Here is a 288,358-nt window from a genome sequence, read left to right on the forward strand (position 1 = left end):
CACCTGGGAACAAAGACTCACCCTCCTGGTGGCAGAGTGTGTAACTGCAGCCACCGCCTCTGTCAGGCTTTTGAATCCTTTTAGTCTCAGAGGCCCAAGAGGGTCAGCATTTGGTCTACCTCACTCCACCTGCTGCCTCTCAGGGAAGGCCCAGGCTTTGCAAGACACACCTACCTCACCTGGGACAGTCCAGAGGTGGTGCTCCCACACCAGTGTCCTGTGGGCAGGAGAATCCTGCCCACAGCAGGGAGTCACATCTGGTTCAAATCAGTTCTCTCTAATCCAAGACTCTGCACCCCAGTACAATCTGTAACCCCAGGCCTCAATTCTTCAACTTTAAGATGAATGGGTAGACCCCATCTCAGTGGCTTTGTGACGCAGGTTCCCGAGGCACAGACAAAGGCTCTTGTTTGCTAGAAAGTTTTCTCAACCTATTCCAGACATAAGTTTTATAAAGAAAAGGAACACACACACACACACACAGACACACACACACACACACACACACATACCCCTGAGCTGTAGGTGACTGCTTGATATTCTGAACTTTAATACAAAAGAGTTGTCAAAACTGTTTACTCAAATGTGTGCATCTTATTATATATAAACTACACTTCAGTGAATTTAGTTTTTTAAAAAATACTTAAGAGAAGAAAATAGTGCACATTGGAAAAGCTTTGGAGCATGGTGTGGTGGATTCAGGGAAGCTCGCAGCATCTGCCCAAGACCTCACCATCCCACCTGGAATATTCCCCAGAGAGCTGCTTACACATGCACACTGAAAGTCACAGCAGCACCACACACAGTGCCCCACCCTGGAAACACACCAGGGTCCATGGTGTATATAGGTAGCAAGGAAGAAGAGCTTCTGATAGATGCAGCCTACACAGCAGGGATGAAAACCGCACCCACTGCCTTCCCACCCAATATTCATGGCTCCCTTTACCTCCAGCCCAAAGCTGGAAGCGTGAATCTGCAAAGACAGAAGTCAGAATGGTGGCCATGGCTGGACAGGGCTTGGCAAGAGAGGCAAGAGGAGCCAGGCCCCTGGTTGCAGATCTGCAGGCTGCAAGCATGCCTGGGTATGGAAAGCCCCTAAAGAAGACTTGCGGCTTAGTAAAGTGCATCCTGATAGCAAAAATTATAAGAAAAAACACTGTGGGGGGGGGGTGAGCCCCTGAGACCCTCAAGGCTGGATGCCAGCCACACATAGGTGCTTCCTCTACCCTTGGGCTTTGTACTGGGCCACACACCCCCACCCCATTCCCATTTCAGGGTCCACATCAGGCCCTTGCAAACAGGGTCCCAAGGCCAAGTTCACAGTTCTGCCTGGCCCTATTTCCTCATTAGGAAATTGAGAGTGAGGTTCTCCTAAGAATGAGAACACACTCACACAGAGAGTCTAACCCAAGACCTGCTGTTCTCCAAATGGGGAGCAGACATGTCTTGCTGTCTTGCTCATCAAGCTTCTCCACCAAGTTCTGTGCTGGCTCCTTTTCTGTCCTCAGTACCCTCAAAGCCATTGTGGCCTTCAGCCCCAAGCGAATCCATCCTGCAAGTCCTTCCTTGGCCCCCACTTCAGGTGTCCAGGTTGTGCCATCCCACCCATGGGTGTCTTTCACCAAAACTGCTGTCTCTCAAGCTCCTGCCCACGTAGCGCAACCCAGCCATGGCCCCCTGCTCTCCAGTACCCTTGGTTGAATTCTGTCTCTGTCCCCAACGTCCAGGAGGCTAGAAAACATAACCACAGTTACCCAGGGTGAGAGCCTGCACTGTCTTCTTCTGGGAGCTGAGTTTGCGCTTACAGAGCCGCAAGTGTGAGCACCACAGCCAGCCCCCGTTAACGTGCTCTTTCTGGTGAGACCACCCAGCTCCATCAACTGAGTTTCTCTTTTAACTAACTAAATCTCTCCATTGTGTCCTGTCAGAGGATGAAGGGCATGAATAGAAGTTCTGGGCAACCACAGAAAAGGTTGAACATGGAGGGAAAGACAGAGGAAAGGGTCTGGACAGACCTTGAGCAAGCCTGGCCTGGTCTGTTTCCCAGCAGTCTCCTCCTCCTCCTTCTCTAGCGCACAGCTCTCTCAGCCTCCACAGTACGATCCTGACATCTCTGGCCAGTACTGGTCCCTCCCAGACACAACCACAGAGGGGCCTCCTGATCTTAGTGTAGCTTTGTCATGGCTGAAGGTACTGGCTGGGCGTCCAGAGCCCAACTCCACCCAGCCCTTCGATGTGAAGAGCTCTTAGTCACCTGACCCTCCTGTGCCAGTTGTAATCCTCTCCTGCCTGGGGTCATAAAATCTGTCTTAGTTCCAGCCTTTTTCCCAGACACAAACCTTTGCATCTGGGGATGGCCAGGAACCTTCTCAGCTTCCAAAAATGGTAGAAATGCACTCAGGTCTTTATTATGCTACATGACATCCAAAATAACCACTCCACACCCACCAGTGTTATAATAGTATTTGATTTACAGCTCATAAACTCTCTCATAACCACTATCATAACCTCTGATAAATGGCCCTGCCAGGTCACCTACCCTGCACACACTGTCATTCAGTCAACCCTGGTTTTAATTTGGAGAAGATCAACAAGGAAAAAACCAATACCATGAAAATCATGCAGTCCCTGCCATCCGGGGGCCAGTGTAGACCTGCTAACAAGACAGTCATATACTCACAAATCTTTTCATAAATAAAATTAGGTCTATTATGATAATTAAGTTTCTATGACCCACTTTTTCCACCTAATACATAGTGTACTTTTGCTCATGTTCTTAAAATGATCTAGAAGGATCATCATCCATGGTTCTATAATCCACTATCTACCCATGCCATCCTACATCAAGGTCCTGCACATTTAAGCTTTCCCAATTTGGCCCATCATAAACAATGCTGCCCGGAATCTTGTAGCCAACCACGGGCACATCTGTAATCATGATTTCCTTAAAACAGTTTACCAGTAATAAACGTGCTGGTATTAGGTATCAAGACTTTTGAAAAGTAAGCACACATGGATTACACACCCATGTGACTCAGAATCTGTGCGCAGTTGTCCAGGGGGAAGGGCTGAAGAAGAACCAAAGCGAGAGAAATTAGTGATCTCAGAAAGAATCAGCATATATATCATGTGAACATGAAATGACCCTGGGACGGAAGCCCCAGATGGCAGAGCTGGACAGGGCAGTACAGGCTATGGGCCTTTCCTCTATGTGAGGGATGGAGAAACCAGGCCCAAAGAGATTCAGTTTGCAGTAACTCCTGCTCAGGGAGAAGATCCAGAGGTACCAGGCAAGCACAGCTGGCCAGGGAAGTATGAATGGTTCTTCCTCCTCCGCCCAGGCACAGCAGGGAGGATGGGCACTGGGGAGGCCCTTGGCTGGCCTCACACCTGCATGGGAAAGTAGCAGTAGTTACCCATGAGCACTCTGCTGTGTGTCACATCTGGTCTGGGGGTTTGGGTCTGTTTTCACTTTGCACAGAGCGAAGTGAGGACCGGTGGGTACTGTGGCTCTATATGAGCTGCCTGTTCTCACTTGCATGAAAAGCAGTTTACGCAAGTCTCAATCCAAATACAAACTCTATGAAAATGAAAAAGGAATGGCCTCAGTGGCCATAGGTATGGCAGTGGCTCTTCCCACTTGGTGAAGTTAGTGGACGTGTTCAAGATGAAGGTTCCAGGGCTCTGTCCTGGGAAGCTGGGGCTGTTGGTTTTCCATGGATCTTCTGAGCGTGCAACCCTGTCTCCCTGTAACTCTTAGGCCTCTGGTCTACAGGTCACGTTAGAAATGCTCATGAGAATGTAGTTAATTTTCACAATGGGAGCCTGTAGGGAAGTTAGCGCAGCAGAGTTAAGCGTACATCGAGAAATGCACACCCACTAAGGGCTGTGATTTCAGGATCCTATTACCTACCTGCTTTCTTTCATAAAGCTGCGGATTTGCAATGCTCTCTTCTCAGAAGTCAAGACTTCACAACCGACCTTTCTGCAATCACCCAGTAGATGGCGCTATCTCATTTTAAATCCCATCAATACAGAGAGCCCAAGATACAGACCGGGCAGAGCCAGTTAAAAGAATCAAAAGCAGAAACGGCCAAGGCCAACTAGCTTCCTTGAAATGACCCGGAGGAAGCCTAGCCCCAGTGGTATGTAATTTGTAATCCTCTGTATAGATCTGTCATATTTACTTTCAAAAATCACTAGCTGCTCCCCAAATCTGGAGTCCGGCTGCTCCACTTGGAAGCCAAGATCTAGGACACTGTAATAATGTATAATGACCAGAAGATGGCACCGCTGCACTCAGAAGGGCAAGCTGCCCAAGAAAGCCTATGTCTTAATCGAAAGATTTGAGTATAGCCTGAAAAAACGACCTGGAAAATGGAAGAGAGATGCAATCAGGCTCGTTGATTAGACTTGCAACTTGTCTTTCAGAGGAGTTTCTGAGTGCCAGGCACGGTGACAAGCATTTATGGGGAAGTTCTACGATGTCTCCACTTCTGAGAGGAGCCATTGTATGGGAGCCAGAGACTGGACCTCTTGTACTTTCTCGAAAGAGATAGGGGCAGTGATCCAATTCGAGCCACATTACAACAGTGAAAGGCAGCATAGCTTCTATTCACAAAGGGCTGCAAGTTCCTTCCTTCATTTAGTAAATATTTCACCACTCGCTTTGTGCAGACGACTGATCAAGGTGCTAAAGAGAACTCATCAGAGGCCATCCTGGCTTCTAGTATTGAGACCACAGTAACCACTCGGTCAGCGAATAAGCACTGTGGGGCAAAAGGAAGAACAAAAGGGCCTAGAAGTGCCTGCAGGTGCATTTGAAATGGTGATCATTGTAAATCAGGGCTATTCCCATGGCTCCTAAAGCCAATCATTAAAATTTTTCAGGAACATCAGAAGCCACTTCTTAAACACATCTATTATTAATGTTACATTGTATGAATTTAGAAGTCATAAGTTATATCCAAATAGTCAGAAGTACTCAAAATCAATTTCCCAATTATTTCACATTTTACCATTGTCTATGACAGAGGCATACACAAATATTTTCTGTGAAGAACCAGGCAGAAAGTACTTTAGGTATGCAGATCTGTCACAACTATTGCCCTCTGCCCCCGAAGTGCAAAAGCAGCCACAGGCAGTGTGCATGAGTGGGTGCAGCTGGGTTCCACTGATACAGAGATGGTACCTATAGTCGTGCCTGTACAGTGGAAATGCTAAATCCTCATGTGTTAATCCTGCTGTGCTCTCTTCCCAAAGATGTCACTTGGTAGTTGCAATTCACTGTGTGTCTGTTTATACCACACAGTTGGCAAAGGCTACAAACCACAGCCTCCTCCCTGTCCCCAGGTCTGGTTGCCACACACTTGGCAGCACACTCCTGCCACTGTGCTGGAGGTCTGTCTGAGGGGACCCTCCAGCAGTCACTGAAGCTGTGCTCAGTCCATCCCATGGTCATGCGCAGTCTGCAGGATACAGTTTAGAAATATGGTCTAACATTTACAGAGATGGGCCAAATCAGTAAAACACTGTTTCATAAAAAATATATACATTCCCATTTCATCATCCCAGTCTGCAGCAGCTCCTTGCACAGCACACCTCTCTGTAACCAATTAGAACCTATAGTCAAGCAGCCATGGTTCATGTCCCAGACCTGATTGCATTCAGTACATGAGCTGGTAAGACCTGCCCCAATCCAATGAATGCATAGATTGGACCCTGCAGATGGCTCTGAGCCTCAGAAGGTTGGGAAGGGGATTGCAGGGGTGAACTATACAGGGAGGGAGCATCCCTGTGTACCTCATTGCCAGCTCTTCAAATGTTCAGCTACATACTTTGGAAAGGGTAGCATTTAACTCAGATTTAGGTGCTACTGGTAGGGCTGTTTTGAGAGCTATCATAAACTAAATGGGAAGGTCCAAAGACTTGCCAATTTTCACTGCTTTGCTGACAAGGGGACCCCTGCTGTGTGAATTACTAAATTTTCATGATATACAGTTATGTCTTGGTTTATTAGACTGCTCTAACTGGACCCAAGAAATAATTTCTCACCAATAGAATTTATTATTGCAAAACAGTCACCAACAAGTGTGACTGACTGTTCCAAGGGCTGGCCTAAAACAACCCTTTCCAAAGGACTCTTCTACCTGCTTTCCTTAGCAACCTGCTGGGCTTTTTAAAGTGCTATCTAAAGTTTATGACATCTGAAATCTACACACACTCTGAACTATTTCCCGAATAACAATAACACATCATTGTGATACTCCATCAAGGTTGGCCTTAAAGGTGAGAAACTCCCTTCCTGCATCCAAACCCTTTCTCTTGCCTCCACCACACTGACTCTGAAGCCAAGAGCTCATGAGAGTTTGCCTGCCTCTGACCTGATGCTTATCCACGCCCAAAACCCTTCAATGAGCATGAAGCTCACCAGGGAATGATAAGTAGGTGCTGTCTCCCCCAGGAAACTCCATCCCTCTGGTGACAGCCCCCATTCTGCTGCATGCTGGACCAGTGCAGACAGCTTGGGTAAAAACCAGCTGAAGCACATTTACTGAGATAAATACCACTGCTGGCCCCATCTTCAGAGAGTCCCATCAGCCTGGGGTGGGCACAGTGCCAGTGTCTTCCGAGCCTCCCTGTGTGGACCCCACCTGCAGCCAGGATGGAGAACCATGCTCCAGGCAGTGTACCCACATTGCTCAGGTTGTGACGAGACATGATGTGCGTGAGAAGACTTGTAAAGAGAACTGGGACAGGGCAGGGGTGCCTCTGAGCAGACAGCCCTCCGTGGCAGGACTAATTCTCACTAGACTGTTAAGACCCACAGGTGGGCACAAGTACACAGACGATCACTGCCACACTAACAGCCCAGAAGCAGGAAGTATGGGAATCTCTGAGGATGCAGCCCAGCCATTGACACTGGCAAAGACGACCAGTGATTTCGGCGGCCTTGTTTTATCAACAGAGTGTACATACGGCTGTAGGTTTCGGACTTTTCAACAGAAACCTTGGAGTTTGGTTGCTGTTTGTTTTACAGCACAGTAGGTCCCCAACTTGGGAACATCTGAGCTGTGAACTTTCACAGGGATACTGAATAGTTAAGACTCACTTTGTCGGATCCAACCTAGAACACTGTCCCCGAAAGGAACTTGTTTCTAAGTTTGGGACCTACTGAACTAGAGCAGGATTAAACACAGGACCTTCACACTGAACTCAACCTCAACCTCTCCATCCTACTCTTCTGTTTTTAGACAGGATCTCATTAAGTTGCCCAGACTGGATTCAACTTTGGAATCCTCCTGCTTCAGCCTCCTACAGCACTATAATTATAGGCATACATCACCATACCTAGCTACAGAAACTTACTTGAATGCACTGTGAATATCAATATTATAACTCAGACCATTCTAGCTTTCCTACTTTGGAATGATAATTGACAGTCTCTAAGAAACTCCTGTTCTATTACCTAGAAGAAAACTGGAGTCCATTTTAGTCTCTATAATGCCATGTGATCACCCCTCTGGGTATGACAGAGACGTAAAGCACTTTCTTGCCTCCTCAGCAACTGTACGGCCATAACACCTGTTCTGCAGTAAATAGCATGGTGCCATGTTGGGGGGTGAGCACAACGCCTCCAGGGAGGGCATGAGAGACTGAGGGTAGGACTTTCATTAGGATCAGAGCTGGGAAATGCAGGCTGGGCAGAAACCGCATGGCCCCAGGAAGCCCTGGTGCATATCCCAGGTCGGGTAGTGTGGGAGGTTGGCTTAAACAACTGTACTGACAGTGGAAGGTTCATGAGGTTTAACATGGACAGATGCGCCAGGTATGGCACTTTCCAAAGGGGTCTTCCATGCTGGCCCCGTGGCAAACGCGACCAAAGTTGGAGAAGACTGAGTTCCAGCTTTCCCATCGCCCAAGACCCATCCCCAAAGAATTGAGAAAAAGGAACCATAAAAATTTCATTTTAATGATACAGAAATAGTATATAGTACATTTCTTTCCACAGCAGCACTTCGTTCATCTCTAAAAAGTTTAACAAAATTAAGGCTAAATCAGAGCAATCTGATAATAAAGGGGTATTTTATGTGGTGGTGTTCTTAAAGAATGTTTTCATAAGATGTTCTTCAGGCAAAAAAATTTAAAAGTGCTCAACAGGATACGAGAAATGGAAATGCAGTACAAAATGTGCTCCTTCGCCCTCCAAGAACCACAACACCCCTGGAAAGCATCAACAGGATTTGTTTTCATCAGTGTTTACAGCAAGACACTAAGACTTTGCAGAGTTAAAATTTCATAGCACAAAGCCATTTAATAATATAAAACCAAATGCAGTTCAGTCTCCAATATAATCCCTCAAGAATAAAAAAAAAAAAAAAAGTGAAAGTGAACAGGATTTAAAAGCACTGCAGAATTATATCTGAAGCCATGGTACTTAGGAAGATAATCCCTCTATCATGGGCCCTCCTCCCTGAACTGTTAGGAAAACACAGGAAGACCAAAGTATGGTGGGACAAGCATGGCCACTGCCCAAAGGAGCAGCTCTTCAGCCCTGGTCACGAGGGCCGCCCTTCATGCTCAGCCTTTGCTTCTTCACTATTCCAGGCCACCTCTGTCACTCCACTTCCTACTACTGCTTCCTGACTCAAGAGAAAGCCTTTACCTGCTCCAGGATTTATCTAAAATGAAGAGCTTCGCCCAGCCGCCCATCTCCTTCTCTCAGTAAAGACATCAGAAAGGAGAGGGGAGCAAGGCCAGCTCTCTGTGGGAGCTTCTGGCTCTGAAGTTCTCATCTGGGATGAGAGGGACAATCCCAGAAGTGTGGAAGCCTGCTTCCGCATAGCCCCCTGCTGTAAGAGCCCACCTTCGGGCTTGCTAGGGCCCAGTTTAACCCCCATGCCCCTCGCTTTAGGGAATTTAAGGACTCCGACCACTGATGGAGATTTGGGGTGGTGTTTACACAGCTGGCCCCTACGAGGTGGCTTTGTCTTTATTATAGACCTTGTGGCACATCTACTTTTCCAAGGATATCTTTCTTTATGATAAAGTGACTTGCTATTCCAGAGAAATATCTTACCACAAAATTTTACATTTTTCAACATAATGTAGCAGATAGGAGGAAACTGTTTTTTTTTTTTTTTTTTTTTCCTACATGAGAATTGTTTTTCTGTTTCTTTGGCTTCCAGAGCCTCAATTTCCCCTAAAGAAATAAGATAGAAGGAAAATTCTCGTATCAAATATCCCCTTAAGACTCATTTATGTTTCAAAAACTACTAAAGCTTTTAGGAAATTGTGGGTTGAGGCACACGTACTGAAATGCATTTCTTATTCAGTTAATATACAACAGATAACACTATGGTAAACACTCAATTACTCAAATTTATGTGGAACAGTTAACACAACCATGTAGATGATCACAAAAAGAGAAGGAGCCTTTGAAGTGTTCTGGTTCAGCAATTTCCACCCTGGCTGGTCAGAAGGATTGGAGGGTGAGAGTGTGACCAGCAAATTCCCAGCTCTGCATGAGGGTCAGGTCTAGCAGCCATGGCCTAGGATCTTAGAATTTGTACTGTTCTCCTATAAAATCCAATCCCCTCATTATAAAGAAAATGACATCCAAGTAATCAAGCTATCTAATAACACAGAACAGGTAACACAGAAAGGGTCTAGGTCTATTGCCCCCAATCCTTTCCCTTCCTGCAACACCACACTGCCTCCTGAAGCAGCCCAGAGCTGCTGCCTCTCACTGAAGCTAAGCAGGCTTAATGCATGCTCTGTACTAAGTTGTTTGGGAGCAGGGACCAGGTCTCATATGCTGTGACACAATCCTACATACCTAATCAATGTCCAATAAATACCTGATGGCAGCTTCTCAGTAAAGGTTTAATACCATATTCTCCATGCACATCTCGGCCTACAATCATTCAAACAGACGCAAAATTATCCAGCTGCACAGTGAGATTCAGCGGAGGAGGGGAACAACTCCAGAATCTATGAAGATGCCACATTCGAACAAACAAATTTGGAGGACAGCAAAAGTTCCATAAGACTAATTCCTATCTCCTCCCTCTGTTCACAAGTGATTGTATGTGAGAGAACAAATGAATCAGAGGACAGCAAGAACCTAACCATTTACTAAGCATTTGGCAAATAAAAAATTACAAAAATTCTAAAATGTTCTAAACAGAAAAACCTTAGCAACTGCAACAATTACACTAATTTTTAAATCATTTCTCTTGGTTTCCATTATGTTTCCCCAGTCTCAGAAAACATTCTTTTGAGGCTGGAGTCAGACTCGCTTAGAAAGCTGTTAGTAAGGGACAGGCCACATTTAGCATCTATAACACAGTTCTTTCTCTCTAGTCTCTGTCTCTCCCCCTACAACCTGTTCTCTCACATATAAACACACAAGAAACACACATGTATGTGTTTGGAGGTGGAGGAACATGACTTGCTGTATTGTAGCTATGAATCATGAATTTTGAATATATATGATGAAGAAAAATGATAATTAAAACGTTTTAACAGCCAATAGAATAATAGAGAAAACAAAACTGAAAGCTAAATAACTCAGCAGACACATGGAGCATCCATGTCAAGCAGCCCAGGCCTGACCGCGTCCCCTGGATACCACAGGCCCCGCTGGAAGGATCACGGAGTGACTGTCCAGAGGGACAGAGGGACAGGCAAGGGAAGAGGCTTCCCTGGACATCCTGGTGGTTCTCAGGAGCAGATAAGGACATAGTCTCCCTTCCCACATCTCTTCCCCAGTAATGAACTCCACCTGGACAGAATTTTGGATGAGACCCCTCCCACTAACAAGGGCCCCATCCTGTGGAATTAGAATCAAGCTAGTTTCTACATGAGAGCTGGCCAGAGATCTTCCCCACCTTGCATTTTGTTTTCTTTTCTACAGGAAAAAAAAAAAAAAAAAAAACAACACCTGTCTTCTCATTCTCTTCAACTATGAAGTCCAGGCTTACCTAAGTACAGGTGCCCAATCGCCCCTCCAGCTCACCTGCTGGAGCCACACTGGTCCTCACTCACCCGTTCTTCAGTCAACTGGACTTCAGATGGTCAGAGCTGGGACAGAACTGAGATACTGCATCCCATGCCCCATTTGTCCCTAGAGGCAGAGCCTGCCCCACAGTCAGGAGTCCTCAGCCTATGGGCCTCATCTAGTTATCACTTCATAGCCCAACATGAACAGGACAAAGCCTGGTTTTAAAAAAATCTACTTATTCACTTAAAAAAATTAGAAGGTTATAAGATGGAAAAGTTTTGTACCTTATTAGGATTTATAAAGCTAATAAATACTAGCCAAATGGAATGATAAAAACAAAGTATTTTTACAAAAATAACTGCAGGGTTAATAAAGACTCCAAGTTTTTTTTTAACATTCAATATTGTAGAGTCATATGCTATAATACATATGACATCTTTTCTGTCTTTCTGCAAGGTTACAGAGTCATTCCAAAAACACAACAACATCACAGAACAATACTCAAGGAATACACATTCCACAGTACTGACATTTATAACCTATGATTCTAGTCTACAACATCCACTGTGGCCTACACACACACTATGGAAATACCTAAGAAAACATCCATTTTCTACTTATTTAATCAGAGGGAGGATGAAGCTGCAGTTATCATCTCAATAAAATGGTTCAGATTATTATCTCAAGCAAAACCAAACTGAATTTACTAAGTGTACTGGCTGGCTGATCAGTTAAAATAACTGCCTTACTCAAAATAACAGATTTATTTAAAATAAGCTTCTTATTTATTTAAATAAAGGTTTAAATATCTAATATCTCTTCAGGGAAACATTAATGAGCAATTCTAGATGCCAAATTTTCCTGTGGACTGTATATCTGTGCAAGAATTTGTTATTTACTTATTACTCCATTTCATAAAACTTACTGTGCCTTGTTGCATAAAATAATCCCTAAAAACATCCTGTTAGTTGACAGTTACAATGACTGAAGAGCTTCAATTGCTAAATACCTTAATCCTCCAGGAAAAGTACATCAAAAATGGACATTTTATGACAGAATCACTCATTTATCTCAAAACTGGAACAAATAGAAAACAACACCATTAAGGGAATCTCAGTATTTTTCTGACTACTACTGCAGAAACACAGAAACTCAGCAGATTGCAGACATGCAGGAATCAGCAGCATAGAGGAAAGAATTAACAAGGCAAACTCAGTACACCTTTAACAGCTGGATTGAAAGTAAAACTCTTAATAAAACCAAATTATTTCTTCCTCACGGCAATCGTTAGCTACAAAGGAAAAATTATTTCATATGCTTGGTCCAGAAAAAAGAAACATTTATTTACATTCTCAGTGGACTGAAAGAGGTTTTAAACTGTCACAATTAAAATTTTATGCTTTCAAAAAATATCATATAATCAATGCAGTTAACTTAAAGCTTCAGGTATTATTTCATTTAGACTTCTTATAAAACCAACACAAACATACTTTCTAGAGTGCAAAATGCTTCTTATTAAATACTTCCGTAACACAAAAGCAACTGGTTTTGAAGCACAGGAATCCTTTTCTGAATTGCCACCACACAAAGACACCCACTGCCGGCAATGGGTGTGGAACACAACCACCAGCTCCAGGAAAACGCAACACCGAGGTTTCGTGCTCAGTCTCTCCGCCTCTGGCGATGAGCCAGCTATTTGTACAAGCTCATGGTTGGACTCTGGTACATGCACATATATGCATCACAAAGAAGTCTGCGAGCACAGCCTTGGATTCTCCTGGAGTCCAAGGAGTGCAGGTCCTCGGGAGACATCTTCAGGTACTCGCCCACTTCCGGGCAGGGCGTCACCTGGGGAATGTTGAAGCCATTCTGACCACCTATGAGAAGGAGGCAGAGAGCTTTTAGAGCAGTGACATTCTAAACACTCTCACTTTCAGCCCTGCACCCCCAAACTACTGTATGATCCTCTGATTTAGTAAAGGCTGACTTTTGAGATCTGAATGACCTGATTTTACTTTTGATTTCTACAAGTTAAAGGCTCCTTTACCACATAAAAGTTTTCTCATCTCTTGGCTTCTGAAAAGATTCTGGGACTAAGAATGAACGAAATTGGTAAAAGTAAACATATCCTGAGAAAAGCCTCAAACCTGCTCTCCAGGCTTCTCTCTTGTGTTCAATTTGGGAACAATGGAAAATACAGCATTCAGTACCTCACATTTCTACATCCCTTCCCAGACCCATCACCCCTGCACACTTCACCATGATACTGCCCAATGTGAAGCAGGCCTAGCGCTGTTAACGTCAAGTTTTAAGAGCAGGTGCATGCTTTCAGCATGGTTTGTTTTATGTGTCATCAGACTGTGCATCAAGATGCTCTGGTTTCAAGAAAAGCCCTTGAGGTTAGCCCTCCCCATGGCTTCCCCAAATGCCTTGCCTAGAATTTTAAGTCACAATGTCAACTGAGCAGGCACATTTACAGAGCTGGGGTGTGCTCCTTGAACATCTTAAAGCTGAGAAAAGACTGACAACTGTCTGGAGCTTGGCCTCTCGCCAAAAAATGGGCTACCACTAGGGAAAGGCCTTAGGTTTTTAGAGGACCACACCAAAGACCTCAAGGCTCTGGGCTTGAGAAATTCAAGAAGAGAGAGACACAGATGTCATAATTCCCAACTGTGCCAAAGACCAGCCCTAACCTGAGTGCCACAGAGGTCAAGGGAGCTGCCGTGACAGACCTGTGACTCCCAAAATTGTCTCACACTGCTGGTCCTCAGATGTATTAAATATGCGTAATGTCCTAGAGAGTACAGTTCATCCCCCTTTTCAGAGAGAGATAAGGATATTTACTTCTGGGCTTGGCTTTTGTCATTTCAAAGACAACAGAGTAGTATAAAAAAACAAAAACAAAAACCAAAAAACCTTATGAGATCAGAAAGTTAAATATCAGCTATGTGACTTTGGCTTTCATAACAGAAAAATGGGACATATTTCCATCTTTCAAAAATTTAGGTAAAATGACTAGTTGTTCTGCCAAAGAGGTTTCATATAACTGTGCTCAATAAAGCCTATTGAGTTTACATAAAAGAATGAGAGGAAGAGGAAACTTAAAATCTTTCTCAAATAAGAATGTCAGGACTCTATTCTTAATAAACAGCATATACATGTCAAAATAGCACAATATTATTCCCTATAATGTTGCTATGTTAAGGAATAATAACATCAGGATATTAGGCATTTCATGACTAAAAGCTGTGTCACCAAGATGTTCCTGAAAGGATTTTCTTGGAAAACAAAATATCTTATTACTCAGAACAGACAGTTCCACTAGGTACTATCCCACCAAAAACCCACAGGTTGCCACATGTGGAAGAAAGAGATTGGACACACCATCCCGGTCAGCCATGCTGTCGAAGAAGAGCCAGGCAGAGTCATCTTTCCCATACTTCACAAAGGCTACATAATGGCTCGTTTCTATGCAGAGCACAGCAAACAACTCCATCTTCTGGCAGGGGATGCAGCCGTGTCTCCAATCCCAGTCAGGCAGATCTTTGGGGAGTGACACTGGGTTATATTTATGATTCAACCTCTTGGGATGAAGGTGGACCTAAAAGGGATCATCAAGAGAACATCAGAAATGAGCCCAATGAAACGCTTCAAGCAGAGGGATTCTACTTTTAACAACATCCAGAGAAAACAAAATCCACAACAAACTGTTTCACTGATGTCTATCAGTCCCAGCGCAGAGGGAACACATAATATCATTGTATTATGCATTTCTAAAGCTAAGTACAAGTTAACGGGTTTTTAAAACCTGAACACAATCTTCATTACACACAACTTACTGTTCAACAACAGATAATCCAGTAAGTAAAGGCAGCTTACTTGAGTGTTACAGGTTTTACAAAACTGCTTGATCTTTCCAATAGAGATGTCTGGATCATCGTAACATTCTCTACATTCATACATCGCAAGTCCTCCGCAGATCCGGCACTGCCTGGGAGCTGGAGAGGGGGCAGGAAGCAAAGTTAAGGGGCCTTTCAAAAATGCACTCTTAGCCGGGCAAGGTGTGCACTCCTCTAATCCCTGAACTCTAGGAGGCTAAGGCAGAAGGATCAAAGATTTGAGCCCTCTCAGCGCAACTTAGCGGGACCATATCTCAAAATAAAAAAAGAGTTCCAGATATGCTTCAATTCCTAGCACCACAAAAAACAAACAAACACTCTTTTATTAAAAAGATAATGTTCATGGCTTCAAAAGAGTCTGTTCTCTTAAACTTCATTCTCTTAAACTTTAAGTTGGATTTTCCTAGATTTAAGGTATCATTGAAAACATTCTTTTTGACCAAATAGCTGCTTTTTAAACAATACATTTTAAAGTGTTTTCTCCTCTGATCATAAAATGTTCACTGATGAAAATTCAAAATACAAAAAAAGACTAAAGAATAAAACTGAAAGTATCTACAGTCTTAGCAAGAAAGAACTACTGTCAATATTACTATTAATTTTCTCCAATTTTGTGCCTGAATAGTTATATAACTGTATGTGTATGGGTATTTTAGAGCCAGATATTAAGTACCTATCAATGTCTGTACTTTTCACATAATGCTATACCATGATCATTTTCAAATACAATGGTCTTCAAAAACATGGATTTTAAGAGAAGGGTCATAGTATAGATACATAATTAATTTAACTACTGGCCTCTTATTAATACTTAGGTTGTTTCTAATTTCTTACGACAATAAGCATATGTACAAACAAAATATTTATTTTAATCCCTAATTTTTTCAGAATAATTTCCCAGAACTAAATTATTGGCTTGATATTTCTCAGCTCTTCAGGTACTATATTGCTTTTTCGAGATATTACATCTATGATCAGTGAGAGTGGCCTGACAGACCAGTTCTAAAAAACAAACAAAATAATATAAAAAATGGTATACTTACTGTCTTCAAGTAAATCTGTTATATTTAATTCCAAAGAAGGAAAAATTTTTTTAAATAATTTAAAGTCTTTCCCAAATCGAGGCATCTGAATAATCAGACATGATGGCGCCTGCAAAGAAAGAGACAGAAAGACATATTTTTAGAAGAAATCAAAGTGCTGAGAAAAAAATGTTCCCCCTATGGAGCTGAAATAGTCACCTCTGTCAAAGCAAGCACTTTCCACCCAAATGCTGATGGCCCAGAAAACAAGAATGACTGAGAGAATGTGGAGTGCGTAGCCAAGGCAGCCAGGACCACCCCTCTTCTAGCACGTGCTTACTGAAATTGTAAGACACTCTGAAGACAGCAAAAAGGAAACACGTTCGCATCATTTATTCATTAACAAGCCAATCGAGTGAACTGACTGACATTTTGCCTCTTCAAGAGCAGGAGAAAAGTAAATACTCTCTTTTGATATATTGGGATAATACATTTGGATAAAATGACAATTTTTTAAATGCAGCTTTTTATGTTAAACTACTTTAGGGGTCTCAAGTTACAATTTAGCTTTGTGGGTTTTGGCACCAAAATTCTAAAAAGGTCAAACTTAAGTCTAATGCACTTTCTACATGGACAAAGTTTAAATACTTCACATTTTTTTAGAATTGTGTGTTTTAACAGCTAGTCTCAGTTGGTTCAACTCAACAGGCACTGACTGTTAGTTCTCTTAAGAGTTCTCCAGACTTTCACATAAACACAGTGACACTAACCTCTGCAAATTTCAGGTTACTGTTGATAAATGACCATTCTAATAACTGCTGAATTGTAGGAACTCCAACTTTCTCGTTTTTTTCCATAAAAATCTGATAGAAGTAACAATCTTGTACTTTTTGACCTGCTGATCTAAGAACATGCAGAGAACACATGTGACTTAGTTATTAAATTATTAAAACAGAATGTGAACTTGTTCTAGCAGGATTTGAGAACAGCAAACCCATAAAACTAATGGAGCAACTTCATCAGGTGGTCTGGACAATGGCAGAGAACAAAATTCAGGCGAAATAATTAAATATATTTATGCACAAGACCATATATGATTTCTTGTTTTAGTTTTTATTTTGAGAAGTTCTCTTGGTGGCCGGAAGAAAAATTATGGAATAATACAAGAAGCACTGTGTGAACAGTAATAACCAGAAGCTAAACTCAGCTCAACCTCATCGTCAAAATCTGGAAAGTAGTAAACTGCATTACATGGTTGGAGAAAGTAAACAAATGCCTCACATGACTACAGAACATCAGAAAATCTTCTAGATCCAACTTTTTTTTAAATGAAGATCTCTAGAAGAGGGAACCAAAGAAGTGTAGACTCCTCAGCAAATCAAGAGCAGAGCAAGGTATGATATCAAAATACCATTATTTTTCTACAGAAGCCTAAAGTGTAGAAAAATAGGTAGCAGAGGAAATTAAAAGAGCAAGAAATAACAGACATAAATAGTGACAATAGCAATAACGATGGTGGCTGGAAGAGAAGGGATAGTGGCTGACGGGAACACTAAGCTGCATACTCAGAGAAAGGACCAGAAAGATGGACTAGGAGGACATGCACAGCTTCAGGACACAGGCCACCAGAGTGCAACAGGGGAAAACAGCCTCTAACACCTCACTCCTAAGTCACAGAAGGCAAAACCCTACAGAATCACAATGAAGCTGGCGCATCACGTTGAGATGTTCTCCACTAAGGAAAACCCAAGAGTAGAGAATGGATTCACTTCACAAGAAATGGATATTGCTGAGAAGACAAAAAGTGCTCATGATCTGTAGCTTTGTACTATCTACCTCTGTGACATAGACTGTAATGTACAGACACTAAATTCTGCATGGGTTCTGGGCTACCCAGCACCACTGAACATAGCACAGTCACGACATATCCAAGTAAGAATGCCCACACTGTGCTCTGGAACACAACCCAGAAAGTCCTCTGCTTTGCTTCTTGACTGCCGAGGTTATTCCACTTTTTTTCTTTTGCCTGCCTCCCATTACTATCCTTTCTTGTTAGTAACTGTTCTTGAGGTTCACTTTATCCAGTACATACACAATTATTCACTATGATTACATCATTATCATTGTTTTTTAAATGTTAAGGTCTAATTTATCCAAATTTACCAATTTCTTGATTTTTCCCTGTTTTTTGTTTTGTTTTGTTTTTTGGTCTTTTTTCATTTTTATCGGTACTGGGGATCGAACTCATGACTGCCTGCTTGCAAGGCAGGCGCTTATGCTGCTGAGCTAAATCCCCAGCCCCTTTTTCCTTGTTTCTTACATCCCACTCCTTCATTCTAAATTCAGTTTGTCTTACTAAAGTACATCTTAGAATATATCTCTGAGTGGTAATTTAGTCCTGGTTCCTAAGGAATTCTGTGTATTTTTATTCTTAGAATTTAAGTCTGTGGACAATTCTGAAAATCTCCTGAGATGCTACTGCTTCCTTATTCTCTCTAGAACCTCCTTAGGATCCACAGCTCACATTTGCTCTCCGGAAGCCTCATCCTCTTGCCCTGCATCAGGGTACACACTCTGTCCCTGCGAATGCTACTTGTGCCTGTTTTTTAGTTGATGCCATTGGTCGGATTTGCTTTTATCTCCCAACAGTATTTGCTTCTTCTTTTGTCTCTTCAGGCATTTAAAAATATAACCTCCTCTAAACTAATTTATGATTTCCCATTTTTAAGGCACTGGTCCTCCACAGGTTCCATCAGCTGACTCCCTGAGTCAGGAAGACAGGGCAAGGCAAGTAAGATACCTGGGGAGAAGAAAGACTAACTTAAAATACCTTCTTAACCTCTTCAAACAGTAATTCAACATAAGAAAAGGCTGCTTGGTGATGGGGTGGCGTGGGGACAGGCGACCCCTCAAGGAGTGTACCAGCTCTGCAAGGCCCTTTCCAAAGGCCCCAGGGACCTCAGACTGAGCAGTGCCTGCCCCTTCTCCGAGCACCTCAGAAAAGCACAGCGCTATTCAACCTATGCTAATATTGAGAGGGATTGCATCCCTTAGGCATGGTGCCTTAGAAAAGTAAAACAGATGAAAACAACCGTTTCAAGTATCTGGAATTTATTACTTTAAAAGATGAAAAAAAAACCTGACCTTTTTCTCAACTTCCTGCTAGTTGTCCTATATCACGTATTAAATATATCTTTCCTTCCCAATTTGTGTTTGAAGGCTGACTTCTAAGTTACTGAAATACTACTGAGCTTTCTATTCCATTCTATTGATCGATTCTTCTAATTTTATACCTGAATCAAACACTATTGCTTTGCCTTTTAAGCTTGAAATAGAATTCTTTTTTTAAAAAAAGTATTCTTCATCTACCTCATTTTATAGAGAACTCTAACATCACTTCCCTTTCCTGAGTTTAAAAAAGGTAAAGGTTAAGATCTGCTTATCTGCCAATTATTTTATAAAATATTAGCATCATTAAAGTATCTAATCTTCCTACCTAAAATACAATGTGTCACATTAATTGAATTACCTTTTTTGCCCTGTGTCTTCAAAACTCTATCTTCATAAAATTGATCGCATAGTATTTTACTTCATTAAATACAACATTATTCTTTTTTCCCATTTTAAAGTAATTCTAATCGTTTCTAGGCAATTCTCAAGGGTTTTCCAGGTCCACCCAAGACTATTACCAATTTTGACCAGATGATAAATAAGTGTACCTGGTGTTTATGTATCATGTCTTATTTCCTCCTTTAGAACATTCTGTACAATATACAACTACAACTGTGGCACTCTCCCCTCTTCCTTCCCTCTTCTTGCCCATCTGCTCAACACTGGAATGGAACAACGTCACCTAAGACACAGAGGAGAGCAGCACTTGTCTACAGTTAAGTTTTTAAGGAAACAGGATAGTATATTAGCAAGGTTTCCCACAGAGAAATACAGGTTTAAATGGAGACAGGTCCACCATTAAGGCAGTTATACTAAACTACCTGAAAAACTCAGCATCTAGAATATATCACTAAGAAGTTGTCTGCATTAAACTCAAGACTTTCCTCCACTTGGCAAGAAAAAGACTAAGTTACAAAACTTAGAAAAAGAGAGCTAAAGCCAGATGTGGTGGACTGTGCCTGTAATCTCACGATTTGGGAAGCTGACACAAGAAGATCGCTGTTCAAAAGTCAGGTTGAGCTACAAAGTGAGTGCAACAACAGCCTGAATTATATAATGAAACCCTGTCTCAAGAAGATAAAACAAAAGAGCTAGTTTAAGACTAACTTAATCCCTTAAGTGATAGGTAATCAAAAACAATGTTCTCATAGTGTTTAACTACATTAGAACAAGATTCCTTTTAAATGATCATTAATTAAAATTATAAAAATACTTACATGCTTTCATAAGAAAATGAACTGCAATAATATTTGTTACTGGGGTTAAAATTAAAAGCACAAATTTACATTGACTTTGTTCTTCATTAAGTATGGCACTATAGAAAGATCAACAATGACAATTAATTTGCATTTATAATTACCTAGCATAATTAACAGCCCTAAAGAAATACAATAGTAAGGAAATCATTCCCACTAAATAGCAGCAGTAAAATAAAGATGGTATACTTTACCAATGTTTCTATTTATTGATTGATTGATTTTATTTTTGGGACAGGAAATCGAACTCAGGGCCTTGAGCTTGACAGAAAAGTGCTGTGCCGCTGAGTTCCATCCCCAGCTCCAATGCTTCTATAACAATTTAAAACTTACCTAATTTTTAATAATGGTTCTACCCTTAAAATGTGGTGAAATAGGATATTTAAAAATTCTTCAGGATCTAGAAGAAAATTAAAAATTAAATAAGTCACAGGCAAAACTTTAAAATTATTCTAGTCTTTAAAACTCATTTTATACTGAATTCAACTTCATTCACTCAGTATTACCTCAATTAAAAGCATAGTTTTCAAGATTTCCTGATAAAGGAAAGCAACAAAGGATATTTGCATGGCCTGAGAAAGTTCTGTGTTCCAATTCTGTTATAACTTTATTGCATTTGAAAGGTATAATGATTCACATAGAATGAAACAATTTCACTTTGGGCAGTTAAGATAAGCGGGACAAAACTTGAAGTATGCCCTGAATTTTCTTACTGTTAAGTAATTATCAAGCCTCTTAGCTTTACAATTGGTTAAGTACACTGCTAACAACTTCAAAGTCTCAGGCTGAATCTTTGCATAAATCCATTAGCTATGAATACATTAAAACCCTAACCATAAACTTAATCATAGTTGGCTGTTTAATAATGCTCTCTACAAGAAAAGCTAAGTGGGAAACAGACTACTCAATGCATCCCTTCACCACAGAAAGAGAAACAACTCAATATCACTACTGCAAGGAAAGGAAAGAACTTTTGACTTATTCATTTTAATACACTAGAATGAGAGCAACCTCTTAAAGAGGTTCATTCTTGTACATCACTGGATTTTTAGAAAAGAAAAAGAATTTACAGAACAGACAGAAAGATGTGTATCACATAGGAAAAAGTTCTTTCTTTTGTGGTTTGTTTGTTTGGGAGTCCTGGGAATCTGAACCCAGCACACCAATAGAGTATTCTACCACTGAGCTGTATCCCTGGGCCCCCATTCTAACTTAAAATTTAACCACAAAATTATACATTTTAACTAGTAATTTAGCATTTTACAAGGTTTCAAGTTTTTTCAATGCATATGCTATAAAGGAAGATAGTCACCTTTTTCTTCAGAGGTAAATCCTGATGCAGCCTCAACTTTTTCAAGTATTTTCCTAAGTTTCATAATTTTTGTGGCACATACATATCCATATCTATGTTAGTAAAAAAAAAAAAGCTGAGTTAACTGGTACTGGCATATATAATAAATTATGTAATACATCTTAACAATGACACATGTAACTCCAACATGTCATATGTTAATAGACTAGGCAATTATTTTGAAGAATACAATTATAGACTTCTTATTGAGATTTCAACAATTAAAGATGTAGTACTAGAATTATCCCAGACACTATTATATACTTCAAATTAACTGTCATATAATAATACAAAAAATATTTTTAAAGTTTATGATGCTTAATTTCTTAACTATTTACTTTGTAAAATAGAATATACCATTTTAAGAGAGAAAGTTCTTTTCATACCAATGGATGAAACAGTTACCAAGGTAAATGAGAAAATGAACTGGTGAGAGACTGAAAATCTACAATCTGCAACCAAATCAAACAGCACCATTATGCCATTTTCTCTTATCTTTGAGTACAGGACACATCCAGTAAGCTCAATGTCAACCCCTTACAAAACTCTACTACGAGTGGCTCCAGAAGAGCCACTGGCCTAATAAGGACAAATGAGAACCACCACTGGCCTAATAAGGACAAATGAGAACCATTTCATCTTATATGTTTTTATACTGACCATTAATTATTAACTCTCTTCAACAACATATAGCATCCATTACTTACTACGCTAAACTCTTATCCACTGGGATTACAAAAGGTGTAAGGTGAGAAAGACATAAGTTTGTGGTGGAGACAGCAAGATTTCAGTGTGACCACAAAGCAAAAACAGAAATGTGGGTGCTGCAAACATATATTTTACTATAACGGAATATGGGCGTAACTCACAGTAGCTGAGCCTGGGGAAAGCAAAAACCCATCAGTGTCATTCACCCATTTGGCAGATGCACAGCAAGGTATGTACAGGAACTCCACAGCACAACAGGTGAGTTTTATCCATGAAATGCTCACTGCTAAATTTCTGCACATTTAGGTTTTGTTTAAGAAAAACAAAATTTTATTTTTATTTTTCTGGTAGCCCAATTCAGTAGAATAGCACATGAAAAACCAGATCTGCAAGTTTTGGAGGAGGTCAAAAGTGAGTCATTAGAATACTCATACACAGAAGACGAAGATGACAATGACTTTGACTTTGGCCATATGAGCCAAAAATGATGCAAGAACTGACCAAAGGCAGAATAGATGTTGTTGATGAGTTACACAACAACCATGACTGCTCTCAAAACACAAAACATTGGCCAATGGTTTTATGAGACCCTAAAAACATGTGGCATATACAGTTTAATAGTTTATAAGGAAAATCTAAATGCAAAATACCACAAAGAAATTTTCTTAGAAGACTGGGACTGGAAGTCATAAGAGATCATTTACAGTGGAAGAAAAACAAAAGGTTTCTGCACAGGGACCTATGCAAAAAAATTGTGGAGCACAGTGGTGAGCTGACAAGTGAAGAGGCAGGTCCAGCATCAACAGACCTACTGTGCCAACAGGAAAACCAAAAAGATGTCAACTATGCCCTACAAAGAAGGAAAATAAAACATACGTGCTACCAGTGTAGGTGATACTCATGTACAGAACATGCCATTTTCACATGTGAAGACTGCTTTGGGTGTGACAGGTGATGCAAAGGTTATTTCTGTGGTAAACTTTTGTTTCTATTTACATTGTAGTTCACACAGGCATTTATTTCTGATGCTACCTTTTAGGTCTTAGAAGCAAGCAAACAACTGACATGAAAATTAAAAATCTATTCTAACTACTCATTATATACTTAATATTTGATTTTATTGATATCTTCTTTTCCTGCTAAGGGCATGTTGTTCAATAAAGAAACTCCTGACAAAAGAAGAACATAAGAAAAGAGACAAGAATGGCCGCACAGGAAAGGAAAGCTAAGCACATGTGCTATCCGTGTGAGTGAGATAAGTACATGGAACATATGGTTGTCATGTGTGAGGACTGCCTTGGATATGACAAGTAAAGCAAAGATTAATTTTGTTGTAGAGTTCTATTGGTATTTTCACTGTAGTTGATATATGAATTTATTTTTGATGTTACCTTTTAGGTTTTGTAAACAAGTACACAGCTGATGTGAAAATGTTGACGTTCATTCTAAACATGCAAAACATATTAAAAATTGAAACTTTTTATTGATATTTTACACACTGTACAATATAACAAGAACCTCCTAACAAAACAGCAAGAACTGCAAGATGCCAGGTATGTCCTGAAAAAAGGCAAGGAAAGCAAAACACATGTGCTTTCAGTGTAGGTGATATGCATGTATGGCTCATGCTGCTGTCAGGCGTGAAGATTGCTTAGGTGTGATAATAGAAGTAAAGATTATTTTCTTGTAGAGGTACGTTGTATTTGCATTGTAGTTGACATAGGAATTTGTTTCTGTTATTTTTTTGAACTTTGTACACCAAAAAACAGTTGTTGAAAAATTCTCCTTTTTTATAAACAATAAATATTTTAAAATTTTGATACTTTTTTCCAGTTACTCACTAGTTAATAAAGTAAAATTCATAAAATTAAAATAATTTATCAACTGATATAATCTAAAGTATAAATGTGGGAATTATACACTCATACAACATTCCTTTATGACAAAGTTGGTTATTATTAATGGGCTTACAGTGTTTTAGAAAGAAGAGAGAGGGTGGTAACATGCCTCAGAACAGTGGTGGCACACAGAGCCTTCTCTGATACACATAAGCCAAGTCACCCCATGTGTTTTTTGTAAACTAAAACTCAGTACTCAGGTTTAATTGCAGTGTTGGCACATTACAGTAAGTGAGTTTTGGATTGCAGTTTGGGCATTCAGTCACCAAAAAGTTCACCATTTCTGCCTCAGAGTTTCGAATTTGACTTGTCTTGTTCTAGCATCAATTATTTGGGAGGAAAATTAAAAGTTTTTTAAATATCTGCCTAAGATCAAATAATGTGAAAATCAACAATCATAATTTTCATAACACTTAAGATTATAGAATTTAAGAAAAATAAGCAGTACAAGTGGGAAAATTTATTCATTTGTAGTTCACTTTCCTAGTCATGGGATACAGTAGGCCATTCAAAATGCTCGTTAAATTTCAGAGTTTTTTTAGTCAGTATCTTGTATCTATCTTTAGCTTTAATTGTTAAATACAAAAAGTACGTCACAAAATTTAACTTAGTATGGTCTATAAATTAGAGTTTGCTCTCTGTTCCTGAATGAACAAAACTATTTTATGAATTATGACTATAATTCTTCACAGTTTAAAATTTATAATGTGACATCATCAACATCACCAGTACCACTTATCAAGTTTTACAGATGGTCTCTGTCACTTGTGCTTGTACTATTACAAATAGCTCCTATGACCCAAAAAGTAGACATGCTTATAATTCCTAAACTAGAAAACAGAAGAATCACCTGAGTAAAGAAGAAGGAACAAGGCTTCAATATGTTTCTTTAGACAAAAAAAATTCTACTAAAATATAAACAGAAATGTTAAACAGTAGTCATTCTATAAATGAATAGTTTCTCTTATTTCTTTTCTTTCAGATAAAATTCAGTTTGCGAAACCAAACTACAGAACTCCTATTAATAAGTATGATTACTGCGAGGGGTAATACTGAACAGATTACCTCAAAAGATAAGAAGCCTAAGTACTACAAATCAACTTCTCTAAATCTCCTGCAACTGCTAACTTGTAGTATACTTCACCAAAATGGTTTAAGTCATTTCATGGAATATACTATGTTCCATATATCAGCTAAGCTTAAGAATTAAATAACCAATGAAAGAACCTAAGTTAAAAGAAAAAAAAAAACAGTACTTTGCCATGAGCCCTTTCACCCACTTCTGTATTACATGAAAGCAGGGCATAAATCAATTCCTGTATCAGAAAAGAGCAAACAGAATATCTAAAGGCAAAACATGTATCGTCTACTTACATTCTCAGAGGATTAACAATTTCTGTCCTCAGTAGCTCTTGTGTTTCACTATAGTACTCTACATCATTCTTTTCTTTGGGCCTAAGTAACACAGTGTCCAGAACAGAACTAAAAGCAAATAAGCTGCAAGATAAGAACAGTATTTTTTCTCATGTTACAAACATGCCATTTGTTAGGAAACTGATTCTAAAAAGAAGCTAAGTCTTGCACATACATTAAGTGTGTACTTGCATGTTTTTCATGAACGTAGGGACTAAGAGCCTTGTAAGGATTCCCATATTTCAATTATCAGGGTCTAGAGAGCTTTTCACAGTGGGGAGAAAACAAACATCAAGAAGGCAAACTATAGATTGACAGTGTTAAAGGATAAAAATATGCCCAAGTGTATTAAGAAACCAAACTTCTGGGTAAAAGTTAAAAGAGGGCCACAAATCTGAGTCACACAACAACCATGGGAGGAAGTGTGGAAATTATTTCTCAGAACAAACACTATACCATAACTCCTTTCTCTCTTTCTATACCTTTGCAAAGTCCTAAAGTTCTTTAAAATCACTCATGAATGACTAACAGCTGAAACTTGGTAGTGTGAAAGAAAAGAGAACCTGATTTTTATCAGGAAATCTGAAGAATATTCCATTCATGCTACAAGGCCTGTTTATGTCAGCATACCGGGAGACTGAAAGTACTATGCCAACAAAATGGCTCACCACCATCATTTTTTCCCCTGCTTTGCAAATGTGAACATCCCATATTAACATCCCATATTAACAACAATACAGTGTACTTCCTAATTACAACAACACAGAGTGCAGGACTGGCCAGTTATCTCAGTTTAACTAGTACCGCACAATCCTCAGAGCCTCAAGACTCTACCTTCAATCTTCAGAGCCTAATGATGCTTGTTTGCCATGTTAAGTTGTTCCATTTTGGTTTTGGGGGGGTTTTTTGTTTTGTTTTGTTTTTGTACCAGGGATCAAACTCGTGACCCTGTGCTTGCAACGCAGACACTTATGCCACTGAACTAAATCCCTGGCAAGCCGTTCCATTTTTGGAAAAAAAACTACATATATGAGGGCAACGGTAATTCTATTAAAACATTTTTAAAATAAAGTCATTTTATGATCACCTCTACCTACTAAAATAGGGCACACATCAACCAGTAAGTCATTTTTTGCTATGTGCACAAAGATACCGTATTTACTCATTTCAGATGCCCCTGGTGTATCTGTCCCACATGTATTACCATCCTTTACCCCTTACTCATTATTCACTGCTTTACTTTTTATACTGGCTTCTTAGATGGAGAAATAGATATAGATATGCCAAGTTCCCAAAGAGTATATTATGGAAGGTGAATCTCCCTTTCCTGATCCCCATCCCCAGTTCCCCTTCTCAGAAGCAGCTGGCGATCTGTCTCACATACAGACATACAAGCACACACACACACACACACTCTCTCTCTCTCTCTCTCTCTCTCTCTCTCTCTCTCTCTCTCACACACACACACACAAACACACACACACACAGAGGTACCTGTCCCCATTATAAACTCACCAAAATAAGGTGGAATCTAAGTAACAAGAATTGTAATGACCCTGGATACCTTTCTTCTTTCCAATCATTATCTCCAAACCTTCTTTTTCCATTTTTGGTGGAGTGTTTTCTTCTACCACTTCACTTAAATAACCTCCAAATGCTGAAATGATAAAAATGAAAAGAATTCTTTTAAATTATTACAGCATACATGTCTTCATTTTAAAATATCTTTTGGTTTGTTGATGCAAAATTTGTTTTTCAACCTTTGGTTAACTGCTATTCAGCCTATATTATAAAAAATGCTATTGTTCATTTTCAATCTCACTTCATCCACAATTGCAAAAACACGTTAGAGTATTAGGTAATGTGTAAAGAGCATCTGTCAAAGTAAAACATATTGTTTCCATTACATTTTATTATTTATCCAAAATGCTTCATTTTCAAGTCTGAAAAAAAAATCCAAAGTGTTACCTCAAGATTACAAAAAATGTTCTTCATAAAGATGCATTTTCTATTTACACCTGCTTGACCTTTGAGATGCTGCACCACTACTGTCCAGAACTGGAAGGGACAGCATCATGAAACTGCCCCCCATTCCAAGTGATGGGGACAGTCGCTTGTATTCATCAAGCTAAAGGCTAATTTCTTGATGGGACATGCTGACAGAGGTACTTAACAAAATGAGGAGGGAATCAGTGCAAAAAGAGTCATATTTCAATTTCTACTTTACATGCTCCTGAAAATTAAATGCTTAGTCAACAGGACAGGCAAAAACATAACCTATTTCTCACTTTTCCTAACTAATTCTCTTAAAAGGTCTAGTTTGAAGAATATTTGCAAAATAAAAAATCATTTAAGCACTGTACCATTCCTACTGTAAAATGGTATGAAATGGAATCCCTTCTTATTAGTAAATAAATGGAAAGCATCCCCTACCTAAGGAGTTGCAGCGCTCGATCTGATTGGAGACAGGCTGCAGGGACGCAAACCTAGAGTCTGGCCTGCAGCTCTTCAGTTTCACGAACAGCGCCTTCTTCAGAGCACAGGTAAAATACCGAGTGCCCCTAAAGGTTCCATCTGTGCAGCCTGCACATTCATCCTCCTGCAAAACAAAAGCTTCCATATATATAAATATATATGACTTTAGAAAGACAGCACTCAAAGAACTTAGGTGTTGAAGATGTGTTCCTAGATTCCCCTTTCTCTGAAATCTCTCTTTATCTATGTACTGTGAATTATATCAAGAAGGGATTGGTGCCTTCGTCCACAGCCAATAATTTAACAGTGTAATTCCTTAATCCTGCAGGAGGTCCTTAATGCATTCCTTCCAGAATGTATGCCGGTCTCTTCCTTACTTAACTGAATTTCCTGTACCATTTTCACATGTAGCAAAATGAGGGATGAATTGGGAAATGCAGCTCAGTGTTACAGCACTTGCCCAGAATACACAAAGCCCTGGGTTCCATCCCCAGAAATATAAATAAATCAGTAAATGAAACTGAGTGGAATGAGGAAGATAATTATTTTAACACACATACTCTCTCTCCCTCCCTCCCTCCCTCCCTTTATACACTAGTATGGAAACAAACAAGCAAGCAAAAAACCATAACCCAAGAAATACAGGCTAAATGCATCCATATTTTCCTCTCCTGATTGTGAAATGTTGATGAACTCCAAAGGGAAAATCTTTCCCTCTACCAAGAGCTCAAAAGATCTGTACATATTTAGGTGGTTAACTTTAAAGTCATAATTGATACATCATTGTGGAGGAAGAAGCTGAGGAAGGAAAAAGCTGTTAACAGCTGTTACTGCATTCCATTTAATAAAAGGAATCTAAATACATTCACTTAAAAGCCAATTCTTATTCTCCCAATATAGACTAAATAACATTAAAATAATTTATCAAAAGCTTAAGGAGTGGCAAAGAAAAGCCAGGCTACACAGGAAAAATATTTTTCTCTAGTCACGGCTTTTCTGACAAATACAACAGTTTGCCAAAAACAACAACAACAAGAAGAAAACCCCAAGACCCAAAGACACACACACACACACACACACACACACACACACACACACGCGCGCGCGCGCGCGCACGCGCGCGCAGGAAAAATCTTCACAAAACTCAACATAGAAAAGAACCACATTTTATAGGTGAAATTAAATTACCAGTTCCAGTCCAGCTAGTACTTCATTGAGCCCTGGTGGCTGACCAATCCAGCGGATGACCCCATAAAAAGGAGGATTCTCCTTCACTTCAGCCAGTGAGCCCACTTCGAGCCCATGTGAGTTACCGGAGGACACAGGCAAAGGCGGACTCTCCTGCACAGGGGCACTGTTCAGCTCACCCATCACAGACTGCACCGACAGTGAGAGTGGACTGTGACTCATACTGCCATTGGTGTTGGGCATCTTTGTCAGACTGAAGGGCAAAGAGTGAAATCTGTTCTCACTGGACAAGGAGTTCATGGAAGGAGGCTGCAGCGGTGGTGAAGAATGTCCAAAGTCTGGAGATAACTCTGTAAGTGACTTTGCAGGATCTTCTGCAACTTTAAAAAATTATTCTTAATTAGGGAAATTTGTCCAAGAATAGTGGATATGCCTTACATCTCTAAAAATCAATACATAGATCTAGTTCAACTGTCCACCTGACCTCTCTGCTAGGATTCTTACATGTACTAATTTATTATCCCTACAATAGTGTTCTTGCTTCTCTTTCTCAACTCCAAACTTTCCTACCTCAATCAATGGAACCCTGTAGGGCGCCACGCTACCGCCCCGCTGCTGTCTCCCTGCCTCTCTCTTATATGGGCACATAGTGTGCCTACATCAACCATGATCCTCTCCTACTCACATCACATACACGGACGTGATGATGAGCCACCAGAGATCACCCCGTAGCCTCTTCCTGTCCCACCACCCCGCCCTTGCCCTATAAAAGCTGCGATCACTTCCTCAATAAACGAGACTTGATTGGACTTCCTCAATTTGTCTCTGTCTCTCTTTGTCTCTTGCCCTGTCTTTGTTAATCCCTGTTCCTCCTCCAGGTGGTTACCCCACAGATTGACCCGCGGGCTGGGTCGGAACCCAAATGTAAATTTTTGGAAATTCATTACTGATTGGCATTACCTAAGATATATTCTTTGTCTTTAGTTAATTAAGATAGAAATCAGTACAAAAAGATGTCAAAAACTAAGAATCAATTCTAAATAGCCTATGGGACACATAAGAGATGATAAGCTTTAAAAACAAAGAAAAAGAAAAGGGAAAAGGACACTTGTGAAACACATATAAAGTAACACTCATAGAGGAGTATTACTATACAACTAGAATGTAAGTTCCATGAGAAAATCAGTTTTGTTAAGTCTTTCCCCTGGTTGAAATTACAGTGCTTGTTATGCCACAAACACAAGAAAGTACTTGTAGCCTCCCTGCCAAGTGCAAAGTCAGGAGCTCAACTCTTGGTACCAAAAAAAATAAAAAATTAATACTTGTAAAATTAACTAAAAGAACAATATTCTTTTGCAAGTAATTCACTTCTATTTTCACATTTAAGGATGAAGTCATACTCCATACAAATTTCATTCTTTTATGTTCCATGTAGGACTTTTAGGACCAATACTATGAAATATTACATATTAGATTCTAGTAGAATCGAAGAGTTAGGAACCTGTAGTTTGTTTAAATATCCCCCCAAAGTCTCAATGCAGTCACGGAGACAGCTAAATCTAGCATTTGGATTGGTTTGTCATCCAGCACTGGGACTGGCGGTATGAGTGCTGCACCCACCCCAGGGTGGGTATCAGCATACAATAAATATAAGGGAAGGAGGCGTACCTCCCTCTTTTGCCCTTTCGTTCTTGTCGCTTACAGCTGCCATGAAGGCTTCCCCTCAGCCATGCCACCCTGCCTTGCAACCAGCTGAATATGGATTGAAACCTCCAAAAATTGTAAGTTAAATAAACCTTCCCTTGCTTCACTTTGGGCATCAGGTTCTTTCAACAATGAGAAAAAAGTAACCAAGACAAAGAATTTGATACCAGAGGAGTGGGCTTGTTTTGACTATATCTGACCATGTGGTTCAAGAGCCTTTGGGAATGGTTTGTGTAAAGAGTTTGAAAAGGTTCAGAGATGTCACCTGAAAGAGTAGCCCTGGAAAGCTTCAGGTTGTTCTGAATGGGAGATACTGATCAGAGCTCAGAAGACCAGAAGGCTGGTAACCTGCTGGTAAAGACCAGGCTCAAGAGTTTCTTGCTGGGAAAAAGGACTGCACTGATTATTGGACTCCAGATGGTGTGTGTTATGGCTTACCAAAAAGTTTGTCTACATTTTGCTCCTGTCCAGAGATTGTCTGAGACTAAGATTAAAAACAGCAGACTAATTAATTGGGCAGAAGAAATTTCAAGGCACTCGAATGTTGAGGCTGTGACATGGCTATTGTTGGGGGGCTTTTAGCGGATTTATGTTGTGAATCAAGAGCAAAGAGCCCAGAATGATGATTTAAAACATTTTGAGTTTGGCCAGAAAGCTATGGACTTTAAAGATAGAGCTGAGATCTGGAATACTGAGAAGAAACATAAAATTAAAAAGATGGCCTGCAGGCATCATAGAAAGAGGCAGCCGGTCCCCAAGCTTTGTAGTCTCAAAACTGCAAAAGTGAAAAGCTTTGCTTGGAGGAAAAAGCTGCAAATCACCATGCTCCAGAATGGCAGAAGAGAACACACATTGTCCCAAGATGGTGATAGCTGCACCAGGTTCCAGAATGGCAGCGATATAGAGAATTTGTTCCTCACAATCAAGTTCTGAATACTCACCGGTCCAAGCACTTAACCCCTTAAGCCAAAAGAAAGGAAAGCCTGGCTACTGCTCCAACTGGCAGCAAGACCTTGACAGTATCCATGTGATGCTAGTTTTAGGCACATAGAGAATATACAAGTTCTGAGGTTAAGGCAGCTTCCACCTGATTTCAGAAGGCCTGGGAGGCCAGGAAGTGTGTGAAGCTATGACTGTGAAGCCAAAGGTGCAATGGAGAACCCAGAGTTTTGGAAAAGCCAGAAGCGTAGATCATCTAAGAAAAGCTGCAAGGACTGAGTGGAGTGGACCTAAGAGAAAAGCCATGGGAGCTAAAATCACCAAAAGTGCGGTAGAGGTGGAGTCACTCAAGCCTTTTGGAGCTCACAATCAGATCGTTTCAAATGCTCAGTGTGAAAATACAGGACTTAATGATTGCCATGCTGGATTTAGACTTGCTTTGGTCCCATTCTGTTTTATCTCCATTTGCACTCTTTGGAATGGTAATGTTTAGCTTGTACCTCTAAACGTTGGAAGTGTTTAACTTTGTTTTCATTTGTACAGAGGGTTACAGCTAAGAGTTTGCCTTAGATCTTGGTGGAGTCATGGGACTTAAACTTTTCAGCAATGCTGAAACTGTTAGGACATTAGCAACACTTGGAGATGGACTAAATGTCTTTTGCATAAAGGATGTACATGAGTCTTTAGGGGGTCAAGGGTGGAATGGTGTGGTTTGTTTAAACATCCCCCTACAGCCTCATGCAATCGCAGAGGCAACTGAACCTAGCATTTGTGACTGTTGTCTAGCTCTGGGACTGGCAATGTGAGTGCTGCACCCACCCAGGATGGCAAGCCAGCATACAACATAAGGGAAGGAAGGAGCCATATCTCCCTCTTTTGTCCTTTCACTCTTGTTGCTTGCAGCCATCACGAATGGCTGTCCTTCAACCACGCCACCCTGCCTTGGAGCCAGCTGAGTATGAACTAAAACTTCCAAAAACTGTAAGCTAAATAAAACTTTCCTTGCTTCACTTTGGGCATCAGGTATTTTGTCTCAGCAATGAGAGAAAAGTAACCAAGACAGGAACATTCTCGTGCAATACTGAATCCATATTAAGAATAAAAAAGATAAAATTATAGCATAAACCTGAATAATTGGTACTGCCTAGATTATGATTGCTAGCTTCCTTTCCTTAGAAAAAACTGGGCCCATTAAACATTAACAAATCTACCAGTAACATCAGGGCAAGAGTGGACTACACCACAGCATAGCAGGATGGGTCCTGTACGCATCTATTATAGAGATCTCTAATACTATAAATTCGTATTTTCATTTACTTTGCACACAGTTGCTGAAACTACTGACTTTCAAGCCCTGTGCTGAGCATAGGAGCTCACAGTCTGGCTGAGGAGAAAGACAAAGCAAAACTGCTTTGAGGACATTTGATGTAACCAAGGAGAGGCAGAAGAACAAAGGAAAGGCTTTACAGACAAACTAAAGAGCTGACATTTCAGAGACAAATAGTAGTAAGTCAGACCATGAACCTGGAAGAATGATAATGACTTCCAGGCAGTAGAAGCAATACAGAGAGACAGAGACAGAGACTGGAGCCAGTCCAAAGTAGCTGCAGCAGGAAAAAAGAACAGAAGCGAGACTGAGACAGAGACACAGAAAGAACAGTGTATCCTAATAAAGGAATCGGTCCAATGTGGATGCAGCAGGAAAACAGAACAGAACTGAGATAGAGGCCACACCATAAAGAGTCCACCATGCCAAAGTCAGGATTTGGATGCTTATCTTCAAGAGTAGGGAAACATTGCCATATATTGTGCAAAGGCATGGACAGACACATCTTCAGAAACAGATCTTGGCTGAACACTGACTCAACTATTATTAGACATGCAACACTGTGAAAGCTATTTAACTACTGTAACTAACATGTATGTAAAGTATCTACTTCATAAATTTGCTATAAGGATAAAATAAAGCAAAGTATATAAACATCATAATGGCATATCATAAGTGGTCAAGAAATGTCAGCTCAATGATGATGAAGATGATGACTACGACGATGATGGTGTGGCTGTTATCCTGAACGAAGTTTAAAAAGAATCATTCTGATAAAAGGAAACTAGTTAAACGCCTCCATACTATTCCAGAAAAGAACAAACCAAAGATCTGAATTAATATCATGGTTGTTAGAAATGAAGAAGCAGGGAGAGAGTCCAGTGATATTAAGGATGAAGAAGTCAAGAGGGCTTGGTGATAAGTGGATATGACTGAGAGAGAGGGAGAAGTAGGGAGATGCACCCATACTCACGTTTCACACTTCTGCCTCCTGTCTCTATGTCTTTGCCCCATACCCTCAGCACACTCCAATCTGGCCTCTGATGAAATTTCTTCCCATGAGAGAACTATGAAGGCCATCAGTGACTTGTTGACTAAATCCAGTGGATATCTTGTGGTCTTTACCTTGCTTGCCCTCTCAGCATTCAATATGCTGTCCATTTGCTCCTTGGCTTCTTGATTTTCCCTCTACATTCTTCCTCTGTCTTCTTTGATGGTTTATCTTCCTTCACCCTAGCCATTAAGCTCCTCAGGGTTCAGTCACAACCTATGTCCTCCATGTTCTCTGTCCTTACCGAATACTAGTCAAAGGACTTTAACCACTTTGTGATGACAACCTATGCATTTCTTTCTCTAGCTCTTATCTCTCTTCTAAGCTCCAAACTCACACATCCAATTGCCCACTTGATGATTCCCTTCTAGGAAGCTGACAAGGTCCCTTCAATTCAAAGTGTTCAAAATCAAGTTCTTCCCCTTCTTGTACCACCATCTAAGTATGCAAGCCAGTAAATCAGAGGTCACCACTGACACGGTTTTTCTCCAAAATTTCTCCTTCCATCCCTACATAAGTCCTGTCCATTCGACTGAATCTCAGATCTATCCACTTCTCTCCATGTCTTCCCCCAAGTCTAGGCCCAGATACTGCAACCAGTTATGAGACCTTCAGAGGTGGTTTTACATTCACACTATCCCCATTTCAACCTACTGTCTGCCCGATATCCAGAATGACCTTTCCAAGAGGCAAACCTAGCCACTCCATCTGTTGCTGAAAATCCTCCAGTAGCTCGCCACTTCTTTTTCATGGGGCACTCCAGGATCCATCCATATGGCCTGGCTCTGCTGCCACTCTGTTTTCATCTCATTACAAGTCATGTCTGTCTCTGCTCTAGCTAGAGTAAGTCTTTTGGGCTTAGAAAACAGTAAACTTCATTCTTCCACAGGCCTTCTCATATGCTGTTCCCTCTGCCTAAAATGCCCTTCTGTCCTCTGTCACTGTGCCATCTACTACTCTGTGAACTTAGGCAGCTGTCATTCTCCCTGAAGACACTCATGCTCCTAGGAAAAATCACCCACAGAATTCCAGTCATTGCCCTGATTCCACTGCAACTCCACATGTGCTTTTGAATAATTTTTACCTAACAGATTGACTGTAAACCCAAAAAGGGCAAGGACAATGTCATTTTTTTTTCTCAGCACTATAACCTCAGAGAATGTCTGGCATATAATAAACCTCAATAAATATTTGCTGAACAGATGGACAAGAAAATGAACATGCCAGAAGAAAAAGATGTACCAGAACCAAGGGAATGTGGAATTTTTTAAAGGGAGTGCTTTAAAGAGATCAAGACAGACCCAGACAGAAAAGCTTTCAAATAATTCAATTGATTTTAGAGATCTTGTACTCTGAGTAGATCATTAAGAGAGCAAGCTACTAAACATTTTAAATGTTTTACTAATCTTAACAGCATTGCAGCTCAAATTGTGTACATTTTAATTTAACAATATTAACAAAAGTCTATATATTCTGTTTCAAAAAACTGCAAATACTGATTTTCTAAATCCTTTTTTTCTGATGAGTTAAATACATGAGTTCATTATAAAGAACACTAAAATTATAGATTACCTTCATCAATGTACCATGTATTTTTTGATTTGGATTGTGGCTGTGAGTCAACAGAAGACCCATTTAAGGTATAAAATAATTCAGATCTATTTCTATTTCCAGGGTCTGAGGTAGATCCTAGGAGACAAGAAAAGTTTTCTTTAAAAATACAGTCAGTATGTTGTAACAGTTTTTTAATAAGACAAATTAATATGCATATAATGTTAACACCTGTTTGTACAACCTGTAGATGAATACAAACACAACATATTTTATTATTGTCTTCAGCTTTTAAAATATTGGTGACCCTTTAGAGTCAAGGCAGGAAGGGAACAGGAAAAATTAAAGCCTGCTCAGTTTTTTCAATGCAAACTGCTCCAAGAAATCATTCCATACGGTATAGTTTATTTCTAAAGATTACCATTCCCCACTGCATGTGATCAATCTACTGGTTCACAAATTTAACTGTCTCAGCCATGCATCACATAACAATGTTTCAATAAAGGACAGACATACATATGACAGTGTTTAGGTATGTAGCAGACTATACCAGCTGGGTTTGTGTACACTCTGTGATGTTCACACAAAGACAAAATCACCTAATGACACGATTCTCAAAATGTATTCTTGTCAGAAGTGATACCTGAATGTATTTTAAACCAATTGCTGTCAGAAGAACATAATCTTAAAATGCTGTATTACAGATTAGTGCATAAATTAAGTTTGAAAAGATGTAAAAGTTTAGGCTGAGGATGTATCCCAGGGACAGAGCACCTGCTTACCACACACAAGGTGTTAGGCCCAATGCTGGGCATACAAACATATAAATTAAAAATTTTTAAAGAAAAATGATTCAATATTTAAATGTTTTAGAACTGTTGATCAACAAATTTATCACTTCATTTCATCATGTCTGAAAAGTGTAGCACAATTATTTCTTCTACATTATTAAATGTAAGAGTTAGTACAGTTGTGCCACAGACATTTCCAGACACGTGTTCCCTAAGCATGTCTCAGCAGAGAGCAATGAGTCTTCAGAACCCACACAGAAGCCAAGTCCATGCCCTCATTTCAAGTGGATAGCTCTACATTCTGTACCTGTAACTCAGACCTGCGTAACATAATTGATACTCCATCACGGGCATGCACCAGTAGTTCCAGCTATTCAGGAGGCTAAGGCAAGAGGCCAAGAGGTCAAAGCCATCCTTGGAAAAATAATAACCAATATGAAAAGAAGGAAGAGGAGGCGGGGGGGGGGAGAAGAAGGAAGAGGAAGGAAGGAAGGAAGGAAGGAAGGAGAAAGAAAGAAAGAAAGAAAGAAAGAAAGAAAGAAAGAAAGAAAGAAAGAAAGAAAGAAAGAAAGAAAGAAAGAAAGAAAGAAAGAAAGAAAGAAAGAAAGAAAGAAAGAAAGAAAGAAAGAAAACAGATGGACAGAGACAGGAGAGTAGGGGAAGACAGGAAAGGGGGAATAGGAGGAGGAAGAGGTGAATGAGGAAGAGGAAAAAGAAGGAAAGAAAAGGTTGAAGAGAAGAAGAGGAAAGAGAGTAAGCAAGAAGACAGGGAAGAAGGGAATCAAGGAAGGAAGGAATGAATATAAGCCCCTTCTTGTATTTTTTAAGATAGGATCTCACTAAATTGTTAAGTTTTAGGCTGAAATCAAACTTGTGATCCTCCTGTCTCAGCCTCTCAGAGTGCTGCTTTCTAAATGAGCTGTTGGATTTGTTTAACTACCACCCTATAAATCTACAGAATATGGCACAGCCAACAGAAAAAGAAGTACATTCAACATGCATCATGAGGAAGTTCTGGAAGACAGACAAAAATTTTTGCTTAGCAGTTTGGAATTTAATTTGTGTCACATCTAGTTAGCAAAATCCATATTATCTCCAGTGAACTTTAACCTACATAACTCTTTCCTATATGATTACACAGTTGCAACATTATGCTATGTATACATGTGTGCATGCACACGCGCGTGTGCAAACACACACACACTTCAAAAACAGAGGCTTCCAAAATCAACTGATCATGGACCAGCAAAACATTCAAGTACTACAGGAAACTTATTAGATAAAAGGTAGGGAATTGATGGTTTTAGCAACACTATCCACTTAAAAATGTTTAAAAGAAGTAAGTCTATGTATACGTCATAGTGTAGTTTAGAACCTTTTTTAATGCCTGGGAAAATCAAGTATTGTGTAAATTACCAAGAACTGCATCTTATTAATCCATACCTGTAACCTTTGGTTTATTGTGACTGGATAAACCTTTGTCCCCAACACCTCGTGACATAAAGGCAAGTTTGGGAGGCCTCCTTTCCTGTGTCATGCTATCTGAAACAGTAAACGTATTTTTTGAAGATAAAAGCAAATTTTTTATGGAATAGAAATAAGAAAACAACAATAGTGACAAAAACAAAAAAGCTTCTTTCCAACAAAAAGTATAATTTTACAATTTTACAAATTCTCTTTAAAGACCACCCCAAAAAAAGCAATACTGTACTTCAAAATACAATCTAAGAAAGCATACTTCCAAAATACAATTCAGCTAAATGCTTCAAAGTTTTGAAAATTCAATAATATGCAATGGATTTTGCTTATTGGTTGGTTTTTGTGTGTGTGTGTGTTTGTTTGCCTTTTGTAGTACTGGGGACTGAACTCAGCCACTTCACACTGAGCCACATCTCCACCTCTTTTTTATTTTGAGATTATCTCACTAAGTCATTAAGTTGCCCAAGCTAGGTTCAAACTTGGAATCCTGTGCCTCAGTCTCCCAGAATGCTGGAATTACACACATAGGACTCCACGCTCAGCTATTTCATGTTTTAAAACACTACAAAGAAATCTTTATTCACAGTTTTTGCTCTATTCCTCAAATCAGTATGCTCAGAACACCCCTCTGTATTATGAAGTGTTCCACACTCAAAGATTTCTGGAAGATATGGAGATGAAGCCAATTTCTTTACTGCATAAAACCAGAATCTTTACTATCCTAGTGCACCCTGTGAGTCTCTTAGGTTTAGGTAGAGTAAACTTATTTGATAATACTTTTTTATACCATTCTACTTAGTATCTGAGATTAATATATTTCATAGAACACAGTTTGAGAAAACCCTGCACAGGAATATGTTATCACAGTTAGAAATGAGTTCATTGGGAATATGTTAGTTTTAAAAACATATATATGTTAAGAACAACACAGATATGAATGCAAACACACAAATAAACAGGAAAAACATGGAGAATTATACATAGATTAATAGTGTGGAAAGTAGAAACACGCAAGAGTAATATTTTTAGAGAAAACACCTTAAACTTCTCTTTGAAGTACTGATGTAATAAATCTAGCAACCTTGTTTTTGATAAAGACCATTTTAAAGCTTCAAGTCCAGTTACATTTGTGAGATACTCAAATACCGGTCAAATAAATGTGGAAGAATTAGTATGAAAAGTTTTATTCTTAAGAAGTAAAACAACACATTTGTGAAGTCCAACATGACATTCAGGAGTCATACCTGATAAAGCTGTATATGAGCAAAAACAGTATCACCCACAGTGGGTTTTTGAGGACAGAAAGAAAATAAAGGAAAATTTTTACATTTTAAATACAAGAAAAAGGCCATTGTTTTAAAAAAGGAAATTCATATTGAATTAATTTTATGTAAATTATGGTTGGTAACATTTTCCAGGGTTGGAGGAATAGAAGAATACACATTAAACTACATATTTTAAATTTGGTCAGAAGGTGGGCAAGTAGGATACTGGAATATGATTTTAACTCAAAAAGTATACTAATTAACCATGACTTTAACAAGTGTTACAGTAAAAGAAATATTATTTACTAATACTTTTATGATGTTACCATTCAGATATCTATAAATGTCACCTATGACAGCTACTGTGGAAGGAAGATCTTTGCACTGGGAAAAGTTCCCAAATTATAGAAGATAAACTGACTACAGAATATTAATTTCCACCATTAATTGCAATTAACTGCATATACCTGTTTGGAAAGACATATTTCCATTAATGAACGACACACATACATCCACAGTTAACAGGCACTGTAAACAAATTCTTGGGACAGTCTTCCCTCCATCAAGCTGTCAAGGCAGCCTTGAGTACTCTTGGACCAAACAGATGAGGTGGAGAAGGTTCTATGAATTGGGAATGTGAACTACAGAACTGTGGAGTTGGAAACTATGGTTATCTTCTGCCAGAGACATTGAGAAGAAGTCAAATGTCAACTTTAAGGAACAGGACATTGCAATAAAATTCTAACCACATCTAGTTTGCCATCCAGTCATTATGTACCAAATATTTCTTATTACTTCTTCATAACTATGATCATGATCCAAAACCACATAGATCATAAAACAAAGACTTCTCATTCAAATAAATTTTGTTTTGTACTAGAGATCAAACTCACAGCCTCGTGCCTGCCAGGCAGGTACTTACACCACTGAGCTAAATCCCCACGCCTCAAATAAATTTTAAGAGATGGCTAACTTACAGAAAACAAAGGAAAACATTCAGCAGAGAATGCTATAAGATTAAAATAATCATGATTAAAGATATTAGAACAAATAGCAAGATATGACCACCAAGGAGAGTATACCAAAATACACACAGCAATCCTATTTATAATAACCAGAAGCTGTAAATAATCAATTCTACAAAAGAAAAAAAAAAAAAACCTGTGGCCTATTCATACAGTGGAATACTATAAAACAGTAAGAAGGTGTGTATTGTTATACACAACAACATGAACAGTGTGTTGGGCAAAAAAAATAAAGACCTAAAGTGTGCATAATATATACTCAGCTGAACTGCATTCAAAATGACAACACTAGCAGTTTACCTATTACTCCCATGTATTTAATCAGAGAAGGAAAAATCCCTTGGAGAATACTTATGCTAAAAATCATAACAGCAAACTAGTGAATAAGTTTTTACAAATCAAATGCAATGTCTGTGTAATTGAATGATTCATTAAATTGAGAGAAATTGCTTAATTGATACACTGCTTAACATCACCAGCCACAGCATAATTCAGACCCAAATGACAATTTACCATCACAGAAAAACCTTGTGAAGAAAATATAAATTCACTTGACTAGAATGAAGTATTACAAAATCTGCTATCAAGTGTACCATACACAGCAGTTATTCAAAAATCTCCCTATGTGAATTATGAATCAGAATGAACTCCTTATTTTGGACAACTGTATATAAAATTATATCCATTTATGACACCTTAGATAACATCAGAGTTGCATGCTGAGATCTGGTGATTCAAACTATCCTTTCCAGGGCTCTGTCTCACAGAACCAGAAATCCTGCCTCAGTAGATAACACTGAGGGAGATTCAGACTGACAATCAATCTCTGTAGAAGGCATTTATCACCACCTATCAAAATATAAACTACACACCCACTTTGGCCTAGCAGTCCTAGGAAGTTAGCTTTTAGCCCCCCTACTAGCACATATGCAATCTGATAAATATGCATATACAAAGTTATTCACAGAAGTACTATTTATAAAAGAAAAAGACTGAAGACAATTTAAATCATGGGAGGAGACTGGCTTTTAAAAGTTTATGATATATTCATAAAATACAAAGCAATAACTTGAAAGATTTCTTGTGCAATTTATGTACTAATATAAAATGACCTTGAAAACCAACTGTAAATTTAGGAGGTATAACTTCCCACTTTTAGGAAGATGGAGTAGATATAATTTTTCCTATTCATCCTGCTAAATTTTGGACACAATTTATAAAACAAATATTAGAAAATGTTGAAAGTAGACAGGAGTATAGAGAGCACCTCGGGACCTCAGATTCAAGCAACCACATAATGGGCTTTTCTCTAGGTTTCCTTCTCACTGCATACATATACCAGTCTTAGAGCTGCAGAAGTCAGCAACCTAGAAACATCCATGGGTAGTGACAAAAGGAAGCCTCAAAAAGTTAGCTCTGTAGCCAAAGGACATCAATTCTCCCCAAAATTAGACTCAGTGCAAAATATCAAGATTTTGCATAGATATACACAATTCAATTCTAAAATATACATGGAGAAGCAAAAGACCTAGAACAGTTAAAATATTTTTGTAAGTACTTTTATTTACAAGACTTACTATTTAGCCTAAGTATTGAGACTGTATGGTACTGGCAGTAGGCTAAAACATACAGATCAATGGAACAGAACTGAGAACCAAGAAACAGGCTCTCACAAATATGCTCAAATGATTCTGAGTAAAGTAACGAAAACAAGCCAGTGGAAGAGAGGTAGCTTTTTCAACAAATGGTGCTAGAACAATAAAATATCCATAAGATTAAAATCAAAGAAACTTCTAAGGCACATATCTTACAAAAATCAGTTAAAAATGGGTCATGGAGTTAAATGAAAGATCTAAAACTCTGACTACTAAAAAAAAGAAAATGAAAAGAAATAGGATACAAAAAAATTCCATGTATTGTTGGTGGGTGATAAAATAGTGTGGTCACTTTGAAAACAATCTGGCAGCTCCAGAAATAACTAAACATAAAAGTTACCATGACTGAGTAATTCCACTCCTAGTCATATACTCAAGAGAACTAAAAACACATGCTACAGAAAAACCATTATATAAATGTTCACAGCAACATTTTTATAACTGTCAAGAACTAGAAACAATCTAAATGTCCATCAACTGATGAACAGATAAACAAAATTCACTAGAACGTTATTCATCTATAAAAAGGACTTGAATTCCTGATACAGTAGGATAAGCCTTGAAAAAGATATGTTTTAAGTAAAAAGGTCAGTCACAAAAATCATTTATATGAAACATCCAGAACAGGTAATTCCATACAGACAGATTAGTAGTTGCCAGTTGAGCTGCAAAAAGAAGGCAGAAGAAAGTAGATACAGGATTTCCACTCAGAATGACAAAAAAAAAAAAAAATCAGATAGCAGTGACATACACAAAACACGTAAATATACTTAACATTATTGAAGTATGTTTTAATAGGTTGAAGGTCTGAAGTTCAAGGTTTTTTCTACTAATGATGTAAAAACTATACTTTAACTTTTTAAAATCAAGGAGAAAATCTTCCAAATCTAGGATTGGGCAAAAGTTGTTGGGCTTGACACCAAAAGCATGAATCTGAAAAAGGAAAATTTTATAAATTTGACTTGTAAAATCAAAACTTTTTGCCCTGTGAACTCTGTTAAGAGGCTAAAAAGATAAGCTTCAGATCAGGAGAAAATATTTGTAAATCATGTATCTAACCAAGCACTACCACTGTATCTATACTATATAAAGAATTATCAAAACTCAATAAGCTGGACATGGTGGTACACACCTATAACCCCAGCACTCGGGAGGGTGAGGCAGGAGGATCACCATGGTTCAAGACAGCCTGGGCTACATAAACGAGCTAAAGGCCAGCCTACACTATACAGGAAGACTTTGTCTCAAAAAAAACAAACAAACAAAAAACTCAACAATAACAAACAATCTAATTAGAATCTAGGCAAAAGAGAGAATTTTCTAAAAAGGCATATTACAGATGACATTAAGCATATGAAAATGCTGAACATCATGAGTTACCAGGGAAACCCACAATGACTTATCACCCCATATCTTTCAGAACAGCTAAAATTAATAAGGATAACAACAAATGCTGCTAAGGACGTGAAAATATGAGCTTATTTATACTATCGATGGTCATGTAAAATAGTACAGTCACTCTGGAAAAGTGTAACAGTTGCTTTAAAAACTAATCATGTGAATGCTATTTGAGCTGCATATCTGAACATTTATGCCACAAAAATGAAGATTTGTGTTCCCTCCAAAAAACCTGTATACAGGGCCAGGGATTTAGCTCAGCAGCAAAAGCACCTTGCCTGGCAAGCACAAAGTCCTAAGTTTGATCCATGGTACAGAAAAAAAAAAGAAAAGAAAGCTGTACACAAATATTTATAAAAATGTTTTTTTTATGAAGCCTAAAAACTAAAAAGAAGTAGGTGCATCAATGGATAAATCAAACAAATAGCGGAACATTTATAATATGGAGTACTATCTATAACAAAAGGAAAGAAACCACTGATGTACAAAACAAAACAGAACTTCCAGAGAAATACACTGAGCGGAATAAGCTGATCTCAAAAAACTCAATTCTATATAACACTCTTGAAATGACAAATTTAGAAAATGGAGAACAGATTAGTAGTTGTCAAAGTTAAGGAGGCAGCGGAAACATGAGAGGGGAAGCTGTGCTCTAGTGAAAGGGCAATGTGAAGGACCCGTGTGCTGACCGGGAAGTTGGGTATCTGGACCACACTGTGTCGGCACCCACTGTGATGCTGCACTGTAGTTTAACAAGATACTACCACTGGGACAGAGTAGCTAATGGACAAATAACCTTTCACTGCCAGACAATCTATAATAATTTTAAGTGTTTGTAAATCATAAAAAAAAGTTTGTAAATCATGAAAAAGTCCTTTTATTTAGAAATTATTAATAAATTCCAAAACTCAGCAATAAAAAAAAATGGTCAAAAGATTTGCACCAAGGATGATACACAGATGAAAAATAAGTCCATGCAAAGCTGCATGGAATTACCTATCACTAATGAAATGCAAATCCAAAAAATCACTAACAATAGCACCCATTTTACTTAGAAAGTGTAGTGGAAAGTAATGAAAAGCATTTGAGTGCATAAAGATCTGTATATGAATTTTCATAGCCACATGACTCATAATGGCCAAAAACTAGAAACCACCCGAATGTCCATCAGTAGGTGAATGACTGAACAAACTGGAGTACGTGTTAGTAATGAAGAGGTCAAGAATGATGAATCAGAAAACAAGTAGGCTGAGTGCAACAATCCAACCCCTCCCCGCTCCAAAAGAGAAGTACATTCAAGTTATTTCACCGATACAAAATCCTGGAAAATGTATGAGAGAAAGATGATCCCTTATTGCCTAAATTGGGGTGAAGATGGCAAAGACAGAGGGAGCAATCCCAAAGGACATACTTCGGGGACAAGGATATGGCCACTCTCTGGACGGTCTCATGAGCGCACAAGTACGTCAACACTTGGCAAACTCACACATTAAATCTGCACAGCTCATTGTATGCCAACTGTATCTCAAGAAAGCTGTTCAACTTTTTTAAGAAGGTGGCTTTTAAAGGTTAAAGGAAGGCAAATCTTGAATTTAAAAAACTGCACAAGGATACAAAAGAAAGTAAGGAAACGAGGACCAATATCACCAGGAAAAGTTCTCACTAGATACCTTTTAAAAGTTCTGTGCAACTGAATGTACAGTGTAGTGACACCCTAACCCCCAGAACTAGCAAAAGACACAGACTGAGCTGGGAAAGCAGAAGCATGCCATTTAGGGATGCCGCTAATTGATATGCTTCACCACAGCAACTTCAGGAGCCTGAACACAGTGTCCTGTCATACGCGTCAGCATTTCAAACAGCAATGAAGAGACGGAAACTTATAGCAAGACTAAGATTCCTCCATCTTTCAGTCTAAAGTATCTGGAAGCCAACAGTAACAAGCAATTGACTGGGAAGAATTCTTTCCTAATCTCACCAGCTGTTCAACTGCTCCAAAAAGAATCTTCCTTAAATGCTGGAAATATTAATTTTGTCCTACAAATGAAGGTAATTGGGCAAGAAAGAGAAACTAAGCAACTAAAGGAGACACTATGACTCTTTTTTTCCCTCAAGAAAAGAATGTTAATGATGACATGAAATAGAGATGAAGATTTATTCAATAAACTAATTTTTATTTAAACAACTTTAGTTTTTAAAGTCTGTTTGCAAGCTTTATTTTGTTGGCCAATAAGTATAATTTATGTATTATGTTATAAAAGCTGGTATCATTCTTAATTAGGTCCTATTCAGGGTTTATGAATGCCAAGCTTTAAAAGAAAGAAACAAAAAGCATTCTTCTCTCTGCTTGTCCCTGTTCTCAGCCAGCAGTGATGTCGACAACCACTGATGTAGAAGAACACAGTGCCTCACAAATGACTGCCCGGGGAGTCAGGTCACAAATTTTTATTCTTTTAATTTGTATCAATATTTAAATAAAATATACTTATAAATGCCTTTAAAATAAATACTGTTAAAGAAAAATTCTTTGTTAGATTATATTAATTTCTATCACAGGAAAAGCAGAAATGGTAGTTCTGTTCTGTTCTGTTCTGTTCTGTTCTGTTCTTTCTTCAAGTGCTACTGCAGGACCCAGGATAATTTACATTTCAAACCAAATTGAGAGGTAGAAAACATACTCAGAAAGAAATACAGCTGTAGAGTGAGGGGGAAAAGCACTTTAAATCTTTATTCTACAACAAACCAAGAAAAACAATCAATTATACATAAGCCAACTTTGTATTTCAGTTATTTCTTTCCCTCTTTAATGATGACAGTGGTATCTCCAGTTTCCTAAGTTGCTCAGTATAACAATGTAATAAACTATATGCAGCTTTAAAATGCAAAATTCAAATAAATGCAACTAAAAGTCGGTAAAACAGATAGTTAAACTCAACATAAAATGGGTAAGATTTTGAGCTTTCAAAAATATCCTTTGAACACTATCAAAAAAAAAAATAATACTTAAATAGGAAACCCAGAAAGTTATTTGATTTGGTGTGAGAAGTTACATTTAACTTTGTGATTCTGGCAAAATATTATTAGCCAAAATTGTTTATCCCTTCAAGAATATATTAGGCAAAATTTTTACAAGGAAATCCCTTTACCATTTAGCTAGTTACCATCATAAAACTAGTGCAGCTATCACAATGTGTTTGAAACTGTTCTCAACCTTGCTCCACTGACAGTTTGTACCAGATAATGTGTTCTTGTGTCCCGCTGTGGAGTGTCCCATCAGATGTTTCTAAGCATCTCTGGTCTCTACCCAATAGATATCAATAGTATCTCCCACCTCAGGGTGACAAACAAAACACTGCAAAATGTCCCCTGGGAGTAAAATCACTACAGGTTAAGAATTCTAGGCTCCAATCTGAAAGAATCTTCTTATGAAGGTTGTATACTAACTCCAATGGCAAGAAGAAAAGGAGGGAGAGAAAAGAGGCAAACAAAAAACCTTAACAACTCAAAGGTAGGGTTTAAGAGACCCGTTAGAGCACTTGCCTAGAATGCCTGAGGTCCTAGGTTCTATCCCAAGAACCATGAGAAAAAGAAAACTGTTACACTATAAAAGGAAAATATTTCAAATAATAAAACATGGTAAAATTAAAACCACAAATGTCACCATTCCTTCCCAGGGAAATCTTCTCTTGAATAAATACCTCTATATCCAAAAATGTATACAACTGAAAAACAGAACTGCTGTGGTAGAGTGAGTTCCTACTAGACCATTTCTCCTGTAGATGATGCATATAAACTTTGACAAAATAAAAAAAATTTTTAAAAAAACCCCTGTATGCAGGCTATATTGAATGAAAAAAGCAGAAGATTATGAGGATACTCAAAAGAATAGCAGCACAAGGATACAGTCCAGAATTGTCCCACATACAAAAAGCAAAAAAACAAAGAAATCATGGCCTAATTGCAAAAATTAAAAAAAAAAATCACCACAGCTATCAATCTCTAGATGATAAAGATTTTGGATTTAACAGACAAAGATATTTAAAACAGCAGCCAGAACTATAGTACATGCACAAAGAAACAAGGAAAATATGCTTAAAGAAGAAATCCTTGATCAAAGAAATAAAAACTAGACAAAACAAACAAAAGACTCAGAAAGAAAATGTTAAAAAAAATAGAGCTTTGAAAAACATCAAAATACAGTATCTGAAAAAAAAAATTCATTGGATGATGCCATGGGGTTTGAATATGGTCTCTGTGCATCCCTCAGAAGCTCATATGCTGCCAATTTGGTCCCCAGTAGGGCAGCACAGGGGCGGCCCTTTCAGGAGGTGGAGCCTAGTGGAAAGCACTGAGGTCGCTGGAGAATGGGGGGGGGGGTATGGATGCTGGTCTTCGGAGAGTGCCACAGCAGCCCTGCTCCCGCTTCCCTCTCACAGGCCTCGCCTCTGCCTCTGCCATGCTCTCCCAGCAGGAGGCCCTCGGCAGAACCAAACAAACAAGGACACTCAATCTTCGATTTAGAGTTGGTAAAAGTGTACGCTAAGTAAAACCTCTTTTCTTTATAAATTACCCAGCCCTTAGACAATGTCACAGCACTATGAGGATCAAAGGAAGGAAAGTCAGCAAAGTTGAAGATGGAACAAAAGAAATCATCTCAAGAACAGTGAGGAAAAAAACTGAAAAAAGTTAAAACCTCAAGGGCTTGAGAGATATTAAAAAAAAATTTTTTTTATCGGTACCAGGGATCAAACTCAGGACCACGCGCTTGCAAGGCAGGCGCCTATGCTGCTAAGCTAAATCCCCAGTCCCTATTAAAAATTCTAATGATATTAAAAATTCTAATGGATAGCTAATTGAAGTCATAAAACCAAATGGGGCACAAAAAGCATTTGGCTAAATAAGTGCTAAAATTTCAAATTCAAAAAGTTTAACAAAACTCCAAGCAAGATACATACAAAGAAAAAATATACTAGACATATCATAAACTTTCTAGAATATAAAGAGCAAACCTCTAGCTTACCTAGAGGGAAACAAGAAGTTACCATGATGGCTATTTAAGACAAGGCAAGAAGGCAGTAAAAGCAAAAATAGTTTCTTTAAAGGTGGTAAAAATATTCTAAAATTGAACATATGACTTCTCATATCTCCTAATATGCTAAAATACTTGGAAATGGATACTTTAAATAACCAAAAATGGATGTGAAATAATTCTCAATAAAGCCACCTTTTAGAAGAATCAATTGTATTTTTACATATCAGTAAAATTCTACTGAGAATTACACTTTATTTCATAACATATTAAAGGGTATACAGCACTTGGAAGGCTGAGGCAGGAGAGCTGCCATGAAAGGGAGGCCAGCCTGGGCTACATAAGCAAGTTCAAGGCCAGCCTGCTCTACACAGCAAGACTCGGCCTCAAAAAAACACACACACACACAAGCTCTTCGTGGAAAAAATTATAAAATTTAGTAAAATGAGATTAAATATATGAATATATATGCAATGTTCACAGGTAAGATGTTTTAATATAATCAAAGTATCAGTTCACTTCAATTTGTACTACAGATTAACTGCAATTCCAATCAAAATCTTCAAAGAATTCTCATGTTTGAAAAACTAATAGCTAAATTTACAGTGAACAGCCAAGGGCCAAGAACAGTGAAGATATTAATTAAAGGAAAAAGAAAATAACAGTAAGAAATATGTATTCTTAACAGTTGCCACAGCCTCTAAGGCTGATAAAAAAGGGCAAAAGTTCTTAATGTAGGAAAGGAGACAGATTCCTATCTATGAATAAGTAGGAAACTGACTTACAGCAAGCATGGCAGTCAAACTGTGCATCTGTACCCGTACTGTATATCGAACACAAAATCAAAGACGGATAACAGACTTACAGGGGAAAAGCAAATCTTTCAAAGTTTTAGAACACAATTTAAGAGGACTGAGATGTAGCACAGTGGTAGAGCACATTCCTCTTTGCAAGTCTATTTGCAAAGCCCTAGATATGATACCAAGCATGATTAAAAAAAAAAAAAAAAAGAACAGGAAAATTCAGAATGGCAATTAGTTGGGACTAGTGCTGCTAGTATTAAAACATAAAGATGCACTAAGCACAATGTGTTAGTTACTGAGGCCTGGGGAGACAGAATAGAAACTCCAAGATACACCAAAGTATACATGGAAAAACAGCACAACAAAAGTAACACCTGAAACCAGTGGGAAAAAAGATGGACTTTCTAACAGATGATGTTAGGATAGCTAAGTGCTTATTCAGGAGACAGGAAAAGAAATTCAATCCATATTTTATATTATATATTACCTAAAATAAAAATGGTTCACAGATGTATATGTAAAAAATAAAACCACAAGATCACTAGAGGAAAACACAAGGAAATTCCTTATAATCTTAGAGTGACTCAAAATCCAGAATCTAAAACACAATGGATAAATTTAATTGTGTAAAAATTAAAAATCCTGCATGGCAAACACCACCAAAAGCAAAGTCAAAAGACCTGTACTAGATCAAATATACCAGATATAGAGGATAAATACTGTATGACTCCACTTATATGAGATACCTACAATAGGTAAATTCATGAAGACAGAAAATAAATTCTAGAAGTTACCAGAGGCTAGAGGAAGGAATGGGAATTATTTCTTCATAGGTACAAAGTTCCTGTCTGAGAAGATTAAAAAGATCTGGCAATAGATAGCACTGATTGTTGCTCAACATAGTAAATGCACTTTAAACTACTGAATTGTACACTTAAAAAATGGTTAACATAGTAAACCTTATTACATAATAAAAAAATGAGGTTTCTAGATAAATAATTTTAAATGGCAAATAGGATGGAGAAATAGAACATTTACACCTCATGTCTCAAAAGTTCACCCCACTAATATATAAAGAAATCAAAATAAATAAATAATTTTTTTAAAAAAGAAGCAACTAATGATTAAAAAAACACCAGTACCCAATTTAAATATTGACAGCAGAGATGAATAGTTAACACCAAGAGAATTACAAACTGCCCTTAATTATATGAAAAGATGTTCAACTATGCAACTTAAAACTATACTGGAATATATTTTTCACCTGTCAGATTGGGAAAAAAATTAATAATATACTCTCATAGTAAACCTGTATGAAAAGTTATCCTTGTATTCTGCTGGTATAAATAATTGCTATAAACATGACTGAAAGCAATCAACAATATCTATAACACTAAAGATCCGTGCACCCTTTTATCATAAACAAGCCCATTTCTAGGAAGTTACATGCATACATATGTATAAGGTCATTGTAGCAACACTGTAGAATAGTATAAAGTATGAAACAACACAAATATTCATTGAAAGAAAGTTGATTCAATAAATCATAGTATTGTTTTCCATACAATGGAAAAGTGTACTCTGTAAAGAACAAGACGCTGGGCATGATGGCACATGCCTATAATCTCTGCACTTGGTAAACTGAGGCAGGAGGCTCACCATGAAATCAATCCAGCCTGAGCTATACAGTCAATCTGAAGCCAGCCTGAACTAACACAGGCTGAGTTCCTCCTGTATCAAATTGTGCTCCCCAAAAAAACAAGAACCATCTCTCTATTCAAATATACAAAGAGCTCTGAGACATTTATTATGAGAATAAAGCAAGAAGCAGAATGGTGTACCTGTGTCCTTTTTATATTAAAGTAACGACAGAAATAAGAATGTGTATTATAAAGAAAATGGAAAGTTACACATAAGAAACTAATAAAAACAGTCACAGAGGATGAATGAGGGAGCAGTTGGGATGGAAGAGATAAAAAAATGGAAATAAGACATACTTTTGAAAATTTCAGTCATTTGAATGTATTTCCCATTAAGACTGCTTTAACAACTCGATTGGGATTTCTAATCCTAGGATATACCCACTAGTCAAAACTCAAATAATACAATGCACATTAGATATACGATTTCTATCTCCCCAAAAAAAACCCTTAAGTACTTATTTCTAGTTAATTATATACATGTTGAACTATTTAGGAGGAAGTGTTCTGATGTCTGTAATTTGTTTTAAAATGTATAAAAAAGATTAATACATGGATAAAAATGAACAGATACACACTTAAGTGTCAACTGTGAGAGCATAAAATGCAAATTATAAAATTCCTTCAACTTTTCTATATTTGAAATTTTCTAATAAAACATCTTACAAAAGTTTTAAAAATAGAAAAATCACAAAACAATAAGCAGCACAAAAATAAGCAGAATATACAAATAGGTATGACACAAATGTTCCATAAACATATGAAAAGTAGTTCAACCCTACTTGTAACCAGGGAACAAGTTCAAACCATCTTGAGATACTATTTCTCAGTCATTAGACTGGCAAATTTTTAACCAGTACCAATACTGAAGAAGATATGAAAGTAACCCAAAACACAAACATGAGAAAGGGCCACTAAACTGTGAAATATTCACAAAATGAAGTCTACTATGAAGCAGTGATACTGAATGAACTATCAATCCTCGTATCCACAGAAAAGAATCGCAAAATACATTTTAAGTAAATGATACAAATATGTTTCTATTTATATTAAGTTCAAAAACAAGCTAAACTAAACAATATATTATTTAGGCACAGAGACATGGTAAAACTATGTATAAAGGAAATTCTTAATTAAAAAAATATCAAAATAGTACTTACCTCTGGAGGGTTACTGCAATCATGAAGGAAAGACACGTCTACAGTTCCTAACATACTTATAACATTCTATTTCTTTCTTTCTATGTTTATTACTGTGTTTGCTGCACATAATAGCTCTTTCTCGTGGAGAGCTGGTCCATGCATTCACACATTTTAATTCTTCTTACTTCCCTTCGCCCTTTTGCCTCTCTCAAACTATTTTCACACTCAGTTTCTCATGATTCCCACATTGTTGACAGAAAGGAAACTGAGGTCTAACACAATTCCCAGTCTCACCCACAGAGAACCCGCTTTGGTTCCTCTGGGAAAGGCCCTGGATTTTGCTTCCCCAACAAATTCCTGGGTCACTCTGATGCTGCAGATCCAAGAACCACTCGCCAAGCAGCAGCGCCCTTAGAGGTCCTCTAGGCTTTGTCTTAGTCACCACTTCATGCTGTAGTGGTGACTTTCTCACTTTCTCAAAAAATACATCACTTTCTCAAAAAATATTTCCTCTTTTCATCCTTATGACAATTAGAATGTTTCACAAATTCCAACCGGAAGTGGCTTAGATAAGAGAATTTTATCATTTTATGTAACGGGAAATCTGAGCAAACTCAGAGTTGGTTCTGTAATGTTCTATTTCTTAACCTTGATGATAAGATACATGAGTTTTCATTATTACTCTTCATACATGTTTGTTATACCCTCTTGTAAATATATTCTACATTTCAACATAAAAAGTTTCTATACCATTACACATCTCAAGGATTTAAAAAGCATGCTTATAATAGTAAACATTCAAATGAAATTGTATAATAGGCATCTCAGCCTTAAAACACTCAAAACCAAAATCCTGACTCTCCGCACCGCGCTCCCAACCCTCACGTACACCCTCGCTCTTCTGCTCCCTCCACATCAGTGAATAGCCCCTACAGCCCTCCAGCTGCTGAGCTGAACCTTGGAGTCATCCTGGATTTCTCAACTCCTACACCCAACTATGTACAAGTAATTGTTCAATTGGGGGTTTTGGTGCTTTTTGTTTTTGTTGTTTTCTGAGACAGAGTCTCACTATGTAGTTCAGCATGACCTTGAACTGACCACATAGTTCAGGTTGGGCTCAAACTCACAGCAATTTCCCTAGCTCTGCCTCCCAAGTGCTGGGATTATAGGCGTGCAACACCATTCCCTGCAGTTTTTTAAATTATACCTAAAACCCACTCACTCTCACTCACCTCATCTGATCACCTTAGTCCTCCGTTTTGCTTTGTACTACATCCCCAACATCTAAAAGAAGCTTCAGTGAGGGTTTAACAATATCTGAATGGACAACCTTTCAGACTGTTGCTTTTTTTTTTTTTTTGGAGGGTGGGATATTTTGAGACAAAGTGTTACTATTAGTCCAGGTTGGCATTGAACTCACTATGTAACCCTGTCTGGCCTCAAACTTGAAACAACTGTCCTATCTCAGTCTCCAGAGTGCTGGGATTACAGACATGTATCATCATGCACAGGTTATAGTACTGCTTTTTTAAATAATAATATTCATTTTAATACTGAGCACAACCTCAATTCGTAATACCGTAAGTTATGTTACCTACATAAATAGACATAAAAAGTAAACAAAGTAGCACTTTTAAATAAAATATGAAGCATACACGTTTTTCCCTGAATATAAGCCCCTTGTTTCCAAAGGGAAACAAAGAAATTGCCGAGTTCAATTTGTAAGATTAAAAACTGATTTTGAAATCAAGGAAAGCAGAGTACATCAGATTTTTCCAAAGCCAAACTAAAATAAAGCTATCATTTGAATTTCATACCTTCTACTAAATTAACGTACTCTTCCTGCAGAGCTAAAAGCCATGTCAAAAGCATATCCTCGCTCTGTAAAACAAACATTTATGACTTGCCTCACCAACAGAGAAACAGGAAGGGCATTTGGCGTGGCTGGTAACCTGAAAGTTCATCCAGTATTACTGCTTTCATTTTTACCAAACAACAGAGGGCCTGAAATGACCTGTAGAAAACTGGAAAGTGTTGTGTCAAAATGAACAATTGAAAAATGCTAGAAGGAAAAATAAACAATTTTAACTGGCCTGTTCTGTTTTGATCCTTCCTACAGTAAAACTCAGCTTTTACAGAGACAAAATACATCTCCATGGAAACAGGATGTGAGACCAAGAAATATGGTTTTCTTTGCAGGGTTTCACACAGCAAGAATATACATAGGTTGGGGGTAGGGGAAGTTGCTGAACAGCACAGCTTGACAGGTCTGGATTTGAGTTCCAACTCTACCATTTACTCTGACCTAAGCACTGTTATTCCTACTGGACCCCCTAGTTGTTGGCTGTTTGTTTTTTTAAATCAGCAAATTGGGGATTATTTGGACCTACTTTATAAGATTATCAAGAATGTAAAAAAGCACAGGTCATCTAATTCAATACCTGGTGTATTTTTGGTACAGTCTACCTGCATGTTTTGGACATTTTATTCCTAAGTGCAGAATGTGTAATAAGCATTAGCCTCTCTGCCTTTGTGAGTTTGCTGTATCAGCCTATCACTGGGACTTCCACCAACAGCAGGGGATGGCACTGCTGATACTTTTATCTCTGGAACCTGTCATGTCTTAATAGTAGCCATTAGATGCTTTGTATATGAGCAAAATAAAATATGTTTAGGATTTTTTAATGGAAAATTGAACAATCTGACTACAACTAGAAAGAATTTTCAAAAAGAATCCTCTCCACAGTCAACTAAACAAGATGACCATTTGCTATTTAAAGGCTTCTAGTTTAAACTCAAGCTTTTATTCCAATAGGTATCAATTTACTGTAGTTTCTGAAATTTCTAATTATCAGAATAGCTAAGAGATGAAAAAGTGAAAGATAATATATAAATGTCACCCCTCACAACATTTCTGGAAATAAAAATCTTTACTGTTTTCATTTGGGCTACGAAAGAATTAATTCCTTAACATAAAAGTCAAATTCAAGATACACATCTTGAAGCACATATTTATATTTTTGTGATAAAATACATTTAGACGCTCTGCCTCACAAATACATAAAACATAAAGAAACATACCTGGGATAATATCATTGATGTGCAAGAGAATTGTACTTTCAACACTTGCAAAACTACAAAGTTGAACTCCATCAAATTTTCCATCCCAGTTGCCAATAGGGTTATCCTAGAAATTATATAATAAGATAAACTTTGAAAATCTACTCAATAAAATGTAAATATGAAAATACATATTTTCCATAAAAGGTTCCTCTAAAATATTTTATGATGAATTTTAACTATTTTGCCTAAGAAAAAGAAGATATTAGACATAATTGCCATAGTAATTAGGCTTTTTTAATTTATTTTGGGGGAAAGAAGAACTAAGAACAACCAAGTTATAGTAAGCCCATAGATAAACAAGGAATCAGAAATGTCTTTCATACTTCATTGGACAATAAATATTAGTCTATGGAATAGACTCATCAGAGGCTTAAGAAGACATTATTTTCATAGGGGGATTTATTATTAATACACCATGTTACTCAGAAACCTGCTCAAAAAGATGATCATACCTTTATATTCACTGAACAATTAAACAATTCAAATTATTACATGCCTTTCTTTAAAGCCTATTTTTAATTATTGTTTTGTCATTTTATGAGTATGCAAAGATTTCTTCCAAAATAGATTTTTCTGTTTCAGTCACTGATATTCCAATGTAGTACTGGCTAGCACAGTGCTGTTCACGGAGCTAGATTAATAGGTGGTTCAGGAAGATAACTGCCTTGAGTACCAATGTGTGCAGAATCCTGAAAAGTCCCTGGAAATCAAAATGTATGAAGGAAATTGCATCTGTTTACAACCAGTGCTTGCTAAAGATGGATCAAGACAGAGGGAAGAGCCAGGAGACCACACAAAGGCAGGAGCAGCACAGCCTGGACAAACAAGATGGTCTCAAGGCTGCCGTCCACGGATGTCAGCCCTCATGGGCTTTAGCCAAACTTGGGGCCAACCCAAAAGACCTGAGGAAAGGGAAGAGTCGTCCAAATAACCAGTGGACCTCCTTCTCCAACATTCCTTCTACTCAGCCCATAATTTTTCCTCTAAAACACTTAAGTTTTAAAAGGAGTTCTTTATTTTGGCTTTAACTTCCCATAGTAAAAGCTCAGTAAATGTTGGTTTAGTACAACTAATGAGTATCAAATAAACTTCCAAGCACAAAATAACAAAAACAAATGTCAGAACACTCTCACCCTACCAGTCTATTCAATTATTCCTGAATAGGCAAAAATGATTACTAAAATCACTGCCATCATGAGTACAAAAGTCTATTACTCACATCCTTTTCTAATTCATCCTAGTATTTAATGATTCTGTATGAATCTCCTTCTTTATATCCAACAAATTTTTGCCATATTTTCAATCTACAATAAAAATGTTCTCAGCCTTTTTCATCTTGTTCTTTTGATGTCATGGGTATAATTCAACATGTCATGCTGGAATGTATTCATTATTAAGTACAATTATAAAGTAACATTAAAAATGATTGTCATAAACAAAAGGATAAATACTTCATGATTCCACTTCTATGAGCTACACAGCACAGGCAAATTCTAGGAGAGCGGTTAACAGCGTGTGGGGGCAGTAGGTAGAATTTATTTAATAAGTACAGAGTTTCAGTTTAGAAGGATGAAAACATTCTAGGTATGGATATTGGTGATGGTGTAATGAGTATATACTTAATTCCACTGAGCTGTACATTTAAGAAGTTAAAATGGTAAATGTTTTGTTATGCATATATTTTACCAAAATAAGAAAAAAAGTCATAATAAATGATATTTCATGAGCATACTCTTCAAAAGCAGTATACCTTTCCTCTATTGAAGTATGTTCTATAAATGATTTTTTTTTTTTAAGCCAGGGACTAAACTCACCACCTCATGCTTATCAGGCAGGCACTTAGGGCACTGAGCTAAATCCCCAGCCTATAAATGATTTTTTACATTATTCATTAAAATCAGTTCAGTCAATAGAATTTTGTGAAGTATTACAAAAAGAAAAATATATATTACAAAAAATATTTTCAAAATAAAGAAATATACGACATATACTTGGGTTTGGTAGGGATTTTTGGGTAAAAAGTTATTGTTTTGTTTTCTTTGTTTTAGCCATTAGTCAGTTATAATAAGAGCAAATGTAATTCTGCACCTAGATTCCTATCCCATTTCGGTGTTCCTTTACCAAAGATAAACTAGAATATGTTCTTTAAAATACTCCAAATTAGTCCATTTTACATATTCAGTGTGTTCAGTGTGTACCTAAATTGCCCATAAAACTAATACATATATTCACAATGCAAATATAATCTAAAATTTTCTTACCATGTCCACACCAACAAAATATCCTAAGCTCTCTTTTCCTGGCAAAACATCACAGAATATAACTGTTCCAGATTCTATAGTTTCTCCAACTTTCAAAGAAACTCTGGAGTTTATTTCCAAAGGGGGGAGTTCAACCTGCATTGAGTCCACTGGACCTGCATAATCACTTTCCAGTCCATTGTCGTCATCTTCTATGACTTCTAGCTTGTCCAGTGCAACAAATACTCCACAATCTTCATCACATTGAAAAAGCTGTTTCCCTTGATATACCCCATCAGTGAAACCTTGTCCACGACCTTCTTCCTAGTTTTTAAGAGATTTTTTTAAAAGATACAGAATAATTATCCACAGGATAAATGACCTATTCTAGAGATTTCAGTGAAATTACTTTGGAAAAATGCTAAACAACAAATATAAGAAATGTAATGACTAGTAGTTATTGCTGAATCTCTATGATCTTTAAAACACAGAAAAAGGTAAATCTGACACTGAAATAAAATTAGCTGCTAATTTCGAATTATAATTAGATAGAATTGTAATTATACAGTTTGGTTGGATTTTCCATCAGGATTCGAATATTACTTTTGTAATAAAAAGGAAGATGTACTTTAACAGCAATGTTAGTTCAGTTACTGAACTAACTACATCCCCGCCACTGTGCTAATCGTATATCAAAATCAAAATAACACTACAAATTGTATACTATCATCACCATTTTAGCAAGGGGACACAGATTTAGAGAAGACAAACAGGTTGGTTAAGTCCAGCTACTAAATAGCATAACTAGCAACCAAGTCTCCAATTTTTTTACTGCTTATAAAATTAAATCAAGGAAATAAGGCATGAAATTCTAGTCACAAAAATGTCAAAATATACTTTACATTTAAGTTCTTGAAAATTATAGTAAATGTGGAAACATTCACAGAGTTCTTGGGTTTCTTTTCAGTAGAACAACTTTCAAGTTGATTTCACATGTATTATCAGAGACAACTATAAGCAAGTTCAAATTGCTGCCACTTACTTTTTAAAAATCTTATTTCTAAATTGTCGTCACTTAATAGCACATATTAAAGAAGTGAGAAACCTACTCAGATAATGTCACAAGATCACAATTTCTGAAGTATTGCTCACTTTTTAATAAAAGCAATGTTAATATCTCTTAGATAAGAAAGTTTGGAATAACTACATGATCTATTTTTATGTTCTCACAATAATAGGCAGTTTTTAACAATTTCCAAGCATAACACTTACATCATCTCAACATTAAAAAGTAAATTCTGGGACTGGAGGTACAGCTCAGAAGTGGAATGCGTAGAATGCACAAGCCCCTGGGTTGGCACCCCAGCCCTATATACGCAAATAAATAGTAAATCCTAAAGACCATGAATATTAAAAATTACTGAAGACTTTGGGAAATTTTATTTAGTGTTTAAAGAGGAAAAATATGAAGGTACATACAAATACACAGACACAAATACACATACATGCACATGGTCCACTAAACAGTTCTCAAACTTACCAGCAACTCTACTCCAAAGAATATCCCCGACACCGTCCTCTCTGCTAATAAGGGTCCTCTGAAGCGCACAACTCCTGGAAATTTCTCTTCCCCCGATCGCAGCTGCACTTTCACAGGGCAGCCCACATCTACCTGGAGGCCTTTAGTTAGTCTGCTTCTGTTTTTAAACAAGCTGAGCCTCTCCTCACAGTTGGTTATTGCCAACAGTAATTCTGTGAATTTTTCATTTATTTCTACAACATCTTTTTCGTCAACAAACAGAACTGCATGAGATTGCTCTAGGATTTTTAATCCAATCTGATTTTTCTTGCCTTTGGCAGAAGGAATCCTCGAATGCCCCACAGAGCGGTCTTGAATATACTGTCCTATACTCCCTTTTGGTACTTTAAGGAGCTTTTGTGTCTGTTTGTCTGTAACACTGCATTCTTGAAGAAGCAAATAAAAAATCCGCTCTTCCCAATAGGGTGAAGTAACTTTTTCTTGGCTCCATAAGCCTGAACTCATCATGATAGTAACTTTAGAACATTAGCTCAGAAAAGGGACCACTAGTAAGTTTGTCGTAATATTGCAAAAGATAAATTCACTGACAGTCCCAAAGTATGTTTTTAGCAATTTGGTGTCCATGCTGTAAAGACAGCAAATCAAAATGCCTGGTAAACAAGCAAAAATAAACTTTAGACTTCATTCTACATAACCTAAAATAAAGTTTAAAGGCTTTTAAATTTTTCAGTTGACCAATACACACACATGAACTATTTCCAAAAATACCTAAAAGGGATAAAAAGACATATATAACTTGTATCTATTTCAATTGTAATATTTAATTAAGGAGATCCAATTGCAAAGTATCTTCAAAGACAATATAAGAATTATTGTTTCCAAGGTTTCAAAATTTATAAAACCAGGTTCTAGCAAAAATTAAAAGGTTGCCTCATATACATATTCTGAAATTTTATATTTAAAAAGTAGCATATTTCTTTGGAGACAGGGTCTCACTGTATAGTCTATGTTGGCCTTGAACTCGGCATGTAACCCAGCTAGCCTTGAAATCATGGTAATTCTCATGCCTCAGCCTCCTGAGTGCTGGGATTATAGGCATGCCCCACTACGTCCAGCAAAAGTAGCAATTTTAATGGATCCTGCCAAAGTTAAACAGGTAAGCTGCTGCATTTCAACAAAACACACGTAAATCTTATAAATAAAAAGATTATTTCTGAACATGGTTTAAATTAAAATTTACATTAAAAGTTGGACATCTTTTATCAATAAAAAGTTATGTCACAATTTTAAACTGTAACCACAACTAATTATCTATTTTTGTAATGGAATATTTTATTTCTAACTTAATTTCATTTCCTTGGTCTTATGCACTTTGTTTTTAGACAGGCAAATACTAATCGTATTCATCATAGTTATAATTTAATTTTTCTCAATCATAAATATCAGATACTAATAAAGATTTGTGCAGCATCAAAACTCAGACCATGTAACAAAGATACAATTTCAGTAAAGTTATACAGAATTGTAGGTGTTTATATCAAGTATAAAGTGCTTTTATAGCACTATTTTAATTATATCCAATGAAGGAATACATAAAAGATTTTTCAACTTCAGATTTTCATTTGAAATTTTTACAAAAATAGTAATTTTTCACGAGGTAGACTTTCTCAAGCCTGTTTTAATAGATGGTTGGACAATTTCATTAATTCAAATTGATGACTTCATTATTTTAACAAATTAGTTTGCTGAAAATAATAGCTCACACGTATTCTCTGTTACAAGAATGTGGCTATTAAGTTTCTAAATACAGTACTTACTTCATCTTTGAGATGGAGGTATCCATTTCCATTAACCTAGCTAAAAGCAACAACTGATATCGCTATCATATTTATTCAAGTCATTCTTAAAGAATAAACACCTCAAAAACTAAAGAGCCAAACTGTAAGTTTAGTCATATAACTTAGTGATCGAAAAATCTGGCAAATCTATACACAGGGTAACATTTCTTTTAGAAAGCATCACTTGGTAATGAAGTGTTCCACTATGGTAAAGGTTTCACAGGTCTGACCTGTGCAATCCATAATGAGGCACTGAGGTTACCTAAGGCAGGGTAAGAGTCTGGCGCCCTTCAGACCAACAATGCTGAAGTACTTGTGTCACAACTTATGAGGACACAAGCAAAGGCAGGTAAATGAAGTCAGTCTCTTTTGTCTTCTTTTTTATATTTATAATGTGCTTGCTTTAATTCCACTTGAGGGCACTGTCTACTTCAGCCAGCGTGGAATCGATTTATATCTGCCGCTTATATAAGACACCTGTGGCACCTTACTCTTGGCACCAATAACAAAACCCCTTAAAAAGTTGCTTAAGCAACCAGTGAAGCCCTTAATTTGGCTCTATGCCTACTAAGATGCTTTTAAAATGCCAACAATTTTCAACAAGGATATTATTTTTTCTTGGTCACTGAATCATCACTAGGAATATAAATTATTACATGTGACTCTAAATATGGAAGGCTCTTGGTTACTCTGTTAAAGGGCTTTAGGTAATGCTTTCTGTGCTGCTGCGCCTGCTTTCTATACATCTACAGTTCTCTTTTGTAAGCAGCCGTTTTCTGTGGTTTCCTGTGGCATGCATTCGACTCTGTTTAGAGCCTGGTTGCTTTCCTACTTATTGCTTTGGACGGGTCTGAGAAGCTGGATAAGATATGTTTCTTTACAAAAAAACAAGGCAATAATAGCCATAGAGGAATATATAAATTCTGGAAGAGTCTTTAGGGTTAAAGTACAAAGGACATGATGCAGAGGTATTATTTTGTTTGCTTCCAGAAGGTGTAAGTAGTCAAAAAGCAACATCCAAAACAATGACCAACAACAGTTTTGGTTCTTTTTAAAATGTACAATATTTTTTCGGTCAAAACTTTTTCTAAGGGATAAAGCAATTTTATTTTCAAAAGAAATTCTTTTTGTAAATTTCTAAACATGATTACCTTCAAATTAAAACCAGAAACTTCTCTGAATCTTAGTAATTATTTATATGCCAATAAATGCTACTCTGCTGGTTCTCTAGCATAACAATTCATATCACAATTTAAAAGTATAAACCATAAGTGCAATAAAATATCATCAAGATAAAACTAAATTGTTATATGTAATGCTTTGGGACACCATATTTTAAATGAATTTGATTGCAAAATTGCTTTTTGCAGCTTACTTAAAGGCAGCAAGCCACAGTGAAAACTGATATAATCAGCTGGCTTATAAAAAGGTGGATGGCAATAATTAGTAGTTTTCAAGTACTATTTTTCAACCATGAACTACACAAGGTCTACTTTTGGCTACCTTCCACTAGAACAAGCAAGAATGAGCTTAGAATCAATAGGATGGGTCACATTAGACAACTAGAACAGCCAAAGCAAAAGTTATAAAATATTTAAAAAGCATTGTCCAAAAATAAAAAGCATGTGGCCATTCCTTTTTTAGAGAGAACACATTAAGAACAGGTTTGAAACTATCATATTAAAAATTAATTATCTTTTTTTGCAACTCATGGAGAAAGTTGAATGGGGAACTTTATGGCCCTGGTCTAGAGGTACATATGAAGATAAATTTAATGATTAATATTCTCAAATATCAGTATTACAACAGAAATATGCTAACATATATTCTTCCCACTGAATATAATACAATGTCAACATTATTGAGTTTGTGTGTTAGAGGGGTGGTGATCTCACTTTGTAGTGCAGGCTGGCTATGAGCTAACTATGTAGCCCAGGCTGGCTTTGAACTCATGGCAACCCTCATGCCTCAGCCTCCCAAATGCTGGGATTACAAGCCTGTACCATCACACCTGGTAACAATATTCTTTCAGAGGACAACCCACAACAGTTAAAATAAAGAAGACCAAGCAGTGAAACTGGCTGAATATAAAGCAAAAAGATGTAAATCCCACTGTAAATAAGTTCTGATCTATCAGGAAGGCTGGCTTATAGATTTAGTATTTTGATGCAGTCAGTACAGTGTAGACACTGAAAAACACAGAAGCTTTAAGATCAGATTACTGCTTTCAACAAATCATCCCATTTCATCCAGCCTCTCCCTTTAAGCAAAGATCACAAGAACAGTTGGACAGCCCAAGAAACAAGAAGCACAGTCAAATTCAAAATCAGGATAGTGTGTTGGGGAGGGGATCAGTGCGACAGGAGAAAACCTCACTTGTATTCTCTTATTACTTTGTAGTCTCTTATTACTTTGCAGGTGGAGTCACTCTGAGGGTGAGTATATCACAAATGACTCATCTAAGTACTATCTTATTTCAGGCTGGATAAGTGAGTGATCATCAATATCTTCATAATTACTGTTAAGTACTGAATGAAGATCCCAGAGAGTTGAAATATTTAAGCTTAAAAAGCATGCTGAATAGAAGAGCTTTCTTTTGAGGACACTGAAGATGCAGGAACAATTAGTGTCACATAGATCCGAAATCATATCTGTTATCTGAGCTTATTGATGGTCTGGATTCAGATTAAAAGAGGATTTAACTGTATTACAATAAAACGATGAAAACAAGATTAGTTGAAGAGCACAAACTGATCAATTTCCTATGAATGAAATGGAAAGATGATCAAAAAATAAGCCTTACATAACAAACATTAAAGACTAGAATTACAAAGTTACACTTAGTACAAATGATCATTAGATACATAAAATGGACAATAGGTAACTTGTCTAGAAGATACAATATCATTTTGGTCTCAAGTTATCAGGGGATACCATTCATACAAACCTCACAGACAGATGTAATTCAAGAATTCTTGGCATCGCCTGTGATATCCTGCTTGTTCTAAAAACCACAGGAAGCTACCTAAATCCAAACAAAAATTACTACTAAAGTAATGCTCCACATTATAAATCGTAAAGAGGTAGAAAGGTTAACAGGAATACCCAAGAAAGAAGACAAGTAAGCCTTTTTCAAAATGCTTCTAGATAGCTACAATGCTTACCATTTTAAGAAAGAACATCTCTCAGTAAAAGAACAAGTTGTTATATTCTTATAAGATTCAACAGAAATATAAAGATTCCAGAACCAGAAAACAGACTGGCTCAGATTTAATATTCCTCACCACAAGTACACGTTCCCAAAAACAAGTGAGATTTATAAGGTTTTATTTTTAAAAAGTCCTCTTGAAGCTGCATGCTCATGTCAGAAAAATAAGGAACACTGCTCCCTCACTAGAGTTAAACCTAGCCAATTCACTCTCAAACTGTGAATTCCCCAATTCCCACTCCTTTGTACTTCCAAGGCCCAGACCAGCAACTTAGTTAACTCAACGTTAATGAAAATCAGAATGTCATTTCACCATTCTAACTGCCAAAAGCTTCCTCCAGATTAAAAAAGAAAGATTCAGTAGCTGAAGTATTTAATGATTTTTGCCTAAAATATCACTAGTCACTGGATAAATGGTCAATGTTCACACTACATCACTGTTAAAGAAAATTTCACAATTATGAAATCAAGTTGTTTTGAGATTCATTTGAAACTAGCTTCCTAGAACTCACCCCATGCATGACTCTAATAAATTCTGCATGAACAATGTAAAAACCCCTGACAAATTTAAGATTGCTGTGTGAAAATCAGGAACAAACTAAAATAACTTGATGAATAGAGTTATTACTCTTCTATTCTGTTCTTTATTAAAGACTTCCTTAAATCAAACAGAACCACAGCTTTGGCATGCTAGACCACAGAAATCATTGCTGCTCAATGTCGTTGTTTTATATAACAGGTGGCCTGGCCTTACAAGCACCTCAAAAAAGTTACCACCCAAAACAAGCTTTCTTCACAAGAATACATTAAAATTTTGCAGCAGAACAGCTGAGAATGTTCTGGGTATTATCAACATTCAGAGAACATGAACTTCAGTAAGAATTTCCAGCAAATCATTTTCTCTTAATACTGTTCTACTTCAAATCCACCCACTACCCAGTGGGAAATGGCAGGCTAAATTCTTAGGGCCATTCAACCTACTTGGGGCATGAGGGGGTGTACTGAAAACCAACATTTGAATCAACACCCTCTTGAGGCCTGGGTTTTTCTCTGTAAGCCTATGATGGCAAAATGAGCAATCTTATTCCAATTCCTAATTAGCACCAATTCAAAAGCAAGGTATGAACGCTCCTTAGCTTAGTGAAGGATACAACTTTCCAGGGAAAACTGGGGAGGGGAAGGGATGATGAGGATTTGGAGATTGCAAGGCCACAGGTTTGGTGACTGGATGAAGACAATCATCCTAAAACATGTAAATGCCAAGCAGTAGAATAGAAAAGCTGCCAAGTACACGAATAACCCTGTAGCTGGCCGGACTGAGCATCAAATTCAAGAACACCATCTCCCTCCAAGATTTCGACTTCCCCTCGAATCGCTAATTCATAATAAAAACGAAAAACAGAAAAGAAAGAAGAAACCTTGTCTGAGCAGGACACTGAAGAACTCTGAGTTGTGCACAAACCTGCCTCACCCTGGGAAGGGGGAAACTGAAAGAAAAAGCAGAACAGGCCATTAAGGCACCTAGAACCCTGACTTGCTCTTCCTGGATGAGTGTCACAAACATCCCCCCAAAACTCTAACCGATCCACAAGCCGCACAGAACAAACACGAAACACTACAACCTGGGGCTCTCGGTGCCAACGAGGGCCGTCAGGAGTCAGCCAGCAGTCCGTGCCTCAGTTTCCCCACCGGTAAATGGCTGGCGGCAAGGATGGACACTGAGTCCTGCGTTGCTCCCACCAAGCCCTCTCTCCTCCCGGGGTCCCGGGAGCTGCGACCACGCTCCCACAGACTCTGAAGCCCTCGCGGGAAAGCTCGGGGGTGGGGAAGCCGAGCTGACGTCACGGGCGCAGGACCCCGCGACCCCGGCTGGCTCGGGTGGTTCGGGGCAACTAACGGGCCGGCGCCCAGGCCCGCCGGTCACTCCGACGGCTCGAGGCGCCCTGGGGCCCTGAGAGGTGCCCAAAGGGTCTAGCCGCCCGCCGCTCAGCCCCGGCTCACTCACCCACCACAGACAGTGGGGCGTCGCTGCCCCCCACAGACACTGCCTTCCCTCCTGTGTCCCCGGCCAGCCCGGCACCCCATACCCACCGCCCTAGTATTTACCTCCGACGCGCGGGGCGCCGCGCAGCCTAACCTGCTACCTGGGCCCGCCCCCACCTGCCCCGCCTCCAAGCCGCTAAGGAGAGGGAGGAACGGAGTCGGAGGCGGCAACTGCCACGATAACCAATCGCAGCTCGAGCTGCGTTCCTGCGCGCACTCTGATTGGGTCTCTCTGTGACCTTCCTCCAATAGCTGCCGGCGCGGCGCCGGCAGAAGGGACTTTCCACTCCGTCAAGCTCGGTGGAGCCTAAGAGAAAAAGCAGAGGTCCGGGAAGAACCAAACGGGAGCAGGGAACCCTGGATGATTGGACCAAAGCCTAAGCAGAAGCGTCACCATTGGCTGACATGGGAGCTGGGGCGGGGCGCTGCACTCTCCTAGCTCCGCCTCCCATGCGCACCCCTGGCTCCTGCTTTAGCTGTCAAAATTGGGGTGGGAAGAAATCCAGAAGAGAGCTGGGAATAGTTTTCCAGAATTTCAAGAAAGAGTAAAGCTTAAGAATCACAACTAAAATAGAACCTTTGCTCTCTCAATTAGTTGCCGCTTGCGATGGAGAAATTATAGGGGACGCTGCGCCTCAATTTTCGCATCTGTAAAGTGGAGATCTTGTAATAGTACCACCTATCTTACAGGATGGTTGTGCAATGCTGCATTCAAGTTCCTACGACTCAGTAGAGATTTAAACTCTTCCCCTCAGAAGTGGCCTGGGAACTCTGCTGTTTTTGAACCTCTGTTACCACCTACCCCAGTCTGAAAAGGAGGTTTTCTAAGAATGGTGAAGAACGTGTTTCTGCACGCTACCTCACTCAGCCCTGCATCTCTGGCCACCAGCCAGGACATGAAGTGTAGTTCAGGAGCTTTCAATTAGAATAGGAGAATTCTGATTCCCTAAGGCTCTCAAAATATTTAAGAAATGCTTTTTATAATCAGCCCCAGAGCTTTGAAGCATGCCTTCCTGCACTGGATACTCTTGTTAATTAATTCGTTTTCCTTTGACATTTTAAGTACTAATTATGGGGGACGGTGATTAATACTGAGGAAGGAGGAGGGGTGTGTGTGTGTTTAATGACAGAAATTTCGCCAACAGAAAGTGTCATGCTTCTGGAGATCCAGGGAATTTAAACCAATGAGTACATAAAAGTAGTTACATGAGTGATTACTGAGAGTAGCCCTAAACAGGCCACCCTTGTCCCTTGCCATAATCACAAAATTAAATGGACATCTTTTGAAAACTTTAGCTTCAGTTGGCTCTTGTCTTTCCTTAAACCATCCTGAACCTGTTTCTCAGGCTTCCTGAACATCCTCCAGAAGGAAACAATATGATGAGAATCACCAGACCTGATTTGTAGTGTCCCTTAGGGAAAGCCATTCCCCTCTGGAAATAGATTCACTAATGAGCTAAGACTCTGAGATCACTCTGTCTGTCTGGGAGAAAACATCAGCCTAAAGACTGCTTTTGCTCAGCATATATATTAAGAATGAGGAAGAAGAAGTAGAGGAGAAGGAAAGGTTTTTGAATACTTTAAACAAAGTAAGCACCCTCATTTCTCCATTTGCCACGCACCTCACCATTTCCTATTTTATGCCCTTGAGCCACTTTTTCCTCTTGGTCCCTGAAGTTATTTGAGTTTCCTACCCTAACTACAGCACCTTTCTGGTCTTCTCTGATGATGGCCTCAGGTGCTTCTGTCTCTGCTGTGTTTGCAGACACCCTGCTCATCCCCTCTACCCCATCACATGTTCAATGAATCAGTGCCTTTCTCCAAAAGATAGGTATCGAAGCCAAGTCAGACAAACAGGCCTGTCTCAATTACCATCTTGTATGAATTATTAATGGCCGCCTAGAACCATGTTGGTGACAGTTTTGAAGCTGTATATCAAGATTCACAAGCCAAGAGAGGCCAGCCAGGTGTGAGGCAGGAGGGTAGTGTCAAAGTACTATTTATTATTCCCAGTGCTTCGTCACCCAGCCTCTCAAAGTACAGAAGGGAGATTAAAGGTCCAGGGGAAGGGCTGAGACCTGGATTCTCCTGATTCCAAACTAGGGCTCTTTAAATAAATTCTCACCTCTTTAAATGAATTCTCCACCTGAAGCACTCATTCTCTCTGCCTTCCAAATCTTCCCTTCATGTAGAGCCCAGCCAAAGCCCTGCCTTTTCCACGTTTTTCCAGATGCCTCCAACCCCCGTTGATGTCCTCTCCACATTCTCTCAGCCTGTCATACCCAGCTTAGCCGTGGGCTCAGTCTGGCAACTGGTGGTTGAGTTACTGAGCAGGTACCAAGAAATCAAGCAGTGGACAAAGGAGATGACACCCATGCCTCTAGCAACAGGTCGATTTTAAACAACTAATTACATAATTGCTTGCCTAATTACAGGCAAGGTGAGCTCAAAAGAACAACTCTGAGCTTGCCTAAGTGGGAGGGGGAGTGGGTGTCCAGAGAAGGTTTGGTGAGGAAGCCATCTTTAAGAAGAGACAGGAAGGACGTTGGCAGTTGGGGATGAGGGAGAGCACTTCAGACAATGGGAACAGGAAAATGTGGGACATGTTGAAGGATCTGAGAAAGGAAGGCCACCAATAATGTGATGCCAGAGGATAATGGGAGCCAGGGCATGCTTGGCCTTCACCCGAAGAGTAGTGGAACTTTTTGAAGGATTTTTAGCAAAATAGTGAATGTGACTCGCACTGTCTTGCCTCTTTATTGCACAGGATCCCAACCATAAAAGGAACAGAAAGAGATGGAATGGAATGGAATGGAGCCAAATTCCTAGGAGCCTCGTGACTGTAACAGAGTCAAAACTCCAGGAAACCTCAGTATCAGTGGTCTTGGTTCTGGATTAGGTCCCACCCCATCTTCCTTCCTACTAGCTACCTTAGGCTACTTTCTCCGTCCAGCCTCACAAAATCCTGTTTATTTCACACTTTACTGCCTGTATGACATTTCTACTGGAGACAGCTCAAAGTGAGGCCTGATGTCCCCCTTGCCCATTGTGATCCTTCTGCCTCCCTCCCCAGTGAATGGCAACTCCCTAGTTTTTACCCAGCCTCCCTTGGTTTCCTATTATTCCTATAAAGTGGGGCACTAAGAACAGCTCTATGCCAAGGGACTACCTGGGCCAGGCATCCCTGCAGGCAAGGATAGGGTACCAATGCTTTCTCCTTACTAATCCCTCAAGATGTCCCGGTCAATAGATGAGGAATCAATAGTCCCCCAGCTGAGAGATGTGCTGATCTCTCAGGGAGGGAAACCCTCAGTGCAACTGAACATTCTATGTCAGGTATCTATTTCTATCTAACATTCTATCTCAACTTTTACTCTGGTCATCTGAAAGCTCTTTTTGATGAGATTAAAAAAAGGATTACTTTAATCATCTTTAAACTAATCCTGTGGAACTATATACCCATGCTCCGCTGTTTGAACTATATGCTGTTTTCAGCTACTATTTGTGTGTGTGAGAGACTTTTAAAACACACAGAGAAAAAGGCCTTAATACTCATAGAGACCTTTATGCTACATTTGGAAGTTTATTTTGGGCAGCTGATGCACTAGGCACAGTCCTATATCCAGCAAAACTTTGTTCCTTTAAGAAAGACACTAAGTGTTAAAGGAAGTCATTCTTATGATCTGTCTCAGCTTCAGTTTTCTGCTCCATTTAGGAAAAGTGTTAACAAGTATTTACTCAGTAGTTAACAAGTATTTACTGAGCACCTATTATGTGCCAAGCTTTTACCCTGACAGCTCTGCAGTGACTGAGCCAGTTTCCTAGGGCAAATGAGTAAGCTTTCTGTCACACAAAATACCTGAGAAAATCAATTTATCAGAAGGAGGGGTTTCTTTTGGCTTGTGGTTTCAGAAGTTGTAGTCCATGTCACTTGGGCTTGTTGCTCTGGCCTCAGTGAGCTAAGAATATATCATGGTGGCACAGTATGTCATGGTGCGAGCACATGGCAGAGGAAGGTGTTTCTCTCATGACACCCAGGAAGAAGGGGCGGGCCCTATATAACCTTGGAGCCATATCCCTAATGACCTAACTTCTTTCCACCATCTAATGTTTCCACCCATCTCCTAATAGCACCCCTGGCTGGCAACCAAGATTAAATACTTGGGGCTTAAGAGGCACTCCAGATCCAAACTAAAGCAAAAAGAAGAAAGAAACATAGATCAGGTCATGCACACCAAGAAGACACTATTAAGCAGATAAGGGGAGAAAATAGTGGCTGGGGATGGATAAATTGTTCAGGAAGGATTCAAGCACCATTTGACATTTAATCAAAGACCTAAAGAAAAGGAAGAAGCAAGCTATGCCACTAGCTAGATGAAGGACAATAAAAGATAGAAAGCTAATAAAAAGGTCCAGGAGCAGCAAAGTGCTTGGGACTTTCAAGGAGTATAATGCAGCTGGTGTGACAAAAGCATGGAGAATTCAAGTGTTTGCAAAAGTGAGAGCAGAGATGATACAAGGTAGTCCAAGGCAGCACAAGACCTACGCATTTACTTTGAACCAAACAGGAAGCCCTAGAAGGTTATCAAAGCAGTGGCTTATTCGACTTGTGTTTCAATAGGCTCATTCCAAAGGTCTAGGGGCAGGGAGATCAATCAAGAGACATTGCTATACTCCAGGCAAGGAACACACTATTTCCCAAAGGTGGGAGCAGAGCAGGTGAGAAGGGTGAGTGATGAGGATTAGACTGGTGTAGACTGTTCATGAAGGGGTTCTAGGTTGGCACTAACTTTAAGGAAAAAAAGGCGTGAGCTATCTTGGAAAAGCACAAGCTGAGGAGCTGGGGTTTCACATCTGCATAGTCACTGTCTCCAACTGTTACTCTTCAGGGAGAAGTGGCTCAGCGGGATCTCAAAGTGCTACAGAACCTTGCTGCTCATCTGTCTCTGCTCCCAAGGATCTGAGGCTATGGATTCCCTCATGCACAGGGGTTCCCAGGATGTATCAAGGATTGCTGTATGCTTCATTCCCTGGGCTGGGCCAGCCACTTGAGGGGAGAGCAGGGCTTGGAAATGTATTGGTACAATAGTGGAATGAGGCTCTGGTCTCTTGAGAGATGACTCCACTGCTCACATTTCTATAGGGTATATTCATTTCAGTGTCTTGTTTCAGGACTATAGAGAAGATGGGAGAGGTGGAAAACATTTGGATTGATGCTCGGGATTTTTTCTTCTGGGATAGTGGTGAATATAATTAAAGTCTAAGGTCATTTTCAAAATTCTTCTGCTCTAACACTTTGCTATTCTGCATATAAAAATTTTGTACTCTTTACCACAAATCTGCAACCTGCTCCTGAATAAGCCACTGCCCAGGAGCACATACCTTTCAGGACTTCCCTCTCAAAAAAACTCAAAAAAGATTAAGATGCCTGGTTCCCTGGTTCCTATAGGCTCAGATTGCTGGTGCCTGCTGGACTTCAGAAAGTCATGAAACTCCCACTCTGAATTGTGCTGTAATTACATACCAAGACGTCGGAGTCCCTGTCACCTCTTCTTTCTCCATAATCCTCCCTGAGTTACATCATCCAGTCCCAAGGCCCCCATGTCCATTTTGATGCTGAGAATGCCTATGGAATTATCTCTAGCAGTGATCTATGTGAGGTCCAGGCTCACACTAATACAAATAGTACAATTGGAACTACAGGGCCATTCCTCTCCACTAAACTGGGCAGTGTCCCAGGGCCAACTCTCACCTCAAACTTTGTCCTTAAGCTTACTACCCAGAGGCAGATATAAGGAAAACAAAGACCTCTAAGATTGCCCTAGAATATTCTAAAACCCTAAAACAAAAACCCATGCATACAATATCTACATACCTCTCTTCACTTGGAGCTCATTGAAAGTCATGCATATGGACTCTAACTCTCATATATCCAATTATAGCAGAGTGAATTATGGGAAAGAACATGTGTGATAGATACAGTTAATATGACTCAGCACCCTGTCAATCACATTGTTAATCACATTGTCAGTCGTGCTCTGGAAGACTCAATAGGAAGAGCCCTGGAACCAGCCCAACATTTTAAATTCTTAAACCAGTGCCCTCAAGTTCTCATTCCATTTTGCCTTTCTGCTAGCAAGACCTGCTCACTCTGAGTGCACTGTGCCCTTGTTAACACTTCACAGCTTTTTCCTTACCATTGCATGCCATGTCAAATTCTTTACTCATCACACACAAGAACCTAGGAACCCACCCGCACCCCCATCACCAACAGTAACACCACCATAACTTGACATCTCCACTTAGACATCTAAAACTTAACAATCCAAAAAAGACCTTCTCCCTTCCAAACTTGTTTCCTACCCTTTGGCCCCAGACTCCAGATATTCAAGCCAGAAATCCAGAAGTCATCCTTGATTCTTACCTTTCCTCTCATCCAACCCATCTGCAAGTCCTTGGGAATCCACCTCTAGTATGTCTCTGGAATCTGTCCTCCTCCCTCCACCTCCAACCAGAACCTGAGTCTGGCCCACTGTCCTCACCTGCCACAGCACCTGGGCAGCCTACCCACTTGCTCTTCCCCATCCCCACCTGCACTCTAGTCCCAGCTCTACCCAGAAGCAAGTAGATCTTCAGGAAATGTAAACGGGGCCACATACTCCTGCTGAAAACCAGCGGCTTGCCGGTCTTCCAAGATCAAAACTACTTTCTTGACATGGCCTTCTGAGACCTGAAGAACTAGTCCTGCCTACGTCTGCTAATCACCCATTAACCACTCCACTTAGCTGGCTGCACACACAAAACATTAGTTTCCTATGGTTGCTATAAAAAACTGCTACAAATAATTGTCCAAAGTGGATTGCACCTAAAGCCAGCAGGACAATGCTCCCTCAAAAGCTCTAGGGGAGACACTGTTTCCCTGCCTTTTCCAGCTTGAGAGCTGAGCTCCTACTCCTGGCCCCTCCCCCCACTCCAAAGCCAGCAGCATGGCCTCCTGCTTCAGTGATCACAGTGCTTCCTCTCCTGTGTCAAAAGTCTCTCAATTATAAAGACCCTTGTGACTGTATTGAGGGCCTATACAATAATCCAGGATCATCTTCCATTTCAACATCCTTGAATTAAGATATCTGCAAAGTTCTGCCAGGTAAGGTAGACTTCACAGGCCCCTGAGATAAGACCTGGATAGCTTGGAGGGCCATAGTTCAACCTGCTATGCATACCAAGCTCTTTCCCATGACAGAGCTGTAAACAGCTGACTCTGTGACTTTAATGCTCTCCCATATCACTCAGGAAATGTTCAAACCCTTCCTATCCTTGAGGATACAGGCTCCCTGTCACCTCCTGAGAGAACCTATCTCAGATCAACTTCTCAGTCTGGAGACAGTGCCTCAATCTTGCACATTTGTTTATTTCTATTAAGCCATGTGTTTTCTGGGGTGGGTTTGTTTGTTTGTTTGGGCTTTTTGAAACTAGCCCGGCTGGTCTCAAACTTGCAATGATCCTCCTACCTCAGCCTCCCCGATTACAATGCACCACCATGCCAGGCTTAAGTCAGCTTTCTATTTCTGTTACAAAATACCTGAGACAAACAACTCAAAAAGGAGATTTATTCTGGTTCACTTTCAGAGGTTTCAGTCTGTGTTCATTTGGGCCTATTGCTTTGGCCCTGTGGTGACTCTACATCATGGTGGAAGCATGTGGCAGAGGAGGCTGCTTACCTCTGCCACATGGTACACCTCCAATGACCTAATTTCCTTTCTCCCAATAGTCCCCTCCTTCTAAAGGTTCTATCACTTTCTGATAGCACCACAGGCTGATGTCAGACTTTCAACCCATGGGCCTTTTAGGGACATTCAAGATCAAACTACAACAATTTCCTTCCTAGTATTTCTTTCAATGGGCCTTTTTATATAGTTTCTAGTGTACTTACCTTCTGCCTGACTTTTCCTCTACCCTCAACTAAGAACTGTGAGGACAGAGACCACATCTACTTGCTCATTCACTGGCTGTCCTAACATCACTGGTTAATAAATCATTGCTGTGTGAACCTAAGGAAAGTGCATTTACAACCCAACATGGTGCCACACAAGTGGGCTGCTGTGTACCCTTCAGAGGACGCAGACCCATCTCCACCTGCCCCTGCTTGCCAACCAGGAATAAGGGTCTGGGTAGAACGGGACACCAGTTAGAGAGCTAATGGACATCTTCCATATGGGACGCCACATATTCAGTGACCCAAACCTTTCATGGAGCAGGCTTCACCATGGCCAGTGGCCACTTGAGCCATGGGCTCCTTAAATGCAGCTAAGAATTATTTCAGCAAAGCCTGTGTGGAGAGCTGCTGGTGGTAGAGGAGAATCACACAAATCTTCTCTATCTTCTCCTGTTAAAGACTCCTGGAGCTGCTTGGAGAAAATTGAGGGAGATCCAGGGGCCTTTTAACATTTGCTGTAACTTTTCAGTCTGGGCACCACAAGGTTCTTGCACCGTTTAAAAATTCACACTGGGTTAGACTCTTCCAAGCTGAAGCCAAATATGTTTTGATTACCAGCCTATTTCTAAGAATTGCTTTTGCCTTAAGCAATAAATTGCTTTGTTGAAAACATCATTTTCTGCCCTTCAGGTAGAACACTGTGCTTTAAAATTTGACAAGTTTTAGGAATACTTAAAAATGTTTGGTCACAATGAAAACAGCTTTGGCAATTCAGTAATTTTCTCCTCTATGATTATTTATAGCAGAAAGCTCATGGTCACATTTTCTATAAAAATAACAACCTGGGAGAATAAAACAAAGTAGTTTACAAATAGTAACCAGTTTTCACATATAATAATATATAAAGTAATATATGTGCAACACCTGACAATATAAAGGCTTTGACATTTGCTTAGAAGAAAAGATTTGGTTGGGGCCTTGTAAACTTCTAACCCCTGACTATATATCCTAAAGCATTCTGCATGAATGAAAGGGAACTGTCTCTCATGGATGCATTCCAGAACTCTGTTGTCAGAGTTCAGTTCACACACATCAACCAGAAGCCTAGTGGGCCCATTTGAAATTCTGGCCCAGATTAATTTCAAAAAGCTACATTTAGACTGAAGCAGTTTCCAAAGGCTTGGCAAAGAATAATTGATTTCAGTGGAAATAAAGATCCATGTATGATCCCAGCTGGAGTGTGGTCATATTTTTCTTGCAAATCTAGTGTCTTAGGGAACAAAAAGGTGTCCTTTGTCTCCTTCCAAGAATGTCTTATGAGGAAGGAGAGCAGGGTGAGGCATAGCCCTTTCCTGGGGTCCTAGCGGATCTCAAGCAGAATGAGCTGAGGACCAGAGCAAGAATGGCCATCATGGGTGACCTAGAAATTGAGAAGGGGCTGACAGCTGCTTCCTGAATTCTCCTCCTTGTTGTAAAGGGGAGGGGTTATCTTTCACATAGATCCAGATCTCTATGCCAACAGACACTCTCTTGTCCATCCCTAGGACCTTGGAGGGTCAGTGGCAACTGCCCCATATGGGTGGAATTTCCAGAAGAACTTGATGGCAGAAGTAGATTAGGAAAAGTATTCTTGGGACACTGAGGCACTTTTCTGGTGGGGTAAGGTGACACGGTGCTCCCAGCAAATGAATTCAGCCCTGGACAGGACAGGGCTCTACCAGACATAATCCAGCTTCCAGCATCCAAATCCAGGCTTGCTCACAAACAGAGAGGAACATCAACCAGGAAGCATCAAAACAAGAGTCTGGTGTCCCTGTGGCCGAGCTTCTCAATTTCCTCTGAGGAGAAAGTGTTGCCTCGGAGCCTGGAGGGATAAAAGGAAGAGGGGTTTGAGTAGGCACAAAATTAGAGCAGGGTTGTCAAAGGGAAGCTGCACCCTTCAAACCCATGCCAGGGAAGGGTTGACTCTCTGGGCCTGTGGGAGGGAATTCAGTGCCATTTTATCCCCTGTTACCCAGGGCAGCTCATGAGTCATTCTGTGTGATGAGCAAGGCTCCATGACTCTGCAGAAAAAGTCTGCAGCACCAGGCCCCCAGCTGGCCACAGACTCCCCAAGGCCACACTTTTTCAGGCAACAACCTGATCTGTCAAGAATGCAACCATCAAGTACTAACACCCTCCCCAGCTCTGTGGGCAGGCAACAAGGGTTAGAGCCTTTAAAATACTGACCTGTTGCCAGTTTATTCCCTGCACACAAAATGTGACATTTCTTAGGGCTGTGCAATGGTTTTAAAAAAAAAACACCCTGGCACCCAGGACATGATGATTTTGGAAGCTACAAGGATACACAGTCACACAGAAAGTAAAACCTCTTCAGCCCTGGGCAGAGTTTAGAAATTCTTGCTTTTACCTTCACCATTTGAGAGCGACAGTTCCTGCTATTTTGATGTGCTTCTTTGAGCGAAGGATAAAGTCTGCATATTTAAAGCAGGGGTCACAAGCTACCAGGGATAGGCAGGTAAAATACAGGAGAGCGGCCGGGGTACCAGTTCTAAGTCAATGGGCCTGATGGTTTTACAGCCAGCAGAGCAAGCCTGTCCTTAGGGGGGGGCCTCTTTCCCTCCTCCGGCTAAAGACTGGCATTGCATACAGGGCTCCAGGGCCGCTGCTCTTTTGATAAAATCCTAGAATATAGATCTTTATGAGAATTCTCTTAGCTTTTAAATACTGGTCTCTGGATCAGTGTCTGAAACATATGCAGTGATATTTGCTCATGATGGGTTAAACCAGGCAAACTTTCTATTTGTTATCTGGGTGAAAAATAGATTCTTGGAAACAAGAAGGATCAATTTTTATTGTTTTTCTTTGAGATAGGGTCTCACTATGTAGTTTAAGCTGGCTTTGAACCCACTATGTAGCCCATGCTGGCCTCAAACTCAGAATGATCCTCTTGCCTCAGCCTCCTGATTGCTGGGATTATAGGTGTGTAGCACTGAGCCTGGCTAATCTTTGAGGCTGTTTTTTGAAAATGCATAAAGGGCTGTGGCTTTCAGTGACACAGACATGAATAAACCATGGTGCAGTCACCTCCAGGGTCCAAAGCTGTAGAGGGCTACATACAACATCCCCAGCCTATGAGGGCTGGTGTACTGCCCAGCTGAATAGCAGCCGGGTTCAACAAGTTTCAGAGTAAATACTTCTGGTTTTAAAATGAAAGCACTGGGCCCTGCTTAAAGATGTGAAGATAGATTTCTTTTCCAGCCAGAGATCTGGATCTATCACAAGCAGAATGATACCAAATGTCAGAGCCAGATAGGAGCTTAAAAATGCTGTTGTTCCTTTCTCCCCTGAACTCATTTTACTGACAGGAAACAGACTCAGAGAAGGGTATGGGTTTTCCCAGGGACTTTACCAAACTTCCAGGATGGTGTTGTTGCTTTCAAGGGCCTGTAGGAGGGCTTCTACACCCCGTGAGGTGACGCTATTGTTGGAGAGCCTGGAGAAGAGATGGAACGAGAGGTTTAGAGATGCTGGGCCCCCCTGAAGCCTGTCCAGTCACAGCAGCCTTACTGGAGCCTGCCTCTGCTCTCGAGATGGATCTCACTTGTCTGAGGCTCAGTGAATGCATCCATTCACCAGACAAGTTGATCCAATCAAGTAGCCCTTGGTTAAATACCTCCGCTTTAGTGCCAGGGTTCAGATCCAACCTATAGCGCTTCCTTTTGGTCTTAAATTCATCTCAATATTGTCACCTGTGAAATGAGCCTGAAAGAGCACTTGGCTCGTAGCATGTAAGAACTAAGCAAAGAACGGCCTTGATAAAGCACTCAGCATAGTCTCTAACTGGTAGGAAATAATCAGCAAAAGTAATATTTCCATAGGAGGGGTCTCAGGATGTATAATGCCTTGGGTTAGAGGCCATAAGTGGCTGGCAATGGGAGGGGAGATGGGCTATGGTCAGGGAGGGCAGGGTAAGAGCCCTGGCTTCCTGTGCTACCCTTGTGCTTATTACTTTGCCTTCTAGCCATGTCCACTTCCTGCCTTCCCACCCTCCGTAGTGCAGGCTTCCTTCACACTGACCCTAAGACAATGCTCCAAACAACGGTCAACATTTTCCAGTCCTTTGCTGTGTCAGCTTGATACCTACACTGTCAGTGGCTATCCCAACCCATGAAGAAGGGCCAGTCACCCCTCAAGGCAACTGAGACACACATCAAGGGACAAACAGCTGCACCAGGGGGGCTGGGTCTATACCCAGGCTGCCTGGTTGCAGGGCCTGGGCTCTAACCAACACTTGACAGAGAAAAAGATAGAAAAAGAAAGAGGTGGGCATTTCTCTTTCTTTAACAATATAGCAGCAGCTTGGTTTTTACAGGGAAACAGTGGGGGATGATATTGTTCAAGATGCTGAATAATAAGGCTGGCAACAAGGTAGCGTGGGACAAGCCCTAGCCCACCACTGCCTGGCATCTGCTGGGGTTAGGAGGCAAGTCCACAGCAATGAGAGGCGACAAACCTGCCACACCCACACTTGGCTGCTGGTAGACCAGGTAGCGCCTAAGGCACCCCTGTATGCAAAGCTGACATCCAGCCCAGACAAATCCTGGCTTTGCCCAAGCCTCCAGCCCATTTGCACCCAAGTGCCATGCGGAAGTGTTTTCCCCAAACATTGGCAACTCCCTACCCCCTACAAAGCAGCACAAACACATGTCTTCAGAGTGGAAGGCGGTCTGGCAGCAGAGCTGACAGCCGCTCAGAGGCAGCTGTCTGCCCGGCTCTGGAGGCAAGTGTGTTCCTCAGGCCACATTTGCCCAGGCAGATGTCACCTTCCTCCAGCAAAAGGAGCCATCATGGTGCCCTGAAGCCCCCCAAAGTGAGACCTCTGGTATCAGCCTCGGAGAGACCATGATGGCCATGAGGTGGGCTCCTGACACATCCTCTGTCCTCTCCCGTGACACAGGTCCCTGGCCAGAGTCCAGCACCACAGAAGGCCTCAGTGTGCCATCCCCAGCCTGCTGCTGTCTGGCTCTCCAGCTCTTGTACCTGCAGAGCCATAGCTCCCTTTAGTCAGGCCTTGCCTGCTGCATGAGTCTAAGCTAAGCTTCCTCTTCTTCCAGCTGGACAACGACAGGGCTCCTGCCTGCTCTCCTGACCCCTTCCCCATCCTGTTTCCATTCTGTCCACACAAAGGGACAGAAATGATCCTCTGTGCTACAAGTCAGCACACAATTACCCTGATGAGAACTCTGAAGTCCTCCCACTGTCCTTAGAACAGAATCCAAGTCATTTCTGGGGCTTAGAACCTTAGTTCCATTCCAATGGCAGGGCACATTCTGTTCTCAAATCACCACACCTGTGTCTGCCCAGGGCCTCTGCACTTGCTGTTCCATCCCCCAACCTGGAATGCGCTGGCCTGATACCTCAGCAAGGCGGCCTCTTCTTGTCCATTAGGTTCCAATCCAAATGCTACCTCTCAGAGAGGCCTTACTGAGCCAGCAGCAACCCTACCTACTCCATGTCACATCTCCTCCTTAATTAGAAGTGAACTTCTGTGTTTTCTGGTTTATGCTTTATCTCCCCGGTCAGAATTTAAGAGCTGCAGGAGAGGGGAGGGGGTCCTGTCCTTAATAGCTTGCCACCATCAGTGTCCCAAAGCGGTGCCTGGCACAGAGCAGGAACACCAGAAACATTCCTTGCACGAATACACAGGTGGATAAATGTGTGCATAGATGAATGAATGAATATACAACAAGTACGTGGTGGACAAATATCCCCAATCCCGCACCCACTGGTTGGATGGGTGACCAGGTACCTTCTACTCTGGCTCCATGACACTCAAGTAATGCTGGGCTCCCTTCAGTGACAACTGAGGTAAAAAGCATCCTCAACTGGACACATCCCTTCTCCACCTCCCTTGAGAGCTTCCTGGGGCCACCTCCCAGCTACACAGCCTGCGCCAGAATCTGTATCCACCCAGACCAGCATGAGCTGTTTCCATCCACCACATGCGAATGCCCATGGCCGGGAAGCTGCCTTGGTGTCAAGTCAGTAATGTCATCTGCTTACAGGTTCCTTACTTCAGCACTTTCAAACTTGAATTTCTCTTCAGTCCTTCTGCGAGAGAACACACACCTTCATCGCAGAGGTGGTTCTCCTCCAGGCTGGTGAGAACAAGGGGAAAATCCAGTCAATACGATCGTTATTAATTATAGAAGACAATGTCAATAAAGATTAACCCCTGCTTCCCCACCTCCTCTGTTTAGAAAGGCTAACATCTGAAAATACAAACTTATGGATAAAGTAGAGAACAGGATTTTCAATTTCAGGGACACCCGTGCAACAGAATTCACTCCAAGACTCTTCTATCCAAGTTTCTTTTATGATCCTGATATCCCGTGTTTTGTTTCTTTCTTATTAATGGGAATATTATTTCATTTGGGGCAGCCAAATGAAGACAAAACATATTTCTAACTCTGCACTGCAGTGAGGGTTGGCCAAGTGACTACATATGGCCATTGATACATCGGAGAAGTTGAAGAGGGCTTCTAGGAACGCTTTTCAAGGAGAGAGACCCAGCCAACCTGTGCTTTTTGCCTTTCTCAGATATATATCCTAAATCCTGGAATACATAAGTAATTGCTGCAGTTGGAGCAACTATCTTGTGACGATGAGGACAAAGCCACAGGCTAAGGGCTATGAGAGAAAGAGACAGAATCAAAGCTGGGCATGGTGTCACATACCTGTAACCCCAGCACTCTGGAAGGCTGAAGCAGGAGGATAATAAATTTGAGGCTAACCTGGGCCACTTAGGGATTTAGGAAAATCATGTCTCAAAATTTTAAAGACAAAGAAAGGGCTGGAGATACAGCTTAGTGCAAGGGACTTGGGTTGCACCTCTACTACAAAAGAGAGAAAGAGAGACAGTGTGTGTGTGCTAAGGCCCATGCTAGCTCATTGTAGTCACAATAACAGTCCTATATTACTACCTCCAAACTGTCCATATGTGCAAAAATAAACCCTTCAATGATTTGAGCTTGTACAGGTAGAGGTTTTCTATTTGGTAAGTTGAACTGAGTGTTAAACTTAGTTGGCCTGAAGTTACCTCCATACTTTGAGAATTCATGCAGCAAATTGCAACCTAACTTAGAATGTATACAAACTGAACCTTAAGAAGGGTCTAGGATTGTCATATACAGCCCATTATAGCAGCCAAGCTTCAGCCAGCTACAGTCGCCAACTCATCACAACATGCCCAAATAAGGCAAACACAGAGCTGAAACCCACCAAACTCTTCCCGTCTAGAGATACAGGCTGCCCACATTGCTGAGTGGAACTTCCTGAACTCTCCTGGTTCTGAGTGCTGCCTGCTTCGTGAATCAGTCTTTACTCAAATAAACTTTACTAAATGTAACTTGTCTCAAGTTGTTCTTTTCAATAGTGATTGTAATTGATGTACTGACACTAAGCTTTGCCTCTATCAAGAAATAAGTGGCAAAGTCCAATCAGGATATAATCAGTGGTACTGTAGCAGAGCTCATAGGCCCAGCCAATAGGCAAGGCCCACTCACAATAACCATTTTGTGGTGATGCCTATACTTTGCTTATATGGAGTAGTGCTTTTCTACTTCCTGGAAAAAATCAACATTCAGCATTTTATCTTCCTAGTATATTTGGAACTGCAAAGATGTCCCTGGGGCTGAAGACTCTCTTATGGCATCTAAAGGATGGAAAACTAGGAACCTCTTCAGGTCAACAGAGTAAACATAATTCCTGATTCATTTTTCAAATATTCCCAACACCATCATGCTCCAAGGTGAGCCCTGCTTCTAATGCTCGGGTTCTTAGAATCTCCAATTCACTTTAAAATAACAAAGCCTCACTACTAGTAGCAAGCATAGTACTGGTAGTAGACTACACCTTAGCAGTAGAAGCAACAGTAGTAGTAACTTTACCACTGCTGCCATTTAACATTTATAGAGTGCTTACACATATGCCAGGCACTATATTAAGCTATTCACTGGCAGATGTTCTTACAAACATCTTTTTACACTTGGATGAATTCTTACCCTAATATTATAGGTAAGAAACTTGAGACTCAGAGGTTGTTGTTTAATTTGCCTAAGTTAACAGCCTGCTTGATTCTATAGTCTGTACTTTTAACCATTATGCCATGTGCAGTTAGTAAGCAACCCAGAAAACCAATAAATATAATTGAATAAAAAGAATTAGCAGCTATACACATAGTTCGAGACTCTTTGTACCACTCAGTACATAAAAGCAAATATCATCAGTCACCCAGCAATCAACTTTCATCTTATCCACAGAGCTGCTCCCTGGATGAGGCCAGGCTATCAAGAAAGACAGAGAATCCTCCAAACTCACCAGAGTTCTTCTAGTGCCACATTCTTTTCCAACATCTGTGCCAAGGCTTGGGCACCCATGCTGCCGATGCTGTTCCCCACCAGGCTGGAAATAATAAGCATAAAGTAAAAATGTGTCAGAGCAAGGGGAAACCTCAGAGACAAGCTAGCCAGTGAAGGGCAAACTGTCTGGCAACAGCCTTACCCTCGAGTACTTTATTTTGGGCATTGCTAATTCATTACAACAATCACTAAGCCCAGGAACAGCTTTAGAAGTCTTCTCAATGGGGCACACTGGGCAGCCACTATCAATGCATTGGAATTAGCTTCAAGACAAAAGTGACTGATTCCACTAGAGAATCAAGAGCCCAAGAGGGGAGGGTCATTTCCAAAGTCCCCTAGAAAGGTCTCTTAACATCCTGCCTCCAAATCCAGTGGTCTTTCTCCTGCACCCTGCTGCCCAGTACAGAGCAGATGAAATGCAGTTCAGTTATCTTCAGAACTGGCCCAAGTACCCCTAGTATAACAAATGCAGATCAGATCTTGCAGCTTACCTGAGCCACTTCAAGCTCTGGTGGTCACCCAAGGCTTCAGCCAGGGCCTGAGCACCCTCGTCACCCACAGTGTTGCCCCAGAACCTGCAAAGCCCAAACAGAGTCCAAGGAGAATGAGTGAGTACCTGCTGCATACTCTAGACTCAAGCTAGTGCTGCTGTTTTCTCCAGTCCCAGTGAGGAGGGGCAGGGCCACCCAGTCCTGAGGAGGTCTCATGGGAACACATTACCAAAGTAGACCTGCTGCCGTCTTTGTGGTGGGATGGCCAACATTACCCAGATTTTTCAGAGACTTTAAATCAGTTCAACAATAATAGAGGCCCACCTAGCCTATATCCTCAGAGTTGGGAAACTTGCTCTCAACTGTAATTCACATGGCTGTGATATTTTTCCAAACATTTTAGTTCATATTTCCTTCAGGTAGCTGACACTCTCAAATCTGTAACTGCCCTGGGGCACCACTGGGAGCAAGTCTAATTCTTCCTCCATAAGCAAGCTCCTGATGTTTTGTTCCTTGTAATTCCTCCAATTCCTTCCCAGTGTCCAACTCCTTTCCCTTTGGGGTATCCTCCTCTGCTCCTCCATACTTTGGAAACATCCCTTTGCAGAAGGCGGAGTCCAGCTCACACCTTGCTGTGGCCATCATACATATAGGGACTTGTCCTGGGTGTACACATGTAAGTGTGAGCATGGAGAGCTGCATAAGGATGCTCACTGTGCTTTCACTCATTGGGTGAGAATTTAGTGAACACGGCGCTATGTCCTGGGGACATGACATTATGATGGTCAAAAACCTAAGTTGTCTATTTAAGGCATCAGGCATCCAAATGGTGGAACACTATGCGGCTCTTCTTTTAAAGAATGAGACCACAATGATCTAAAAAGATGGTAATACAAAGCAAATACAAATATGCAAGTTATATAACACTTTGCACCATATGATAGTGTTTGGGGTTGGGGTTTTAGCACAGAAAACCCCAAACAGATACCCTAATAAATACATGTTGAGAGGGAAGCAACATGCGGCAGGTGAGACTGCAAGAGGAAAACAGCTCCGTGGGGCTGGGGTCTCTTTTGTTCTAGACTCAGTTGCTACTGATACAGTATGAAAGAGGTGCTGGTTTCCGGAGCAACACTTGCATGGCTAGGTCTGAGCTCCTAGGAAACTTGCCTGCCTATGAACTGGGGGAACACCAGGGCCCTAAGGTTGTTTTCTCTTTCTACAGCCTTAGATTTTAAAATCTGCTTTTGTCAGATGGACTCCAGTCTGCACAAGTCAGGGTCTTCTGGGGATGGTGTGAGTGCAACCCTATGAGAAGTTGCTCTGCCCAGCAACCGGAGGAAGCCCTGCTTTGGGGCCCAGTATATGAGACTTGACTCCCTCTCTGGCAGAGATCAAAGGATGTCCCCTGCTGGGTCCCTTTCCTCCTTCTCCACACCTTCACCCTGGATGCCCTGCCCCTAGATATTTCCATTTTATCTTCTGGTAAGGGGCTCAGGTGACCGTGTTCTCTAGAAGCACAAATGCTTCCACGGTATAGCCATAGCCCAGCCCTGAGCATCCCCACGGACTTACGGGTTTCCTGCCCTACCACAGGCTTTGCCCTCTCCCTGCCCTGTCACCAGGAACATCCTGTTTATCAGGTGAAGAAGCCAAGCAGAGGAAGCCTAAGGCCAACCCTCTCCCACTCTCCTCTGGGGCCTCCTGGCAAAGTGTTTCACCTGCACCTAAATTCTCAAAAGCCCTGAACTACATGTAGGCCCTTTGTCCAGAATCCAACCTACCCCAAAAACTGCAGGGAGGCATTCCTCCGGAGCCCCTGGGCTAGCACTTGTGCGCCTGCAGCCGTGATATGGTTGTTCCCAAGCCTGGAAGGAAGGACAGAGGAGGCTGAAAGTACAGGCATGGACAGGAGAAAGACCTGTCAGTGTGCGGGGAAGGGAGAGCCTCTTCTCTCTCCAGCTCTGCAGGCCTCTCCCAGACAGGTGCAGCCACCAGTGTGGCCCAGTCAATGTGGTTCAGTGGCTCCAACAACCTCCACTTTGTTTTTTAGCAGTGAAAGGAAAGAAGCACTTATTTTGCAAAGCAGTGTAACAGGTCTGGCAGGAAGCGCAGCAGGTAGTTTCCTGGAAGGTGGTTTCCCCAGGGGATTAGGATGACTCACTGTCACCTGTTCTTTCTTGATGTCAGACAGCCTCAGTGTGAACTTTCCAGATCCTCTGTAGCCACAGAACCACCTATCTACCTGTTCTGCGAGATCCCAGGACAGGTCGAGGCGGCTGAACAGGGATCCTATGGAGCTTTCTGAGAGCGCTCCTTGCTAACCCCCAGAGGGCTGCTGCAGCAGAAAGTGCATGCGGGATCCCAGCAAGGAAGGCTCCAGCTGCAGCCACATTCACATCCCTCTGTGAGTATCTGAGAAGCCCCTGGAACTCTCACTCACAACTCCCAGCTCTCTGCAATAAACATCATGTGCTTTCATCTTTTGAAGAGTTTGGGGTCACTCTGGCTTGCAACAACCTTATGAGGCAGGTGTTATCTCCTTGGAAAAGGGATTGGGGTCATGAGATTATGTTTCTGAGACCCCCAACTTCAGCTCTCTGGAGTTTTTCCTTCAGGCTGCTGTGCTCTGAAATCCAACCCCATAACTTGTGGCCAGCCAGTGATTTAGACCAGGAGACCACCCTGCAAGGCAGACTGGGCCCCCCAGAGGCCCACTGAAGTCCACGTTCCTCCCAATCTTCTTACCTTTCTTCCTCCCTTCTCTCTTTTCATGTAGGATCACATGTCCCAGCCTCCCCAAGCTCCCTCTTCATTCAAACTTGGAGACATTTTCTCCAGTAAATCTGTTGCACATCTAATTCCTTCTTGGAGGCCTTAGCATAAGGATACACAATCTGTGAGCTTACATAATTTACCCACGAGCTTTCGCTGAGCTTGCTATATAAAGCACTTACTGTACGGCACCAGCGCTTTACATACATTAACTCACCGCCCCCCAACCACCTCTGAGTTGGCTATAACCATTATCCTCACTCTACAGGAAAGGAAATAGGCACAGAGACAGGAAGCTAGCCCCAGCTCAGGTAGCCAATGAGGTTTCAAATCTTGGGGTTCCTAGATTTACACATCATGGCTCCAAAGCCCCTGCTGTCAAGTGATAATGCACTGACCACAAATTCTAGCACCCTGTGCTACCTATACTCCTCCCTGGGCAGATGGGCTGGGGGGCGAGAATGGCAGAACAGAATCTTGCTAGGCTCAGACTCAGCAGTCCTGGCAGAGATCAAGCTCCATGGCCAAATTTTTAAATGGTAGCTTCCATCCTCAAATCCATCCCAGCAAGTGAAAAGAATTATTGGAAGCAGTTCCTCAGAAAGAGGCAAGACCAAAATGGAAAGCCAAGCCAACCCAGGGACCAACTGGAGGGCCATTTCAGTGGCATCTCCCAGAACAGAGACTCTAGGCAAGGCCAGGAGACTTGGGAGCAGCAGGATAGCAGGCCTTCTGGACAGAGGCACAAACTTTGCCGGCTCCAAATATTGAAAAGCCTCTGGGAGGGGCCGGGAAATTGCTCAGCGGCATGGCAAGCACAAGGTCATGAGTTTGATCTCCCGTACCACAAAAAAAAAAAAAAAAAAAAGCCTCTGGGAGCACAGCAGTCAAAGGCTGCCACCCTTCTGGAAGCAAGTGAGTGTGCACGCCCCCACTCGATATGCATCAGGGAGCCTTTACCTCCAGAAAGTTTGTCATACTCAAGAGACAAAAAGAAAAGAGCTTGGAAACTTGTTCTCCCTGAGGGCTGAAGGTCCAGAGGGCAGGAAGACCTCAGCAGTGCTGCCCCAGAGGAGGCCACAGCACTGGAGAAACCCAGTTCTGGCCATCCTGCATTCAGTAACAAGCCCATTGGCAACCAGGCCATGTTGGAAATTGGACCACACTGACTTGGCTGTGGAACATTAGTTTCCAAGGCACAATGAAACCCAGGGCTCACCTCAATGCCAAGAAGTTCTGGTTGCACTCAAGGAGCTTGGCCATGGCATGTGCGCAGCCATCTGTCAGTTTGTTGTTGAACAGACTGTTGTATCCAGAGACAGAGGACATGAGATGAGGCACATGGCCAGGGAACCCTTAAACCCAAGCTGTCCAGGAGTCACCCTGAACCCTCCATGCAACATCCCTGCCCCAGCCCGTCTCTCACTCATAGCTGCCCAGGCAGCTGGGCCTGGAGTGAGACTGGGGCACCCAAGGCCCAGTGCCCACAGCCCAGCCCAACTCACGCCAACTTCTGCAGTTGCCCATAGTGTAGAGCATGCTCGATGAGCTTGCAGATGCCTCGGTCTGAGATATTGTTATCACGCAAACTAAAAAAGACAAAAATAAATTAATTCAAAAGTCGCATTGATAAAATGAAAGAAATGTATAAAGTATCCCCAAAATACTCACTCAACCCCTAAATGCCAGCATCTGTGTTTCTGGAAATCACCAGGACAGAACACCCCAGAAAACCCCCAGCATCTCTGATCAGGGAGCTGACTATGATGGAGACAATCCAAGAAGTAGGGACTCAGAGTCCCTACTTAAGAACACTTCCATCCTCCAAAAGTCACCGATCTAACTTGAAGCCCAGTTTCCATCCCCACAAGAGGACAGCCATCATCACAGCAGCCTCCCTATGGCCCCAAGGTGGAAAAGAGTTGATCTGCAAGAAAGATCAGCCAGAACCATCTTGGGGCATCATGCCTACAACTCACCTGATCAAGAGGTCACCTGAAAGCTTCCATAAAATGCAGATGCTCAGACCCCCACCCTGGAGCCTGCGATTCTATATGAGGCAGGACTCAGGAATCTATGTATTTTAACATCTGTGGTGCATATGGTTCTTCATCTTCAGGCCAATTTGGAAGGCCCTGGCTAAGTGGTTATCTTCCCAGGTACTGGAATCCCTCAGTTGCACACCAGCCATTTGCTGGTCCCTTCATCTACAAGAAGAGAACAATGCCACTGCCAGCCTCACCCTCACATGAAGCCCTGGGAGCACTCAGCCCAGAGCAAAGTCATCAGCATGAGCCTGTAGGCAGCCTTGATGTGCCTGGCACTTCCCAACAGTAACCTTATTTAACCCTCACTACCACCCATAAAAAAGGTGCTACAATTAAGTCCACTGGAGAGAAAGAAACTGAGGTACAGATATAGGGAGTGGCTGCTAAAGTCACACAGTGAAGTCTGGCCCCAAACCCCACTCCTAACCACCACACCAAAGTCTCCCCCTTGTGGCTTTCTCTGGTTCTCCAGAGCCTGTGACCCAAGAATGGGCCAGGAAACCAACCTTGAAGGTCCTGAGCAACATTTTAAAAACTGAAATAGAGCAGACAGAAGAAGAGAGTGGAGTGCGTCAGACTTAACAAGGGAGAGCCATTTCATGAAGCTTTGGTTCTGGTGTGCCCACTCACTTACTTGACCTCTCACTGGCTGTGGGTCACAGCCAAAAATTCCATCACCCTTGAGTCAGAGGAAGCCAAGTTCTAAAGAAGCCTGCATGGGGGCACTCGGCATACTGGGTTTCCTAGAGGCTGTGGGTTTCTGTTGGCATGGAAACTCGAGTGGGTGAGACACTGCCTGGCACTGTGGGAGAACTGCCAGTCCCCCTTTCTCCCTTCCTCTTTTCTTCTCTCCCTCTGTGAATACACATACACACAGAGAGAGCAGCCTCACAGTTGTTTGTAGGGTAAGAAGCACTAGACTTAGTCAAGGACTTTAACTATTGTGTCAGCTTGCCATCACTATAACAAAATACCTAAGGTAATTAACTTATAAAAGGAAAAGGTTATTTTGACACATACTTTTAGGAGTTATGTACATTAGCTATAGGTGCCAATGGCTTTGGGGCCTGTGGCAAGGCAGCACACCATGGCTGGAGTGTATAAAGGAGCAAAGCTGCTTGCATCATGAATGAAGAGGAAGAAAAATGGACTAGGGTCACATGATCCCCTTCAAGGACATCTCTATAATATCCTAAAGACCTTCCACAAGGGCCTACCTAAAAAAGATTCCATCAGCACCCCATAACGCTACCCTGGGGAACAAGCTTTTAACACAAAACATCTAAGGGACATTTATCCAAACCACAGCAACTGATTACAAAAATCAAGCTGATTCCTGTCTACGAGAAGTTCCCACAGTGTGACACCAACCATAACAGAATCGCTAGTGATATCTGCTAAATGTACAGATTCCGAGGACCCAGCCCAAACCCAGTGAAAGTGAATTACTAAGTACAGACCTAGGAATCTGTGTTTCAACAGGCAACTTTGCCTACTGCCATCTGAGTATCACAAGCTATAACCAGGTCAGCCTCACTATTATTTGTAACTAAAGACAGATCCACAGGCTCCCTAGCCCCTACATACCACCAGGATGGGGTGGGGCTGTCAAATGAATATTCCTAGTTGAAAAAAATAAAACCCACTCAAGAATTCTCAGGATGGGATGGTCTGCTGGCATCATCCAGCTGAGTGGTACCTGGTCTCTTCAAGGTTCAAGGACTACTTTGAGAACTTGGTAAAAACTATGGCTCCCTTATCCAGAGAAACACACATTCAAATTTCTATCAGTACCTTCGACAGAAGGTCTCCAAATTCCCCAGTCAGAGTACCAAGCTATTTCCCTCTAAAGGAAATGGACAGTTGTGCTGGTTGCATTTCTTTTACCTGGCCAGATCCACTCTCCCCCTCCTCTTCCAAGCCCTTGGGCCTGGGAGGTGGATGGATACCTGTGTGGATGGCACCACTAGCAGGAAGTGGAGTCAGGAGGAGAGCAGGAGCTAGGTTTTGCTCCTCTAGATCCCAGCTTGCTAAGCTCAGGTGGCCCTCATACCTTCCTCTCAGCTGCTAAGTACTGCCTTTCCCCTCCCTGCCCCATGTCCATGACCTGCTCCTAGCCCCGGGATCCTTGCTCAGCCCTCTTCATTCTTCCTGACTCCTGCCCTCAGCTCTATAGACAGTCCTTTTATTAAATTCCCCCTAATTTCGCAATTTAAGTGTGACATCTGTCCCTTTCAAGATCCTGTGTATAATATACATATTATGGTAAGTATACACATTTTAGATTGTGTATAAATTTATGGCCTCAGGCCCTGTGTAAGGGTTAGCAAGTCATTGCACAGGTTCGAGTAGATGACTGTGTTTGTTTTATGAGAAAAGCCTCAGAGAAAATAAACATCCTAATGCATTCAAGGAGAGTCTTGTCCTTTGATCGGCATCAATTAAGGTCAGCTGAAAGTAGCCCCAAAGCCCCAGGAGGTTGTGAATAGATTTTAACTTTAATCTACAACTTCTGCTTTCTCAAAGGCTCAAAAGAGGAGCTGGCATGACATCTCCTTTCAAGGTCTGGAGGGAAAGTGGTCTGGGCATGGGCATGTCCCTGCTCTGACCTGCCCTGAGCCACGGAAGGGCACAAAGATCAAAACCTCACATCCTCACCAGGCAGCAGGAAGCAGTAAGGGTACTACCCGGTGCTCCCTGGATATCACACTCCCCAAGAAATGAAAGGGTGGAGCAAAACTCCTCAGCTATTTTTTCTCTCAGGACCTGAAATGTCCATCTTATTGGAATTTTAAAGGCTCTGATAGGGCACAATCATCTTTAATTTGAAGTATCCTCATACAAAAACACATTATACGACATGGCACCTGACCTCAGGGTTTCTCTAGAGCCCAGGGAGGGCATCCATAGTCAACTTGTGGGGAGCAAGAAACTTGTGACTAGAGAGATGTAATTTGTGAAATCTAGCTCACCATTTTCTGTGTGACCTCAGGCAAGTTACTTCCCTCCTCTGAGCCTCAAATCAAGAATAACGGGGATAATAATGTCCCTGATGACAGCCCAGTAATGAGGTACAGAAAGTGTAGTACACCAAGCCTATTACGACTTTCAACAAAGTAGGGCTCTCCTTATCATGTGTTGAAATTAAAGCCCCAACCTGGGAATAGGTCTGTCCTGTATTATACAGAACAGTAGCAGAATTGGGCCCAGGGCCAGGTTCTGGATCCCAACCATGCACCCCCATTCCTACTCTTGATAGTGTCGTTGTCCTATGCCCAACCAGAAGTTCCCAGCAACACTCACTAAAGAGCCTTGCAGATGCCAATGCAGGGCAACAGCTGCTCCACGCCAATGTCACCCACAGAGTTGTGGTCCAGCTGCAGGGCCACAGGCTGCTGGAGGTGCCGCAGCACAAAAGCCAGGGCAGCACACTCGGCTGGGCCCACGCTGCAAAATGTCAACTTGAGGTGCCCAATATCCAGCCCCCTTACGGCCTCCCGGGCCAGCTGCTCCTCCTGCATCTCATACAGGCTCCGGATGAGCGAGACGAAGCCAGGCATAGCATGCATGCTCTTGGCCTCACCTGGCACGGCTGGCGGGATGCAATGGAAGTGCTTGCGGAGGCTGCGGGCCAGACACCAGCGGGCACAAGCATGGCGCTGGAGCAGAGCCTTCTCAGATGCCTGGCACTCAGCTAGCAGATCCTGGTGCTCCTGGGACAACAGCCCTGCCAGGAAGGCTGCAGTGAGATGAAGGTTGTGTGGTTCGATCTTCTGTAGCAAAGCTGCCACACTGCCCTCTTTGATTCTGGAGCTCTGGACACACAGTACAGGTAACAGCCTGGTCAGTGGGGAGCTTCCTGGCCTGCGACACTTGAAGAGGTGTCTGAGCGAGGCTTTTGGCACATCCACACAGAGCACGAGGTAGAATGCAGCAAAAAAGCACTGGAAAGTAATGTGCAGGAATTCCAGGGGTGCCGTGCTCCCTGGCACCACACCTTGGGCACGCACCAAGAAGCCAAGAGAAATGTCCTCAGGGTCGACCTGTGCCTTCTGGAGCTGTTGAGCTGAAAACACATAGCAGCACCTGCCCAAGCCCCAGAAGGCCAGGCGGCCGAGGTGCAGGAGCGAGGGCAGCTTGCTCCGAAGGAGGCCAGGTACCAGGCCGCGGGAGACAGCCTCTGGAGGGGAGGCATGCAGCAGAAAATGCTGCAGGATCAGAAGATACATATCTGTGCTGGTTTGGGGGGACCCCCCATTCTGTAGCAACAGTTCCTGGTGGCATTTAGACACCATCCATGAGAACACAGGAAGGTGGCACAAACCATACAGGACTGAAGTCGCTCGGAGCAAGTGGATGAGACGGTCTGCTACGCCAGGTTCATGATGGCACTTCCTCAAGTATAGCTCGATGCCCTCCTCTGAGAAGCCCCTGAGGTGACACTCGGTGCGTATGTATTTCCTGAGGCACGCTGACACCGCGTCGGGTCGACTGGTTAACACCTTGCGGGCATTCTTCAGCAAGTTGCCCTGAAGTAGGTTGAAAAGTAGAGTCTGGACCGACGTAGGGTCAGCTGGGGAACAGTGACGCACTTGGTCTGTGAACTTGAACCTGAACTCATCAAAGCCATCGAAGGTTAGCAGCACACAGTCAGGGTGGTCAAGGAGGAACTGGAAGACATCCTGTTGACCAACATCAGGCCAACAGCAGTGCTCAAAGAGCAACGTCCTTACAGACAGAGGTTTGGTTACACACTGGAGCTGCCTGCAGCTGAACGGGAAGACGAAGAGGAACTCCTGGAAGTCCCGCCCTGTAGCCCAGAGTAAGTGGAGCCGCTGCAGGAGTGTGCTCTTGCCACTACCTGCCTCACCCACCACCAGCACAGTGTCTGCATCCTCATTGAGGTGGCCTTGGGTGCTGAAAAGCTCCTCCAGGCCCAGGGTGGAAGGACTCTTCTTCAGGGATCCCACCTCCGTCCGGAGCTCCAGGATATTCTCCGTGTAAATGTCCTCCAGGCAGAGATTCTCCACACCATCGTAGGTACTGAGAGAGCGGGACTGAGCAGATACTGTGGTCCTCAGCTTGGATATGTACCTCTGGCATTCAGCAGCTGTAAGGCAGAAGAGGTAATGGTGCGGAGATTATGGTCAGAATGGGAGTAACCACAGAGCAGGCTGGGGTTATGATGTTGCCAATGGGAGAGAAGACCCAATGAGGTTCAGTCTCCTCCCCTGTAAGGTTGAAAAAATGATGGTCCCTACCTTATAGAACTCTGGACCAACAGAAATAACTCATGTCAAGGACCAAGGACAGCATCCAACAGAAAGTGCTCAAAAGACATTGGCTGTTGCCACAATTATTATTGGCACCAGAAAGTGCTGGGCTGGAGTCAGGAGACCTGTGTTCAGATGTCTGCCCCTCCACATTGGCTAGATGGCCAAAGACAAGTCCATTCACCACCCCTCCCCCAACTACCTCTTTCTAAAGGGAAACAGAATGTAAAAAGCACAGGAGGCCAGGGTCTGAAGTCAGACACACCCTGGCCTACCACTAACTTGGCCAAGCTACCAAACTGTCTGCACTTCAGTGTTCTTACCTGCAAACACAGGACAACCAGCCAGTGCTCCTGAGGCACTGAGATAAGATGGGGCTTAGAAAAATGTGTGACACTGGATAAACAATCACAAATGCATTACTGTATTATTAATGAATACAGTAGGCACAACACACATACCACCACCACCACCCCCCACCCAAAGATGTCCATGTTCTGACCCCTGGAAACTGGGACTACATTCCTTACAAGGTAAGAAGGACTCCACAGAGGTGATGTGGTCAGAGACCTGAAGGCGGGGAGACAAACCTACATAATCTACCAAGGTTGGCACTGCAGGGCTTCTGGGTCACCAGGACACCCAGACCAAGCACCAAACAAGATCCTCTGCTCCTGCCTGCATGTCTTCATCCCTGCTCCCTGCCTTTGCAGGAAAAGCTCTTGAGCCCAGAGTACATCCAGAAGGCTGCTGCTTGGCTGGTATCACCCTGGTACCACCACATTTAACTCACTTCCTGTGCCAGTGTGTAATTGCCGTTTCAGAAAATGGGGAAGTGCTGGTCCAGAGTCCTAGGCTGGCAGGATGGCAGCATAGTTCAACTCCTCACAGCCTCATGACCCACAGCCAAGCCCACCTGCTCTCAAACCAGAGGCCAACAAGTAACTGCACAGAAGAGATCAGCTCTCTGAAGTCCTTGCACAGTCATACAAAGCAGGTGCTCTATGTCTGTGTCACCTTTTCTTTTTCTCTTTCTCCTTCTTCTTTAGACAGGGTCTTGTTATGCTGCCCAGAGTGGCTCCAAACTACTGGGCTCAAGCAATCCTCTTGCCTCAGCCTCCCACACTGGCAAGTCTACAAGCGTGTGGTACCACACCCAGTTTTTGCTGTCTCTTCTGTTCACAGAGCTGATGATTATTGTCACTGTTTCTGACCCCCGGATATATCAGCAGCTCTAGGCAGACATCAGAAGAAACATATCTTCCTTTCCAAAAGCCTGACTTCCAACACAGATTCCCAGCCATCACCAACAATCCTAAAACCCTCCAAAAATAAAGTCTCCCTCATTTGGAAGAGAAATGATCACACATCAGTTGTCATTCTGGAAGTGCCTTACACTATGACATGGCCAGCTTTGTCTGTGCAGTGATGTCTGTACCATGTTCTTGGAGGCGATGTGGACACCCACATCCAAGCACAGACCCCCAGCCAGCCAGCCAGCCACACGGTTTCCTCACCACCCAGAGGGCAGGCCTGGGGCAGCAAACCCATCTGTCAGCACCAGCCACACTGCTCAGGCTTTGGCACTGAAAAGCTGTCCCCCCAGGGATGTGGGAACAAGGCTGGAAGGGCCACAGATTTACATCTTCTCTTTCTAATTGACAGTCTTCTCTCAAGAAGAAAGTAAAGGCTTAGAGTCAGATCCATCTTCCCCTACCTTGTCATGTAAACTATAAAGTACAGAAAACAACAGCTACTTCTTGGGTTATTCCAAAGGGCAGATACTACCCATAAAGTACCAGCCAGATGCCTGGCATGTTCCAGCTATGCAAGACAAATCTCCTCCACTCTTGAGTTGGTGACTCTAGGCATTGAGAAATGTCACATTGTCTAAATTCACTTGAGTCTTGCATTTATGATCATGAGTAGTTAATTTTCAGCAATCAAGTGATATGAGCTCCCCTCTCAAAAAGTCTATCTGTATCTTTGTGGTACAGATGGTAAGAGTTCAGACTGTAAGAAACATTTATAGTTAGCCCTCAATACGTGCTGGTTCCAACTATTATTGTGCAGGAAGTAATGAAAGCTAAGAGTGAATATTAATGCTTTTCCTTTTAAATCTTCTCAATAGCCTCATGAGTCACTTGGTGGCTAGCCTTAAAATGAGGAAACTGAGTCCTAGGGAACTCAGCGACTACGTAGCCAATGTGTGGGATGGTAACTGACGTGTGTTTTGCTCTTCCTGTGTTTATTTCCCTTCCCTGAGAAGAACAAATACATACCCTCAAAAGGCAGAGACAATGAGGCTGGTGATTCCTCAATGTACTGTAGCAGGAAGGCAGCTAATCCATTTGCCTTCACTGTGGCAAGATCTAGCAACCTTCTGGCCTATGGAAGAAGCAAAAGCCATTACTTTTCCAGAAAGTCTGATGGAGTGGGGTGGGGGGGAGGAAGGGAGGTCTGTACTGAGTATAAATTGAACATCCCTAACCTGAAAATCTGAAATTTGAGATGCTCTAAACTCCAAACTTTTTGAGTCCCAACATGGGGCCACAAGTTGACAATTCTACACCATGTAACCTTGTTTCATGTACCAAGTTATTTGAAATATTATATAAAATTACCAAGTCAGGTGTGGTGGCTCACACCTTAATCCCAGCATTTAGGAGGGTAAGACAGGAAGATAGCAGTGAGTTCAATGCCAATCTGAACTACATAGCGAGATCCTGCCCCAAAAAATTTTTTAAAACAAAATTACCTTTAAGCTTTATGTATAAGGTATATGTAAAGCATAAATGAATGCTGTGTTTTGACTTGAATCCCATCCCCAAGATATCTCATTCTACATGCAAATACTCCATAATCTGAAAAAAATCAGGAATCAAAAATACTTATGGTCCAACCATTTAGTATAAAGAATACTCAATCTGTACTGAAATTTCATGGGCCTCCCTCTTCCATCATAGTAAAAGACTAGAAAAACAACTACACGAGTTTAAAGAAGCTGATACAGAATTGGATAGTAAACATATACATCCACTCTATCTCCCTCCTAAAACCCTTTAAAAGAGTGAAGGCCTGAACCAAACAAGACAAAATAAGAAAAAATAAAAACATAAGCTACAAGCTTACAATGATATGGAAAAGGATCTAGAAGCTATAAGTGATCTGGACACGATTTCATCAAGTCTCATGGCTTGAATGCTTGAACATGATCTCTGGTGCTGATCCCATACTTTCACCTCCAGCCCAAACTGTCCCTGAGACTGGAACTTGTACACCCAACTGCCCACAGTCTTCCTCCACCAATATCTCAGGTCATCCTCAGAGCTGCAAACTATCAGCAGATCCTGTTGGCTTACTCTTAGGGCTACATCCAGAAAAGTCCTGTCCAAAAGACAGAGAATGCAGGAGACAAACGCCAGCCATAAGTGCAATTTCAAACCTTCTAATTAGCAGGCACCTTCTTGGAAAAAAAAAAAGATTTTAATCCTATATCCTAATTAATCCAAGATATGAAAATAATGCCATTCCCACACATTGTCAGTATCAAAAGTAGTGAGATAGGTTACATTCCCTCATTCATGTTAAGTTCTCAAAAGGTAGTGTGTGCCCAGCTCACAGGATGTCAGTGTGGAGCCAGGCATAGTGGAAAAGCCTATGATCCCAGGTTTCTAGAACCATGGGCAGGAGGATCGAAAGTCAGAGGCCAACCTGGGAAATTTAGCAAGATCTTGTTTCAAAATAAAAAATAAAAAAGGTGGGGGAGGTGCAGCTCAGTGCAAAGGCCTTGGGTTAAATCCTAGTATGGAAAGAAAAAAAAAAAAAAGAATCTCAGGTGTGCTTAAAGAGCTTGGCAGCCACACAGGACCAGTATCCACATACCACAGACACAGCTATAAAGCCCAACTCTCTCATCACCTCGTGTACTGCCACCTGCTCCTACCCACCTGTACGGTATAACCAGGAAAGGGCAGAGGCTGCCAATCTAGGCTCCTTGCTCCCCACAATCTGCTCTTAATGCCACAGTTCCGGAGTTTCATCATTTACAAACAAGTCAGATCACACAGTTAAAAACATCTCAACTGTGTCCTCACCGTTTCAGAGTCAAAGCCTCCTTCAAACAGTTACCTTCAAGGCCCGTATCAGACAAAAGTCTTTGTCTGTAATCATCAGTACTAAGGGAAGCTCCACTTCAGACCTCACTTTCCATTCCTCTTCCCTAGCTCACACCCCTTAGGTTGACCTCCTGTTTTCTGAAAACACCTAGCATGCTCCTCTTCCAGGTCTTGCCTCTGGTTGTGTTTCCTGCCTAGAATGTCCTCCTCCCACCGGGGCACACAGATAATGCCCTCCCCTCGTTGAAATCTTTGTTCAAATTCTACCTGTTCGATGAGAACTCTCTGGCTTCTCTCTCTAAATTAAAAACTTTTCTTTCCTGCTCCTTTCTCAAACCTGCATGCCCTGACTCATTTTACTGACCTTCTGTACGACTTAGCACCTTCTAACACGTGTGGTGATCTGCTTCCTTCAGCTTATTGTCTACCTCCACCCACCAGGGTGTGAGCATCTCCAGGACAAGGCTTTCTGCCAATTTACTCACCAGCATTGACCCACCAAGGTTTCCCCAATCTAGGTAGAAGAGAGCCTGGCACAGAGGCAAGGGCTTGAAGACTTGCTGAATGATGGATGGATGGATGGATGGATGGATGAATGAACAGTAAAAGACTTAGAAGACTCCAGAAGCAAAATTCTAAGCCAAACATGGGGAATCTGAAAACCTCATAGTGTATATCCTTAGAATCTGTCAAGAGCTCTGGAACTGTCAGCATCAGGCACCTCTGAGACTGAAGGAAATGATGTAAGTAAGGATGAAGTCAAAGTGGTTTATGAATTAGATCTCTAGGTACACTTGGCCATTCCAAGTCACTAACAACTGTCCCTTTCTGCAGATTTATATTCTGGAAAAGGTAAAAGAGAGATTTGGATTATGATGCCAGGCACAATTACAGAAGTGGACATCATGCCCTAAACAGGCATAGGTTTAAATGACCAAGTGCATTATAAGTACTGAATGTAGAGCTTTTCCCTATCAACATTGCTGCCACCCAGGCCTCTCATCAACTGGGCACCCAGACATCTGGAAATCAGACTTTCACTTAGGGCAAGAAGTCTGTGGCCTATTCAAGGAATCAGACCTATCCGAGAGAAAAGGCGTACAGATAGAACTACCGCCATTTCCCAAAATGCCTAACAGTGGAATTCATGGTAACAAGTTTTACCTGGATGCCCCGTAGGTGTTAAAGTCCTCCATATCAATAAGCATAAAGACAACCAAGGACTACCATGTGCCCAAAGAGAATATCTAATATGGGCAAAAGAAGCCAACACAGTGAGGAAAGGAGGCAGCAATTTGTAGGATAAAAAGTTTACACAGGTGAAAACACAACCCAATCAAGTAAATGAAAAACCCCAACTATCATTATGAACTTTAAATAAAGAGATTGCACCCATAAAATAACAGCTAACGCTATAACAAAGAAACAGTTTACAATTGATTCTGCAAATTAAAAGTATGATAGCAAAAATGAAAAGTTAAACGAGTATATAAAGTTGAGACTATGAAGAGTAAATATAGGAAAAAAGCAGAGATGGAAAACAGAAGAAAATTAGAGGATTAATGAAGAAATTCTAACAATCAAGTAATTATAATTCCATAAGGAAAGAAGAAAGAGAATAGAACAAAAGAAATCATCAGTAGATTTACTTGATAGTAAATTTCTCAGAATACAAAGTCTTGAGTTTCAGGATTCAAAAAGCCCCATGGGTATCCAGCACCCAAGGCATACTATGATGAAATTGCAGAATGGTTAGGACTAAAAGAAAATTAGACAAGCTTCCAGATACTTACAAAAATGGGTTTACAATTCTTTGAGCAACTCTGAAAAGATAGTAGAGCAATGCTATCAAATTTGAAAGGAAAGTGATAGCCCAACCCAGAATTTTATACCCAAACTGTCAATCAAGTATGAGAAAAATGTCAGACACACTCAGAAATTTTAATTTCCATACACACATGCTAAAGAATTGAATAGAGGATTTGTGATCTACCAAGCCAAGAAAGAGGAAGACATAGTGTTCAGAATGCAGGACACCCAACATAGGATGAGTATGAAGAGAAATCTCAGAATGGTGGCTCTCTACCAAATGTGGAGACTGACCATTCTCAAAGAATGGAGCAATAACTCAAGACTGAAGTATGCTGAAAGCAGTTAACTCCCAGACATCCAGGTAAGCCTGGCCCTAGTTCTTATCTATTTTTCACTTGTCTTCACCATAGACTAACACATTCCTTCTGTCAATTTCTGCTGTCTAAGTCAGCTGTGAACATTTATTTCACTCCACAGAAACACTTACCCTTGACCTAGCTCTGGGAGTTAAACTAGCCTCTAGCAAGCCTTACAGATGAATGTGCAGGGCAGCCCACTTCTTCTGATAATATTCTTGCTGGACTTCTGGCACCTCTCACACATCAGACCCACCAGATCCTCCAGGTGTAACAAGCCCTCGCCTTCCCCAGATCTACTCATGACCTTACCTGTCATCTTCCAGGAAAGGCCCTTATAAAGCCCCAGAAAAGGGGAAGCCAGACCCTGCTAAGTTTCCCTGATCTTGGGGCCTTCATTAACAAAGGGCAGTTCTGTCCTTTCCTTACACAGCTATGTTAGGCTTGCTGCTCTTCTATCAAAACAAAACAAAACATTGTGTGTGGATGTATCTTAAAAGGTACTAAAACAATAAAGAAAAACAAAGGAATGATTAACACAAAAGTCAGACTGATGGTAATGTCTAGTAGCTGAAACTAAAGAAAGCCCTGGGTGCTGGTACCATTCTATTTCTTAACTTGGATAATGGGAAGATGTTTATTCCCATAGCCATAAAATTTATATATTCTTCTGTAAGCACAGTACATTTCCCAATTAAGAAATGTCTAAGTTAATTCTGTGTTGGGAGCAATTCAGAGCACAGTCTGACACCTCAGCCCTATCAACATTAGTAGTTACATGAGTCACACAGACAGCTGGTATCACAGCTGGTGTTACCAGCCTTTGGGTCCCTAACAACTGTTAGGCCCAGCTGAGCAAACCACACAGAACACTCCCACAGCACCAGCTTTGAGGAAAGTGGACCTGGATTCAAATCCTAGCTGGCTCCTTCCTAGATATGTGCAGTTTTCTCATCTGCCAAGAAAGAGTGTAATCACATTACATCCTTAGAAGTAGAACTTAAATAAGATAATTCAAGGAAAGGTTAAGTACCGTGCTAGGCACACAGTAGGCGCTTCCTACTGCGGGAGCAAAGGACGTTTTATGGATTTACTTCTTTAACTTACTTTTATTCCCATTTCATATTTTCAGTCTCTAACCTACTACCAGTGACAAACACATCTATAAGGAAAATCAAAAGCTGGACTGGAGGGATGGAGTAGTTGGAATCATTGAGGGAAGGCCACCAAAACAGAGATCAAAGAATGCCAGAAGTGAAAGAAAGCTCAGAGAAAGTTAAAAAACAGCAGACAATGTAGTCCTTTTGTCAACGCCCACAATCTTAGATCTGCTGTCCACTGTTCCTTCTGCCCACCTTCAGTGTTGGCTTTTGCTGTTCACTCAGTTCTTCCTTAAAATGAATTCTTAACTTATTAAAATTTAGCTTTTCTTTTTTCATAATCTAAGCACTGACGGTTATAAATTTCCCTCTATATTCTTCTTTGAGTTTGGAGAAAATATTCTCACGGTCTGATTGTGAATATTTTCTAATTTCCATTGTGACTTCTTTGACCCATTGGTTATTCTATTTGCTTTTCATCACTGATCTAAATACTTCTTGATACTCTCTTAGCCAAACCCCTTGGAACACCCAGACCAGACAACATTGACAAAGACTTAATCAAAGATGACAAAACAATCTTATAACTTCTGTGATGTGCTGATGCTATCACCACAACAGATCACAAAAGACACCAGGGCAGGGCAAATAAAGAAAATGTTTTCTGAATCCCCTTGGAGCCCATGATAAAGACTGAAGGGGCTGCTGCTTAGAATGTAACTGTAGCTTTTATGCGTTAGTTAGAAGGGACCACATCACAGCTGTTCTGTAAATACGTAATCATCTTGAGCTGGCCTTAAATCAGGCTCACAGAGTGGCTTATTTCATCATAGGCTAACCTAGACTCACTTGAAAATCACAAATGTACATATTTTAAAGAAATAAAAATAAAAACCAGGAAGTCAGCAACTCAGCCCACTCTAGTACTCCAATGTAATTATAATCCATTCATTCATTCATTCACTCATAACTAATATTTCAAGTATTTATCAAGTAACTACTAAGTGCAAAGCACCCTGATGACAACAAACTAAGATAAAGCCTGGGATGTAGTAAACACCTAAAAGATTGTGACCGAATTCACGACTGAATAGGTTGATGACAAATGAATCAGTCGAGACCTGAGGTCCCACACTGGTCCTCTGCTTTACTACTGGTACCAGTCGCCTCCCGGGGCTCTAATTTCCCAACCTACAAAGTGGAATGCTAATGACTGTTTTCCATCTGCCTCACAGGGAGCCAGAGGATAACTATTTGGAGGAAAATAAAGTAAAGGGCTTCAAAAGCACCCGAAAAACATTTCTTGTCCTGATCTCTGTCGAATCACTGCACTTTCAGAAACAAATTACAACTCTGAACATCTATAATCTTGTACAAATTCATTTCAAAAATTTGAAGAGCGCATTTAAACCACACTAGTATGTAATGTTTATGTAATTATTAAATATAAATTTAATATAATGAAATGTTATGCTCTGTTGAGTTATTAATTTAAATTAGCACTGAATGCTTGTAATTATACAACATCACTCGTAACAGAAACAATAGCAGCCAGTGATATATTTTTTTTTTTTTGTACCAAGGATCAAACTTGTTACCTTGCACTTACCAAGCAGGTACTATACCTCTGAGCTGTACCCTCGGCCCCTGCCAATGGTGGCATCAGGTGTGAGACATGGGTCTAATTAATTCATTGAGTTCTCCTCAAAGCCTTGTAGGACAAGTACCAAATAACCACTGTCAGTTTTTACAGATGAGGAAACCAAGATGAGACATTTAGGATGGAGAGGCTCTTTCTAGAAGGCTGACCTTAAACCTGCAATATACTGGCTCCAGACCCCAAGTCCTTGGCTACCAAATCCTACTTCCCCTCATCAAAGTGGTATACTGTTAAGAGATCAGGAGCAATTTTTACTTGTCTGACTAACTTTTCAAGGGGAACACCCCACATCAAGTTATACCATAGAGCTGACTTCCCAAGAAACATTAATCTTGGTGACTCCTCTTTTCTTATGAAATCTGAGCCAGGATCGAGGCCTTACCCTCTGTGATGCTGTGAAGATGGGCAACCTGATTTCATCACATTCATACTGGCTAATGAAACCCCGCTCCCTGACCACTGCCAGCACATTCTCCACATGGCTGTAGAGTCTCCTGACGATAGCTGGTCGGTGACGCTGAAGATCTTGGACAGGGTGGCATGAGTGGGAGTCCCAGCTGTCATGCAGCTCAGGGGGCTGGCTGTCAGTCTGGGCCTCCTGGACAGCCTCGAGGAACTTCTGACAGCTCCAGCTGCCCTTGTTCCAGACCATGTCCAGTAGGTGCCTGGCTGCGTGGGAGAGAGGCTGGCTCGGGAGGCGGAGGCCCTCATACTCTTCCCAGGAGAGCACCTCCCAGGACAGCAGCCAGTCCAGGATGCTTTCAAAGCCCTCCAAGGACCCTGACACAAGCAGCCCCACCAGCTGGCTCCTCTGTGCCTGGAAAGCTTCCTGTGAGCTCATTTCACGACCTGGGGAGAGAAGGAGCAAGGTCAGAGCAGGACTTGTCCAGAAGCCAGGCAGGGTGGGGATGGGGGCAGAGACAAGCCCCGTTCAAATTTAAATTGGCCATTGGCAAGAGACCAACTTAAAATCCCAGAGAGTCCAAAGCAGGCAAGATCACTGGCTCACCAGGCGTGGTGGCACATGTCTGTAATGTCTGCAGTCCAAGGAAGAGGACCTCACACTCAAGCCCAGTGTGGACAACTTAGCATCCCTTGCAAAAAGCTGTTTCAAAACGAAAAACAAGAAGGGCTGGGAATGCAGCTCAGTGCGAAGTCTCTGGGTCCAATCCCCAGTACCACAAAAAACACACACAAAAACAAAACAAACAAAAATAAAATGCAGGTTCCCACATCCTGATTGAAGAAGTTTTAAAAGGCTGGAGCTTGCATGAGGCACAGTGTCCTCCAAGGGATCAGGAAGTTTGTTCCCTTTGAGGCAGGGTACAAGGGCTCTTCCAGGCTGCTTGGATTCAGGCCAGTAACCTGATGAACAGCTCATATTTATTAAACACCTATGATGTGCCAGGCACCCCCTAATATGCTTCCCTCTATGAATTCATTTAACCCACCCAGGGACTGTGCAGTAGAGGATATCACCAGCCCCATTTTATGGGGGAAAAAACTGAGACACACAGGCAAGAGATTTATGCAGCTTGGGACAGTAGGTAAGGCAGAGCTAGGGTATGAACCCAAGCCTGACTCCAGGGTGTGCACCTTTACCTGCCTTATGCTTGGGTCCCCCACAGGGGCCAAGGCCCATCCCTCAGGACCCCCACTACCCAATGAGCAGCTCAGAATATTACCACAAGAATTCCTTTCTAGGTGAAATGCAAAATCATGGTGCCATGGAGCTCAGAGATGCACTGCCCCCCATCACACACACATATACACAGGCAAACCCTAAGGCCCTTGCTTCCTGCCACAAACACACACTCACACCATACACTCACCCTGCCCTGCCACCATCCTCAGTGGCCTGCTTGGGCTCAGCCTTCAGCCTCCGGAGGCTGAGAGCTCCACAGCAGAGAAAACCTCTCAGTTTGTTTGGTTCCGCCATTGTGGCAGGGCCTCCAGACAAGGGCTGGTGCAATGCCCAGTAGAAACGAAAGTATAAGGGTTCTGGCATGGAAAAAGAAGAAGGAAGCCAGCTTCTTTTTATAAATCAGGGACATTCTGGGACACTCAAGTGAACAAACACCAACTGGCCTGGGGATTTCACATCTTTCGTGTTGGCTGTTTATGTCTCATGCCCCACACTGCCCATGGGATGCCCAGATCCTCTCATCCTGGCATCCTGAAGCCTGGCACAGCACTGGGCTTGAGGAGCGGAGCAGTGGTGGGAATTTTCATGAATCAAAATCCAGTGGGGGAGGAGAAGGGCTGTGCTTGTATTCATGTGACAGCTGAGGCGAGCAACAGGAGGGTCTCCAGCGCAGAACCCTGCAACATACAGGCTGGAGGCCTTGTGCTGGCTGGCAAGGAAAACTGAGGTAGCAGGGCATCTGTGTGTCTGGCAGTCTGAGAGAGGGTGTTACTACTGCAGCGGCCACTGTGAACCAGGAATTACAGGACTTCCCCCCAATCGAGCAGGTCTTCTTGTACCACCTCCAAGCAGGGAACTAGCTATGGAGGGTTGGGGGATCCCAAGAAGGGAGTGTGACCCCCAGCACAGCCCTTCCCAGGTCTTGAAAGATAACTGGTACCCACCAACCTCTGAGAACAGCACCTTCCCTCCAACCCTAGCCTGGAGAGCATGGGTCCAGCTGGGAATCAGAGGAGGCTGAAAGTGGGGTTGCCACAGGACAGCACTCGCCTCGCTCACCTGAGGATCCCCTGGCCAGGACACCTGTGATTTCCATCCCACCTGGAGACCCTAGATCACCCAGCCCCCTAAGCAACCAGCATGGCCAGGCCATGTTTGAGCACAGCCTGGACAGGACACAAAAGCCTGGCAGCCCTGGAGCTGTCCACAGACCCCACCCTTAAGGGAAATCCCTAAAGGACCAACAGGAAGCCAGAGCTGGCCAAGCAGCCGTCCCAGACTCAGAAAGTCTTGCCTGTTTTGGCTCAAAGTGTCATTCACCCACCATGACTGTCACTGAAAAGTGGAGGCACAGAGGCCTGAGACACACCCAGAAAATGAGCTACTGGTATACATGACCTGTCCCCAAGCCACCATGGCCAGGGCCACCCACAGGACAGCCAGCCACACTCACCCAGACTAGTGATGGCAGGGTCCTGGGGCCCAGGGAAGGACAGACCAGTCTTCTGGAAACCTCAGAGCAAGAGGAATTCCCAAGGACCGAGAGCCAGCCTCAGCCTCCAAGCAGCCATTGCCCTCGCAAAGGAAGACCGGCTCTCAGGATTGTGTTCCTCCTGCCTTAGCTTAAGTTCATTCCGCTTCAGTGTAAATTGAGAGACAGACAGGTAAATCCTGACTTATCATTGTTTCATAAAAACGCTGCTAAAATCCTCTTGCATTATTATCACCTGCTCAGACTTCCACTCTTCAGACTCAATGTATTGATGTATCTCCATTGCCTTTTCCTCTCTACTTCCGACATTACATCATTAGAGTTCTGCGTCACTACTGTCCTCTGCTTCTTGCTGAAGCAGAGGATCAGCAGGTGACCCATAAGGATCCTCCCTTACCCCACGCCCACGCTATGTCCTGGCTCCCCCCCCCCCAAGCCTGGTTTAGCAGAGCCTAGGCTCAGTGCTTCCAGCCTGAAGGAAGAAAGGTCTATAAGTGGGGGAGGAAACCTTCCGGGGTCCCACCAAGGACTTAGCCTCCCCTGGGGCACCCAATTCATCCCCTCCCTCCCCAGCCAAACTCCACTGCCCTCCCACATCGGAGCTTCTCTAAGAGATGTCCCCACAGGGGCACAGACTGAGGCCCTCTCTGGCCCCCTCCCTCTCAGCTCTGATGCCATTTATCCCATGTCTGTTGCTTGAACTATCCCCACATCCTCCTGGATCCCTTCCAGCTCCCAATCCTAGCAAGGTCACAGTGACCGCCTGTGGCCCAGCTTTCACCCCTCACCTCACTCACTCTGCCAAGGGCATCAGTTCTGGTAGCTCCCTGCCCCTGCTCCTGGGGCGCATTTTCCCCGGGATACCCAGGACACAAGTCTCATCTTCCTCCTACCTCAGGGTGGCTCTTTTTGTCCCCTTGCCTGGTCCTAGTCCTGATTACCCTGAGCATCATGGTATTGCCAGCCCCAAACTCCATGGGCTTTCCCAGCTGTCTCCTCGGCATCACATGGATGCCTACGGGGGATCTCAAACTGGACAGGCACAAAGCCACACTCCTGCTCTCTTCCCTGAAGAGGATCACCTCAGGTGACAGTGCTCCAAACTTGTAGGTGGTCAGGCTGAAAACCTCAGAGTCATCCTCGATTTCATCTCTGCTGCCTCCCAAATCTATCAGCCTGCCCTTCAAAACTGGATCCCAAATGTGAAAGCCTTGAAGTTTTTTCCTCCACCTCTCTATGCCATGGTGACGTCTCCCATGGTCTCTCCTGGGATGACAGCAATAGCCCCCTTGGCCTCTCACCCTCTCCCATCAGTAAATGAGCCTGCCAGCCTCTGGTTCGGAGACAGCGGCTCCTCTGCACAGAGCCCTCTCACAGCACTCAGCCTGAAAGCCAAAGCCTTTAGATGGCCTTCAAGGCCCTAGAAAGTACACCTTCATCTCTGGACTCCTTATTTTTCTGTACTCATTCCTCTTACTTTTCCACATTCTCACACTGGCCTTCTCTCTTTGTTCTTAGAGCAAACCAGAGCCACTCCTGCCTGGCATGCTCCTACCTCAGGGCCTTTGCACAAGCTTTTTGCATCACAGATGCTCTCTTTTTTCCCCTAGACCAATACTATCAAACCTGTGGCACAAGCAAATGAATGAATGAATGAGTGAATTTACTCAGTACTGATCCAGGAAGCAGATACCGCCTGAGGGGCAGAATCCGCAAGGTACAGACTTAAACTAAATGAAACTAGAGCTCCAGGACACAAATAGCCAGCTTCTAAGAAGCGAGCTGCTGGTCACAGGGGTCTATTCGACAGAGGGATTCTGACCTGGGGGTGGGGCTGGGTGGGTCTGTTCCAGCTTCAGACCCCAAAGTACAGAGAGGCCAAGGGGCCTGGGGTGACCAGAAAACCCTGGGCTCTGGCAACCTTTGGTGGCAGGACAGGGCAGGAGAACAGAGGCAGTGGGGCTGTGACTCTGGGCTTTCTCACTAAGGGACAGGGAGGGGTGACAGGGCTGGCGTTCCCCTTTCCCAGAACAAGGGACCTGGAGGACACCAGGCACAGCCCACATGGAAACTGAGGCAGGACAGGGAGCTGGTGGCCCGGACTCCGGGCCTCGTTCAGTTTCAGGGCACCGCACCCCCACGGGGTGAGGGGAACTTAGTAGTTTGTGAGAAAACAGGTAGAACCAGATGGCTGCTGCAGGAGCTTGAGAAGCAAGAAGAGGCCAACAGCCTGCAGGATGTGGGGCTGGCAGACCTGGTCGTGGGCCTGTCTGGACTGGCACAGGACTGGAACCTGGCTCTCCCTCGCCAAGGCAGGGAGTAGCAGAAGCCTTCCCTAGGAGTCAAAAGGTAGCAAGTGGAGCGAGAGACGAGTCCCAGGGAAAGAGAGGCACCGCCACCCCACCCCCGGGCCACAGCCTCTCCTCAGACCTCCAAGGCTCCGGGGCTCGGACTCCAGCCCCGCCCCCAAAACCTCCTCATCCTCCGGGGCCACAGAGCTCCCCAACCCCGAGACGTTTCCTTTTCTTCTACCTCGAGTCCACACCGCGGGAAACCGAGGCAACCCTGCCCCAAGCCCAGCAGTCAGGACAGCGGCGGGGCCAGGTATCCGAGTCCAGGGCCGGACTTTTGGCGCTCACTTTCTTTCTCCCCAACCCATCCCAAGAGCTAAGCACAGGCAGGGGTCCTGGATGGGAACTCACCGCGAGCAGCCAGCGACGCAATCCTCCGCGCGGCTGGGGCCGCGACTCCGCGACAGCCCAGACTCAGTGCAGGGCGCTCGCCCCGCCCCCGCCCCGCCCCCAGCCCCGCCCCCAGAGCGAGGTCGCCGGGGCGGCCACGCCTCTCCTAGCTGCAGATGCCTGTAACAAGAGCCTCAAGTCTGTGGGTCCCATCCTGGGGCTGGAGGAGACACATAGGGTCTGCCCTTGGAAATGGGAGGCCTGGATAAAATGTCTCCCTTTCTTTCTATCTTTCTTTCTTTCTTTTTCTTTTTCTTTTTTTTTTTTTTCAGTACTGGGGATTGAGCTCAGGACTTTTGCAGAGTTACATCCTCAGTCGTTTTTATTTATTTATTTTTTATTTTGAAACAGAATCTTCCTACATCGCTGAATTGCCCAGGCTGGGTTTCAACTTGGGATGTCCTGCCTCAGCCTTCCTGAGTGTTGAGATTACATGGTGTGCCCATGCCTGGCTAGGGTCTGCCTTTCTGAACCAAGTTTCAACCAGAAAGAAAAGGAGATTTCTGAGAACAACACCTCCCTGCACACATACCCCAACACTCTCTGTCTCTCTCTCTCTCTCTCTCTCTCTCTCTCTCTCTCTCTCTCTCCCTCTCTCTCTCAGTCATAGCTTATGAAATAAAAAAGTTAGAAAATCCTTGGTACTAGTACAAACAACGAACCTTTTAAAGGATTCCCAAGTCTTTGGTCGTTGAAAAGCTCTAATGTACTGTGAGGTTCCCAAACAACACATGGCAGGGGGAGCAGGGTATGGGCAGAGCCTTTAAACACGGTTCAGTTCCTCACTTTCCATTTTCTGTTAGCCCCTGTGCTAGTACAGGAGAGAGGCCCCAGTATGGCTCTTGCCGGGCTTAGACACAGTCGGTAAGACAGCCTAGTCTATCAGCCTCCTGACAATACCTAAACTAGCACTTAACAGCATTGTTTTGCTCCCATTAAGTTTATTTTATAAATTCCTATTCTTGCAAGCAAGGGACAGTGTTTTCCATTTATGGTGCTAATATAAATGCTCTGTTTGAAAATACGAGTGTTAGAGTCTTTTTTAGACATGAAGTCTCATTTAAAGTAAAAATAACTGGTATTGACACAGTGCTTACGATGTGTCGGCCTTATAAGACAAATCTCACCTACATGATGTTAACTGTTATTATCCCTAATTTAGAGATGAAGAAACTGAGGCACAGAAAGATTAATAACCTATCCAAATAGTAACAGCAGGGCTGAGATTTGCCCTAGAGTTCTGGCCACAGAAGTCATGTCCTAACCATGCAGACTGATCTACAAGCTAGTTATTTTCTCTCTTTTAGACTCTAGTCTCCCTTGTGGGTGTAATGTGGTATCGTAGTGTGGTTTTGATTTGCATCTTGCGAGTGATTAACAATGTTAAGCACCTTTTAATGTACTTGTTGGCCACTCCTAAATGTTCTTTGTAATGATGTCTATTAAATCTTTAGTTTATTTACAAAATTGCATTAGTCTTTTTCTTATTGAGTTTGAGGAGTTTTTATTTTCTTTTTCTTTTTTTTTTTTTTTTTTTTTTTTTGAGACAAGATCTCACTGTGTAGGCTGACCTCAAACTTGAATTTGCAGTGATTTTCTTGCCTCAGTCTCTTCAGTGCTCAGGTTATATACCACTTTACCCAGCTAGTTTGGGGTCTTTCGTATACAGTTTGCAAACATTTTTTCTCACTCTGTTGGCTGCCTTTGCACTTTCTTGCTAGGGTCTTTTAAAGCACAAAAGTTTTTGATTTTAAGCCCAGTTCACTTATCATTTTTCTTTTGGTTGATTAAGTGATCAAATCTGAGAAATTACTGCTTCATCTGAGGCCACAAAGATTTATACCTATTCTTCTAAGAATTTTATATTAATACTTGCATTTTGGTCTTTGAGCCATCTTGAGTTAATTTTTGAATATAGGATGAAGTAGGAATCCATAGTCACCCTTATGTGTGTCAATAACTATTATTCAGCACATTTGTCGGCTTGAGATTCTTCCCCTTTGATTTGCCTTGGTAGGGAGTGAGGATGTAGCTCAGTAGTAGAGCACTTGGCCTAGCATACCCAACACCAGGCAGTCAATCCTCAGTGCCACAAAAATAAACAAAACAGAAGATAAATGAATTACTCACAAGGGAGACTAGAGTCTAAAAGAGAGAAAATAACAAGCATTGAAAAATAGATGGAGATATTGGAATCCTTACACACTGACGATGGAAAAGTAAAATGGTGAAACCACCATGGTTTGGTGGCTCTTCAAAATAATCATAAAATTACTACATGGTCCAGCAATTCTACACCTAAGTAAATGCTCAAGAGAATTGAAAAACTTGTACACAAATGTTCATAGAAATATATTCGTAACAGCAAAAAACAGAAACAACCTAAATGCCCATTAACCTTAACTGGATTAAATGAAAGTAGTTTTCCACCCTAAAACGAATCAAATACTGACATACACTATAACACAAATGAATCTTAAAAATATACTAAATGGTAGATGCAAAATACCACTTATATATGAGTCCATTTGTGTGAATTGGCCAAATAAGCAAACCCATAAAGACAAAAAATCGATTTGTGGTTGCGGAGGACTGGCAGGAGGGAAGAAATTCAGTTTCTTTTGGCATTATGAAATTATTCTGGATTTAGGTAATGGTGCTGATTATATAGCCATACAAATGTACTAAAAACCAATGAACTGTACAGCTTAAAAGGGTTTTATATCTCAATAAAAAATAATTGGATTGGAAAAATATTTTACATAGTATGCTGCTATTATGTAGTAAGAATTTATGATTATGTGTTGAATCCAAAACATCATCAAAATTTATGACTGGATTCTAAGTACTTTTCTCTCTCTCTCTCTCTCTCTCTCTCTGAGATTGTATCTAAGTTGTGCTCCTGCCTCTGCACTCTAGTAGCTGGGATTACAGATGTTCACCATCACACTCAGCTCCTAAAAACCTTTTTAGGTAGTCTGTATTTCCTTAATGTGCTACCTACACAGTAATAATTATTTAAAAGCCTTTCAGTGTGTTAGAGGGGGACATATTAAAAACTCCCTGTTTGCAGGGCCTGCACCAGGGACAGGCAGTTGGGATGCTCTGGTGATGTTTCCATCCTCAGTGCTGTCACCCAGAAACCAGCAAGGTAGTGCTCACAGGGGCAGGGACAACACCTCCAGGCAGCACAGGCCCAGGCCAGCCTCTTCTGGAGTAACGCCCTAGGCTGCATAAGGTAAAACTGGCTGGCTAGGAACAGGTTGCCTGAGGAGCTCTCTCCAAGCTGCCAGGATGGAAGAGGCCCTTCCCAAACGGCTGCTGCTGTGGACACAGCGAGTCACTCTAGACTCATACTGGGCAGACTCATACTGGGCAGCAGCCCCCATGCAAGTCTCTGCTCAAATCATTCCACCCCTCACCAAGACCAAAGCCTTCAGAGCTGCGGTGACCACCGAAACTGAGGTACTACAGGCCCAAGCTTCAGGGTCAGGAACTTCAGCTCAGCGCCAGAACTGATAGCCCTTACTCAAGCACTAAGATGGGGACAAAATAAATCACAAATATGTATACAGATAGTCGGTATGCTTTTGCTACCATCCATGTTCACAGGGCCATTTATCAGGAAAGAGGATTATTAACCTCAGCAGAAACAAAGATCGAGAATGTCCCCAAGATTTTAGACCTCCTGGCTGTCATTTGGTTGCCTGGAAGGGGTGCCATTATGCACTGGTTGGACCACCAATGAGAAGACGCTCCAATAGCTCATGAAAACGCCCTCACTGATAAGACAGCCAGGGGTGGCACTAAAACCAGCCTATAATGCTCCTCCCAGCTCTCCTGCCACCAGTGCTACCCAAGCTGTGTTATTCAGGTTCAGATTTGAGACTAGCCAAGCGCTTAGAGACCCAACTCTCCAGAAGGCTGGCAGACCTTACTGGATGGGCAAATTCTCATCCCAGAATCCTTAGGCCCCTAAGCTCATCCAGGAGGCCTATCAGGTCACCCACTTAGGAGGAACCAAATTAGCCAAGTTATTCTGAGGACATTATTTCATCCCCAAATTATCTTGCCTTACTAAACAGGTCAGCCAAGAATGCCCACAGTGCTTTCAGGTGAACCCTAAGTTTGTTCCCACTGATATTTGAAAGAGACAGTGAGGACTTACCCCTGGAGACCACTGGGAGATGGACTTTACTGAAATGGGCCCAGGAAGAGGGGAGCATAAAGATCTCTTAGTTCTCATAGACCTATTCACGGGATGGACTGAAGGTTTTGCCACTCAGACTGAATCGGCTCTTATAGTAGCTAAGAAACTCCTCTATGAGATAGTGCCTCGATTCAGTTTGCCCACCTCCCCTGGGGCCAACAATACCCTAGCTTTCATAGCTCAGATCACTGAAAATTTAACTGCAGCTTTAGAAACCCGGTCTCAAAGTTCAGGTCAAGTAGAGAGAATGTACAGACCATAAGAAAAACTTTCAAAACTAGCTCTTGAAACTGGCAAAAACTGGTAAGTCTCCTTCCTTTTGCCCTTCTGTGTGTGCAATGTACCCCCTACCTCCAATGCATTACTCCTTTTGAGGCCACGTACGGCTGACCACCTCACTTTGATTCCCCATTTTCAAGTGATAAACTGACTGCTGTCACTAACAGGGAACTTGTTAAGTCCTTACAGGCTCTCCAGCCCTTCTTGCACTTGACCCACTGCTTGTCACGGGGCCGCCAGGCTGTTCCCAAAAGACACGATGATCCTCTAGCAGCCTAACTTGGCGATCAAATCTACATCAGGAGATGGCCCACATTCCTAGGCGCCCAATGGGAAGGACTCTATACAGTTACTTTGAGTCACCACAGCCATTAATATCACCAGAAAGAGCCACTGGATTCATCACTCCCGCTTCAAGCCTGCAGGACCAGAGACTCCAGCTAAATGGTCTACCAAAAAGTGTCCTGACGCTTTAAAAGTCAAGCTCCAAAGATGTGGGCCCTAAATCTGTTTATGTGTAAAATCGTCCTTATTCCATCCATTTCCACAAAAGACCATTGCCCTGTAGCTTGTATGTGGGTTATGACTAGAACTTCAGGTGGAGTAACCCTAGCCTCTACCAGAAGCCTTGGGAATCCCCTCCTTAATGTCGCCCTCTGTTAATCATGGGGTGGGCTGCCACAAATAATCCTGAATGCATTGGCCTTGCCTCAGTCACCTGGATTCCCCCAGCCAGGGCATTTGGATCACCAGGATAAGCTGGGTTTTTCTCATCAGAGCCAAATATCCCCTTCTATTTGTGTCCAGCAATCTCTAAAGTAGATGGATGCTCTACTAGTTCTGGGCCAAACCTGCACCATTATTATTATTGTCACCAAACTGCTTGGGTGGTGAAACTGCAGTCCGCTGGTTGAACAGTGACCCTATCTGTCAGCTAGATTGACTCCCATAAGGGCTACATTTTACTTTGGTCTAAGCAATAGGAGATTCTTCTTGGAATGGAGAAAAACTTGGAGCATTCACCTCTATATCACGGGGCGGGATTCCGGCTCACTCTTTACCACCCAGAGAAAACCAGGAAGTACTCTGATCTAGCCAAACTCTATGGGCCCTCTCAGTGGGCTCGCCTTGCCACCAAAGGGGTTTCCCACTCGAGCGGTTATCTCCACCACAAATTCCCCTCTTCCTCATCTGTCCCCAGAAGATCTCTTCACGCCCCAACACAGTTGCAACCTGTCTTCCAATCTCTGGAACCGATGTTTAAATTACTTAATAGTTAATCCTCCAACATTACTTAAGACTGTTGGCTATGCTTAAATCCTGAACCCCGCTATTACCCGAGATTTGCTGCAAACACTACTGTTAGGACCAACAATCAAACTCAAGATTGTAAACACCTCAAACCTTGATTCTGGGCCTTCATGCTGGTGGGGGCAGGGACCTAAGTCCCTCAATTTGGGAAACATTCAGGGCTCTGCACTTTATATTCAGTCTGTAAATTTCCCCTCGAAGTGCTCCACATTTCAAATCAATTGTAATTCAACTGTATATGTACAAAATGTCTCTAACCCCCTCAACTAACATTTAGTCTGCCCTCTTTGGTTTGCCCGTACCAACAGCCTCACCCCTTGCACTCATTTTTCTGTCTTCACTGGACCTAACCCTGAACTACAGAGTTAGGTCTTAACTCACATTCTTCGCCAAGTGTACTGGTGTTCTGGAGAAGGAGATAGGGAACATATGGGGTTGCCCAACCTCACGAGAAGTAAAAGGGCCCCAGTCCTAATTCCCATCCTTTTGGGATTAGGAATAGCCAGTTCCACAGTACTAGGAGCCACAGCCCTTATAGTAAGAAGCCAAAATTACCAGATACTAAGCAAAGAAATAGACCATGATCTGGGCACACTTGAACAAAATGTTCATCCCCTAGAGGAGTCTCTAAACTCCCTGGCTGATGTGGTCCTCCAGAACTGGAGAGGTCTAGACCTCCTAGTCTTAAAACAGGGAGGTGTATGCCCAGCTCTTGATGAATCTTGGTGTTTTTATACCAACCATTCAAGAGTTATTAAGCATAGTCTTAGCTCAGAAAACACCTAGATGATAGGGAAAATGAGCCATCACCAACAGAGCTGTATGAAAATTTGTTCTCTACCACTCCATGGCTGACCACTTTACTCTCAGCTCTGGCAGGACCCTTGGTTCTCCTCCTACTGGCCTCCTATTGGCCCCTGCATGACAAATTGTTTAATGAGTTGTTTCCAAGGCAGAGTCCAATCTATTAAATTAATGGTTATACGTGCCCAATATTAGGATTTGCAAAATTTAGATGAGAAAGATGACCAAGAAATCAAGGATTTGATTCATGTACTCAAACCAGTGGGGAATGTTGTAGCCTGGCATAACTAATGCCATCTTGTGCCCTATATTTGAACCAGAAGAGTGAAAAATTACTTAGAGTTCAAATCTTATGAGAAAAGCAGAATGAGCTGCACCCACAAGAGAAACATTAACCTGCTCAACAAAGAAGCAGGATACAAGTGTCAACCAAAATTAATGTAAGATTCTAGCTAAATTGTTTCCCACAGGATGTCTTACTTTGCAGTTTTTTACTTTAAATGCCTTGTGACCCTTTAGTTTACCACCACTCGTTGGGACTCTGAAACAGGGGTCTATGCAAGTGGTCACTGAGCTCAGCGAATAAAGTTCTAAATTTATCAATTAGGCTTCTTGGATTCCTATATTGTTTATGAACCCACTTCAGAGCTTATCTTTTAGAACTTGGCATGCTGTGAGAACTAAGCATTGAAATATGAATGGTATTAGTACCCTCTTCAAAGACACCCCTCACCCCTCCACAGCAAGAAGACAGCCACCTCGGAAGTGGGCTCTTAAAACACACTAGATCTGTGGGAGCCTCGATCTTGGACTTTCAGCCTCCAAACCATGAGAATTTATAAAACACTTAGCCTATGCTATTTCGCTATAGCAGGCTGAATAGACTAAGCCCATCAGTCACCCAGGAAATAATCCAGCTCCTCCAGCCTACCCTCCCTCTCTGACGCCTTGCTATGATTCTGCCCTTGTCTCCCCGCACCCCCACTGCTTCTAGAATCCCCTTTATTTTCTCAACTCTTCTGTTCCAGCCTCCAGCTTACAGATCTCACTTCAACAAACAAAATATTCTGCCAGCCATCTTTGGAAAATGATTCCTCAACCATCCATCATCAATTAACCTGCAGCCAGGACAACTTCGTGTTCCTCTTCTAAGGAGAAGAGGGCACCTCCATGTCTGCTGGGATCTGAAAAACCAAATGGACGCTATGTTTCAGCCTTGCCTATCCTCATCAGGTGACTGGTACAGGTTTAAACTTTAAAACAATGCACCATAGCCCTAAATCTCCATTCAAGTGCTCATAAGACTTCATACAAACAAACAGACCCCCCAAGAACAGGAAACATGTTTTGTGGGTCATCCTGATAGAAGACAGACAGGTATGGGGGGGGGTGGCTCAGTGGTAGAGCACATGCCTAACCTGTCCAAGCTCCTAGGTTCCACCCCAGCCTTTCATCACAGATCCAGCCTCAGATCAGAAAGACTGGCCATCCTGAGGGTTAGGGAGGACTAGGAGGCTCGGAGATGGTACCTAAAGCTCCCAGCCTGGCACATAGAAAGGGTCCCTGAGCCCCAGGTATACCCTAGTGAGTCTCAGTTGTGCCACATAGTGAACTTCATCTGGGGCCCCAATTTTAAAATCTTCAAACACTCAGGTGCAGAAAAACTAGGTTCACAAGGGCAGATTTTGTGTCACCTGCAAAACCCTCACCAGCTGGTATTTGCTCACCAGATCTCCTGGAGAGGCCCATGGGTGGCTACCAGTTTCTGTTGAATGTTTCAAAGCAAATGTTGCTGGCTGTCATAGTCCCACATGTGTCAGATGTCTGCAATTGTGTTGAGCAGTAGTTTTTAGGGCTCAGTGATTTGCTCAAGCAGAATGCTTTGCTGCTAGGAGGAGTTGATTTAATACTATGTTGCAATGAGAAAAATGGAAATTCAGAGAGGGCTGGGTAGCCTGCCCAGGATCACACTATGAGTCAGGGCTGGGCTGGAGCCACAGCTGGGATAATCCCTTCTCTGTGTTTACGTCACCCACTCATTCATCTCATTCATTCACTCACACAACAGTCACTTTTTCCTTTCCTTTTTTGAGGTGTGGAGGATGTAGGACCCAGAGTGTTCACACTGAGCTAAATCCTCTGCCCATTATAAATTTTTTTTCTTATTTTGAGATAGGTTCTCACTAAATTGTTAAATTGCTCATGGTGGGATCACCTTTATAATCCTCCTGCCTCAGCCACCCAGAGTGCTAGACTTACAGATGTGCACCACCACAGCTTCCTTACATGCAAAAGTTACACAGCACCCACTAGGTGGCAGGAACTGTGCTTGGTGCTAGGGACAAAATGCTGACACAACAAGGCTTGTAAACAAATAAGCAAATGATGAGTCTTGACAGAGGGGTCAAGAGAAGGTTGCCTAGAGGAGGGACAGGTCTCCAAGGAAGGGTAAAGAATCTTGCCCCTTAATGATGTGAAAGAACCTATTATGGAAAAGAGCTAAAAGAAGGGTATTTCCAGCCCAAGGAACTGCAGAAACACCAAAGTTTGTGCAACTCAAAGCCACCTAGCACAGCTGTGGTGGCTGTGGTTAGTGACTGACGCTGGGAGAGGACCCAGTGAGGTCAGGAAAAGCAGGGTGGGTGGCCTTGGGGAGGAGTTTGAATTTGCTCTGATTGTGGCAGGAAGCCACCAAAAGACTCAGGCAAAAGAGAGAGGTGCTCTGGTTCTGAATTCTAGAAGAAGCACCTCTACTCTGTGGTGCCAGAGCTTCCCCTTCCCAACTTCCCAGAGCTCCTCCGTGACTCCTCAACGCCATCTGACATCAGTACTAGAATGAGATGCATTCCCTGGTGCATCCCACCTCCACCCATGCCAGTGGAGCCCTGACTTTCTGTTAAGGCCTTAATGTGCCCCCACCCTGCTCCCAATGTGTATGTTGGACTCCTAACCCTAATGTGTGGTACGAAGATCTGGGGGCTTTGGGAGGTGATTAGGTCATGAATTGCCCTCAGGATCAATGACCTTATAAGAGAGCCACTGAGACCTCTCTCACCCTCTGTCTGCCATATGAGCTACAAGAAGAAACCCACACTCACACCCGGAATGGGCATTCCCTGGGCACTGAATCTGCCTGCATCCTGGTCTGGAACCTCCCAGCCTCCCTAACTGTGGGAAGCTTACTAGGCTATGGCACTTCATTATGGCAGCGTATGAACAGACCAAGACATTGCCCTTGCCCATTCTCCATCATTAGGGTTGCAGAGAAAAGCCACACCCAGCAGACAGCCAGGCAAGCAGTCTGCCAATCAGTGTCACTCAACTTGGTACTTCCGATGCAAACCTGACAACCTCCAGGCCCTGGGGGTTTCCGAAAAATGTCTCTTGGCCCCAGAAGAGGAAGTGGTAGCTGACACACACCCTTCCCCTGTGGCTGCTGACTGCTGGGTGAGAAGTTCCTGGGACACAAGACAGACCAAGTCTGGCCTGGTATTTCACAGGTTCCAGGCATGGGTCAAGGCTGGGCAGGAAAGCTGGCAAGTGTCCAGGCCCAAGTCAGGGAGCAGAGGGGAGGGGCTGCCCAGAGTCACGCTGTGAGAGCACCCAACTCCACGTCATGCTGCCTGCCTCTGTGTGATAGAGATGAAGGAGACATTATAGCAACACCCAGGGCAACCCAGCCCACAGGAGGGACACCATGCACGGCACCTCCCTGACACTCTCTCCCTCCCAGAAACAGAAACAGACTGTCATATATGGAGATGTTCATGACAGCCATGGTATAGCAGAGTAATGGGATTGGGTGATCATCTCAATAAAGAAAGTCAACAGGTAAACAGGTACATTAGAGAGTCCCATGCAAAAAGGCAAACTAAAGATTTTAGAATAACAACAGTTCATACAGAGCAGAACACCGCTGTTCTGACCCTTGCATATCCTGACTTACCTTACGCCTCCCAATGGCCTATGAGGTTGCTGTAGCAGTGAATAAAAGCAAAAGCTCCACACTAGTTATGAAAGAAAAGACTGATGTGACTGAGTAACTTAAAGCTGGCAGCTTCTATTCATCACAAGAGCCCATTAAGTGAGAAAAAATTCAAAGCCCAGGAGCAGAAATGGATGCTGAGAAGCACACAGTCCCAAGCAAGAACACAAAGAATGCTTACAAACCAATAAAAAATAATTCAGTAAGAAGATGAGCAATGGACTTGAACAGATACTTCACTGCAGAAAAACTGAAGAAGGAAATAAGCCCCTGAACAGGTGCTTAACGTGATTCGTCTTTAGGGAAATGAAGAGACTGTACACCTACTGCAACGTCTACAGTACAAAACACTGAGCATGCCGAGAGTGGGTGAGAAGGCCGAGCACCCGGAGTCTCACAGCTGCTGGTGGGAATGCAGAATGTCACAGGCTTGCTGGAAAATGGCTTGGCTTAATCTAGGATGGCTGAAACTATTCAAACTTGGAAACCAGATAATTTCATCTGGGCAAAATCACATGGAGCTGGGTATGGCAGCACACATCTATAATCACAGCATCTAGGAGGCTGTGACAGGAGGATCACAAATTAGAACCCAGTTTGTGTAGCTTACTGACCTAGTGAGATTTTGTCTCAAAACAAAAAATAGAAAAGGCTTGGGGATGTGGTTCAATGTGAAGGTTCTGGGTTCAATTTCTTAGAAACTCCTCCAAATCACATAGACTTGGATAAACGTATAATATAACCAGCAGCATTGATCATCATGGCCATACTAGAAACAACAGAAAAATACATCAACAGACCAAAAAACAACAAAGGATAAATAATAATGTATTCAAATAATACAGTAACATAACTACATATTTAAAGTCCACACGCAATCAGTAAATCACACACACACAGATGCTGAGTGAAAGAACCAAAAACACCAAAAATACAAGCAGTATATATGGCTCAATTTACACAGAGCTCAAAAATAAAGAAAAATGGGACTGGGTATCAGCAGCACAGCACCTGCCTGGCAAGCGCAAGGTCTTGAGTTCGATTCCAAGTACCAAAATCAAAAAAAAAAGTAAAATTAAATGCAAGTATTTAGGATCTATTCATGGAAGGCGATTTGTAAAGCTAGGAGATAACCCCCATCATAAAGGGAGCTGTCACCACCTCTGCTGGGAAGGCACATGCTGGACTTCTGGGAAGGGGTGGCAAGGTCCTGTTTTTTATCCTGTCCAGCCTCTTGCCCATAAGGTCACAAATACTGGTGGCCATGGGTCACCATTTGGCTTCCCTGGTACTTTCTGTCACTGTGGCACAGCCCTGCACAGATGGAATTCTGAGGTCACCCCATGGCCTTCTATGCCAGGCTCTATGCCCCACCAGCTCTGTGCTTCATGCCTCAGTTTCCTGTTAGTGAGACATCACAGCCCCCATCGCGCCTAGCTAGCAGGACACAATAACACATGTTATCGTACATATGGATGTATCCCCCAAATTCACTGTTTAAAGTTTGGTGAAAAAATTTCATAATGGTAGAGCATAGTGATTGGGTCATGAGGGTGGGTGGAGTGGGTCCTGGGGTGGACAGAGTCTTCATAAATGAATTAATGCCACTCCTATGCAGTGAGTTAGCTGTGAAGACACTAGGTCCCTTCCTCCCCTCTGTTTTGCCACCCTACTACTTGCTACCAAGGCAGGAAGGTCCTTCCTCAAAGACTGCCACAGTGTCCCTGGACCTCTTAGCTTCCAGAACTGTGAGCCAACTAAACTTCTCTTCTTTATCATGTACTCAGTCTGCTCTTCTGTCCCAGCAACAGAAAAGGATTGAAAAATAGAGCCCTGGGAGGAGCTATTTGAACACTAAGGTGGTCCAGTTCTCAAAAGGGCAACAAGACTGCTGGGAAGTGAGGCCAAGCTAGACTCCCTCCTGAGTGTGGACAGCCAGCCCTGCACCGCCCTCCTCCACCCTGTTGGCTGCTGAAGAAGACCGCAGAGCTCGCATACCATCTTTCAGCAGCCAATGGGCTGAGCGATCAGGAGCAGTCACACAGCCCGTTTCCTGTTTTCAAATAGGGAACTTGGCAAAGCGGCAGCCTCTCCACCACTTGCTTGAACTTGGAACAGAGAGACAAAAGGGACATGTGACCATCTCCTGGATCCCCAGAACGCACAGGGACTAAAGACTTCAGGTCAGTGTTAGATCCCAAGATCAGCTGGCCTCTACCCACTGTGTCTCTGTTGCCGTCTCCTGTGACCCTCTCTCTGTACCCATTCCAGGCTGGGCGGGACAGAAGGGAGTAGATGACAGCCTCTGTGTAGAGGCCCTAAGCTTACTTAGCACGTTGGTATAGCAGGCAGGGAACCCCCACACCGCTAACCTTGTCCCCTCAATTCCTTCTGGACACTTGTACAACCCATTTCAGTCCTGGGGAATAAGTCACTAGGTCTGAGTTTCTCAAAAAGTGAGATCAGTGACACTGCATCAACCTAGCAGGGACCCCAGGGGGACCTGTACAAAATGTAGACTCCAGGGCCCACCCAAGACCAGCTAACTGGCACTCTGGCCTTGAGCACGGGGAAATCTGCTTTTAGGAAAGCCCCAGCATCCCACCCCATCCCAAAAGGAGATTCTGTTGCACAGACACACTGGGAAGCCCCTGCCCTTGAGGGTTGCTCAGGTGGGCATCTAAGTATCCTGTAATATCTAGCCAAGTGAGGCCCCCACGCCAACAATACCAACATTTGCAGTGTTTTGTTGTCACCTAGGAACTTTTGCTACCAAGGCCACAGACAAGAGAAGGCCTCAGGATCCCTGTGTAGCCTTTTGTTTTTTGTTTTTGGCACTGGGGATTAAACTCACAACCTCAGTGCTAAGCAAGCTAGCAGGTAATCCACATGCTCTTTTATGTGCCAGGCAGACACTTATGCTGCTGAGCTAAACCCCTGGTCCCACTGTGTAGCTTTTGCCAAAGAACATTTAGAATAGCAGGATGGCTGCCTCGTTCCACAGATGGGAAACTTAAGCCTAGAGGTGGACAGGAAGTTTCTCAGGATCCTAAGAATGCAGCAATGTATGATTGTTTCCCTTCCATTTCTCTTTAAATGGGTGATTCCCAGTCAATCTCCCGAGAGAAAACTCAAGGCAGCTGGCATTGGCTACTAGACTTGATTTTTATTCCAAACTCTGGTTTCCCAGGTCTTTACTGGAACATCCTACCAAAGTATCATTTCTGGGGACTTAAAGCTTCTCCAGGAAAGCAGCACCTTGCTTCTGACCTGACACTGACTGCCAGATCAGCAAAGCAGAGCTGGAAGAGCTGGGACCAGGGATGCTAATGTCATTCCCTATTTCACATTTTACAGATGAGTGGACTGAGGCAGGTGTAGAGGGCTGTCACAGGAAACACGGCCCCCACAAAATCCCAGCCACCAAGAGTCTATTAGATAAAAGAGCATGTGGATTATCTCCTAGCTTGCTTAGCCAAAAATAGGGGACCATCCTTAGCCATCCATCATCTATCAGAAGATCAGGGCTTAAAGCCCCACTTTGCCCATGAGGAAATGGAGGCCTTGCCTAACCTACTGAGTTAGATGGAAGGCTGTGGCTCCTGACTTCTGGGAGACAAAGAAGTGTGCAAGCTACACATGCTCAAGTATGTGGAGCCCTGAGCCAGTCAGGCCCCCATCCTGTGCCTCCATCTACCCATCTGTAGCAGGAGGGGGTGGATGGGAGGTCCAGAGGCCACCTAGAGAACCCTCAGGGTTCCTTTGACCTGGCGTAGCCAGAGCTGACACTAAGGTAAGGGCTGTGGGCTGTGCTAACGGCCCCCTTCCTAGTTTCAGTGCACTGGAAAAGGCTCTTGTCTCAGGCAGGAACACAGGAGGGGACACTGCTGCTGCACTCCCCTCAAGGACACTGTCAGCTAGAGGTTCAGCTCAGGGACTGGAAGCCAAGAGTCCAGAGTTCAAGTGGCCACATTCGCATGGGTTCCACATGCAGCTCTACCGGATTCTGACAAGTATCGGGAGGTCACTGGGCTTCCTTATTCCAAATCTCTTCTCCCCCACAGAGCCCCGGCTACTTGCTCTAGGGGATGTTTCCATCCCCCTTTCTTTTAACCCGAGGATAGCTGTCATTCTGTCCCAGGTCACACTGCAGTTTAGAGTCACTTATTCTGCAAGTGCTTGTCACAGCATTTGATCCGAATAACAGGGACAGGCACACAGTGCCTGGTGTGTGGGGGGCTGAGCTGATTGATGTGTTACAGTGGCTGCTGACTTAAATCTGCACCCCAGCCTTGAAAGGCGGGTTCTGCTATTGCACCCATTTTCTAGGGAGAAATTGAAATATGTGCCGGCCACCAGGTCATCGTGTCTACTTGCCGTGATCACTGGACCCCTGCTGCCCACCCTCCCAACTTGTCCCCATGTAGGAGGATTCAGCAGCAGGTCTACCTAGGTCTCTGTCCTGGTAACACATTTGAGGTCTTGCTCTTGGGGAACTCTGGCTCTCGGCTCCTTTATTACAAAGTGGAGATAAAAACAGTCCTTACCATGAGTAGTAGTCAGATTCAGTGAGGGACTATGTGGAACTTGGGGTACACAGCGAGCCTGTCATGAATATTTGGAACAAATTCTGCTTTGGACTCCCTGATCAGCTACATGTTTCTGGGCTGGACATCCATTTCCTCCTCTGTTCTTTGTGGGGAATACTAGATCCAGTCAGATAGGGGGTGTGAAGAAGTAAATAATATGAAGTAGGAACAATGAGTTGTCAGTAGGTGCTTGCTTAAAAATAGATAGAAAAACAGACACACAGTAAGATAACATTGAATACTGGGACACTGATCTGGCCAAGTCCACATCTTTCTCCCACGTATTTACTAAAGCCACTATCTTCATTAAAATGACCTCACTTAAAACCCACAGCAATGTGACAGCAACAGTGTGACAAGGGTCTGCATCACCTTGAAGGGTCTATGCCACCCTGGCACCATCTGCCCAACTGAGGGGCAGACCTGGATTTGACCCAGCAGAGTGCCAATGGGCACACAGCCCCTGTGGGGACCCCAGGGCCCCACACAAGTGAGCACTCACTACTTTTCCCTGTGCTCCTAGCAGCCTAGGATCATGGCAAGAGCTGAGCATCCTGGGAGCCCTGGCTCGCCGACCCAGTGTGCAGCAAGGACCAAACGGGAAGTACCTGCCATGGGCCCAGACCTCCCACATCCAGGACCAGAAGGACACCTAGGTAGGCTTGAGGCCTGGGGCTTGGGAAGGGAACACAGATTCAAGCACATGTAAAGTATGAACAGGACTCACTTCAGGGGCTGCGTCAAGCCAGCTGAGTAGCTCTCTTAACTGGATCGTACCCAAGTGGGCCTTGAGCTGGGAGATGACCCAGGGAAGCAAGGCAGGGAACAGGGACACCAGGGGAAAAGGGTAGGAGGCTTCTATAGGGATCAGTGATCAGATGACTGGGGTCAGTAACCAAGGCTTAGTCCCAAAAAGGGTCTCTGGATGTACATGGAGAATGTCTCAGAGTTGTCACATCTGAGAGAGGTTATTATCTACTAGAGCTGTCTCACATCAGCTGAGGGAGGATCCTAAGCATGCTGCTGAACCTCAGAGGCTCTCAGGTCCAAAATCCTAGTTCCTTCTCTTAGAAACCCAGCAGCACCATCCAGAGTGAGTCTAAGAGGCCCTCGCCCAGAACAGACGGCACTACTGTGGTGCCATTCCTTTTACCATCACTTGAGATGGATCTGGTGACCAACTTCTATGTTCCACACAAGGAAACTGGAGCAAATGAAACCCTACTGGCCCTCAAGATCCACAGGGGAACATCCCTGAAAAGTTAGAAATGCAAAATAAAGTCTAAAAGAACAAGCTGGCAGGCTCCTGATCAAATGCCAAGGGTAACTGGTTTGGGTAGACACAGGCTTTTGAGGCTCAATAAATGCACAATTACGATAAACATTAGGGAAAGAGTCTAAGCGTCCTCAGAATTCTCAGGTGCACAGGGCTTAAGGGAGATTTAAGGAACACTGTGTCGGGGAAAGGGAGGGTGGGATTCAAAGCAGAGAAGTAGCATGCAGGAGAAAAAGCAGGCTGTGTAGGAGGTTCCAGAGAGGCCAGCCAGGCCGAGACCAGAACATGACATCTTACAGCTCTGGTCCCTGCACTCTCTTGTGCTCCAGAGGACCCAGCAGAAGCCCTGTCTGTGTTACAGGGTTCACAGAAGTAGACAAGCCAGGAACGTAGGGTTTCACAACAGCCAGTCTGCAGGCAGGAAGTAAATGATGTGGTTAACAGAGCTGTATTTTACAACCTAGAACTAGGCAAGGCAAACAGGCTGGGCAGTGGGGGATTCAACCAGGAAGGGCTGGAATGGGAGGTGGGGATAGCTAGTGCTCTTCAGGAGTTCTGAGAACATCAGACCCAGCCACATTCACAAGGCCTTGCTTCTAAAGTGCACTGACCCACCCCGTATGAGTCCCTAAAAGCGCTGTTCTTCCAGATGGCCCCAGTGGCGCGAGCTCCAACTCTAACATGACCACGCGGGAGCTGCAGGAGTACTGGCGAGGCGAGAAGGGCCACTGGAAGCCCATCAAGCTGCTCTTTGAGATTGCTTCGGCTCGCATCGAGCAGAGGAGGATCTCCAAGTTTGTGGTGAGCCAGGAGAGGAAATGAGGGAACCCCTTTCACTACCTCTCCCAGCCCTGGGCAAGTCCTGCAGAACCTCCACTTTCTTAACTGTAAAATGGATGGAAGACACTTCTAACTCACAGCATTCTTCCAGGGGCCATAACTGAAGAGTTAGGTTTTGTGCTCAGCCCTGTGGTAGTCCCATGACAGTTAGAAACATGCTAGTCACAGTTCCAGATCCCCAAAAGTCAACAGATCAGTGTAATCCCCCTATGGGACGTTAGTCACCTATGTCTCTTTTCCACCAATTTCACCATATCTTGCTTACTTAATTTTATGTTTCAACTGGCTTATTTTCTAAAAACATTAAACATATTTGAATGAAAGACCAGTATCAGGCAGAGAATGGTGGCACATGCCTGTAATCTCAGCACTCTGAAAGGCTGAATCGGGAGAATCACAAGTTTGAGTCCAGCCTGGGCAATTTAACAAGACCCTGTCTCAAAATAAAAATTAAAAACCCTGTATTCAACCCCAGGAAGCTGATAGAAAGAAAGAAAAAAAAAAAAAAAGAAGGAAAGTAAAGACCAGTATCACATGCCATTTAAAAAGTAATTGTAAATATAAGTAAATATACAGAGAAAGCTAAGCACTGTTAACAAAATTCTAGCTGACTGGCATGGCTGTGGGAGCTCTGGCTTGGGGGCTGCTGTCTGTTGGGTTGGAACTTCAGCCTGTGTTAGGGAAATAGTAAGTGCCACATTCCACCCAGGAGAATGACAAGAGTTCTTCCATGTAGTTTCAGCATTAAGGTTGAGGATCAGTTCATTTGATCCTTTCCTAGAGAATGAAAGAAGAACTTTCCCTATCCTTGATTTATGCACAAGAAAACTGAGGCTCCGAAAGGTTAAATTCCCATCTAAGGCCACACAGCTAGATCATAGTGGGGCTGGCATTACAACCCATGCAGTCAGGCTCCAGAGTCTATGTCCTTAAGAGAAATGAAACGGAATCATATTCGAAGTAGATCTTTGCTACTATGATGCTATACTGTGCCTGGGACTATTTCCTCCTGCCCAGAAAGCATAGCTCTAATTCAAGCTTCCCAGTTCAGAACACAAACGCCCAATGCTAATGATGTAAGGCAAGAAGGTCCCTGCATGGACTTATTCCTGAGCTTTTCCCTCCCCAGATGTCTCATGTGTCTAGATTTTTTTTTCCAGGGTCGACTCTTGTCATAGGTCACCTTTACAGTTTGGTCAATGTAATGTCAATTAAAACAGAACTGCAAGGTGCACAAAGTGACACTTGTCTGCAATCCCAGCACTCTGAGAGGCTGAGGCAGGAGGATCACAAGTTCACTTTGCAATTTAGTGAACGCCTGTCTCAAAAATACAGAAAAATAAAATAGGGCTAGATATGTAGCTCAGTGTGAAGGCCCTAGGTTCAATCTCATATTGAAAGAAGAAGGCAGTGGTCGGGTAGAATTGCGGGCTAGGGCTGTAGCTTGGGAAATGTCACCTAAGCTGCAACGAAAGGGTGTCTCTCTCGCCACAGATGTACCAGATCGTGGTCATCCAGACAGGCAGCTTTGACAGCAACAAAGCTGTCCTGGAACGGCGCTACTCGGACTTTGAGAAGCTGCAGAAAAGCCTGCTGAAAATTTACCGGGAGGAGATCGAGGACGTGGTCTTCCCCGGGAAGCGCCTGACCGGGAACTTCACGGAGGAGATGATCGGCGAGCGCAGGCTGGCGCTCCGGGAGTACCTGCGGCTGCTCTATGCCATCCGCGCCGTGCGCCGCTCGCGCGAGCTCCTGGACTTCCTTACAGGCCCCGAGCTGCGCGAGGCCTTCGGCTGCCTGCGCGCCGGCCAGTACGCGCGCGCCCTGGACACGCTGCTCCGCGTGGTGCCGCTGCTGGAGCGGCTCACGGCGCACAGCCCCGCCACCCTGGTCCCCGCGCTCTGCGCCATCCTCGTGTGCTACCGCGACCTGGAGCGGCCTGCCGAAGCCTTCGCGGCCGGCGAGAGGGCCCTGCGGTGTCTGCATGCTCGGGAGAGCCACCGCTACTACGTCCCGCTGCTGGAGGCCATGGTGCGCCTGGCCTACTCGCTAGGCAAGGACTTCGCGACGCTGCAGGGGAGGCTGGAGGAGAGCCAGCTCCGCTGGCCCAGCCACCGGGGCTTCTCGCTCAAGGAGCTCACCGTGCAGGAATACCTATCCTCCTGAGGGCTGGTCACCATTGCGGTGGGCTGTTTGGGGCTTGGTTTAAGGAGAGGGGAACATTGGGTGATTTTGGATCGCCCCTGCTCTGATCTGCCATTGAACAGAGGGCCTGCCTGTATGTCATGCGCCCTGGGGGGCAGCTCAGTTTATCTCAAAACCACAAGCCCCATGGTGACAATTCTGGAGAGTAATGAGTACCTTTCTGGGGTTTTACAGAGAGTGGCAGGAGAAGTTTACATCCAAATCAAGATGTAGCTCAATCCGTGTCCCGGAAAAGCATGTCTCCAGCCATGCCGGGTCTTTCCTCTGCTCTTATTATTTCAGTTTTGCTTATAAGTAGTTTCACCCAGTTAGTGTGGTAGTGCATGCCCGTAATCGTACCACTCTGGGAGGCTGAGGCAGGAGGATCATGAATTTCAGGCCAGCGTGGGCTACACCGTGAGACCCATTGCAATAAATAAATAATTCCATTCATTATCCTAATACTCTAGTACTTCCCTCTTAGCATATAAACAGACTCCATTTAGCAAATCAAGAGCTCACCTATTAACCTCAAATCTCCCAGGTGGAGGCCATGTGTTATCCTTTGAAGGAAGGAGGACAGAAAGCAACAGTGCCATAGGGTTCTCCAACAGTTGTCTTTAGCCAGGGGAGTGGATCGTGATATCCTGGCTAGGGTTCGGTGACACAGAGCCCAGGGATGCACTTTTACTCACGAGACAGCTGGCTCCTTGCATGGTTTTCCTGGAGGGAAGAGGATTGAGATCTTCCATGAGATTCAGTCCTCAAAGACTCTCCTCCTTTTGAGGGCTGTATTCCTTTTACCTCTCTGATGGGTTGGGTCCACCGTGAAAAAGAATGCAGCACCAACCCCAGCAGGAAGAGGACTCTAGACAAGCGGGCTGTGTCAATGCTGCAGGCCATTTTGGGCCCATTGTGTGTTTGAGGCTGGAAGCCCCTGAAAACCTAAAGCACCTGACTGAGCTCCTCGGGGTATAACTTGGAAATGGGAATGTGGGGCTCTACTTTTGTCTGTGCGGTAGTCTAGTCCAGGGAGAAAGCCGAGGTAGCAGTGTGGAAAGCGTTTAGAAAACTGTACTGGAATCTGTTCAACAATGACACTGTGTGGTGACCTCCTGGAGGAGGACCCCAGTTTCAATTTACTCCTAGAAAAGGATCCTTAAAGTGGGAGAGACTAGATTGCTTGAAAACCTGAGATCGTGGAAAATTATGTTGTACCATGGAAAAATAAAAGCTGTAAGTCCATTTGTGATGGTGAAACATTATTTCATCATATCTAAAATGTTGTCAAATGTGAAGTGCACCAAATATTTCCTGAGAAGAAAAAAATTCCCAACATGGGGAGTTTGATAAGAAATTCTAGCCAAAAGCTGGAAGACCAAAGAGTCAGACAGTGTAACAGAATAAACCTGCTGCTATGACAAATCTTGTGTTGAAATTTAATACCCAGGGTGAGGAATTGGAGGGTGGAAACCTAATCTGACTGTGGTGTTCAGGGACAGCATTCTTGACCTCAAAAGAAAAGAATGAGACACCCAAGCTAGCACGATTGATCTCACCTTGTGATACCCAGCACTGCCTTGGGATTCTGCTGTCCTCACCTCATTAGGTGCACCTCATTAGATTTCTCACCTCCAGAACTATGAGCTGAATAAACCTTTATTCTTCAGAAGTTACCCAGTCTGGGGTATTCAGTCATATCAACAGAAAACAGACTAAGACATTTGCTTTGTAAACAGAGACAGTGAGGACATCTGCATGAATCAGTCTTGGTACTCAACAGAGGATGGGAAATCTCTGAGAGTTTGGCCTGCAAGCCAGTGCTCGCCCACATTTGGGGGCCGAGTATACACATCATGGCCCAAAATAACTCAAGCAGAATGGTTGTGTTGAAGTGGTTTCAGATGGCGATGTACCTAGCACTGCAAATGCAAATTCTTCAAAAGGAAGTCAACACAGATCTAGGTCAACAAAAATGTAAGTTACTAAAAGGTAAAAAAAATTATATGCATCTCAAAATCACATATTTATGGTGCATATGTGTGTGTGGTGTGTACACAGAAAGAAAATACATGTAGAGGGTAGAAAGGACCTACAAGATCATAAAGGGGAGCTCCCCACCAGGCCCCCTGAACAAGGGCTGGCTTCCCACGAGTGTGAAGCTAATATACTTATTTTAACTTCCTGAGAAGAATCTGGCCACCAAGGGCAGCTTGGGGACCCCAGGTCCCCTCTTCCTTATGGCACTCAGTGCTGCCCTCCCCATTTCTTCCAACAGCCACAGTCCTTGAGTCCACTATATTACTGCTGGCCTCACGCACTGGGTCTTCATCCATAGCAGTTGTCCAATAGCCTGGGATGCCACCATGGCCATCTCCTCCTGGAACCAGTCATTTGTTGCAGGAGTCAGAGACCCACTCATTTGTTGGGTTCCTGAAGTCCCCTCTTCGAGGAATCCTTCCTTGTGGCCTGCCACAATCCCACTGAGGTACCCAATTCTCAGTTGGCCTGAAGTCCTCCCACTGCATCTGTATAACTCAGCCCTTGTCTCCGGGTTCTTTGGTGGGGGTGGCAGTTGGGATGGGACCAGATCTCTCCCCTTGCTTTCCCAAAGATGGGTCCACAGGAGAGATGAGGAGCACCTGCTCCTGCTCTTCAGGATGAGGCCTGGGTACCAGCAGCACCAGCCTGCCTGGTGATTGGAAGAAATGCAGAACCTCAGGTCCACCCTAGATCTGCTGAATCAGAATCTGCATTTTAACAAGATCACCCCCAGCCCAGGGAGGTGATTCCTGTCTGCAGACCTACAAGTTTGAGAAGGCCTCAGGTGGACTGATTTGAGGACACTTTGAAGAAAACCAACCCAGAGCCCAGGCAGGCTGCTGTCCTGGATCCCTTGCATACAGGTGCCCCAGCCCAACACCTCAGGAGTACTAAGTGACAAAACCATGCCATCCTCGCAACCCTGGCCATGAGCTTGCTTTGGGCACTCAGCCTCCAATACTCCCCCTATGGATGGGGCTAGGCATCCTCGGGAGGCCAGTGGTCAGCAGAGCTGGCAGGCATATCACACCACTGCCCACTGCAGCCCTGCTGGGACCACTGGAGACAAACACACTGAGGGACTAAAGGACTAAGTGATTCACCCAGGATCACACAGCTATCAATTGGTAGAGCAGGAAATTAGGCTTGGGCCCATTTGACACCTCACTGAGGGCCACAGTGGAGGAGGAGAGAGAAGGGGATATATATGTCCCAGGTCCTCAAGACCATCTCACTCATCTCCATTCTCAGATAAGGGAAACTGAGGTCTAGTGCAGTGATTTGCTCTAGGTCACAGAGGGAGACAGGGACAGCACCATGACCAGATCAAGGGTGTCCATGTCAAGTTGATGTGCTCTGATAGGGTGCAAATCCCAGGGAACCCTTGCGGGGTCACCCAGCTGGACTTGGGCACGCAGAATCAGTGTCCAGGCCTAGGCAGGGCTACCAGTGGCCTAGTTTCCTGACTCTAGGCCACCAGCTCAGCTCTGGTGGACTCTGGTCCCCAGCCCTCATTCCCTAGCTATGAGTCTGCTTTGGTGCAGCTAAGTTAGTGCAGGCACCCCCTATCAGCAGGGGCTGGGGGGCTCCCAATGTGTCCCTCGTGACCATGCCAGAGGCTCAGGAGCTGACCTTGCTGAGCTGATCCTCCAAATGCTGCTTTTTCCGGCACCTTCTTGCTTAGTCATATACCTGCCCCTTCCCTTTGGGACCAAATAATGTCACTACCTGTTTTGTCATCTACTTGTTAATTTCCTTTTACTGGCTCCTTTTACTCATGCAAATTCACTTGAAAAAGGAACTTCCTATTATTATCCTAAACAGAAACTCAAAACCATGCTATAATCAGAAGGGAGCTATGAAAATAAACTCAGTGAACTATGCTGTGGTTATTACCCCAGTAGGCCTCTGTCTTTTAGGGTTTTTTGCTTTTTATTTCTAGTGCTCCGGATGAAACCCAAAACCGCGGCCATGTTAGGCAGGTGCTCTATGGCTGAGTTACCCCTCCCGACCGGATAGTCCTCTGTTAAAAGACAGAGAAATACAGGCAGGCAGAAACAGAAAGCCGCAAGTGCAGAGCCCTGGTCTCCACCAGCCCAGGTTTCTCTTTGGTTTCCTCAGGAAGACTGAAAAATACTGACATGTGGTCCTGTATCCAGCGTCATCACAGACCCACTGATCTTACCCAAGCATCCCTACCTGCCTCTACTTGTCCCCAACCCTGGTTTCCGATCCCCAAAGTCCTTGCCTGGCCTGCTGGCTCCTGAGCTCCCTAAGGTTTGGACCTGACACCCCATTTGGAAGGTGAATCCAATGCTCGGGGCTCCTGACTTCAGACTGGTATTTACCAGGTAACAGGGCAGACCCAGGAGTGTTCTGATTGGTCACAGCCTGCACCTTCAAATGTCATCTGGTGGTGTCACGCCATCTAGCTGTGCCACTTGTAAAAGCAAGAGGCCTGCACTGAGCCACCAAAGCCAGCCATCACCTGAGCAAGCCTTTGATTGCATTCTTCCCAGGCCTGGTGACAGCTGAGGGTATAGCAGTGATCAGGACAAACCCAGTCTCTGCCTCATAGAGGTATATAGGGTATAGTATGTAGTATATAGATGATCAGAAAACATCCACAGAGCATGCAGAAGCCGGGACAAAAGGGTAGAGCTCAGCCAGTGGCCTGGGGTGGCTTTCTCAGAACAGGAGCTATTCCAGGGAGTCACCCCATGCAAGAGGGTCCACTTTGGCATGCAAGGAGGGAGGGCTCAGGCGGAGGGAACACTGCAACTCAGCCCTCAGGCTGGAACCTCCTCTGATCCCCTGGATCCTCAGTGTATGTCTGCCAAGCATGCCCTCACCCTGACACATCACTCCAGCTGTGCCACTCAGGGAATGAGTTGAGGGGACCAACATGTCAAAGCCTGGCACAGTACAGCTAGGCTGCTCCCCATTGCTGGTGACTGGCTCACTAAAGAGGAAAGGACATCCAGATTCTTGAGTCACAAGCAGTGAAACTCCCAGTTAACCTGGCAGGGAAGTAAGATGGTGTCTGTGTAGTCAGATCTAGACCAGCTTCCAGCCAGGCTGGATCCAAGGACTCGGATTTTGCCATCCGAGGCTCTCTCGCTTCTGCTTTCCCTACCTCTGAGTTCTGCTTTTCTTTGCTCGCCTTCTCCCTTCATGTGGACAAGCTGGCTGCAGGATCACATGCACACTCCCTTCTTAGCAACCCCAGCAGTCTCCTGTGCCCAGGGTTCTTGTGAGGGGATGGCAGTGCCTTGGCCCTGAAGGGCACAACCACAATTAGTGAGCAGCCATGAACAGAAGTAGTTCTCGAGCATATTGTTTTGTGATCTGCTTTTTAAATTAAAACTATATACCATGAGCATTTCCCTATATCAGACAATATTCTTGCACACTATTTTTAGAGGTTGCACTGTATTTAGCACAGATGTTGTTATGGTGTAGATCTGGGTTGTGCCCCAAAAGCTTCATGTGTTTGGAAGGTGAGTGGACACAGGGCACTGGATTAGTCTTCTGAAGTCCACAGCTGACTTGGCATTAGGAGGGGGGCCTGAGTAGAGGTTGCTATTGGGGGCGTGGCCTGAAAGGTTTAGCTCCTCCCCTCCCTTCTTTCTCTGCTTCCTGGCCTCCATGATGTGAGTAGCTTTGCTCTGCACCTGGCCCTTCTACAGCACCATTTAGGCATTAAAATCTGCCAATCAGGGGCTGAAGCTTCTCAAACTGAAGCAAATTAAACTCTAGTTAAATTGAAGAGGTCAAAATTTGAACTGACGACAGCAACGTAAGATGCTATGCTTATTTTAACCATACTCAGTAATATTGTACATTTTCCTTATTTCAGACAATACTCCAGCAAGTACCATAAACCATACAGCTTTTTCTATTTGCACACTCTTATCTAATAGTAGCATTTCTGAATTTCTAAATTCTTGTCTTGGTTTTTTAAAAAGTATTTATTTATTTTGTGGTCCTATGAATGAAACACAGAGCCTTGCATAGGCTAAGCATGAACTCTACCACTGAGCTATGTCTTAAGCATTGAGTGTTTTTAATTGACTAGTAAAAGCTTTGTATATTCAAGCTGGGTGCATGGCACACATTTTAGTTCCAGCACTTTGGGAGGCTAAGGCAAGAGGCTCACAAGTTCAAGTCCTGCCTAGGCAACTTAGTCAGCTTTGTCTCAAAATAAAAAACAAAAAGGGCTGGGATTTCATTCTGTGGCAGAGCAGCCCTTGATTCCCTATCCAGTACCACAAAAAGGAAAAAAAAAATCATGTTACTTATGAATTAACTACACTATCAATGATTTTTAATATTAATTTTTCTCCCTGTGTGCTCAGACCTCCACCAGCTAAGTATGCGAGATGCAAGACTCCTTGAACCTTCTCCAACACTGGAATTTTATGCTACGTCTAATGATTTCATCTTTGCCCTTTTGCAAGGGAACGCTTTGCCTGTAGGCTCCGACCCCGCCATCCACATGGCGGCCAGCAGTCGGCGCTGCCGCCCGGCGGCTCTGAAGGATCCACTGCCCCGCAGAGCTGGTGGGAAGAAAGGAACGCGAGGGGAGTGAGCATTTCTCTGGGAGGAGAGAAACAGGACTGCAAAAAGCCTTCCTTCCGAAGGGCTTTGAAGCAATGTTAGGGAGAAAGAACTTTACTGGGAAAGTGCTGATGCTTCGCCACCACCTTAACTGCCCACCTTGGCAGTGCTCAAACTTGAAATTCTGTCTCAGCTTCTTAGAGCTGGGATTACAGCCTGCGCCAACACATCAGGTTGCGTCGATACTTTTATTAAACTATTGTATTGTAACACAGATACAATTGCATAAAATATAAACGTACAGCTTTGCAATTATTACTAAGGAAATATCCTTGTAACCATCACTTAAAACTAAGAACTAATCACCCCAAGCAACTCCCACTTGGAATTTGCAACCTCATGTTTTCTTTCCTGTCCTCCATTGTCTGATTGCAAACCAGAGGCCCACTAGGTAAAAGCCACCATCACCACCACCACCCCACCCCCGCGATCTGTAAAGGGAGCCGGAGTCTGCACAAAACAGGGCAGGAAACAGGATGCTTCCCCTGCAGTCTGGTATCTAGCAGGGGCTCCTGTGGCTTGATGACCTCCATCCCAGAGGGAGCCCAGGGCTCCTTAAAGGTAGCTTGGTAAACTAAGTGTGTGGTGAGCTGCAGGGATGGCTCAAGCTCTCCAGCCCTCCCTGTCTCATGTCATTTGTTGTGTCACTTAGCAATTCCTCTCCCTAAGGGGCAGGGTGGCTTTCTCTGGTACTGAGTCTGCCCATCCTAGACACCTGCTTAGGCCAGCATTATGAGGAAGGAAGAATGGTGTAATAGTTTAGATCTACAATGTCCTCCAAGAGCCTCTTGTGTTCAGAGAGGGAGCTTTGGAAAGGGACTGGGTCACGGAAGAGCTGTGTAGTACTCATTAGTGGATTAATCCACTAAGAGTTCAGAGCTGACCTGCTGCTAGGAGTAGGGTCCACACAAAAGAGGCTGGTCACCAGTGGCTGGATCCAGAAGGGTGCAGCTCCCTCCTTGGCTTCTCCCTTCTCTCTCTGCTTCCTGGCCGCTAGGATGTAAGCAACCTTCCTCCACCAGACCTTTCCACCAAGCCATTTTCCCTTTGGATCCAGATGACCATGGACTGAAGCCAAAATAAACCCCTCCTCCTTTAAATTGTGGGTGTTGGGTATTATGTCTCAGTGAGGAGAATTTGGCCAAGATAGACAGTGTACCTGCTCCAAGCCTTCAGCTCAAGAGACCTGTGTGTTCCACTTGCCCTCATGAGCTTCTCCCGTTGTGAGATGAATATCTCCCGTTGACCTTTAGAGATGTGACAAGATGGCCCATGGAATCCAGCCAGGGGCAGCTGAGGCTGCTGACCACCAGCCAACTTCCAAACATCAGGGTCCCAAACCAGTAGAAGTCTGCCACCTCTCAGTCAAGTGAGTCATGAACTCACATCAAGAATTATTCTTGTAAGCCACTGAATTTGGGGCTGTTTGCTTTGTAAAAATACCTGACTGATACATTATCCTTATGAGGTTCTGGGACTTATCATATGACCTTCTTGAAAGAAGTGGCCAGACTGGGAAGTAACCAGTGCCACATCTTCCCAGTAGCCCTGTCTTTCCTAGATTCTCTTGGAGTCTCTAACTGGCCTCCATTAATATATCCACTGATGCTACTGATGATTGGTACAGCAAGGATACTTGGGCCACAGCCTGGCTCATAGCTCATTTAACCCTTACAGAAGCACTGTGAGCAGGTCACTGTTAGCACCCCAATTTACAGCTTAGAGACTGAGAACTTGAAGTTAGCCGGGCAGCCCAAGGCCTCATGGTGCTTGCCTGCCGTGCTGCCTGTCTTCCTGCTTGCATTCTAGCTGGCCCCTGGCAGCTTCTCCCCAGTGTCAGGGCTGAAAGCCACCAGGCTCTCCCAGGAGGTTCCCCACCTCAGCTGCTGCACCACCAGGACCTCCAAATCCCCAACACCAATCCGGAAGATGATGGCCCCTGTGGACACACAGAAAGGATGCTAGGCAGAAACATACAGGGAACAGTGGGCAGAGAGGACATATGTGGCCACTCTGAACAGGACAAAGCACATTGGAGCAGCAGCATCTTCTGACAGAAAATCAGGTTGGAGGGAACCACAGACCTGAGCCACTACAAGTTAGGTTAGTGCTTTTTTTCACCCAAAATTTGATACAAAAACTGGACACATGAAAGAGACCAGAATGATGCCTTGCTGGCAAAGGAGCCAAGGAGCTCTGCGTTAGGCCCATCCTGACACCCCTGGGGCTTCACAGAGCACCACGGAGGTAACCCTTTCGGTAGCTTTGCTAATAGGAAGTCTTAAGGTCATCGCAAGCAAGATTGGGAGCGCCAGCACTTGAACTCAGAGCTCCTGCTTCTCACCTCTGGGCTTATTGTGTTCCAAATGTTCAAGAAAAATTCACATTCTAAGAGGAAGATAAAACCTAATTTTTTTTTAAAGTGGTGCATTTGGATTCTCCTCTAATATCTAGGATAGACTTGTCCAGTCATCAGATTTCAGAAACCAATTTACAGCATTACCGTGTTTATCTAGGGGTCCCTGGCCTTCCCTTTGGGGCTACCCCAGACCTCTCCCCCTTCATCTGTGTGCACAGCCCAGCCACCTGGATCCTACAGAGCAGCTCCTCCTGGAGCAGCCTCTCCCAGGTGGGCTGACGGGGGGGGGGGGGGGGTCACAACCGCCTCAAGGAAGCAGCCCTAGCCCCAGCAGCTCTCCCTGGGCCGACCACACCATCATTCTCACTGAGCACCTCATGACCACTCCCCTGCTCCATTCCCCTCATGACCATCAGTGAGAGCTTTGAAACCATAAAGGACCCTCTTACTTCCCAGCCCAAAGCACTCACTCATCCTGAGCTCCAAGCTGCTCCCAGCCTGCATATCCTACTTTGGGGTAACCCCACAGCACCCCTCTCACCTCATTCCTGCCCTTTCCCCTCCACAGTCCAGAACCCTGGATGCACAGACCTTCTGACACGGTTCTTGCACTGAACTTTGCTGTGCCCATCAGCTGCTGTAAGTGCTGTTCACAGGGCCAGGCACCTTCTCAGCTCAGTATCTGCCTGTGACTTGAAGCTTTCAACTCCTTTCCTGTTCTGTCCTCTCCTGTTCCATCCTGTCCTCTCCTGTTCCATCCTGTCCTCTTCTATCTTCTCCTCCCCTCTTGTCTCCTTTTCTCTCCTCTCCTCTCTTTTTTCTTGCATGCTGAGGATGGAACCAGGGCCTTGAACATGCTAGGTACTCTTAACACTGAGCTACAACCTCAGCCTCATTTGTTTATATTTTGACACATTAGATTGCCCAGGCTAGACTCTAATCTACACTCATCCTGTCTCAGCCTCCTAAATAGCTGAGATTATATGTGTGTTTCACCACACCCCGGCTCCTTATTTTTGTATAGGCTCCCATTCATTTTTGTATAATCTGTGAGTTTGTCCCATCATGGACTGGATCTTCTAAAACCACGAGCCAAAATAAGGCTTTTCTTTCCTTATAATGATCCCAGCACTCTGTACCAGTGACAGAACTCCAGCAGCCACATCTGTGGGAAGAGTCTTGAGCCCCTCTGGGGACAAGTGCACCCCTCACCTCTGCAGCCTACAGGTTCAGTGCTTGGTTTCAGGTTCTGAGGTCACTACCCCAAAATGCTTCATGATTTCTGGATGAGGGTCTCAAATTTTTGTTTTGTTGCAGGAGTTGTAAATTAAGCGGCCTGTCCTGGTGTCTGGCAGACAGAAATCACTCCATAAATCTTTACTGAAGGGTGTACAACAGCGAGGAGAATAGATGCTGTGTCCACCTCCCCCCAAGTCTACTTCTGAGGGGCTGCCAGGGCCCCACCCAGGCTTAAGAAGAAAAAGAAAAAGGGGGAGATGGCAGGGATGACAGGATATGGGCAGGGGACCTGGTCAAACCTGAGCCCTCTGACTTTTCCTTGCAGCCTCTGGTCCCTGCAGACAGCTCAGAAACAGTGGCAGCAGACCCCTGGAGCCAGGAGGGGCTGGGACCAGAGGAGGGGCATCCCTGCCAGCCTCCCCACTCCAGAGCTGCACACTCAGAAACAGATGTGCAAAACTCACATCAGCCCGGCACACCTGGAGACCAGGCTCACACCTGATTGACTAACACGGTGGGTGAGAGCCTTGGGCTCTGCTGGGCCAAACTGAGCCAGAGTGGGGTGCAGCTCACCCCAGGATCCTTCTTTAAACCACTGGAGCCATCGTTGGGGCCATTGAGCCCCTTTCCCTCCTGCAACCCCAAGCTCTCTGTTTCTGATATGAGCAAGCTGGTCTCTCTCTGCTTCCGGGGGACCACAGCACCCAGCAAGAAAGGACTGGTGAGTTGCTGTTGCCTATGTTCCCTTTAATTGCTATTTTTCCTGCTGTGGGTTGATACTGTTTTCTTTTATTTATGGTGGTGGTGGGAGGCGGGGGATAAATGTCCTGCAGTGCATTGCTATTCTGAAAGGCAATCTGTGTAAATAACGGCCAGTGATTCCAGAAATCATGGAAAAGGTCTCAGGGAAAGAAGAAGGGAAGTTCTGGCCTGAGCACTGCTGGAAAATGGGCACTGAGGCTTGGGGAGGGAGGGGACAGGACTGGAGTCTCACAGAGTTGGTGGCCGCACTACCCCTTCGGCTCCCAGCCCAGTGCTCTCTGCCTTCTGACCCACCAGCCTTCCCAACTGCAATTCCTAGTGACTCTGCAAACCTCCTGCACCAAGATCCCTTCCCCAGCGTGGTCCCTTGACCGTTTAAAAACCCAAGCTGCAGAGGCCAGTGGGCGCAGGGCTCACCCCATTTTAAATGCTCAGTCTGGTGCCTGGAAATCAAGTTTCTGCTCATCTGCGTTCACCGCCTTCCTTTCAGCAAATCTTCCCAGCTCGTGTTTAAAAGGCTCTTTCTCCTTTTGCTGTGATCAAAGGAGTCGCTTGTTCCCCTGATAGGTGACAAAAGATGTCAAAGAGGCTTGGAGAGAGTGCAGTTGTGGCTTCTTCTTTTCTCCTGGAGGAAGGGGACTGATGGGGGCACCGGCAGCTCTTAGGATGGGGTCTGTGTGTGTGCACAGATAAGGGCACTGGCCGAGTAGGGGCAGAGTGCTGCTAATGTGGTGCCAGTAGCTGACATCAGTTGGGTGGCCCTGAAGTGCATTTGCCCTTCTGCTGAGCAGAACTCCCTAATTTTGCTGTAGGATAAACACCTTTCAGAAGGTATGGACTCCAGCCCAGCTCTGGGGCTCTGTCTGACCCAGCCCTGACCATCAGAGGTCTCAATCCAATCAGAACCAAAGAGGAACATCTTGGGGCCCTTTCAGAATCACTGCCCCTTCCTCCTGGCCCTCATGCAGCAACGCAAAGTTGGAGCTGCTATAAATTTTGCCCAAGAGGGACTGAGGAGACAGAGCACCCAGACAGAGAGAGAAATCAACAGACACTGAGTCCTGATGATCTTAAAGCTCCTAGATCAAGCCACACCTGAATGTAGATGAGAAAATCTCTTTTTTGCTTAACTTGTTGAGATTTTTTCCTCTTCTTTATAGTGAGAGACTGGCATTTCCTGGTCACTTTTATCACTTGGGCCTGTATCTTCAGGGACTCACCTTCTTCAGTGTCCCTCCTTCTTTGCCCTAAGAATTTGATAATCTCTGTCTTCCATCAGCCACATCTTTAGGCTCATGACACCAACACTGTAGAGGGCACAAGTCCAGATGGGGAAACTGATGCTTGCTTAAGAGATATCCCACAGGGACAGTTCCTGGAATGAGTTGTGTCATTGCAGTTGTCTGTCTGGGGGTCTTCCCATACAATCCTCAGTCTTGAGGAATGAGTCAAAAGTCACTGCAGTCCTGTGACTGCTGCAACTTAGGTCATGCTCCTTGAATTTGACAGTCCTATTTTACAGGTTCATGAACTGAGGCAGCAGGAATAAGAAATATCTGACACCTTCTCCTACCCCACGTGTGGTAAGCACAGGGACAGTCAAGGATCAACAAAAATCTGTAGGATACCTAGCTGGTGACCACGGCCTGCTGCAGCCCTTTGGCCACTCTTGTAGGTCCCCCTGCCCTGCTGTGGACAGGCTGAGAGTGGGTGCACGCTCAGCACTGGCCTCCACAGGCACAGGACAGGCACAGTCCCAGGCCTCAAGGGTCCATTACACAGAAGGCGGGGACCGAGCAGGCCCTCAGCCAAGGTCCCCAGGCCCCGTGATGGGCTGCTGCCTGTCAACAGCGTCTCCACCCTCCCAGCCCTTGAAGTAGCCTCAGTTTTTTCCCTGGTGTGAGGGCAGGATAGAGCAGCTGCACAGAGGTCCTCTGATGAGGGGACAAGTGAGCCCAGCCTGGAGAAGGTTTAGAGCCGCCAGACCGAAAGACCAGTTTGGATGGATCCAGACTCTCTCCTCCCATTCCTTGTTCAAAGCTCTTTAGGGGTCTTTTTCTTTCTCCTGTGGGGGTGTGTGTGTGCAGCTTTCCCTCAAACTTCTAAACTTTCTGTAAGAAGGAAGGCTTGGAGCCGAGCATGGTAGCACACGTCTATAATCCCTAGCACTTTGGGAGACTAAGGCAGGAAGGTTACAGGTTCAAGCCCAGCCTGGGCAATTTAATAATTTAGTGAGGTCTTGCCTCAAAATAAAAGATAACATAGGGCACAGTGGTGCATGATTGTAACCTTAACACTTGAGGAGGCTGATGTGGGGATGACTGCAAGTCCACTTGGGCAATTTAACAAAAACTTGTCTCAAAATAAAAAGTTTTTAAAAATGGGCTGGAATTGGAACCCAGTACCACTAACTAACTAACTAAAAATATAGCTCAGTGCAAAGGCCTGGGGTTTAATCTCCAGTATAGAGAAGAAGAAGGAGGAGGAAGAGGATGAAGAGAAGGAGGAAGAGGAAGAAAAAGAAGGAGGAGGAGGAGGAGGCTAGAAAGTACTTTTCAGCCACAGCTAAGGTCAGAGTGGCCTGGCCTTAACCAACTGGATCCTTTGGAGACAACCTGACCTCCAGGCCACTCCATGGCTCCTGGTCCCTGGCTTGGGTGGTCCCAAGGACCAGAGCATCAGACAGGGCTAGCTCCAAGCCCAGGCCCGCACTGCCCTCTCCCCATAAACAGATGTGGTCGCAATGTGGTTGCAGGCCACCAGGCCATCAGGCCACCCTTAGAAACCTGATCCCAAGTTGCTGATTAAAACCAGGAGGGGGTTTGAACCAGCCATCGGCTATTTAACCAAAGATGAAAGCACGAGTGATAAGCGTCATCTCCTAGAGGATGTCATTAAAGGAAGAGCAGAGCAGTGAGTGGCACCTTTCATCATTACAGGGCCCACCAGATCTCTCTAGAGGCATCGAGCAACATCTGGGCCCTGTCCGTTAAGTGACGCTCACAGTGCCATTGTGTGGGATGCTGGCCCCCGTGCCCACACCATCCTAAACTTCTAAATATACAATGAATACTATTAATTATAGTTTTCAAGTCAACAAAATGATCCTTCATTAAGTTAATTGCCTCTTGTATTTTATCTGGAAATTATATTCTGTCTGCTCATCATCCCCACATCTAAAGCCACCCGTCGGCGGGTGGCCTGTGATGCATGGCAGGCTGCTTACAGGAAGTCAGCCTATGCTCCTGTCCCCTCCTTCACAGATCAGAAGGCACAGAAGCCTCCTGAGTATTCCGTTTGCTTGTCAGCAGGAGCCAGGGCCTGAGAGGTGGCTGCAATGGCAGAGGAGCTTGGCAGCCACCACCCATAGTCCCTGGTCAAGCTGGACCTCAGGTCAGATCAGACAGAACTAGACCCAAGTTAGTGTGTGTGGCAACATGGTCATTATCTATGTTGCCCTGGACCAGGGAGAGAACCTTATCCCCACTGTTGGCAGCCTAGGATCATCCTGCTCACAGGGGCCAGTGGCTTAGGGCATCATGAGCCCACAGAGAGATGGACAAGCTAAGATTCAGAAGAGAGAAAATGATCTTGGGACTACAGAGCAAACCATCAGCAAAGCTGGGCCTCCAACTGTCTCTCGAGGCCCATCTGTCTCTCGAGGGACAGCCACACCCTGTGTGTGCCTGGGGACAGATGGAATTGCGGAACTGTAGTTCAGGTATTCTCACCCTGCTCTGCCTTAGCCTGGAGCTTATGTACCTGTCTGCCCCGCTGCTGGAAGCCTTGCCCCTATGACTTGCTCAGGACAGTGGGATGGGAGTAGATACAATGGCCACCACAGCCCCTGCTTCTCAGATGGTCAAGAGATGCTCAGAGCAGGGCAGGAGGGAGAAAGCAAGCAGAGAAAGGAAGAGAGAGGAAGAAGAAGGGAGGGGGCTCAGGGCATTGCCTTGCTTCCTGAAGGGTGCTGTAAAGATCACACTACTACTCCTGGCCTAAGGGCTGCTTTGCCTCTGTGGAATTTGGGACACTGGCATCTCAGAGGCCCCAGGGCAGGGAGGTGATGGTCTCCAGCCAACCTCATGGGTTCCCAGTCCTGACTTGATACTCTCAAATCCCATTGTGGCTTTCTCTGAGTGTAACTCATCTCATTTTTTTCTTGTCTGCCCCAAGTGGTCCTAACAGTCCTTTTTCAAGCCCTGTCACCTCACCTCATTCAGACCTCAAAGGAGTCAGCTGCTCAGCATGGGCAGCTGTGATATGGGGTATGTGCAAGAGGCTGAAGGAGTTGTACCCCAGATCCATGGACATTTGCAGCTTCCACTGTGGCCACTGGGGATGTTACCGTGAGTTCCAACATGGGCAGGTGGCATCATGTCTTCCTGTGTGATCTGAAGTCTTAACCAGCCCTGTGGGAATCGAGGTACCCAGAGCACCCCCGAATGGGGCCAGGCTAGTGGACACAGACTACAGCCTCTTTTCCTACAGGAGGGCACCCCAGGATCATGCTCTCCTTATCCAAAGGGGCTCTGCTTGCACAGTGAGCTGTACACCCTTCTGCTGGCCTGTCACCACCCACCTTACTCTCACTCCCTCTCCGTCCAAGGGCATCCCACCGTGCCCCCATCAATGGCCCTCGATGCCTGTCCCAGGGCCCACCATGGGAAGTCACGCTAAGCCTGGAGAAGGTGGGAGGGAAAAGAGATGCAGGGCAGCATGGGGAAGGAGCAGCGCATTCTGGGATGCAGAGTCCCCATTGTTCAGAGACAGCAGGAAACAGAGAAATGGCACCAAGCGAAAGGAGATGAGATAGGGACTCCCTGAGTCCTGGCCTGCTTTTTGGAAACTGAGCCCTCATCCGCAGAGCAGCCAATAGCTCTGCAGCAGGGATGTGGCTGGGTCAGACCGATGTTTCAAACATGCCACCGTCTGCAGTGGCCAGAGAGAAGCTCACAAGGCTGTCCCCACAGGAGGAGCAACAGAGTGCCGGGCAGCAGGGCTGGGATTTCTGGGACTGGACCCCAAAGGCCTAGAAAGCCAAGCCCAGGATGACTCCTGAGCTGCAGGGGGTGGGCTGTGTCTTGCTATTGGCTGAACTGAGGAGAAGGTTGGGGTAACGAGATGAGTTGATTTTTGGTTTTCTTTTGTTTTTGAGGCTGTAGCTGGAACTCTGCCTACAGCCTGGAGGTGGGGATCACAGCCATGGGAGTAGCAGAAAGTGAGGGCGAGGAAAAGACAAGCCAAGGCTGAGGCCTGAGCAACATCTCTATTTTTTAATTTTTTATTTTGAAATAATTCTAGATTTATAGGAAGTTGCAAAAAAATATTACTGAGAGGTCCCGCCTAGCCATGTATGGCACCATCTTAAAAGGAGAATTAGGCAAAGCTGACTGCCAAAGAGGGCCCCGAGAGGCTGGAGGAGCTGTTTCACTTTGGATTTGGTTTGGCTGCAAGAAAGAGTGGTTCAAACAAGCGAGAAGGGAGTTCTTCCTCATAGAAGACCGTGGTACCTTGGTACTCACTGTGAATTGGTTCTCGGAGGCACAACAAGCACCAGAAACAAGTATCAAGCAAATTGTTTTGGCTGGAAAGTTTAGCAAGTCACAAATAATGAAGCAATCGACACTGACAAGTTCTAGCCAAACCAATGACCAGTATGGGGACAAAAGGTTCACATCAAAACGCACGAGTACCAAATCCAACGGGTTTCAAACCAGAAAACTACCAAGGTACGATTGTATTCTAGATGTAGGTGTCCAAGCCCAGAAGAGAGGCCTTGCTTCTCTAAGTCCTCAAGGACACAGGTTCTTCCAGTGACTCCACCATCTCTAGAATATTGTCTTTGTCCCCCTGCTCCAGAAAGTGCCTAACATTCCAGCCATCACAATCTCTTTTCCATGCAGCAAAACAGATGAAGATACGAAGACATTCTTTTGCTTCTCTGGTGCTAGGGATTGAAACCAGGACCTTTGCACTGAGGGATATTCTCAGATCTTCTTTACTTATTTTGAGACAGGGTTTCACTAAGCCTTTAAATTGTCCAGGCTGGGCTCAAATCTGTGTTCCTTCTGCTTAGGCTTCTTGAGTGCTGGGAAAACAGACATGTGCCACCATAACCAGCTATAAATAAGCTATTTTTAAGGAAGACTCCCAGGAGCTGCCTGCCACATGACACTTAGCAGGCACATAACCAGAATGTAGCCATAATATTTAGTTGCAAAAAGTGTCTCAGAAGTGCAGTCTTTATTTTTGAATTTGAATGCAAAGCTTTTGTTATCAAGGAGAAAAGAAAGAATGGTCCCAGGGAGCAACTAGGATCCTGTGCATGGAGTTCACGGGCAGAAGGATTCTGACAGGGAGGATGTAGTTAGCATCGTGGGAAATGCCCAAGAAACCATGACAAGAGGCTGCTGAACTGTTCCATGGTTTTGAGGATCAAAAAAGTCAATGGCAACCTACTGAGGAAAGCACAATTGTCCTTCGGACCCCAGAGGTCTACCTCTTTCAGGTGGGGAGAAAGGCAGAGGCAATGGAGATGGAGGTGTTAGGCAGAGAGAGCAGATCTGGACAGGGAGACCTGGAGCTGGCAGGAAGTAGAGGGAAGGAAAGGGGGAGGGGTGGGGCACCAGGGGACTGGTGATTTGGGAAGACCTGAGACACTGTGAGAAGCACAGAGGGAGGTGCAGATTTTATGGCTTCCAATAGTCTGCAGAGGAGCTTAGGAGCAAGGGACTACAAAAGAGAAGGAAAGGAGATCTCTGTGGGGTAGATGTCACAAAACTGAGAGCTGCGGTTCAGGCAAGTGTGGAAATTCCCCTGGATGGTGGCAGGATGTCAGGGAGTAGTGGAGGCCAGGCCTTCCTGGAGTGCTCCCAGGGGCCTCCAACACTGCTACCCTCTTTAATGTTCTTGTGGTCATTATGACACCTGCCCAGCACATCAGTGGTTCCCTATGGTTTCCAGGAGATGTTCAAACTGTTCACCATCTCCTCTGAGGCATTCCCTGACCACCTGGCACAGATCAGGATGAGTTTATCCTAAGTCACAGCCTTGCCAGTGCCTGGTTTCTGGTCCTCTGCATGAATAAATAGAGTCTTCTGGTCCTACTTCCACCTGCCAGCACCTGCAACTTGGTTGAAGCTTCTATCTGACTGCTTCCTTTATTTCCAATTCACATTCCCACTCACCTCTAGGTGTTTCACCTCAAATAATTTGCACCCAAATTCCCACCTAAGGATCCTCTCCTGAGCAAAGCCAAGCACAAGGGTGGCTTCCAGTGACAATCTGAGTGCTGGCTCAGCGGCAGGACTGGTAGGACAGAGGTATCTCTGAGCTTTGTGGTCTTCAAGATGGTATCAAAATAGCTGCCACCACATCTACAAGTTCTTCAGCAAACTTCCCTTCACATGGCTGAAGGGAATCATATGACATTTCTTGACCAATCAGTAGCAAAAGTGATGATGTGGCCAAGACTGACTTGGACTAATCACTTATGGGCAGAAAGGATATTGAGGTCAGCCACAAGGAGCAGATACATACTCAGCATCCTTTACACTGTGAGTCTTTTACTCCAGAAATAGTGGCAAGACAACTTCATGCAACCAGTCCTATTTTTTCACTATCATTTATTCATTCAGCATACACTGAATGTCTGGTGTGTTCCTGCCCTCTGGGAGCTCACAGGCTAGCTGCTCAGGTGGAGAAGGGAGAGCAAAGATGGCACAAAGAGCTGAGTGGGGGCAGAGCAGGGAGGTACGACCTTGGGGATACCCTGACCTAACTTTGTTGCCTTCTGGAATGGTCCATCTCTTCCCTTCAGTTCCATGCCACTCTCTTTTTCATAATATCCCCAACCCTCGAGGATCTATCCTGCCTCTGAGTCCCCAGAGAGTCCCAAGCTTTGAGCTGACAGTGCCTTGGCTGAGTCAGAAGTGTCATAGGTCCGCACTACAGATGAGCGCTCCCAGAGAAAGGGTGCTGTGTCCCCAGAGCTCACCCACAGTCCAGTCACAGCTCGCACAGCTGCCACCCAGGCTCCCATGTCTCTCCCACTGATTTATTTCATACAAATCAATTTCTGTCCTGTTTTTGCAGTGTATATAAAAGACTGTGGCATCAGTTAGCCTCCGTTACCCACCCACCCCCTTCTTCTTCTTCTTGTTTTTTTTTGGAAACCTCTTTGTAGGAAAAATCTCATATTTCAGCAATTTGCATTATCCACACACTCAGCTTTGAAGTTCTAAGTTATGGTAAGAAAAGGGCCCACTTATCTGCCCATAAAAAATGTTCAAAGCTTATAAATTCCCTGAAACAGATGTACATTATCATTGGATTTGCCTTTCTTTTTGCTAGAGCATGCCTAATAGCGTTTCGGCCGCCCCGGCCCCCGTACCCCGCCCCCCTTAGCATCTTGTCTCCGCGGAAGCCCGCTCCCCACTGGGCCAGGCCGACTTCAAAGGTCCCGCGCTGTCTGTGAGCAGCACTGCATAAGTGGGAACATCGGGGCCTTTTAAATCCCCCACGTTTAAGTCAATATCATGCCTCCCCTCTCCCCGCCTCCGGCAGAGGGACCGAAGTCACTTACTCCTGCTCTGCCTTCTGAGTGCCAGTTCAGCAATTACCCAAGGCAAAAGGGAGGCTTCCTCCTCCCTGGCGCTCCCTTCTCCCTCTTTTCCTTTTGGCTCCTTCCCCACTTGAGAAGATGTCAACAGCAGGGAAGACCTGCTGATCCCAGGTCTGGACAAATAAGTGGCTCTCAAGGGGCAAAGGTCACCAATAACTTCTATTGGTTGAGTCCATTGTATCCTACAATAAGAACTGTCCTTCTAAGCCCATTTCCAACATCTCACTGTCCCCTTGCTGGTTTTCCAACTTGTTAGTGCCTTTCAGGGTGATCAGCGAACTGTGTCCTGTACCCTCCAGATCCTGGAGGTGACCCTGGACATCTTCCTGCCGGCCTCCATCAGTTAACCCAAAGTCCACCCCATGCCACTTCAGGGCCTCTGCACAAGCTGTCACCCTAGCTTTCCATTTAGTCAACTCCTCAACCTTCTAAGTGCATCTTGGAGAGTTTCCTTCCTACCCCTAACCTCAATCCCATACTCCTGCAAGCTCCACAAAAAGATGTACTTCATTCTTAAAAGTATTTGGCTTAGTGTTGAGTATGGCTTCTGACACATAGTAGTTGGTCACTAAGCACTTGAAAGTACAATTGGACAAAGGACCCTGGAGAAAGGTAGTTGGGTGGTGTGGACTGGTGAAAGGCCAGCAAGGCCAGCGCAGGTCCCCTCTCAGCAGTGAGTGCCAAACTTGGGCCATTTTTTACTTTGCCCAAATCTTGCCTAAAGTTCCTTGTAACCAAAGGGTAGTCACACCCGAGACTGCCTTACTACAATTAATTGCACAGCAAGATACTCTAATGCCAAACTCTTTCTCCAGGAGGAAACAAGGGAGGAAGGAGGGTGAGAGGAAGAAAGGGAGGGAAGAAAGACAGGTCACGGTGAAACACTTTGGCCAGTTTCTGGACGAAATCACAATCAGATGCTGTTTTTGAGGACAGAGTCAGAGGAAATGGAATCAGGTGACCTTGTCTAAGATGACCAGGGGCCTGGAGAGGAAACCTGAGCCACTCGTAGTCACCAGACCCTGGTGTTGAGAGCCCACTGTTACCCCTTTCTTCTTGAGCCCTAAGTGTCCCCAGAGTTCCAGTTCTCCATCTATGCAAATACTGCTGTCCCTATCTGCTGGTCGAATCACTTTGTTCATGTGCCTGAGTACCAGGATCCCATGGGAGGGAGGCTCTGGTGCCCGTCTGTGTTTACAAACTCAGCCACCAAAGATGCCCTGTGTATGACAGCAGGCCACATGCTGTGCCTGGCTGTGGGCCACAGGCGAGGAGCTGAGAGTGTGTACTTCAGCTGCTCAGCAGGCATCTCACAAGCAGCTCTCGGCACTGGGCCTTCGGTTGTACGAGACAGTGCCTGGGGAAACCAAATCATCAGAGGCGGTGACAGGGCTGTAGAGTGGATCCTCATTATTCGCAAGGGCTGTGCTTGTCAATCTATCTACTTTCTCAGATTTATCTGTAACTCTGAAATCAATGTTTGCCATGTTTCTGTGGTTGTTCATGGACCCATGCAGAGCAGCAGGAATTTTGAATCGCTGGGTTGCACGTTCCGGGATGAGGTTGAACAAGGCCATGCTTGGCTTTCTCATTCCAGCGCTCCTCTTGCAAACAAATGTCCTTTTCACGGTCTATTTAATGCCACTGAGCTTTGCGCTGATGATTTCGCAGCCTCATTCGAAAAGAGCCGCCCGGTGTCCCCAAGCACAGAAGGCTGTGATGTGCCTGATGGAGAAACTACGTGGGTTCCACGCGCTTTGTTCAGGCCTGTGAGATAGAGCTGTTGGCTGTGTTCAATGCAAATGGAACAATATCCATTGAATAGGGTGACTTTATACAGCAACACACAAAACAGGAGTTTGCATCAATTGCTTAATGACGGCGGAGACCAGAGGCTGGCAGAAATGTCACCCCGAATCTCCCTCGGGAGCAAAGGCTTGGTGTTTGCTAATTAATTCAGGATTCAAGGCAAATTCAGGGATCATAACCATTGAGGTGGATAAGCACAAACGTAGTCACAAACATGGCCAGCACTGGGAATGCTGGGACCACCAGGCACCCTGAGAAACTGGGCCTCAGCCAGGCCAGCATGCCTCTCCACTGGGGCTCTGCTCCCTCATGTTGTCCTGAACTTGGTGGCCCAGGGAGCAAGACTGACTTTGGCTGGTCTTTGTCAATGCCCAGGGGCTAATTAGAAGCCTGGATCCAGTAGCTAATGGCTTGTCTCTTGGGCAAGTGTCACATTTTGTGTTTAGCCCTACCATGCGTTACCAACAGGATAGGTAACTAGTTGTCTGGACTATAACTCAGCTTCCTTGTTCGTTTCCTCAGAGCACTGTTCTGAGGGTATCAGGAACACTGGCTGAGCACACAGTAACTGCTCCGTAAGTGGGAGATTCAATGATTAGACTCCTCTGCAATTCTGGGCTGAGTCCCTGAGGGCAAGGACACAGAAGAAGGGCGACCAAGGATGGTTCCCAGGGCCTCCTCTCCCCCAAAGGAGAAGGCTGTAGGCTGTGCTTCCCACCACTGCCCTGCCTCTTTATAAAGAGCTCAGAATGGTCAGTCACAGGGACAAACTCCGAGCCGGGGATGGGCTCATGTGCAAACGCAGGAGTTAGGTCCTAGAAGAGGACAGGAGCTTGTCAGGTCCACACTTCCAATCCAGTCTGGAAGGAAGGAAGTGACCCTTGGAGCTTGGGAGAGAAGAGCAACAGGACAATGGAGTGGCCCTGAGCATGTAGCAGAAAGGACACACAGGGAAGCTGCCTCATGGGGGGCTCTCTCTGAAGCCGCAATGCGGCAGGCACCTCAATTCCTCAGGAGAACATCTTTTCCCAAATCCCTCAGGGGTACAATCCCCCAACAGAGCTGTCATTGGTAGATATCCTACTATGTGCTAGGCAGTGTGCGGAATGTTCCACGCACATTTAATCCAGTCCTCACATCAGCTCTGTGAGGTAGGTACTCTGATGAGCTACGTTACAGAGAGGGAAACCAAGGCACAGAGAAGTCAGGCCCCATATCCAGTGTCACACAGCTGGTAAAGAGCAGAACTAGGGTCTAAAGTCATTACTGCCAATCATGGGCCATTCCACCCACCCTAACTGAGCCCTGAGCCTGAATACTGTGGTCCGGCTCCTGGTTCCTGCCACTTTCCAAACTTCTATCGAATCTAAACATGCAAGATCTGGGATGTCAGGTCCAGATAATTTAGAGCCAGATCCTCCTGTGTCTGTAGGAGCTGCCGCCAGTGTCTAAGGTGGACAGGGCACTGCTGGGTCCCCTGCTGCCCACCTTGAATACCACCAAATTGGCAGCCTTCCTGTTCCCCACTCCAAGGGAACTTAGGGTGGTGCCTTTCATTCAGTGTTCCAAGCATAAGACTTTCCTTCATGTTCCCCACCTTACTGAAGCCACATAAGCTTTCATAGGCCCACTTTACAGAGAAGCAAACTGAGCCTAGGAGGTGAGGCCACTGCACAGCCAGAGGGAACCAACGAATATTTGGAGCTGGAAATGTCTACCCACTTTAGTACTTTACAGAATGTGGGGCAGGATAAAGGGGAATATGCTGTGAGGGTCTCTAGGCTGCCCCTAGAGGCTTCCTCCAAAGGCCTTCTATGCTTGCAACACCCATTGGCCCTTTTCCTCTCTAAAAGTCTCCCTTCAACAGGCTGCTTTCTACTGGCACAGCTGACCCCCAGGATGAGGGAGGCTGGGGTCACGGGGGACAGGTGGTGGGATGTGTGCTATCTGAAAGTGTGGGTACTCCTTGGCTCCCACAGATTGCTGCTATGTGGAAATGTGAGCCTGATCGGAAAATGTGATCTCATTTTCTGGTTTTTACACAAAAAGCCTCAAATCTAGATTTTTAGGTGAAACCTCTAGACTTTGGAAATTCATTCAAAATGACTAAAACCACGATAGGTCACACATTACCCAGTGGGTAACGCTAGGTACGGTGCCAACACTCGGAGCTGACTCGCAGAGGCAGCGAGACACAGGCAGGGAACGGGAAAGGGCAGGAGGGGCAGCTCCACACTTCACAGCTTCCAGGGACTGTGGTCGGGCAGGCCTTGCCTGGTGCTGAGCAACACTGGTCTGGTCTGACGCTTGAGGCTCAGGATGCTCCCTCCCCAGATGGTCTTTGGCAGGCAGCGGAGGCCATAGGCTGGAAGAGGCTTGTGAGCTGGTCTGGGCTATTTTGGGGACAAATGTCCATCTGGAACACATGCCCCGCCTGGAGTCTTAGTTCTCTAATTTCTACAAAGGGAGGAATTCTTGCCCTTCCACAACAAGTTACTCAAAACCACAATGAATATTTGATCACAATTTTCATTGGTTTCCAGGGGAAAAAACCTAAGAAAACACAATAAAGATCTTTTCCTTTTAAATAAAGCAAAGTGACAGCTTTCCTTTAAAAAGAAGAAAATAATACAAGACTGTAGGGTTCCCTCTCCCCCATTTTCTTGTTTTCCTTTTTTCTTTTTGGTTGTCATTAACTCCCTTATTTAGCAAAATTAAAACTTGGCAATGTGTTGCTTTCCCAAAATTTTATTTGAAATGTTCCTGGACACACAGGCAGGAGGATGCCATGCATGGACAGTCAGAGGTGTGAACGCTTCCGTCCCTCCCTCCTACCTCCCTTCCACTTATCAACTGTCTACTAAGTGCGTACTCTAAGGAAACAGCACTGCCTCCGAAGCCCCTGCCTGCAGGGACCTAGCAGACCAGGAGAAAGGCAACGCCAGAACTGGGGATCCAATCCTCCCACCGCCTGCCCGCTTCTACCCAGTTACCAGCTAGGGCAGCTCTAGGAAGTGAGGCCTTGTTGGGAAAGGAAAAGCAGGCCGCCAGCCTTGACAGAAGCATCTGGAAAGCTGCAGTCAGAAATGCCTAGAAAAAATTGCTTTGGTGGTGTAGGTGGAGGTCAGAGTTCAAGTGGCGAAAGGCTAAGTCTTTCCACGCTCTTGGTCCTTCTCTGTGGCTCACACTGAGATCTGAGTGACATCCAGGGTGTCCTGGACTTCTTCTCAGGCTTGTTCTGGAGCCCTGATAGTTCCTCAAGGAACCTGTACTCTAGCCTTAAAGACTCTAATCCTCTCCTCACATCTCTCTCCCTGCAGACGGGGAGCTGAGGAAGAGCCCTCAGATGTGACCCCGCAGCAGCGCCTCATGGTGGCAGAGCCGGACTCCACAAGCTTGCAACCAAGTGGGCTCTGCAAAAGGTAGGACCACAGTTCTCCAGGCTGGCCTTGGTCCAGGGCCCTGAGGACACGTGTGAAGGTTGGAGAGTGAGGTTTTCAAGAATTTGTGCCTGTCTCCCGAGAGCCAGGGAGGGCAGAGACTGTGTGGTCTCTGCACAACAGCTCACTCAGATCACCCTAGGTGGAGGACAGTCAGTCTCAGTAAATATGGCTCTCTTAGGGGGCTGTTGGCTATAGGATAAGGGCAGGGGTGTGTTACAGGATTCTCTAGTCTTGTCTCTTGGCCATCATGGCCATTTGCTCCAACATCCATATAGTATTGGGTTCCCAGGAAGGGCAGGGCTCTGTCTCCTGTACCAGTTAGTGCTCATCCTCCTTGAGGCAGCCCCTGGGCCACCACCCTGCTTGTGCCAAGGCGCGGGCCCTGTGGGTCATTAGGCCATGTGTGGTCTTTAGGCCCAACTGCAGCACCTTTTTCTGGGAGTGAGGAGTGCATCAAAAGTACCCTCCTTGTACTGCACTGGGCTCTGCCTGCCTCCACCCCTGCCAACAGGCTGGCATGGGCCAAAACTTTGCCTGGGGGTCACTGGTGGAGGAGGGATCCTCTTGTCTCTGCCAAGGTTATGGGTTAATAGGATTGTTTTAAGTTGGAGAAGCAGGGGAAAGAGGATGCTGTCTACGTGACTAGCTAGCTGGGGATGGGTACCAAAGCTGGGCTCTGCCAGTCCCTCCACAGGACTTCTCCTGCTGAGTCAGCTCATGCTCATGCCTCTCCTCATGCTGGAGGAGATGCAAGGTCTGGGAAGCTCTACGCTACTAGGAAAGTCACTGGAAGGTGGCAGCCCTGAGGGAAGGCTTAGTTAGGTTCAAAGGTCTGCTGCTGTGGCAGATGATGGGACCAAGCACCAGACCCGACCCCACCCCCCAAAGCTGTGACTGTGCAATGTGATAAAAGTATGATGCCTTGGAAAGGGGCCCTGGGCATGGCTTTTAGGAGTCAATAAAGCTGGTGGCTGACCCATCTATGTTCACTCTGTAAAACTCACCCTTGTACATGCCTGGGCATCTGCTGCATGGCCAGCAGCCCCATCTTCCAGGAGCTGAGGGTGCATTCTCAGCCTGCTGGCTCTGAGCACATGTTAGGGCCCCATGGTACGGACAGGCCTTGCAGCAGCTGGGTAATTAATGTGCCACATCCAGTACTGAGGTGCAGGCAGGCCTGCACCTCTGAGATCACCTTTTCTCTAGCCCAGCAATAATTTGGGATTTGACTGCGAGAAAAGGAGGGAATGTCCCCCTCCAAAAAACAACTCCTCCTGGCTGTTTGCTTTGCTGAAAAGTATTATTGGCATGCTGCACATGAGCTCTCCCACCCCAGCCTCTTGGGAGAGGAAAGCAGGCCCTGGTTTCTGGTGGTCTCAGCACCCAGTGACACAGCAGAAATATGGGTTGTTCTGCAGCCAACCAGCTAATGCCATGTGCATGTGTGCCCACAGCCAGCAAGTCCTTCTCCTTGCATGTTCTCCATACCCCAGGACCCTCATGATGCTGAGTTCAAGGCTCAGAAACAGCACCTGTTCTCGGGAACAGGGGTCAGCTTTAAAACAAGATCATACTTCTTGTCCACGGTGGCCTGCAGGAGCCTGTGCTCAAAACCTCACATGGCTACCCCTCACTTGCTTTCCCTCACCTCCTTGCCCTTTCTCCCTCCCTTTTATCTTCTTTCTTCTTGTTTCAATTTCTAATGTCATACAACCACTTCCAAAGGTCACTTACAATAGCATCGAAATGGCCGTTGTGTCGAAGCCTTCTGTCACCGGTCCTCTTGCCAGTGCACAGGGAGGCAAGGCATATACAAGGGCCCTCACATACAGGGTGTGTGTCAGAGCGTGGGACGAGAGATGACTCACAGGCCTCCAGGAGGGGACAGTGCCTCTAAGCAAGAGAAGGCAGAACAGCTGTTAGGAGAAGGGGGCAGAGCTCCATGACCGAGGGGTAAGATCTCCAGATATATTAGGTTGCAGAGAAAAAGGGCACAAGTATGAATAGTATGCTGTTCCTTGAGTAAAAATAAAAGGGTGGGGTGGGAAGGGGATTAGGCAGTAACTACAGGGATTTCTTTCTTAAAAATAGATCTAAAATTAATGCCGCAAAACATCAGCATTTGTAAACTCTAGGTGGTGTGTTTAGTTACTGTTATACAATTTTGCGTTTCAAATTTTGTGTGTGGAATGTTTTAAAATTACAAAATTTATATGGGGATGTATCTTACACACATGCTTTTATTCTGGTAATGAAGGATGGCTGACACATTGATGGTGCTTGCCAAGGGGACACGGAGGCACGGCTGTGGAGAGAGTGCCGGGCCTTGAACCCAGGCACCAGAGACTGTCCTCTCAACCAGCACCCACACCTGCAAGGCCAGAAGGCCCCAGGAAGCCAGCATCAGGATGCTGGTGGGCTGGGACAGGGGCAAGTTGACCTTTACTATACACTTTTTATACTATTTGAATCTCTCACATGTACACAGCACTACTTAGTAAGTGATTTTTAGAAGCTGGGGACATCCCAGTTCCCAACAAAAAATAGAACCCTCAAAGGGTGGGGCAGGAGGGGGCAGTGACCTCCTCTGAGGCTGACTGCTCTGACACCAGCAAGTCCAACACTGGCTGGGCTCCACTGCCATGGCACTCTGGGCCTAGGAGCCATTAATCCGCATCTGCCCAGCACCCCTCCCTGTGGCTGGTGTTGCCACCAGTGGATGTGTGACCCCCGACAGGTCATGGTGACTGATCCAGGGATGGTCTAAACCAATTCGTGTCTTTGCAGGGCTTTTCTCTAGTAAAAGAACCTTCCCTTCTGCTGTGGGACCCAGGATTCCACAGCCAGGGCTTGACACAGGGAGGCCAGAGAGGGAAAGACAAAACCAAGCCCCAGCTTCATTCATACCTGGATCCTGTTATCTCAAGCCAGCTCCCTCCTTTGCTAGTCTGGGTATATTTACCTCACTTGAGGTGGATCCTGACTGGATAGAGTTACACCCTACACAGTGGTTAAGGGATCCTACGGGAGACTAGAATCCCAGCACTACTACCTCCTATGTGGTCTCCAAAGAATGCCTTACCCTCTCTGAGCTACAGACACACTCCCTGACCTTGCGCGGCCTGTCTTGTAGGGAGGTCCTGTACTGATGTATCTCACAGAATACAACTCAAACTCGCTACCTTCAGAAATAACTGCTTGCTAACTACATTAATTTAGCTCAAGGGTCCCAATCAGGGGACAGTGCAGCAGAAAAAGAGGGCAGCTGAGGGCAGCTGATATCTGGATTCACTGCTCTGAAGACCCACACTGCCAAGCTCCCTGGTCCCCTGGCTGCAAATGTCTTCACCAGGACTCAGAGCAGAGAAGGGCGAGGATGTTTGTCTCCCTGGCAGGTCCCCATAGCTGGATGCATCCCTTGAGCAAAGATCATGGCTCCTTCAGGTGTCCTCAGTGCCCAGCCCAATTTGGAAGATGGCCCACCTCAGGCCCAGGGGTTAGAGTAGCCCACCACAATGCCATCCTGAGGTTCTGAAGACACTTTGGCAATAACCCTTTATTCAACTCTCCTCAAATTACCCAATTTGAGTATGGAATCAGTTTTATGGTTAATAGTAGTCTATTTCCTGGTCTCCCCAGGCCCTGGCTACACGAAACCCTACTCTGTGGAAGATGGTTACTCAGGATCCTAACTCGGACCACCGTCCGCAGTCCTCTGAGCTTCTACACTCTAACAGGTCTCTTCAAATCTGCAGACCCCAAGCCCTGAGAAAGGTCCTTCGAGGAGAGGCAAGTGGCTATTTGTATCTGATGGACATCAGCCCCATCAGCAAACACACATGGTCACATCTGGACTCAGGAAACACCCAGAGAAGCAGACCTTCAGTCTTGCACATCAGCAAAAATACCTGAGAGCATATTTATGAAAAGGTACAGAGACACAGGCAGCAGCATCTACCTAAAGCACAGAAAGCTGCCAAGAACCACGTAGGTATGTGCTTGCTAATGTTAAAACACCACATTTCCATATGCTCAGTCACAACCAACACCACACAATTGCTTGATCCTGGAAAACCTGCTTGTTTATGTAGCTGGTTTTCCCCAGCAGTTTCCAAAATGAGAAGCATAGTGGATGGTTACAGGGACGGTCCTTAACCTGTGTGCATCTTTGAAAGAAGAAAGGAGAAAGAGGAGAAGGAGAAGTGTATTTTTGTGTTGCACATGGCAAAAAAGCTGAGGCTGGTTTGAGGCAAGGAGCATGATTCCACTGGAAAGGCATGAAAGGTGACTCCAGAAAGGACAGCTAAGGTTCCGACATAAAAACAACAGCAAGGAGGTCGCACATCTGTAGTCCGCTGAAATCCCTGGGAGCGCAATGCAATCAGGTGAGGGCAAAACTGAATTGGAGGAACTAAGAGGTAGCAGCTGTTTGTCTTATTGGAGATTTGAGGGCCTCGAAGCTGGACAGGGGAAAGGGGTTCTCCTGGAAGAGACTGGGGGGCGGAGTTGGGGCTGGGGGCTCCTGTGGCTGCAGTCCCAACCCACAGTCAGTTCTCAGGTAAGTTACACAGTCCCACATATAAATTAAAGTTTAGTTCTGTGTTTCCATATATCTCCTACATGAAGGCTACCTAAATATTAGTGGAGTAACAATAATTATTAATAACAATAATCATCATAATAACAATAATTAATAGAATAATAATGCCTTGGGGTGTCAGGGAGGGTCCTTCATATGGCGGAAGGCCCTGGTGAGGCTCTAGGTCTGGTAGAAGTGGTGGTAATGGTGGTGATGTTCATGGTGGTGGTGGTGCTCATGTCTCTGGACCGCCTGCCCAGCTTGGCTCTCATACACCACCACGGCGGGCAGCTCCCTCACCTGCTCCCGTCCCAAGACGGCACTCCCAGTGGCCAGTGGTGCCTGCAGGCCCCGGCAGCCCGGCTGGTTCTCCTTGGCTCGGTGCTTGTGCTTCTTGTGCCCCAGGGGCGCCAGGCTGGGGAGAAGGGCTGGACTGCCAGCCAGGTGGGCAGAGGAGGGCACGGTAGGGACAGCAGGTGCCAGAGGGGGTTTGCTTCTGGCCCCTCTGGCCACTTGGCCCACACCCATGCTCTTGCCCTGGGCCTTGGGGGATCTCACAAAGTGCTTGCTCCCATCCTGCGTGCCCCGAAGCCGCTGCTGGAGCTCCGAGACCTTGGCAAATGGGGTGTCAAGGAAGTGGAAGGAGCCTGGGTCCGCACCTTGGGACTTCCGGTGTGGGACGTGGATGGCTTCTGGCTCGTGGGAGCGAGATCGAGTAGGGTTGGCGGTGCGGGAGGGCAGTTCTGACTTCTGGGCCACTGAAGGGGAGCCTAGGAAGCAAGTCAACAGACATTTAATGAGCACTTTCTGTGTGCTGGAGCAGAACTTCAGGAGTCACCCTGCCCTCACTGCACCAAGACCGGTAACACCAGCTGCTCCTCGTCGGAGCTACACCCCAGTGTGTCTGTCCTTTGTTGCCTTGGTGGACAGCTCTCTGGGATGACCTTTCCTATCTGCTAACAGGGAGAACTGGTAGGTCTGCGGTAGGTCTTCAAAAACGATTCTCTGAGAGAGCTGAGCAAGACAGACATTGGCAGAGACACTGATAACTAAGGTCTGTGGGCAAGAGGAATTCTATTTCCCAGAGAATTAAACCCAGGAAGGGAAGGAGTGAGGGGAGTGAGGTTTAGCAAGAGTCCACGGACGTGGCAGGCTGACAGAGCAGTGTTTCTCTGGATGCAACAGCTGTGAGGGGTCAGAGCGGTCACCTTGGGAACAGAGTTGGGTGTGGTGGTGGTGGGGAGCTGCTGGTTTTCATTATATCCCAAGCCCTTGAATACTGTTCAACTTTACGCATGTATTACTTTAATTTTGAAAATGTTTAAAAATGTTACCTCCTTCAAGTAGTCTCTAATCTACTCAATAAAAGTCACACCTCCACTGAGCCCAGGGAAAGGGTTACCACACCAGGCAGTTGGTCCAGCCTGTCCAGCCCTAACCCTCCCAGCTGACCCCAAGAGGGGACCTCACCAGGCCCAAACTGGGATGTGTAGTTTTCTATCCCTGCGAGATCTAAGTAGTGGTTTCTCCTCTCGATGTTCTCATCCACGCAGTGGTGATAGCAGCCAGACTGCTCCAGGCGGCTGTCACCCTGGAACCTGTGGTGGAGAAGGCAAGTGACTGGGGCTGGCCCCAAGTGCCAGGACACCACCAGGGCAAAGGCACAGTCTCCATTCATTCCTTTCTAGGTCTTGCAGGGTAGCAGAGGAGGAATAAACATCTCAGTCTGCAGCTCTATTTACCCTTGCACACTAAGACACAACCCACTGCCTGGCCTTCCCAGCACTTCTGAGAGGCGTGAACAGGAACTTTGCTCTGAACAGACCCAAAGCAAAGATGATGGGTTATTGGTCAAAATGTGAGGATGCTCAAAAACCAAGCTTCAAACCACATGTGCCCACCATAGGCAGATGGCCCACCCACGGCCTAGCTCCCCAAGGAGGGTGCACGGCAGAAAACCATAAACAGTTGGAATGGAGGCTGGCAGGCTTCTGACATCCCCCAAAGCCCAGCACAGGCCCTCCCTGCTCTCTCCCTGCACACACACACACACACACACACACACACACGCATGAGGATTGGAGGAAAGGCTCCCTTACCACCTCCAAGAACATCCGTGATCTGCGTCACCTCCCTGACTTCCTTCCACATGCCTCTGCACTGTGCCCATCTCAGCCCCTGCCTAGATCCAGTGGCTTCCTCGCTGCTTGCTCACAGGGTGTGAACACAGCCCCAAACTTGCCACACAGCGTTCCTCAATTTCTCACTGCTTTCTCTTTAACTAGGCCTCCCCTACCCACAGCAGGTAAAGTGATAACAGCTACTTGATGCCTCTCAAGTTCTTACCACAAGTCTAAAACCCCAAAGCCCGAAAAGAGAATGTTTTTTTAACTACTGAGCATCCAAGCCACCCTGGAGGAGGCAGAATGTCTAGGGCAGTGATGGCAAACCGTGAGAGCTGAGCGCCCAAACCGTAACCCAAACCCACTTGTGTACTGCAAAGTGCCCACACTGCAATTCAACCTGAATACTGAAGTTTTAGTTTAGAAAAAAACCCCATATGTTAACATTTTATCTTAAGAGAAAAATAACATGAAGGACTGGGGATTTAGCTCAGAGGCACAAGTGCTTGCCTGGCAAGTGTGAGGTCATGAGTTTGATCCCTGGTACAAAAAAAAAAAACCCAGAGAAAAATAACATGAGTACCACTGGCCCAAGGTCTTCGTCTCTCTGAGTGAATATAGACACATCTCCAGTAAGAACACCCCATGGTGGTCTCCAGGCACTACTCAGGCCCCCTGTAATGCAGGATAAGTGCACCAGGATCACTAGCAAATGAATCCAGAAAACAGCCAGTCGATGGGAACCTTCAACTGGGTATTTTTTAAAAATTTTCTGACTTCTGAATCTGAGCATCTGAAATTACTGGTCCCCTGCAGAGATCCCAGATAGGGCCTCTATCTCAGCATCCCTCAGAAGAAAGGGCTGAGCTCACCCTGTACGTGCTTGCAGGTACCAGCTGCCGCCCTTGCCCACACCTGCCATACCTGAGCGGGGCTCGCTGCTTCTTCTCCCAACTTCGAAGCTCCTCAGCAGGTTTGGTCTCTGCTCTGGGCCTCACACTCTGCAAGTCTGAGCTCCGCCCAACAAGCACAAGAATCACCAGTGAGCAGCGTGCTCCCACCTACTTGCCAATCCACCCCCCCATAGCTCCTCTTTGAGGCCCTACCCCTAACTCCCCCGTGCCCCCACAAACACAAGACTTCACTGTGACCTCTGACCACACCCATGCCCACCTCCCTGCCTTTTCTGGCCTGCCCTCCTCCGCCAAGGGTCTGTTGAACACAAGCAGCTGCCTGCAGAAGCCCCACGGCCCACCAACCTCCCAGGCAGGCTTTGGTCCTTCCTGAGATGGGGGGGGCACAGGGTGGGAGGGGCACCGCCTAGATCCCGCAGCTCTCACCAGCCTGGTTGACAAGGGTGCTTCTCTTGCTCTGGCTCCCATCTGGGGCCACAGTGAGCTTCACCCGCAGAGTCTTGCTTGACGTCGGGGAGTGGTTCACGGAAGAGTCGACCACCTCATAGATGGTGTGCAGCAAGCTGGTGATGTCCTGCACAGGGGGTGGGGAGGAAGCCCATCCTGAGCCTCAGCCACAGAGCATCTCCAACACAGCACACAGGGTCTGACCGATGCTTCATTCAGATGGGCTGAAGCCCCATTCTACCCTAAAGCAGAGCTTAAGGGAAAGATTTGGATGTGGGAATTTATTTGGGAGATCTTAGGAAGCAGGGATGGGGGAGCAGAGGAGCAAAGGGAAAAACTAAGAGAACAGGTTATGGTCATGGGCTTTAGGAATTTGGTGTCACTGGGGCCCTCTGAGGGCAGGTGTGCAACCTGTCTCAGCAGCTTCACCAGATGTGGCAGGTTTACAAAGCAGCCCATCCCTCACCAGCAGAGAGGAGCTCCAAGGATGTTATGCCCCTGCGCTTTCAGGGGCTGAGCCAATTCCCTGCACCAGAAAGGGCTTGTGGAGGTCACTGTCCACTATAGCAATTAGCAGATTCAACAATAGGCCCAGAGAGTGTGGGACGGGGCACCAGCAGGTCTGAAGAGCACCTCCTGAGCGACACCTGGTTTTAAAAGCAGGTGTGTCTTGACTATGCTGGAATTGCACCCTTCCCAAATGCTCATGCTGAGGTCGTAAGTTGGCTGCAGCTGGAGGCAGGAAGTAATTAAGGTTAAATGAGTCATCAAAGTAGGCCTTCGTCTCATTGGGCTGGTGGCCTGATAAGAAAGGAAGACACAGCACAGCTACCTCCTTCCTTATAAGACACCAGAGAAGGCAACCACCTGACAGCTGGCAAGGGAGCCCTTGCCAGGAACCAAATCTGTGGCTGTGCCCACCTTGGATGCCAAACTTCCGAACCCCAAGAAGTACCCTGGTATGGGTGCACAGTAGCCTAGGTCACTCTCAAGACCCACTGGTCTGTGAGAACCCAGCTGCATCTCACCTGCTCTGCGGCCTCAGTGACCTCTACCCAGAGCAGGGGTCTTTAATCCTCCTCCACGAGGTGTCTCAGTCTTCCAACTGGGAGCACAGGTCCCAGGGCTAGGCCTCTCTTGGGTCTAGGAATCTGTTCAGGTCACTGATCTGAGGGCAGCTTCCTACTTTAAGTGACACTGAAACTTTTGGAAAAGACATTCTCTCTCTTTCCATGAGGTCTGTGGATGGTTGTCTGTTTAGCGATTCTTCCTGGGCTCAGACTCAGCCCTGGAGCTGAAGAGCAGGGGTGACACCAGTGCTGCCATGACCAGGCAGGTGTAGTGAGAGGCTCAGGGTGTGGGGTGCTGAGTACCTGCTAGCCACACAGCTCAGCTGATTGTCCTCTGATTGTCGGCTGAGAGTTAGCTCAGGGAAGCCAGAAATCCAGAATCTTCTGTGAAATCTTAACCACTGATATTGGTATCTAATTTAAATCTTAATGAAACCCCCTGGAGGTCTAGACCAGAACACGTGGGGGCCAGACTGAATTGTGTTGGTCACCAGTTTGAAACCCAGGCTCCAGTTGCTTGCCCACTCCTGGATTGACCATCCCAGCTCTGCCGGTGAGGCCCAGAGACTCCTCTTCTCCCTTCTTTTCCTTCCCTGGAGCTCTGCATAGCCAAACTGCCCATACTGGAAGCTCATGAAGGAAGTGGTATCAGACAGATGGCCAATGGGTCCACCAATAGCATCCTCCAAGCCCCACCTGCCTTAGAAGGCCTGGGCTTCTGCTCTGGGATCTCAGGAGGCTCTGACTGATTGGGGCCAACCTGCAGGCATGCCCTTCAATTCCTGCATGAAAACCAACCCCTCTGACTACAGAGGGCCAGGCACATGGGAGCAGCTGCTGCTATGGTTTGCATCTCGAATATTCCCACAGAGGTCCACGTGGTAAAGGCATGGTCTCCCGGGTGGCACTGCTGGAAGGTGGTAGAGCCTTGAGGAAGAAGGGTGTCATGGGAGATCTTCAAGTTACAGGGGACCATGACCCAAAGGAGATTGTGAGATCCTAGTCTCTTCCTCTCTCTCTCTCTTTTAGTTCCTGCTGGCATGCGCTGCCCTACCACAGCCCCAAAGGCGACAGGGCCAACCCAAACTGTGAGCCACAGTAAATCTCTTCTCTTAGTAAGCTGGTCATGTTGAGTATCTGTTAGGTAACAGGAAGTGAACACAGGAGCCTAGAAGTACTTCCTGTGTGAATGAAACCCCAAAGGGTGAGTTGGAGACTTGGCCTGGACACCAGCTCAGGGCTGCTGACCCAGGGAGATGGGATCCTACCTGTCCCGGCACACAGCTCTGCCTGCTCATAGCTAGAAAAGTCGAAGGGAACAGAACTTAAAACCAGGCTTGAGAAGTGGCTGTGGGACTAAGAACAAGCCAGGGGATACACAGACTGGGTCCTCCAGGAAGCCAAGCAATCCTCCTGTCCCCACTTGAGAGGAAAACACAATCCAAAAAGCACTTGCTCCAGGCCCAGGCTTGGCCACCTCCTTTAGAAAGCTTCCCTTCCTCATTTTCATCAACAGGTCCATTAAAGACGAACAGGCCACAAAATCTGCAAGCAATATCTGCCCACAGGTCTCTTCAAGGTCTCCATGGTGCAGAGCACACACACGAGGCTCCTCAGCATCTTGGGACCCACAAAGGCATGAAGAAGGCAGCTGTGAGGAGCCGAGGCATCTTCACCATTGCCCATGTCGCAAGGAATGGAGTTGCCACTGCACCATGACAAGCCTAGCCAGGCTGTCTGAGGAGCTGGTGAGATTTGGTTGCAGGCAAGAAGTTGACCTTCTGAGTGTGGGAAGTTGGTGGGAGGGTGAGACCCAGGTTAAAACTGGCAATAATCATCTTACTACTGCCAGGGGGAGAGGCTGCCTGATGAAAAGGGACCAGAAAGAAATCCCTGAAGAACACTTAGTCCCAAAGACACCAAGCCTCTGGACCCAGCCATACCAAATGTCAGGGCCTTGGACTGAGGTTCAGGTACCTGAGCCAGTGTATTCCTTTCTGTCGTTACTTACAGCAGCTGAGCTGGGGTTCTATCACTTCCGTGATAAAGAATCCGGAATGGTTACCAGTGGCAGCTTCCTCCTCTTACCTGTTCTAATGTCCCCTAAACCACAGCCTGAGGAAAAGGTAGTCTTTGTAACCTGGGTCTCTCCTCGGCTAGCATAAAGACAACCTCCTACACTAATCACAGAGAGGCAAGTGCTGGCCCTGGCCCAGAGTAGAGAGAGGAAAGCAAAGCTCCAGGGTCTCTGGGACACCTGGAGGTCCAAATGCAGGACCAGAGGCAGGTGTGGAGCCCAGGAGTGATGAGCACAGACCCTTGTGCAGGTGCACAGAGCGCTGGATCTGTAGCAGGTCTCACTGCTGCACATGAGGGCCCTCTGGGAGAGAGATAATGCCAGATGGTAACGAAGTAGACACAGGAGCAGAGAGGAATACCAAACCTTAGTGACTTCCCTTGGCATCTACAATCAGCTCCAGGTTGCCTGCCAGGCCTCCAAAGCCCAGAATATTGTCCCTGCCACAGCTGAGGCACTGCTGCAAAGTAGCCACCACACCACTTCCTTCCATTCTCTAGGTGCCCACTCTGCCCAGCTCTGCATGCTGGTGGCTCAGCTCTAATGCTAGGCTGCCTCCTCCAAGAAGTCTCCCAGGATGCCCCACCAGTCTCTGTCATGCCACCCCGGTTACTTCTTTCATAGGACACATCACAGCTTATGGTTATACTATAACTGTCTTCTGCCTCCTGCATCAGATTTCAGAACATAACGTAGGAAAACATGTCTATGTACTTGGGCCTGGCACATAGCAGGTACTCAATTTTCAAAGACAAAGGCATGGGAAAAAAGTGAGAGGGAAACAAGCTGTGGGAGAGGGCTTCAAGGGGAAGAGATGCAGCCATGCAGAAGGGACAGGAGGAGAGGACAGGGCTGGGAGCAAAGCCATGTCTGCAGCTGTGACTGAAGAGCACCTGGTGTGACAAATCCTCACTCTGTGCTCCTGCACCCAGAGGTGCTGCATGGCCTTGGTGCCCAGGCCTTCGCTTTAGACAGGAGGATGTGCTAGCGAGAGAAGCAGGGCGAGACTCCACTGGCCTTCTGCAGCCCAGCCCTTTTCTTGCAGAGACACTGCCCAACCGAGCACGGGGGAGTCTGGCTGCCCTTTCCCACCACCCCTCCCCAGTTGCCACAGCTTCAGGACACCCCTGTCAGTCTCTGCCTCTGCGCCTCCCTGCAACAGCCTTCCCACAAGAGCAAACACAAGGGACAACACTGCTGACCTGGGTGTCTGTGCTTGAGGCCCTGGCGCATGGCAGGAGGCCAATCAGGGGCACTCACCTCACGGGTGACCTTGCCGTTGTTGTCAAAGTCGTACAGGGTGAAGGTCCACTCCTGCCGGCTGTCCTCCTCCACAGACACATCACACTGTAGCTCCTGCAGACACACACAGAGGTGGGGCTGGTCACCCATCAGCTGAAAAACTGACTGAGGGCCAGCCACAGGACAGCCCCTGCCCTCTGCCCTCCCAGACCTGGAAGAGGGAAGAGCCCATTGACCAAGTATGAGCAGCCAGGGAGAGAGGCCCTTGGGGAGCCCGCTGTCTCTAGGTTGTCAAGAGACAAGAGAGTCACAGGGGCTGGAGCAGAGGCTCTGGAGCCCAGGAAGGCTCAACCAGAATCAAGGGCCAGAGCCTGCTGGAGGGCCACAGGGTGCAGCAACCTAGGAAGCCAGGATGGGTGAATCACCGAACTGAAGGCAGAGGGACGTGCACAAAAAGCTGGGATTTCAGAGTCTGCCTGGGGTCCAGCCTCTGCTTAACCTTCCAGAGATCTGAGACCACATTCAGGTTTCTTGGTGCCTCAGTTTTTCCTTATATGAATTATATAAAATGACAGTCTCTATCTCAATAAGGTTTGGGGCAAGATGGGGCTGGGGATTTAGCTCAGCAGCATAAGCACCTGCCTTGCAAGCAGGCAGTCGTGAGTTCGATCCCCAGTACCGATGAAAAGACAAAAAAAAAAAAAAAAAAAAAAAAAGAAGTTTGGGGGAAGATTAAAAGTCCTTCCCCACGCAGCCTCCCTGCAGCTGTGGAAGGAACATTCAACCTCAAGCACCCTGCTTCTCTGCCCAGGGGCCACTCCCAAGAGCCAGGGATCCAAAGTCCAGAGGTCACCAGACAAGGGAAGGACAGGAGTCTGTGAACAAATGCTGAGTCTCCTTAGGAATCCCTCCATGTAACAAAGCTGAGTACATTCTATAGGGCTCCTGGGAGGTACCTCCTGCCAGTGTCTCAGTAATCCATGTGTCAACTAGCTCTGCAGTGGCTCCCTTCCTCCTGCCCCTGGCACCTGCTCCCTGTGACCCTCCCAAGGACATGCGCATCATACTGGGTGAGCCAGAGGCAAGAAGCATTGTCGACATATGCCGAGTGCCAGACAGTGCCAGACACACTGTCCAGGGCACAGAAGAGTCTGCTAATCCAACAATAATTTCATTATCATTATTCGCAGCAACCAGTGATGTCTAATCCAGGAACTTGCACTGGAAATGGGTGCTCCATCCCCCAAGCTTTGCATTCAGAGGCTGGCTGAGCACTTCATGGAGATTCCAATAGGACAGGAAAGACGGTCATGTGAGGAAAGACAGTCAAGATCCCAAAACTCTCTGCACAGGATTACACACTGCTCCCTGATTTGTCTCACCCCACCTCTTCTGTCACAGCGAAGCAGGTGCCCTGGCTTGCCCAGCACATGGGCTGCTCAGTCCCCAGAGGGCAAGGACAAGCCCCTGAGGGGTGACAGGACTGTGCAGAGCACAGTGTCCCTGCCCCAGGCTTCTGCAGTTTCAAGCTGGTTCCCACTAGCAGTTCTCAGGTGGCCCACGCTGAGTTCAAAGCTGGCTTCCCTTAGTTGTGACAGGTCCCTCTGACACCTGCCAAGTGCTTGCTCTGCTCCCTGAGGAGACATTTCACGTGGTGCTCCATACACACATACCTGCACACGTCTGCACACACACCCTTACACACACCCTATGTGCACACAGCCCTACACCCATCTACATGCATCCCTAGACACATTCCTACACGTATGTATATCCTTACACATTTGCCTACCCTTACACACTTGCACATGTACACACACCGGTGCCTACACATACACCCCCATAAGCACACCCACACACAGCCCAACACATTCACCCAGAGTGTTTACCTGTTTCCAAAATGGCTTGGGTTTGAAGTTCAGAAACCAAAGTGAGCAACTGTCTCCACCTCTGTCAGTACGGGCCTCGGCCCCAACCTTACCCACTTGGGCTTCTCTAGCACTCCTCACTTCAGGCCTAGCTTAGTCCCTGGACTTGGCCAGCCACCCACAAATAGGCACAATGGGCCTTCCAGGTCCAGCTGCCTGGGTTCAGCCTTCCGTCTGAGGGATTGGCAGGCTTTGTCAGGCTCCCAGAAGATCCTGCAGGGACCTGGTGGGGCTGAGCACAGGACTGTGCTCCAGAGAACAGGGGAGTCCTTAGGCCCTCAGCTCCACACTGGCCATGCTGCCTTAGCTCTTGGAGGCGGGGCCTTCACTGAGTCCTTGCCCCCTTTCCTACAACCCCTCCCCCAAGTAGGCTGTGATTCCCAGGCCACAAGCTGCCATGTCTGCCATGAGCCAGCCGCCAGCCTTTGACCCTGCTGCTCCCTCCACCTGAGTGCCCTCCTGTCCCAAAGGCTGTTGTGCCCCTCAAGTCCTGCCCCACGCTCCTCACCCACATTGCCTGCTCAGTCCTTGCCTGCAGTGCCCTCCCAGACACTAGTGAGAACTTCCACAGTGTCCATCATCCTGCACTCTGTCCCCCTGACACGCTGTGTCCCTGCTCATAGGTTCCCACCTTGTCACTGTGTGCAGGTGCTGGGCCTGGGTCACTCCTTTGTCCCCCTGAGTACTGCTCTAAGAGGGCAGGTCCTGTGCTCGGTTATCCACAGGGCCGCCGACACTGGCCTTGCTGATGCCGCACACCCTCTCCAGCACTCCACCTAAGCAGTAGTGTGCTGGTGAGGGAGTGAGGGGGACATTAAGAGACTGGCCTTGAAGATGCAGCTGCTGTGCTGACTCAGGAAGGAAAGCGGGGAGGGTGGAGAGTTGCTGGCAGGCTCCCCAAAGGCCGCCAGGTCCAGCTCTCAGCACCTGGCTGTGCTAGGTACACAGAAGGGGGTGAGTCCACCGTTTAGGTTGGCCAAGACAGGTTGAACAGACCATAAGCGCTTGGGGTTGCATCCTTTGTGCTGACTACATTGGGAAACTAAGGCATAGCTGGTCAGAGACCAACCCAGGACCTCTTGCCTCCCGGTCACCTACCCCATCTGGGAGGACCCACATAGCCCATACAGCCTCTGGAGCTGGAACACTTCACCAAGGAAACTGAGGTTGGAGAGGTGACAGCCACAACAGGGCTGCAGTCCTGTATCCCCTCATCCACTTTGATAACCTCCTCAGGGCTCCTGGGTCACTGCTCAGCCACATGCTCTGGGGTGGCCTGTGCCCAGCTGAGAAGGGGGCAGCACTGAATCCTCACAGCCTTTCTGGGCCTCAGTGACCCCAGATGCTGCAGGAGGAGCCTCTCTTCATGCAGGAAAGGGGTATCCTGGCTGGGGAGCTTCCCTCCAGGCCTCAGTCTTTCTCCTGGCCAAACACCACAAAGGAGAATCCACTTATCTCCTCAGGCCTGAGGAGATAAAACTTACTTCAAATTTCAACTGCTTCTTGGAGGCTGGGCAAGAGTCACTGGCTTTCTCCATCCTCTTCTCATCTCCACTGCCCAGGCCATCAGTCTTCTCAGGCGGCAGGGCCACTGCATGAATGGGAAGTGTTAGTGAGGATGCATGTCAAGGTGGGCCCAGAGGTGGCACTGCTGTGACTTTGTCCTCAGGGTCTGGTGTGAAGACAGCCTCACCACTCCTGCCCTGCGCATTGGCTGCCATCCAAGTCCCCCTGTTCTCCGCCCCTGCAATGGTGCAGGCCTGCCCCAGGGAGGCCCTCTTTATGGTTTGTCTCCGAAGCACAGGTGTTGAAGGCTTTGTCAAATGTAGCTGTGTACAACAGTGGTGCCTTGAGAGGCCACTGTATCACAAGGGCACTAATCTCAAAGACCTGCTATTAGGAGGTGAGGCCTAGTTAGGGAGCGCGCACCTTTAAAGGGAGTATTTGTCTCCTGCCCTTTCCTCTGTCCTTTGCCTCCTGTCTGCTGTGCGGTGAGCAGCTCTGCTTCACCAATGCTATCTGCCATTCTGTTCTGGCTCAACACAGGCCCTAGGGACCATGGACGCAAGCCTTCAAAGCCAGGAGCCAACATAAACTTTTTTCCCTTTTAGTTGTTTATCTCAGGTGTTTTGTCACAGCAATGCAAAGCTAACGTTATCTTCTTTATGATACATCCCCATGCGTCTCTCAGGTTATCCCAATGGACCCCCACTCTTTGCTCCAACTTACAACCTACCACTGCAGTGCTCGCAGAGGCAAATGACTGCTCAGGAAGATCAAGCCACAGAGCAATGGACAAGGTCACCAGGGACCTACTACAAGAGGGACTGTGGGGACCAGGGCATTTTCTGCACAGTCTCACTGCTTTCGGTGCAGACGTTCTGACCTCTTCAAAGATGGCCCTGCCTAGGCCCAGCATATGGCACATTAACAAGGGACATGAGGAACAGAAACAGCTCAGCCAGGCTGATGCGCACACGTACACAACATCTTCAGGGAATGCACTCAGCCTGGGCTTCTGTTCACTTGGTGTCCAAAGGTCACGATTAGTTTTGCATCCTTCCAGGAGCAGAGGGATGTGTGAAACCCTATGATCTACTGGCACTACTTCTGCATGAGGTTTCACAATGGTATCATTTCCAAGAGGTTCTAGGAAGGCAGTGCTGGGTGGCACTGTTGTCCTGGGCCAGTGATGGCAAACCTTTTAGAGACTGAGTGCCCAAACTGCAACCCAAAACCCAGTTACTTATCACAAAATGCCAGTACTGCAATTAAACCTGAATACTGAGGTTTTAGTTAAAAACTGTGATCCAGTGCTCAGCTGCAGGGATGTGGCTCACGTGCCAACAGGAGGCCCTCGGCCTTGCTTTCTCAGAACCTGCTCACAGCTACCCTTGGCAGAGTATCTCTGCTCCCCATGGCAGTGGTCTTGTCATCCTCCTTCCCAGATAAACAAGCTGGTGTGCTCCTGCTCCAGGGACCTTCCCCACCATTCTGACCTCAGGATGGCTAGGCTGCTGGGAGGGCCATACAAGGAGTTATGCAAGAAGCTGAGATGTTCCTAGCAGACAGGAAGACCAGGAGGACTTTCCCAGACAGTCACGAGCCTGGAGAAATGATGGGTCAGGCTAGGAAGCCAGGTAGGGGCTTCGCACATCCCCTAACCCCTATGCTCACTCACCCTGCTATATAGACCATCAGCCACAGGGAAGGCACAGCAGGGACTCTATGGGGTCCTCTATGGGGTCACAGCTACAGTGTTCCTGCTTGACCCCTCCAACAGGTTGAAGGTGTCTTCCCAACATGGTGATCTGCGGCACTCCCCACAGTGCCCTGCAAATCCTGGTACCCCTGTGCACCTCCAGTGCCAGCCACATACAACACTAACCAAACATGCTGTGTTTCCACCACGACCCTGTGAGGTAACCGCCATGACCCCGTGAGGTGCAGAGAGGCTTTGCCAACAAACATCAGAGATGGGATATAAACTTAAGTAGCATGAATCACACTCACCATCCCCCCAACTAACAGCCCTCTCAGCTTGACTCAGAGGACCCAAGCCTCTCTCCACCGGCCTCTTATCATGGAACTAGGGGAGTGGCTGTCTCTGCTGGGGTTCAGCACCGTGATTCCAGGAAGGTCTTGAACCTTCCCTAGATGTTTCAGTTTAATTTCCCCAGTGGTATAAAGAAGATGCCGAGTCTCTTCCCAGGAGGCACTTATGTGGATTCAACAAGCTATGGCTGCAAAGGGCTAAGAACCAAGGTCAGTACACAAGGTCCTGGCCACAACTAGAAACAGTCAGGGGAATAACAGTCACATCCTGTGACTCTTTTAGGGGTCAGGGCACTTGGTTTCTCAAAACAAAGGCTTCTGCAGTCAAATGGATACACAAGCATTATATCAAATACACCCAGCTGGACAGGGAGTAGGAGAGTAAGAGGGGCTAAAGATAAGGGTGCTCCAGTTTCCCAGCACAGACAGGGTGGGGACAGGAGGCCACAGCTCCAAGCAGGGGTCTCTCCCCAGACAGCCAGGCCCTCTGGGTTATCTGCCCCTGCTATAGCCAGCAGCATGCAGGGTGCCTCTGTTCCTCAGCACCCACATGGCAAAGCCACATTCTCCAAAGCACTCAGGAACACCTGTCAGGACCCAGGTCTCAGGTACTGATCCTGGGCCTATGCGGGTAGACACAGAATGATACAAGTGAAGCACAAACCTGAAAGACTGAGATTTCTCAGAAAGGAAAACTCACTGGAAGGGCTGAGGGCAGGTCTCTGGCATCCTCACCACAGGGATGGTCACTAGGGCAGGGCACTGATGTCGTCTGCTCTGATACTATCCATAATATGGAGGTGCTCCCCCAATCCTCATTCTGCAAAGCCAGCCACCCTCTCCAGAGGGTTCCCAGCTCCTGGGGCAAGGGATCAGCTGAATGACTGGCCAGGGACCAAAGGCCAGTCAAGAACAGAGCCTGGGCCGCCCTAACTGCTCTACCCTAAAGCTACCTGGTACCCTGCTGGGCCACAGCTGCCACCACCTTGAATCCAGACAGGACACCAAGTACAGCCACTTCCACCAGGCCACAAGTCAAGTGATATTCCTATTACTCCAAAGAGCCAGGGAACTAGAGCTCCCTTCATTCCTAGCATGAAGTGAGGTTGCCAGCATCTCCCACAGGTACAGATGAGCTGTCGAGTGTCACCATTGAGCAGGCACACCTGTGGTTCCTGTCTTCTGATCAGTCACCGACTGGCCTGGGCAGCTGTGGGCAAGGCTTTGACATCTCTGGACCTTGGTCCCCTCGTGTATAAAATGAAATACAAAGGGTCTCCTTCACAGAGCTGCTAGGAGAGGGCAATGAAGAAACTGCTCATTTGGCAGTGGCCAGCACACAGCAAGCACTCAATAAATGCTGTCATAGCCAAGCCGAGCCACAGTCACAGCTGACAACCCAGATCCGATGATTGCTGGTACCTCAGGGAAACCACACTGAGAAACCACGGAGATATCATGGCCTGAAACATCCTCTATTCACTCCTCCCTGATGGGGTAAAAGAAGAAAAAGAAAAAGAAGAAAGAAAAACAAAGCCTAGTTCCATCTTCAAAGCTGCTGCTTTCCTCTGTGAGGTCCTGGCTGGAGATACAATCCAGCCAGGCTTATCGAAGCCAAACTTCAAGTTCAAAGGAAAGTTATCAGAAAAGCACCTTCAGGTTCAATGTTGCCTTTCATGTTCCACTTGATGAAACCCACAGACAAGGAACCTCTGTCCCTGTTCTCTCCCTCACAGGGCACCCTCCCCTGCCATGCACTGAGCAGCCTCAGTCCTTTCTTGTCCCCTCCTTTCTCCTTGCCCAGAGAGTAGCATCCCCACCCCCACTCCCAACCCTTGTGTCTTCTCCAAAAATCAACATGAGCCACATGGACCCCGATGCCAGAGGCAGGGGCTGGGACTTGGGCCCTATGTGTGATCTATAGATGGAAGCTCTGAAAACAAGGCCAATTGCTATGCCCCTGCATCCCCGTGACCTGCACTCTCCCAGAAGCTCACGGGTGGGCAGTATGGGGTGGATAGAGCACTCTGCAAGCCACCCAGACCACATTAACCACAGCATAGAAGACAGACATTTCCTCAAGACAGACTGGCAACTGAGTCCGCATTCTTTCTCCAGCTTTGGTCCTGTTCAACACAGCCACACACCCCAGAGGACCTTTCATAGGACATGATTTCATAGGGTCTCTAAGCAGTCTCAAATGTCAAGACAGTACTTCAGGAAACAGTTTGAAAGAATGGGAAGGGACAAAGGAAGGAGGAAACCAATGCCTTTCACTTGCCTATGAAGTACCTTCAGATGACGTGGAGCAGGAGTTTGGAAGCTATGCCCTTCAAATCCAACCCAACCCATAGGTTATCTGTAAATAAAGGTTTATCGGGACATAGCCATGCTCATACACTGTCTCACTGTTTTCATTCTGCATCAGCAGAGCTTAGTAGTCGAAGCACAAACCCTACAGCACACAAAGCCTACAAGAAGCACTACTTGGCCATCTGTAGAATTCTGTGGGCCAGGCTACGTGCCTGATGGGCACAGTGTGGACTGGATTTCACCGATTACTTGCTTTCTTGACTGGAAACCCTTGTGTGGTACACAACGTCATACACAGAGGACCAGGCAAAAAGGAAATATCAACACTGTTTTCTTAAAATCAATTTTTAGTCCAAGTGAGTCTGGGGGCAGTGGAGCTCTTTCTGGAAGCTACTCCCTGTCCTTCCTCACACCAGGAACACAGCCACAAGGAGTCTGCTCTGTGTTTACCAAATGACGCTCCTCTCCCACATTAGCTCCCAACCTGGCTGCTCTCCACCCCTAGCAACTGCCAGATTAAATGCATTACTTGACCATCTTCACCCGGTTCCCTTTGATGTTCCCTTCTCAGGCTTCAAAATACCTTTTGGAGGGAGATCAGACAGCATTAAACAGAATTACTAATTAATTAAGCAAAGTTAAATTTTAAACACTGTTTGTTGTGTTAGCCAAAAGCCTGAACAGAACAGACTTTTTTCTTCAACTAAGATCAAAGAAGTCTCTTCCCTCTCCCCTCCCCCAGTTTAAAAAAGGTAAGGAGGAGGAGGACAGAAAGTGGAGACTGAGGAAGTACCTAGATGGTGGCATCTGTGATCCTGGGTCGAGACTCCCACACCTCCCTATAAGCTCAGTGGCTGGCAACAAGGTTTAGCGGTGACGCATGTATGGAGAGCCAGAAGCACAGTCACTTTCTGGGGATCACGGACCCTGGCAAACAGCAGTGAGCCAGGAAGCAGCAAGGCACGACCTGCCTGGCCTGAACTGCTGATGGTGCCAACTCAGACAACAGGAGCAACAAGGCTGGAAAAGGAAGCAACCCGACACCCTCCTGAGCAGCCTGGCAGCATGCACCTTGGGGCTTCTCTCCGTGATCTGGGATCATCTGGGGTTGTGCAGAATCAGCTCTGTGAAGTTGGCTGTGCACTGCACAACCCCAGGGGGCGCCAGACATATATCAGACACTACAGATATATGGCTTGCTCACGATACTTCTTGAACAGATGGCAGGCAGGTGTCTATAAGGGGAGTGCCTTTTTCTAATTGATACAAATGCATCTGGAGCTGGTGGGGTGTGGTCTACTTCCAGTGATCAAGCACTTCATTCTGTACAGTTCCACCTGGGAGCCTCTGATGGCCACAGAGCGGCCCCCATGTCTGCACTGCCAGAATGTGTGTTTCTTGTGTGCTGGAGGCTGCTCCGGGGCATCCACAGTGTCCAGCACAACCCATATGCACATGCACCAGAGACTGCTCCAGTGTGCTGAGCTGCACCACATGCTACAGGTAGGACAAGACAGGCTGGAGTCATAACAAACATGTTATGAATTCTGGCACGATCGAGATGGAGACCTGGCATGGAGGAGAAGGTAGCTGAATTTTAGGCTGAAATCCAAACCCTGGGTGCTATCAGCAAATGCCAGTTTATCTTAACACAATCCAGAAAAGCCTGGTTGAGATTCCACTTTGAAAAAAAAGAGACAAATTTGAAACAGAATTATGACTAACTTAACCCCAGTAAAGAAAGAACAGAAATTACTAACACGTCAACTACATAGCGGACATCTCTCATGGGCCAGTGAACTAGCAAGCTTTTGGTGGGTGTGATGGGAGAAGTAACACAAGCTGCTTGCTGGAGTTTGGACACTCGCCCTAATGTAGTCACAGAGCTTTTTCAATTGTCCACAAACAGATTATCTGCTGTGAATATTTTAGTCGCAGGGTAGCTCACCAGGACGTTTCTAAGTCCCCAGCCCTCCAACGGCAGCTGTTAGAGAGAATGCAGAGAGATTTTAATATTAGCCTATGCCAAATATAATTAGGTGGGTAAATCTGCTGCCAGTAAAAAGAGAAAGGTATCATATGTTCATTCCAGGCCAAATGGTTTCTTGCATTATCTGCATCAGACTCTACTCCGGCAGGGAGGAGGGGAGGTCCTAGAGATATACAAATTTGTTTATAACACAGTCACACATACTGTGAGCTCAGTATGTGTGACCAGGGTAGCCCCGTAACTGTTGGCAGTTAGCAGCTATACCCATTATTTCACCAAGTCCTCTTACTGACACCATACATGGTCTGCTGACATGTGCATTTTATAAAAGTGGAGGAATCCTGCATCACTGTGCAGAAAGAACGTAGCACCCTGCAGAAAGGCAAAAATGGATCAAGCCATTTCCCTGCTTAAAACCCACCAGTGGTTCCCTTTTCCCCAAGGAGAAGTCCAAAGGCTTCTGTGAGCTGACAGCCTCTTCCTCCTGGCCCCTCCTCCCAGGGGGCCTTTCTGCTTTTTGGCCCTGCCATGCTTTCATGATGTTATCCCTTCCAAGGGCACTCTTGTACCTCTCCAATTCCTGCTTATCCAGGTCTGCCTTGGAAAGTCATGTCCTCAAACCTGCAGGGGCTGGGGTGGGATGCTCTGTTCACTGAGCGTGTATACAGTGTTATCATCACTTAATTGTCTAAATCATCCCTCTGCCATCCCAATATATAGTTATGCCAAACACACTATAGGTGCACCACCACTGCCATTATCATCATCAAACTGGAACAACAGCACGCACCAGAACCAGGACTAGAGCCCAGAAGGTACATATTCAAATCCAGGTCCTGATCCCCGGTCACTGGTCTCTATCTTGTCACGCCACAGCTGTGGCCACCTGTCCTTGTCTGTCCACAGCTCTTCTCCTTCTGATAATAGCATCTGCTTTTCCACTGTGGAGCACCTCCCCCCACTCCCACTGTATGTGCTTCAAGGAGGGTGGATCCTACTCCAGGACCGGACCAGCCCCTCTATCATCCTGCTGGCCATGAAGGTGGGCTTGGGTCAGTGCCAAAAGAGTACTGTGAAGTAAATGAAGCTAGGCCCCTGCATCCCTCATGGGCATGGGCCTTTACAATATGTGCACAGGGTAGTGTGTTTTTATAACATTTTCAAAATTAGGTATTTGGTCTTAAATTAGTTAAAACCTGCTGTTTCTAGCCATGCCAACTTCCCATATCTCTCCTGGTGGTAGGTGGCCCTGGGGAGAACACAGAATTTCTGGAAATGAGCTAAGGGTAGGCTGTGCTGGTGACATTCTGCTTCAGATTTAGCATGATAAACCATACAGATATATATGTAGGTATATATGATCTATGATCAATAAAAAACGTGCTTTCTTCTTAAAGAGGCTCTACCTGAACTACATAATTGTCAGGTCTCATGAAACCTCCACCTACCCTGCCCGTGAAGAGAGAGTAAACTCCTGCAAGTAACATGGTGACTTGGAGCCAACTTTCATTTAGGATGGCTGAGCTCACAGAACAGAGGGCCTGGGGCTGGGAGAGCCATTGTTACCACGTCCATGACAACATTGAAACATGGGCTTCTGGGTAGATACAGGGGAGTGGAGGCGGACCATGTGACCCTGGTCACAGGCTCTAGAATGAGGGAAAGAGAACTACAGAGTGGCGCTGTCCAGCTCGCCCATAGGGGGCCATCCTGCTCCCCAGAACATCTTCTTTTCTCAGACATCAGGGAAGCCACTAGCCAGGCTAACAGGAGAGAAGATGGAGGAAGACAGAAGGAGGGATGAAGGCTGGGGGTTAAGCTCAGCAGCACAAGAGCCTGCCTGGGAAGGGTGCATGTGTGCACGCACATATGTGTGAGAACGTGCTGGTGACACAGTCTGAGCTCCTGGATCCAGTCAGGTCTTTTTAAGAAGGGCCATTCTAGCATTTTTCAATTTCATGAGCCTAAAGTTCGAGTTTGGGTTGATTTTCTAAAAGAACCCCAAGTTCTTGCTTTCACTAACCCACCACTCTGAGCTCCTGCTTCTCAAAATTTGTCCCTCAGCCTCAGCTCAATAATGTGCCACATGCAGCACTCTCCCACGATGCTCCTAGCCTGGCTACTGGCAAGCACCTCACCATTCCAGGCCAGGACACGTGGGGCTTGTCCCCTACCATGCCATCTCCCCAGGCTGCTCTTTACGATGACTACATTTTGCTTAAGAAACCAGTGTAACAGAGGAGAAGGAGAAAAAGGGAAAATGGAAGCAAAGGAAAAACCTTCCCAACAAACACGCTGGCCTTCTCATCTCAGCAGAGCGTAACTGGTGGCCACACTGCTTTGAGGTCTGCACAGGACTGAGCTGACACATCTGTTTGGGGAGGGCTGGGGCTGGGAGAGGAAGAGGGGGACAGATCTTCTGCTGGCTAAAAATACCACATCCCTTCGACTCTCCCCCACTCCCATCCCAAACATGTGATGAAATTCAACTTTTATAATCTAACCCTGAGCTACTTGAAACTATTAAAACCTCCCCAGTATCTGACACAGTCAGAGTTTCCACTGTTCAAGCTGAGCTTTTATGAAGAACAGACTTGAGAGGACCTGCCGAGGCTACAAAGTCCGCTTGTTCTGTGTCACTGCAACACTCAGGCTTCTGGGGATGGAGTGCAGTGGAGTCCAGGTGGCTGACCCTACCTATAGGAGAGGGTCTGGACAGAAGGAGAGAAACCAGCAGGGCGGGGCCAGCCTGCCCCTCATCAGGGGTCCTCACTGCCCCCTACAGGAACCCCTCTTCTCATATTTTAGGGAAGCCATCAGCCAGCCTTGCAAGACCAACCTTGCCAGGGGTCAATGAACTGTCGATGGCTGCTTCCCAAGAAGAGGACACTCCCTCCTTCCACCAGCCTGCTGTCCCTTGGCCTCCATCCTTGACCTGCCAGGTATCCAGAGCCACTTGGGTATCTCGACCCAGATGTCCAACAAGAGTCTGGAGCCAGCATGGCCAAAGGGAGAGGGCCTGGAAGCACCTGGCAGAACTCCCCTCAGAAGTGACACCAACATTTCCTTAGTTTCTGAGTTTCTGCACCCTTGACCCTACCTTCCTCTTCCACCTCCCAGCCCCCACTGGGACCCCTCCACCCTCTAGGCCAGTGCCACCACGATTTCCTGCTTTCATTCTCCTTCTCCCTTCACCCTGTCCACCTTCCTGGAAGCCACAATTAGCTCTTAAAATGGAAGCAGAGCCAGGAAACCCTGTACTTAACTCTCCAACCGAACAGCAACTGGCCTCCTTTCTGTCCCTCTCCAAACATCAAGTTCCTTCCACCTTGGGACACTGCTCATTCCTCCTGGCTGTTCTCCTTCTACGTCCTCCCATGGCTGGCTTCTTCCTGGCATCTGCATTTCAGCTGAAACAATACCTTCTCAGAGGCCTTCTCACATTCTGTCTGCCCTTCCTGGGCTTTACCTCTGAGCCAAGCAGCACCATTGCCTGGTTATTTATTCACCACTTCCCTCCTGTGAAAGCCCTCATAACAGGGCCCATTTTGTTCATGGCTGTGAACCCAGAGCTTAGCAGAGCACCAAATTATAGCACATGCTCAGTAAACATGAAGTGAGGAGGGTATGGAGGTCTGGATTCTGCTCTCAGTCTGCTGTGAGACCTTGGACAGGTCACTTCTCTCTGAGATTCAATTTTCCAAGTATAAATGAAATGGACTAAAGGCCTCTCAAGGGCTCCTCTGCTCTGTCAATAGTTACGCAGCTTCTGCCTTCAAGGCTGGATGGGCTGACCTGGGTACTCAGGTGCATACACAGGACCTGTCTGAGTGGCCAAAGGGAGAGAGCCACCTGACTCTCTGGTGACTTCCTGATGCCAACTTGTATACTTTAGCATGTATTGAACACTTAGCCTGGCCCAGACCTATAGCATATCCTGGGAGCACAAGGAAGAAGCCTTTTCTGATTTCTAATAGGACCAAAGAAGCTGTAAAGACTGGCCTGCTTGAGCTGGGTGGGCAAACGGCTCTGAACAAGGGTGCTCCAGCTGCAAGCAAGCAGCACCCATGAAACAAGAATTCCCCACAGCCCACATCTACTGGAGGCTTCCTCTGAACCGAGCACACCTGATGAAGGAGCGCTCGAGGAATCCTATGAGGAAAGTGAAGCACAGAGGAGGAAAGTGACTTGCTTGAGGGCACACAGTAAGCAGGTCCCCAAAGAGTCAGGATGAGGGGGACAAGTCACCTTCCCTGGACTGTCCCTGGACTGTCACGAAGGCAACGTCCAGTCCAGGGTCCCCAGAGAGCGGAAAAGACTCAAGCTCACAGAAGGCTGTGTGGCCCCCTGCATCCCACCGCCAACAGTGCTGTCTGGCTTGGCACAACTCATGTCTCCAGGACCTCTTCCCCCAGGCTACAGAAGCAAAGGTTCTCATATAGCTGCCCACGGGGATGGGATGACAAGGCCAGCAGGAAGGGAGGCCATCTGACCCCAGTGGCCCTGACAGCCTCAGCTGTGAGGGGGCCAGCAAGGTGGCAAGGTTCTGAGAGCCAGCATTCTATAGAAAGTGCCAAGAGACAGCGAGGCAGAAGGGGAAACGAGCACGTATAGGTCTTTCTCTCCCTGCAGGTCAGTCAGGAAGGGTCTATGATGTGCAGGAGGATGTCAACCCTTGGACAGCAACTCCTGGAGACCATGTAGGTCACATGGTCTGCCAAGCAGGCTAGCACTAGCTCCCACCTTAGGTACAAGCCATGAGCTGCCACCACCTGGCATCTTGTCCAGAATGAAGGCGTGAAGCCAGGTAGGTGCTGAAGGTGAGTGGCGGGTGACCCTGCTCCTGTCCCAGACCGCTGGGTCAGCAGGAGCATCTCACTCCCTTTAGCCTATGCGAGCCTTGCCTCCCCACCCTGCCACACCCTGCAGCTCTCAGAGTTTGGAAATTTTGATGTTTACTTTGTTCTTCCCTGAGTTCAAAAGGCACTCACAGCTCCAACCCTGTACCAAGCCTGCTTTAATCTCCCCTTGCTGGCTGGAGCTCCCAGCTGGCCAGTTAAGGCAGCTGGGGGAAGGGAGATGGATGGATATGGATTAGGGCCGGCTTTCCATAACAACGCAGGAGCTAGAGCCACCCTCTCCTAGGGTGGTTAAAAGATTTCTTTTTATCTCTGTGCCTCAGATGGCCTTTTTTCTCTCTTTAAACTGCTCTCCAGCCCGCCAAGAGGCAATGAACTTGGCCAACAGGAAGACAAAGAAGACATTCAGGACTTAGCTTGTTCTCCGTTGGCCAACAGCACCGAGGGACACCCACAGCCACACTAGCCCCAGCTGTGCAGTGCCATGACATTCACTACATCCTGGTCGCAGCATGGATGACCTCGGGCCACCGCACTAAAGGAGGCAGAGAACCATGGGCAACCCCTGGGACTATGGTCCATCCAAAGTCTCAGGGACCAAGTGGCTGGACAGGTCCAGGTGCCCACCTGCTCAAACCAGAGCAGCCTCATTGTTACTGCTTTGTCTCCACATTTAAATCCTGTCATTAGTCTTTCATTTCATGGACACCGGGCTACATTCTCATAAAAGTTGAAACATTCACTACAGTGATACTATAGCCTGCTTTAACCACCCTTTCAGATTTTAGTTCCCTCCTGTGACCACAAGTAGCTACTGTTATTGTCTTCTTGGCTGCTGTCCATAGATTAATACACATACGTGTATTAAAAATCCAGGATTTTCTGGGGCCTTTGGTTTTACATAATGACTTCATGCTGTATGCATCTCCCTGAAATCTGTTTTAACTATTTTACATTTTGTGCGCCTGTGCAATCTTTTGTTTGAAGAGAGACTAAAAAGTTTGACCACCAATAACGTAGCCTAAACTCTAATCAGGCAACTGAGGCAGGTTGGTGACACACAACCCCTTCATGGGTAATGGCACTACCATGCCTGGACACCAACAGTAGCCAGTAAGGCATTTAGGTTGCCAATAAAGGCCCACATGCAGCTGATGGACCTCTGAGTCAGGCCAAGAGCTACCAACTTCACACACATGGCTAAGAGCAGCTGGGACACTCGAGCACCTTGCATTTACCCCCACCCACTAGCCAGTATTTGTAAATGCTGCCCCTGAGTCAGTCCCTCCTACAAGAGGGAGACATCCCCTCAGTACCGGTTTTGGTTCTATCTAGGGACCCAACAAATACTGAACAGACAGAAAGACAAATGGAGGGATCCTAGAACAGTGGAGGTGAACCACAGGCACTGCCTCTCCGTCAGCACCCAAGCCAAGTCACCCCAGCAGCCAAGCACCTGATAATGGTGGTTGTTTCTAAAGTAAAACAGTATTCAGAACTCAATATCCAGGTTTCATCACAGTGTTAGCGCTTTGTGATAAATAACTTGGTTTTGGGTTGCAGGTTTGGGCACTAGGTCTCTAAAAAGTTCACCCTCACTGTCCTAGAAGGGTAAGTGGAAGCTTATTAAGTGGATGGAGGGGAAGGGGATGAATCGGTAGATGATGAATAGACACAGGAAGGACAGAGGTGGAGAATGGGCTGAGGGTGCTGGGTGATATATGAGGTCAAGCTGGCTGAGAGATACATGACAAAAAAGGAGACAAAAGAATGGGCAATGAATAGAAGGATGAGGGGAAATGGGCAGAGCAAGAGGATGGATGGATGCAAGTGTTGGCTGAGTGGGCCTTGGATTAGGAGATGGATGCATTAATAGTGAGTAGGCATCAGATACACATAGAAGACAAGAGAACAAGGTTGGCATCTTAGAATGAGAAAATGAGTAGATAAATGGAATGGGTGCTGAAGGCCCTGTAATCAGAGTCTGGGGTCACTTTAATCCTCATGGCCGAAATCCTACAGCATGCTAATTCCCAGCATGTCTCCATGGAGAGAGGAGGATGACATCGAAGGCCTTGGAGCCCAAGGAACGATGGGGTTCAAAGCCATCACACCTCTGAGTACAAGGGGCCAGGGCCACAGGCAGGCACATTCAGTGGCACCTGGGTCCCTACCATCCCTCCAGCTTCTGGGCAGCTAAGTGGATCTTTTATGACAAAACACCTTCAGATGTGACTTACATGCAGTCACCTGGGCACTTATTCCAACACACTGAGTATTCAGTAACCCTAGGGCAGAGCCACAGAGAGTGTATGTCAACCCTCAGGGTTGATGTGGCCACAGCCCTCAGATAGCCCAGGTGCCCTTAGACAGCATCCAGGCCTCTCTGCTGAAGGCCCACAGCCAGATGCCTTAGGGACCCCTGCACCCTGGCCCCAGGCTAGTCCCCAGCTCTGTAGCCAGCTGCCTCCCGTGACCCTCCCAGGTTGCCCATGACTGCTTCTATTCTGTGACACCACACAGAACAGGTGCCAATGCTCTCCACAAACATACCTGAGCCAAACTTGGGGCCACACAGACCTCATTCCTATTCTACTAAGTGGAGACTGAGGCCTGGAAGGAGCAGTGGTGTGCCTAAAGTCACATCAGCACCCCAGTGGCCAGGGCTCCACAGGACAGGCAGAAGCTCCCTGTGCAAAGAGACTGAGGCTGGCTGGGAGCAGGGGTGCATACATAGATGTGTACATGTATATGCATGCATCGGCACCAGGGATGATAAACCCGGGAACCTGGGGAAACAGCCATTATGTTACTGTTTTAACCCTGGAGGAAGCTGCCTCTGACTCCAATGTCCCACCACGGACAGGCTAAGTTGACCCTGAGAAAAGCCACATTCCCTCCTCCTCCACCACCTGCCACACTGTGAGGGTCGCAGACCTCCTGGGGACTGCAGTGCACACAGGCAGCCAGATGCCCTCCCCGCCCCCAGTGAATGGGAAATGGAGCCAAGGATCCCAAGTACCTTCTAGCCGGAAGTCCTCTTCCTCCTCACTTGGCTCTTCTCTGAAAACCTCGCCCACGAGCTCCTAGGAAAACAAAGCAGGGTCATTACAGAACAGTGGGAACAGGCAGGAGCTCACCCAAATATGACAGTTGATGGTGGGGGCCTTTTCTGAGTCTTCTGATGGGAACCAGATCAGTGAGGTGGGACCCTGTGCACAGGATTGGTTTACTATGGATGATTTCCAGGAAGTAGCATTTTTTAAGACTGTAGTCTGCCCTAAAATTCCACCCAGAGCCACGCTTCTCCCTCTGAAAGGAAGCTTCTCCCAACTTCAGAAGTTTCAGACAAGATCTATCTCACTGAGCCAACCTAATTGCACAAGACCAGCAAGCCTCCCCAAGAAGACCCCTTAGTCTGGATCATTCTTCCTCTACCAAGGACCTGGCACATTGCCTGGAAGGGCTGCAAGAAGCCCATGGGTCCTGATTTGTTGTACAGTAGCCCCAATGCCTTCTGCCAGACCCTAAAGCCTCTACAAGCATCCCAGTCCCTGTAGACTCTGGTTGGGGCTGGTCTACCCTCCTACTTCTTGTCCTGCTGGCCCATATATTTTCCAGTTACTAAGCCTCGCCCCTTGCAAGCCTTGCTTGCTCCCACCAGTGAGCTGAAGATGTCCCATGTCACACTGGCACTGCAGGGTTCCTCTTGGCCAGCTGGAAAGATGCACTTTGGTGTCATCAGATTGGCCAGGGGCACCTCAGTGCTCCAAAGACTGGGAAATATGGGAGATGTCAAGACTAAGGTCACATCCATCTGACCCACTCCTACCTATGGCCTGTCAGATTAGCTTCTGTGTTTACTGGTTTCTTCCAAGAACACCTCTGTGATCAAAGAAGATTCCTTTAGACAAAAGTTAAAGTGCCTCACTGTAGGACTTCTCAGGGCCTTTGCAATGGTTCTAAACACTGAATCTCCATGTGCAGGTGTTTGTTATCTTCTCCAAACCTAGTAGACCATGGGGTTTTCTTTTTCCAAAAGCATCATGTGAGAGTCATGTTCTAAGGAAGCCACTTTAGTAAATACTGCTCTTTTGGAGATAGATAAGGCTTGGGGGATTATACCACCTCATTCCTCATCTTATCGTAGCATGGTGCTTCCAGAGCACCCAAGATGACAGGCAATAGAAAGTCCAAATACAGCAGCTGTCACCATCTTCTCTTTGTGAAAAGAAAAAAGAAAAAGAAAACAGCTTCTCCTTGAAGGAAAAAATCCCTGCCACTCAGATGCTCAAAGAAAAACCAGGCCTGTCTTGATGACCACAGAGAGACAGTGTGGTGCACAGCTGATGGCACTGCTGGCCACAGCTGGAAGAAAGCTGCTTGCTTCCTCCTTTTCTGTTTTAAAGACCAACAATTCATGTTCTGCAAACGAGGACTGGTCTCTGCTATTCTTTCTTCTTTCCCGTCCTCTAGAGCATCACCGTCCGTTAGATATATGTAAAATGTGTCCATCCAGCTCCTGGTGTCCCATTTATTTCAAAACAGGCTTCTCTCTCCTCCACCAATTTTTCTAATCACTGAACATTTCCTGGGCTTGTAAACTGGCTGTTTGTGTTAACAGAGTCAGAGTTGACAGGGGAGCTGGGAGACTCTGACAGGAAAGAGACACACAGGTGGCATCCTCAGATGGCAGATACGCCCCAGCAGCCAATTAAAGCCAGCCTTTCATGACAGAAAAGCAGAAGGCGGCTGTATGTTCCCTTGAGAGGCTGGTGGGCACGCTTCCTGGAGGAGCAGCCACTGTCTTTGGGAGCACACAAACCCTTTGTGGTGAGGGCCTCTGCCCAGAGGGCAGCACTGACCTTGGCACTACCCTGAGTGCATTCGGCAAGGCCACTAATACCCCAGGTCTCTTGAGTCCTGAGTCTTTTTATGGGCACATTTGGGATTTTAAAACTCCAAATGTCACCCCAACATGACAGCCAATGGGCTAGGCCTGGTGGCACACACCTGTCTGTGATCCCAGAGGCAGAGGCAGGAAGACTGCCTTGTGTTCAAGCCCAGTCTGGGCCACATAGTGAGTTCAGGTACTGCCCGGACTACATAAAGAGACCCTGTCTTAAAATTTTAAAAAGCCAATAGGTCCTTACACTGCTACCTACATGTGTGCCACACATCCACCATCATCACTGTAATGATGGCTCTGGAAAAACCTAGGGTTAGCTTCTTACTGCTATCTGTACCCTGCTCTGTCATAGGCCGTGAGTACTTGCTGGTGCCAGGGCTGACAGCCATACACACTCAAGTATACCAAAGTCATCTACACTGAGGTGAATGGCCCTGAGTCTGTGATCCTCACAGTTTGGGTCACTTGATCCAAGTGTAAAACAGGTCTGAGCTCAACATGTGGTTATTTCCTGAGCAGCAACCATAAGTCAAAGGCTAAATACACATCTGTCCTTTAGACTCAGAACCCACCCCCCACCCCCTCCATGTGGTTTAGGCACCTGGTTCTCACTGGCAGCCTGCAGGCTCCGTCAGGTGGCAGGCCCTCAGCATCACCCTGCAGGACAGCAGGTGCTCTGGGGCTGGGCACACAGAATTGCAGAATAAGGAGCTCACAGGGCCCAGGGAACCAGTCAGGCAGACTTCCATTCAAATACTCTCCAAGCACGTCACCTGAGGAGAGACTTCACCTCCAGGACACCGCAGCCCCGCATTTGCAGACAGGGCCAAGAGCTGCCACTGCAGGGTGGCTATCAGGATTAGGGAGCCACTGTATGGCACACACTCAACCTGCACCTCGCCCCATGCGTGCTCAGCAGCTCAGTGGTTCCTGTTCATTATCAAATGGCTACAGATCATGTCTGGGCCAAGTGGACAGACTGCCCTTGCAGACAGACACCTAACAACTCACTCTCAGCCTCTTCAGTGCCCTGTTTTTAGTGCTTAGTATTTAATTCTTAGAGTAATCACTTTGTCACTTAGTCACTGTCATTATGCCCACTTCTAGATGAGAAAACTGAGGAACAGAGAGGTTAAGAGACCTGCCCAAGGTCACACAGCTAGTGTGTGCCAGTACTAGAGCTTGCATCCTTTACCACTGCACTTAAAAAGAACCTGAGTATAAGGACTGATGTGCAGTGAACAACCTACATTACTTCTCTTTCTACTCAGCTGTTATTGTGGCCCCGAGGTCCCGGGCCTCCTCCAGGATGGTCAGCTTCAGGCTGTGCTCCAAGTTCTGATTAGAGACCTCCCTAGATTCCCAGAGTCCCTGCCCAGGGTCCTAGCTTGGTGGCTTCTCAGGTCACATAATTTGCCTCTTTGCTGGCCTGGGACAACCATGCTGGGTCCCTGGAGCAAAAGTCAGCTCCTTTGGACCCTGGGTGAGTGGCCAGCACTGTCCTTGAGCCCAGGATCATACGGCACAATGTTTTATAAGAGCACGGATGGGAAATCACATCAAAGCAGACCTTGGGGCATGGGCCAGCACCTGGTTAGGGTTTTCCTTTGTGTCTTTGAATCTTTGCACTCCTGCACTCAGTATCTCCCCACCCCACAGCCCCAGCAGGCCTCTGTCAGTCTTTGTTCCCTAAGAACTAACAGATGTTGGTACCATGGGGTTTCAAAGCAAACTTCTGGTACCTACAGAATACGGGATAACTTCCGGAGTCCAAGAATGCATGGGGCTGGAATACTCTGGGAAGAGAAGGGCTGCTTAGAACCCAGGCTGCCCAATACCCCTTAGATCAGTGAGCCTGCCCTGGGCCTGCCCCAAAAGATGCTTGGAACACTCTTTCCAGCACCCTGTGCAGATGCAGCCTTGCTGGGGCCTTGCTGAGAGCAAGCTCTTGCCTTCCTTCTGTCCCCTAATTTGCAGGGAGGATAAGGCTACTCCATTTCCAGCACCTGGGTAGTCCTGGCTGGGGGTCTCACACCTTTTGGCAGCAAACATTTAACTTCTCTGGTCCTTATTTTCTTTTTTGTAAAATAGGGGTTGAGATGGCAAAGAAGGGTCAAGATGCGGACAAAATGCTCAGGAGGGCATCTGGTACAGCTGGGGAGCAATAATCACTGGCTTCTGTCTTCCTTCTACAGCATTCAACTCTGACATATGCACAGGAACATTCTCACAATTCATTCTCATAGTCACTAAATGCTCAGCAATTGACCCTCTCAGTGTCTGCCCTGGGATTGTACTCACATATGTGTTGTCAAGAGGCACATTCAAGGTCAGTGTCACTGAAAGCCACATATTTCCTATTAACCAACAGTCAAGAGTGGGCCTGAAGGCCATCAACAGACACTGTGCTAGACCTCCATGGTGGAGCACGTCACAGTGTCCAGATGAACAAGGTAGACCTGCCTGTCCTGCCACACAGAACACCATGCCACAGGATGAGCAAGACAGCAGGTGCAGAATGTGATGCTACCTGTCCACCTAGGAAACTGCACCCACGGTGTATAGTGAGGGCACTGTATGTGGCATCCAAGAAAGGGAAGGAGAACAAAAAAGCAGAGGTCAAAGTAGATGGATATGGAACATCAGGCTTATCAGAACTGCTGTAGTGTGGGACAGATAAGCATAGTTTTCCCTGGGTATCCACGAGGGATTGCTTCCCGAGCATCCTGTACATACCAAATTCTAAACATGTCCCATCCCTTAATACACAATGGCATAGTATTTGCATAGAACCTATGCACATCACCTGCAGGATTTTAATCGTGTCTAGATTGCTTATAATGCCATATACAATGTAATGCCATGTAAATAGTTACTACACTGAATTGCTTTGGAATGTTAACAAGGAAAAAATCTGTATGTGTTCACTAAAACTATTTTGTCTTCACAAATTTTTCCTCTGCAGTTGGTTGATCTGTGGATAAAGAATCCACAGATATGGAGCCAACTGTATATTCACCTGTTACTTGGGTAATTCCACCCCAAATTAACCAATCCTTGCTTTACAAAGGGAAGAACTGAGGATGAGCCAGGAGATGAAGTGGTGGGTCTCAGCTGTAAAGTGGCAGAGAAGGTCACAATAATGCTCACAGTCTGTCAGTCCTTCCGAGATTCCTATCCTCCAGCCTATCAGTAGGGCACGTGCTTTCACTGGGGTGACACTTGGGATATGAAAGAAGGAGAAGCTTGGGTTGCCCACTGTCTGGATTGTCAGTTTTACGGTTCTAGTATCAGGATCCACATGGCTTCCCCTCCTCATCCCAGGCTTTCTCTGGCTCCAGAGCCCACCTGTGAACATAGCAGGCCCAGGGTACTGAGGAACAGCCAACCCCTCCAACCATGTGCACCATGCAGGCCATTGATGCAAAGCCATCATCCCACAGGGCCAGGGAAGAGAACAGAGCTCCAGTGACAGGGGCTTGGAATGCCTCCTCAGGGACAGGGACAGGAACAGGGACAGGGACAGGAATAGAGACAGGGACAGGAACAGGAACAGGGACAGGGACACTTGCTTCTCCCTGAAAACATCATCACAGCCAAAGAACAACAACTAAAGTGAGGGAAAGTATGGAAAAGAGCCCTGGGCCACTTGCCAAGGACACCCAAGTCTGCGTGGCCACAGGTCTCTTGGGGTGGCCTCTGGCTCTGCCTACCCAGCCAGGCCAGAGGGATTCTTCTTCCCCTGCTTCTAGAGTCCCCCTACAGAAATTGGTAGTTGGTGTCCTCTCTGAAGCCAGGGCTGAACACCAACTCAGCACCAGTTTCCTCTGTGGCGGGCTTGTTCTACTAGATGGAAGTCTGCATAGCCACAGAGGTAGAAGGAGACAGCAGCCTTGGGTGGAGACTGGCCAGTGTCACTCTGGAAGAGCTCTCTACACCTAGAAGACACTGGACAATATCTGTTGGAGCCAGGCCCACTGTCACCTGCCTATCTGATGGCATGGTGTCTTGGTTACTTTTCTCTCGTTGTTGAGACAAAATACCTGATGCCCAAAGTGAAGCAAGGAAGTATTTATTTAGCTTACAGTTTTGGGAGAGCTGGCTCTAAGGCAGGGTGGTGTGGCTGAAAGGCAGCCGTTCATGGTGGCCACAAATGACAAGAGCAAAAGGACAAGAGGGAAGAGCATGGCTCCTTCCCTCCTTTATACTATATGCCCGTTCTGCCCCTGGGCGGACACAGCACTCACACTGCCAATCCCAGGGTTAGCCAACGAACCAATCACAAATGCTAAATTCAGCCATCTCTAGACTGCATGAGGCTTTGGGGGGCAACTCAGACATAAACCATAACACAAGGTTACAAATACTGTGCAATCATCCTTGGTCCTATGACAATTTAGGCTGAGCTTTTGTTATTTGCAAGTTAGAGCTCTAACCTTACAGCACCCAGAATCAAGCCATAGGCTCCTACAACCAGAGTCCAAGACTCCCCGCCACACCTAGAAGGAAGGTTGGAGCTCCCCTTGCAGTGTTGCCTCCACATGTCACTCTGGCCTGCCCAACTCTTAAGTGCAGAGCAAGCTGTGGGGGAGGTTGGCAGCTCCCAGCTGTGCATGCAGGGCTGGCCTTGTGCCGGGGCCTGAGAAGAGCAGCCTTCCAGACTCCAGAGATGTGCGGCAGCGATTAAAATTCCTTGCATTGCTCCCTTGACTATTTTTATCTGCTTGTGATGCAATTAATGGGCGCCTCTCTGCACCTTTCAGTCTCAGCTCTCCATGTCACAGGACTCCAGTGCAAGCATCTTCCTGGGCACGAGAGTCTGACGATGGGAAGGTAGACATTCAGCACAGAGTGGATGGCAGGGCTTGGGGGAAGGACACTGGACCCGGGAGTCTGACTCCAAAACCTGAGGTCCTACACCCCACTGGGTACAGACAGTCGACCCAGAGATAGGTTTGCCACCTCTGGAATGAGCCAGGCACAGGCAGCAAGAGTCAGTGATCTTCTTCCCAGGCTTTCACCCCAGCAAGCTGCAGGCCCCCGTAAATCACTATCACAGTTTCCTCCATAGTCAGGTCTCACTGGGCCAGGTGAACGCCTAATGCTTCTCTTTCAATTGGTTTTGAAACTCCTACCCCATCCCCATCTTGCCATAAGCAATAAGGTCGGTGAAGTAAGGAGTATGATCCTGGTTATATTTATTTTGGTTTTTAAAAATATTTAATTTGTATTACACAATAAGGAATCATCAAAATACAAGATGTCTACCATTTGGACCTCAAGTTCCAACCCCCAGAGGAACATGGACCAGGCTTTGGACACTACAAGCTATACAGAGCCTGAAGTCGGAGTCCTATGCCACCCAAGTGGTCAGACTGGTTCTAGTGTGAGAGAGACGGGAGAGACCAAGTCAGGCCCCATATACTTTCCTTCTGGCTGCAGGCCCTCCTTGAAGACTCCTATTTTGTTTTTGTTTTTGTTTTTTGAGGACTAGGGATTGAATCCAGGGCCTCTGCACTAAACTATAGCCCAGCCTTAAAAAAAATTAAAAACTTATTATCATTATTATTTTAGGCAGTCTCATTAAATTCTCCAGGTTGGGCTCTAACTTGTGATCCTTTTGCCTCGGCCTGTGAGAATGCTGGGATTATAGGCATGTATCACCATGCTCAGCCTTGGCTCAAATTTTTGAAATGTGATTTCCAAACATGGAGAAAAAAAGAAAAAAAAAAGAGGCCAAAATAAACAGGAAATCCTAAATCTTGGCATGACCCAGAACGGTCCCTTGTCTCAAACTGTGGGCATCACAGAGCCTTAGAAGGTGCCCGGTGCAGGGCAGACTGTCCAAAGCACAGATTGGGAACTCTACTGCTATTCTGGTCATATCTTCCTCCTCACTAGCATTCAAGGGCACCGCTCCAGTGGGAACCAGGATCCGATGATTTGCTGGGGTGTGGGGACCAGTGGACCCCGAGCAAAGGATTTCGGGGTATCCTGTGAGGGCAATACCAGCCAAATGTTCTGCTTGCACTTTCAGGGCATCAATTGTAGCTACCCCAACCTAAGCTGCAGGAAAACTGAGGCTTGGAGAGGGGAACTAATTCATGAGCTGAGCTGACCTGAGCCTTGGCTCTCCTACTTTATTGTGTGACATCTATGGATAATTCCACTGGTCTGTGTCTCAGTTTCCTCAGCTGAGCAGAGAAGTGACCACTCTGCTGATAAAGCTGCAGTGAAGAGCAGTGAGTCCTGCACACACACGCAGCTCATAGCATGGCCCAGGCTGGCCCTGCTTCCTCTGGGCTGGATCTGTCACTACATCTCCACCTTCCCTCTTCCCTGCTCCCGGCATCTTCAGGGATCAGAAGGCGGAGCAAAGCCAAGCCCAGTACTGCCTCAACTACCCCAAAAGGCCTCACGTAGCCCTGTCTCTGGCTAGCAGCCTGTACCTGCCTGAGTCTCCACGTCCTGACCCAGCCCCACTCACTGACCGGCCCAGCCACCCGGCCTACAGCTGGCAACAGATAGGTGAGTGGCTGTGGGTTCCCTGACCGCCACACAGTTGGGGTTTCTGCCAGCAGCTGCTGATTGCCAGGGTCCAACATGTGTCCCCCACTGAGCAGGGTGGCCAGGCGCCAGGCTGCTTATGACACACAGCCAATGCATGGTGCCTCTGCAGCCTACAGGGCCACTTCGCTGTGGGAAAGCCTGTGCGCTGCAGCTTGGTTTGGTAGCCAGCCCAGCCAGAAGCCTGTGGGGGGCTGAGATCCAAGGCAGCTCGGAATTCCACCTTCCCCACCTCAGGAGCCAGGGGTCGGGTCTTCTTGTTTTTCCTAATTTAAACAAACAGAGGCTCTAAGGTCTTTTCCATTCATCCCTCCCAGCAGCCCCATTTTCTGGAGAAAATAAGAGAACAGTAGTCTGGGCTGACCTTAGGAACCTCCTGCTGTCCGTACACACACACATGGGCATATACAAATGTATACACAAACACTCGTACACAGAATACATGTGCATGCATACACACACACACACACACACACACACACACACACATACACACACACACATAGCCTACCTGCGCCGTCTTAAAGTACTCTGGAGAAACCACCCCACAGTGGATTCCCTTTGGGTATACCTATCCAGCCCCCTTTCAGCTCTGGTCCCTCCATCCTCCTGCCTGCCGCATTCTTCTCCCAGGCTACCTGTATCCTGTGTACCCTGGAGAGCCCTCTGCCCTTCACTGTAGTAAAGGCATGTGCCTCCTCCAACCATCCCATCTACTCAAATTGCATAGCATCAAAGGTGGCTCCCGGTAGTCCCAGTTCATTCCAAAATGTGGCTGAAGAGTACACTCATAAGCCTCAGCTCCACATCTGTCAAATGTGGGCAATGATCCCTGATGCCTGCCACACAGGGGTGCAGAGCATCACACAGAGGGTGGCTGGGACAGAAGCAAAAAGAGTTAAAGGGCCTGGCAGGGCAGCGAGGGCTCCCAGGGTCCACAGTGCTGCCAGGTGGGAGAGCTGGTGGGGACGGTGAAGGGCCTGTTCCTGCTGTGTGAATAAATAAAATAGGCAGACTCCACCTGAGAGAACTACAGAACACTTTTCATAGGACATACGACACTTGGGCATGGGAACCAGGAACTGTCTCCCCCAGCTGTCTCCAGCATGCAGTTCCCTGCTCCCCAGTACTCAGGCAGACAGCCAGAGCCACCTGATGCTTTTCTGCCAATTTACGTTCCATCCACCTGTGTACATTCTGATCCCCTCCTCCTCCTCTATGCCTCTTCTATCACATGCTCTAGACCTCTCATACCAGGGGGATGACAACTGATAATCACTACCTGTGCCCTACACTTTTTTTCTCTGCGACAACACATCTGAGATAAACAATTAAAAGGAAGAAAGGTTTATTTTGGTTCATAGTTTCTAGGTACTTATCTCTGTTCTTTGGGCCTGTGACAGAATGGTACCTGATAATAAGCCCACATGGTGGAGGAGACCTGTACACCTCACGGTAGCCAGGAAGCAAGAAAGAGGAAGAGGTCAGGTCCCACTGTCACCTTCTAGGGCAGGTTTCCCCATAACCTAACGTCCTCCCACTAGGTCCTACCTCCTAAGTCCTACCGCTTCTTGATAGCACCACAGCCTGGGGACCAAGCCTTCAATGCATGGGTCTCTTGGGACAGTCAAGATCCAAACTGCAGCACCGGCTTGACCCTCGTCCCAGCCCTACCTTATCATCCAAGTTTCTACCAACGTCCCAATCTGCCCCCTAATCTATCCCACCACCTCCTTGACCTCACCTTCTGTCCTTTTTCCACACGCCTTCTTGCTGTTTTTCATGTTTGGCGCATGATCACCTCAGGGCCTTGGTGCCTACTGTTCCCACTGCCTGGAAAGCTCTTTTCCAGGAGAATTCCTCTCCCCTCCTCATTGAGGTTTTTGGTCACCATCATCTTGTCACCAGGATGATGTTACACCAAATCTCTATTTAAAATTATAACCTCCAGCTGGAGATTTAGGTCAGCAATACAGCACCTGCCTGGCAAGCATGAGGCTGAGTTCAATCTGGGGTACCAAGAAAAAAATGATAAAACTTCAGCCCCCTCATCCCCACACTTTCTCCCCTCTTACCTACCTTGTTTTACTCAGGGGCATGTGATGGGACATATGACATCCCATGTGTCAAAGGCCCAGCAAGCATGTGCTAAACAACCCATGACAGCTCTGTGATGACTAACTTATAAAAACTTTCCCTAAATGATCCTGAAAGGAAAAAAGCAGTTGCCAAAGAGCACAGAGAACACTATTACATCTGCTAAAATTATCCACCTATATCGCCAGGCACTGAGGTCAGAGACGAGTGTCTGCAGAGACAGATGAGCACCAGAATGCCCCCAGAGGTTATGTGTGGTGCTGGATTCCAACATATCTTTTACACTCCCCCCCAAGCCTCATGCAATCATAGGTGGAGCTTTTTCAGAGATGGCTAGATCTAGAGTGTGACACTGAAATTGATTTATAGTGCAACGCTAGATTTAAGGGCACTAGGATTAAGTATGTGAGTGTTACCTTGCCCTAAGTAGCCTAGATAAGAGATAAGGGCTAGAAAGAGCTGTGATCATCCCTTGTTTCCCTTGCTACCTTCTGCCTGCCATGAACTTAAATTTCTGTCAAGCCACGTTTCTTGGAACCAGCCAGTTATAGACTGAAAACTCTACAAACTGTGGGCTAAATAAACCTTTTCCCCTTTAACTTTGAGGTTCAGGTATTTTGTTTCATTGCTAGGATTATACCTGATCATGTGGTTTAGAAACCTTTGATGCTGACTTGTGAAAACAGTTTGAAAGGTTTAGAGATGCTGACTGAAAAAGTACAGCTGGAACACCTTAGTTTATTCTTTTTTTTTTTTTTAAACTTTTTATCGGTACCAGGGATCAAACTCATGACCACTTGCTTGCAAGGCAGGTGCTTATGCCACTGTACTAAATCCCCAGCCCCCTTAGTTTATTCTTGATGGGAGATTGTGATCTGTGTTGAGGAGACCAGAAGGCTGATAGAAATCCTGCAAGTAAAGACCCAGCTTGGGAAGTTTCTGCTGGAAATAGCACTCGCTGGTGTACTCCAGATGATGTGTGTTATACCTTGGCAGACAATTTTTCTGCATTTTGGTTATGTCCACAGACTTTGCCTAAGACTAAAATTAAAGGCGGTAGGCTAATCTTAGAGAAGAAATTTCAAGGCTGTCTAATGTTGCGGTAGTGGCGTGGCTACTGTTGGAGGATGGACTTTTAGCCAGATTTATGTTAAAAGCCAAGAGCAAAGAGCCCAGTAGAATGATTCAAAACGTTATGAGTTATCTAGAAAGTAAGGTCAAGCAAAGTTGCAGCCTGCAAAGACAAAACAGAGGAGAAATTGCTTGCTGAAAATACTACCAAGAAAAATCCAAGAATCTGAGAAGAGGACATCAGAAGAAAAGACCTGATGATATCACAAAAACCAGCAGGAATCCACCCTTTACAGCCCCAAGGAAGGGTGAAAGACTGTTTTGAAGAGAGCCCTAGAGCACCGTGTTCCAGAATGATAGCAATCTACAGAAGCTATTCCTTGGGATTGGGTTACCCTGTATGTAACCTTTGGAATGGAAATATCTATCTTATGCCACTGAATGTTGGAAGTGTTTAACTTTCTTTTTATTTGTACAGGGGTTCACAGATGAGTTTGCCTTAAATCTCAGAGGAGACTTTGGACTTAGACTTTTCAGTAATGTTGCAACTGTTGTATGGATTAAATGCCCTTGCGTAAAGGACTGTGCATATGTCTTGGGGGTGCAGGAGTGAAATGTTATGATTTGTGTCTAAATGTCCCCTTGAAAGCCTTATGCCCTCAAAAGTGGGGCTTTTTCAGAAGTAGTTAGATCTAGTGTGTGATGCTGGGATCAATTTCATGGTACAATGCTAGGCTCAAGAGCACAAGGATTAAGGGTATGAGTGCTACCCTGCCATAAGTAGCCTGGATAAAATATAAGGGATAGAAAGAGCTGCAGCTGACCCTTGTTGCTTTTTCTTCCTTCTGCTTGCCATAAACTGTTTTCTGCTCTGTGATGCCCCTCTGCCAAACTACCCTGCCTTTGAGCCAGGTGATTCTACAAACTGTGAGCTAAATAAATCTTTCCCCCTTAAACTTTGGGTGTCAGGTATCTTGTCTCAGCAATGAGAAAAGTAACTAAGATAGTATCTGCTCATTTTCCATTAATGTGCAAAATTAACTCCACCATCCAAGAATCAAGCAAGGCCCTTGGAAGAAAGCTCACTAACACACACAGATATCAGCCCCTAGATTAATTCTAGAAAGGCCCACATACAGTCTGTGAGCAGGGCTGTACCACCTGCAGTATGGTGAGTCCTGCAGCTTTACAGGGAAATGGTTGTGAGGGGAGGTGGAGGCACTTCAGTGTGCTCACATGCCTGTTTTCCCATGGCTTCACCATGCTTATGGACCACACGAGATCCTCACCAGAAACCTGCCTGTTTCTCATGGCTCCTGACTGACATATATAGGAAGCCAGGGGACTATAAGATCTTGTTTTGTGGTCATGTAGACAAAGCTTCAATTTCAGAAATGGCAGGAGGCCAGATGAGCAAGTCTACCAGGCTGTCACTGGGAGCCATGGGGGAGGGGGCAGCAACTCTCTCCTCCACTCTGGCCACCACTACACACTAAACTTCACTGTTTCTATTCTCAGGCAACCAGAAAGCATAGGGGAAAAAAGTACTGGGGATTCAGAAGGAGCTCCCTGTCTCTACATTCTGGTTGGTGATCCAAATCGGGGGTCCATGTTGTCTTGAGTGGTTCCCTGAGAGATACATGCGGGAAGTCTGGGAGATGCCAGTACGGAGGGTCTGAGGCTGCTCATGGGCAGGGCAGGGATACTTGTGGCAGCAACAAAACACAACTTCCCTGTACCTCATCCAACAACCCAACCAATGAGCCAGCTATTACCCTCTTTTACAGATGGGAGGCTAAGGATACAAGGGAGTGGGGGAGCAAGAACATGGTAGATCAGGAGTGACCAAATCTTCCTTAGAAATCTCAGGTCAGGCTGTCAGGGGGAACTCCAGGCATGGAGATAAGAGAGTCTTTTCTTAGTAGAAGGCTCACATAGCATCCAGATCACAGGCTTATGGGAGTCTGCCCTGCATCAAAGGTTCTTATCTATGAGAGCCCCCAACTCCCGAGGATGCTCCTCACTGACCACTCCAGAAAAATGCCACAAAGCAGCAGAACAACCTCAGAGATTCCAGAAGGGGAAAATGAAGAAATGGCCTATAATTCCAGCAGAGCTTATACTCTAAGAGACTGAAGCAGAAGGACTAGAAGTTTGAACTCAGCTTAGCAAGTTAGCAACACCCTGTCTCAAAATTTAAGTTAAAAAAGAAGGGGATGTAGCTCAGTGTAAAAAACTTGATTCAATCCCCAGTACCACAAAAATAAACAAATGAATAAATGAATAAAAAATGGATAGTCCCACAAAATCAAAGAGTGGCACAGTCATGATCAGAATCCAAAAGACCTGAGGCCGGCAGCAAAAGGCCAGCAAAAATCAGTCCTCAGTGAGCAGAGCCCCCAGTTCCTCCCTTGCCAGAATCAGGTGCAGAGTCAACAGGCCCAAAAGCAAGGTTCCATATCCAAGCAATTCAGTCCATGTTCTCTGGGGAATACTGCCTAACAAGGGTCCCTGAATCCTACATACAGGGGTTCTCACACTTTTGTAGATCACTGGCACGAAAATCTCAGTGTTCAGAGCATGTGATATTCCCCCATCTCACCAGGCCACTCCCCCAGAGAATTGCAGGCACACATGTGAGGTCCCCCATTTCAGTGTATACAGCCTCCTCCCACCCCAGCACTCATCTATAAGCCTTCCCCAGCTACCTGCCCTAAGGCTTGGTCTCAAGTTCAGAGAACTGAAAGTATCACCATCCTACCCTACTCCCAGATAGGTGACCCTGAGTCCAGAGCAGAAGACCAAAAGCCCAGGCATTGAAGTCTCGACAAACTTGAGGCCTAACTTACACTCCAGAGCTCCCCCTCAGGACCAGGATAAAGCCAAGACTCTCCTGAAGTGGCATCTTTGCTTAGTTCCTTTCCTTTGTTTCTCCTGCTTGCTCCCTCCCTTACTGGCCCCTGATCAGGGGTGTCCTTAATAAAGCATTTACACTCAGTCTTTACTCAGGCTCTGCTTCTGTGAGGTAGTTTCCCACAGAACTACCTGTGAAGGCGGAGAAGTTTTGACCCATGTGGAGACCCCACAAGAGTAGACAGGCCAGTGGAGGGCTGGATGCTTACTTGTGGATAAACCAGATAGGACCTTAGTCCAATCTAAGAAGGAAACAGTCACAGTGTGGCCAGTCTATCTGAGTGAGGCACCAGGCTCTATGTCAGGGTTCAGGCCTGACTACCAGCCAAATGGGAATGGACATTTTCTCCCACTCTACCCCACCTTATCCTCACTTCAGGAACAGCCCCTGCTCCTACCTTATCCTTTAGGGTGCAGTTCAAGTACCTTTCTGAAGGGGATCCTTGCTGTGACTATGGTCATGTGATTTTGATGCTTTCGGAACTAGTTTACAAAGAGTTTGGAAAGGTTTGGCGAGGTTAGCTACAGAAATCTTAAGAGGCTGTGAGCCAAGCTTGACTGGAGATTCTGGTTGGAGCTCAGAAGACCAAAATGATCACAGAAATGCAGACAGTAAAGATTAGGCTGAGAAGGTTTCAGATGGGGACAAGGACTTCAATGGCAGTTAGTCTCCAGGCCTGTGGCTTGACAGAAAATGTGTCATTTTGCTCATGTCTTCGGACTTCTCAGGAGACTGAGATTAAGGGTGGCAGACTAATCTGGCAGAGAAAATTTCAAGGTGACCCAACATTCAAGCTATGAATGGGTATTGTTTGAGGCTTTTACACTGGGTCTACATTGAAAATTATGAGCAAATGACACAGCTGTGTGATTTTTAAAGTTTTCAGTTTTGTGAGAAAACAGTCCCCAGTAAGATACAGCACAGGAAAGTTTGATTATTAAAAGATTAGCATTAAAAAGAAGCCAAGGATGTTACAAAAGGACAATAGGAAAAATAGTGGATGATATGTGAGGAACCAGTGCAGCTCTGCCCTTTGCAGGCTCAAAATCGCAGAAGTGGAAGACTGTTTTAAGAAGATGCTCAGATATCCATGTACTCAAGAGACCTCTACACCTATGATAAAAGGAAGCCCAGCTACTGCTTCAACTGCTGGAATACATGGTGTTATGGTTTGAGAACTGGTGGTCAACTTAACGCCAGCTGGATTACATCAGCATGCATTGAGAGGGTTGAGGTATTAAGGAGGCACTGTGGGTTCTCCTACAGGTTGCTGTCTGAGCTGTTGGTTCTCCCAGAGAAGCTTTGGTCTTCACATCACTTTCTGGCACCAGAGGGGAAGACATGTGCTGCTTGGTCTCCAGGATGAACTCGTTACGCTGCTTCCTGGCACATACCCGACTGTGCTTGTCATCGGAGGAGCTCGGGGCCTCTGTGTCACTGAGGACAGCTGTTGGTGCCTTTCAGGACAGCCCTGCTCTTTGTTGTAAGTGTGACTTCTCAGCTCCAGTGTAGAACCCTCATCCCACTAGCACAGCTTCTTCATCCCGCTGGCATAGACTTTCTGGCTTCCGCCGCTGACCCTTGGGTCTTCCCGTCACGGATCCGTAAAAGAGACTGGCATGAGTTCTTCTTGTGGGCTCTGGGACTCCAGTTGGACTCGTGGGAGGCACTGTCCTGAGCTCTGGGTTTTTATCTGGACTCATGTGGGACATGTGCTGTGGGGTTTAGACCCTTGACTAAATAATCTATGTCTTTGGTGTTGTGGATAAATTTCCTGCATTTTCCGGTGTTAACTTCTGGTGACCATTATAAAAACATCATAAACTCCATGTCCTGATCTGAATTGTTCTCTTTGTACAATCCCTGACTACAACAGAAATTGGTACCAAGAGTGGGGTCATTGCTGTAATGTTGCCTGGCCATGTAATTTAAGAGCTTTGCAAATTAATTTGGAAAATATTTGAGAGACAGGCCAAAGAGACAGCCTTTGTGTGCTGTATTATTTTGGAGACTCTGGTCAGAACCTGGAAGATCGGAGTACTGATGGAGATACTGCCAATTAAGATGAAACTTGGGAGGCTTCTGTTGGGAAAGACTGCAATGTCTGCTGGAGTCCAGGTAGTACATTGTGCTTTGGCTGAAAGCTGGTTCCTGCTTGCTGTTGGTGGCCACCAGGAACTGTGGCCCAGCCATGCCCGCCTATCTTGGAGCCAACTGAGTGTGGACTGAAACCTCCAAAAACTGTAAGAAATAAACCTTTCCTTTCCCAACTTTGGGCTTCAGGTAATTTGTCTCGGCGATGAGTAAAAAGTAACTAAGACACATGGCATGATCCAAATGGTGCTGGTTTTATAAGCATGTAGAATGGAAGAGTTGTAGAGTTGTAGGACCAGGGAACCTTCTGCCTCAGATTTCAGAAAGTGGCCTGGGAGGCTAGGCAGTGTGCCCCTGAGAAGGCAATATATGAAGCTGTGAGAGTGAAGTCAAAAATCCAGCAGAGATCTCAAACATTTGGAGACATCAGGAATGTGGGACAGCTCAGAAACCTATGGGCAATGAGCAAAGTCAGCCCAAGAGAGAAGCCATGAGGGCTACACCCAGTGGAAATCCTATGGGTAAGGAGCTTCTGCCTGCTTTCATATCTCACCACAATTCTAGCACCTGGGTGCTAGACATGGAGCTACAAGATTTACCTTTTTACCTCCTGGGTTTCAGTCTTGCTGAAATCAGTCTGATTTTCTTCTGTTCTCTTATTCCTCCCTTTTGGAATGTGAATATTTGTCTCGTGTTGTTGTATGTCAGTGATGTTTAACTTTGTTTTTGATTTTATAGGACCTCACAGCAAAGAATTTGCCTTAAATCTCAAAGAAGGCTTTGGACTTGGACTGAAACTGTTAGAAATTTGGCAACTTTTAGAGATAGATTAAGCACATTTTACATAAAAGGATGTCTGTCTTTTGGAGGCCAGGGGCGAAATGTTATGATTTATAAATAGATGTCCCCCAAGAGCCTCGTATGCTCATAGGTGGGGCTTTTTAGTGGTGATTAAATCATGAGGGCTTATAGCTGACTTGCTGTTAGGATGTGGAGTCTGCAGAAGAGGCAGTCACTGGGGGCATGGCACAGAGAGGTCTATCTCCCACACTAGCTTCTCCTTCATCTCTCCTGTCCGCCAGGCCATATGTAGCTTTCCTCTGCCATGCTAGCCTGCCTTGAAGCTGGCTGACCCTAGACTAAAATGTGAGCCCATATAAAACCTCTCCTTTACATTTCAAGAGTTGAATATTGTCCCTCAGCAATGAAAAAAAGGACTGAGACACTGCTTGTAAGCCAGTTTAAGCTTGTTTCATCACGGGCCCCAGAATGAGGTCTGGTCAATGTATGCCTCTTTCACCTAAGCACAATGCTCAGTGCAGTCCACGCTCAGAGAATACTCAGGTTTGGCCTTCACTCAGAAAGCATTGAGGGATTAAGTGAAAGCCTGGGCTTTCAAGGCAGACAGGCTCAGCTCCTGTCCTCATTCCAAGGGTTTGCACAACTCATTCAAGTCTCCGTGACCCTTGGTCTCCTTATAAAACACAGATATACTTATGTCTGGAGCTCTGCGTCAGTCAGCTTCTAACACTGCCCTAACAAATACCTAAGACTCAATTTATCAAAAGAATATGTTTATTTTGGCTCTTAGTTTTAGAGTTTCCCATCCGTGATCAAAAAGAGCTACTTCTTTCAGGCCTCTGGTGAGGGTGCTGGATGACAATACAGCAAACATGAGGTGTAGTCCACTGTTCCCTTGTGGCCAAGGAGCAGAGCTGAACAAGGAAGGGCTGGGGTCCCACAGGCTCCTTGGAGGACACATTCCCCAGCGACCAAAGGCCCTCCCATGGAACCTTATAGGTTACCCTCCTCCCAATAGGCCACTTGGGGACCAACCTCCAACACAACAGCCTTTATGCTCACCCAAACCATGGCAGTGCCCAGAGAATGTTACCACCCAGGCCAGGGCCCTTGCAAGAGCACAGCAGTGTGCATTAAGCAGGCCACAACAGGAGTGACGGTTGTCGGGGATGCACTCTCTACAACTGGCCTTGCTTATCTCACCCATCTCCAGCCTCCAAGACCCCAAGGCCTCATCCTATCCATCATCCCCTCTGGTCACTGTTCTCTGCCCAGCACTCCTCACTCTCCTTCCAGCTACTTCCCAATACATTCCCCAGCCTCAGCTCTAACACTGCTCTCAGAGAGGTCACCCCTGGGACCCCAGACTCAGCATGGTCCCTACTCTGTCCCTTGTGGCAGTCCCTGGCATTCTGTGGATGGCTAGCCTTTAACCTGGCTATCTTGGTGATGACAGAGTCCATATGCTTTCTCCCACGGTCCAAGGCTATCCAGCCTGGAGCAGTGCCCGGTATACAAGAAGCAGCACAGAGAATGGCAGCAAAGCCTCCTTCCCCTCATTCCTGAGCCTCTGTATCAGCTCCATGTGGAGAAAAGCATCCAGGACAAAATGTGAAGCAGGGACCTTGGGGCTATGAGCCACAGAATAGGGAGGATACAGGCAGCAGAGGGCCCATCCCTGGTGGGCCTGGGACGTGCTGCTAATGTTCTCAGGGTCACAGCTCTGGGCACAGTGGCCTCTGGAGGCCCTGCCTTGCCCATTAGCCCCAGGCACTGGTGGTGGCAAGGCACTGGCCCTTTGACAGCTTTCACTGATCTGAGGCCAGTAGGGACTGGACCTGGGCCGGGTGCCTATTCCAGCATTCAGCTCTGGCTGCCGCTCAAAACACAACCCAGCGTCTCCCTTGGCCTCAGCCAGCTCAGGCCTTGGTGGCAGCCAATTCCCTACCCAGAATGCAAATGGGCAGGTGCACAGGGCCTTCCACACGGAGACCAAGGCCATACCACAGCCCACCCACAGCCAGGCCATTCCAGTTCTGAGGAGACAGTATCCCCCTGAGCGGTGTGGCCCCACCCATAGAGCTCTTCTGCCTCCAATGCAGCCTCCAGCCTGACTCCTTGGTCTTTCCAAGCCCACAGCCTGAGGTCAGCTCCCTGGCTCATACACAGGTGGACACAGACCTTCTCTACCTCCACAAGATCCCACTTCTGCTCTGTAGCCCTCTGTGTCTCCCTAGGCTGGCCAACTCAAAGCCCTCTGGAGTCTCAGTCCTCACTGAGAGATGAGAGCTTGAGATGGGAAAAAGGTGCCAGGAAGATGGGTTTCCCCAGCTGTACAAAAGGAAGAGGCAAGGCAAGGGGGCATCTCCAAAGACTTTCCTGCCACAATGGTCCATGTCCCATAGCTCATGATAGAGTCAGGTCAGCCAGGCCCTAATTTCCATCCATCCCACCTCTGTTGTCTTCAGGCCACTCACAGCAGGGCCACCACTAATTCATAAAGTCATCAGTAAGCCCCCAGGACTGTGTCTCGGGAGGTAAAAGGACTTAGGGGAGAAGGAACAAAAGGTGGGGTACTGAATGCTCTATCAGACTGTGCATTGGCACAATGCTCCTACTCGAGGCTCCAGTGCCAGAAGCTTCTGGATTGGCAGACAATGCAGCCCAGAGGGAGACACAGCAGCACACATGGGCAGAGGGTCTCTCATCCAAATACCCAGGGCCAGGTGTGTTTTGGAGTTTGAGTCTTTTTGGATTTTGGAATATTTGCATATACATAATGAGATATCCTGGAGATAGGGCCCAGATCCAATCAGGAAATTCATTTATGCTTCATACACACCTTTCCCATGTAGCATGAAGGTAACTATACAATACTGTAGATGATGTAATTACAGTTACACAGTGTGGAATTTTCCACATGTAGCATCATGTGAAGGCTCACCACATTTTGGAATAAGGATACTCAATTCATTCCTGCATAGAATGAATGGCAAAGATGGACCTGCATGGAACACCCAGAAAAGGCCCCAGAAGCTTCCAACCGACAACTGCACCTCAAAAAATAGTAATTATTGGGTCAGTTATAAAATAGGCTGAGTCCTAATAGCCATGCACCCAAATTGGTGCTATAAGGAGCAGACAGCTTTATAAGCACTGTGGAGCCTCAGTTCTGCCTGCATGCCTGGGGCTGGAACCCCGGCTCTGTCACTTGCTATGTGGTACTAGGCAAGTTATTAAACTTCTCTGGACCTCAGTATTCTCCTCTGTGTCATAGAATTTGACAATTTCCTCACGGGATTGCTGTGATCAGTAAATTTAATGACATTTGTACAGCACTTCCAACAGTGAGTGAACCAGTATTCACTGGAAACATTATATTCATGCTTGTTAAAAGAAATAAAGGGGTCTATAAAGTACCTGGTGATGTACATGTTAATATAAAAAGATGAACACAAGAGAAAGGATGACTGGATCTGAATATCTTCAGTATTTATTGGCTTTCACATTTGGGAGAGGATTAACAGACATGACTATTTGTGCTTCTCCACTGAGCATCCAAGCTTTTGAGGTCATACTGATATATCCTCACACTACCTATCACACCACAGGGGGATCAGCATGGGGAGAGTGCTGGGAGGCTGGGCCCCTCCAAACCAAGAAGGCTGCACTGGTAGAAGAGGTCACCTGTAGTCCCAAGGGGGAAAGTGTAGCCAACAAAGGGCTCCCAAGGGGTATGAGGATATGAACAGCCCACACTCTGACCGCCTGAGACACAGCCCCTAAGGTGAGGTGACAGGACAGACCTAGTGAGGCCTGTCTTAAGAGCACCCTTACCAAGCGCTGCAGAGGGCTTCCAATGCCAGGCACAAAGGGCTCCACTAGGCAGCACTCAGGGAACACTGGGCTGTAGACTGAAGAAGCCAAAGGCAGCCCACCATGAAGGCAGGGCTTCAAAAGTAGTTAGGCTGCAAGTGAAGTTTAATGCTAAAACAGAAGTTAAGAAAGCTGGCTGGTTGTTGTTCCTGAGTGGTGAGTACAGCGTAACTCAGTTCCATATACTCTCTGCTAGGGTTTATGTCTGAAAGATTCTAGTTTAAAGAAGAGGGTAGGTTCTCAGATGAAGAAAAAGAAATGGAAAGTAAATTATGAAAAAATTTTCAACATCACTGGTCATTCACGAAATGCAAAATAAAACAACACTGAAATTCCATCTCTCTCTAGAAAGAATGGATATTATCAAGAAATCAACTAATATCAAATGCTGGTGGGGCTGTGGAGAAAAAGAAACCCTTCTCCACTGCTGGTGGGAGTGCAGACTGGCACAACCACTTTGGCAATCAGTGTGGAGATTCCTCAAAAAACTAAAGATCGAGATTTCATTTGACCCAGCTATTACCCTCCTTGGTATTTTCCCAAAAGAATTAAAAGCACCACATCACAGCGACATATGCACACCCATGTTTATATGGTACAGTTTGTAATAGCTAAATCTTAGAAACAGCAAATATCCATCAATCGATGAATGGCTAGAAAAGACGTGGGCTTTAAAAAAATACAATGGAGTATTACTCTGCCATAAAGAGGGATAAATTTGAGACAGTTCTAGGTATACAGATTCACCTTGAGATCATACGCTCAAGTGAAATAAACTGGGCACAGGTGTTCAAATATCACATTATTTCTCTGGTGTGAGAAACCAAAAGTATAAATAAGGACTACGATATATTATAGATACTGTGAAATAGGAAGAAAATGTTCCAATGAGAAGGGAAATAGGTGGGGGGAGGACAATACAAAAAATAAAAACAAACTTTTGTAAATAAGGAGAAGAGGGGTTAAATGGAGGAGAGGAAAAGGGGGGAAAATAAGAAACAAGACACAACATGTACGGGCACAATTCCCTAAGATGAACATTATCATTACACACATCTAGGACATATCACAAAATTAAATGGGAGACTGGATCTAGCATCCAAGCTCCCATGGATTTGATGCTAGCTCTGTAAAAAACAACATCAACAAAAGGAGTGGGAGAAGCTGCATCTGAGAGCAGCGCCTGGAGTTAAGAGTCAGCGGGCAGAAGCAGCCAGGTCCAAGGTTCATCAAGACTCTGCACGTCACCACCCAAGGCCTGTGATCCGGGGCCTCAGATGACACCAGGTGTTCTTAGGCACATTGAGAACACAGCCAACAGAAGAAGGCAAAACTGTCTGCCACACCGACGAGGGCAAGACGCCATCCTGCACGCTCAGTGCTGGTGAACTCATCCAGCCAGCAGTGACCATATAGGAGACAGCACTACTTTCCTTGTTCCACAGATGGGGGACAGAGGCAAAGAGCAGTTAAGAAACTTGGTGCTTAGAAGTGGCAGCCTCAGATTCCAATCCCAGCCATGTGGGTGCAGTGCTGTGCTCTGACCACTGTGCAGAACAACCCAGTGGGCAGTAGAGACAAGGACACAGCAGGCAAGCACCGTGGCTGCGACTCCACAGCTCCAGGCCATGTTTAACTGTAGGTATCCAACCTGACACGCTGAGAGCGACGGTGGTACTTGGTGTTAAGGTATCTGCTATGTTGTTCTAAGTTTCCAGGGTTTCCGGGAACTTAAATTACAATTAGCACCCACGTCTTTAAGGAACATGGGTCCTTCTCTAAGATATGTAAGGTGAATGATCAAACACAGAACAGTACTGGTTTTCCTTCCATGTACAATGTCCACTGGACACCAGGGGTTTTGGCCCACCACCCACACCTTCTCAGCTCACACTGTACAGCACCAGCAGCCGGTCCCGCTTTGAGGAAAGCTGCTTTGCAGAACCCTCTGGGATTCCGTATGCTGGTCTGCAATACACTTAGTCACACAACACACACCACGTGCAGGAGCAGAGAGACATCCAGAGGAAAAGTATCTCTCCCCACAGACGCTTGTGTTCTTGTAGATACATCAAGGTAAATACAAACCGTATACAACTTTCCCATATGTGACTGGTAGAGACACAGAATCCAAAGGATAAATATTACCTTAACATCCTAGATAACTATTCCCCCTACATAGCACAATGCATGGCTGTATTAACAAAAGCATTACATCTATATCATGAAAAGTGAGGATTCTACTACTCCTAGAATAAGATAGGCTGCAGCTAAAAATGAAAATTCATCGCTAAAGAAAAGACACCAAAATACTAGCCTTGGTATTCGAAGTACAGGTCAATATATGTGGGCTGGGAGTCTTAACATAGTTTTGGAAATGGTCAGAAATATAGTCTCAGGTCCCATCTGATATACTAAATTAGAATCTGCATTTTTTTACAGGATCCCAACATAATTCACATGCACATTCAAGCTCAAGAAGCCCTGGTCTAGGGATGACCAGAAGGTAATTATGTAAACAGAGCTGACACTGATGTAATTAGCATACACCAACCCTTATTTTAATATGTGCAAGTATTAACGCATTTGATATTCACAAGAAGTCTGAGTGAGGAATATGGCTATCCCCATTTTACAAAGAAATAAAGACTCAGAAAGGCTAAGGAACTTACTCAGGGCACATAGCTTCAGGGTGACAGAATTGGTTAGCATAGTGGCAAGGGCGTGGGAACACTTGGGGCAGTTGAGGACCCTAGCTAACCTGAGAGGAAGGATGGAAAAAGCCAGCCTCCTGCCTTCCCACAGGGAAAAAGAATGACCTCCCAGCGAGGGAGACGTCCAATTCTGGGTGCTTTTTGAAGGCAGAGCAGGACCAATGGTGGATCTTCTGGGAGTCGGAATTATCTAACAAGGAACAGGCCACATTCAGCATGAGCTCCTTGTCACGAGAGGTATTCAAAGCATTCATATTTTACGAAGAAGTCAGTGTGGAGGGGGAGGGTGTTAGACTTTTTTATCTAATCCCAAGCCCAGGGAAATGGTTTCTATACCCATTGGGAGAGCCTCCTTCCCCTCCAAGAACAGGCTGGGGACTGCAACAGCCCTCAGAAGCCTCTGTGGCCCAACAAGTCTGAATGGACAATGGGCCTATTCTTAACCCTCCAGCCCAAGAGGGCACTTGTCCTGGATCTCTGATATTGGGAGCAGATGGGCCTTGGAAACAGGCTGAGCTAAATGACCCCACTCTGGGACAGATGGGGAGCCACCCCTCATCCCCCAAATAAGACATGCCTGTGGTCCAACTGCTCTCAGAGGGCCTGGGCTCCTCATGCCCTTTGTCTAGCCAGATCCCACTGCCGGCACCTTCAAGGAAGTGCACAGTTCAGTCTGCTCACAGAACAAGATGACAAGTGGGAACCTTGTCTTTTATACTGTCAAGGAGCAAGGAATTCTTGCAGAGACACAGGCCTGGCAGGGAGGCAGCAGGGCCCAGGGCAGAGTCCAACGCCAGAGCTCAGGCCCAGCTCCATGGACTCAAACCCCTCCAGGCTTCAGTTCCTCACCTAATGAAATGCCTCCCATGACACATGCCCTGTGCAGAGCCTAGCCCAACACAATCACTGTGCTTGGTCATGATGGAAACAGCAGAAGTGAATAAAAACATGCTTGTCTCACTGGAGGGCCAGCTCACAATGCAGGTTTGTTAAATAGAGTGAAGGCTCAAAAAAACGACTCACAGGAAGTGCCTGTGACACGGGGAATCTAGCTCAATCGCAGCTGTTACTACCATTGTTCCTTCTGCTATCATTTTCACTACTATTTCCAAATTCTAATTAGAAGAAAAAAATTGGCACAGATCCCAGCATCCTCGCCAGGGCTGAGGTACAGACTCGGGGTGACACTGAGGACTGAGGGGGCAGCACAGGCTGGGGCCCTGCCTAGGCAAACGCTAGGCAGCTGGACCTTGGAGGCCACAAGTGCTGCACAGCGCCGGCTCCTCAGGCCTCAGAAGTCAGGCCAGCTTTCCATTCCCAGCATTCCAGCCCCAAGTCTCCAGTCGGGCCTGCCGCCCAGGGCGCTCCACGCTTCCAGGGCCCGGGATGTGCTTCCAAAACGGCCTCATCTCTGAGTCAGGCCAGAATTCCTTGGCCAGTAGGGATGTCTTCATGAGGCTGAGGAAATCCAGCTGTTGGGGTACCTTCTCCTGCTCCCACTAAGACTCGTCAGCAGCTAGACCCAGCACTGCCAGCATCTCTGGCCCATTCCACTGGGTCACTATAGTGACCCTTCTTGGTCTCTTGGGGCCGGAATGATGGCAGACACCACATGGTTAAAATCTAAATATGACTACCAGTTCCCTTGGCTACACCATCATCAAAACACCCATCCCCAGGGACCTTCTCCAAGGATAGGAATGAAATCTCATGAAGGGACACATTTTGAGACCTATGTACCCAGACCCATGCCTGGGAACCTGGGATTTGGTATTCTGTACACACAACAGCCAGAGCCCTCAGCCACACAGGTATGGAGGGGTCATGTCCAGCGCATTGGGAGGCCCTGCTCTTCCCACTTAGAGACAGTGAGCTCAACAGGAGCCACCTTAAGGAAGCAAACTTGCTTATTCACGGAGATCAAAGCAAAGGAACCAACAGCTCCTGTAGCTGCCATGACCCATGTGCCTATGACCTAGGGTGACTTGGAAGATGACTGATATTTTAACAATCACTACCATTTACCAAGAGTTACTCTGCACCACACATAAGAAATTTACCCTTTGTTAAACCCTTGTGACACTCATTCTATTAAATATCCATTTTTAGATAACAAAACTGAGATTCAGGACAAATAATGTCCAAAAAAAGTTACGCATTTGAAAGTAAAAAATACAGGACTCTGCCAACTCCAGGGCCTGTGGGCAGGGAAAAGACCTCTCAACCTTGACTGCAGCTGATTGGGTACACAGGTGCCCGACGTGTTCATGCATCCTGAATTCCATAGCCTTTCCTGGTGACATCGCAGGCTGAATCTGAGCTTTGCCCCAGAACTGGTTCTGGTCAATGGGACAGCAGTAAATGTTCTATAAGACTTCTACTTCCATTCTGAGATTGTCATTGTGATGAGAAATGTCTGCTGGAAGAGTGAGAACTATACCTGAAATGGAGCAGGCCAGCTGTCTAGAATGGTCTATTCTAGACCAGGTGGTCACCAGCCAAGCTGTCAACTATCCTCAGAAGCAGGAACCCAACCCAGTCCAGCCCAGACCAACCAAGCCCAGATCAGCCCAGATCAGCCCAGATCAGCCAGGATCAGTTCAGCACAACACAGACAGATCAAGTCAGATCACTACAACACAGCATAGCCCATACAACCCAAGTCAGCCTAGATCAGCTCAGGCCAACCCTATTAGTTCAGTCCAGATCAACAATGCTGCTCCAATCAGTCCGGATGTGTAAGGGATGACTAGTGGTTGTCTGATATTACTAAGTCTTGGGGTGGTTTGTTGCGTAGTAACAGCTAACTAATATATCAACTATACTGACAGTTCTCTTCCAACATAGGAAAAGAACTTCCTGAGAATTAACAAGTAAACAGGTTGAGCATCTTTTATCTGAAATGCTTGGGGTCAAAACTGTGTTGGATTTGGAACTATTTAGATTTTAGAATATATCAGTGAACTGTCTTGGGAGTGGGACCAAAGTCTCAACACAAAACTCACTTATTTTACATACATACTTTATAAATATAACCTGAAAGTAATTTTATGTAATATTTTTTATGCACCTGTATTTTAACTGTGATCTCTCACAGGAGGCCAGGTATGGAATTTTCCAATTATGGCATCATCTCAGTGCTCAGAAAGGTTCAAATTTTAGAACATTCTGGATTTTAGATTTCTAAATCAGGGATTCTCAACATATTTAAATCAAAGGGTTTGGTTTAAATGAGGAATGGTCAATGAGTTCTTGTGTTTATATCAGGATTTGAATCCTAGAATTGCAGAATACAGCCTTAAAGGACATAGCCACACTGCAGTCACAGGCCTGTTTGTTCTGTCATGCCTGTGCATGGTGTCCCTTAAGTGAGACCATTTATTGCACCTGTGCTGCTTTCTTAAAGACTTCTGAGACAATGCTGTACCATTGCCAGGGAACAGGGAATCTTTCTTTCATGTCAGCCTAATATTAAGCACACTTCTCTGTTGCTTGTTCACTGTTATATGATTGACCACTCCCATATTTTAACATCCCACATCATCATCTTATTATCTCTTATGGTGCTTTGGGTCGAATGGGCTCTACCAGGCAGCTTGGCTGGTCACATCTGAATCTTGTGTGTCTACAGGCAGATGAAGGCCAGGGCTGCCACAAATCAGGAGTTCAGCAGGGTTAGAACACCCACACTGGTCTACTTGGTACCTGGCAGGTTGGCAGGGATAACTGGAAGGTTGGGATTCCTGGGCTCTCTCTTGCTCTGTTTTGTCTCTGAGCCTCATCCTCTCCATTTTACCTCACATATGGTTTGTACAGCAAGGTAGCTGGACTTCTCCCATGGCAGCTCAAGGTCTTAGCAGCACAAAAATTGAAGCTGCCAGGCCTTGGTAGGTTTCCCTTTGGCTGTCTCTTACTGGTTGAAGCAGGTCCATCTGCCCAGATTCAAAGTAGAATAAACTCCACCTCTCAATGGGAGAGTGAAAAAGAAGTGCAGCCACTTAATCCATCACCACCAGTGATCCCCTACCCATGGCCCACTCAGTCATGCCTGAGTCAGTACTAAAGTACAGCAGCAACGTATTTCCTCTGAATCCTCTGATCCTTACTGGTCAGCAAGCCAGGACGGGTCTGCAGCAGATGCACTTGTAAGCAAATGGTGCAGTCTCACCAGAATCATGGACAGTTCACGAGAAGCACACCAAGATGAACACAGCAGCCTTTGCACCTCCACATCCCAGCTGAGGTCCCTTCCTAGGACAAATGTGTGAAAGGACAAGTGAATGCCAACAATCCCCTCCCCTCCCTGCACACAGGCAGGGATGACTGGAAGATGTGAGGGGACCACATGCTTTGCAAAGACCTCAGTTTAGAAAATACAATCTGCAAGGTCTAAACTCCCTCGGGTCCTAGGGGTGAGGCCGGTTCTCTCCCAGGACAGAAGTGACTTGCTATGGCTAGGGCTCTAGGCACAGGCCTAAGGGATTGCTCTTGGGAGAACAGCTCTGGGAGAGCCCTTAATTGCTTCACTAAAAATCACATTCAAGGCATAATTAGCAGCCAGCTCCCAATCATAATCTGAGGCCCATCAGCTCTAATGGGCTAATTAGCTGAGACATCCTTGGATAGGCAAACATGCTGGGGCCTTCTCAGAACCAGCCCAGGGAGCTCTGCAGATGAAGGCTGGCATGTGGTCCAGGACAGCCTTCTATGGCTGGCCAAAGAGACAAATGCGTTACTGGGCAAGAAATACCCCTTCCAGTATGCAGAGAGCCTAGAGAGAGCAACAGGCAATCTTCCCAGTGCCCTCTAAGAACCAATCCCTGCAACATTCCAGGCCTGGACACAAAGTCCCTTGCTGCCTGTGGTCAGTTGCATACTCCCTGCCTTTGAATTTTTGCAAATTAGGCCAATAGTGTTAAAGAGGGTGCACAACAACCCCCGCCACGCACACACACAATTTTGTCCTCCCTAGGTCCTTCTCCTCCTGCCCCACAGGCTCACAGCAGCTGAGAGCTGTTACAAAATTGTGCAACATCATCCTGGACCAGAAAAATGAACCACCAGCTCTGTGGTTGTGCCCCAAAGTGTCCACAACCATCAACCCGCCAGAGATAGCAGGTACTTGCTATCTAACCAAGTTGCTTCTGAGCAAGTGGCAGGGTCCCACGTGGCAAGGCAGACTGGAATCTCAGTGAAAAGTTGGCATAAAACAAAGCTTTATGAGAGGCAAATCCTGCATCTTTGGGAGGTCTTCAATGCGTGTGGCTTGACAGCAGGTGCACATAAGACATGCAATACACACACAGAATGAATGCAACAGACTTACTCCAAGAGTGAGAGCACTGTCTCCTAAGTTTCCTGGCCAGAGCAGCTTGGAAGACTGCTCACTAAATGGAAGAAACTGAATTTCACTAAAACCCACATCTGAGATTCGTAACATGCATCAACATCGGCAGTTTATTAGCATCAAAGGCTCTGAGAAGTTCTAGAGTAAAGAAATACCTTTAATTGGCTGCTGTATCTCACTGTTTTACAACTTTATTTTTACACAAAATCTCTCTCCACCCCCAAATCTATTGGGATAATACACTGGGAAATATTGTGTCAGGGAACCAATCCGTCAACACAGGGCAAATGTCACAAGCTCTAATCCTAGAGCAGCAAAGTGACTTAAGTCAGTGAGGTGGGCACAGTTTAACCTCTGCATAGCAGGCAGAGAAACATAGCTTCATCTCCATGAAAATCATGCTTTCACTTTCCTTTTCATAAAGGGCCTCCTTTCTGTATCTCTCCCCCACTTCACCTTTGACAATATTTTTAAATGAGAAAAACAGAAAGACTTAAAAAGAAACATTCCTGGAAGAAAAATGTATGCGAGAGGAATGAAGAAAAGCAAGAAAGAGACAGACAAGTAAGAAATATGGTTGGTGGACATTGCAGGGGGCCTGGGGACCACAGGCACCATCCACAGGCACAGCCACACACAGCTCCAGGTACCCTAAGGCCAGGGATACCAGCTTTTTAAACAGAAATTTGAAATCTGGACTTCTAAGAGAAATCTCACTTTTTTTGGTGGGGGGCAGTACTACCACTGAGCCATACCTCCAGTCCTTTTTATGTTGAAACAGGGTCTTGCTAAATTGCCCATGCTGACTGTGAACTTGTGATCCTCTTACCTCAGCTTCTCAAGAAGCTGGATTATAGGTACGTACTACTATACTCCGCTAAAATCCCGTATTTTGAATTTTTCAAAAACTGAGCAGGTCAAATAAAACCTCCCTGGGGGCATGATTCAACCCAGAAGACTTTGATCTCCAACAAAGAGGACAGAGCAACTGCTCACTAAAACTGTTCCCCAAGTGTCTCAGCCTGGGACCCCCTGGGAGAACTGGACAGTAGGGCTGGAGCCTTGAGCTTGGGTGCTGTCTCTTGCATTCCCGCAACGTACCCTCCCTCTCCATACAAATCTGCTGTGATGCCAAGTGTGCCGCGGGCCCTCCCAAAACACAGGCTTTCCTCCTGCCAGGCACCATCCCAGCACTGGGTCCTCCTCTGCCTGGCTTGGCTCTGACACCTGTGGAAAGGGGTGAGCTACGAGACTGGCACACAGCGGGAGGTCTGAATTGCCAGTCTATCAAGGGGCCATCCTGCTATCATGACTACATTCCCTAAAGTTCCTTTCAGAAATGTCATTCATTCTCAAATGGAAACAAACGAAAACAAAACAGCCAGAAAACTCACCTAGAGAGACCAATGAAAGAGGCTGCAGCCACTGAGGATGCACAGATGCAGCAGCTGTCAGAGGACAGAAGCACCCACACATGCATCCATGTGCATCCTCTGTGAAATGCACCGGGGCTATGTATGAATGTCTGTTTGTTTGCAGTGCCAGGAATGGAACCCCAGCCTCCTGCACACTAGGCAAGGCCTCCACCACGGTGTTATATCTTAGCTCTCTTCTTTTTTTTTTAAAGATGAGGCTCACAAATATAAAGTGACTTCTCCAGGGGGTCGTGGTGACATCTTCATTCTTAGACACAAAGGTAGCCTCTAATGAGATGAGGCATCACCACAGTGGGGACCAGGAGACACCTGGATGGTTCTACTGCCCAGGAGGCTCCCGGGCTTTAGGAAGACTCTTGGGCAAGTTCAGAATATGGGGAGCAAAATCTGATGGACAGACACAGCAATGAGATGTGCACACAGTAAGAGCATCGGACCAGAAGCTGGTGTGAGTCTCTCAGCAAAGCACTAATCCTGCCAGCAACAGTGCCTTTCTGTGAGGTAAGAAAGGTAGAGGTGCCAGGTGTGGTAGCACACACTTGAATCCCAGTTACTGGGGAGGCTGAGGCAGGAGCATCTTGAGTTTGAGGCAAGCCTGGATAATTTAATGGGACACAGTATCAAAAGAAAATAAAAGATCTGGTGACACAGCTCATTGGAGGAGTGTTTATCTATTGTGTGAGGCCCTAGATTCAGTCCCCAACATGACGTGCGTGCATGCATACGCACATGCACACACACACACACAGAAGCTTCTGAAAGGTGAAACTAGATACAGCCTGCTGAGCCAGCAGAAGTCAAGCAAAAAGGAAGCTCAAGTATGCGAGGCAACAGCAAAGGGAGCAAGCATTCAAGCTGGGGCGCTGGCAGGGTGGTGTCTGCCCTTTATGATACCTGCTCATCTTCTACACTGTAGGATGTCGCTGGGACATTTCTCAGTACCCCTTGCTTCAGGTGTGGCCATGTGATTACTTCCCACCAATGGAATGTGAGCAGCAATGGCACAAGTGCCTGGTGGCTGCAGATGTTAACCGATGGGAAGAGTTTTCCACTCCCCCACCAAATAAGCCACAGCTAGAAGGTGCCTGGGCCACTAAATCATGAGGCAAGAGTTACCTTCCAGCAAAGACACCTGTTTGGGACAACCCATGAGTGATAAATAAAACACTTGGTGTTGGATCTGTGCAATGCCAAAGTTCAGCTGTGCAACAACTGAGCTTAGGAAGAAAGAGAAACAAATCCTCACCTGAATGAGCTGTTCAAGGCAAAAGCAGTGTGGAAAAAACCCACAGTCAGACTGGCCCTCACCTCCTACACGCAGCCCATCTGAATTCTCTCACCTGTTAGAGCTGTGGTTGCATAGCTCTGCCTGCCTGGATCATGAATGATAAATATTGCACTACCTCACTTAGATATAGACTCTAAAATAGTCAAACCCAGGAGCAGAGATGGTAGTTGCCAGAGGCTAGAAAAGGAGGAAATGGGGAGCCCATGGTCACAGGGCACAAAATTTCAGTGTGCAAGTTCAACATGTTCTGAAGACCCACACTGCTTAGTGCCTATAGCTGTAACAGTATATAAGGAGTGGTTGAAAAATATAGTGAATGCATAAATTTTAAAAATTTATTACAGTAGAAGACATACTGCAATTAATTGCCCTCAAAACACTCCCTTCACTTTGAATGTCTTTTACTGTAATAAAATTTATTTAAACACAGCATGTTTTTTGATCATACTTTATATACTTAAAATTTTCTAAGAGGATAGGTCTATGTTAAATATTCTCATCATACCCACATATTCACTGTAATAATACAAGAAAAGAGGCAAGAGGGAACTTTGGAAGATAATGGATCTGCCTATGACTTTGATGGTGGTGATGGTCTTACAGGTCTACACCTATTCCACACGAGCTGCAAACATTAAATAAGTATGGCTCTTTGCATGTCAATCAAACCTCAAAAAGCAATTTAACAAAATAACAATGATGACTTGTGAAATCATTTTGGGAAAGAAATGTTATTTACCAAGCATATTCTGCCTGCCTGCCCAACACCCCTCCGGGAAGGTATTCCTGCTATGTTGGCCAACAGGGAAGGGTATAAGACCAAGAGATGAAGAGACTTGTCCAGTTGCAGTGCCAGTAAGAGGAGAGCTGAATGTTTACACACAAACCCCTGCTCCTTCCACCAACCCCTTGTCTGAGTCAAGGGTGGACTTGCCTTCCCATGACATAGACATGTAACTTGGTTGGCACTAGGATCTGCCCCAGGGATTCTGAAGCTCACTTCTCAGTGTGTCTAGCACATTTCTAAGTGAGTCATGGAAGCATGGCCTTGGGGTCTACATGGGTCCCTTTCCCTTTCCACTCTGGCACATCTTCCTTGCTCTGCTTCTGGCATCTATGAACTGAACAGTTTTGCCCCACTATGCCCTTCTCCCATGACATCTCTGCCTTAAAAGTATCCAATAATGGACCGAAACTGTGAGCAACATTAAACCTCTCCTTGAAGTTGTAGGTGTTGGGTATTCTGTATCAGCAATAAAAAAATGATACGAAAGGGTAGCACCCTAAGGTGAGGGTTCAAGGTTTTCATCAGTGCAGTCTCATGATGCCCAGTGGGACCAACAGGACCTTTATCACTCTCTGCTGGGATCACCTGCCAACATGCAGCCACCCTCCAGCCAACGCTGAAGTCTCTTGGATACACTCGAGCTCACATCCCATACTTTGCTCTCTAAGCCAGCTCTCTGCACAAAAAAGAACCACAGGAGACATCACAACTGGCAGGACTGTGCCCACTCCTGAGCAACCACCACTCAAAATGGTACCATGGATGGTGGCCACACCAAAACACAGCCCCGGAGGTTTCAGAGCTCCCGTTTTCTCAAACCTGGATTTTTATGTGCACTATCCCCATTTTAAAACTCTGACAACTATTTAAATTCTTTTTTGCTGTGAGAGCTACAAAATATGTGCAGGTCTGTCACTAGCTACAGCCTCCACCTTGAGACAGATGAGAAAGTGAGAAAGGACACAACCCATTCTGAGCATTCAGGTCCCTGAGCTCCCAAAAGGCCAAACTCTAACCACCTGACTCTAGGAAAGGGCCCTGGGAAGCGAGAAATGCATATCACAAAGACTGACATGGATAAGGAATCTGAGTTATTTCTGGGGGAGCACTGTCCCAACATCACCCGTCCAACACCCTCTCCCAGCACTCTGGGCTAACAAATCCATTCCCAGGAGGTAAGAACACATTCCTTTTGTAGGTACCCACCTCTTCTTTCCTTTCTTCTCCCTCAAAATACAATCATCCTCCTTCTGATGTTCTTACAGCCAGACCTGGGCCTGGGTCTGGGTCTGGTCTACACAGCAAACACGTGAGGACAACCTCACATACACACCAAATCCGGTGGCCTCGGGTACCAAAGATTTAGCACCAACTGCCCCCTTTCAGAAGCCCCCTCTTCCTACCTTCCAGGTCCCTGCTAAAGGATTCGCTCTGAGCAGCTTTCCTTTCCTCTGCTTTAGGCTAGAATCTGGGTTACTAGGGGGAGGGCAGGGAAGAATCTAATAAATCTTAGAATATACTTCTTGGCTAAAGGAGAAACACACATACGCACCCCCACTTACTGGTGTCATGAAACAACTCTGCAGCTCTCTCTGAAGAACGCAGGGTTCAGAAGTTACTATTGTATTCAAGCTGTATTAAATCAAGCTGTGAGAAGCACCAGGGTTATGCTTTTAAAGAACGCCCTGAGCCAATTCTGATGTTTAAAGGAAAAGGAAAAAGTTTCCAAGGCTTCCAGAAATTCCGAGGAGAGGAAGTTTCAAACTTGAGTGTTCACAGTCCGTGGCCCCCACATGGAAACAGCTTGGTTTCATGTATTTGGTTTTACTGTTCAAACTTTAGGGTCTTTTAACTTCTTATTTTTACAGGGCTCAGAAGAAAAGGGAGACAGAGCCATTTACTCACCAAGTGCCAAAGAAAACCCCAGCGCCTCCCTCAGCGGGCCTTAGCTCTAGACGGCAGGGAGGTGGGCAGGGACCCCCTGGCTCCTGGAACACCCCAAGCACAGCTCCTCTGCTTGCTAGAGGCCAGGCCCTCAAGGCCAGCTGCTAATTAACTCCAACAAGATCAATTCAGGCCAGAGTGAGCACGAGTGAGACCAGGCGGGACTGTCACCGGTCTGGGGCTGGGCTCCAGCCACCAACAGCAGGAGGAGCAACATGGAGACTTTCCAAAAACAAGATGAGGCCCAGCCAAGCCCAGAGGAATCCTAAATTTAGTCCCTGGAGGAAGGTGGCTATGTCTGCACCACCAGGGCATCAACGAGGCCCAGCATCCCTTGGAAAGGTCAACCAAACCAAATAAGCCCTCCCAGGACACCTCAACCCAAGCCGTGACTTCGTGACAATCACCCTGGGTTTGGAGGGCGACTCACACACAGCAGCTTCCAATCCCAGCTCTCGGGATCCAAGTGCTATATACCAGGGTGAGTGAGGCAAGGGAAGTGTATCCATTTAACAGGAACTCAGTGAAACTGAGTCCCACAGGGAGCAGCACAGAGGCAGAATGCATACAAGTGGTCCCCAGTTCAGCTTTGACACCAAGTTCCATAACTGGGTACCCATGTGACCTGGCAGGTGTGTTACACTCAAAGCCTCAATTTTATCTTCTGTAAAACGAGAGTCAGGATGTCTACTTCAAAATGACTTGAAAAGACACCAGTAAAATTTTAAGATTTCTATGGGTATACACACATTTTATGTACACACGTACATATGCACAGAGGCCCTACTTGGATAATACAGTCCCCACCTAGTGGTAGCAACACCCTGTTATTCTTTAGAGCGGTCACCTTCCCTCTCAGACCCTGCAGCTGAAGCAGGCCTGACCTGTTTCCATCAGAGGTGTCAGACACTTTTGACCCAGTCACCAGGGCTGAACCCAGGTTACCTATTTAATGTCCTCCGTTGTCCTGATGCACATGAGGTCCTCTAGAAAGAGATGCTGGAAACTCAGTAGCTGGACTCAAAGAGGATGCTGACATCCCCCACCCACCCTACCCTGTGCCACCCCTTTTGCCCTACTGTGCCTCTGTTTCCTCCTCTGTGAAATGGGAGTAGGAATTGCATGTAGCACAGATTGCCATGGGGTGCAGGAGAAGCTAGGAAGGGCTGTACTCAGTACCAGGCTCCCAAGAAGCCAGCCATGCGGAGGACAATTGGTTCTGTTCTGTATAACACACATGGCCTTTGGAGGCAGCCTAGGGAAGGGCTCCTCTTCCAGAGTTCACAGAGTAAGTGACCACAGTGTCTGCTGCCTCGGTGCTACCAGTGGGAGATGTGCTGTGAGATGGCTGTGACACTTTTGCAAGAACTTTATACTGAGGGTGGCAGAGGAGGCTGGAGCAGTTCAGTCTCCACCCCCAACCACAGCAGTCCCCACAGTGGCAGGCACAGGAGGTCCCCACAGTGCGGCCTGCTGAAGGTGGCCTTCACTGCACTCGTGCATTCTGTCCCTGCTGTGCCACTGAGCACCCATCAGGGCCTGGCTGCGTTGAGCATCTCCCCTGGGGCTGTCTTCAAAGGGAGAATGAGGACGTTGGAGGGGAAGGATGGCTGCCCAGTGACTGCACGGTAAGGCGACAGTTGGACCAAAGGTCCTTCTCAAGGCTTTGTGAATAGTCAGTGACATGGGCCTGGCTGTAGGACTGCAGACACAGCCTTCCAGTATCACCTCTGATTCCCCAGCACTCTGGAGGTCTAAGCTAGGAGGATCACAAGTTCAAACCCAGCCTGGGTGACTTAGAGAGGCTGTCTCAAAAATAAATAAATAAACAAACAAACAAACAGAGCTGGAGATATAACTCAGTGTAAAGGTCCTATATTTTATTCCTAGTACCACAAACAAAGAAGCAAACAAACCTGCTTGATTCCCTGTTCTAAGGTCACCGGGTTAGAGACACTGAGGTTGGAGTTCTGTCTTCTTCAGGGAGAGGCGATCAGGAAGGATCAGCAGTGTGGCCAGAATGAGGAGAGTTGACTGCTCAATTTGTGAACCAGATTGGGTATATCTGGTAGCTTTGGGCTTGGTGGAATCCTAGTTCCACACAGTCTCAAGCCCTCCCCGCCAATAAATAAATAAACCAATAAGTATAAATTTTAAAATTAAAAAAAAGACCTCTCCTTCATGTTGCTCACATACTCACACAAAAGCTGGGTGAGGACCCCATCATCTACCTGGGAGGCATGTGTGTACCAGTCCTCCAGCCCCAGTGGAAGGCCATGGACCCTGGCCACTCCTGAGTCTTTTCGCCCCAATGGAAGAGCCAGAAGATGACACCTTTGGCTAATTCTGTAACATTAACAATCTCAAATTCATGCATTCTCACCATCATTTCTATACTAGTCTCTTTCATATTCATTCAACCCTCACTTTCCAAATAAACTTTTGGCACCATTTTTAGCTCATCCTATCCAATTCTTTGTGGGAGGCAAGAAGGACCTAGAATACTTCTGATTGGTGAGTCATTTCTAAAGGACCCACCCAATAACACCACCACTGTCTTTTAATCCTCATTCTCACTCTAGATGTGGGTTCTTTTGTTACTGTTCCATTTAACTGAAAAGAACACTGAGAGTTGAGAGAACCTAGATCCTGCCTAGGACCCACCAATCTGTCTTGGCCAAACCAAGAGAGAAGAAAGGAGTCGGCAAAGCAATGGGAGTGCTTTCAGGAACAAGGAGGGTGGCCTCAGCAAAGGCCGCAGGGTGGGGGAGTGGGCAGGGAGGTGGCCTGAGAAGGAAGGGGGAAGCGGGTTTCCCTGGATAAGGTAGGCAGTGGACATATCTGCAGGAAGTGCGGAAGGAATGGGCGGATCCCCCATGGATGGAACAGCAGAGATTCCTCGGAGCCAGAACTATGAAAAAAGGCAGGAATTCTGGGCAGAAAAATGCATTAGTGCAATGCCTATACACAGACACTGTAGGAGCAAAATCCAGATTCAATCACACAGACATGAAAAAGCACCCACTGCCCACCCCATGGGCCATGATGCCATCAGAATCTAACTTCCCAAAATATTTACCAGAAGGTTCCGGGCACCAGACTCTATTCTGTAAACTTGGATGCCACTCGAGAGCCAAAATGATAGATCTCCCAGAGAACAAGATAAACTCTCCCTCACATTCTAAATAATGAAAGGGAGGTGGGGAGGAGAAGGAAATAAATCAACCCTCCCAACCGCCCAACTTAAAAGGGATTATGGTCAGCCACAAGAAGGGAGCACGGAGGCCGCATCCTTATCAGGCACGAGGCTGCTCCAGACACAAACAAAACTTTTGGCAGACATCCCTCTTCCGTATGGGGGAGGGGAGCAAGGAGTCTTGATCTGCAAAGGTCAAACCCATCCTCCCAAGCACAGCAAAGCGGACGCACACATCCCCACCACCATTTCCATGTGAGAGCAGTCCCTTCCTGCACTGAAGCACTAACTGCAGCTCAAGACATGAGGCCCACAAATTGCTGGGATGGCCCAGATTGCAAATATCCCACTGCACAGGCCCTCTGTACTCAAAGCCCACACAGTGAGCCGCCTCAGCAGTGGGGCTAAAGGGAGGGCCATTGCCTGCCTTCCAGCAATACCATGGACATCACCGGATGGAGTAATCAAGAAAGGGCTTGACCTGGGTGATACAATGTGAGTACTGCTGGTGTCCTCAATTTACAAATGGAAGAGTCACAGGGAAGGAAATGGCAGAGCTAGCACTGACCCAGACTTCCTGGCTCTCCATCCTGGGGCCTTCCCACTGGTACACCCAGCTCCCAGTTTCTAGCTCTCCCTACCACACCTCCCCAGGTGAGAGCCTGGCTCTGAGCCCTCCCTTCCCTGCTCTCTACCTTAGGTTTCCTACTGCCTGCAAAACCAGTTCCAAGCACTCAGGCAGAGCTAAGAGAAGCTGGGTGCATGTTTGGGGGCTTTGCGGCCTCCCTGTGCCATCTCATGGTACCCACTCCCAACTCCAGAAATGCAGCCCAGCTTCTCAAACAGCCCATCCAAGAGGCAGGCTTCTAGCATAATATTTTCCTCCCACAGAACGTGAGAATAAAGGGCCCTTTGCTTGTCTCCTGAAATAACTGGCTCTCACCATAAAGCAATCTTCTGCCCAGGAAAAATATTTCTGTATAACTTGGTAACTCTATCTGCGGTTCCTTTTCTGAAAGTCAAAATCTTGGAGGGTGAAATATAGCAGGGGCAGACGTTATGACAAGCTCATGAAGTCATGTCTACCCGAGAAGGTCCCTCCTTAGTGCAGTGATTAATTTGCTGTTAACCACAGGGACTTTGTGTCTTAATACACTCAAAGCAAAGCTCCAGCTCACATTCCCACCAGAACAATATCTACCACCCGGGCCCTAGGGTCCAGCCAGGCAGGCAGCAGAGCCACAGCTGGGCTCACAGGTCAGCAGGGACTCAGCTGAGATCAGGGAAGTCCTGCAAGTGGCCCCACTGCACAGGTGAGCCATGCCCTATGATCTATCTATGGCCAAGGAGGAGATCCAACTCATAAAATCCATAAGGGACGTGAGTATTAAAATACTCACAAATACACCAAACTAATTTCAGGACACCTGGAGAGGCCACTGAAACCTGCCTAGGACTTCATTTTCCCATTTGTAAACAGGGAAGATTTAACCCAGGGTCCCACTTGAGCCAACAGATGCGGCAACCTCTCTGAATCTCTCCTCCCATCAAACAGCAACTGAGCCTCTTACTAGGGCCCCTGAAGAGGCAGAGTGGGTTTAATGGGGATCTCCAGGGACACACAGCAGTTCCGGCAGCCTTTCAGGGCTACTGAGCACATTCACTGTTCACTGCCACACGCTAAGCCTTAAGTGGCTCTGTGCAATATGTTTCATCCAAAGTCACCCCAAAGCGGGTATTCTGATCCTTGTTTTGCAGGTCAGAAAACTTAAGAGTCCAAGCTAATACAGTTCAGTGGAAACCCAGGTCTGACGCCCATATCCAAAGCCTTGTAACCCTTGAACTGAGAGAAGGCACAGATGGCAGTGAAGGGGCAGTACAGACAACCTGAAACTGTAGCTCAGTCTGTAAGGATATTGATCTGAGGAGGGAGACACTATCCAAGTCAGCAGATTCCCAAGGGTCTTGTTACCAATGCCTGAAGTTTAAGAATTATCAACCTATGACCATCATGGAAAGGCTGGGAGCTAGAAAGGAAGGCTGGGGGCCAAGTGGACCAATGGAGGAGGTGGCAAATATACCCAGACTCTTTCCAGATGCAGTAGCAAGGAGCGCTTCTCCCCAAAACAACAGAAGAGTAGCCTGGGATTTTGTAGGAAACTTCTCTTCCAGCTATAGATAGAGGTCTGGACTGCTGAGTGCCAAACTACCAGGACCTGGACAGAATCCACCTAAGAATGAAGCTCACTCAAAAGAAACCAGAGTTGAATTCACAGGTCACTGTGCTGAAACAGTCTGAGCTCTAGATTTAGGTGCACCTGAAGTCAACTCCCTGGTTACGTGGGCCAGTAACACTTTGGAATGAAACATCTGAGAAAGGTTTGAAACGCAAAGGGTTCTCACAACTCCAGACAAAGAAGGATTGCACTAACTCATCCACAAGTTTCCTGAAGCTGCCTTCAAAGCTACCAGCCAGGAGGAGAAACTTGGCTTTGGCAGAAAAGCAGCAGACCAACGCCTGGAGATCACATCAGGGTATGCACCCATGTATCAAGGCGGTGAAGGAAGAGCATAACTACAGAAACACACACCACTGATCTAAAGCCAACTGGCCATAAATGATACAAATGCCCAACAAAAGAGGAGATCAGTGCAATAAATTATGGCCCATCCTTATAAGGAAAGGCTGGATAGCCATGAAGAACAATAAGATCATCTGTACCAACGTGGACTATTTCCAAGATACACTGTTAACTTAAAAAGCAAGGTGTGGAACCAGATGTACAACATGTAGCATATGATAAAACAAATGTTTAAGTCTCTGTCAATTTCTATTAACCGTCCATCTGAAGTGGATTACAGTTGCCATACAAATTCCAACCCTTCTCAGTCTTATCAGCCAGGAGGATTTCTTCTGACCCTCCAGGGAGCGAGCATGCACAAACACAAAGGCTGGAGGCACCTTGAGGGAGTTAAAATAGCAGACACCTCTAAAAGTGGAGGAGAATAAGGCTACCTGTGCACTGCACAGCCTTTAGGACAAATTTGAATTTGCTATTTATTCATTTATCATGTGCATGATTTAACTCACACCAAAAAAAGTGAGGCCCTTTCTGCAGAGCAGGAAAAGCAAGCAGAAGCTCTTTTCAGAGGCGCAGAGAGAGAAGTTCTGGGTAAAGAGCTCTGTCCCTCTGTAGCTCTGTGCTTTCCACCCAAGCTGCTAGGTGCTCTGGCTTCACCCTCTTGGCAAATGTTCTCTAAGCATCTGTCATGCATCAAATGGTATAAATGGCCCTGAGGTGGCAAGGGTGGCCACAAAGAGCTTTGCCTCATGGACTTTGTGTTCAAGCCTCAGTTTCCCCACAGTTGGAATATCAATCTTGGCCAAGTTGCTGCCAACATTATCTAACTGACAAGTCACTGTGAGGAAGTCCTTGCAAACCATGAAGCCTCAGATAAACACTGCCAGGATGAGCCTGGCTCTGATCTGGGTTGCCGCCTCCAGCCCTGGCACAGTATGCCTTCCAGAGCCCAGCTGAGAGCCAATGGCACAAGCCCTCACCCAGGAACAATGCCAGAAGTTGCCAAGCAAAATCCCCAGGGTTAAGAAGACTGAATTTAAGACATCAGGAGCCAATGCTCCAATCTACCCATCCAGAAGGAAGGCCATGATCATTCCCTACCATGACTGTGGTGGCAACAGCCAGCCAGGGTTGCCCCCCTCCAACTTGAACAGAGCCATGCCCCCAAGAAGTGGGCTCAGACAGGTCCCAAGGAGAAGTGAACCAGTGCTTCCTTGGGGACAAGGTGAAGACCATTCTTTCTACTACCAAGTGCTGTCAATATGCCTTTAACACCACCCAGGGTAGAGTCCCACCTGAGCCACAGTAGCCCTTGATCTTTTAAGAGTCTAGAGTTGGTCTAATCAGTGTAGTAGCTGCCAGCTTCAGGTGGCCTTTGAAATTCACATGTCAATTTATCCAAATAAAACCTATTTTCAAATTCAGTTTATTAGTGGCAACATCTATCTTCCTGGTGCACAGAGGCCAAACAGGCTAACAGCTCCTAGACTGTCCAGTGTGGACCAGGAACTGTCTACCTCCAGGAAGGTTCACTGCACCATACAATATGTTTGTCCTTTTAATATCCTTCTTCCTTCCAGTTCTAAAAGGAGGAACGAGGCAGCCCTTTGAAGAGGACAAGCCAGATATCAATCAGTGCCAGCGAAGTTCTAATGCATGCAGAGGTTTAAGGAGCTATCACCATGGGCCAACAAGAAGAGGGAGAGCTATCAACCAAGAGCTGGTAGTCAGGAGAGAATAACGCTGGCTTCTCTGCAGGACCACCCATTGGGTCCTTATGGTTCTATAAATGGGAGATGTGATGCCCTCCTCTACCCTCCCCAATCCTGAACAGTCCTGTCACCTCACCTTCAGGTCCAGTCTGCACAGCTGTCCCTCAGTATAGGAGCTTCTGACTCAAAAGACAAGGAGGGAGGAAACCAAAGACTGTGGCAAATAACTCCCAGGAGGCTCAGGAGCTGTTGGTCCCCAGACCACACTCCAGCATCTGTCTTCTCTCTCCACCCATTCCAGATATGATTATTCTACCACTGCTAACCTGTCCTGGCTCCTCACCCTTCATTCTCATTTTAAATGTACTGGCTTTTTGAAAAAGCCCAAACACTAACACATACTCATTTTTCCAAAGTATATGGAAATGCATAATATGAAAAATGGAAGTCTTCACCCTGATCTTTGACAGGACATTATTCCAGACCTTTCTCTGTGCATCTGCAAATATACAGTGACACTGGGATGAACAGACTTTTGTATACAACTGTCCTTCTGTATATGCTGGGGAACTGGTTCCAGGAACTCTGCACACACCAGACTCAGCAGATGCTCAAAGTCCCTGATATAACACGGAGTAGTATTTGCATACAACCTACACACACTGTTGTACACTTTAAATCATCTCTGGATGATGTGTAATATTTAACAGGATACAAATGCTATGTAAACAGTTATTACACTGTGTCAGTGAGGGAATGACAAGAAAAAGGAGCACATGCTCAACTTTTCTTTTTTAGTATTTTGAGTTAGAGCTGATTGATTCTGCAGATGTGAAACTCAGATACAGAACTGACTTTACTCACGGAACAGGCATACAGAGAACCAACAATGCGTGGAGCAGGGTCACAGTCTCCTTACAATTATGTCCTTCCTTTGTTTATTTGGTAGCTTTTCTTGGTTTTCTTCCTGCCAGCACATAAGTCTCCAACTCATCTTGCTTTTACCAGGAGCAGGAACCCATGAAATGACCACACCACTGCTATGAACCTGTCTGCTCGTGATGGGCATTTGAGTTGCCACCAATCTGTCTTCCAATAACACAGCCATGAATGTTCTTAAAAGCATGTGCTTCTGCTGACATGCAAATATTTCTCAGTCCTGGCCTGACCCACTGTAGTCTTGCCTCTGCTGTCACCTCAACAAGATCTCTCCTGCCAAATCAAACCATGACCACACTCCAGTGTGGTTCAATGGACACCTTTCCTTTCAGTCTTTTTTTTAATCTCTGCTTCTCAGCAGCTACTCTCTAAGCCACATTCTCTGTTGATTGCTCCAAATGAATCCCACACCCCAGTATTTACACCTTGTGTAACCCTTTCACCTAAATGAGGACCGGACTTGTGACTTGCTCCCAAGAGAATGCAGTGGCCTAAACCTTCAGAAGGCTTGGAAGCTGCCTTTTTGCACTCTTGAGGATGCAGCCACCATGGGATTCTGACCATCTGAGATGATCAAGATACAAGAGAGCCCAAGTTAGCCTTAAGTGAGGCCACCTGTCCCAGACACATCACCCAGTATGGCTACCGCAGACAGACCACTTCAACTAGGCCAACAGAGCCACAGAGAAGTTGTCCTGCCACACTCTGCCCAAACTGCATTATCTTCGCACATCACAAACTGACTCAGTCATTACGTTTTGGACTTTTCTTTCATTGAACAGAAATAAAGCCCTTGCTTATTTAGCATATGTCTTCAAGGATGAGGCAAAGGCCAGGAGAGGCCCCAACAACTAAGCTGGGCCAATCCTAGGCTCAAGAGTCCAAAGACTCAGCCATGTCTTTCTTCTGGGATACAGGTACTACTGTGGTTCAGGCTCAGAGGGTGGCTTCTCAGGCATGAAGCCATAGGGTCTGCAAGGGACTCCTCATTCTCTTTTATTTCCTAAGCAAGTGCAGTGGTTAGCAGAAAAGGAAAGGACTCACTGCAGTCCTAGGAAAATCTTCCTTGGTGGGGAAAAAAAAAAACCAATAGGCCAAATGGATCTAAAGCCGAGAAAGAAACTAAAAGCACAGAAATGTTAGGGAATTTGCTCAAGGTCACACAACTAATGAGAAGTAGAGGTAGGGCTTGAAATTAGACATTTCATCTCATAGCCTGTACTCACAGTGGGTAAGTGCTTCCCATTGTGGCTAGGCCTGGGTACCTCAGCACCCCATGCGGGCTCCCCATTCTGGGAGCTCTGGATGTCTTCCCATTTAACTATCTACTAGTGAAAACATCATAACCTGAAGTAAGAATTACACTTTATAGTGACCTTCTGTCTATATGGTTTTGGGTATAAATATGTGTGTGTGTGTGTGTGTGTGTGTGTGTGTGTGTGTGTGTTTCTAGTAATACAAAAAGTAACACAAAGCAATATTCATTCTTACTCTATGTGAGATTATTCTCACACTTTTATCTTTTCTTTCTCATTTTTCTAACTCTGGTCACTAAATTCAGTTAGTGAGCTGTAGTCACCCACAAGTCATGGGTCCTTGGGCAAGGCAGTAGACTTCTTCAATGTGTCAGTTTACCTATAGGTAAAATGTGCATACTAGCAACACCTACTTCATCAGGGTGTCGTGAAGACTGAGTGTGTGGCGTTGGCAGGCACTCAGCAAAGAGCATCTCCTTCTGAGCCCCATGGGTTGTGCATGCAAATGGCAGTTAAAGACGCACCAAGCCTGCAGCCACAAAACAGCAGGACAGGAGGCCCATGCCAAGAACTGACCGAACCAGTGTACTTCTCTGACTTCCCAGGATAGGGGAGTGCAAAGAGAAAGCCCCCAGCACTCTCTGAGAAGGCACTCTGTTCTTGGTTTGCAGGAGTTCTCTTAAATCATTCTTTTGCTTTTGCAGTCTATCTAGACCCCTGGAAGAAGGGCAAAACAACAAAGACAAGGTCAAAAACTACCCTGTTACATAGGAAGACAGGCATAGAGTGGGCATGGTGGCCCTCAGCAATGCCCCAAACCTACTCAGTGGAGGTGCTGCAAGCAGAGGCCTCTGTAGGGGCCCCAGTCCATGCAGCCTTCTGAACTAGAAAAATCTCCTCAGCAGGAGCCCATCTGGGAGGCTGCAGCCTAGCCCAGCCCTCACCTGAGGGGACGCTGGCCCATCTTGCTAACAAGGGTCCTTTATGCAACTGCCTCACCCTCACTGAGCCCACAGTTCCATACTCAAGGCTCAGGTAACCCCACGTGCAGCCGGCCAATCAGCTCCAGGATGACACTATTTCTGGGGACTGAAGTCTTCCCCCTACTTTGCCCACCTACCCTGAAAGAAAAGAAACTGGAGTCACAAAAGGTTTGCAGCAGTAGACATAGGTTTCTCCATGGGTTGCAACACAAGCAGCTCCACCCCAAACGGCACTGCTCAGCCCTCTGCCAGATCTGATTCCGCCCTGACATCTCAAGAGGCAAAGAGTCTGGTCCTGAATCAGACACAGAGATGGAGCAGGGACTCTGTGTACCAGTCATGCATGCCCCTGGCCTTTGCACTTCCCACAGCCTGGGCTGGGAAGGCTCTCACCAAACCGTTTATTGGCTGGCCATATCCTACTTATTCTTTGGATCTGAATAACTTCAACATCACTCCCCAGTCCAAAGTAGAATCTCCTCCAATCTCCACTACCCTTGTTGCTTTCCTGCATCATACTTGGCACACTGGTCACACACTCAGCACACATTGGGCAATCACTAGTAAACAATGTAAGAAAGCTGCAAGGAGATGGACAAGATCTGTTTTATTTTCCCATTTGTGGAAATGAGCTTATATTATCCTTAGTGCAACTCCCCAAGGTAGGGACTATATCCATTCCTCAGATGGGAAGACTGAAGATCCAAGAAGAACTATTACTTGGCCCAAGGCCAAGAGCACCTGAGGCTTGGACTCAGACAGCTGGACTCTACCATCTCCATCACACTTCTGGTACCCTTTTCTAGGCACCTGCTAGCCCAAAGAGACACCATATTTACCCCACCTGCCCTCCCACATGGTTCTCCAGCCAAACTGGAATTCTTTGTCACAGCTCCATAGCACTGCGCCTCAGCTAGTACTGTGCCCTCTGTCCTGGGTCAGCCTCAACCCAGCTCACCTGGCTGGACAGTGAGCCTGTCTCATCTATATGATGGGAAGCAGTCCAGGAGGCAGTTGCAAGGATTCAATGAGAGAATGCAGATACAGCATTACACACAATGCTCGGACTGTGTTGCACTCTCCTGTGTCTCCCGTTGTCACTCACACAGATACTCATCACTACCATCACCACCAAAATGCAAAAGTCTCAATCAGCAATCGCAAGCCCCTAGGACACTATGGTCCTGGTTGGCTGACAATTTTTTAAATTACGAAGGCTTTGCATAAAAATCCAGATGCCTATCAGCAACAGTCAGCTGGGAGTGGGTGGCCCTGTCCCCTTGATGCAGGACACGTATTCCCAAGGCACTCCAGGTCCCATGCCTGATAGTTGTCTCCCACTAGATCTTGCTGCATGCATGACATGATCTCTCTAGTCTCCGTGGGTCACTGATCTCAGTCTTACCAATGCTCGAAGCTCCACACATGTCATCTCCTTCCAAAATCCCCAACCCCTACAATCTCCACAAGCCCTGTGTCTGCCTTGTGGTTGAACACCTCCAATAGCTACCTTGCACTGAGCACTTACTATGTGCCAGGGGTTACAATCCTTTCCCAATGGGACTCCTCTCAACCACCAGAGGCGGAAGGTAACATTATCCTCACTTTCCAGATGCAGAAACTGAGGTCCAGAGATGATTTGTCTATTGCCGTCTATGCCTCCATCTTTTACTTCCCCTTCTCTGTGCTGCTTTGTGCCCCAAGAAGCCAACCTCAGAACACCAAACCCCAGGGACTCCTGCCTGTCAACTTCTGCAGTCAAGGAGGGATCTGGGCAAGAACCTAAAGGTTGGGGAAGAGAGAAGGTGGGGTGTTCTTCCCCACTCATCATCACTGCAGTACCACAGCTCCAACTCTGGTTAATCCGTACATAAGACCCCTGTCTGGCCACCCCAGACCTGTGCCTCAGCTGTAGCTCCTACAGGGATCTGTAACTTTCCTTTTTTCCCGGCCCTTCTACCCTAGGATAGGTAACTGCTGCCCACTGTGGCTGGGTCTGGATGCCTCAACACCATGTGGGGGCTCCCTACCCTGTTCACACTCTGGGAGCTTTGGGAGTTTTCCCATTTAACCATCTACCAGTTTGCTGTAACAAGTAAGTTGTACAGTGCATCCATTTCCAGCTGGAGCCCTGGCAGACACAGAGGTCTGTCAATGTGCGAGGTTCCACAGTTAGAAATGGAGCAGCTAGGACTGGAATCCAGGATGCTGGCCTCCACAGCCTCTGCTCTTTAACCTCACATCCACTTCTATTTCTCCTGCTCCCCTGCCTGCCTATAAGCTCCTCAAGGGTCCTTGGATGACACCCAGAGAAACAAGCGTTCTGCCCAAGCCAAAGCAGACTTCTGGAATCTCACTAACCATAGAGTATAGTCTGTCTCTGATTCCTCTTTATCCTCCAAAGCATTTTTACAACCGAGAGCCCATCTCCATATCCCCCTCTCCCTTATGAAAAGTCACACAGGGCCTCTCACACAGACCCACCACTTATCTTTCCTCTGGAAGAGGCCCAAGGCCCAGAACATAACTACGAAAGCTGCCAGGCCCATGCTTGGGCCTCCGTCAGGATCTCAAATGAACTGCCCTCTTTGCTACAGGCCTTTTCCTCCCACTGCTGGTCCATGCACCAAACATGGACATGACCACAACACACCTCCCTTCCTCCAACCTCCAACTCACCTCTGGGTTTCAGTTTACATCACACTTCCCCAAGACCACCTTTGACCCTCCCCTATCCCTACACCAGTTGGTACTCTCTGATCTAGACTGTGTATCCCCCGACCTTCCCACTAACATTGTCTCATTGCTCAGTGTCTATCTTTCCAAACCACGAGTCAATCTAATGAACAAACATACACGCAGAGATCCAAAGCAAAACATTTACATATCAAATACAGTCACATTTTAAAAGAGCACAGTGATGCCTCAGTATCCACAGGGGATTGGTTTCAGGACCGCCTGTGGATACCAAAATTCACAAATGACAAGTCCCTTATATAACAAGGTTCAGCATTTGCATATAACCTACGAGCATCCTCCTGTAGCCTTTAAATTACCTCTAGATTACTTATCATTTGTAAAACAATGTAAATGTTATGTAACTAGTTGTTGAACTATATCATCTAGGGAGTAATGACAAGAAAAACTCTGTGCATGCTCAACACAGACTTTTTTTAATATTTTCAATTTTTGGTTGGTTGAATCATTTATGGATGGTCAGCTTCATAATGTATCATTGCAAAAAGACATTTACTTTAGGAATGCAAAGAAATTGAAAACTAGGTAATCTACCAATGAAAATCATGCATACCAATTATATAGCATACCAGCACAGAATGGTTTGGTCCATCAACAGCCCAATAGCATTTGATAAAATTCACTAATTATTCCTGATTTTATCATTCTTAGCAAGCCAGTTGTGGAACAAGTTTTTCTTAACCATATAAACAACACACATGATACTTAATCATTATTCTTTTTTTTAGTGAGACAGGGTCTCACTATGCAGTTCAGGCTGGACTTGAGCTCACTTTGTAACGCAGGCTGGCCTTGAACTCACAATGACCCTCCCACCTCCTAAGTGCTGGGATGACAGGTATGCACCACCACTCATGGCCTTAAACACTACTAAACAGAGTATATAGGAGACTCGAACCAATGCAATAAGAGAAGAAAAGCAGACGAGAGTTTAGTCCCAGTCACACTAAATTCCATGATGTAAAAACAATGTCCTATTCCTCATGGTTTCCATAATACCCTAAGCACAGTTCTTGGCATAATGAAGGTAGTTAAATATTTGTAGAGTAAATAAACACCAAATGATGTCCAATGGCTCAAAAATCACCCAGTACATTTTTGTAGGAACATATCACTACTTAAACTGTACAATTTATTTTTTAAAAATATCTCTTCCTACAAGGTTGGGTTTTGGGGGGTTTTGTTTTTTTGGTCTTTTTGAGTCAGGTCTCGCTATGCAGTTCAGGCTGGCCTTGAGCTGCATGAAGAATGGCCAGTTCAGGGGCTGGACCAGGCTAGTCTTGAACTCCCAACAATCCTCCCATCTCAGCCTCCCAAGTACGGGGATTACAGGCATGAGCCACCATGCCTGGCTTCTTCCTATAAGATTTAAAGTCCCATGAAAACACAGCCTGTGATCCCTGCTCAGAATAAATGTATCTCTGGCTTCAAGGGAGCACTCAAAATGTGTTGCAGCTGCCTGAAGGTCTGGATAGATGCACGCCATGGATAGGGGCTGAAGCAGAATCATTCCACTCTGCCTCTCAGCGGCAGAATCCTCTGTGCAGAGGTGGGAGGGTCCCTTCAGCTGAGATCACCTCACTGGGCCCTCAAAAGGCATCAGTCACATGCAAAGCCCTGCACACCCGCCACAGTCCACATAGCCTGCAAGCAAGGAATGCAAAGCCCAGACTGACTTCTTAAAGTCCTCAAAATACACACACACACCCAGGACCCGCCTAGGCGGGTGGGCAGAGCTTATGCATGCCACCGCTGAGGCTGAGGATGACTTCAGCAGAGGATTTCAGGCTTTCCTCCCCAACCCCGTGACTGGTGCCCACAGGGATAAACAGCTCCTCCGCTTGCCCGGGAATCTATCAAAGAATTACTTATGTCTCTGGAGTGTGTATTTGGAAAAGGCCCCAGCCCCACCTGGGCTTGGCAGGGGTGGCGACATCCTCGGGCTACCCTTCGGGGAACACGCGGGCCTTTGGTCCAGCCCCTGAAGGAAACCGGCCATTCTTCATGCAGAGAGTCTGAAGCCATAAAGAAGCAGGCAGCGTCCCAGAATAAACGGAGCCGGGTGACATCAAAGCCCTCCTTCCAGATTCAACAACTGAGGCCTTCAGCTCTCTCTGGCATTTCTTCCAGGATATTCTGGGCTTCTGCCTCAGTTTTCCCTCAGATAGAATGGCAGAGACTTTGTAAGAGTGAATTTTTTCCTTCCTTGGCAGGCGGGATAGAGAAGGAGAAAGAATGTCTGTGAGAGACCAGAGTTGCAAAAGGAACGATGAGACAGACAGACAGACACAGAGATCAGGAAGGTAGTAGAAGTGCCTGTCTTGGAGTCCAAGAAGCTATCTAAAAACTCCACGTATCTAAACCAAAGTGGCTGTGAATCCATGGCAGTTGAATGAGGCTGCAGGAACCCTGGGCTGAGAGGATCCTGGGCTCCCTGACTCCCCTGTGTCACTACACTGTCCCCTTACCTGAAGGGCCACTTGTTATGTCCCATTTTCTGAGTGTGGTAATCCCAGGCAAGCAACCTCTTCCCTCGGGCACAAGTGCTGCGCAGTTCCAGGGCAGGATGCTTCAGTTCCCTCTGGGCTCAGCTGTTACTACCTCTTGCCCCTGGCTTTTGAGGTGCCTTCCTCTGTCAGCAGCCAGTCCCAACCCTCAGTCCCCCATGCTCTCCACAACTGAGCTCCTGGCCCTATAGCTGACCTCTTCTACTACAGGGACCACCAGACCATTCAAGCACCTGGAATGATGTCCCCAGTTACCGTACATGCCAATACTGTTAACCTGCTCCATGAAGTATGCTGGCGGCTAGATCTACTTCTAACTCACCTGTGCAGAAAGACAGGTAAGTCAGAGCTGCCCACAGGGAAAGCTTTCCAGGAAGAGAAGCACAAGGAATGATTTCCACCCAGCCCAACCCCACACAGAAGCATCCCAACAAACCCATCCATCCCTCTTGCAAGGTCATCGGTGAGCCTGGCCCTCACTCCTCCCACACTGCCTGCCCAGAGCATCATTCCTAAGCAACTGCCTCTGCACTCACTACTTCTTGGTACCTTGATGCCCTTCATTCCTTATGCTGAAAGCCACCAGAGGACAGCGGACACATATCCCCTACTCTTTACTATATCCCCAGTGCCTGGCAGTTAGGGAACTATTATTGAGAATGAGTTGTTATTCATTATTAATTAGCAATTCCCTAGTTAATCAATTAAGCTGAGTGCCCAAAAAAAGGCTTGTTCTACTCTTCCACTCAGGATAGAGGGATCTCAGAGGGAACTGGGAAGCAGAAATAAAGAGGAAAGCCAGTCGGGGGAAAAAGGCAGAGACAGTGACTTAATCTAATTTCTCTTATTCCTTGCTTACTTCATTCATTCAATATATGGTAAGTGTCTTGGGGATACCACAGGTGGCTGATTCTTTTCCATCTCACCTTCTCTCCCCACTCCCATACACACGTGAAGGGAAGAACACCCCTACATTCTGAGACCCTGCAAGGCACACAGTGGATGCCTCCTGGAGCAGATTTTCCCTGGGTTTCTGACAAAACATGTATGCACAGGGGTATTCCTGACTTCTGGAGACCAACACACATATGTGACCTGACTCGGGGGCTCCAGCCTAGGAGGGAAAAGGACAAAAGAGTCCTTGAATCCTCTACTGGCACCTACATTGCAAAGATACATCACAGCACCATCACCAGCCGGAGGGACCCAGACCTGTAAGAAGCCAGCAGCCCACTGGCACTTGAACCAGCTCAGCTTTCTGGGCCTCTCCTCTCCATTCTCTGGGGTAAAGAAAGCAAAGTTGGGTTTCGAACCTGCCCTTGGATGCTCATGGCAGAGAAGAACCTCTGCCCAAATCCTCCACACTATGTCTTCCACAGGCCGCAAAGCAAATCATCTTTTAATTCTGAAACACCAAGTACTTAATTTATGTTCTACCTCAAATGTCAAGTCCACCTCCCGGCACATAGCTTTGAAACCACGTAAGGAGGCCTAACACTTTCCATATGGTGAAGACATGGGGCCTTTTAATTGTGCCAAGTGGTATCATTCAAGGGTAATTCCCCTGGAATTCAGCATTCGGGCAGCAGCTGGGCCAGCCTCCAATCTCATCACCCAGCCCCGCACATCCCCATGGGCTCTGATCAAGCCTGTACCTTCCTAATCTTCCCTAAATATCAAAATGTGCTAGGTGCCCCCTAATCAAATTACCAAACTGCCTGGCAGCCGCCTTTGATCTAGAGGCAGGCTTGGCTGGCCTGTGTTCACAGTGTATTTCTGCAGGCAGCTCTGCTGTAAAAGAACAAAAGGGTCAAAGGGTGTGGGGCGGGGGGCGGTGTTTTAAACCTGCTTGTACAAATTCACACATGCAGATACGCACACTGTATGAGCAAGTACAGAGGCACAGTTCTGCATTACCATATTGTCCTGTCCAACACCTGAGCTCATCCTGCGAGTCTATCATCTGTTAGACAGGCATGGTGGCACACTCCTGTCATCCCAGCACTCGGGAGGCTGAGGCAGGAGGATCGATGTGAGTTCAAAACCAACCTGGGCTACAAAGTGAGCCCAAGGCCATGTTGAAATGCATAGCAGGCCCCTGTCTCAAAAAAAAAAAAAAAATCATCTGTTAAAATTTTGTATGCACCCATTACATTTCCCAAACCCTATATGTCCAATTGGCTTTCTCTTCCAAGAAAGTGCCTGTTGCTGCTATGTTTCCAACATACTCCATTATGTCTTTGAGATGATTATGCTTATTTCACTTTTTCTGTGTACCACATGGTTCTCTGGCTTGTGCATGTCTCAGTCTATTGTTCTTCTTTCAGAATCCTTATATTCCCGCCCATTTCCCATTACATTTCTCCTGTGAGCTCACGTGCCCTTAGACTTCATTATGTAGTCATGGAAGAGGCAAAAGCCCAGGCCTTAGCCTGGGTCCCTCCACATAAGGGAGACAGGCAGAGGCAGATAGCTATACTTTCATAATCCCTTTTTATGCACTTCCATCTCCATCCAGGTTCTTTTTGAAAAGTTATCTTTATAACTCTGCTAGGAATGAGAGTAGTAACACATCCATTTTGCAGAAGAGCTAATTAAGGTACACAAAGCCAAAGGGCTTGCACGAGATGACAAGCCACTATAACCAAGCCTGACCTCAAAGATTTCTATAGTTAGGAAGGCAGGCTTACATTAGTGGCAGTATGGTTACCATCTCACACCCCGGCACCTTGCATGCAATGAGAACCCATCCTGAACGTTGATAGAGCTCCTCAGACCCACAGGGGAAGGGGACAGAACAGAGCCCCTCTCACTTTTGCCTGTGTCACCACATCTCCACATGCTCACCAGCTAGCTGGAACCTTCCCCCATGAGTGAAGGGACACCCTCCCAAACCACGTTCTGGTACAGAGCTTCACCACACACAACTTCCTCTCTCCTAGAAAGTGCTTCAGGAAGGGAGAGAAACTCAGTCCACACCAGCTGGCAGGCAACTCCAGAAGGTTACGGGGAGATTAAGATAATGTAAGCAAAGTGCTTGACATACACAGACACTTAATAAATAGTAGCTGTCACTGCAATAGTAATAATGTTAGTTGGATAAGCCATTAATTTGTCCCCAACCACTTGGTGACAGGCCAGGTGGAGTAGACACAGAGGCCATCCCGGAAACAGGCTGGAGCTGGCTGGAGGACACTGCCAGCCCTGGAAGCCAGCAGACTTTGGAGCCCACACCCTCCTACATGCTGATGATATCACAGCAGAACCTGCCAACCACCCCTCCAGTGTTGGCAACACTCAGGAAACGAAACAGGGCTGAAGAGGGTCCCCCATTGTCCCCAGGTGTCCCCACATTTGAACACCCAGTCTCGCACTTACAGTGCTGACCACTGGTACTCAGTATTTTTCTCTGAATCAACTTTACACCATTTGTTTTAACTTGGCTTCATCCTAAGCAACCATATCTATGAAATCATGGGTTTGATTATTTTTTTCTGATTAAAAAAATAGGTAGCTATTAAGATTAAAAATATTCCTCCAGGTACCACCTAAAAATGCCTTCCAGGCTCCCTACAGAGCTGCCCCACACCTTGGGCTCACCGTGACCATCTCCCAGGGTAGCCCGACTTCCCTACCTCTGCAGACTCAGGAGCTGAGCCATCTGGACCAAGGCAGGTGAGAAGCCAGGCATTCAGGCCCAGCCATTAAGAATAACTCCCAAGGAGGCAGAGATCCCCGCCTCCTTAACGTCTTTGATGGCTGGGCCCACCCTCCAGTCACCCGACACATGTCATGCCGATGGCTCTATGCCTCACATCTTCAAAAGTACTTTGAACAAATATTAATGACCCCTCAGTGTTTCTCTGAGACAGGGGGAGAGGGGAGAGGGGGACAAGCACCATCCCATGCTGTCCTCAGCTGGAGGAAGAAACCAGGCAACAAAATTCCATGACTTCACCAAAGCCACAGACTTAAGCTGGGGCCCCCTCCCCACCCTCCCTCATTTCCCCCAATGGCAACTTTTACTGGCTTGCATTCCTCTTGCTGGGAACACTACTATTTAATTAAAAACGACAGACTTTTGTTTTCCTCTCCTTCTTTCCTCCCCCCACCACGTCCTCTCAGATTGGATGCCAAGGAGACCCACCAAAAACATGCGGGTAACATTTGTTATGGCTTTGAAGATAAAAGTCAATTGAAGTAAGCCCTCGCTGTATTTCAAGTTTCCCCTCTAGCATGGAGCAAAAGCTGCCTGGCAGTTTAGGAAAGAGGGAAAAAAAAGGAGGGACTGCAAATAAATGTCATTCTGCAGGAATACTTTGTAAAAATAAACAGGCTAAAAAACCCAAAACTTGATTAATGGAAATCCACTCAGCTGGCCTCTTTCTTGAGCTACAAATGCATTTGTTCATATGGCTAAACTGGATCATTTTCATTGGCCTTTAAATAAATAAGTAGATGAAAAACTAGAGATGGTGGGGGAAGAAAGAGAAGTTTGTAGTTCCGTTGTTAATGGGCTGGACTGCAGTGATCCCCACCCACCAAGGTTTGACCTTCACTAGGGGCTAGCAGCTCTAATTCAACCCAGCCAAGAGAGAACTGGAGAAGCCCCCAGCCAGAACATGGAGGAGGAGGAGAGGAGAAAGAAGAGGAGAAGGACGAGAATGAGGAGGAGGAGGAGGAGGGAAAGGAAGAGGAAGAGGAAGAGGAAAGAAGAGTAAGAGGGAGAGAGGGGTACTTCTTCAGGATACAGAAGATACTGCATGAGTGGACAAGCCCACCCCTAACACAGGCCCTTGCAACCTAGCTGCCAGGACCCACCACCCAAATCCACACACATCTAAGTCTCCACTGGGCTCTCCTCAACCATGGCAAGACCAGAGAACTAACCGGACCTGAGACTCAGTCTCTTCCCCTCTAAGTTAAAAAAAAAAAATTAAATGTCACATCAAAAAGTTGATTCATCCTTTGATCCTCAGCTTGCGAGAGTTCCACGCAGACCATCTGAAAGCACTGTGCAGTTGTGGAGCTCATAGGACATCTGTGAACACCAGTCCCAGGCCAGGAGCTGGGGCTGTACTCACTCATTACCCTGTTACACTCACTGCTCCTCCAGGAACAACTCCAACCTTAGGAAGCTGCTGGCTAAAGGTGCAGGCTCACACCTGGGCTACAGTAGACCTAGGCCTTTTCTCTCCTGTGGATCATGCTAAGGACACTGCTGAGCCTCTGTGGACCCTCGCTCTCCACTGATGGCAGACGGTACTGATGAAAGTCATAGACACTCACACACTGGGGTGTAAGGGTGGCCACAAGATCCACTAAGACTTCAAACTCAGATCTTTGGGCTGGGGATTTAGCTCAGCGGCATAAGCACCTGCCTTGCAAGCAAGCGCGCAGTCATGAGTTTGATCCCTGTACCCCCCAAAAAAAAGATCCACCAAGACACCCCTATGGCCTCCCCTGTCTCCCTAGAACCAATAACTCCAATTCCTCCCCACCCCTGGGAAGGTAGGGTTGACTGCTGGCCACAGAAACTAGGTGGAAGTCAGAGCAGGCCCCCAAATCCCATCAGTCCTTCCCCAACAACTGGACCTGTGGCACCTCCTCAGCTAGGACATTCTCCCCAAGCAGCCCTCTGCCCCCAACTGGATAGGAGACAGGTGTCTGCCTGACCTACAAGGTTCCCCAAAGCAGGAGGGCACAGGGTCACCTGAGGAGTAAGGGCAGCTGAGAAGGATTTTTGGACCTAGGTGCTGTGTTAAAAGTTGAGATGTGGAGATCAATCTCTGAGGCTGAAAAGGGGTGAGCGGTGGGACAGGGTGGGGACCGTACCCGGGTGCCTCGACCAACGGTGCCTGCCAACCGCAGCTGCCGGGGTCCCGAGAGGCCGCTGGGGCAGCGCTGCCTCCCGATCCACTCTTCGATGCCTTTCCGAGCCCAGGCAGCGCTCACCGCGAAGCTGTCACCTGGGGCAGGATGACAAGAGGCCCCTGAGTATGGCCTCCTGCCAGTCGGCATGAGGAAAGTTACCCCAAGGGAGGAAAAGAGTGGGCGCGGCAGAGAACCCAGCAAAGGCACTCAAGAGGTCCACGGGGTTCAAGAGCAGGGCTAACTCCAAGAGAGCGGGTCCTCAGGAGAGAGGATTCACTGAAACCTCAAGCGGATGGATCAAAAGAGGGGAGGAGGGTCCAGGGATCCGAAGAGGAAACACGGGAGGCTCCAACTGCGGACAAGAGGGCTGAGGTCAGGAGAAGGGGCGCCGTGGGCTCGGGAACCCAGATCCCCGGAGAAGGGGCTAGGACCAGATAAAGGGTGCAAGAGCCTGGGGTAAGGGACCCGCGGGTGTGAAGAGTGGGCGCAGAGGCGGGGACGCAGGAGGGGGAGGGGGTTAGGGTCAGAAGTGGGAGCGCAGGACCGCGGGGAGGGGGAGGAGGCACGCAGGAAGGTCGAGGACCGCTCCGGCAGCCAGCCAGGGGGTCTGGTCGCGGGAGTTGGGGTTGGGGTGGTGCTGGTAGCTAAACCCTGCGCGCTGGGCCCTGCGACTGCCGCCCGGGTGCCTCCCCATCCTTCCCCAATGGCCCCGCGCGCCCCTACCTTCCGGGCTCTCCCTGCGCTTGCACACGGCGGCTGCAGGCACATCGCGCGCGGCGGCGGCGGCGGGAGCCGGAAAGAAAGGAGAGGGAGAGAGTTAGCGACGCGGTGCAGGGACGCGGGGCCAGGGTCGCGGCGCGCGCAGCGGGGGCACTGACCCGGCTTGGAGTGAAGTTTCCCCATGCTGGGGGCGCGGCGGGCGGGGACGTCCCTAAGCCATGCGCCCGGCCCGCGGGCCCTGCGCCTCGCCTCGCTCTTCTCTTCCAGGAGCAGCCCGGGAACCGAGAAACCCCGAGGCGGCGCCGGGACGCGCTCCTGCCGCCGTCGCCGCGGCCCGACTGACGCCCGGGCGCGCCGAGCCCCCTGCCCGCCGCCGCGGCCCCGCGCCTCCCCGCGCGCCCATTGGCCGGGCGCGGCGCATCAAAGGCGAGGCGGGCCGCAGCGGGGGTGGGGGCGGGGCCTGCTCGGGGGCGGGGCCCTAGTCGGGGCGGGGCTGGATCCAGGGCGGGGCCTGCGGCCGGGGGCGGGACTTGGCGCGGTGCGGGAGGGGCCCGCAAGGCTCCCAGCAGCGATCCACCTCTCCCGCCCGGGTTTGAGGACCAAGTGCCGAGGTTCGGGCCAGCAAAACAACCGCTCCCTTCTTTAATAGTGCGGTGCCTCCTCTCCTCTGTATTTCCTCTAAGCGGGTAGAAAAGGATTCAGCTTCTCCAGTTTACAGGTGGGGAAACTGAGGTAAGGCGAGGCGCCCAAGCGACTCTGGTGCAAACGTCTACTGCGCTCCTTCAGCAGTGCCTCTTAGCAGTCTTCCCACGACCTGCCTCCTGCAGAAAGTGTTCGTTTACTTCCCGCCCTTGTCCCTCCTCCGACCCGCTAGTGTTTTATTAGTCCTGGAGAAACCCCCCCACCTCATCTCGGGCCATTGTGGGTCCAGCCCGCTCCTGCAGGCGACAAGTGTCTCGCAGCCCCGAGTTGTCAGCGGATCGCTCAGATCTCCTCGTCCAGGGGCCGGTGGGTGCCCGCCTGGGGTCGGGGCAAGCTGCCAAGCTGCGCGGCCCGGAAGGGGGTAACCGCTGGGTCTTTGATCTTTCTTGGTTTCCGCTCCCCGCTGCAGTTCTCCAGACCCAAGTGCTTGTTTGTTTTGTCTGGGGAGGTCTCTGCGGAGAAGAGGGCGACATCAAGGGGTTCCACCCCACCTTTGTGGTTCTCGGAGAGAATGCTCTGCTGGGGACACCTTGGGTCTGTGTTAAGCACCCCCTGGTATCAGGCAGCTTGGGCGTGGGAAAAAAAAAAAACAAAAAGCAAAACAAAACAAAAAACACCCAAGCTCAGTGAACAGAGCAGCTCTGCCCTCTGGGCTAAATATTCTGCGTGAGCCTTAGTTTCATGTTCTGTAAAATGGAGACTCCACTCTGCCTTTTTTGCCTGTCCCTAGAGCTCCATTGTCCATAGAAAAATCATGTGTCCACGTGTAATTTTAGATTTTTCTAGTAGCCACATTTTTAAAGTTTAAAAAAAGGTGAAATTAATATTTTGTTTGACCCAATATGTCAAAACAATAATCTTTAAACATATAAAATGTCATATTTTACTTTGAACTCTTTGAAAGCCAAAGGCATATTTTACACTCAAAATGCATCTCAGCCCAGACCAGGCACATTGTAAGAGATCTTTATCATGTAGCAAGTGGCTACTATAAACGCAGCACAGCTCTGCGCATCCACAGGTCTCATCTTGTAATTCCAGAACTTAGGGATGCTAAGGCAAGAAGATCATAGGTTCAAACCCAGCCTGGGGCATCTTAGCAAGATTCAATACCAAAAAAGAAAAAAATGAAAGGACACTGAGGACAATGTGGCTCCCCAGAACCATAAGTGTCTCTACCCTGTAGTGTCTTCTATCCACAGTCTAAGTCCGCCACTCCCATCCCTGCTCCACCATTTCAACCCCAATGCCCCCACCTCAATCCTGTTTGGAGGAAATGAAGGCTATTCTTACAAGTAGGTACTTCAATTAAGGCCACTTCAGCAGTTCTTCATCCAGCACTTACTCTGTGCCTGTCATTGTCCTATTTGTATAGTCTTCATAACACCCTCGGATGCAGACTCAGAGAAAAAACTAGTAGGCAGGGAGAGGTGATGTCTCTTGCCCAAGGTCACACAGCTAGTCAGTAAGCCAGTTAGAACCTGAACCCAAGTCTTCTGAGTGTATTGTTCATGCTCATGTGCATTACAGCAGGCTGCCCCAACACATTGCAAACCTAATATCCCACCAGTAGAGAGAAAACCCCCTTGCAGAAATACATACTAAGTGCCGTGGAGTATGCATTGTCTTAGGCATTTAAAATACTTATCAGAGAGCAAAATGGACAATTGCCACTCTCATAATCACCCTTGTTTTCCACTAAATAGAAGATAGGCATGAACAATCACTATAATGAATGGGTTAATATAATGTGGCAACTTTGCTCTGCAGGAGACATTTGGCAATGTCTGGGGGGCAGTCTCACACTAGAATGCAAGGGACAGCCTCCCTGTCCTCCAATAAGGTCATCTAGCCCCAAATGTCAGAATGCCTAGCTGTAAGACATTGAAAGAATAGAGCAGAACAATGGGTCAAACAACACCAGGTAGGGGCTTGAGTTCTTAAATCTGGACCCTCTCAAATGAGAATGGAATTCACTTGGAGTTGCTACCTTTCTCACTGCTACCCCCAACCAGCCCGGGTACACCAAATCAAAGCACTGACTCCAAGCGTTCTTTCTCACAGTGCTTAGAAAGTTGGTTTACTTCCTTAAACCGGTCATAGCTTTCTTCTTTCATGAGAAAACAGTATCCCTCTCTCCCCCTTGGGAATTTCTTTTTACAGTTCAAAAAGAGATAAAAGCAAGAACTAAAACTCTGCAAGTTACCAGCTGAAGTCTTAAGGGAAGTAAATCCCAAATGTCCAGACATCGTGGTCCCCTCCACCTTGGGCATGGTGCTTCCCAGCCCGCCAGGTGCCTGGGATCTTGCTGCTGTTAAGATATGACACCCCCACATGTGGCCCCTGGGTGAGAATCCACAGTGGTGGGCTGTGTGGGGAGGCATTAGGCTGTCCAGACTCTGAGGAGGGACTCTGGAAACCACCAGTGCATAGTCCAGCTGGGGCAGCTATTCCACCTCAAGGACTGCCAGCCCCACGACTCACTGTCTTTTTATGTGTTTTAATAATTTATCTGGCCCATTTCTTGGGCTGTATACTTACTGTGACACATCTTTTTCTTTGAAGATTCCCCATCCTTTGGGGGAGGAGAATGAGAGAGGAAGGCAAGGGAGAGATAAGAGAGAGAGATTATAACAAATGCGTTGCATGGGGCTGGAGATTTAGCAAGGCTCGTTTAGGTGAAATCTGTCAAACATAGAGCTGGGAAAATTTTTTTGAACCGCATCACCCTGGTTGGCTGTCCCCACCCCAAGTCAAGCCATCTGATCTGACGCCCTTTAAATACTACCTTCTAGAGGAAGCCTTCTTTGGCTCTTTTCTGCTGTCAATAGTCAGGCATCCCTCGAGTTCTGGCACACACGTGGCACTCTTTGGTTTTAAATAGGGAGACAGTGTTCCTCCTGTATATCCCCTCCTTGAGGCTGGGGTCTTTCCTGCCTCACATCTCCAGATTCAGTGCCCAACACAGCACAGCACATCACAGAGGTCTGTACAGAAAGAGAGTAACTCCCTGGCCAGTGTTGTGCTCACTAAGGTGGTAGATTCCAGGAAGGCTGAGCCCAACCTGGGCAACTTGCCTATGTAATGAGACCCATGAGACCCTGTCTCAAAAAAAATTTTTTTTTTTTTTTAGTGACTTGACCTATAGCTCTTTGTGTAAGCCCTGGGTTCATTTCCCAGTTCAAGGAGAGAGAAAACACAAAGGAAAAACCTAATTCCTGAGTCTCCAGTGCTTCCTCATAAGTCTCTGGAGTTGCTTCATTTCACAGGCATTGCTAAGGGGTCTGGAATGCAGTTTGGGTGAGGAGAAGAGGATTAAACATCTTTGCAGGAGAAAGTAGCAGGGATTTTGGAGAGGACAACCAGGGAGGAGAAGAGGAAGGTCTCAAGGCAGACTGAGGGAGTATGAAGAAAGTGCGAGTGACATGAATTAGGGTGGTAGAGTTAAGGGGTGATTCTGATGCAGGATGAGCAGCCAAGTACTGTTGGGGAAATATGTTTCAGTTGGCAGCTGTCATCTGCTCAGCTCTGTGCTGTCACCTCCCTCCACAGATCCACACCCTCTTTAAAATCCTCATCACATTTCTGAGTCCATGGCACCATTCAGAATGAAGGGAACAGAAAGGTGGTCCAGTGTAGGTCATCCATGGGGTCCCAGGTCATGGACAGTCTTCAGAATGGAGCTGGGACATGATCTTTGCCTATTTCCAGGCTTCCTGTACAAAAGAGAGAAAGAAATCCCTGCTTCCTAAACCTTCACTGTTCAGTTACCCGCAGCCTGACCCTCACACCCAGGGTGCCCATCCATGGCATCAAAGGAAGTGTCGGGTTGATGGGCATTTTTTAAAATGGGTTTCATTGAACATTTTTTTGAGATGCTATTATGAAAAGAAAGAACTTGTGCGAAATTTTGGGCAGCCTTGACTTAGCTAGAGGGAGATGAGTTCTTTTTCTTCAGGACTTGTTAGAGCCTTCAATGAGCACATGGCTTTGCTCTTCTCTAAGAGGAGACCATAAGCAGGATTTCTTAAACTCAGCAGATCAGGAACTTTTTGCAGAAGTTCATGGAACATGGTTTGCAACCTGCTGGAGCTAATGACTTCCAAGGTCCTTTCCAAGCTCTGGTCCAGGTCTAGACTAAGAGTGTGGTAGGAAAGAACTCTGAGGGAACAGGGCCGGTATGTAAAGCCTCCCTGATGGAGAATATCCACATGTGCTCATTTCACACACTTGAGGACACCTTAGTCCATTTCCAGGCCTTCGAACAGCTGGACAGCTTCTCACTAGGCTCTGAGTTGGTACTTGGGGCTTCTGAAGGCTACAGCCTGAGGAGCAAAAGAAAGCATTCACTGCAGCAAAGCTTTTGGTCCATTTGCCTGTGTCACACATCCTTCCTCCCAACCTAGTTTCCTTCTTCTCCTCTCTTTCCCTCCCTTAAATGGCTTCAATGTTGGCATCACCCAATCCCTTACTCCTGGGCCACAGGCGTAATTGGATGCCTCACTCCTGAGACTGGCCAATCAGACTCTCTGCAGAATTTGAAGTAGGGGGACATAGCCCCAGGAGCTGGGGCAGCTACTTGGGGTTCATGCAGACTGATGAGCAGAAGCAGGGCCAGAGGTAGTAAACTATGTTGGAGACACAGGCTCATCCCTGATCGTGCCTTGATGTCCTGAATGTGGGTCCCTGAAAGACTCTGGGTCCTCCTTTTTGGGCTGATGTCAAATAGTACAGATCCTCCTCCTCCTTGGACTCTCCCAGGACATTATCAGAATGCAGTTCGAGTGGGACCTGAGGATCTGCATTTGTGACACACCCTGAGAGGAGGGGACCATACACACCTTGAGGCTGCAGAAAGATGAGACTTCTCAGCAGCTCCTGGGGCCCGGGAACTTGCCTCCTCATGGAGTGAGTAGCACCACTGCACAGTTGAGGGTGAGGAAGTCAGGATGGAGGAACCAAGAATTATAGGTGTTTCTTTTTTATTAATCTTCAATGAAGATTTCCTGGAGGCCTGATATGTACCAAGCACATATGTCCAGAAAACAGATGAAATTTCTGTCCTAATGAAGGAAGACAGAAAATTAATAAATAAACCAGTGAAATACAGTATAGTGCGTGGTGGTGCTTGTTTGTAATCCAGCACTTGGGAGTCCAGCATGAGGACAACCATGAGTTTGAGGCCAGCCTATGTAATGAGTTCAAGGCCAACTTGAACTACATAGCAAGACCCTGTCTTAACCCTTCCCCCAAAATAAAGAACAAAAATACAGCACAGTGTATTTATGGGGTGGGGGTGCAGATCAAGTGGGAAAGAGGAAGAAAAAAATACCAAGACTAGAGGTTACGATTTTAGATAGGCCAGAGAGGGCAACCTTGAGGCAAAACATGAAAAGCAGGAAGGGACCCGAAGATGTCAGGGGAAAGCAGTACTGGCAGAGGGCATGGTAGTAAAAAGGCTCTGTGGTGGGACCTGCAGAGGCCGTGGGCTCTGGGGCAGAGAGAGCAAACAGCTGGGTTTGGGGGAGAAAATTAGGTTGAAGGTGACACCAGACCATGGGGCCCTTATGAGCCTCAGCAAAGGTGTTAGCTCTACTGGAGTAAGACAAGAGCCACTGGTGGGGAGTGGAGCCCCAGAGCAACAGGGCCACTGTGTTAAGAGTGGAGTTGGGTTGAGGGGTATTGGAGGGAGGCCAGGCTTGGGGTGATGGTGGCTTAGACCAGTGTGGGAGCGGTGGAGGAGGTGGACGAAGTTGGTTGCCGAATGCATTTTGAATTTAAAGATGACAAAAATTAGCTAAAATACAGGACAAGGGGTAGGAGATAAAGAAAAGAACTAAGATTGGAGACCCGGCAACTGGAAGACTACAGCTGAAACAGTAGAGGAAGCCTATGGGGGGAGCTGGTCTGCAGGGAGGAAAGATGAAGCCCTGGCTGGACCGTGCTGCATATTCGGCAGCTGGAGCAAATGGACAGGCAGCTGGATCTGCTGTGCGCGAGCCATCGGCTGCCAGCAGGTGTCATGAGCAGAGAGATGGAATTTAAAGCCCCAGTTAGAGAAGATCCTGGGGGAGTGAGTGTAGATAGAGAGCCCAGAGGGTCCAGAACAGAGCCCTGTGGCCTGCCAAGTTTAGAGATCAGCATCACCCAGTGGGTCATTGGTTCTGTCTGTCTCCTCCACATCTCAGCACCACAGTGGTCAAGGTCCCCTCCTAGAGAAGCCCCTTCCTACACCTGCTCCCCAGCCCTCCTCCCCTGAGCCCTGGCAGGCAGGTTTTTGGCTTTGCCTTGGAACTGTCAAAGCACTTCTTTGTTCCCTCCGGCCCTGGATATAAGGAGACAATGCGAGTGACCTGCTTGGGGCATCCAGCCAGGGTAGTGGCCTACGATGCCAGGTCTCTGAGGCAGTGGTTACAGCCAGTATTGGCCCTCCACTGTGGGTGCCCGACCCCCGGCTAATTCTCTCAGTGTCTGCCTTTCCCCACACCATGCATGACACCCAGTAAGGGTTTTTAAAATGTTTACTGTAGGTCTCAAAGACTGGAGCAGCAGACCCATCTCACCAGAGGTAACCCTATCCCCGCGGCATCTTCCCCATCACCACTCCCCAACACTGAAATCATTTTGTTTCTTCTGACTCTGTGCCCAAGACAAGGTCACTGTCACCCTTCTGCTGTAAGCCTGCATCACACTCACCCCCGCTAGCAAGGGCCAAAGGGCACACGCGGCGGCTGCTCCTACACCCTGCCACTGGCATCTTTCCCTTCTTCGACCTCAAGTTCGCCACAGAAGCGACAATTCCCCATTTGCATGTCCAGACAGGGAGCTGGGGTACATCCTCCACCTGGCGCCTCTTTGAACATCATCTTCTGCGGACTTCTCTGGGTGACAAGTATCATTGTACTGCGCCCCCTTCCCAGCCCCTCCTGCTCAGCTTGGATTCTAACTCTCTTGCAGGCTTCTGTCTGCACAAAGGGACCATTGAGCAGTGGCTGTGGGATGCCGCCTTTGATCTGGGCTTCTAATAACGTGTGTATGTTTGCGTCCCAAAGCAAGGCAGAAGCTTCCATGGCTGGGTGGAGGCAGGGAGAGGGAGAGAAAGTCCATACATGGCTCATGGGGCTGGAGTAGGGGGCTTGGTAGAGAGCCTGACACCAATGGAAGGCAGTCTCATGGGTTTTCCCTGCTTATGAATGCCCTCTGTACGACTCGGGACCTTTGCTCACTCACGGTTTGCTAGACTGAGATTCCAGAGGTCAGTTGGTCAGCCCAGGAGCTCCATGGAGCCAGGGGTCTCTGTTTAACCCCAGGAAAGGAGCTTGGGCCAAGCGGATTGGGTGGCAGGCTGAATGGCACATGTCCAGCATAAATGGACAGTGGCTGCTCACCACCACCCTAAGGCCCTCAGTTATTAGATCTTATTTTTCAAGGTAGCTGGAAATCCAAGTTTCTAAGTGGAATCTCCAAATTTAAATTTTTTGGCAACTAACTGGAGAATATTAAGTCACAATGCCAACCAAAGATAACATGCATTTCTGTGGGGAGCCAGTCTGTGTTCACCAGTTTCTGCTGTTGCCTGGGTGAGCTCTCCCTGGAGGAGGGGTGGGGGTAGGGGGCTCCAGACTGCTCCGAAGAAGGCAGCATATCAAGCCCTGCTGCCCACTGTGCCCTAAAGATCTTGCTGTCCACAGATGGATGCCTGATCCCTCCTTGTGCCAGGACAGAATGGGCAGGGAGGAGGACCCAGCAGGACTGCTGCCTGCCCTCAAGTCCAGACAGGGAGGTAAAGTTTGAGGAACTGGGCTCAGTGGGAGGGGCTGTTATGCTTTGATCTCTCATAGGTTCCCAAGGAGAAGGGATGGTAATCACCAGCCCCACTTTATAGATGAGGAAATGGCCGCAGGGAGAACAGAGCTTCTCAAGAATGTAGCAGAGACAAGATTTGAATCTTGCTGCTTGCCCAGTGAGCCCTTGCTTGTGATTACCACTGTATGCTGTCACATGGGCTACAAGATGAATTAACCAGGTTTATGCCTCATAACTCTTGGAATTGTGCAGTACCTAATCTGTACAAGCATGCATGCCAGCTGTGTGGTTGCAACAAATTAAAAAATAATTGCAACAAATTAACACTCGGTGAGATATATGAAGCCCTGGGGCTTATCCCAAAAATGTGGAGGTTGGTGCTTCCCCTGAGAGCCCTGTTCTCAACAGGAGTCTTGCTCCTGGTGAAGAAACATGTTTTATCTTGTGCCCAGACTCTGCCTTCAGTGGGTCTACCTTGAGAGAAGCAAAGAACCTGAAGAACAATAGCACTCCCTGGCTCTTCCATGTGACTGAAGTTTCTCATCTGTAAAGGAAGATCACGCCTCCATCCTAACAGAGTTTCTGCTAGGACATAAACCAAATGATGGAATTGGAATCTGAGGCTCAGTGGCTCTGACTTTTTCACCCTCCAGTGGGGCAACCCCAGCCAGCAGCTACTCACCCTGACTGCCTTTATTTACAGAATGATTTTCAGGGTCCATGCAAATTGGCCACCATTAATGTTGTAATCCTCTCTGTGACCTACTACAAATCCAGACATGGTCGATCATGTCCCCTCCTATGTACAACCTTACATGGCTCCCATGTTTTTTTGGCAGCAGGCCAAATCCTTCAGGCATCACTGGCAGCCCAGCATGGCAGGCAAAGGGGCAAGGACTTCGAAGGAGACTGGCCATGCCTCCTGCTGCCCTCTGTCCCCTGTCACTGTTCCTTGAGTAGAGGAGAGAAGAGAGAGGGCTGGGCCAAAGCCCCTCTATCAACCATGCGGGATCTCCCTGGAAGGATGCTGGGGAGAGGTGGCCAGGTCAAATCTATTATCCTGGGTTGGCAGGCCTCAGAAAGATGTGGACACAGGGGATGGGCTGAGAATTGGCCTGGGATCCTGTCCTGCTACATTCCCTGCTTCTTCTTAAGCCCTATATCTTCTTCTTTATCAGAGGATGCTGTCTAGATCCCCTGAAATCCCTCGGGGTCCAAATATTTCTAGGGAGTGTGGAGGACAGGCAACCTTTGCAAAGGCCCTCAGCCTCCTTAATGCCTGAGAGGTGAGAACTGAACAGCGGTGACAGCCCTTGAGAGAATTTGGACCATGGAAAGCCATCATCTCTTTTGAAACAAGTGCTTCCTGCATTCTGTTTAACATCTGATGCCCAGGCAATGTTCTTGATATCTCTAGATCCCAATAAAAATAGTTCAGATTTCAACATTTTTTAACTGCCAACGAAACTACCAGGTGTTCTGTTCTTTTAAAAATTGCCAGAAGTGCTGGCATAAAGAAAGCCAGAGCTGTGACATCCATTCTTCCACTTCATCTCAAACTCCTGAACTTGCCCCTCTGGGCATCACTTTGCTGTACCCTGAGCTGGGGTCCTCTCTCTGCCCCAGGTTAGAAGCCACTTCCTCCCCGGCCAGGTGGAGCCCTAGGAAAGTCTCACTGCCACCTTAATTAGTTTAGCAGAAGTAGAAATTTCTTCATCCTCCTCTTCTTTTTGTGGCCCCCTGCAGAATTGTGGAGCCAGCAATGTTTCAGATGAGGTTTGTTCCCCAAAGTTTCATGCTCCTCTTGGTCCCCACTGCGGTGATGGTGAGAGGTGGTGAAACCTCTAAGAGGCAGGGACTAGTGCATGATAATGAGTCACAGGAGCTTCACAGGAGGGGGTACCTGAGATGTATGTCATGCCTGCAAGACCCCAGGATTCCAGCCTCATGAGAGTGAATTGTTTTTAAAAAGCAAGTCTAGCCCCTGAGCTCCCACTTACTTTTTGTCTTGCTACATAACTATTCTCTCCTATCGTGGTGGCATCTGCCATCTTGTGACATAATCAAGGAGGCCCCACCAGACTTCAAATGGCCCATCCAATCCTGCACTTTGAGCTGCCAAAACTGTAAGCTGAATAAACCTCTTTTCTTTATGAGGTATGCAGCCTCAGGCATTTTGTTATTGCAACAGAAAACCAAACAAGATAACAGGAAAGAAGGAGGTGAGACTGAGTTTTGCAGGATGCACAGGGACACTTCCCGCTTTTGTGTGCCTATCCTCTCAGAGGACCAACTCCATGTCTGTACCCCCGTGTTTGTACTGAGCACCACATTGACCTTGCAATGGATGCTACATGCTAAGTCTCTGGTGACTTATAAAGGTTATCATGAGGCTGCCAGATATTTAGTGCAGGCACCAACCAGGAGAAGATCAAGTGACTGGGGAAGGTTGCCACATGCACACAAATAATACAGATACAGAAAACTCATGAGCTAATGTATGCACGTACCTGGTGAATAGCAGACATGCAGTAGAAGTAGCTGTTATTATGATTATTGTTAAGCACCAAAAAGTAATGTTTTCTTCAACATTTTTTGGTTATAAGATCCAATGATCAAAATGAACAAAAACTAACCCAAAGAAAAAGGAATCATGGACTTACATGACCCAGGCACTGGGACCATAGAGTATGGACAAGTTCAGACTTACAACAATTCTATGTTGAGAATGAAAAAGAGAACTATTCTTCCCCAGCTCACATGAAAAAAAAATCCTAGGGGGGGATTCTGATTGGCCTAGCTTAGATCATCTGCATATTTCTGGACCAATCACTATAGGAATTTTGATTGTTCCACCTTGAGAATGCCCAATCTTGTGACAAGCTGGAGTTGATTGGCAGCTCAAACTCAGCCACAGTACTAGATGAGAAGGAACAAGCACAACAAATGAAGGATTCAAAAGGGAAACATTGTCCCACCTGAGGAAAGTAGAACATTCTCATAGGGGTCCTTTCAATATACAGAACTCTATCAGAGTCTATCAGAGAAATGTTAGCCCCAGTAAGTGGCAGGGGAAAGTAACTCTCAATTCTATGGCACAACTTGCCAAAGATCACATGATTTATGAGTGGTGGCTCTGTGACTCAGTATCTGTCTACACAGTTTTCACTGCATCTGATCCCATGAGCCTGACATGCAGAAAGAAGAGAAGAACTGACCAGGTACAGGTGCTAACACTCTCCACAGCTGATCCAGTCTTGCCACAGCCAGCACCAAACCTGGTCTTAGGAGACACCTTCAAAAAAGGAACTTGACTTCTTTGTCCAGGCACAGGAAGGAGGGACTGAACGATCTAAAGAGCAAATTAGTAACCATCCTTAGCCCTAACACACTGGTGACATTGAGTCCAGAAGTCCCAGATTGGAAGTAAAGCCAGCTTGGTGAGGGAGCTGGAAAAAAAAATTAGTGAAGCAAGGAAAGAAAAATATTTATCATACTTTGAGCTATGATTGCCCTCCAAGGTCAATGTTCAGTGATACTCAGGAAAATGGATTTTGTAATTGCTCCCCTTGAGTTGAGCTGTGAGAAATCCATTACATTGGGTCACAAGAACAGAAGAAAACTGTAAAGGGAGAGTTGCCATCAAGATGCACTATTTGGGCCACCTGACACCTCTGGGAGGAGCCCAGGGCTCTGGAGGGAGTAGTAATTCAGTGTCTCATAATATCTGTAAGAATTTGACTTTTCAAGTCATGAAAGACGGGTATCTGTCCATCTCTCGACTCATTCATACTCAGCCCACTCTGGATTCTACAACCTTTTATAGGAGTATTGAGGAATTTCCTTTTCTGCCTGCTCTGTCATCAACATTTCCCCATCCTGTTTCCTCACCAGTGCTTATGCTTGTGCTTGTGGAGAAGAGTGGCTAATCTGACTAACTGACGCCTGTGGGGGTAAACCCAAGTATCCTGGGCTAAGGTACCTATCAGCTTTCTCTCCAGGAAATACAATGAATACCTCCTAGAGAGGTTGTTCCATATGAGAATCCTGACAGTAGCCATCTTGACAGACTCTCATGGCCAGACTTCATGAGCATCTCCAATATTTCCTTATATGACCAATAAGGTAGAAGCCTCCATCCATAGTTTCTAAGTCTTTCTTTAATCTATATCCCCTCATTCTGCACTACACTGCCCAGGGATAACTGATTAAAATAGTTAAAGTACATGATTCATCAGACCCTCTCAGACAGGCATAGTCTCCACTGGCCCAGGGACCACAGACCAATAGAGGAGGGGCTATGCCTGGACCCAGCCTAGCCTAACAAGCAGCTTTTGTTTTCTTCTTCTTGGAATGCTTATTTCTGTAGCATTTCCTCTCAGAACTCAGGCTGCATGCTGGAAATTCAAGCCACGTGGAGAAGACACATATGTATAAGTCACCCACTACAGCTGAGTTCACAACAGTCATCCAGCAACAATGCTAGTCACGGGAGTGCGCCATCTTGGATGGTAAGCACCAGTGAGTCCCCTAAGATCACAGCCTTAATAGACATCACAAGGAGCAGAACTATCCCAGTGAGACCAGTCCACTCCAAGGTCACAAGAGTTCATAAACAGGCATTGTTTTAAGCAATGTTAAGTTTTTTGGTGGTCTGTTACACAGGAATAGGTATCAGAGCACCAGGTTCAAAGTGTTATCTTGGGTAACAGTTTGCTAACTAACCTGACTTTCTAGCCTCCATAGCAAACCTGTAGTAAAAAAAATAAAAAGAAATATTTTTTGTCATATACCCTGGGAAGGAGCACTTGTTACACAGCACTATCACAATAAAAGCTAACTAATTCATCAGGTGATTTGGAAGCACATCCTTGATAAAGAACCACTAGACTACAAGAAAACATCCCAAACACAGTCTGGTGGTAGACTTCCTTAGACCACATGCATTAAGCCTCTACTGAACCATTCAAGGTTCTAAATGTTAACATAGAACCCAACCTGGATAAACTCTACAGGAAAAGGATTCAAAGTGGCTACAAAATCAGACTGAGAAAATGGACAAAAGCAGGAAAAGTCAGGCAGATGGGGCCAGAGGAGGCCACAGGTATGGTGGATAGAGAAAACCACGTGGGCTTACATACGGAGACTGGATTCTGAAGCCACCGGATGCAGGATAGGGACCTTCTACTCTCCCTGCAGCTCTGGACAGGGAAGCACCCATGGCCCCACCATGCCTTCACCAATGTGGAGAACAAAAACAAGAACTCCTGCTATCTGACTACTAAAGGGACAGAGTCGTGTGCCAGGCCACACAAACCCACGAACAGCTCCCAGAGCTTTCACAGTCCCTACAAATAGGATTGGAGTCCATGCTTAGGAAGCTCTCAAACTTTTTGTGGCATACAGAAAGTGCCATGTGAATGCTTCTCAATTAAACATTAAAATATAGAACTTCCAGGCCAGAAGGTAAATAAAGCCCTGTGATTGCTCTTTCTCATTTTGGTAAAAGCAGATTTTTCAAGGCCAGCTCCAAACCTACCCCTTCTGTGAGGCCTTCCCTGATCTCCAGGTGGGAAGAATCTTGCCAGTGGTCCAGGTGCATTTGGCCTTCCTGTGTTTTTCTGATGTACATCAGGCACCAGATCTACCATGGACATGAAGTTTTCTGGATGCCACACAGGTGCTCAGGAAGTCCAGCAGACATCTGAACCCACAGATCTGTGGCCAGCTATAAAGCTCAGGCTGCCTCATCACCTTCCAAATTCAGCCTGTGGGAATAACTCACTTCTATTACTGCAAGTGGGGCCCAGTATGTAAGGCCTGACTCAGCCTCAAGCCTCCTGGTGACAGCCACGGTGCAAAGGGCATTCAGGTGGCAATTCTTGACACCCCAGGCTGGGTTTAAATCCTCCCTTCTTTTGAGCTGAGTACATGGAGTCTCGTGAAGCAGTTGGTACATAGGTGGGCCCTTTGGAGCCTGAGTGGGTGAGCACTGACTCAGAGGTTCCTGAGTGTCCCCTCCACAGCTGCTCCAGCCTTGGCCCCTTTATTACAGTCATTTGCTGATTGAATTCAGTGTGTGAATCTGAACAGCTTCTGTTCAGATTTGCTGTGTGTTATTAAGTGAGTCTTCCCCGACACTGAGCTTTGGTCTTCCCTTTTAAAGAATGAGAGAGGATCTCTCTGCGGTCCTTCCCCTTAGCTATTTACATAAAACATGAGGACACTTGGCTGGATAATATGCCCTAACTGACAAGAGGAGAAGGGGCAGCCACTCTGGAGTATGGAATCTAGACAGACCTCTCCAGGCTTTAGCCTGAGCATCTCTGAGCTGAGATCCCACACTTTATTTAGTCCCACTTTTCCTCTCTGAATCCTACACCACTCCCTCTAGAACAGGAACTGCTACCTGTCTCCCAGGATCCATTCTTCCTTGTTCTTTTTAGCAATCCACTGGCTATAGAATTAGGTACTTCACTTTCCAGCCTCCCTGGCAGCTAAGGGTGGCCCTGCGTGAGTCAGACAAGACCAGCTTGACAGGCACTCACCCCTTACATTTTCCTGCCATTTTTTGCAGTTTGGAACACAGAGTATGAAAAGCCAGCTCAACCCAGGAAAGGACAGAGCTGGGAGCCACCTCAGTCCCTGACCCACCTCATGGAGTCAAATCAACACCCAGGCCACTCCCTACCTTGGAGACTGACACAAGAAAAAGAACCTTCTCCTTTGTTCTCATTGCTGTGTTTGGACAACTGTTCTTATAGTAGCTCACCCCGCCCCCCAAGCAATATCCCTGGTTCCCCAACACTGCCCACCTGGGCTGTGGAGCTAATTTTGACCAAGACAGGAAAGAAAAGGGATGAACAGGGGAAGGGGAAAAGTACACTTACTGAATATCGCTCTGTTCCAGGCATCTCCCTCCAATATCTGGAAAGCTTGATTTCTATCCCTGGAGACAAAGATCATCCATTATTCTCCTTGAAATGACAGGCAAATTTTATTCATTTTGAGAAAATATCTACCACTACTTAAGTCTGGATAACATAATTTCTCTATTAGTCTTTTCTCCAAATAAAATGGTTTTCAGCAAGGGTAGCTTACAATGCACTTGTACAAATTGTTTTTTGACAACTCAGACCTCAGAATGAAGGAAAGATGCATGTTCTTGCACTTGGTCACATCAAATATTAAAGTGCATTTCCTCAGAGGCCAAGAGATAGACAAATTAGAAGGTTTTTCTGCTTTGAGGATATCCTACACAGTACTGTCTCCTTTTCTGATTTTCAGGGTGCTACGTGAGAATCCCAGCCTGACACAAGCTGTGACACTAGCAGATGTCCCTGTCATTGTTCTTACACCATTGGTGCAAATGTCAGCCCAGTGAAAAGGGCAAGTAAAATCTGAGTATTATTATGAAAATAATGTCGACCTCATGGCCACTGAGAGGGTCCTGGGGATGGCCAGGCATTCTCAGACCACACTTTGATAAGCACTGCCTTTCACTGGCCTGCTTTTGTCATAAGCATACACACGTGCACGCACACACATACACAAAACCTCTCTTATCTGACTTTATAAAGAGCGTTTGAATATCTGAAAGGGAAGGACGTCATCTCAGAAGAAAGGGAAGTCTATTAAAATGAGGGCATTCAGTTTTATGAACAACTCATTACATTGTCCTTATTCTTCTGGTTTTGCCAAGGCTGGGGGCAGAGGCTGGCATGGAAGGCTGGTGTTTGGAAACTGCCTCCAGCCCGACACACCCCTCTTGTGTAGATGAGAGAAACTTTACCGGAAAGGGTGAACACTAGCAGAGCACAGCTGGATATTGCTTTGCTGAGATGATCCCCCAGCCACCTCTAGATAGAGCATTGATGCAAAAAGGACTTTGACATCCACCCTCCCCTCCAGAAGAGCTAGAATAGAACCGCCCGGCTGGAAGCCCCCAGGGAGGTCTGCATGGAAGCAGGTTGAAGGTTAAGCTGGTGTAGACCATAGTCCCTTGAAGGAGAGCCTGGAGAATGAGTTTCATTCATTACTCACCCAAAGTGGTGGGACCTGCCTGGTGTAGATGCCCCTGCCTGAGTCATGTTGGAGGAGCCCCAGGGCTTACTATGCACTTATGTTCACACTGCCACCCACATACCCACAATTCACACGTGCCTCCCAGCATGCTCGCAGCCCTGTGCACACTGCCTTACCACATCCACTGCCACTATAATGCAAGGAGGCCGGAACCTGAGCACATGGGCAGGCCCCCTTTCAGGACTCGGCCTCCCAGCTCGAAGAGGGAGAAGAGGATTGGGTGGGAGCCTCTATCTCCAATTCTCTGCCAGATTTGGCTCAGTAGACACAAATTGCCACACGTCTACAATGAAAGGGGAGCATTTTGAAGACCATTAAGCAGCCAAGGATGATGTTTCCCATCTGCCTCCAAGTGGGAAGACCTGGCAGGGGCTCAGCCTGAGATGCAGGAGCCTGGGCTGCTCAGTTGAAGGTGAAGGGCAAATTTGGAGGTGATAGGCCTGAGGAGTAGAGCAGGGAGACTCAGGGGTGTGGGATTTGCCATTTTTGAGGTGCTAAGTTCTCCTCAGAAGGATGGTGGAGGTGGAGGATGAAGGATGGTAGAGGGGATGAAGGATGGTAGAAGATTTTCTGCCTAGAAAATCAGCAGCGGCCCCTAGGTAGAGTATGTGCCTGCTCTACCTGTCCTCCCCTTCCCAGCCATATACTAGTGAGCATGGACGCTGGACAGAGCCCGCTTCTGGAGGAGGCTGTGATGGTGAATTCAGAGTGTCAATTGTCTGGCCATAGGGTGACCAGATATTTGTCAAATACTACTCTGGGTGTCTATGAGGGAGTTTCTGCATGAGACTAACATTTGACTTGGGAAACTGAGTCAAGTGGATAGCCCTCCCCAGTGTGGGTGGGCCTCACCCAACCAGTGAAGCTCTGAATGGAACAGTTTAAAGACAGAGGGAGACAGAAGTCCCTTTGCCAGACATTTGAGCTAGAACAAGGGTCTTTTCTACCTCTGAGTTTGGACCAAACCATCGATTTCTCTTGAGTCTTAAGCTTGCCTGTTTTCAGATTGAGCCTACACATCACCTTCCAATTCTGTCTTCCGATTAGACTTCCGATTAGATTACTCATGGACTGTCTAGGACCCCCAGGTTTCTGACTGCTGATCTCAGACCGTCTTAGCTCCATAGTCATGTGATGTAAATCCTTGTTTATATGCATCAACCTCCCGTTTGCTCTTCTCTGGAGAATTCTGACCAATATACAATGCCATATGACAATACCTGTGAGACACACTCTGGCAGGAGCCTCTGTCACAGGAGGAGAGGGACACGGGACTCGGATTCCCCTCTGTGTTCACATTCTCTGTTGCAGGACAAGCGCTCTGCCCTGAGCTGCATCTGACCTGTTTCTTCTCTCCATGTCTCTGCTTTATTCTCTGTGCCAGTGAGCGCACTGGGAAGCAGATGCTGGTGTGGAGTGAGGTGCATAAATAGTTGGGCTTAACTCCTGTGAGAGGCAACTTGGCAGGAGAGCCTCTGTGTATTAGTCAGCTTTCTGTCACTATGATAAATTACCTGAAAACAACAATTAAAGGGAGGAAAACTTAATTCTGGCTCACAGTTTCAGGTTTCAGTGCATGGTTAGCTGGCTTCATTGCCTCTAGACATGGGGTAAAGCAGAAATATCACAGCAGAATGGCATGGTGGAGGATGGCTATTCACCTCTTGACAGCTGGGAAAGGAGGGAGAGAAAGAGACAGACGGAGACAGACCTTGCACAAGTGGGCTTTCTCCTACTTTTGTTCCATTTGCTCCCTCCCATTGGACAGTGCCACCCACAGAGAAGGTCTCCCCTCAATTTGTGACCATCAACACCAATCATCTCTAGAATTGTCCACAAATACACCCGGAAAGACCACTTCCTAGGGGAGCTCCATAGTGACAAAATACCACTTCTGGGCCTGACCCACATTGTTCTTTATCGCTGACCCAAAGTGTCCTGGATAAGTGCAGCCTGGGCTTGGGGTCAGGAGCAGATGGTAAAGGTGCTGCAGCCCAGCTTGGCTGCACTTGCAGCTGACTGGGGAGGTTGTTCCTGAAGGAAGATTCCAAGGTGCACTTCATAGGGACTGTGCTGGACACGTACACAAACACCTCTTCTTCACTGTTTTCTTTTTTTTTTTTTGGTCTGACATACAGAGTCAAGTCAAATCCACATAGGCTATCTTATCTACCATCCTGGAAATATCAATGCTAATAGATGACACTCATTATGTGCTTACAGAATGTCCAGCCTACATTATTAGATGGAATCATGACATTGACCCTGAACAGGCAGGACTGACCACTGTGATTATTATTATTATTATTATTATTATCATTGTTGTTACAGTGCTGGGGATTGAACTCAGGGCCTTCACACTAAGCTGCATCCCTAGGTCTTTTTTTTTTTTTTTTTTTTTTTTTTTTTTTTGAGAAGGTTCATTCTAAACTAAATTTCTCAGGCTGGGTTTAAACATGGGATTTCTTGCCTCAGTCTTCCAGATATATACTGTTCTTTGCTAGATAAGGGGACTGAGGGTCAGAGAGGCCCTCTGAGCTACCCATGTTCTTACAGCTTGTTGGAGCTGCGACTGGGGTTTTAACCTGGGTCTGTCCACTCTGGACTCTGAGCACTAGAATCAGCACTCAAAGAAATGAGCAATGGCTTATAGCTTGTAGCTGCTCCTAGTCTAGGTGCTCTGGAGACAATACGAAGCCCCGAGTGTATGAGCACCAGCTGAAATGCATCAACCAAAGAATCTTCCTCCTCACTCAGAAGGCCAGACATGGCAGGGACTCTTATCAGATCCTATATGGGTTTACACTGGAAATGTATCATTGTGATAGCAGGCAAGAACCTGTGAATCTAACTCAGCAGCAGGACAGAGTTTAAAAGTCTGTGACTAGTAAGAAGAAAAAGGCACTTGTGCGTCTCTAAAGTTGTCTTCACGGTGGCCGCCTGGATTTGCTTGTCCTTGATCAGATGAGAAATAGCTTGGCCTCCTGGGCTCTGTGATCTCTGTTTCTATAACTTAATTAGAGTCTGAACTCCAGAGCCACCCTGCCCCTGGCCTCTCACCTCCTCCAGGCATGCAGAGGATTCAAGAGCATCTTTGGGAATCTCTGTCTCTTCTTAAACAAGTTATCTCTGAAGTCACTCAGAAGAAAGGAAAGAGGCTAATGTCCCACTCCATCTACTCAGCAGGATTTAAACACATCAAATGAGTTGAAGCCAATGATTAGAAAAATAAATATAAAAGGCTGTCCTGCTGTATGTTAGAGGTGAATCCAATCTGTCCTCAGGTAGTTTCCCTAGAAACTCAGGGAGAAGATGAGAAGGAAAGGGTTCTGGCTGCCTTTGGAGCTGAGGCCCAGCTGCAGCTGGCTCTTGGGAGAGATATGTAGAATGACTTGGAGACCAAGAAGGATCCATTGCTCCAGTAAGTTCCTACTAAGGGATCCTAATCCACTTGGGATGGATGAATATGGCTTTCTCAGATGAATGGAATTACCAATTTTTAGGGATAAAAAACAGTATCAGACCAAGTATCAGGAAATGTGGTACAGTACCAATGACCAAATGAGCAGTGGATACCATCATGGACACTGCGAGCCCATCTGCTGGAGCTCCAGCATTCACAACTCAGCTTACTGAATGTCCCCGGGCAAGTTCAAGCTCCTGCAGGTCCACTCTGCCTCAGGTTCTCCATCTGTAAGATACAGATGATGATAGCAGTAATCACCTAACCAGGACATATAAGGCCTGCATGGTTTGATATACACAGACCCACCACTGTGTTTGCTAAATCAGTACTCCACTACTTATTATGTAAGTTATCTGCATGGGCATTCCTTGGTCTGTGATTTTTTTTTTTTTTTTTTGTCTTTTTCGTTTTTATCAGTACCAGGGATCAAACTCACGACTGCCTACTTGCAAGGCAGGTGCTTATGCCGCTGAGCTAAATCCCCAGCCCCAGTACTCCACTACTAAATACCTGCTCGGTGCTATATCCTGAAGTGGTGACATAAGCACTTCAGTCCCCTGGAGGCCTCCTGATTTCAGCTCAGGTATCTTGTTTGGGGGCCACCATTCAATCTCCCCAAGCCTCAATTCCCTGATTTGAGAGCCAAAATGGCTACCTTGCAGTATTATCATAAAAAAGAATGGAGCCATGGAAAGAACCATCCTCTAGGTTGTAAGCAGCATTCCTGGGTTTGCAGTGCAGTGCACAGTCTGGGCAATCATTCCCAGCAGTCTTGACAAACAAAAAGCAATTGACTTACGGGAGATAACATCCATGTGCCTCCTTCTGTGTAAACACACCCATCAAACCATCCACTTTAATTCAATATATGTACCTTCGCACCTTCCCGAGTGCCGTGGATATAAAAGTTCAGGAAGAACGGTGCTCTCTCCAATCCACAAGTGTCCTTGCCCTCAAGGAACTAACGTTTGGAGCAGGCAATAGCCCCAGCCCTGTTGCAGTGGAGGCCAGACTCTGGAGTAGGCTCCGAGGATGAAGTATTTCTCAGAAGGCTGGAGAATGAAGCCAGGAAGAGTAGGGGCATCTTCTTGAAAGAGGGGTCCAGGGAACACCTTGATATACAGCCATCACATAAAGGAGAGGAACCTCTGGAGTCCTGGCTGCATCTGCAAAAGATGAGAGGTCATACTATCAAAGGTTTATTGTATTTGACTCCATGATTTTTTTTTTTTTTTGACAAAGCTAGGGATGGAATTCCCTAAGTTACATCCTAGTCCCACCTTTTTTATCTTTGAGACAGAGTTTCACCAAGTCACTAAGTGAAGTCAGGCTGTCTCTCCTAGTGGTTCCTCAGCATCACCCATGGCTGCCCTCTAACCCCAGCATAGGACAGGGGTGAAGACCGGGTGAGGCTTGGGGCCCGGGCTCCTCGTCCCTGAATCGGTTAATCCACTTGAAATGGGGCAAGTCAGAGAGAATCCGGAGTCACACTATTTTTCTATTGCCCTTCATTACAACCACTTAGATCTTTTATTTTATTACAAACATTCTTTAGCCCAGTCACAGGCTGATCTCCTAATTGAAATTGTGGCCTCCACCCCCACCCAGATCAAAGCTGCCCTGTTTGTTTGTGGAGGATGGAGGATGAACCGTCTTGCCGGCCTTTGAACATGAAGGCCCCTTTGTTTTCCAGCTGAAGTCATCCCTGGCACCGGGCAAAAAGAGGTCTGAGGGGGATCCCCAGGGGGTGGGAATTCTGGAGCCTGGTCCAAGGCTTGGACCAGAGCACGAGTAGGGAGCAGCTTTCCAAGTGAGGCCGCTAACCTCCCTGTCTCCCTCCAGAGAGGGGTCTCAAACTGGCAGCATCAAACTTTATTGTATTAGATCCCATGTGTTTTATTTATTTGGCAGTCCTAGGGATGGAATATCATAAACTGTATCTCCAGTCCTACCTTTCTTATGTTTGAGACAGAGCCGAACTGAATCACTAAATTGCTAATGCTTGGCCCAACTTGTGATCCTCCTGTTTCAGCCTCCCGAACTGCAGGAATCACAAAACCACCATGCCCAGAATGATTTTTTAAAAGTTAAATACTAATTTAAATATTAAGAGGTTTCAGAAGGTTGAAAAAATAGATACTATCACTTAAAGAAATAGAGCATTTCTGGTCTAATTTCTCCTTTAAAATCAGAATGTCTGTGGAGAGATGAGAAAGCCATTTTCCTAGAGGTCTCATCTAGTCCTCAAGCATCTGAAGTCTCCACCTTGTGCAGGATTTTTTTTTAACCATTGCCATAAACTGTGATTTTCCTGGGAGTTCCCAGTTTGGTTTGTTGCAGCACTGGAGGTTGGACCCAGAGCCTTCTCATTGAGCTGCATCCCCATCCTTGTCTCTCTTTTTTTAAATTTTGAGTCAAGGTCTCATTGAGCTGCCCAGGTTGGACTCAAACTTCGTTCTTCCCTGCCTCAGCCTCCCAGAGTGCTGGGATTACGGGTGAGTTTCATACTCCTGGGCCCACCACTAGAGCCTCTCCTCCCCCACTGGAGGTGGATAAGGGGGGGAGAGAATGACTGTGCCCTTTCTATGGATGGGGAAAGTGAGGCCCTGTGGCATTCAAATAGCTGACCTGAGGCCATAGGGAGGTTAATGATAGACTCAAGGGGCAAGAAGTACAAGACGAAAGCATGAACGCCTGTTTGTTCTCTCTTGTCCTAGTAGAATGGTTAACAGAGCTATTTTGGAAAAGGAAAGTACAATTCTGCCTCTCATGCTCTGGAGATGCTTCCTGTAAGCCCTGAGGACTGCTCTGTGTAAGCTGCTGAGTAGATGTGATCCACTCTGCACAGAAGTCCTGTGGTGTGAGCTATGTTTTTTACACTCTGCTTTAGAGAAAATCAAGTCTCTGAAGGCTCAAGGATGTTCTTGAGGCTATATAGTACAGCAAAGATTTAGCCCCAGGTCTGCCTGCTTCAAAAGCCCAGTGAAGTAGTCCCATTCTGGGTTCATCATGAGCTCAGGGGATCTTAGACAAAGTACTTCTCAGAGCCTCCAATGTCCCACACAAGAGGGAACCACATTCTAGTGCTGAAGAAGGGCTGGAGTCTTGTAGGAGTTGGCCTGGTGGTGCTTGTGTCTGTGGGGCTGGCCTAACACTTGGATTTGTTTAGAACCTAGTGCTGGGTGTGTTCCTGGAGCCTAAAACTGTAGGGGCTTGACTGGCATGGGCCAGACCAGAGTTTGGGCAACAGGAGTGGGCCTATCACTAGAGGGGAGCCTGGAGTCTGGGTAGTCTGTTCTAATTTCTCCAGACCAGAGTTTGAGCAACAGGATTGGGCCTATCACTAGAGGGGAGCCAGGATTCTTCTACCTCTCAGGACAGACTTCCTGCCCCTGCCCCACCCTTATTCATCCTGCCCTCAAAGGATGACCAATCAGACCACTGGCTGATGGACACCTGACCCACACCAGGTCATACCAGATCCCCCTTCTTTGGGAGCTAGGATTAAGGCTCAGTCATGTAAGCCATGCTGGGAAGGCCAAAAGTGGACCACAGACAATGCAGATGACAAATAACCTGTAAGACAAGGAAGATGAAGCCCTTGCACTGAGAAAACCAGATAGCCCCAGAGTGCTTGAACAGAAGCCTCTCCTCCCTAGGCCAGAACTTCCTGAGGTCCAGCTCCACCTCAGGCCCTTGCCCTTTGACCTTGCCCTGTATTTTGCCATGAGGTACCATTTCCTGTGTAAGGTGCTTTCAAAAACTGTGTGTACTGATGGCTGTATAATCCTCATCTGAAAGAACAAATTAGATCTAGATTCTAATTATGCTTTTGCCTTGGCTGTGTATTCTTACTAAAACCATTTAACCTCAGTTTGTCCTGTTTCTGAAATGAGAAGAGTAAATTCTCTTTGAAGAGATTCAAGATAAATGATATTCCTGGGGACCTTTGCACACAGTACCCAACACAATAGGTGCTTACCACCTGGCAGATGCTTTCATCATTGTCATTGTTGTTTGAAAGCTTTGGTGATAGGTAGAGATAGGAGTAATTGTAACCAATTCTTGACTACTCCACTTTGCAGAAAAAACAATTTTCATCATCCAATAACTTCTTTCCATCATTAGTTTCTACATGTTCGAGAAAGATGAGATTATTTTAGTGTTGGTTAAACTGCACTTATGAAGTGAAATCATGTAAAGCAGGCATGAATTTTACTACAGGATTTTAGGTGTGTTTTTAGAAATGTCTTTTGTATTTTTCTAAGACAAACGCAGGATGGTGAGTGATGTCCGCAACATAGAAGTAATTTCAGCATACACAAAAACGTTGATTTGAACAATTAACCATGCACACCAAAGTACTTTCCCATGAACTAAAGAATCCAGATGAGAAAATATAGCACTTAAATTGAGCACAAAACAAAGAAACCTTGATGTGGTAGCACATGCCTATAATCCTTGCACTCTGGGAGGCTGAGGTATGAAGACTGAAAGTTTGAGCCCAGTCTAGGAGATTAAGCAAGACTGTCTCAAAATTTTTAAAAAGACTGAGGATTGAGCTCAGTGGCAGAGTGCCTCAGGGTTCCATCCCCAGCACCAAAGAGGAAAAAGGAAGAGGAGGAGAAGGAAGAGATAAAGAAAAGACAGAAAGAAAAAGAAAAAGAACAGGAAGATGAGAAGGGAGAGGGAAGAGGCATGAGGAGGGCAACAAGGAGAAGAGGAGGAGATAAAGCACTATTAGCACACTGAGGAGAAGGACAGTCTCACATCACACTTGTCTCGCCTTCCCCATACCTGGGCAGTATCTCACGGACAGGGATGCCCAACTGAGAGGGAAGAAAAGTGAAGCAAGCACCTGATGGCACCAAAGACTCCAAATCATGCCCACCCAAGTGAATCACAGTGTCAGGCCAGTCTCTGCAATCACAGGACAGTTTTGGGGGTCCCAGGCTCCAGGTGAAAAACACCAGCCTCTAGGCCTACTATAGTACCAGGACTGCCCTAGCACCAAGATGGCCACATATGCCTAGGCTACAGGTTGGCCCCTCTAGACCCAGATGATAGGCCCACTCCTGTTGCCCAAACTCTGGTCTGGCCCATGCCAGTCAAGCCCCTACAGTTTTAGGCTCCAGGAACACACCCAGCACTAGGTTCTAAACAAATCCAAGTGTTAGGCCAGCCCCACAGACACAAGCACCACCAGGCCAACTCCTTAACCAGACTCCAGCCCTTCTTCAGCACTAGGCCTATCCCTATGGATTCAGGCTCCAGACCCACCCGCATGGCCAAGCTTGCCTTTGTGGCCCAGGGTCAAGGCTAGCTCCAGGACCAAACCACCTCCTATGACCCCAGGTTCCTGTGGATCCAGGATCCAGACATACATTAGCAGATTTCAATACCAAGCTCACCTTTTGGACCTAGATTTCAGGCCCAATTTTATGATCCAAGTGTTAGGGTCCATCCCAATGAACTCTGGTACCAGGTTAAGTCCTGTAGACTTGGAACCAGGCCCATCCTTGTAGACCTAGGCGCCAGGCCAATTCCAGTATCAATTTGACCCCATATAGTCTCTAGCCCAAGGCCCATCCAAATGTCAGCCTAGCCCCATAGCACAAGCCTCAAGTCTACTCCCACAGACCTATTCACCAGCATCCTCTATGGGACCCTGGCACCAGACCAGCCCTTAAAGACCCAGCTCCTAGGCCTGCCTTGACCCAGGATCCAGATCAGACAGTCTGAAGATTCCAGGAGCAGACATATCTGTGTATCCCACCCATGCCTATGGATGTCCAGAACGTCCAGACAAACTGATCAGTGAAGAGCTTTCTCTGCTATAATGCAAAGACTAAAAAAAAGTTACTTTATTCAAATGCATAAACACCAATGCAAAGCTATCAGGATCACAAATAGGAAAATATTACATCACCAAAGACCACAAATAGCACATCAGTAACAAACTCTAATGGAATGAAGACTTACAAACTTTTTGGTGAATTCAAAATAATTGTCTTAAGGAAGCTCAGTGAGCCATGAGCTACAAGAGAATACAAAAGACAATCAAATGATATAAGAAAAACATTGCATTTTTAAGATCTAGGAGTTCAACAAAGAGATGGTAACTGTAATAAAGAACTGGAAAAGTTCTGGAGCTGAAGAACACATGACTAAAGTGAAAAATTCTATAGAAGGCTATAAGAACAGACTCAACCACAGGGAAGAACTGATAAACTTAAAGATATCACTTGAAATTACCCAGTCAGAGAAACAGAAAGAAAAGAGATTTAAAAAAAAAAAGAAAGAAAGAAAGTATGTAGGAAAGTATATATGGGATTTCTTTAAGCAAACTAATGCCTGTGTCATAGGAACCCTAGAAGGATCAAAGGGAAAAAGAAGGCATATTTTTAAATATACAGAAAATTCCCCCAAATCAACACGGGGACCATGAGCAAGCAGATTTAAGACCAAAGTACACTAAATATATTAAATATAAGTAGATCTTCACCAAGACATAATAATTAAATTCTTAAAAGTTAGGTAATAAGAAAACCTTGAAAGTAACAAGAGAAAAGTGATACATTATATACAAGGAAACCTCTATTTGATTATTAGCCAATTTCTCAGCAGAAAACTGTTAAGTCAGGGAAGAGTTGGATGATCTATTAAATTGTTGAAAGGGAAAAAAAAACCAACCAAGAATATGATAAAAGTAAAGCTATTCCGTAGAGCTAAGAAGTGAAAAATGTTTCTAGACATACAAAAGCTTTGCGAACTCATCACCATTAGATTTACCTTGCAAGAAAAGTCACAGGCAGTTCTTCCAGTTTAAATTAAAGGCTGCTAAATAACCACATGAAAACACAAATGTAAAGCTCACTGTAAAGGTAAGAATGCAATAAAAGTCGAAGTAACATTGTAATTGTGATGTGTAAATCACTTTTAACTCTAGTATAAAGGTAAAAAGAAAAAATGTGTTTGTAGTTATAATCATTTGCTGATAGGTACAGTATGTATAAACCATATATAGTGGTGTTAAAACAAAAAAATATGGGTACAGGAGAAGATAAAATGTAGTTCTGAATTCAGCTGAAATCATTATCAACTTGATGACGTTACAAATGTAGGATAGTAACGCAAGCCTCATAATAACTATAAAGAAAAAGCTACAGTAGATATCTGAAAGGAAGCAGAAAAAGTAAAGCATACCACCACAAAAAAACTCAAATTATAGATGAAAAAAGCAGGGGAGAAAGAAAAGAGCAAAGAAACTACAAAATAGAAAGAAAGCAATTAAGACAAAAAGGCAGTATTAAGTCTTACCTATCAACACTTACTTTAAGTGTAAACAGATTAAAATATTTAGTCAAAAAGTGTCTGAATGGATTAGAAAATAAGATCCATCTATATGCTTCCTATAAGAGATTTACTTTAGCTTTAAGGACTCATATAGGTTGAAAGTGAAGGAATGAAAAAAGATATTCCTTGAAAACAACAACAGAAAGAACAGGGTAGCCATTCTTGTACCAGACAAAACAGTCTTTAATCAAAAGCCATCCCAAGTGACCAAGCAGACCATTTTTAATGATAAATGGAGTGATCCATAACAAAGAATATAAAAGTCATACAAATGTGTATAGCCAACTTTAAAGCACCTAAATATATAAAGCAACTATTAATCACACTAAAGGGAGAAATAAATATGGCAATAGTAGGGGACTTTACAGTGGATAGATCATCCAGAAATAAAATCAATAAAGAAGTCATTGACTCGAATAACAGTACAGACCAAGAGGACTTGAAAAATATATGTGGAATATTTCATGCAACAGTTGTAAAATACACATTCTTTCAATTATGCACGGAACATTCTCCAAGATAGATCATATTAGCCCACAAAACAAGTCTTCACAAATTTTAAAATATGAAAATCATGTCAAGTATTTTCAAGCCACAGTGCTATGAAACTAGAAATCAATAACAGAAGAAAATTTGGAAAATTCACAAATTAGAAATTAAACAACACAGTCCTACTTAATGGGTCAAAGAAAAAATCAAAAATTATATTGAGATAATTAAAACTGGAAACACTCCAATCAGAAATTATGGGATTCAGTACAAGGCATTTTAAGAGGAAGATTATAGTGATAAATATGTACATGAAGAAAAAAAAAATTGAAAAAAAACCCTAACTTTATACCTCAAGAAAATACAAAAAAAACCTACTAAGCCCAAAGCTGGCAAAGGAAGAAAAGAAGAAATCAGAGTAGAAATAAATGAAATAGAACAGAAAAGGAATAGAAAAGACCAATGAAAAATTAAAAATCCCATATGCTCTAGAAATCTCACTTTTAGGTATATTGCATACTTAAAGAAAAATGATATTATCACAACCCACATCTTTTGTTTTTAATGTCACTATATGTATTTTATACATACTGTACCTATTAACAAATGGCTATAACTACAACTTTCACTGCAGCATTGTCACCATAGCCAAAATACAGAATCAACCTAAACGTACATCAACAGAGGAAGGGCTATTGTGGGAGTGTGTGCACACATGTATGTGTGTATGCGCGAGTGTGTGAGAGAGACAAATGAAATGTTATTCAGTCTTAAAGAAGACAATATAGTTATTTGTAATAATGTGAATGAGCCTGAAAGATCTTATACCAAGTGAAATAAACCAGGCACAGACAGACAAATGCCACTAGATGTAACTTATATGTGGAACCTAAAAATAGTATAACCCATACTGCATGGTTTCTCATGTATTAAAAATCCAAAATATAAACAAATAGCAAAACAAAAGACAGGTAATAGCAAGTAGAAAGATAGATTTTGTTCTACTGGGAAGGGTATCAAGAAAGGGAGGATCGGGGAAAAGGGGGTGAAAACCAGAATTAAAACGCATTATGTGTGTGAACCAACTCTCCACAAAGAAGATAATAACCATGTAATGCAAACATGTATTCACAAAAAATAAAAGCTAAAAGAGGTTTAAAAAATACCATAACTCATAGAATCAGAACATAAAATGATAGTTTCCAGGGCTTGGGGAGTGAGAAAAACTGGAAAATTGTCAGAGTAGAAACTTTCAGTTATCAGAATGAGTAAATTCTGTAGATCTAACAGGCAACATGGTGACCAGAGTTAATAAAACCTCAGTGTGTTGAAATTTGTGACAACAATAGATCTTAAATATTCCTCCCCCAGCCCACCACCTACACATGCATATACACACACTCCATGGGTGTGTGAGGAGATGGATATGTTAATTAGTTTGATCTGGGCCTCATTCATGATGCATATGTATAGAAAAACATTACACTGCAAACCATAAATACATATAATTTTGTGAATATTATCTCAGTAAACTTGGAAAACTCATTTTAAATAAATAAAGCAAAACTAAATATAACTCCAAACACTGTCCCAGCAACCCGGATGGAAGTTTGCTCCTGGTCATTCTTAATGGTCGCCACCATGTCAAAACTCTCAACAACCCTACTACATCCCACAAATTGGTATAAGATCTTTGCTAAGGCCTGTACCCTCAATCAAGCCACTTGGGACATAGCCATGTCTTTTGGAGGGACCACCACACCTCTGTTCCGCAGGTACTACTGTCCTCTTACTTTAAGGATCATTTGCCTTTTTACAGTCTCAAGCACTTTATTATTATTTTCTTTCTCATTGACGCCTCTTCCTAAACCAGCCCCTCCCCCAGCTCAGTCATGCTCTGTCTGCTCCTTTTTCTGGGATAATCTAATGTAGTTATTCCCAAAGTTTGCCCCTGGACTGGCAGCATCTGTATCCCCTGGGCATTTGTTAGTAATGAAACTACTGCCCCATCGTAGACCCTACTGCCTCAGATAGTCCAGGGGATGAGCTCAGTGCAGTCAGTGCCTCAGCAGACCTGAACGATGTTGTTGCACACTTAGGTTTGAGAACCATCAGTCAAGTGTAGTCCTCATAGAACATTTATACTCTTAAAACCAGCATCCACAAAGGGAATGTTACTTTTAATCCTGATTTTTCAACTTCATTGGATTAAGGCATGACTAGCAGATTAATAAAGCACTGTTTTTGGTGTGCTTGTGTGGGTCATGGAGTTGTGGGTTTGGGTATTATTTATGGCCCCTGGCCCCTTCTTGTCTGGCACTGATTTATTGCTGTTTCCTGGTCACCATGAACTAAACAGCTTTGCGCTCAGTGGCCTTCTCCCGTGAGGTTTCTGCCTTGGAACCTGAAAACCATGGACTGGATCTCCTGAAACCCTGAGCTAAATTAAACCTTTCTTCCTTTAAATTGTGGGTCTCAGTGATAAGAAATCTAATGAATACAGTGGACTTGTCTTGAAATGACTTCGGGTTCTATTTTATACTATTAGCATCTTCTTACCAGGTAAACAAACTACAAACTCCATTGCTGTGGGTGAGGGAGGGAAACACAGGGCAGTGTGAACTGTAAAATACACAACTCTGGGAAATGTCATCAACTACCGTGTGGATGGTACAATAAGTGAGAAGATTAAGAGACAAAGGGTCATAAGAAGATATCTCATGGTCCTGTGGCGTAAATTTGGGAGACTGAGTCTCCAGTAAAGGCAATTAGAAAGTTCGAAAGAAAAATTGTGCAAAACCTCAGCTCAGCCCCAGGGGGCGCTGTACATGCGGACAATACACATCACAAGCAAAGCAATGAATTATTCAGGGGGTCTCAAACTCAAACGCCTGCCTGCAGAAGCCAGCAGGCATGTGAAGAAGAAGGAAACTGGAGAACACAGCTCATGCAGTGACACAAGCACCACCTAGGCCTTGCCATTGATGCCACATACAATGCTGAGCTCAGCCTTGTTAGAACTTTCTTTTCAAAAAAAAAAGTAAATCCAGACATTTACTTAGAATATATCTATTTTAAGTAAATTATGACTCTTAAGAACACTTTGTATTGTATTCAGAATATAAAAATTACTCCCCAAACTCCATTAAAACAAAATAAGGCAGAGTTGGACATTTCACCAAGGAAGACATACAGATAACAAATTAGTATGTGAAAAGATCATTATTTATTAGGTAAATGCAAACTGAAAACCTCAGTATTACACTATATACCTACTAGGATTGCTACATTAAAATAAAACTGATAATACCGAATGCTAATGAGTAAGTGAAGCAACTAGAACTCCCTGACATTAGTCGTGGGAATGCAAAATGGTATCATCCTTTGGAAACCATTTGGCAGTTTCTTCTGAGGTTAAACATATCTTACTGTAACCCAGCAATCCCACACCTGGATGTTTGCCAAAAAGAAATAAAACTTTATGTTCACATGAAACCTGTATGTGAATTTTATAATGGCATTATCAGTGATCTGTAAAACTGAGAACTAATCTGTATGTCCATGTATTGTCAGCTTCCTTGTTGGGAGACACAATAAACTCCAGAGTTTATTGTGCGACTCTACAATTCAAGGGAGGAGAGGTTTAGTTTGCTCATGATTTTCGTCTATGATCAGCTGGCTCTGAGGCAGAGACATGAGAGGGTGTGGTTTAGTTGTTTAGTTGAACTAAACAAAGCTGTATAGTTCATAGTGGCTGGAAAGCAAAGTCCAGAGGAACAGCATCAGAGAGGACTGGGCAAGGGACCATGTATAGTGCCCCACATGTATGGCCAGTGCCCCACATGTATGGCCCACACAAACACACTCAGAAGCATGCTCTGCTAACCTACTAGGTGTCTTTTAATCCAACTCAAGATTAATGGTCACAGTCCCTCCATGGGGGAATGGATAAACAGATTATAGTATGGTAGATCAAATTGTGGAATACAAATTAGCAACAACAACAAAAAAAGGAATAGACATACCCATATAGTCAATAAAATTGCTGAAATGTACATTCTGTTACTGTAAAGAATTCTGGTTCAAGACTCCTCAATGCAGATTTCCGTTTTGATGACACTGTAGAAAAGGTAAAACTATAGAGATGGAAAGTGGATCCACGGTCACCAGGAACTGGAGCTGGAGACAGATGGGCGCTGTGACAAAGTAAGAGAAAAGATCCGCCAGTTGAGTACAGTGGTGATCTGTCAAAATTCATGACTGGGTATTAAGAATGGTGACCTTTATTTACTGCATATAAATCACACAATAAAATTAGGCTTTAATAAAAACAAAAATAAAATAAAAATCCTACTGTGGGCTAGCCAAAATGGCATTGCGAGTACACTCCAGTCTGTGGCATGGCCTGCTCTGGATATCACAGAGAATAAAAGATGACAAGGACATCTTAGCCTGTTTTCTGTTGTGTAACAAAAACCGGAGACCAGGTAACTTATAAATGGCTGGAGTTTACTTGACTCATAGTTCTGCAGCCTGGGAAGCCCAAAGGCATGGCCTGGCATGTAGTGAGAGCTTTTCTGCTGCATCACATGGCAGAAGGTATCCTATGGTGACAGAGAGTTTGCTGGCTTGAGCCTCTCCACCTTTTCTGATAAAGCTGGGGCTCCCACCTCCAAGACCTCATCTGATGACATCCCAGACGTCTCACCTCCAAATCCCATCGACATGGAATTTGAGTATAAAGCTTCCAACACAGCAATGTGAGGGAGATGAATTAAAACCGTGATGGGATACTGTCACCCAGGCCTTCAACAAATGAAGCAGCAAAGAGGCAGGATTTAAACTGTGTTCCAGTGACAGCCGCTCTCTGTTTTCTGTTTGGGCTTTGAGACTCCACAGAGCTGGTCAGCCTCCATGTCAGAGGACACCCCGGCCAGTCCCTGAGGCCCAGATAAGGAAGAGCCCCGGGCCTAAAAGATTCTGGGTGACAGATGCAATACAACCAAAAGAAGGAGGTTGTGGCACCTTGGGGCTCAGTCTCCTCACTAAAAAGTAGGGATACATAACATCAGCATCACAGAGCTCTTTGAGCTTATAAGGCCCTCATCTGCCAGGCACATGCCTCGTGCGCAGAGATGGTGGTTTTCTTGTTAAGACTCCCCCACTCTCAGTAGCCTTTAGTCCAGGAAACAAGTCATTCCATCCCTAGCAATGCACTATTTGTTTCCCAAGCAGATTGGCCATGCCCAGAGTTGGAAGCAAGGCCTTGCACTAGCCATAGCTGTGCCACCACAGAGAATCACACAGAGGTAAGGGAGAGAGGCCAGGCCCCACTAACAAAGCAAGGACCAAACACCAAGCACAGGGAAAGGGTGAGCGGACCCATGAAACCAAACAGAAGCCAGTAGAAGGGAGAAGCAGTCCTCAAGGCTCTGACGGACAAGCCAGGAGCAGGACATTGGTGTGACAAAGAGAACAGGAACACAGACTAGGAGTCAGCCATAAACAGCATGCTTCCATGTCTCCTTGTTCACATCCACTGAGTACCGTGCCAGCAACTTGGGGGATGGCACTTGTCATCATGATGTGTTTGATTATGGATTCTCCTCTAAACTCACACAGAAGTTTAATCCCCAAGATCTTATTTTAATGGACTTGGAGTTTGGAAATTTAGTCCCACTATAATTTTTTTCAGTCCTAGGAACTGAACTCAGGGCCTTGTGCATATCAGGCAAGCACTCTGCACTGAGCTACATCTCCAGCCCACCCACTATAATTTTTAAAGGTGACACCAAGAAGTGATTATAGTAGAGGAGGTAATAAGAGTGGGGGCCTCATTATTAAATTCTGGTTGATTTATAAGGAGAGGGAGGGTGGCCCCACAGATAGGAATATCATAGACACATGCTCCTGACATGATGTGACACAGCCAAAGGGGACCTTTGCCAGAACTTGTGAAATGCTGTTTGGGCTCCAAAATTGTGAGCTAAGTAAACTTCTTTTCTTTATAAAGTAGTCTTCCTCAAGTATTCCATTATGGTAATGAAAAGTTGACAAATGCATGCCATTTTTCAAATGGAGAAGCTGAGGTCCCACAGCTCATACACAGACACCTACAAATGACTGATTGACACTGAAACTCAGAGTCTCCAGAGTCTCCTGAGTGAAGGTACCATTAACACATTAAGGGAGTTTAGTAAAGTCTTTGCTCCTCTCTGGACCTCAGTTTTCCCATCTTGATACCTAGGAGATTTTGTTGGTGCTAAAGCCCCAAATCCTAGAACCTCATCACGGCTTGGCACCAGCAACTTTGGGACTGGCCCTTCATGCAGGGAAGCCTTCAGCTGCACTTTGACACTGCCCCCCAGGCCATGCTACCCCTAGCAAACAGAAGTCTAGACCCCTTTCCTGGGGAGGGACTCCAGATTTGTACTCTGCTTTCTGAAAGAATGACCTTATCGTCTCTGCTCATCACTGACCCTCCTCTCAGCCCCTGTAAACAATGCCCCTGGAACCAGACTGGATCCCTGCTTCCTGCTCAGCCCTCCCCCACCTCCCCTATCCCATGTACATGCATACTCCCTCCCCTAGCCCTTTCGAATCAAGCATCTGCTATCCTTCTGGAATCTGTGACAGCCAGGGCAGGGGCAGGCAGGCCTCCAACCCCCGAAGCCCAAGGACCCTGAATGCCCTCTGGCCCCTGGAGTCTGCCCAAGTTGCTTGGGAAACCATTTCAGGTCATTTGAGACCATGCAGCCTTAACTCTGTTGAGAGCTAAACAACTAGAAGAAACAAACCCCTGTCTGTCAAAGTCCATCAAGAGCGTTGTCCTGGAGGCCAGGAGCCACCACACACTTCACAAGGGGCTGCTCCCTGGGCTCCTTTTTCATTCAGCTCTACAAATATTTATCCACAGAGCTGCTACTGGGCTGGCACTGGTGTCCAGGGAGGTTGGTAGGGGGTGGGGAAAAGAGAGAAGGGAGCACAGAAGGGAAGTGGATTTAGTCTCTGCCTGAGGCACTTTGCTTTCTCAGAGCAAAGGTGTCTGGCATCTACACCGTGAAAGGCTTTTCCACACAGTGCCAACTGTACTCTTCATTTCAAAGTGGTTGTATGACCTAGGATGGAAAGGGAAACCCCCAAATGCTAGCTTTCTTTTTTTTTAATGGGAAGGAGACATTCCTGTTGTCCCTTCCTGGTTTTCCAATTTAGTGCCACGAGCAGCGATTACTTGTGAAATTGGAGAGCAGCGTTGCAGGGGTGGTGAACCTATGCCACACATGCCACGGTGCTGTGTGTTACCACTGAAAGCTCTAAAAAGTTCGCCATCACTCATTTATCAGCTTGTAATTTTTTAAATTTGGAGATATTTTATTGGAAGTGTTTATAAGAGCTATTCTGCTCATTTAATAAAATTCAGACAATAGATAAAAGTAGTGAAGAAAGTGAAAAGTCACCCATAAGCACTAATCAGGCAGGAAAAGTCTTGCCTTTCTTTTTCTGACCTGCAATGATGCAAAATTGAAAGGAGCTTTGAGGGGCTGGGGCTTCACCAGAGTGGAGGCTCTGGTTTGCACCAGTGGGAGCTCTGAGTAAAGGCAACTCTTACCCTATGCTCCCCCAAACCCCATTTTAGGAGAGACTGAAGATTGCCCATCAACAGAGGAGTTTAGCAAATGTCACAACACCATTCCAGGTGTGACAGCCAAATCTCCAAATTTAGCTTATCAATATGATATGGCCAATTTTTTTAAAAGTGTGTTTTAGGCCAAGCAAGGACATTTAAAAAGGATATCAGCAACTATTCATTATCACCAGGATTTCATCAGAGAATGAACATTTGAACACCAAAAATAGGAAAGTCTGCCTCTCAGAACAAAAGCTTTATAAAAGCCTCTATCCTGCCCTCGTGCACCTTACTTTTCTGAGGAGGACGCAGGCCCTAGATGAAGGCTGTGGTTAGCGCCAGCTCAGAGAAATCAGTTCTTTCCTCTCCCTCAGCCTCTGTTTCCTGCGGGGAAGAAGGTAAAGGGCAAGGCTGACCCTGCTTGGAGAGGGTCCCCAAGGTGGTCTGGTACATGGAAGGTGGTGAGAACATGTCCAAAGGTAGAACCATTTTCTGGGTGGTTTTTCTGAACCAGAGTTACATCTTTTCAGTCAATGAGGTTAACTCATAAGAGGGGTCCATCCAGGAGCCTCATAGAGGAATGGTCTCTGGCCTTGCCCTTCCCTGCTGGGCACTCCATGAGCCCCCTGAGCTGTCCTCAGAAAGCTTCCAGCAGAGGCCCATGCTCCTGGAGCTCAGTGCTTGGAACTCATTAGGAGCCAAGAAGACCCTGGCACCTGCTTGCCCTCTGGTATCTCCAGCTGCTCCCCACCATTGCGGGCCTTTTCCCCATCTTCTATGTGTAGCTGCAAAAATTAAAAGGAGGCAGTGGGTGGTGGAAGACAAGGCAGAGGGGATTTGGATGAACTCATTCACCCATCCCTCACTCTACAGAGAGGGAAACTGAGGCCAGCGAAGGGAAGCCCTCCATGTCAACACGTTTATGGCTGAGCTGAAGCAATAATAATCCTATTAATAATGAGAATAAACACTTACTGAATTCCAGAGTCCTATTTTTTTTCCTTCCCTCCAGGATTTCTGCAGGAGCATTGGATCCTGGGGCTGATGGACTTTCAGACACTGGCTGGGCATGAGAGAAAAGCATTCCGGGTGACCCAGGGTTATACACAGAGGCACTTTCGTGTGCATTGCAACCCACCCCGTGCACAGCCTGAGCATCTTCCAGTGTGGACATTTTTAAGCAGTTAGATGTTCTATTCTTTCCAGTCCCTCAACCCCACCCCCACCCCTCCCAGCAAATGGATAACAGGAAACAGCCAAAGCTTCAAAACTTTTCTTTAATCTTCCCCTCTCTGGCAAACTGAAAAATCAAACGATAATTGTCTGGGTGATCTCATTATTGTCAACAAAACCCAAGCCTTGAAGTCCGAATCCGCTGAAACACGGACACATTAAACACGAAAGGAAACTGGGCTTGCATGTCGTTCAATAAATAAATAACGCCAGTGGGAGCTCAGCGCGGGCCTGGCACGCGGAGCGACCAGGCAGTCGGAAGTGCTAGGACGGTGAGATGACCCCAGGGACCCTGGAGCCTTGGCATCTGGGATAAATGAGATCTGGGAGGTCGTCGTCCCATCCTTCCTGTTTGCGTGAGTTAAGCTTGGCAGGAAACAGGTGGCCTATTCCCTGGGCTGACTGAATGGAGTTTAATATCTGGGCTACTTACGGAGAAAGAGGAGCCAGATAGAGGAGGGGGCGTCCTAGGACTAGCGCAGGGGGAAGCCCTTACCACCACTACTGAATGACAAAGCGGCAGGACCAAGCAGGTACCAGAACCCAGAGCAGGTGACCTCTGGAGAGGGTCCCCTGATAGCTGATGTGGCTTTGGGTAGGACGGGAGGACGGACAGCTTGACTGCTTTTCCCACCACCTTCTGCTCCTAGTGGTCTCCCCAAGCAAAAGCCAGAGAGGGTGAAGGAGTCAAGATGAAGCAGATGCAGGGATTGAGCCACCCAGAAAATGGAGCAAGGCCTGAAGTGGCAAAAAGAACAGCCGGCACCCCATGGGACAGTGGGTGTCCCCCACACCCCTGCAGTATACCACCCTTGGTTTGTGCTTATCCAGGGATGGGAAGCTCGTCCTCATGACTGCATGCCACCAGCCCACTCAAGTTTGGATATTTTGAAGCATTTGTGACACCACCATAGTCCAGGTTGGGGGAGCAGGTCACCTCCACACTAGGGAGCAGGCCCCCCTTGAAGGTCAGGACGGTGACACAGGGAAGATCCAGGCTAGAGCTAGTGGGCAGGCTGGCTGCATTGGTTGGGGCGAGGAACAAACACAAGCAAAGGGTGTCCCTTCCTTTTTTCACCTCTCTATGCCTCTCAGGCTTGATTTTTTTCTACCACCTTATCATAATCCTATTAAATGTCATGACAACATATTCACCTGTCTCCTCTATGAAAAGGGATGCTTGGGGAGACAGAAGTGCGGTGGGTGTCACTCCTCCTACTCCCCCGCTTCTGTCCAGGCTTGCAGGGGTAGACCAGGCTGGCCTGGACAGGGGCAGTACCCCTACCAGCACAGGGCTGGTGGAAGCTGCTTGTTGACGTGTTGCCCACAGAGCTTCCCACTCTCGGTTCCAGGAGAAACGGTGGAAAGGGATGGAGCACCCGAGACCTGAGTTGTCACCTGTATTGTCAGCTTTCTGGTTGTGTGGCTCTGAAGAAATCCACCCTCAATCTGAGTCGCAATCTCCCACCACTCAAGAAAAAGGGAACTTGAGATTCCAGCATGAAGAGCCCTTCTCCCCTTTCTTCCATGCTAACTCCTCTATCCAAAAGTGTAAGTGACCACTCTTACCTTGAAAAGTTAAATCTTATTTATTTGTGATAAATTCCCATGTGCACCCTGGGTTTTTGAAAATGATATCTCACATTTGTCATATTTGTATTTTGCAAATAACTCCCTTGTTTTTGCATGTTCAGCCATACGATAGCCTTGTAGGGACCCCCTGCTCCAGCCAGGGACTGTCCTGTCCTGCCTCTGTGTTATCTCTGCATGACTTCGGCACGTTAGCTCTTCTCCCTGAGTCTGTTTCCTCATCTGCAAAACTGGGGTGTTGACGGTAACTATGTGAGTGATGAACCTCAAGCTTTGAGCCTATTGCTGGTGCACGGTAAGGAATCCACAGGCAAGAAGGGCTGCTGTTTCCCTTCTTTTTACCCAGAAAGCAGCTCCAGTCTCATGTCCTACCCTCCTTGGAGACTTGGTGCCGTTGGATTTCCTCTGCAAAGCCAGCTGGTTCTGACAAGTGCTTGTCAGGTCACTGAGGGGCCCCAGCCCTTTATTCCCTGGCTTCCCTCCCCTTGGGCTCCAGAAAATGGAAAAAAAAAAAAAAGACCCAGGGGAAACCAGGCTGAAAAGCCTGTGAAACGCAAAGGTCTGCATGCTTCTAAGGAATTAAAAAAACATGTTGGTCTTTTCATCTACAAATGCCTTGTCACCTTGAATAGGTCCTAAACTCTTTGAGGGTAGAAAATAAAAGCAGGAAACTAATGTTTACTGAACACTGGGGTAGATATTAGAAGGACTCCCCAATATCTCTGCCGTTTTTCTTCCTGAACATACAGAGAACTATATATCCTGGCACTCTTGATGTGAGATGGAGCCATGGGGCTGGTTTGGACCAGTTAATTGAGAACAGAAATGTTCTGGACAATCCTTTAGTTTATATCCTTCCCTGTCACAGTGAACGTGGAGGCTTTGTGTTGAAATGGTGGAGCCAGGCTTTGATCCTCTGGACCATTGTCATGCAGGGATAAAAGCTACCCTGGGGAGTGCCCTGGATATGAAGCAAACTTGAAGCAAAAAATAAATTTCTGTCATGTAAATCTCTAAGTCCTGAGAGATGTTTGTTACTCCAGCACAGCCTTGTCTGAGCTGACTGGTACAAGCAGTATCATGGGGAAGTACTTGTGTACGTACTATTATCTCATTCGGAGAGGTAAGTGTTACTGTTATCTCTATGTTCCGGAGGAGAAAGCTGAAACAGGCACGTAATGTTATTGGCTCCAAATTAGTAGAAGTAGGCCCAGAGGTGAAGCCAGATTTATTGGCTACCTGAGCTCTGTGTCACCTTAATAGTTAGATTCAACCACCCAAAAAGGGGGAATTAAGGAAGCAAAGATGTAAATGATAACTCAACATAGAAACGCTCCTGGCCAGTGTGGGGTCTTTGCTAAATAAATCGTAATTCTTCAAGTACAGCCTCGCAGATCCTGGGAAAAAATGTTCTCAGCTAAAAGTAGCTACATCAAAGGGTCCCAGCCAAAGTCCAACTGTAGGTTGGCAGAATTCGTGGATGGTTTGGAATTGCTGCTGGCCAGGGTTCCACTGGCATGGAAGTGTTTATACTCGCCTCAGATTAGTTCTCCCACGCCTTCCAAAGCCCCAGTCCATATTTGGGATGGAAAAGGGAAAATGATTCCCAGTAGGGATTCAAAAGCATCAGAAAAATTCCACAGGGGCTGGCGCCTCTTGGTGTGGACTAGGCCCCGAACAGTCACATCTCTTGGTCCCTCATACCTGAACCTGGGCCCTGCAAGGCAGTCAGGCCAGAAGGCCAGAAAGGCCCTCACATACTGATTTGGAAGGGAAGTGTTTCTGGAAACATCCTTAGGAGGGACAACGCGACTCCTCAACCAAAGGAAGCGCAAGAAATGAGAAAGAAGAAAACAGCAAATGTATGTTTCGTCTTCCTCCTTTCAAGAAGGCACTCTGGCCAGACGTGGTGGTGCACACCTGTAATCCCGGCACCCAGGAGGCTAAGGCAAGAGGATCACTATGAGTCTGAGGCAGTCTGAACCACGAAGTGCGTTCAAGTCCAGCCTGAACTTCGTGAGACCCTGTCTCCAAAAAGACCAAAAAAAGAGAAGGCACTCTGTCACTGCATCACCTTCATTTATTGGGTGTAGGAAACCCCAATGCAAGTGTCTTCATATGCATTTTCTTCATGAGGCCCAAAAGTAGGCAAACAGAAACGTATGTTATTTGGGTAAACACTTATATGTGATAAGGCTGCACATTAAGCGTAATAATAACAGAATTCGGGACAGTGTTTATTCGAGGGGCAGAGAGCTATGCCAGGAGGTCACTTTGAGAAAGCACATAGCCAAGTCACCACTACTGGCAGTAGGTCTTCAGGTAACTGACAGGTCCACGGGTGTTTGCCATTTTAATTAATATACCAGTGGCACATCATTAATCGAGTTTTATGATTAACCCAATTCTGTCCATTTAAGGTCTCAATTTAAAGGGGGGCTAAATAATAACCAATATTTACATATTTTTGTCCTGAGTGCCAAGGACTGTATCCTTTACATGTATAAAATACATTTGCATTTCACTGAAGTCTTATGAAGTAGGATTTATTTTATACCCATTTTATAGACAGATTAATTATCTTGCCCAGGGTTATTCTGCTAATTAGGGATATCAATCATCTTCCTAACATTGTGACAAAATACATGAAATAATCAACTTTAAATGAAGAAAGGGTTTATTTTGGCTCACGGTTTCAGGAGTTTCACTCAATGACCACTTGGTTATGTTTTTTTGAGAGTGTGGTGAAGCAGCATATTATTGAAGGAAGTCATGCAGGAGAAGGGTGCTCATCTCATGGTACCCAGGAAGGGGAGAGACAGAAAGGGGCCATGGTCCCTGATATCTTCATCAGGGGCATGCCCCCAGTGACTAACTTCCTTCCAGTGGGCTCTACCTCCTAAATATTTCACCACTTTCCAATAGTGCCACAGGCCAGGGAACAAGTCTCTAGCGTATTGATTCCTGGGAGATGTTGAGCAACCAAACCACAATACAAGACAACCAAGCTTTCAGAGACCCACTTCTCAGGTGTTGCACAATAGGAATGCTACCTATCTTATAACTACAAGCTCAGAGACAGAGCTGTTGTGTGGCAGTTAGTTCTGTGGTTCCATGAAATTATCAAAGACAGCTTCATCATCCCTCCACACCCTCTCATCCCCACAGTCATACTGTGGTGGCAGCATTTTCAGGCAATCACACAGACTTCAGTAACACAGGACATCTCTTCCATATGTTACATGTCACTAGTGGGAAAATCTTTCCTCAGATTTAACTTCGAGGGACTCCTTTGGAGCCAGTGACGAAGCTGAGCCCCAAGCCAATCACTGGCCTACAGGAATAGTTTTAGAGCATCCCCAGTTCACCTCTGTGATTGCAAGGATAGGAACTAATGGTCAAAGGGCAGGCATCCAAGGGCATTTGCTTCTGTTACAGTCAAAGGCTATGAGAGGAAGAGATGATGGCCTCTGGATTGTGAGCTCATTGCATAGTCTAGGCATCCTGCTCTCCTTGCCTGCAGACCTAGTATCTTAGCCAATTTTCTGTCACTGTAACAAAAGACCTGATAGGTAGTGTATAAAAATAGGTTCATTTAGTTCACATATGTGGAAGCCCAAGAGCATGATCCCAGAATCTGCTGAGCTCTGGTGAGGATCTTCTGGCTACATCACAACACGGGGAGTGGTCTGTGTGGACATATATGTGATGTGACTATGAGAAATCACACATGAGATAGGAAAAAAAAAGAGCAGTGAGCCAAAGAAGTCAAACTTGCTTTCTATCAATGTATTCTTCTAGCAATTCACTCACACCAAGGGGCCAGCTCTAATTCCTTCTGAGAGCAATGCCATCAATGGCCTAACCACCCTCCACAGGCAATATCACTTAAATGCCCTGCATCTGAACACCACACACTGTCACACTGGGCACCAAGGTGCCAGCACGTGAATCTTAGGGATTAAAACATGCCAGACCATAGTACCATCACATCATAGGCACCAAGTTGTACTGGACAGGTCAGTGCCTGCTGCTCAGTCCCTTGCTGAGGGAAAGGGCCACAATCTTTTCTAAGGGCCTGCTGGGTAATGTCTGCGCCTTCTGACATCTGGCCAGATATAACTGGTCAACAGTCAGCCAGGTGGCCTAAGGGTAGTTATGTCACAAGCTAACCAGGAGCCTGTGCTGCATCTTCACCCAAAAATCTCCTCCAAACCGGAAGTGTGCTGCTGAGGGGATATCATAGCTCAGACTACCTGAAAAGCAGGGCCTGGTGAGGGCGTACCTGTGAACACTTTACTGACAGATATAATCTCAGGGAAAGTAAAGGGAAACAAGACTGAGGCAGGGAAGGAGGGCACAGTGGATTCACCTTCACACTGAGGGACTCACCTCCAGCTCCCTGGAAGGAAGCTGGCACACAGTCCCCAGCTGACACCTCTTTTTGGATTTGCTTTCTCAAAACCAAGTCACTTTGCCCCAGGTCCCATCCTCCTGGGAGAAGCCATGACTGGTAAATGAAGGAGCACAGAGTCCCCCACTCAAAACATCTTTGAAGGGCCATCCCAGCTGCAAGGTTCCCATGGAAATGCCAGCACAAGCTATTCCTCCCTCTGCCCAGGGCTGCTGGCATCCTGCCCTTCCACAGGTGGTCACCCAAGAGTGCCTCATCAACTTTTTGCACACAGCTCCATCTCAGACATTGCTTCCAGAGAAAGAGCTCAAGTGTTCCCTGGGCTGGTTCCACTTCCTAGTGAGACACTGCCACAGAGGGTGCACAGAAATGGCTGCACCTCAGGTATGGCCACTGGAGGGAGGAGCCCAGCTGAGAAACTTCCAACTTCTGGCCCAGGTTTGCCTAACAAGGAACTGACTTGTATGCTGTATGTCCCACCTGGGTAGGTATAGTGGAGCTGAGCCCACAGCTTAAACTTTGCGCCTTGTGGAAGGCTGAGACAGGCAACAATGCTAGGAGATAAGGTTGCAGTGACAGCAGCCAGGGCTTTATCACCATGAGAACAGTCCGGACCATGGCCGGGCCACCTTTGCTAGGATAAACAAGAGAAGAAAGCCAAGAGCAGATGGGGCATCAAAGGCTGGTCAAGGTCTGGAATAGGCCTGGTTCAGTGAGGTCAGCTGACTCTCCTCTTTAGGACTAGGAAACCTAAGGACAAAGTCTGTGAGGAGCAAATCAGAGACTGAGAGACCCTGAGGGATGAGGAGCCATGAGGGATTCAGACCCAAGTGGGCAGCGGTCAGGAGAAAGCCAGCATGAGGCAGAAAGAAACCCAGTGGGAGAGAGGAGGGACCTCGGCCAGCAGCATGATAAGAGGCCTTCAGCTGAGGGGACAGAGAGACGTGGGGACAGTGGCCTGTACTCAGAATGACCAACACCATTCTGAGTCTCAGATGAGTTTATCTGAGCCACCTGAGAACTATTCCGGTCCAGAGCAGCCTGTGGAGGAGAGAGATGATCTTCCAGCTCTGCCCTCATGTGGATGAGTCCAGTGAGAGCCAAGCTGGGGTTCAGAGAGGACATCTCCATGCTGCTCCCTCTATTTGGGCAACACAGAGGAAAAGGCCATGGTGCAGTGAGGGACAGGGAAGCCAACCCTGTAAGTAGAATGAAGAAGCCACTTAGGAGGGCAGAAACCAGACACAGTGCATGGCTCAGCCCTAAACCGTGTTCCTCCTGCTGTCTGAACTTTCTTTCCTTTTTAGCAGTATTTCAGGAACCTACTAGGAGGTTAACACCAAACCAGAAACAAACAACCCCATTCCAAAATGGGTCAAGGACTTGAATAGACATTTCTCCAAAGATGTACAAATGGCCAAGAGGCACATGAAAAAATGCAAGCATCTTTGTCATTAGGAAATGCACAGAAAAGCTATGAGAAATCATTCCACACCTTTTAGAGTGGCTACTATTAGGAGAGAGGAGAGAGAATGAGTGAGACAGAGACAGAATAGCAAGTGTTGGAGGTTGAGGGTGTGGAGAAATCAGAATCTTTCTACTTTGCTATAAAGAATATAAAAATGCAGTTGCTATGGAAGACAGCAGTTCCTCAAAAACATTAAACATACAATTACCATATGATGCAGTGATTCTGCTTTTGTATATATACCCACAGGAAGTGAAAGCAGAGACTCAGACAGACCCTTGTACACCCATGTTCCTAGCAGCATTTACACAAGAGACATAATATGGACACGTCCCAAGTGTGTGCAGGGGATGACTAGATAAATAAAATGTGGTGCACATACAGTGGAACCCTCTTCACCCTTAAAAAAGAAGGGCATTCTGACACAAGCTACAGCAATAATGAACTTTCAGGATGGTAGGCAAAGAAAATAGTATATGATTCCAATCACATAAAGTACCCAGAGTAGCAAGCTCATAGAGATGAAAAGTACAATGGTTGTATTATAAATTTTTTAAACTTCAGGTTTTCCTCATACCTTAATATCCTCACAAACGAACTGTGAATATCCTACCCAGGCAACCAGGTATGTCAGTGTGATAAGCCTGGTCCAGCCACACTTTCCTCTTTCTCCTCCCCTGACCATGACATTCAAGAGATGGGGAAATGTCACTGCTTGTCACTACCAGTGGCATTCAGGCACACCAATGAAACCCCTCGTTCCTTCCACTCCTTACTCTACCTTGACACTCAGTGAAGGTGCCTGCCTGTAGGTTGGTCTCTCCCCCCCACCTTCCCCCCACCTGCTTGGTTGAACCTGCTCCCGTGTCACTGCCCCCCCCCTCAGTGTGGCACCCTGAAGGGATGGCCATGCCTCTCTCTCTAAGACTTTTGTATATAATAAATGCTTTTATTTCCTATTTGCCTGAGTGTGGCTTTCATGGATGTATTGGAATGATCCTCAAAGACCGGGGTGGGGGGGCTCATTCCCCATTTGTAGCACAACATGGATACCAGGAGCTAGGGGACAGGCAGTAGGGACTCATTGTTCAGTGGGTACAGAGCTGGAGGAGATGACGAGAGTCTAAAGATGAAGAGTTGCACAGCAGTGTGAATACACAAAGCTGCACACTTTGAAATGGTAAAACAGTTAAGTTTATGATATGCGTATTTTACTACAATTAAAAACAATGTAAAGCTAGACTATTTGGCTGCTTGCATGTCAGGGTTTGATGGACTCTCTGGAACCATTGTGGTTGGGGCTCAGCAAAGGAAAAAGCTGTCCTGGTCACTCAGCAATGATGGCACAGACAGGAGGAAGTGGGTATCCTGATCTTCAGGCCTTCAGTGATAGTGTTAACTCCAGACTCTGTGACCTGATACCCCAGAATCACTTTAGCTACAAACAAGACTCAACTCCTCCTAACAAAACCACTAACCCACAGCCCCTCAGTGAGGGGCAGGTTAGGGACCCCACACTCTGATGGTACAGGAAGCTATCGAAACAAACCCTAAACTTTGCCCAAACCGCCAATGTGAAAATCCTTAGGAATTCCTATTATGTAATCCTGACCACAATCCCTCAGAACAACTGATGATCTTCACGGATTTCATGCCTCTATAAATCTGCTCTGTGCCACAGCATCCCTGTGACATCCAGGCAGGGATGACAGAAACTTGGCACATGCATGTCTGTGCCCACCTCCAGCACCCATGGCAGACATCACTAATTGATCAAAGGTCTGCTCCACCTTGAGCAAGATAAAGACCTCAGAATCATTATTAACACAGCCTGCAGTTGTCTGGTCATTCCCATGGCACTCAAGGTGAGATCTCTTTGCCAGCTGCCATCTCAGCTATTCTAACACATTCTGGAATCTTGGGAAAATCTCTCCCTTAGCCTTAAAATTTTTGTTCATAATGTGAAATGATGCTTGTGCCCTTACCAGCTCTGGATTCCATGAATTCTTCAATAGCACTGTGGGATACAAAACTAAACAGTTTATTAGGATAGTGGGCAGGATTCTGTTGGTTTCTAGAGAAGCTACATGAATCTTTTAATACATGTTAGGCTGTAAATGTGCCCTCTATATCCTATAGCATCAAGGTGGGTCAGGGAATGGTAGATTCTGAGGACAACAGGAGTCTGACTGAAGACACCAGGTTCCTCATCCCCATGAAGGCAAGCATTGGGATCTGACTTATTCTTGGTCAGTCAGGCCATAAGTGCCTTCTGAGAGCCATTTTTCACTTGTTGGAGGTCCCAGTCCAAACTAAGGTGGGACACTACAGCCCTGCTCACTACCTCTAAGCTACAGAGAGCCAGGATTTACACACTGCACCCACCCCCCTTGCCCTTGTCCTAGGAGCACAGCTATGTTCCTCCAGTGAAACCTGGACAGTCTTTCTCAATTGCCTGCCAATCAGCTGAGCTGCCTTCCCCTCCCTGCTCCCAGCCAGGCAGAAGAGGATGCATTAGAGGGAAGGGAGAGGACAGGCCGCCCGCTTGCCACCAAGTGCTGTAAAACAGAGAACTTTAAATCTTGGCCTCCACTGGGGAACAGCCTTAATTAGGGTGGCGCCAAGCATGATGCTCTAATTAACTGTGTGTCTGTGTTTCCATCCCAAACGCCCATTTCCAGAGCTTTATGATCCAGTCTTCTAAGAGAAGCTCCAGCCAGAAACTTGGCACCAGCAGCCCCAGAGGGGAGGGATAGCCAGTTTCTTCTGGTTGTCTCTCTCAGAGCACACTCAGGGTGAGTTTTTAGGAGTGAGAGCTGTGGTCCTTCCTAAAAAGGATATTCCTATGAAACTAATAGAAGAAAATGTAGAGGAAATGCTTCAGGACATTGGTCTGGGCAAACACTTTCTGGAAGTGATCCCAAAAGCACAGGCAACAAAAGCAAAAATCGACAAAGGGAATTACATCAAACTGAAAAAACTTTTCACAGCAAAGGAAACATCAACAGAGCAAAGAGACAGCCTATAGAATGGGAGAATAGAATTGCAAACCTCTCATCCATCAAGGGATTAACTGCCAGGAACTCAAACAACTTAACAGAAAAAATAATACTCTAATTTTAAAATAAATAATCCAAAAAGGCATTTCTCACAAGAAGATATACATATAGCTGACAGATATATGAAAAAATACCCAACATTATTAGTCAATCAGAGAAATGCATATCAAACCACAATGAGATACCATTTAACCCCCATTAGAATGGCTATTCTATAAAAAAAAATAAGATCGTAAGTTTGAGTCCATCTTGGGTTATGTAGTGGGACCCTGGTTCAAAAAAAGAGAAATGCTAAAAAGTAACATTCTGGGAGAGATGCAGAGAAAGAGGAGCTACCATACAGTGTTGATGGGAATATAAGTTAGTACAACCATTATGGGAAATAGCATTAATTTCCTCACTAAACTAATAGAACTACTGTGTGATCCAGCAATCCCACACTGGGTATTCTTCTAAAGGAATTGAAATTAGTTTGTAGAAGAGACATTTGCACTCTCATGCTTATTACAACATTGTTTACAATAACCAAGATATGGAATCAACCTAGGTGTTCACAGATAGAAAGATGGATAAAGAAAATGTTGCATGTATATATAGTGAAACAGTCAGCCATAAAAAAAATAAAGCTTCTCAGCTATATGGATAGAACTAGGGAATACTGTGTCAAACAATATGTCAGGCACAGAAACATAAATACCGTATGTTCTCACATGTAGAAGCTAAAAAGTTAATCTCACAGAAATAAAGAATAAAATAGTTATTGCCAGATCCTAGAAAAAGTGAGGGCGGGGAAGATGGAGAGAGCCTGACCTACAAGTATAGGGCTGCAGCTGGATTAGAGAAGTAACTTCTAATGTACAGCACAGTAGGACAGTCATGGTTGACAACAATTATTTGAACATTTTTAAGTATTTTGTAGGAATGATTTTGAGTGCTCCCAACACAAAGAAATGACATTTGCCTGATGTGGACAGAGATGCCAATCTCCCTGATTCAGTCATTGCAATATTGTATGCACATATTAAAATGTCATGCTAAAAAATAAATAAAATGTCATGCTGTATCCCATAAATCTGTACAATTACTACATATCAATTAAAACAAAAATATAC

At 45.8% G+C, this 288,358-nt stretch overlaps 4 protein-coding genes across 17 annotated transcripts; 1 reads left to right on the plus strand and 3 right to left on the minus strand.

Annotated features, from left to right (window-relative positions):
* Window positions 1–7,951: 7,951 nt before the first annotated feature.
* On the minus strand, window positions 7,952–66,429 carry Cyld (CYLD lysine 63 deubiquitinase). 9 transcript variants are annotated; one of them, XM_023560632.2, is made up of 17 exons: window positions 66,301–66,429; window positions 59,149–59,798; window positions 57,630–57,932; window positions 55,327–55,432; window positions 38,193–38,291; window positions 35,980–36,096; window positions 29,387–29,766; window positions 28,157–28,322; window positions 27,239–27,380; window positions 25,685–25,807; window positions 21,666–21,757; window positions 20,687–20,753; window positions 16,697–16,829; window positions 15,948–16,056; window positions 14,885–15,003; window positions 14,390–14,606; window positions 7,952–12,882 (listed from the first exon to the last, which is right to left on the minus strand). In XM_023560632.2, the coding sequence occupies exons 2-17, from the start codon at window positions 59,653–59,655 to the stop codon at window positions 12,698–12,700; spliced, it is 2,865 nt and encodes a 954-aa protein (XP_023416400.1). In that variant the 5' UTR covers window positions 59,656–59,798; window positions 66,301–66,429; the 3' UTR covers window positions 7,952–12,697. The 9 variants fall into 9 exon arrangements, with proteins under 9 accessions (XP_023416400.1, XP_005007176.1, XP_005007177.1 ...); XM_005007119.4 differs by lacking the exon at window positions 66,301–66,429 and adding an exon at window positions 65,817–66,271; XM_005007120.4 differs by lacking the exon at window positions 66,301–66,429 and adding an exon at window positions 63,934–66,271.
* A 7,399-nt stretch (window positions 66,430–73,828) lies between these two features.
* On the minus strand, window positions 73,829–108,141 carry Nod2 (nucleotide binding oligomerization domain containing 2). 3 transcript variants are annotated; one of them, XR_010046928.1, is made up of 12 exons: window positions 104,059–105,705; window positions 102,609–103,075; window positions 95,463–95,568; window positions 91,211–93,017; window positions 87,365–87,448; window positions 87,079–87,162; window positions 84,869–84,952; window positions 83,085–83,168; window positions 82,553–82,636; window positions 80,237–80,331; window positions 77,583–77,666; window positions 73,829–76,034 (listed from the first exon to the last, which is right to left on the minus strand). XR_010046928.1 is itself a non-coding variant. In XM_003477684.5 (12 exons), the coding sequence occupies exons 2-12, from the start codon at window positions 103,065–103,067 to the stop codon at window positions 75,962–75,964; spliced, it is 3,033 nt and encodes a 1,010-aa protein (XP_003477732.2). In that variant the 5' UTR covers window positions 103,068–103,075; window positions 108,066–108,141; the 3' UTR covers window positions 73,829–75,961. The 3 variants fall into 3 exon arrangements, 2 of the variants coding, with proteins under 2 accessions (XP_003477732.2, XP_063103206.1); XM_003477684.5 differs by lacking the exon at window positions 104,059–105,705 and adding an exon at window positions 108,066–108,141 and having other exon boundaries at window positions 80,248–80,331; XM_063247136.1 differs by having other exon boundaries at window positions 80,248–80,331; window positions 104,059–105,698.
* A 12,567-nt stretch (window positions 108,142–120,708) lies between these two features.
* Snx20 (sorting nexin 20) lies at window positions 120,709–129,007 on the plus strand. Of its 3 annotated transcripts, none has more exons than XM_013141264.3 (4): window positions 120,709–120,876; window positions 123,809–123,938; window positions 125,208–125,359; window positions 126,893–129,007. In XM_013141264.3, the coding sequence occupies exons 2-4, from the start codon at window positions 123,818–123,820 to the stop codon at window positions 127,562–127,564; spliced, it is 945 nt and encodes a 314-aa protein (XP_012996718.1). In that variant the 5' UTR covers window positions 120,709–120,876; window positions 123,809–123,817; the 3' UTR covers window positions 127,565–129,007. The 3 variants fall into 3 exon arrangements, with proteins under 3 accessions (XP_012996718.1, XP_012996719.1, XP_063103208.1); XM_013141265.3 differs by having other exon boundaries at window positions 120,720–120,876; window positions 123,806–123,938; XM_063247138.1 differs by lacking the exon at window positions 123,809–123,938 and having other exon boundaries at window positions 120,721–120,876.
* Window positions 129,008–151,772: 22,765 nt separating this feature from the next.
* Nkd1 (NKD inhibitor of WNT signaling pathway 1) lies at window positions 151,773–240,312 on the minus strand. Of its 2 annotated transcripts, XM_063247139.1 has the most exons (10): window positions 240,110–240,312; window positions 239,955–239,987; window positions 239,193–239,326; window positions 182,603–182,666; window positions 168,348–168,454; window positions 164,954–165,049; window positions 160,526–160,673; window positions 160,110–160,194; window positions 158,533–158,660; window positions 151,773–157,832 (listed from the first exon to the last, which is right to left on the minus strand). In XM_063247139.1, the coding sequence occupies exons 1-10, from the start codon at window positions 240,132–240,134 to the stop codon at window positions 157,243–157,245; spliced, it is 1,410 nt and encodes a 469-aa protein (XP_063103209.1). In that variant the 5' UTR covers window positions 240,135–240,312; the 3' UTR covers window positions 151,773–157,242. The 2 variants fall into 2 exon arrangements, with proteins under 2 accessions (XP_063103209.1, XP_063103210.1); XM_063247140.1 differs by lacking the exons at window positions 239,955–239,987; window positions 240,110–240,312 and adding an exon at window positions 210,730–210,874 and having other exon boundaries at window positions 239,193–239,328.
* Window positions 240,313–288,358: the final 48,046 nt, after the last annotated feature.

The sequence above is a fragment of the Cavia porcellus genome, unplaced genomic scaffold, assembly GCF_034190915.1.
Source record: "Cavia porcellus strain 051 isolate PalLab524CR breed Dunkin Hartley unplaced genomic scaffold, mCavPor4.1 scaffold_4, whole genome shotgun sequence".
Classification (NCBI taxonomy): domain Eukaryota; kingdom Metazoa; phylum Chordata; class Mammalia; order Rodentia; family Caviidae; genus Cavia; species Cavia porcellus.

Excerpts from the sequence above, each read along its gene's own strand:
- Cyld (XM_023560632.2), bottom strand. The coding sequence starts at position 59,655 with ATGATGAGTTCAGGCTTATGGAGCCAAGAAAAAGTTACTTCACCCTAT. Across the intron at positions 28,323-29,386 it reads TACTAGCTGGACTGGAACTG|GAGGATGAATGTGCAGGCTG; the intron begins GTAATTTAATTT and ends TTTGTTTTGCAG. Across the intron at positions 21,758-25,684 it reads ATTGTTAATCCTCTGAGAAT|ATATGGATATGTATGTGCCA; the intron begins GTAAGTAGACGA and ends TTACTAACATAG.
- Nod2 (XM_063247136.1), bottom strand. Across the intron at positions 93,018-95,462 it reads ATTGTCTCTGCCTTTTGAGG|CTGCTGAATGCCAGAGGTAC; the intron begins GTATGTATTTGT and ends TCTGCCTTACAG. Across the intron at positions 83,169-84,868 it reads GCCTCCCTGCAGTTTTTGGG|GTTCTGGGGCAACACTGTGG; the intron begins GTAGGTTGGATT and ends TGGGCTTTGCAG.
- Snx20 (XM_013141264.3), top strand. The coding sequence starts at position 123,818 with ATGGCAAGAGCTGAGCATCCTGGGAGCCCTGGCTCGCCGACCCAGTGT. Across the intron at positions 123,939-125,207 it reads AGGACCAGAAGGACACCTAG|ATGGCCCCAGTGGCGCGAGC; the intron begins GTAGGCTTGAGG and ends CTGTTCTTCCAG. Across the intron at positions 125,360-126,892 it reads GGAGGATCTCCAAGTTTGTG|ATGTACCAGATCGTGGTCAT; the intron begins GTGAGCCAGGAG and ends CTCTCGCCACAG.
- Nkd1 (XM_063247139.1), bottom strand. The coding sequence starts at position 240,134 with ATGGGGAAACTTCACTCCAAGCCGG. Across the intron at positions 239,988-240,109 it reads GAAACTTCACTCCAAGCCGG|CCGCCGTGTGCAAGCGCAGG; the intron begins GTCAGTGCCCCC and ends ATGTGCCTGCAG. Across the intron at positions 239,327-239,954 it reads GCGCAGGGAGAGCCCGGAAG|GTGACAGCTTCGCGGTGAGC; the intron begins GTAGGGGCGCGC and ends ATCCTGCCCCAG.